Genomic DNA, 288,358 nt, shown 5'->3' on the forward strand with positions numbered 1-288,358 from the left:
AAAACGCACTGTTCCTATTTTTTTTATTATGAAAAACAGAACATAGTCCTGTTAAATTTGAATGCTTACTGAAGTTGAATTCTATTCCAATTAAAAAAAAAATCATTTTAGGTAGTTACATTTTTACTGGAATTGCTTTGCATTTAACAGAAGACTGTTTTTTTTATGACAATAAAATGTTATGAAACTTTGTTGAGCTGGAACGGTGCGTTTTCAGCTTTTATTTTTGAACAACATTCAACTTGCAAAATTATGATGACTGTCTATATATTGATTATTTAGGAAAATCAGAAAAACATCATTTTCATTATAATTTGGAACACAGTGCAGTAGCAGGATCACGCTGCACTATAGTAAGAACAACTTATTAATAATATATAATATAATTAGATTGATATATTATAAACTATAGTTTTGTACTACTTGTGACACTTTTGACCTACTCTACTTGCACTATAAATCCGCATAAGGCTACTTATATTCGCAGGATCGCATCCGACTATTTCCAGAATCAACACTGATGGGGTGATGACATCACAAAATTGTTAATGACACACGAACATGAAAGAACTTTTTTTCCAAACAACCTAAACATCAAAGGTAAACTCTTTATTTAACTGACATGCGCGTAATAAAGTAATAGTACGCAAAGTATCTATTTGAGAGCAGCTGTCATAACAATTTAAACAGCAAAAACAACAACAACAACAACAATCAGTGGGGAAGCTTTCCTGACGTGGCTGAGGGGGATCCTCATTAACGGGTGAGCTCCTGTGAGAATTAAGACAAGAACCACGTCGGGATTGGCTCGCCAGCCAAGCCATGCAGGGTTAATCCTACCAGCTGCGCAGTGGCCGTGGTTCCCCGAGCGGATGAACACTGGCAGATGATGACATTAGTGCCCTGGGCTTTGAGCTCAAGACACTCGCTGATCTGCTCGCAGCTCCGCAAACAAGTCGGCGCACATTCGACCAATCTGGACCTCCTGAGGAGAAAGAAACTTGGGCTTCGACGTTGACCATCCATCGCAGTGCATTTATTATTTTTCAATCCAAGGATTTAGTCAGTCTTGGTCTGAGACTTGGAAGAGCGCTATTTGCGAAGCTCGTTACGCGCAACTTTTACGCACATGCAAGGGAGTCACGGATGAGCTGATCTCGAGGTGCCTTCATCATCACCTGCACAACGCAGGGACACAACAGGTGTGATGGCAGTCAGTGCATCGCATGTCGACATGGATGAACACAAAAGCGGCACAATTTACTGAAGCAGGCGTGAAACTAGTGAGGCTTGAAAGTTCTCTCCAAGAAAAGAGCCCCGCCGGGTGCCAAAATGAGCTGCAGCTGCCTACGCTGGAGGATGTTACACCTGATATTTGTCACCTTTACAACAGTTATCGCCCAAGGTAAGACTGCTTTGTGCACACTTTATAAAATCTCATCCTGGGATAGGAACAGTTCTACTCTTGAGTCTCCAAAACTAGTTGGAAATCTTGGTTTCAAAAAATGGACCAAAAAGATTTAGACTACGTTTTATTTAGTGCACGTAGTGGAGTTGGGAGGTGTCTGGCTTTCAGCCGAAAAGCAGATTTCTCTACTAGTCTAAATAATTGATAAATGTCCTCATTTGTGACACAAACTTACATCACTCTCTGCAGTGATATAGCATTTCAGCGATCTTACACATGTCACGTTGTGCATGATGAAACATTTACCATGGAATAAGTAAAGGGCGCAAGATTTAATGTATTGCAACTTAAACCATGCCTCATGTATAATTCACCGGTTCTCAATGCAAAGTAGACCTTGCACGTTGTTTTCGATATGCGACACGCGCACACGCGCGCTCACGGCCACTTTCACGATGAAGGTGAAAAAAACAAAATACAATTCAAAATCTAATGCATCATTTTCCAGTGCAATCTGGGTTTATTTGTATGGATATAGTCCAATGCTGGAAAATAATGCAATGGAAAATTACACATTTTTCTCCTTAAATCAGCTTTAACAATCTTATTGGGAGCAAAAATCTCAACCAATCACTGTCCAATGCGGGAAAATAATGCGATGGAAAATTTCACATTTTTCTCCTTAAATCAGCTTTAACAATCTTATTGGGTACAAAAATCTCCTCCAATCACTGTCCAATGCCGGAAAATAATGCAATGGAAAATTCTACATTTTTCTCCTTAAATCAGCTTTAACAATCTTATTGGGTCCGAAAATCTCAACCAATCACTGTGCAAGATTAAGCTCCACCGACCCCCCCCCCCTCCCTCCCAATTTTGCTGTTTATTTTCTCCAGCATCTCACTTTGCAGCCTCCAAAGGAGGCATGCTGTGCGAGCACTTTATACGTACATCATATTTATAAAGCACCCGCTAAAGCACGTTCAAAGACATAAAAGGCTGTCAAATAATGTTTGATGATTGAAGAGGATGTGACTTGTACTGCAGAAGTTTACTCAACTGGAAAGTCTATCTGTAATATTCTTCTTTTGAATGCATCAAGACAGTCAAGTGTATGATTCATAATTTATGACAACTATAAACAAGACAAATTTGAGTCAAGTCAGGCCAAGCTTTTTAAAACTTGTTCAATTGCTCATATAAATGACCATAAACACAACACCCAAATGACATACACAACCTAATAAGATTCAGTACAAGAGATTTTATTATCACTGTGCTTAGTTTGGATGCACTTCAGGACATTAGAGAATATAAATTTAGCATGATTTCTTTATTCTATTGTATTCATGGTTGTGATGTATTAATGTTTTTTCTTTATAGAACTGCACTCCATTATACTAAAATTTGTTACTATTATTTTTCTCCAATTATGTTGTTGGCAGCCCTTATTATAAGAAACAACTCTTTGTATGTACAGTATGAAAGTTACAAGTAACTTTCAGTTGTCATCTGACAATGTCAATGAAAGGCTGTCATGATTTGTGATCCAGCTGCATATAGATCTGTTTATCCTTGTACTTAGGTCAGTAATGTGCATTCAGAAAATTCAACTGCCTCCCAAATTGAGACAGCTTAACCATGGTCTAGCGAGGAGAACGGATTGGATGAAATCATAAATTGAAACCAGACACAGACAACTGTTTTATTAAGATTGTATTTAGGTTGGAGCTAGAGCAAGGATTTGAGATTTCTAAACTGGATGATCTGAAATTTAATGTCAACTACATGAAACCTTTGATTACGAACATCATTGTTCTGTTCTAGATAGAAACTTTATCAGTATTAGGAGGAATGTCGCGTATTTGCTTAATATTTGAATGTTGTCAAAATGACTGACTGACTGACAGCATTAGTGACACATTTGTATCCATCTATTGTAGTAGCCTTGGAAGCAGAGATTTGTTTTTGTCTTCAATGATGTTTTTGGGAGTCAATCGGTGTGTGTGGCAGCTGTTTGCTACATATGGTAAAAGTCATTATGGCTCATTAGAATTCCCTATGCTGATTCAAGGTTGTAGATTCAAACAGGCTAATGGAATTATCGCAGTGTGAGCATTGTTTAATAGAAAGTGAGAGAAATAAACTTTAAAGGAGGACACTGAAATGACGTATTTTCTCCTACAGGTCAAACCACAGGCAAATTCAAAGCTATTTTTGACTATTAATAGAGATTTTTATTTGCAAATGCACCTGATAAAATAGAGTTAAATCAACTTCCAACCTTTCCTAGACTGGATGATGACTTCGCGTTTCTTTTTTAATCGAAGACACTTATAGTAAACTCCTACAGTGAAGTTGTTCAATCCAAACAAGCTCCAGATACAGGACCAACATTATGCTCAGTTTCTGCACTGTCTGCTCTAATTCACTTTATTTCATTTTTTTTTGCATGGAACATTTTCATTTGGGATGAGTACAGCTAGACCCCATTGGAGGGGGGGGTAGGTTTAGGTGGCTTTGAGATGCTGTTGTAACTTGTGCATGGCAACACCGATGCTTTCTGACTGGGCCAAGAAAAAGAGGAAGCGTCTGGTTTTTCGAATGCGACAGATATGAGCGATTGGAGCAGCTGGGGCAGCATATTTGCCATCAGGTTTGTCAGCTGAAAGCAGCATGGCTTGGTGATAAGTGAAGAGGATTGCTCACATTCCAAATTTCAACGTGGAAATGAGGAATGGGGCTTTATTTAATCTGACCTAGAATACGATAAATACATTTTGGGAGGGACTTGGAAAATGATCATAAGATTAATACGTTGATTTTCGTGCGTGAAGTCTGGAGAAGGGCATGTAGAGGCTGTAAAGGGAAGAGGTTGCATGTTAAGTACCTTGTTGTACTGCATTCTCACTCAGTAGATGGTGATCCAGTTTATATTCCTCTGGCCAGAGATGCTGCCAGCTCTGGTATTAAACCGCACATCTGTCACTGTGGGGCCTTGTTGGGCTAGCTCAGGACAACCCTGTTGCCAGCTTCCTTCTCTGTCTCCTTGCACTTTGTCAACCACACAGCAAGGTGAATAAGCGCGGGGTGGCGGGGGGGGGGTAAAAGAAGCCATTGTGCTTTTCTAAAGGCTTCTGGGCTGTCATGAGGGTGACACATACGCTACTGGCGTGTCCTGAACTGTCAGGGGCCATTGCGGGCTTTTTGGGTGAGTCGCGATGAGAACCAGAGGAGACCACGGCGGACGAACTACTTAAATGTCAACTTCCTTGGAGGGGCATGATGACTTGAGTTTGACACAGAAAAGCTTTAAGCTTTCATTCACGCTTTTGTTTAGAGGTCGACATCCTTACTAATGTATCTTGCACCACATTTAGAGTTGAAACATTAAAATGCAGCCTGGCTGTGATTTGTTTGGGTGTGAGTTGCCTCTAATGCTGTGTTTCAAATGCAATACCATGCTTAGTGCAGCTTCATTCATTTTATGATAATCTGCAGAGAGTAAACACCACTGTTTTTGTCCTTAATTCGCTAAGTAAGGAAATTATCTCAAATGATAAACTGAACACATGCCAGTTCTAACAGGCGTAGAATGAGTGTGCAATGTAGAATATATCGAAGCACTAAAAGCAGATTGACTGTTTTGTTGTTCCTCAAAAGGGTGGCTTTAGAAATTCCTACTTATTTAATCAAGAAAAATCTGGATGGATTTTACTGTATATTTAAATAAGGAGGCAATGATCCAATACTGGAGCTGAACATGTCAAATGATGCAATCATTTGTTAATGTTAATAATGACAGGGTAGACCGTAATTTCAGGGTTATAAAACCATAATATATATATATACTATCAAAATGACTAATTTTATCATATATTTTGTGGAAAACATAACCATGTCAAAAAATGGATTGACTTGGATTCAGGGTCATTTAACTACATAGTGCACAGATCGGTGTGGAACATGCTAAAATCAAAAAATCAATTGACTTGGATTCAGTGTCATTTAACTCCTTAGTGTACAGAGAAGTGTTGAACATGCTAAAATCACACCTATCCAAAATAGGGTACACAATGAAAGAAACATATTTTAAGAGATTTATCATTCATTGCATTGGCATCTGTGCAAAGGTTTGGCTAGTTTGAATTTAGATTGAAGAATTTAATTATTCAGTTTTGCTTCGCCGTCCTAATCAAACCATGTTGCCATTAACCAATGAAGCATACTCAGGAGAGAGGCAAAACGTCTTCCAAGACCAACAGAACGGTCCAGTACAGATCCTATTCAATTTTTGAGAATGAAATGAACTGAATGAATGACAACATCCACAAGGATTATTCTGCTACATTTTTGTGATGGCTGCATGATTCTGATGAGGACACCAAAGGCCTTTCCTAACATTTGCATTGGTCTTCAAACGATGCGACTTGTTTTTGATCTAAACACAGCCCACTAACTGAATCTGAAAAGCTGTTTTAATCCTGCTTTATGATGGTTAACTTCATCTTTGAGCCAGATGTATCAGATCCCACCTTCAACCAACCCCCAACTCCACCGGCCCCTCCTAAACCCTGATTGCACGCACACACACAAAGACCTAGCAGATCGTCTGTCTGTCTGTCTGTCTGTCTGTCTGTGAGAGACAAAACTAGGTCAGCTGAGAAGAAAAAAGAACTATGAGAAATGACAGGCAAACAATTTCACTTGATGGATACGATTTGGACAAAAAGTAAACATGGTTACTTGAAAAGATTACATTGTACCAAACTTGCACTGTCATCTCTAAGATATAATTAGCTCCCTGGGTATTATTTTTCTTTTTCCATGAGCCCAAATAAGATGTGATGCGATACATACTTACGTTTTTGTTTGTTTTTGTTTTTCACCTTTGCCTTCTAGACTTGCTGACCGACACAAAGAGCCCAGTGCCTTTCCCCGTCTTCTTGCCAGTCAGCTATGAGGTTCGGGATGCTGATTTCCTCTTCTTAAAAGAAGCAGGGCAGGACTTTATGAGGAATTTCAGCATGCAGAGTAACACACAGCCCTTTGTTATTTTGAGAGCAAGCCGCCAGCCCACCATCAGCGCAAGCTACGGCCACATGTCCACGGAGCAGGTTGTGCCTCTGGATCTGGTCCAGTCCGTGCAGCTCTTCAATGCCCCGGACGCCTTCACCTTCAACTGGAAGATTCAGGCCTTTGTGCTAACGCCTCGGGTCTTCTCCACCAAGCCCAAAGTGCGGGTGCTCTTTTATGTGGCGGGACGGGACTGGAACAGGGAGGAAGGCGCTGAGGATGAGCTACCTTGTGTGACAGTCTATGCCTTCTGGCAAACCCAGGAGGTGAGATGTTCCTGTGCCATGGGAGGTGAGAAGGGAACTTGCATGGCTGAGTTGCTGCCTTTGCCTGGCTGGTTTGGTCAGAGTTCTGAAAGCACCAGCAGGGAGAAACAAGACCCGTCAGTTGGGAATCTCGTCGAGCTCTACTATCAGGCACAGTCCAAAGTCGGCGGGAAGTGCGACACGCTGGAGGGGAGTCGCTGGGCAAGCTCACAACAGCAGCAGCAGACAAACTATGTTCCCGTCACTCCCATGCAGAGGATTGGCAGTGTGCGTCTCCTGCAGGTGCCCAAAGGAATGGCCACTCTCACCCGACTCAAACTTGGCAATTCCATTGTCATACGGACATCTTCCAAACCACTAAAGAAGACGGACATTGCCACCTTCTACATCCTCATGGCCAGTTCTGCTCAGCTAACTAACTTCACTCTTAGGTAAGATGGTGGTTTTTGGTGCCTTTTAATTTCTCCTGCTCAGCGCTTATCTGGATGAAGTCATTCAGAGCACAGTTGATTCTAGAAACGGCAAAAGCTCATTTTGTAGCCAAAAAAGCGAGACAGTCATTATGTGCACTCATCTATAAGCCTCGGGGCTTTGGAAACTATGGAACGTTACAGGAAATTAAATGAGGGATTTTTGTGGAAACTAAAATTGAGATTCTTTCCTGGAAACATGGCAGATAATTAAATGCAAAGAAAAAAAATCAAAAATAATTTTTTTGCGTTTGCACAGCTTGACGATATTAAGGGCTCAAAAGTCATATTCCTCAACACTGAGATGGATCAAATGAAGAGGCTTAAGTTCATTAGGACGCTACTTGACACGTTTTGCTGGGACTCTGTCAAATCATTTAACGTTGTCGACCTTATACTTGGATATGGAGATTACCTGCCGCAGTAGAGCGGAAGGCTCATTTCTCATTGAAAAATGCACGACTGATTGAAGAATTGTGAAAGTGTTTGAACGTGTGGTTAACGAAGGCTATGACGAATGTTGTGATGGAGGTGTGCATTTGATGCCGAGATTCTGAAGGAAATGTGCATGTTTCCTTAAATTTAATGCATCTATTAAATCAGCGGAATTTAGTGTGACTCAATTTTGCAGTGGAAAAAAGTTGAACAGATTTACATTGTCAAGTGTCTAGCAAGCTGGAGACTTCTGAGCTATATCTTGATGTTAATCAACCATCAAGGACCTTAATTAATTTTCTACTAATAGGACCAATGTTTACATTAACACTACATTTTCTAATTAAAATTAACAAATAATGATTTCATGTTTTCTCTGGATGCTCTAGATGGGTCCTGTTTCAAAATACATAGTTGCCACTGCAGAGTGAAGGTTTGCATAGATGTACTGTAGCTCAACTTTCTATGGCAGATGTAATGGTCTTCTTCTTTCGACCAGAAACTAGTTGAGACTGAAAAGCAACTCAACAGGTGTTTTTTTTCCATTTGTAGCTTCAATAATCACAGTTTTGAATCTTGACGAGCACAGCCCTTTCTTTGTGTGTCAAACTCTTCTCATTGTACTTCTCAATGGTTACTGTTGAGTTGCATATTCTAAAAAACATTGGCCGGTAGTTACGTTCATTGCAGACTCTAAACTGTCCGTAGGAATGCATCTGACAGTGAATGGTTATTTGTGTAATATGCGTGCCCTGCGGTTAAGCTGACCAGTATCGGCTTCTTGCAGTCAGCTAGTATAAACTCCAATTAACCGGGCGTCTATGGATGTGGATAGTTCACAACAATGTGAGACTTACATTAATATGGATCTTCCCCCCCCCCTTAAGAATATCTTGCTAATCTTGAAATTCCACTGTACCCCGCATAGACTCTGTCCCTTATTTAGCAAAGCAGACCATAACCCAGCCTCCTCCATGTTTCACAGTCGCAAGAACAGTGATTCTTTCTTATTAGGATTCAATTTAGAGCCAGGCTTGCCATAAAGTACAAATTTTGTCTCTTCGGTTCATAGGACATTGTCCCAGAAGCTTGCCAATTTTTTTGTAAGATTTATTTTCAACAGTGGTCGTCTTCCATGAAGTCCAGTTTGGCTCAGACTTTAGCGAATGGTGTAATGTGACACTGCTGTGGCTTGACCTTGGAGTTCAGTTTTTTTATTTGGAGGACGTTCTGGGCTCTTTTGCTACCATTTGTTTTATCAGTCGCATCAATTTGTCATCAGTTTTCTTCCTGGGGTCCCGACAATCTTAAAAGTTTTGAGACTCAAGTCCATGTTTAGTGTGTTTACACACCGTGTTACCAGCAGCACAGTGACTAATTGTTAACATTTAAATAGGCCAAGTGACTAAGTTTAATCGGGGAAACATCATTCTATTTCCACGCCTCTTTCACCTTGTTATTAAAAATAAAATTGATGTCTGATTTTATTGGTTAGTTTCCATTATTATTATCAGTATTAATTATTATTCAATAATGATAATAATAATAATAATAATAATAATAAAGGTTTTTTTTAACAACTTCACAATTAATTGTGTTATTATTACGTTTTTCTCTATATTTTACTTTTTTAACAACTTCACAATTGATCCATCAACTGGTTATTAATATGACAAGAAACAATCAGTCACAGTTCAGTCTCTATACTTTTGGTCCTTCCTCGATGGAGAGTGATTTGTAATGGTCACAGCTTTTACTTTACTGTCGTATGGTCATCAAGTGGCACGACATTGTGTGAGTGATGTGTTCCAACCGGAAGCCTAATCGTTTATCTATGTGACAAATGTGGCCTTTACAAGCATTTTTAGTGCTGCGATGTCTGCCATCTGGCAGCAATGTTAGCATAAACTGACTCTCAACCCCCTAAACTGCTCCATAAGTACGATAAGCACGATGCTGATCTTTGGCCATCAGACTGGCTAAACACTGGACGTGTGCCTGCATAAATGATTGCATCTGTTCTTTACTGTCTACTTGACTAAAATAATCTTAAAATAACATCAATCATAAAATAGATATTTGGGAGAAATAGACAGTTATCAAGAACCACGAGGATGTATAAAAAAAAAACTCTTGTGTATTTTAAACCAAGTATGGGAGCGTGCACATGCAGTAGTAGCCTTTTTCAAAATTGTGAAACAAGGTGCCACTCATGCCTTGCCTGGTCAGAAGTGAGATAGATGGCAGGTGCAGCACCTGAGAGCTGTTTTTCCTCACACACTGTCAACTTTAGTCTCTATTGCCATCCATCTTGCCTGCCCTGGTGCCTCCCTTTGCTTGCCGCCTCCTCGGGGTCCACTAACTAACGCCATGGACACTGCTTCTTACTCCTCACCGCTCATAAAAAAAAACCCTCCTCAAATCCCAGGGGATTTTAGTCTTCCCATGGAGAGAAAAAGGGGAAAAGGGCGGATAAGTCTTCTTGTTGCTGTCGCTTTTTATTAGCTAAATCCTGTTCCTTTCGGCTTAATACACAGCTATGCCCAGCTTGAACGCCACCTTGGTTTTCATATTGCGACATTAACATCCTATGAAAATGGCGTGAAAACTTTGTTTTTCCAAAAGACAAAAATATGATGCTAGATAAACAAAGTGCCTCACACGAAGCTCAATTTACAGTTCCGGATGAACACTTTTATTACTATGAAATGAATCTACTGGCGTGAGAACTTTGTTTTTCCAGTTCCAGATATACATTTTTGTTACTATTTTTAAGTCTAACCTGTTAAACAGTCACGCTATTCATTCAACATGGTCAGCGTTCAAATAAAAACACATAAACTGTCTGCAGACCACAAACTGTCTGCCAGAGCTTGTTTTGGTTAGGGATGGTAATACCCACCCACCGGTGTTGGGCTACTTGTAGAAATATATTTGATAACACAACATTTGACGTGAACTTGAAATCACCTCTCTATTACTTATGAAATGCCACACTGATTCTGATGACTTCCCGTGGGCTACCTGACTACAACTTTTGGAAGATAACGACAAAGCCAGCCAACAGTGGTCTTTTAAGGGAAGGTTTTGCCTGAAGTGGAAGCCATGCAGCGTCATTTCACAGTGTGAAGATACAGCAGACGGCTGCATGCCAAGGTTACTTGCCACTGGAGACCTGCTTTAGAGTGCGGCAAAGCTGAACATGCAGATGGTGTCACACATCCAAACACGCAAATGTGCACAGAAACGTAGCACAAAAACATCTTCAGGTTACGTTAAATATTTTAAATTGAGAGATAATGCATTGTCAAGGAGCACTGTCTCCACTTTTGCCGGACTTGTTAGAGCCATACTTGAACCGTAATTGTTGTTGCTTCTAACATAGATTACATCCCCTTAGAGAGTCATAATGCGATCAGCACTCCGTAGTTATCTGAAAGATTCAGGGATAAACCACGTCGCTTTGCATGCAGATGAAAGCCAAGAAGAATTACACGAGGAGGCTGCTCTGGGTGGCCTGTTCTGTGTCTCTTGGATATCAAACTGCCATTGTCTTGTAGGCTTTGTTAACACATAAATTCCCCCAAATGAATTATTTAGTGCAAGTAACCCCTGACCTTATCTTGATTGTCAATTCGGTAGACTGTCTCCCAGCTGTAAATTGCTTAGTGGGGTATGATTTTTAGCAGAAAGACTGTGCAATGACATAATGGCTATCTTATGAATGATTCCGCACAAGGATGGGTAGAAGTGATCTTTGCCACCTCTACTCCAGATGTCACATAGTATTCAATTTTGCTTGCCCATACTATTGCTAAAAGAGTCATTTTCATGTATAAACAAAGTCTAAATGGTCACTTATTTCCCCATGTTTCATAGGCTCCCAATCGGGGGCGTTTTTATTTACTACATTCTTGACCTTTCTATTTTTTGTTCAATTTGTATTTTTTTACTTTTACAGAGCAACGATAAAGAATGGCGTGACCTTTCGTACAGCAACACCAAGTAATTCTTTACTGTGGGATATCACACTGGATACGGCTGTAGACGGAGCCATCTCTGTCATTTGTCAGAGGAAGGCTCCCATATCTGGAAAAAGGCAAGTCTATTTCTCACATTGCGCTTGGATATCTATGAGCTGCTTCATCAGTTGAAAGTTCAGTTGCCTAAACAAACAAACAAACAAACAAACAAACAAACAAACAAACAAACAAACAAACAAACAAACACTTGAGGAGTCCGAAGGGAATCTGTGAAAAGCTGCATCAGGCATAAAAGTAGTTTTTGTAATGTAGCTCTCGCGAGGCACATCAATTGTTTGTTTGTTTGTTGGCAGCTGTGGAGGAAAACACAAACCTTCTGTCCCACCTGACAAGAACGAAGCACAAAATTGTACTGTGTCCCAGGAGGGTGTATCTGATACTCCTGAAGTACATATTGGCTGTAGGTGCTGCAAAGTGTTTTTCAAATTGCTATTTCCTTTTAAAATCATTGCCAACATAATACTCAATCTTACACCCCAAAAAAAATGAAGAATGGTTCAAAATAAACCCATCCATATTAAATAGGACATGTTGTGGCGGTATTTATGGAGGAATGTTGACACGCTGGAAATATTTGCAAGGTGAGATGAGATGAAGTGTTTGTATTGGAGAGCGCCTGGGTCACAATCTCTGTTGTAGTTCATTCCAAAAGTATTTGCGGTTCTTCCGTGGCAGACTCATCCAAACTAGTAAAAGTCAACCAGGTTGCCAAGCAACGCAGTGTACGTGGCACACACGAGATGAGATAAAAACAAATTCAAAGAGAAAACAGAATCCCATTTTTCCTACCAATTAATATGATATTATAATGTCAATATTTGGCCATTGTTGTTATGTAGTAGGGACACATACACAGATGTTAAGCAGTCGGTGAGCATCCGGTGTGCCCCCCCACACCCTCACCCTGATAGCGCAAATTAGCCGTCAACAGCGTTTAAACGACTCGCAATGACATGCAATATGATGTTTCACCTTCCAGAGGTGCAAGAACATACAGGCAACGGGAGAATGCCCGCGCTGACAGATTTGTCAGGGAATGCCCTCATTTCAAGGTCGCTCCACCGAGAGTCATGAAGGTGCATAAGTGACACACTTTAGTTGATGAGAGGATCTGAATTCCCCAAAAGACTGTGGAGCAGAGCATCGTTTCAGAATCAAGCACACAGGAAAATATGCCCCCAAATGGGTTTATAAATCAAAACCACATGCAGGTTCAATTGAGTGCAGCTCTCGCTACCTGAACAGAAGGTTCTGTCAAATGCGCAGTTATTTTTCTTTCTTCTATGTGGCCAAACATATAGGCAGGAAAAATCAAGAGCAATATGAGCTGACCCACGACCCCTGTGGGGACAAGCGGTACAGAAAATGGATGGATGGAATATGAGCTAATTGTTGCACACCAAATGCTCCCTCCCGAATGTGAATCATGTGGAGCATTTTGTTGTTGCCCTGGATGTACAGTATTCCCATTTTTTATTCATGGGAGCGCATTTCAGCATACAAGTATTGCCCCCACAGAGATCTGCTGAGGTTCGACTCAAACTGCAAGATTAATTCTGCCTCTGAGAAATACTTGCAAAAGCGAAGGTCTAATCTGTGCACCAAGGGCTGGCACTCAGGGAAAAGACAAGAAGCCAAACGAATAAGAATTGGCAATACTTTACACTTTGAAAGAAATACGAAAAGGCACAATCAGAGCAGTAAATTGTTTTTTCATGCATGTTTGTCACACTGATTTTTTTCAGGTCATACTACAAAGGGATGCTTTGACAGATAATATCTGCCGATTTGACCTCATTACTTTGTTTTCCCCCATTCGACATGGATGAAAACATTGTTTATCACAACTTTGTTAAGTGTGAACATACTGTATATTTCATGGCGACTAATCCGCCATGAAACCAACAGATCCCCTGCAGAGTCCATGCCTAGTCACTCTCACCACAGATGGAATTCCCTTGACTGTCTGGCTCCAAATACATTTGCAGTATGCTTGCATTTAAAGCTTATCCTATCCCACATCTTAGTAGTTTGAGCTGATTGTTAAAGACAGCTCGTCACAGATCATAAACAAGACACTTTGCACCATGAGCCACAATGTGAAGAGAGCAGCCTCATCCCATGTTATACACATCTGTGTTAATGCATACTTAAGGGGATGGATGCCTGCTTATGTCAAGTGAATAGCTTTTCTTGTTTTGATACTTCATTAGGATTACATTATCTTTTAATACCCAGTCTTGGTGCAATATGTTGAGATTAGTCAATTATAGTAAGACCCTGTTTTTGCTTTACAAGAGGCAGATACAATAGATTGTAGAGTGAGAAGAAAGGGGATACAAAGCTTTCCAGTTGTTGTTGAGTCTGGAACTAATGGAGGATTAACAAATGATCACTGGTGGTTTGTTGTTACTCGAAAGTAGGCTGGTGGCCAGCCCATCAAGAGTTCATTCGCTGAAGTAAACAATTTGGTGGGGTCTGATGATTCAAGGGTGCCCCTGCCACATAATAATACTTTTCAACACTAATTGCAGTGATCATTTTTCCCCCAAACAGCCTCCTACCACATTTGCATGAGGCTTTGCTATGTGCGTGCAACCAGTGTTTTCGTCATACATTTTTCTTGTTCATTGTTTGTCTAGAAATGAATCACATAATAGGAACTTTGCCGCACAAGAAAATTGAATCCATAGCCAAGTCACTATTCAGGCTGACATCCTTGAGAAGCCATTATACAAAGGTCACAAAGGCATCTACTTTGCCGCTGTCCCCATATATTGCTCTGTAACAAAATCCATCCAAAGGGCCAACAGAATAGCATCATTTTCCATTCCATATGGATCTCTAATAGCCTGCATTACCAAAGTCCTTACATTTGGAAAAACACAATAATTCCTTGAAACACATTTGAAAGAAATTGTATGTTGCACAGGGCATTTTCTTTGCATCTAATAAGCTATGATGCTATGTGTGTGTGTGTGTATATGGCGTCATGTGAAGCGCCTTCTTCAAGAGTTTCACCAAGTCTTTGTGTGGGTATGGGAATGTTTAGTCAGCTAATTTGCATTAAATTAAACCGTTAAGCAATCATTTGATAAATCCCATCTACATGGGCAGTATAACAACACTTTTTGTCATTACTTCACTATTGGCCTCTGACGTCGTACATGCAAGGAGGGCGTTTGTAAATTTGAATGATAGCCTGGAGAGACACACCCTCGAACGTTAGCTCGGCACAATTAGAAATGTGTCTCCTCCTCAGGACCTGGAGTTGATAAACTACAGTAGCTTACATCATCAAATTAAATCTTATATGAAGAACAGAACAGGCAGTGATTTATTATAAACACCAAAGCATTAATTTGTCATTACCCAAAACTGTCAGTCTGCTTGGCAATGAATTCAATTACATACAGTACATTTCACTCTGACTGTTGGCGAGCCAATAAAACACAACTCCTGTTCCAGACTGAGAGCAAAAAGCCAAAGGCTAAAAGTGCAGCATATACGCCAGCAAAATCATTCAACTGTTACACAATCTCACCTATCTAAATTGGAATGTGTCTAAAAAAGAATTTGTGCCCATAACTTGTCAGTGGTCAGGAAATTTTCAACATTTCACATTAATCTGGCATCCAACTCCCTACCAGCAAAACTAATTGTGAAAGCGTACGTTTGTTTGCCAACGTCCATTAACCACGGATAGCCTATTAAGTAACGAACTGATGGACAAAACACAAACGGGAATTTTTCCTGGGTGGAGGTCTGTGCTCAACTGTGTTACATTCAAACTATGTGGCAATCTAACAGGATCTGTGCTTCCCCTCTCAGACTTGAAGGCAGTCTGCTGGAGGTGCTTCAAATGGATTTTGAGGTTGATGAGTTAAGCAGCCCAGTGAACAGTCAGGTGATCATATGGAAATTGGAACTCCCATCCAAAAATACTGCCAAGACTGAAGGAGCAATGAGAATCTACACCACTCAGAGAGACTATGTTGGCCTGGCTCCTCTTATAACGGTGAGTCGGCATCAGCCTGCCTGTCGCATTGTGAACCAGTGTTGATATTACTGCCGATAACGTTTGCAATAATTCCAAAGCTTGGATGGCATCCTTTGATCATCAGCACATGAAAATATGAAATGCACTTTGCTCTGATCCAATCCTGTCAGGCTGACTATACTTTGGATTGTTCAGCAAATGGCTCCTATTTTAAGCAAACAGTGACCTTGTGTTGTTGACTGACAGTGAGCTGATGTCTTTCTTCTGTGCATGCACTAATGTGGTCATCCGCTCCACGCAGAAGCTGCTTCATGTGCTTCTATTTTAGTGCTCGGCCTCGATCACCATCGCATAACAGCGGATCCGAAAAATGGTTACATTTTGAATGAAAAAAAAATAACGTGGCATTTTCACAACGTTGATTAACAGTGGCATTTAACCTGCTTGCTCTGTGTCATTCGAGTGAGTGTCCATAGCGGGTCATACTCGACTTGCTGCCTGCTTTATTTGTACGGTAATAATGCTGAAGGGCTTAAAGTGACATCTCTACTTGTGACTTTGACATAGTCCATCTCCATTTAGCATGAAACTTCAGGCAGTGGACCAGACATGAGATTTGCTTCTCAGTATATATCATATGTCACACGGTTACACCTGCTTTTGAACTATGTCGTAATGCCAGTCAAAAGAAAAAGACAAAAGACATGTTAGTTCTGCGTCACTTAAACCAGTTTTACAGTTCAGAGACAATCGTCCATCTGCTTTACTTTGTCCTCTGGGTGAATTTCACCGATCGTTCATAGAACCCGACCCAGATAAACTCCACTGTCAAAAAGCGAAATTGTCAGGCACATGTGCGAACACTCACATACACACGCAGATGCGCTAAACAACAATTATTTCAACTTGATTTTACACAGAGAACACACACATCCATCTGCTTTCATTTGATTCTTCATGACCGCACACAAGCATGTGAAGGAATTCAGCGAGATATTAACAAGAGCTATTACCTCCAACTGCACTCTATGTGCCTTTTTAATTATAAATGGCTGTTGCTGCAATGATGGAAATGTTCTGAAGAATAATGGTGCCAAGTTGAAATGTTAAAGGAAAACTAAATGAACTATATAGAAGAGGATTATTATATCAGTCTTTCATGACAGAACTTTGCATAACAAAGTCAAAATCTTTATGTATTTCCATGCACCATCTTATGTCGTAAGAAATTCCTATGCATCATTAACTGTGATGGGCATGAAGGACGAGAAACTGTGTGGCCCCCATCCTCTACTTTAAATTGTACTGAAAACCTTTGAAGCAGCCGACGAGGTTGGGAAAATTCACAATCAAATTCACACTAAACCATATTTTTCATCAAAATGTGAGTCAAATTCAGCATTTGACTTTGTTGGTTGTACTCTTTGTAGGTAGATATATCTTTTTTAAAGCACAATATAATGGGTGTGCATGGTCAACATGACAAATCTCTGCTTTATTGTATCAGGCAGTCTGACTTTTTTTTTTCTTGACAAAAAACAGACCAATAGTCTTCTTTCAATGGCAGGACACTGAGATCCTGAACACTGCAATTCTGACTGGAAAAAAGGTGACGGTGCCTGTAAGAACAGTGGCTGTGGAAGAGGACGGCCTGATCACTGATGTTTCTGAATATACAGAATGCAGCTCCACTGATGAAGATGTTCTCAAGGTATGGTTCACTTGGAAATACAGTACACTACTTTAAATAGTAACATTTTTTTTTTAATCAGGATTATAGTTTAATATCTATCTATCCATTTCTCTCGCTCAACTGAGAAAAAAAGAAATATTTTTACACAAGTGGTTCGGCCATGTGTGTGACAGCAAGGACAACTGCAGACAAATATGCTGTACCAAAGTCACTTCTCTCAATCTCTTTTTCCACTCAGTAAAACAAACTGTTAGTCGGGCTTCAACAGCATCACCCATCAATCTCATCCTCAATGAACAACCGCTGAGCTAAATCGCTCAGCACAAATTACCTTGCAGTCTGCCACACTGCTCTCTCTCATCCTGTGACTTTTCCCTTTTATCCTGAGAACCTGGGCATGGCTGACAGCCAAAAGCCGGCTTTTTTGACTGATGAAATTGAAAGTCAGGGCCCTTGACTGCAGGGTCACACAATGGAAGAATTTACATTAAAGAAGCACAATGGACCTAAGGGAAAGTAATGTACATTTTTGATGACAAAATGTGTTACTCTCTCCCTCAAGAGAATGAATATTACCATACACAAAAATATAGATTCATGCAACACTTGGTTTTGCTCCCTAGTTTCATGGTCTGAACTCAAAGATCCTAGTCTTCTTCCGTGTACACAAAAGGCCATTTTCTCTCAAATATTGTTCACATGTTCGTGTTAGAGACCACTATTCCTTTCCTGAAATCAACAAGTGTGGCATATCAAGATGCCGATTAGACAGCTAGATAGGTGGGCCGCAGGCTATCCACAATATAAGACCACACTGAAATGTTCAGATGTTCAATTGCTGTGTATGTGTGGGGGGGTCTTCATAACTATTTTTTTTACCTAACACAGTGCAACACATCTAATTTGCAAAGACTTGATGAGGCCTGTGAAACATGTCCATTGAAAGACATGTCCAGTGAGTTTACTGGCCATGCTGGAACTTGGATTGGCTTCTAGAAATTGTGTGCGGATCCTTGCAACCTGGGGTTGTGGATGAATGGCACATCAACGGGCCCCAGGATCTCATCACTGCATTTAAAATGCCATCTCCAAAATGCACCTGTGTTGGTTTGGTTGTCCATAACATATGCCTGCACTTACCATAATCCCTTCATCAACATGGGCCACCTCATCCCACAACATTGACATCAGGATGTGTGATGCCATCCAGACTTATCGCCATTTGCCCAGTTCAGTGAGAACCAGGATTTATTTGAATAGACAATATGTTTCCAAAGTGGAAGGTGCCATCAAATGTAAGCATGTGCCCACTCAAGTCTGCTAAAATAAGATGCAGTTTAAGGCTACGATAATGAGGATGGCAAGCATGCAGATGAACTTCCATGAGATGGTTTCTGGCTGTTTGTGGAGAAATTATTTGGTTTTGGAAACCAATTGTTGCCGCAGCTGCTCAGGATGAAATGAAACAAATTGGACCTTCCTGTGTAATAATAATCATGCAATTGAATCACATCTTGATATGCCACATTTAAAGTAAGGGCTTAGTGTACTAGTTGGCCAGACAACAGCCTCAGTTACCAATTTTCAGTAAATCTTTTCATTCTTATCCCATTTTTTTCATCTTCAGTGTATGAAGAATATCAAATCTGCTGCTGCCAAATGGGAAAGAGTTTTTATGGCATTAGCATCTCATAAAACCAAATATACTTTATTATTATGTCATGTTGACACCAGTTGGAGAGAGTGAACATTCACTTCCCTCCACATACATTGGAAGAGAAAGGGCAAGTCCCTAATTTTTTTTTCACTGTAGATTGGGAACTTTGGGTTTCATATAGAAAGATGAACGTAAGACAGGAGATCAACATCTCATGTCAGTTGCAATGCGTTTGAAGTGTACAACATTTGCATATACATAGTATGTGCAGAGTATGTTTTTGTCAGGACAGAATTGAAATTGCTTGGCTTGCCAGACAACGCTGTACCAGCGATTGGGTCTGGTAGGGATTTGCAGCAAGTGTGTTTCTGAGGCAGGGCAAACCTGAGCAAACAGATGCAGCAAAGAGATGTGATGTCAAAGAAAATATTGCCAAATCTTTTGAAATAAATGCTTCCAGTGTTGTCAGCTGCTGAGGTTTCAATGACCTTGTGTGTCTGGTTATTTAAAATTGCGTTAATGCTGAATGATGTTAAGAAATTATCAAACCTCCCACATGCAATTTTGAATGACGATGGACTAGAAAGACCTACTCGGTTCGTTTTGAATTGAGGGTGAGCCAGACCCAATTTCTTAGTGGGTGTGGCTTGCCAGGCTAGAATTTTAACAGGTGAGAACTTCATGCTTTGTGTGACAAGTCAGGAACTTTATGGTGTGACTTGAATTTGCCCATTAACCCCAATAGAAAACAATTGTATTTTTTAATCTTTCAAATATATTTTCAGTAGCACTACAGTTATTATTATCCCTGAAGGATATCTTTCAGTCTGTCTGCACTGGCTCGTGAAAAAAAAAATACAATTTAAAAACAAATTTCAATTTATGACACAAAAATCCCTTTGGGTGCTATTATTGTTGACAGAATGAGATTGTGACTAAATAGAGTGGGCGGCTGCCACATTAAAATATATTCTGTTTTAAATGATGTTTTGAAGTGTTGTTTGAGCGTGAAGCTCTTGGATGATGTTCTCGTTAAAAAGACAAAATGAAGAGTGTCACAGAACATGGATGAATGGATGACTGCTAACACAATGAATTAAAACATGAGGACTCCATACAGCTTGAAAGCCAGCCTTAACAACAACTCAATTCTTGTCTATTGATCCATTCTTGCATTAGGAATTCTCCATCACTGCCACACTATAAATAAATGCACTGTTTGAATTCATGCATGAGATTATTTGTCAGGAAGTTAGGCCATAGCAGGATGACACATAGTGATGTGGTCATTTGAAAGCTTTAACTGAGGACACAGGGTGATTCTGAAATGCACCGATGATCTTCTCAAAAATAGCATGTGCACATGGCAGCGCATCATGTAGCCGAGTGCTGGATTCGTGCAAGTAAGAGCAAGATTTGCTATTTGTATTCCTCCTTAGGCTATCAGTCAAAGTCACATTATTTTTTCCACTCCTGTGTGCATTTCCAGAGGCTGGTGACTGAATTTAAATGTGGCGTTATAATTATCCTGTTTGTTGTGAGCGGTGGCTGTTGAGGGGACCAACAAAAAGCTGATTCGTGTCTTCGATTGTCCATGTGCTATTTCTGTAGTAGCTTAAACTCTCCAAGGTCACTTTTGAAATTATCGAGTAATGAATGCACTTGGCTGTGGAGGACTGATGTTGAGCGCTGGCTGCATCAGATGATATTTTGATTAACATAAAATAACAATGCAGCATCTTCCCAAAGCTTTGGAGCAGTGATCATCACAGTAGTTTATTGCAGCTATCACTACCATAACACATGCAGTTTGAAACTACCACAAGGACATTTGGTGTGGAGTGGAGTGACAATTTGTGAAAATATTGACATTTATGAGACTATTTGATGGTGTTTGTCACAGCTTAAAGTACTAACATAACCCTCATTCACAGCCAAATTGATTGTGGATGCAGTTTGTTCTCAAACATGTACCTGGACAAACCTATTGATATAATCAAGGACATTAACATGACAAAGTATCCCTATTTTTCTTCCTCTCTAGGTCTCGGACAGATGTGACTATGTTTTTGTAAATGGCAAGGAGACAAAAGGCAAAGTCAAGATGGTTGTAAACTTTACCTACAGCTATCTCAGTGCTCAACTTGAGCTGAATGTGTGGATGCCACGACTCCCTCTTCAGATAGAGGTGTCAGACACAGAGCTGAGCCAAATCAAAAGCTGGAGGGTCCCTATACTGACTTCCAAGAGGTGGGTTGCACATTAGTGTTGATAAAAGACGACTTTGTTTGGCCTCTAACCATTCCTTTCTCTAATTCGAATAATTGTGATATCCTTTTGCTTGCATTGCATATTAATACTCCCTCTGATCCAACCAGAGTCAAGATTGACTGATGATAATCTATGAATCAATTATCAAATAGGTGGTGTGTGTTTTATGTCTCAGATCTGTCTGGAACAGTCAAGTCAACGAAAAGAAAGGAAAGGGCTGCACATTGCAGTTTCAACATGCCCTAGTGCGTGTGCTAACCCACTTTGTGGCCGAGCAGGAAGACCCTCGGGACTCCAAAGCCTATTTCCTGGGCTCTGACTGGCAGGTGGATGTAACAAGACTTGTTAGATACTTTATGAAGGTGGAAGATCCTCGTGTGGCAAAGCTGCAGGAAGGGAAGGTGCTATCAGGACGAGATATTGGGACCACTGCCATCCAGGTAAGCATCAAACTAATATTATGAGGAAGGACAATAAAACATATCAGCACTGCTTGAGGATTGTGTCTGATATTGCCACTGAGATCAGAGTAAAGTGCATCTCAATATTCTTATAGGGGTTTGCATACATGACGTGTACCATCCACTGATTAATGTCAAATGGTCCAATAGTATGCCGGAGTTGGACTTGAAATGCTGGATACTCACTCACTAAAACTAATGTTCTTTTAATAAAAGTAGGCATATTAAAATCAAGTTTTGACTTACAGAAAGTCTTTTTAGGTCCCAAAGTGGTGGGATTCTTCACTACACCCTTCTCATAAATCCATCTAGCCCTTGCTAAGGCAGCCGAATCTGATGGACATTGTAGCGATGTGCAAGAATGGCCAAACATGTGGTATGGGCTGCTACCGTGCAACACCACCCTGATTGACCAACTGTATTGAAGTATTGCAGCACTGCGGGACCTATTGAGCGAAATTTAAAGCAAAGCAATTCTGGATTTGTCTAAATTTAGAGATTGCACAAAACAAAAACACTCAATTATGGTGAACCAATATATTTGGCCATTCTTTGCAGTTTTTTCACACAATAGCAAACAGCCGAATAAACTCACTAAACAGCCACCAAGTGTCTTGTGCAAATTGAGATAAAAGGGGATGCTGTGATTGGAGAAGGCCATATAAAGTCAAGTACAACATTGGGATTATACATGCCAAATAGTGACTCAAAAGTGGAGTCCTACAATCACAGTTGAGGACATCACTCATTTTGTATGCATCTCTTTGACCAAACATTGGTTACTTACTGTATGTTGTCTGAATTCATGTCATCTTCCTTCTGTATTTCAAAGTGGACAAGCAGTAAAGTTCAACCTTGGGCACAACTTTGAAAATTACATCAATTATTAATTACTTCATTATATCCCATTTTCTTATTGCACTGGTATTTCAGTCTTGGGACATTACTGTGCTATTCTGGGACCTCAGGTATCAAATTCCATGCTTTATGTATAAATGTGTTAGTATGGCAATGTAAATGTGTTCAATATAACATCCTGGTAGATAAACTACCCCACACAGTGTTTAGAGCCAGAGGAAATAAACATCATTACACTTGTCTAATGTGACATTGTTCTGCGACAGGTGTTTTCTCCACTCTCTGAAACAGTCTTGGCAAAAACAACGGTGAAAGTCACAGATGAAAAAGTGACCATCACTGAACTGGGGGTCCAGATGGTTGCAGGTCTCTCGATGACCCTACAGCTCAGCCCAGGAAGCAACAGGGCCATTCTGGCCACCACAACTACACAGGAAGTCCTGAGGTTGCCTAAACAGGTTAGATTCTCAATCAACTTAACTTTACCATGGTTGAATGATTGTTCCAAAACACAATGACAATTTATTTGTGATTAAGGGCTATGTAAATAAAATTGACTTTTTTTTGTTTCCTCTCCATTAGCAAGCCATGGTCAGTGCATGGGTCCAATTCAGTGATGGCAGCCAGACACCTCTTGACATTTACGATCCTGCCTTTTACCGTCTGACGGTCTCATCTCTGGATCAGGGAGTGGTGTCACTGCGTGGCACCCCTCCAGCTGTGGTGGCAGAGGGAGAGGGCGAAGGAGTTTTGGTTCGGGTGGAAATGTCCATCTGTGAGGTCTGCCAGAAGTCCAAACGAAAAAGCACTGTAGCTGTGGGCAATGGCAGTCTGAAGGTCAAGTTCCAGGTGAAAGGTCGACGACCAGACAGCAACGACAGAAGTTCCGACAGCAGCACCGTCAGCAAAACCACAGAAGAAAAGAACGGTGGGGACTTCAGAAATGATGGGGAAGAGATAGAGAGTGACAGGAAGCAAAGGAAACCATCACAGATTCCTTCATCACGCATCACAACATTGGCGAGAGACGAGAGCTCTTTGGCAAAGACCACAATTAAATCTACAGAAGGGACCGTTATCACCAGCGGCACACTTGGGGGTGTGGGGAAACCAACCACTTCAGGAAGTAGTCCCACCAGCATGGCCAATATCACTATGATGAGCAGCCCCAGTGACAGCAGTAAAGCGTCTGCCTCTGACAACAGTGTTCGTGTCACAAGTACTGTGAAGGCTCCTGGTAACCTGGTCAACTCCAATAACTTTCCCACTAAAATTGTTGTGCCTGGACAAGGTTCAGTGGAGGTTGAGACCACTCGTGATGACGACATGTTGACAAACAGACCTCTGACAGACTTAGAGATTGGTATGTACGCTCTTTTGGGAGTCTTTTGCTTGGCCATCATGGTATTTCTTGTAAATTGTATATCATACGTTGTTAAGTTCAGACATAAGAAGTCTTCGTCACATGGCCAGGAGCCCACAGGTCACAGGCACGACTGGGTGTGGCTTGGTACAGACGCCGAACTAGTGATGAGCGTCCCGGGAAGTCCCGTTCAGCAAGACTCGCAGGCTATGACCACGGTGATAGACATTGGGCCTGATAAAACTACTTCACTGTCCAGAAGGCCCAGTTGCCTAGGATCAGCTACAAACTCTCCTATTAGCTGTGTGGGCGCCTTCAGGAGCAAACCATTGCCTACAGAGTCCCTCCATTCTCCAACCAGCAAGAGGAAGCGAGTCCACTTCACTACCTTTTCCACGATGGAGCACCATCATTCCCCGCATCTCCCACAAAGGGAGAATGGACATGGCATCCACTGGGTTGGGAAAGAAGACAGTTGTGAAGAAGGACCCCAAGTGCCCATTGCAGAGCATAGGGACATCGTATAATAGTGAGTCTGATCAGATCTCACATTGCAGAAAATGTGGCTATGATCACCTCAATGCCTTTCTTGACTCATTATTACAAACATGGGATGAGGAAAAAAAAAGATCAACTCTTTTCATTACCTACCAAGGCCTTTTAGGTGTACTATACACAAACTGTATAATACTGTTAATACTGAAGAAATGAGCCCATGTTCCACCTAATGCGATGCTGCATGTGGATATCCAGTTCTTTTTGCACTTCCTGATGACCAACCCGCATTAAAGGCATTGAAGAGATGGGTTTAAAGCCATCAGAGTTTCAAGTCATGCTGTTCTTTTAGGCAGAAGTAGCCAAGGATGTTTGTCTTTATAATTTGGTATTTTGTGAACCCAGAATAAATTTAAGATGTATTTGAGCATTTTACCTTCATTCGTACCTGACCATAGTTATTTTGATCCTTAGCCTTTTTGCAGAATGTGCAAAATATTCACATGTTCATGTTGGCGGTCACATCAAGCGATATGAAGTGCATTACGTTAAAATGTGTTCCTGGTGTGTAAATGTTCCCATGTATTTAATCCGGGGTGCTACTAGATGAAACACAACCCAATTCAACTCATGTCAAAGGTTAAACTGTAGATTAATTAACACTTCTGCAGGTGAATAAAAAATACTTAAAAAAAAAAAAACCTCTTGCAAATAAATAATTGTGACAGAGCAGGGTGTTCACATTTGTTCAGAAATACAGCTGCATATACTAAACAATTTATTAGGATTGGACTGTGAATATTTTTGTAGCAGCAACAAGAAATATACTCTGTCAAATCAGTCCTTCCAATCCTTGTCACCCTTCATCATACAAAAAGTGGAAAGAAAATCAAAATCAAAATGACATGGTGCAACAATTCAAATAAAGAGAAAGAAGGCAGTCCACCAACATTTTATGAATTTAATCCAAACAAATAGTGCAAGTTCAAATGTATACTTGAGCAAATATTTTGCAGTTGTATTGCCTCATAATTATCCCTTTGGATCCAAGCACCAATACAAAATATATTTATAGTTTACAATGTTTACTTGTAAAATGCAGCAATATTGATTAGGAATATATCCACAAACTAAATATGTTCCTTTTCAGTTATGAGTCTTAAATAAAAACTTCCCCAAATCCAGCTACATCGACAACATTTAAGAATATGATATAGAATAATATAATAGAATAATATGAATAGAATAAGATGTAAACAGGTATGTAAACGAGGCAAGAAAAGAAAACCCCAACGACAGACCAAAACCCACAAAAATATTTGCGTTTGTGTAGACATGACCCAAGTAAACAGAGGACTTAAGCCAAGTGGCCTTAGTGCAGCGTGTCCACCAACCTCAGGTAGGTTTCTCTCTCCTGTTTTAGGCTGTGATGTTTCACCACATAAGCTTTTCCATTCCTTGTCACTCTCTCTCTCAGCTCGTGATCTGACAACAGCCTCTGAGACTGATGTACAAATTCCTGGCAGTGATAAAAGGCAAAATAAATCTTATTTACTGCCAAAGGCCACTTGAGACCTGCCACTGAAGTTGCCCTGAAGAGGCTTTACAAAGACACATTTACAAGACATGGGAGGAGAAAGCAGATCAAGCATTTGCATTGATAAGTAAATACTTCAAAAGGATGGAGCTATTTGTAGCTTCAGGCCCAAATCAAGTCCAATAGACTTTCCCTGCCTTATTCTATAATGGCTGTCATTTCCAACTTTATTATGAAGAATAGAATGAAAAAAACTCGCAACTTTGAAGATCATTACCCACCATCTGTCACAGAGACCTACTGGGTAGGAGGGTAGGGGGAATTTTTTTTAAAACTAATTAAAACGTGATCAATGCTTAGTGAAGGCACCATTACTTGACATATGGTGTATCCACAATGCATTTGGTAGACCTAATGGCTCAGCAGACTGAGAAATACTCCGGCTCAGCCCATGTCTGCTCACGTGAGGCGATGCCTGACCCCCAGCCACCATCCGTCGAGAGGACTAATCTGTCATTGCTGGCGGAAAGTATCTCAAGCCCTGCTGTATTCCTATTTCAAATTCATTTGACTTGTGTTAGTACTGTACTTTTCAAACCTGCTATATCTATCGGAATTACACAAATTGAAGTATGAACTCAGTTAAAATGGCTGAAGCTAAGTGACTGTCAGTCAGACTGTGTAAAATACACATCTTTGCAACAAAAAGTACACTTATTTATTCAATTTTGCCTATTTGAGTGGGATGACCACTGTAGCTTATTGTTCAGTTTTGCCTGTTAGCGGTAAATACTTAATTGAAATGGCTGCAGTCGTTTTTTTTTGGGCCAAAGTCTTGCAAGATAAATTCAAAGCAGTCTTATCGAGCTGTATTCAAGCGAAATATAGTATCAGAGCATGTGATAGTGCTTCTGCTGTATACCTGAGGGGAAGAATAGAGCAGACCAGTGACCTCATGTTGCACCACGGCTTTATTTCCTGGAATGTCCCTGGCCACCACAGGTAACCCCAGATCCATTGCCTGTCAGAGGACAAAACAATTAGATTCTCTCCTCATTGTTGACAGCGCAGTTCATTCCTTGCTTCCTCCCCAGCACAATATGTTGTAACTGGTGGCTTTTGTGTTAAGCGCAGGCATTTCACACATGGGTCAGAAAAGCAAATTTACTCCTGAATATTGCACAAACATGATTTGTACATTCATCCATAAAAATCAACCTTTAGTTTCCTATTATCAAGAAGTCAAAATGCAATATATGACTCAGGCACACAGTTATAGCCAGAAGCTCTCATTCACTCATGGGTATGTGAACGATGGGAATGATTTGTAAATCTTAAATTTGGGCTTTTGATATTTGCTCCCGCTTGCAATGATTATACAGCGAACAGCATATACCTTAATAGAAAAAAATACAAATTTGTATTCATGCGAAGATACTGATCATGCTATTTCTCAAAAAGAATTAGGATTAACAAATAGCATTTGTACATCACGTGATATGTAATATCCCTTTAGTTCTATAAATATCTGTTTACTGTTTCATCAATGGTGAGCTATTTTATTTTTTTTCTTGAACAGGCTTATTGCGGTCCTTCAGGGCTACACTTTTTTTCACTACTGAAACTACACTAATGATAATTGTGTAAAGAGAAAAACACACATTTTGTATTTGTTTTGTACACTAATTGTGATGATGAGTTACAAAATTTTGTATTTTAGTGAGCATAAAAGAGTATATGTGGGGGATAGAGAATTCATTATTGGACCCGTGCGGTAGGTTCAGACATATAGATGGGCAAGATGAACCAGTGGTTCAACTTGTGACCGTTAACAAGGAACATGTAAAAAAAAAAACGAGACAGCAATGTAATGAAAAGCTGCAAAGTTATCAAAAATGTCATACACAGTGAAATCAAATGTATTTCTGGGGTGTCACACATACGCTTGTTTGAGTGAGAGGCAGCATTTTGCAGTGACCTCAAGGCAGTTCACTAAGCTTTTAGTCTGCCTGCCGAGAAAGTACATGCGTAAGGAAAGTTTAAACGGTTGCTCAAAATGCAAATCCGCACAGTGCATATCAGGCATTAAATGCAAGGGTGTCACACAAAAGTGACACATTGTCTAGCTTATACAGTTAAATAGTGTGAAGTAACTGTGCGATTGTCCTGATCCTGCCCTGCTTCTTCCAACCTAATATATAATTTTAATGGTGTGCACCAGAGCCATTTTGTTGCCCTGCAATAAATGTTTCCATGTAGGCTATGAAGTGTCATGCTGGATATTCAGAATCATGTGACATTTAAACAGCATACCTAAATACAAGTACATGAGATGCGGGTACTTTGGGGAAAATCACTTCCAATCTCATTCAGAATTAAGAATCTGTGTCAGCTAATGCCTTCAGCGGGTTGTTGAGACAAACACGCAAAAATAGTAATCCGACCTTAAGCCTACAATGGATTGACTTAAGTGTGTTTAGAAGAGATAAAGTGGATTTGGCAGTTTTGCTTGATCATCATCGTGTTGGTTTCTTTTGTTTGTGTTTGACGATGTTTTTGTTCACCCTTCGAGGCCATCGGGTGTTTACCTCCAAGATAGCTGCTGACATGCCCTCTGAGATGGAACTGTTGACCACAGCAAAGCACCTTTTCATGGCGGCGTGGAGCTCCGGCTGGCTCCTCTCCCGGGCTAAGAAGACCCCTGCTGTTCTGCAGAAGCAGTGACAAAGCTCAGTTCTGGCGTGACTCAGGGCTCACAAAGGCGTGAATGATGGTGCGGTAAGCTTAAGGCACTTGCACTACTTGTAAGGTAAACACTGACTTCAGGTGAAGTCCTAACCAAAGAGCACAAACTTTATCGTAGAGACATGCCGTGGCCAAAAAGAAAGATCGGGCCAGTGGGAGAATGTGAAAAAGGACCCGAGATTCATTCACTTAGCTTCCTATTCGATAATGCAGCTCTACTGGTTGTTTTGCTGCATATGCAGTTAGACAGTTTCGGAAGAAGAAAGCAGCTTCTTGAGCAGTTTCCCCAATTCCCAAGGTCTTTTATAAAGTGTGCAACTGACTGTGAAAATTAAATGGCCACTTACCTCTTCACAACAGCTTCGACTTCATCAGTAAGCACAGGATCGATCTTGGGAGAAACATCAGCTTCATTATCATTAAGAATGCAAGGAGGAGAAAATAAACAATGACACAATGACTTCTACAGAGAGCAAATCATTTTCTGAAAATCCAGTCTTTTCAGAGATTGGGGTCAGGGTCGGGTGGATGGCCAATCTGATTAATTGTGATGTGGGATTTGTGTGCATTAGCTTAACCTCAGAAAAAGTCACATATCAATTTAGGTCAAAGATGTTGCCACGCAAGCTTTTTCCATTACAGCATACGCCATGTTGAATTCAATTACAATACAACTAACATTTTGCTATGCTACAATAATCTACGATTTAGTAGCTAGAGTTGTCCCAGCAGGAGTTGCATTATAGTTTATAAAACCAGACGAATATTCAATTTATAGTGTATTTAAAGAAAGAATCGTGCTCAAAACGTTTTTTTGTTTTTAAATACAACTGTGGTGCAGTGACATAGGAGTGAGATGCGTCATCAGTGACAAAGTGACCTGAATTTTCATCCCGTGGATTTATGGTGCACCACGGCAGCTTGAGCAAAGCATGTATCATTTTGACAGTCACGGGTCTTTTTTTTGCTTTTGATGTCTCGATTATGCATGTTAACTGTGCTTATTTTGAGTGCGAGAGACCAGATCAATTGTGGACAAATGTGAGAATCATCAAACATTTGTTTGATTTCTCCTAAGACTAAACAAACAACCTTCCACTGTGATTCAGCCGTGGCGAGTTGAATCATATCTCTGCTTCAGCTGAATCATTTTATCAAAGGAGAACATAGAAGAGAATGTTGCAGCAGGAGACAGTGGATAAGTCCTAGGCCATGTCTAATGGTGTTTTCAAGACACAAAACAGAACTTTTACTTGACACTACTCTTTAAAACGAAGAACAGTCACAGAACCCCTGTAGACCGGTGTCATATCAAAGTACTTTGGGAGAAGATGAAGACACTGAGAAATCAATGAGCAATAGAAAACGGAATTTGGGAGAAATACGGCGGCCTAAGTGACTTCTGCCTTCTGTGGATGTGTGATTTTGTGCCTTCAAAATTCAGGATATTACCATTATTGTCTTAGTTTTGGAAAGCTATATAAATCAAGTCATGGTGGATACAGTTGACATAAAGGAATAATACAATACCAAGGACAGAAATCATTTGTGAGACAGGGCAAAAGGGGATTTATATCAGATCACATGTCAGTGCATGGGCAGATCCAGGCTCAACCATCCGTGCTTTGGAAAAAAGAGCTCTAACTGTATACATGACTAGTTAGGTAAGCGCTCATCTGAAATATTCAATCAGCAGATGGCAATTTGACACAAAAGGGAATTAAACAGGCACTATGTCTGAATGACTCCCAGCCCGTTTGAAGAAGATTTATGTTCGGCACGGAATACAATTGCAGCTAAATAGTTAAAGTGGTATCCCTACCTACATTATGTCCAATAAGCAGCTTCTGGCACTGTGTTTGATAGCTCATAGCAACAATATGTAGAGTAATGATTCAAACACTTGACAAACGCTGGGGGGAAAAATCACACAAAACTAGACATTTAAGCCTGTGTACTTACCCTTGGACCAATGATAAGAAGCACATTCTGAGGATTCTCACTATGCCACTCTGAAAAATGAAAAAAAAAAAAAAGGCAATTTGGAGTGGGGAACAACACCTTAATTTTTCTGTTGCTCTGTCAGAGAAATATGAAAAGATTTAAATCAAATGTGGAGAATTTTTTACCCCATTAGCTGTCAGTGATGTTAATTCAAATAAAATTGGGAGATCAGATTTTGAAAGCGTCGCTGATTATTTCTTAGGTACAGCTTCAAGAAATTGTGCATAAAATAGTCTCAGAAATTCCATCATGAGCTGTCAGGAGAGGTTTGACATACATTTACAATTCAAAGCATAGCTTTAGCACTGTCTTGAATGCATAGGGGCATGGGTTTTAGCTACAAGTAGAGTTTGAAACAGTCAGAAAATCTTGAGGTGATTCTGAAAGCAAGATTACAAACGTCAGCAATGAAACCAATTCCCTTAAGTTCAAAGAATGTGGTGCCAGAAGTCTTCCATTTAAACAAGGGCGAGCAATTTTCAATGTATGATGTACCTGAAAAACTCTGCACTAAATAGAGAGGGTCCTTGACTCTTCTGAGACCACAGATCAAGAGGAAGACATGAAGCCGTTCCACATGCCCACCACTTACACCTGGAAGAGGGCCAGACACAAAACGATGGTGCTAAAATAACAAAACACTGCATAATGAACATCCAAAGCACTGGCAGGTAATGAAAGTGATGAATCACCCAAGGTCATGAAGAAAATAAGACAGCAGTGACTAATGTGTTTGCGCAATTCCCTGATCAGAGCTGTAATGCTCAACAAGGAAATTGGGAGACATCGAAAAGGCTGTGGCCTAATCGCTGTAAGTCATAACTACACAGCCGCCGCGTGACATTGTCAAGAGCAGCCTTGAAATTGCTGGAAAAGATGTAATGATGTCAAATTGTTTGAGGAAACGACTGAGTCAGCTCTTTGCTCAATGCATCCGAGGTTGGATGCAATCCAGAGATTAGAACCCAGCAGAACAATGCCATTGAATACTGTTCAGCAGCTGACCTTCAAAAGGCATAAATCCTTATAACTCCCCCCACCGTATGATTATTATGGTATAACACGTGCATGCACGAACACACACGTGCACGTACACAGATGTGCACACATGCGTGCACACACACACTACATTACATGCATTTATATTACAAAGAGTTGGTTTCACAGTTGTCTGGAGCAGGAAGCTGTTATGCAAAAACACTTCAGAAATTCTGCACACTGTAGAATACTTTGCCAACTGAACTGTTTGTTTAACCATCTTTCACTTAGTAGATTACTATTCAACTTAGAAATAAGTAGAGGGCAGATGTACTGCAGTTGCATGACGTTCCATGACTTAGTTGATCTGTTTTGGTTGATTTAGACATCCATCCGTCCATCCGTCCGTCCGCCCACCCAACCTAGGAACAATTTGGAGTGCTCAATCGGCCTACCAAGCATGTTTTAGGCATGTGGGAGGAAACCGGAGTGTCCGGAGAAAACCCACGCGGGCATTAATTTGCAAATTCAAATCATGTGGCCTGATAGATAAATCGCTACCTATCAACATTGGAAAGTGATATTTGACATGGGTACATTGTAAATACCCACACTATGATACCACAAACATGCATATGTTAAAAGTACCATGACAGTCAGGAGAAATCCCCTATCCCCTTGCATGCTGTCAGTTTAAGTCCAGATCAGGAGGCTGAGGCAGTTCTTTAAAGCTATTAAAGAGGATCTAAACGTGACAGCGTGGAGTCTGGGCATTGACCCTGATCCCTGGAACCTATTCTCAGTGTAACGCTACATTCTTTTGGAATTCATCGCATTGATTTGTGTGACGCAAAAGCTCATAGAATCTGGTTAACATCTAAATTCAAATATCAGAACATGGTGCATGAAAATGTATTTTTTTTTAACCTTTCTTTATTCAGGTAAGGCAGTTGGGAATGGATATTTCTTTTGCAAAACCAAACTGGTTGTCGACAGAGCAAAACAGAAAAAATAGTAGGAAATCCAAATAGATGATAAATACACATACAGTATTGTACAACAAACTGTTTTACGTCCATCCATCCATCCATCCATCCATTTTCTGTACCGCTTTTTGGTATTTGGGAGGAAAACGGAGTGCCCGGGGAAACCCACACGGGCACGGGGAGAACATGCAAACTCCAGGGTCGGAGGTGGAATCGAACCCGCACCCTTCTAACTGTGAGGTGGATGTGCTAACCAGTGCATCACCATTCCTACATAATTTTGTTAGACATACAATATGGATGGATGGATACAAGCTAATAACACCCAATACATTATGATAAGGTTCATGACAGACTAACAAGAGCTGCAATGATGCTGTAGAGTATTCTATCTGTAACTTTGGAAATGATGATATTGTGATGAATTAGTTGTTTTTGTTGTTGACAAAAGGGCGTGGGTGGTGATAATCAAGGTGAGTAGAGAGCAAAGATTGGGTGGGGTCTTGCCAGTGAGTGTTTGATAGATACACATGGTCCAGTAAATTTGTCTGTGTGATTGAAGAGGACAACTAACTGAGTGGAAAAGGGAGCACTGGCGACATATTGGATGGCAGCATGGTATATTGTCTGGTCTTTAAACTTATGGAAGAGTTTTTGAAGATAATCAATAGATCATCTCCATCATCTAGGGTTGGTATTGGTTAAGAGTTGGAAATGTAATGGTGACCTGTCATAATTCATTTTTTCAAGGTTGATTTCATTAAATATGTCAGTCGCACCACCTCCCCCCCACCTTTTTGTGCAGTTCACTGAGCTCTATGAAAAATGTTTTTTTTTGTTTGCCTTTGATGGGGGCTGGGGGGGGGGGTTGAACAATCCCCTGATGCTTTGAACAGATTAGATTGGGTATGTGTGTGCATGAAAGTGGTCTTGACTTGAACGGCTAAAATTAATCCCTCCCCTGCTCTCCGACCATGCAATATGGTTTGCAAGGACTTGAACAATGACAATTTGTCATAGCAAGAGAGACATTTCGGCAATAATAAAAAGCAGCAGTTGTCATCGGGTAAAATAGTCTATCATTTGCAGACATGCTCAAGTGGGTGTCTTGGTCATTTCTAACTATCATGAGAGAACTGCTTGCATATTTTCCAATACAAACAAAACAGGCACCCGCATATTAAAAGGAGAGACGGATTTATCTAAAAGAGACCAGACCTTTTAATGTGAGTCTCATCTGACTTTTTTTGTTCTAAACAGTGGTTGTCAGACACTAATACACACAGTCAATAAACATTTTGGAATTATTGGAACCACTTGCAGGCAACCACAACAACAAGGTAAGTGTTTAGTGCTTACATCCAAACAAACACACACTTAGTATGTTGACCTGGACCTGGACTACTTGCAACTGTCCAAACTCCTAAATCTATGCCTTCAGGAAAACATGTCACACATCATAACACATTCAGGCAAGACTGCAAAAAGAGACATATAAGACCTCTTTTGTTCAGTCAATTTAACAATGATTCATTTATGTCCGTAGCAACGGATGAATGAACAGCTACACCAATCCAGGAACACATGATGGAGTGAGCCTGGCTGCACGTGTGTGTGAGCCACAGATGGAGAATGAGAATTGAAACTTAATGCAGATGTGTACTGATGGATTTCTATCAGGTTGCATTTCTTCATTTGTGGTAAACTAAAAATTTGATGCTTATACGCTTTGGCGCCTTCAAGTAGTCTAAGTTCAAAAGATGTCATGAACATTTTATCCATCCACCCATCCTTTAGGTTAAATATTCCTTTATTTCTCCCACATGGGGAACTTTACCCCGTAGGAATCAATGATGAAGAAATAATTTTACCAGTGATGTGCTTCATGAACACAGTACCATATTGAAAGTAACAGCAGTAGATTTTAGAAGATGATGAGTGGAAAAAAAAAAGTCACAATATACGTACATCCTTAGTTGTACGTGTGAGTCGGATTTCAAGGAGACGAGACTTAGAGCAATTAGCATGACTTGCAGCAGTTGTGAAGTGGTGGTGACAAATGGCCCAAAGCTGGAGAGCTATTAATCAAGTGTTCTCTGTACACAACACTGAGGTAGCAAGATGGACCTCACGTTGCAAAGGCTCAGTTAAAGATGCATTAAGCACAAATTTATAACATTTACACTGTCGGCAACGGAAGTGTTGCGTTGTTTTGGAAATCATTTATATCTTATAACTAATGAACTATTATGATGTACTGTATACTATATGTTATAGATTAGTGTAAAAAAAAAAAAAAGATTCTGAGTGGACACTTCCATTAGTCATTCAACTATTTTTATGGCTTCTCCTGATCTGAGACACTTCTGAGCTTGATCTTATTCCAGGTGACTTTGGAGAAGAGGCAGCAAATCTAGAGTAACAACAATTAACACCAACTATATGTATGGTCAACTAACCACACAATCACACTGAGCGGTGAAGGCTTAGACTGTTTGCAATCAGAGTGAATGTATTTTTCTGTAAGCCTGCAAATTGTTGCCGACGTTCACTTGACATTTACAGCAACGCTCCCAAACTAAAATATTGAACTTTCTATCTCCTAGCACCTCACTCCTACTTGTATGTTAGTGCCTTAACAGTTCACTTCACAGGAATAGTTTATTTTGAATGACTTGAAGGGAACAGTTCATAAAAATATATTTTGAACAAAGACTTAACAACAAAAAAAGAGTGATACCTGATCTTCGTAAGAATTCAGACCAGCTGAAATCCTCTGTTGCTTGGGTTTCAATACCTTTAACAATAATGCATATTGTTATTATATTGTATATGTTATATTTTAATTACTATTAAAAAAGTTGCTATGTATGTATGTGTGTGGCTGGCTGATATGTGACCTGAGGTACTCACTATGGTATGCTATGAAAAGTAAGTCTGTAACTTAGCATTAGTAAAAGCATGATAACAGAGGAAAAATGTGAATATGAGATAAGTAATTCAGAACTTGAGTGAGTCACACCTCTGACATGAACGTTGTTGTAGAGCTTACCTTGTGGCTGGACAGAGATTTTACTGCTCTGGGAGTGCTATAGGGTTGGGGGCACAGGAAGCATATCAATTTAGGTTAAAGTAAGACAGCTAAATAGTTGAGCATAATTTTGCATTTTGCTTCACAACATGTTGATTATCTTTAAGTACAGTAACTGCTTCATAAATGACAGACAAGGCGATTATCATGTACTGTCAAGCTTTTCAGACTTAATTTGTCATTTAAAAGAATAGACATAGGTAGGATAAGTGGAATCTCTACATAATAAAGAGTAGATGGAAAATGAAATAACAGGATGCTATCGCAATGGATCTGCACGTGTTTTATTTTAATCAAGTACAAAAGGTGTATGCATGTGTGTCCTGTCAACCTACTGCTTGACGACAGATATAGCATGCCGCAAGCTCCAATCTGCAATTTATTGGTAGAATGTAATCGGGAAAATAAAACAATGTGATAGTGTTTTAATGCCAGATTGGCATGGGGTATGCAGCCAATTCTCTTTGCAATAAAACCCCAGCTATTTTTATTGACATAGTCACTCCTGCTGTTTGCTGATGTGCCATAAATGCAAATAAATAAATAAACAGCATTTTTCTTTCACTATATAGTGGCTTGTAATGGACTAACTGATTCGGCTTAAGGTCTACATTTGATCCCAAAATAAAATACCATCTCTGGCATTCATTTTCATTACATATTTATGTTAGTTGTAACTTTGTGTGAGCAAGAAAGTTAATGTATAAAGACAGAGGGTAAACATAGTTGTGAATAATTTAGCGCATGAATAAATCACCCCTTAAGAGTGAAATAATTGTAACGGGTTGGGAAACAGAGACTCGTAGGCAACAGACCTAACATTGAAGCAATTACTGCACTTTAAATACTGTAGATGGTGTAATGGATTACAAAAAGGTAAAAACCCTACCAAATATAGCTCAGCCTCTTTTTTCAGTTCTTTTGTAAATGCAACAGCAAACCTGTTCAAAAACACATTTTATTATCAGCCTCAATCTTGCAGAAAATATTTCAGTACAATACTTGGTCTTAAATTAGCCTTAAAACCCTCGATAGGCAGCAAGAATTTCAACAGATGAAAAAAAAGCAAGCAATGGTAAAATACTACTTTTGCATAGCTGAACAAAATAAATCTGATTTGATGTAAAAATAAGGTTGGTCAGAGGACAAAAATGAGGACAAAGGCAACAATAATGAGGATGGATTTACATATGTGAGTTTCATAAAGAGACCAGTAGGTTAACAGATTTCTTCATTTCATCACTACGTTTTTTTGCACTAGAAGGGAATTGCCAATATTCAGATGTTTTCCTCGTGTCCAAACTTTCCACAAACTTACTCGATTTACATGACAGTTTACATCTTAACAAAATAAGAGCTGACGGAATTCAACATCTGAATAAAAAATGTCTTCTCAACATTGAATGCTTCTCTAATCTATTACTTACGGGGCACTTGTATTGCAACCCCAGAAGCCTATCACCAGTTATTTCGCTTCCTTTTTGACGACTGAGAATATTGTGTGATGTCAAACTAAAGATGAGGAGTTTCAAAGATTCACTATAACACAAATATTCAGCAATGTCACCGTGCTTTACGTAGAACCTTTGCCATAACCACACGTCTCGTCTCAACTTTCACATCTTCATTGATGTCTGTTCCACCAAAGATAATGCCAAAGGGTACTTGGATGTCTGTTTTGAAGGTCAGACATAGATTTGTTCAGGCAGATTTGGGATAGATAACAGTTGACTTGATCTTTTTGATGTTTGTACTGATTGACACGATGGCTTGAAAGCAAAACATACAATTTACCTAGCAGAAGTCTGCCCGCTTTGAATAGATGAATGGCCAGTGCACCCTCAAACTGAGGATTTTGTGATACCAGATTTGCCACGTCTGAGGAAGACTCAAATTCTTCTGCATGTCTGAGCTCGCACGTGTGACCCGCTGATTCAATGTGGGACCTAAAAATGAGGGTAATTAAAATATGTACAGTTCAGTGGAAAAATATTTGTGAGTTCTGTGTTTGTTCGCATAAGTACATTGAAATTACAATACAAAATTAAATACAGAAATTAGGCCCAAGTAATCGTTAACTCCTTAATTAATGGCAATTAACCACAATTTTTGAGAAGTGAAGTTGGATTGGCCATAGATAGATAGATAGATAGATAGATAGATAGATAGATAGATAGATAGATAGATAGATAGATAGATAGATAGATAGATAGATAGATAGATAGATAGATAGATAGATAGATAGATGGCCCTATCCAAGAAATTAAAAACAATATTAGAAAAGTTATTTGGATGACTTAGGAACTCCATAGAATGCACTTTGTCATGATATATTAGGTCATTTTGTGAAATGCTGGATTTCTTATTTTAGTGGCCTTCTACCACAATCATCAAATTTGAACAAACAAGACCTTGAATGTTTTACTTTGTAGTGAACTAATATCACATACAAGTTCCACTTTTTGAAACAAATGATTGAAATAAAAGGACTTTCCCTTGACATTCTTTTCTTGGAATGCTGCACGTGTGATCAGACCATTATCTTAAGTAATATTTCAAATCTTAAAACAGTTTTACATTCTGTTGTATGCACAGATTATGGCTTGCTGTGATTATGGTTGAGAAAAACCTAAAAACTGCTGTTTGGACACCATGTCTGTACAATCCAATTTAGCGTTAAATATATTGCAAACGGGAATGGCAAAAATTAAATCGTGGAGATGCTGAACTTTGGTAGAATTGTATCTCAAATTTGACTTGCAGGTGTAATTGCAGTCAACAGTGGTTGTACAGTACTGTGACTCGGAGAGGTTTAATACTTTAGAATGATCACTTTTCAGATTTGTATTAGTAAAGAACATCCGTTTGATTTTGCTGTCCACTTCACAGATGTGAGACTCTGTGTTGTTCAATCACTTACAGTCCCAACACTAAACATCTATTTACGTTTGTGATTCTAAGATGACATCGTGTGGAAAAGTTTGGGGTCCACTGTAAGGTCACGAGAGGAAAACGTTGATCTTTGCCCGACCCTGTTAGGTTGCTTAAGATGAATGACAGCTCCCCTCGTTTTTTTTTTCCGGAATACTTCTGCACACTATTCACATTGTTTAAACTGAAGCAGTCACAATCCGAAACAGCAGCCTGGCAACATCCATCCCTGCTGTCAGTAGGCATGGATGCTGCTTGGGTCAACAATTAATCCCTTGAGCTCTGCTTTATTGCAGTTTCACCCGAATTAGCATTGCATTACTTGAGACATGCAAGTACTACTCGAGGTAAATTACCTGATTCGCTCAGCAGTCGTGTGATTTCCTGATTTGGGATCGAGACAAGCGAGAAAAAGTAATTTCATTTTTTTTTAATATTGGAAAAGGTATGTACGCATATGCTCCGGTAAACATGAAAATAGATATTGCAGACTAGCAAATCTGGTCGAACACGTTTCCCGGAGGCTCATTCCTTGGAAATTTACTTGGACTGTTTACATGTCCGTTCCCATAACAGTTCCCTGGAAACACGGCTGATTGCTGCGACTGTTCACCTTTCAAAACCCCATGATATAATGAGTTGGAGGAAAAATATTTCAACCAGCATATGCTTGACGTTTCTTATCAGGTTATCTCAACAGTAAAGGTGGTGACGTGAAAAACGTAGAAGCGTGTAAACTTCTACGTTCCACTTCCTCTTTTCAATTCTCTGACGTCAGAGGCGTCTCAGTAGATATCCAAATAACGTGGATGTACTAAAAGGAACAGTGAACAGAGTAACACTTGTATTATAAATCGCTTATCAAACCACGCGCAAATCCAACAGCTTGTTGACTGCTTGGGTGTCACGGGGTAGTGATGTGACACTTCTGGTTGACTTCCAGTTCTTCATGAAGTAAACGTTTCAAGGATAAACAACATCAATGGAGATAAACCCTCCGTTGGACGCGTGTCAGTGATCTTCACGGTAATGTGGATCTAAAGTCGCAGCGAACTGTCAGATTGCTCAAGTAAAGTTAGCTGACGTTTCTTAATAAGTTGATGACTGTATGTGCCACTATAATATGATATGGCCGGGTCTGATGTTTCAACACTGTTGATGGCGATGTGCTATTTGACAGATACGAATAGATTTAATCATGATTCAAATCGTTTGCACTGATCGTTGCAGGGCTGGACTCTTTTATAAAAGGAAGGAAGCTATCGATCCTTTTTGACGATGGCTATCAACAAGCATACCAACGAGAGCACACCTCTCTTGGACTCTGATAATGGGACTAATGGAAGACCGTCAACCCCATCAGTTTTCCAGGGAAGAAGACTTGCATGTGCTGCTATCTTGCTAGCTGAATCATTGGAAAGGATTGCATTCTATGGCATTACATCCAACCTTGTCCTCTTTTTGAATAGTAGCCCTTTCTATTGGGAGGGCACGCAAGCCAGTCAGGCTCCCCTGATGTTCATGGGGGTAACTTACCTGATATCCCCATTTGGAGGCTGGTTGGCCGATGCATACCTTGGAAAGTTTTGGACTATTGCCTCAAGTTTGATTTTGTACTTTATAGGTATTCTATTTTTCCCTTTCATTTCAAATGAAGACACCAGAGTAAATATGTGTGGAGAAGAGGCTGCATTTCCAGTGCAACCCGCTGAGTGTCTCAGCACAAACAGTACCCCTCCAAGCAATGTGACCTGCCCCATCCGTGCACCTTATTGTGGCCCTATAGTTTACAGTGGACTTTTTTTCATTGCATTGGGTGTAGGGACTGTCAAGTCAAACATCACTCCATTTGGAGCAGACCAGGTATTGTACGAATAGTCATTTTAACTGTGTTTAATTAAGAATGCAATTGTTGTCATGTATCTAAATGTGATCAGTCTTAACTTCAGCCTGCATAATTGGGAATGCATAGTTGAGTCAGACATGTGATTTACTTTATCTTTACCATGAGGGTTCACTTAGGCACGCATATTATTCATCGTCAAGGCCAGTTAATTGCATTTTGCACACATACAAAATCACACAGTCACGACCACAAACATGTGTAAAGAAAGTACCAAACATGGAGAATAAGAAGTGAAACCATTTCAGTAAGGGAGAAAAAAACTTTACAGCTAAAATGCATATAAATGTTAAAAAAATAAATAAAAAAAAAACCAGTGATCGGGTTTCTAAACCTTATCACACCAGCCATGAGAAAATATTTTCACAGGAGGGCTGATATTGTTACCTCAGAGAGCCGCCTGTGCTCATTATACGTTTCTAACTTTGTGTCAATGCTTTTGATCATGAACAACCACGCTGCTTCAGATAAAGACCCTTATGTTGCAGGCAACCAAAAGAGAAAAACAGAAATAAATAGGTCTTGGATTTCACAACAATCAAAAATATAACAGAGTAGATCAGTCAGATATTTGAATGTAACTGATTGCCAATGGAAGAATCAGTGAATAGAGGCACACATGTTCCAGTAAGTGTAGGTGAGCAAAAAAAATAAAATAAGTGCTTTATAAACATTGTACTTTTCTGCACGATTCTAAAACATGATTTTACTTTTCTAAAATCCACACGAAAATAGCGAGGAACCTCAGGAATTGATTTAAGCTCTGAACGACTGTTCTGTTTTTCCTTTTCATCACATATAGATAATATCTATTTGTTTTCTCCAAAGGAGTAACTCTATGTGGGTCACTGCTGTCACAAGAATACGCATTGAACCAACTGTTGTGTAATCTATTTCTTTTATTGAGCTATCAGCACAGGCTTCCTTGTAGAAACAGATCAACATTCTTTGTCTGCCATTCGATTCCCTGCAAAAAGATTTAATCCACAGGCAAGAACATAAAATAACTGTATGCTGCTATTTTGGACCAATTAATGTGTCACTAGATCATACATTTTGGACTGGTTTACTGGATTATTTTGATAGAAGTATTCCCATAATTTAGATAGCACTTCTGCCGTCAGATTTCATGTTCTTTCTAGGAGAAACATTACGCCACTTATTGAACAAAAAAATTTGACTGGTTGTCAGCAAAATAGAAGGACATCGATATAGTAAATACAATAACCTGAGTCTGAAAATATAAAAACGAAACTGGCAATATTTTGGATAAGGTCGGAAGCGTTGTCTCACAGAATCATATTCATCTTTTTTCAGAGAATTAGATGCCATTGATATTTGCAATTTTAGCCCATATAGACAATGACTAATCGAATGCTGGAGAAAGAATTTTGACCCGTCTGATCTTTTAACATTTCACCGCTCAAAATAATATCAACTTTTTTGCACAGCAGATGTGATCAGGTTGTTAAACTTTTTGAATATCTTTTGAGTACAATAAGGACTTCAAGTTTTGCTGTTGTTGTTTTTGTTAACATACTAAAAATGTTTTTTTCCGGAGTTCATTTAATTTCTGAGGAGGCTTTATGATTTGCAGTATTATATGTGTGTAACAGCGACGCCTTTGTTGATGTTCTCCAATAGGTCAAAGACCGAGGACCGGAGGCCACACGCCGATTCTTCAATTGGTTCTACTGGTGCATTAACCTTGGTGCCATCTTGTCACTGGGAGGTGTAGCCTACATCCAGCAAAATTTCAGCTTTGAGCTTGGCTACATTATCCCTACCGTGTGCCTTGGCATTTCCTTTCTTGTTTTCCTCCTGGGCCGCACAGTTTTTATCACCAAGCCTGCTGATGGCAGTGCTTTCACTGATATGTTCAAGATACTAAGCTTTGCCTGTTGCTCCTCAAAACCCAAAGAACCTGACTTGCTCAGGTAATACGTCACCCTTGTCTATTTGTTAAGATGAACATTACGCACCTTAATTGAATAACAAAATGAATGTGCTGTGTCAAGGGACTCCAGTGGGTAATGTAACAAAGCTAACATGTCTCAGCAACAGAACATGAAAGTGTTTATTTAGAATAATGCAGCTCAGTGTGGTCAAACCCATTTCTCATCGCTCATTCGATCCTGATACTTATTTTCTTCTGCTACTGACATCCATCTTCCACAAGGATGTTATCATGTGTGTCTGCTTGACTTAAAAGCAAAACTAGATGAATAATAACTAAAAAAAAATCAGAAAATTGACATTGTATCCTAAATTACCTAGCACAAGTAGGTCTGAAGAAATTAAACTATTTGCCTCTTATCTACTGAATTTGATTGTATAGAGGTTGAAAAGTATGTCACTGACACCCCCCCAACAAAAACAGTGACAGATAATTTTAAAGACCAATATAACACAATATTGTATAGCAATTTTCCTTAAAATTTCCCGAAATTAATGGAATTTCTTTTTAATTCTAATTTCTATTTCTTGATGGTGAAATGGCCACAAAGGGTGGCTGATACCAGTATCGTTAAGTTCATTGGAATTGTAGTTTGTAGTGTAATGGAGGCGTCGGGATGGAAACCCAAACTTGTGACAGTCAGAACCTTGTTAACATGTACGACGATCAATGTCAGTCACAGATAAAAAAATATATATATTTTAACCCTTTTCTTTTGTAGAAGCAATAAACCAACTCTGTTGGATGCTGCCAAAGTGACCTATGGAGGAAAATTTCCTGAAGAGAAAGTGGAGGAAGTGAAATCCTTGGTGAAAATCCTACCAGTTTTCTTAGCCCTTATTCCTTACTGGACAGTGTATTTCCAGGTAAATCAGTTTGGAATTTATAAGATGTATTTTATGCAGTGACAAAAGCGAGTGTATAAATATAGAGAAAGCACATTAAAGTGGGTCTGGGAATTGAATTCTTTAATGTTAATCTGTTCATGACGTTACAGATGCAGACGACATACATCCTGCAGGGCCTCCATCTTATGATTCCAGTTGCTGCCTTGAACAGCACGACTGACTCCCGCATGGTAAATCAACAAGTAATGCCACAACTAGTATAGATTTGTTGGCTAGATTGGATATTTCTTTTTCTATACTGCACCTCAATACCACTGCACGACTTTTCGTACAAAAGGAGCCTAGATTTTTGACAATCTACTCTCATCCTCGACAGTACACTTTCCTTCACCTCCCGTAACCCGATCCGCCTACTTGCATCTCAGAAACATCCACCACCTCCGTCGTCACTCACCCCACACATCACCGCCATCCTCACTCTGTCAGTCCCACACTTCAAATCTAAACTCAAAACTCATCTGTTTAGAAAGGCCTTCTCACTTTGACGTCTGTCATCGTCTCCGACCACTTCCTCTGACCTCTGTCATTGTCTCCGACCACTTCCTCTGACCTCTACCCCTCTCTCTCTCTCTCTCTCTCTCTCTCTCTCTCTCTCTCTCTCTCTCTCTCTCTCTCTCTCTCTCTCTCTCTCTCTCTCTCTCTCTCTCTCTCTCTCTCTCTCTCTCTCTCTCTCTCTCTCTCTCTCTCTCTCTCTCTCTCGCTCTCTCGCTCTCTTTCCCTCTCGCTCTCACTTTCTCTCGCTCTCTTTCCCTCTTCTTTTCACTCTCTCTCTCTCTCTGTCGTGTTTTTAAATGTGTTTTTATTTTTTTATTTTTCTGTGAGTCTTGAAAGGCGCCTAACAAATAAAATGTATTATTATTATTGATATTTATTATTATTATTATTATTATTATTATTATTATTATTATTGAAACTGTAGGTCACTGACCCGGTGACAGAGGTAGGTAACAGCTGGAGGCTGGCAAAGGTTGTGGTAATGCCTTAGGGATTAAGTCACAACTTTACTTAACAGACTAATACCTTGCAGATTAGCAACCTGTCCGTAGTCGGAACACTCCACAACAGCGCCTCCGTTTGATGGCTCTCGATTAATCTAGTGAGATTATTATTGGCCGAGATGTTTGTTGGAAGGATATTATGATGAAACATAGCTGGATACATCTGCAGTCTTGCTTTATTTTCTCATCTGTAAAGTAGAAGTACCGCATAGAGATACACAGTCTATTTACATGATATAACGCAGCTGTCGTTTCGGGTACCTTTTCAGGTAATTGAGTAATTTTAACAATTAGAATGGAATTCATGAATATCTTTGCCTTAACTTTATATTTCACCTAAACAAGATCTCATGTTTAATGCTGATGAACTGGTTATCATAAAAGAATCGACATGGCAGGTTGTTTTCTTTCCCCACATACTGCACAGTATCAAAAATGAAACCCAGACTTTATATGCTACAAGTCTTGACACTTCTCAAAATCAAAGAGGAAATGAGATTTGATGCCGCAGTGGTTTTTTACTTCCTCACCTGACACAGCTCAATGGCATATCTGAACAAATTAGATCTATTCAAGGAGACAGAACACTGAAAGTGGAACTGCAAGTGAATGAATGTCTTGTAATTATTTATGGTGCGTTACATTCAAAGCTAAATGCAATTGTTTCATCTCTTCACCGTGTCTGTGTGTGTTTGTCTTTTGTTTTATCAACCTGTCTAGCTATCTAAGTGGTATTAAACATGCAGTAGATGGATGGATATTATGTACCATATATTTCATACTGAGGCATGCTGGAGAATGTGGGAAGGGTATGCAGTCTTCGTACTGTTTACTGAATGTGTTTCTGAGTGCACATAGTGTGCGTGCCACTTCTCTCTAACCACAACGTGTGTCGTTCCCAACCGAGCAAATCAATTCAACCCCTTTCAACACTAACTAACAAAAATTCAAGGTTTAGTGATGTAAAAATAAATCTGTAGTAATATGCGTTCCTCTGCTGTTTTCATAGATATAATAGAATCGAAAATCAGATTCTCTTTATGCATCCTCGTCGTCTTTGCACGAAACCCACGCTTGTCTTTGGGCCCTCTTGTGAATACATATGCATGAGTAGGAACAGAGCAATTTGTCATGTTCATTCTGTTCGAATGTGCACTGCGACATTAAGCGCATTGCTACAAATGAAAGGGAAGCATTTAGAACTCGAAGAAAAAAAAAACAACGTTTTTTCAGCATCTGTCGATACATAATTTACAGTCACTTTGCTTGAGTAGTTTACACTTTTTAGGTGCAAATGCTTACATACAAACATATCCACAAGAATACTACTTCACTGAGTTTTACCTGAATCCTAGAAATTGCTGGCATAGCAATGGATAAGTGTAAGGGAACTCTAGCACTTGTTACTTATGGATTTTGATCAATTTGAAAATTTGCTAACAATAGACACATTTAACAAAAGTGAGTTCATCTTGGGAAGATGATTTTAGCCAGAGAGACACTCAGAAGGCATTTTAACTTTTGCAGAAACATATGCAGGTTCCTTTAATCATGTTTCAAACTTCTAGATGACTGGTTGGTGTAATACTCCACAGTCTGCTTGCGGATCAAAAGGGATTCTTTGATAAAGAGACTGTTGTGGAAATGCATTCAAATGTGTTGGTATAGTCCAGTTTTCAGTCACATTTAACTATGACCACCTGGGGGTGCCAAAGTAATAGCAAGCCAAAAATGCATCCACATACAGACTCAGTCAGCTGTGTTAGATTGTGAAGAAATTCTTCACAGCTTTCACGCTTTATTGCATTTTGTACAGTTTTATTTAATCTATTTCCTCTAAATCCTCTAGATATTTCGCTTCCCGGCAGCCTGGCTCACCATGTTTGATGCTGTGCTCATCCTCATGCTGATTCCTCTTAAGGACAAAGTGGTGGACCCTATTTTGAAGCGGCGTGGCCTGTTGCCTTCCTCTCTGAAGAGGATTGCAGTGGGAATGTTCTTTGTCATGTGGTCGGCTGTGGCAGCGGGTGAGTACACAAAAACATGTTCCCTGTGTACTCTTTCTTCAAAAAGATAGAATAAAGTTAGGGATTATTTTGTCAAGTATCAAAGATGGAACAACCTCCACGTCACATTTCATATTCAAGACTATAAAACATGATGCCTAACTGCATCTGTTTTGAATATAGCACTGAATTTTTAACATCAGTCATATAATATTAAGTGAAACAGTAAATCTCATTAAATTATGTCACAGATCGATAAATAACCCCTGCATGTGAACAGCCTGTATTATGTAATTCTAAGATATATTTTTAGAGGACATCGGCATTTTAAGATGGAAAGATGGTTCTCCGACATATTCAGTTATGAGATTGAAAGACCAATCCAGTGTCTGCTTTTATCACTCACTTTTGGGGGAAAAGTAAAGCCCTTTCGCAGTAAAATAAATTCTGAATATTGCAGCGAGCAATTCCTGGGAGCGATGAGAAAGGGTTTACGATGGAGCAGGCATGTGGGCATTGGTCACAGAACAGTGACTTTGCGCACGAGCAGTGTGGCTCCCGCATTCACTTAGTTTGGACAAAGTGATGACATTGACATAAATGTGCTCTACACTTTCCATCCACTAAGAGCCTTACTGTACCTGATTTTGGAATGTGGAAGGAATCCGGCGTACTGGAGAAAGCATGTAAACACAGAAGTCAGCTGGGATAATCCTGTAACCCAGGTGAAAATAGGTGCTATCCAGAATAGTGCAGTTGAGCACATTGAATATTCAGCCTGCAACTCTCCTGCAATGAAATGGCCGCAGTGCAAGTTGGACCTCCTATGCATTACGAGAGGTCGCCAGATATAGTATACTTGCTTTGTGTACAAAGGGAGGGTGACTGAAGAAAGCAGGCTCTCATAAAATACGAAGCCTTTTTTTTTTTTACAATATTACATTATTTGCTTTAAAGTTTGTCTTCTAATTTGAATCTTAGGGAGCTCAATTGCCAGGACCTGGGATCATGTCCGGGTGTTTGGTGTTTAGTAAGGAGGGGCTAAGTAGGGTTGTGTTTTTGTAGTGAAGGACTTAGTCACTGCTTTCCAGTCGCTGTATGGACTGAGATGGACAGCTTCTATTATTGCATGGTCGGATTACATGACTCCAACTGCTATCCAAGTGCAGCATTAAGTGTCGTTATGATAGGAGGCTTCCTTTAGGCCTTGTCTGCAAATACTGGAGCTGCTGGCTGCACAATAATAGCCACCAAGTTCAGTAAAGAATGAAGTAGTGGTTAATGATCTACTTAAAGTGGCCATTTTCATAAAGGACTTCTCGTCGCGCTCATAATACAGAAGCACGTGGAGTTGAGCCTAATGAAATGGATGGAAATAAAATGTAAAAAAAATGCTTAGTCACTAAATTGGCAGTGTATATGAGTTTCTTTTTTTGCTTTTGACTGGCAGTTGATGTCAAATGGCCTGTTTTTTCTTTTCCCAGGTATTCTGGAGACAAAACGCCTGGAGATTATCAACGCAAATGGTCCCATTGACCAAGTGCTTGGCAACGTAGTCTACTATGCAGCGGATTTACCCATTTGGTGGCAAGTGCCTCAATATGTGCTGATAGGCATCAGTGAAATCTTTGCCAGCATTGCAGGTACTTGGATGGATTGATTGATTGATTGATTGAATGAATTTATTGATTGATTAATCAGCAATCTACGGTTTAACACTGATGCGAGTACATTCCCTCCTGGGGCCATCATGTTTCTGGTCTAGGCTTTTCCTTTTCAAAACATGGATGCTGGGCAGTGTTGTAGCTCTTTTGTGGTGCAGGCAGAGACAAACGTGGCTCCCTGTCTGACCCGACTCCAAAGTCGGTGTCAGTGCTTGCTGCAGCTTAATAAATGTTTGATATTGGTTTTCTGTCAACAACTATTTCACAAATTCATCTCTTCTACTAGAACTTGCGGAAGAGCTTGTTAAGAGCTTCTCTTTCTCGCTCTCCCTCGCACTTACTCTTTTGCTCTCTGTCTCTCTCTCACTCATGCAGATAGATATGCCGCAGCGGTCAATGTATAAGTAAAAGAAACATGTCTTAGGTTAGAATTGTGGGTAGCAAATGTGTGTTACCGGGTAACACTACATAGTTTTCCGTCCCACTATGTACAGCTTATAGGTTTTAGTGCTTTTACTGCCAAGTTTAGTTACGTTACCTTCATTTTACTCCAGCCGACGTGAACTCTCTTCCATGGGAATTTTTTTGATAATTTAACAATTTCAACAGGCATTCACTTTAGTTATTACAAATGATATTTATGCCTATCCGGTCCCCCCCCCCGCTTTCTTTCCCAAATTAAAACCATTTCATATTAAATTTTGTTATTACAATGCATAGATAGAGGCATAAGGTTGCAAAGTGAAGCACTGGTTAGCACGTCAGCCTCACAGTTCATTCGATCCGGATTTGTTTCCACCTCCGGCCCTTCCTATGTAGAGTTTGCATGTTCTCCCCGTGCCCGCGTGGGTTTTCTCCGGGTAATCCGGTTCCCTCCCACATCCCCAAAACATGCATGGTTGGCCGATTGAGCATTCCAAATTGCCCGTAGATGTGAGTGTTAGAGCGGATGGTTGTTTGTCTGTGTGCCCTGCGATTGGCGGGTAACCCGTTCAGGATGTCCCCCGCCACTTGCCCGATGACTGCTGTGATAGGCTCCAGTGCACCCGTAACCCTGTGGGAACAAGCGGTATGGAGAATGGATAGATGGAGATACAAGCATTATTCCATAGATGATTACTCCATATAAATGAGCTTCACAAGACAGTCACACTGAGTGCTTGTTTCAAATCCAAACACAAAGCTAAGCTAAGTTCCCTGAAATAATTAAAAAATTAGCCCTGTCTCCCTCTCGCTCCATACTTCAGCTCGTGCGTCAAGGAGAATAGTCTGACAGAATTGTGACATTAAGTATGTTGACTAAAAAGATATTTTTTTTCTCCTCTTAGTCTGCTTTTGTTTGAATAAATCAAAAGCCACTACCGTCAAACATATTCATTCCGCTGTCTTGAAAGACACCAAGGAACTTTTTACTTTTGTACGAGGTCAGTTTGTTTTCATTTTGTTTTCTCAGAAGAAGGACACTTGACATTTTGTTTGCAAGAAAAACACTTCTACCTGCTCCCTTGGGAAGAAAATGCACAATGCATTTGAAATCCCATGTTCTTTTGTTTTTTTATGGCTGTAAAGGTTACATTGTTTGTTTCATTAATGGTGGGGATGTGATACATCATTTAGATTTGATCTGAGACTTTTGTTGCAAATTATTACCTCATACTGTTTTAGGTTTTCAGGCATTACTTCTTTTGCAGTCAAAAATTACAATCAAAAGGTCCTATCCTATGATACAAAAACACAATCATTGAAATCACATAGAAAGAAATTACAATGCTCTAATCCCAACATTTTTGTAGCCCCCTTTACCAAGACATAGGCATCAATATGTTAGGAGGCTGTCATAAAAAGCAAACATATTCAACCTCAGTTCTGTAATCTTCCTAGACAGATGTAGCTATCGGGCTGTATTTGAAAAATCACATGAGGTGCCATGAAATTATCAATGTCAGCTTGCAGGCAGACTGGTCTGGTGGTGGGAAAATAAGACACCCCCCCCCCCACTCCTCACCTCATGCTTTCTATCTGTCTGTGCAAACAGTATGATTTGTCTTCTAGAAATTTGAAATGTGGTTGTCTTCCAGACTATAGCATCGTATAACAGATTGACAACCAACTAGAAAATGCTGCCAGACTCTAGACAAGGACCACCACTGACCTTTATATTGAAAACCAGTGTATACCCAATTTCAAAATGCTTTGATTATGTTACGACCAAGTTGTGCATTCTATTTTGTATTCAGAATTTCCCAATTCTCAATGATTACCAATTACTCGATTGATCGTTGTTTGACACATCCCAACTACTCATCCATTCAGCCAATAAAGCTACCAGCCAAGCAGCCTGATGTTTTCATTGACACTAATGAAATAAGGGTTTTCTCTTTTCTGCAGGACTGGAGTTTGCTTACTCTGCTGCACCCAAGTCTATGCAGAGTGCCATCATGGGGCTCTTCTTCTTTTTCTCCGGGATAGGCTCCTTTGTGGGCTCGGGTTTGTTGGCCATTGTGTCCCTCAAGGAGATCGGCTGGATGTCATCCCACAAAGATTTTGGTAAGAAAAGGTGACAATTGAAGGTGACACATCCCCTGCCACTTACTGATTTCTCACAAATGGTTCAGTATTTTGTGGATTTTATTTAGATGTATAGAAGGATAAAAAAAATCAGGTATATAGTTCTTAGTATGTTCAAGAGTGACTCTACACATTTTTAAACTGAAACCACAATCATGAAAATCTACGGAAATGTTCTAACCGTAAAATAGCAGAAATCTCCTTCCATCATGTCTGATAACATTTCTAGTTTAGGCCTATACCAATTTAGTTATAATAGCTACATTTTATCTTGACAAAGAAGCTACAGTATATTTTGCTTTCTGAACGCACTCCTTTAAAATAGCCATGTTAGGCCTGCGTTATGTGATTTGGTTGTTAAACTGGATCATCATCACAGATGATTGCCTCTGTTGTCCACACACACCAACAACTGACCACGCTTGGAACACACTGATGTATGCTATTGATCACGCATATCATGCGTGTGAGTGTTGACTCGCTGGTACCAATTTAGATTGCTGAAATTTATTTTACCAGGACAGGACTAGAATAGGTTGTGGTGATTTAAAATCCACTTAAGGGGGTTGTGAATTAGTTGTGGAAAGGGGTGGCAAAACACCCTGTGGAGTGCTGCTGTTCAAAGAGAATTTTTCCAGAATAAATAGACATGTCAGCCTAACGACACAAGGTTGTGTAAATCTGTGCGCAATTGTAAGTGGCAGTACGAATAGCGAAGTGTTGGCAGCAAATTGATGGGTTCCTACCGACAGAAGGTGACCAAGATGACATTTCTATGACCATGTGGTAAAGATATAAATAATGTAGCCACAAAACCCTAATAGCTCATTATTAATGTGCATCTGGAATGAGTGCGATTTTGGTTATGTTAGCTCCGGAAGGTAAGTTACACGCTTCATGAAATCTATCAGTTTCTCAGCTGAGCTTCATTTAAGGGGCAGTCAATGTTGAGCCAGATTGGTCAAAATACCTTTTTTTTTTTGTCTTTCATAAACACATCATTTGAATGGTGAGCTAAAGAAATAGCACAAAACATCCTCATGGCCACAGATTAAAAAAAAAAAAAAGAATGACACAAAGCTTAGGTATTAAGTACAGTCAGGAATTGGACCGTTTGTATTGTGGCTGTTTTTTTTACCCCCCATAGTTTGTTAGATATTAGCATATTGAGTCCTCTTAGCTCTTAAGGTGGAAACGTTTCGGCTCATTTCCATGGCTTCCGGCATAATGGTGTTCAGTAAACAGCTTCCTTGGTGAACTGTTCTGAGTTTTACTGAGCCGCACTGGCCTGAAGATAAATGAGGAACATTAATCGCAGTCTGGGGGTCTGATTACACCTCCCTGCTCGACTTTACTAAAGCTGTCCCTTGAGCATTAACATGGAGATGGAACTACTGGTCCGGCATCACACGCCTTGATGCTGTCACTCTGTCTCCAGCTGCTCATCCCGGAAAAGTCAGCATGTGTGGAGTGTTGCATTTAAAAGTTCCAGTCTCAAAAGTGTCTTTCCATCATGTTGGAAAAGCTGCAATTCCTTGTTTGATGTTGTTGGCAGGTGTGTTTACAAAGAAACAAGCAGTCATTTTGCTGACAGTTTGGAATCATGGATGACGAGATAACTTGCATTTAAATTTGTAAAAGTACATTCCACTAACACACGTCAACCAAAACAGTTTGCGTAGCAAGAAGGTAGAGGTTAAATCTTTAAAGCATATATTGTTTTAAATTAAAATAGATTATGAGATAGATTCAGGAAAATATCTTCATCTGACTTCATTCTACCTGTGTTCAATAATTGAGTAGATTCTTTGGCGATTAAATTATTACAATCGCAAGCATTATGTTCAGATGTTTCTTAAAATCAAATTTTCTGTATTTAATTTAAAATCCTTTGATGTGGCTAAATGTATTTTAGAGTGAGTTCTTTTCTGAACTGTTCAAGTCCCATGATGGCAAATGAGCTTTCCTTTGACCACGGCTCAAGTTGTCCAAATCTAATATCAGATGTCCAGGACTTTTGAAGACATTACGAGCAGATGATATTCGCACATCCCACTGAAGCAGGCTTACGGGCACATTGAGTGAAATGTCAGCATTTTAATGGAGGTCTTTTGTATAACAAATGAATATCTTATTGATATCTTTTCCTGTTTTTAAGATCAAAATAAAAAAAACAATAGGCTTACTTACCATGGGCTATAACTTGCAGTATGGACAGAAAACTTGTAGCTGAAACAACAATTTGATTGATTTCCCCTCAAACCTTTGACGAATGTACAGAATGAGTTAGGACTATGAATTAAGACTGCAGCCGGATGACTCTTGACTTTCTAATCTTTTCAATTAGTTTATTGGATTTGGATGACAATCCAAGTGTGTTCATAGTGCCCTCATTTTGCTTCATCTCTCATCTGTGAACCACATTGTTTCCCGCTTTATGAATTATTTACACAGCTTTTTGGTATTTTGGTCCACCTGTCATAATGTAAACATTTGACCAGATTAAGATGATGACAGACTCAACATGGCAGACGACAGATTATTGTCTCCGCGTGTTGCCTTTTATGAATGCTGTGGCACAACATCACAGTCATTCACCAGTGTTCATCAAAGATCAAACGGTTGACACTGTTGTGTTGAAGGCGCATCAACAGACGTCTCAGTTGTTTACGTGGCATCCTGTCATCCCAGTGATTCTTTTCTCGATTGAATGTCTAATTACCAAACGGCTGTGCACACAACAGAGAGATTTATAAAAAAAAATACTTGTGCAAGCACATTGCCATGTTGTGATGCTCTACTGAGTGCGACAGATCACGTAAATCTCAAAGATGTTTCATACGAGTTAATCCTGTTGTTTGATCAGCAGGAAAGAACAACGCGTTAAATCATGTACAAGAACATGAGGGGTTTTGTGTTAGCACAGAATCTCTTATGACATCATGCCTCCGATGTAGGGAAATGAATATTGTGGCGGTTTGCCTGGTGCAATGGTGGAAATTGTGCTATGTAGTGCTTGTTGACGACAGCAAATCGATTGGCTAATCCTTGCACGACACATTTCCATGCCTGTGGAATGTCTTGCTGTGGTTGTGCCGCTTATGAAGCTATGTATGTTTGCTGCAATCGTTTTGACATTTATACAGGTAATGTAAGTGGTATGGTCATAAAATTAATATGAAACAAAAAATAAATCACAATGAGTATCTTTATTGCAAATTTTGATTCTATTTTGGTTATGAGGTTAAGACCTGAACACCATTTCACTACAGAACATGCTGTAAACAAATTGTTTTTTGCTGAGGAATAACTATGATTGCATCAAGAGTCCCATATTATGTACCATATAACGGTACATTTAAGAATTTGCCGATAGCAAGCTACTTAGACCTCCCAGTTCAAAAGGGCATTCTAATGAACTTTTCCTCGGTAGAAAAGTCTGATTTACAACTTTCCTTAAATACTACATTTCATTGTACCATATGTGAGTTTGGCAAATAAATGTGTTGTATTTTATTGTTTTACTTTAATATTTATTTTATTGATCTATTTTTTTAAGAATTTTATTTTAAGTACTTTGTTGTGTCCCATTCCCAGGGGAAAACAAGCTTCAATTTCTTTTAATAGGTATCAAAGACACCCACGTTGATCTGTATGTTCTGATTCTTCACTTATTACTTTGTTTTTGTAGCTTCAAAATGGGAGATCAACCATATTTGTTTTTGAAAAGTGAGTTGAAATGTAAGAAGGCAGCTTGCTGAATGGTTCTTCCTGACAGTTTTGTCTTTGCTGAGACCCTCGGTACAAAACGGGGTGTTGTCTTTCAGAAAAATTAAAAACCTGTTGTTACGCAGCACGTCTGCAGTATTCTTTTACAACATGTAGAGGAGGAACATTGCAAGATGGCCTCTTTTGATCCTCACAATTTACTTGTGTCATTTTTGTCAGTCATCCACTCTGTGAAAAGTACCACATACTTGAACTTGCAACTGAAGTGAGGAATAAAGACTGTCTTGTTTTCTCTCACCGTTTCTCTAGGAAACATCAATGACTGCTCCTTGCACTACTACTTCTTTCTCCTGGCTGGGATTCAGGGTGTCACTCTTCTCATCTTCCTTATCGTCACTTTTAAATATGACAAGCAGAGGGGCCGAGCAGGAAGCCATAGGCAAAGACACATCTCGTCCTGATCCTACATGCTCACATCCTAGCTGCCGGTTTCCAGTCCAATTATGAATCATCTGCATGTACATACTTACTAGTCAGATCCTAAAGTTCCCCACTCACTTTAGTCAAGAAGTGTTTAGATCATGTTTTAAGTGTTCAATGTTCGGTTTTCCTTTAAAAAAAGATCGCATGGCTTGAAACACACCTCGGGAAAAATGTTGTGCCTAATGCAGGAGTTACGTCACACATCTACTCCTATTATCTAACTATGTTGCCTTTATTTGCACTAGACCTGCAATGGTGCCAGAAGATTTCAGTTTAAGAAGTATACATACCTTTTTTTCAGATGCAGGTTTTGATTATAAAAATAGAATCTTTTATGAATGTAATTAAAATAATGAGATGTATAATACGTAAACCTAAAAAAAAAAGAAAAATCATTTTGAGTGGTTAATTAAGTAAAACTGAAAGATATAGTGTGGGTGAACAAATGTGGACAGCATCGTCTTCTAAGTAGGCATGTGGGTGCTTTTAGAATTAACCAACCACATGGAAGTTGGCGCATACTGCCACTACTTAAAGTGCTTTTGATTAACCGCCAAGTAAAGTTCAGATAATCTAATAGACTATTCGGGACATTTTTTACAATCTTCCATCTTCTTCAGATCTCGGTACTATGTGGTAGGGAGCCAAGAAGGAAGCTTCATCATACAAAGAAGAAAAAGACACTCCCAAATATGTGGCAAAAAAGAAACTTATATACAGTGGACTGAAAATTGTGCTGATGGAATTCCCACCAAGTCAGAAAAAGCCGACTAGAATTTTGGATTAAGAGGCACTCTAAATTTTAGAATTTAAAAAACGTGTGTCGAGAAATATTATGATTTTGAAAGTGATAGGGTTTGCTCACTTCTGCAGCCAGATGACCTCAATTTTTTTAATTACTATTTTCTCAATTAAGTTCTACAGGTTGAAGGTCACATTAATGTGGACGAAATATTGTAGTAATTCATCTCAGTCTCATTTGTATATATCACAGAAACCTTGCTTTTTAAACGGCACTGTATAAATTATTTTTACTCTAGTTTCGCAGTTTTTGTTATTCAGTCAGCAGTGCACTATTTTGTTTATCTACTTTCACCCTTGACCATGTGTGAAGCATCAACATTTTGTCAAATATTTACAATGATTTTGAAAAAATTATCTATGTTAAGGGTACTTTTTCTTCAACACACTTGTATTTAGAGGGGTTATTGAAAGAGTGTCAGTTCCTGTCTATATGCAGAAACGGGAGCGGATTATAATGCAAATTCTGTTGTGCATTTTGTAATTGAGGACCTCATAAATGTTCATATTATTAAGGTTCTTGTTGGAGGAGTCATTGACTGTATAAGTTGTGTTTTTAGCATTTCACTTTTATAAAACATTCAACCCACTGAGAGTTACATGTTGAAATGTTGATCTCTCCACGTGATGCCAATGAAGCCTCAATAATTGTTTTTATTTTAGGTACCGAAACTGTAATAGTCAAGATAAAGTTTGATAAAAAGCTGGAAATACATATTGAAACTGGAAGAAAACTACTCCACCAAATTGAAAGGGTGGATGGCAAAAATGTATCCACAAGAATAGACTTTTTTGACTCTGTCTTTTTTTATGAATAGGAATGCTGTGTTGTCACTCAAAATCTGGAAAACCCAGTTCAACAGATAGAAACCTGTCAATGGATTAAGAAAAAAATCGTTGACAGACCATGTGTTTAAAACTGCCTTGTGAGAACTTTGATCAGAGTTCATTGTGCCGCTAATGTGTTACATTTGTAAAATCATGTCAGCCTTTAGGATCATTTTTATTTGTGTTTGATCCATTAAACAAGTACTCCTTGTTAGACTGCATTACACTTTTTGCCTCACTTCACCATTTTGGAATGCGACATTTTTCCATTAAAATGTTTCAAATTGAATCATTTCAAAGCTGCTTCCATGCATGATGGATGGATGGATAGATGGGTTACTTTTGGGTTATAGGGATGTAACATTTTACAAGCGCAAACATGTCAACTTGAGTAGCTGTCATGATACCATTATAGGGACGAGACTTTATTGGAACTCATTTGTTTTTTTTATACAACAAAAATACCCTTTGAGCTAAGGTTGCAACAACTGCAGCTGTAGCAAGCCCTCACATTGTACTTGATCTGGGAATGAAACCTATACTTGTTTTCATCAGATACAAATTGAAATAAACAGTCACAACAAATCATTCTGTAATGCAAAGCGTGACAGTGACAAGTCTCGTAGAGGGCTGTTTCCCGTTTCATACGGCCAATAAGTAGCTGTGACTGAACAGACAAACTGCTGTTTGAAAGTCACGTTAATGCCTCAGGCTCAGAACTTGAGTGTGACAAATAGACATATTCTCAATGTTGGGATGAATAACTGGACACATTGAACGGCTCATAGGGGCAGAATTGGATGAAAATATCACTCCTGTTATTCTTATTAGGAGTAGTTATGGGCTTTGTCTTTAACTCAACATTTGAACCCCCGATGAAATTCTCAGGGCATTTACTGCACAAACTTTTAAATGTTACACCGACTCTCACCTGTCTTGTGAGCGACAGCAGATGCTGCTGACAACGTTCGTTTAGTAATTAGGGGATCAGGTTCACAATAAGTAAGATAAACTACTGCAGGATGCAGTGCTTAAGAATATAGCCGAGGAGATGTAACCATTAGATGTGCTAATAACTTGCATTTACGGAGGCCTAATTATCTTATCGGAGTTGTCTTTGTTCATCTGCATCTCGGGTGGCGGAGATGGGTCGATGCGATCGCTATCTCAAAGATTGATTGATTGTAGTGGTTATAAACTCCTTCATTGAGCAAATGTGCTACTTTTGTTGCCTGAAAGAGCATTCAGATTAGGGATGTGTCATACTCCATATTTCATCTCAAAAGCCAACGTGATACATCTCTTGATAGACTTCAATGACACAACACAGTCAACATGAGGCAGCTCCTGATTAAATATGACCCAGTTCACTCCAATTATGACATGATATAATTTGACAGAATTTACAAATGAAAAAGTCCTCTGTAAACTTAGAGACATGATCCTTGCAATAAAGGCACTGCTGGAGCTATAAATAAAGATGAATACATAAAGGAGACATTTTCTCCATATGTTATAATTTTTCGAAAATTACATGAGTGTTTTCGAATTTGCGCTCCTCCTTTGTTAAATGACAGGATTGGATGCAAATCGTTGTCAGGCAACATTAATGAACATTTCTACCACATAGTTGAGAGATTCTGAGTTTGAATTTGGGTTCAGGGTTATATTCAGTTTTTATTTAGTTATTTATTTATTTATTTTTTGTCGAATGCAAGATTTGACAAATAAAAAAGAACACTAAGTATTATATAATAAAGTTAACTGCACTTTTTTCATCTTCAATGAAATCCAAACGTTCATATATAATATAATCTAAAAATTATTGTTTAATAAATGTAATGTATACTTTCAGTTAGTTTTTGTCACGTCATTGTTATTTTTTCTTTACTTTGTTAACAAAAATGCATTTTTTCCCCCCAAGTTTAGCTTTTGTTAACGTGAATAAACCTGATTGAAAAACAAGTTCTCTAGGGAGATGAAACAAAATGATGCACTTGAAGTTTAGATGCAGTTAAATTATACACTACATACCAATAATATTGCAAAAGTTTTGCAATATGCCAATGTCTGCCTACACCTCTACACTGACTGAAGGTTCAGCTCTGCAGTCAGACCAGTCCCCCCTGACCCATGCTTATCATTTAAATATTCTTCCAGTGGTAAAGGTCATATTGACTGATGCGTCAAAGGGGCAAAGAAAATAATTGAAATGATATATTTGATACACACACATCATCACATTCATTCATTTTGCAGGCCCAGTTACACAGTAAAATGTTCATAGTAGAGCTTGACTTCCATAAGAAGGTACAGGTATCAGGATAAATATATCTCATCCTCTTACCGTATCCGTGCCAGGTGACTCTTGACAACCCCCTGACCTTCTGTTGTGTTCCAGTAGGCAAAAACACCCTGATTTGTCTTGGTTGATATGTTGCTACATGCACGGAGCCCTACCAGTGCTTCAGGACTGATAGTGACAAAATGGATAGTGTTCTTACCTCAGCTTCAAGAAGGGTTTGAACAACAAATGCAATTGTTTTTTGCCTTTGGCTTTTAGAGTCAGGCCTGATATATATTTGTGGTAAGTTGTCTGCTCTTAAGCAGTCAACAGGAAAAGTTTGAAGTATTTTCCTGGTCTGATGATACATCCAAATCTTTTTTAGATATGAAAAACTGTTTCTCCACTGTTCATTTCAGTCTTACTGAGCCATACAATTAAATATGTAATGTAGCAGATGCTTCACATGTTTAGTTAATCTCTATTGAGTCCGAACCACATAATTCCACTCTGCTCCATTTGGCACCATTCCCTCATTGCTGCGATCATTAGTTCTGTAATAGAAGAGAACTCAAATACTAAGAGCACTCACTAAAGCTGTTTTTGCAGAGTGCACTTTTTAATATCTTTGTAAAATATTTACCTTCAAACAAGTTTCAGGCAACTCATCAACCTTTGAGAATCCATTTTGAAATAATTATTCAGTCTGTTAAGTTTGTTTTGCCAAAATAAAGTAGCTCCCTTTTGTTGTAACCTTACATAAGGAAAACAAACTGCATCCATCTAAAAATTAGACTTTGCCACCCAGAATACATCCATCCATCCATCCATCCATTCATCCATCCATCCATTTTCTGTACCGTTATCCCAGCAGTCATCGGGCAGTAGGCGGGGGACACCCTGAAATGGTTACCAGCCAATCGCAGGGTACACAGAGGCGAACAACCATTTACACTCACATCTATGGGCAATTTGAGTACTCAAGGCATGTTTTTGAAATGCGGGTGGAAACCGAAGTGCCTGGAGAAAACCCACGCAGGCACGGGACAACACGCAAACTCCACCCAGGGAGGGCCAGAGGTGGAATCGAACCCACACCCTCTGAACTGTGAGGCTGATGTGCTAACTGGTGCATCACCGTGCCGCCCCAAGAATACATCAATCCAGTTAATATGCCTTATTTTCAGAATTCAATTTGCAGATAATATTTCGAAATTCATGATCAATAGACAGCAAGCAATTGGCAGCAGACTCTTCTCACATTTTCGCGGTTGGGGGTTTGAATCAGGGCTGCGGCTTTGCTCTGATGGAATTTCCATTTTCTCCCTGTGCTCATGTGTGATTTCTCATGTGTGATTCTTGCATTTGGTGTGAATGTGTTTTTGTGCTTTGCGATTGGCTGGCAACCAGTTCAAAGTGCCTCTGCCTACAAATTCAACTGGGGCACTACAGCACACCCACAAACATAGTGAGGGTAAGTGTTATAGAAAATACCGTAGATGGATGGATATAATTAATCATAAAGTTTTTAGTCAGTTTCCAGAAAAGGCATTACATCAGTGAAGAAAATGTGGACCGGTCTTTCTCTTTCTTTGATAAAATTGTGTTGTTGATTTTCAGTGACTTTACCATGCTTCTGTGTAATTTCAAGTTCTATTAAAGCTGCAGTGCACTTATTTCAAAAATGTCTCTAGAGGGAAAAAAAACCTAATCAGGCTGTGAATCATTTGGAAATTGCAAACACGGACCACAGGGAGAACTGCCAAGCATTAGTGAGAGCTTGTTGTGCTCACATCATTAATTTCATTAAAAGTCCATTTAAGATGGAGGCCTCCGGGAGAACCTGCTCACTTTTATTCCAGGGTAGTCTAGACTTAGCTGAGCAAGTGTTCAGTTTCCATCCTCCAAAAATGGAATCATTATTCTCCAGTGCTATGTTTTAAAGCAGAACCTGAGGGGGTAAAGATGCTTTTTTCTTACCTTGAAGATGTTAATGCCACTGGTTGTGGTCAGAGGCAGTGGGGCTTTAATTGCAGCGGGCCCCCCATCCATCACCCACTTGCGGCCAACACTTAAATCGTCCCAGACCTCACAGCGGCGCTCCTCGCCCTTCACAGTCTACTGCCTTAGCACAGCAGTCACCGTCTCAACACGGCACATTTACCTCATGGGTGCTACATTTGTGCTTCAAAGCCTCTAGTGGGGCCACAAACAGAACACGTCACATCATCGACATGCCAAAGTACAAAAAGTAAAAAAAAAGCAGAAGCTGTATGTGTGTGATCGAGTGCAACTAATATTCTTATAGGGTGATGCTTTAACTCCAAATATTTCTTTTAGCATTTCGTGTACTTAAACTTTGATTTATCAAGTTATTCTTAATTTACCAGTTGGTTTATGGGTTTTTTATGATAATGTGTTTAATTGCAAGAACACTAAATGAGATAAGCGAGAGCCAACAAGCTGCTTGAACTAATTAAACAAGTGCACAAAAGCCACAAAACTTTCTTACAAGTGTGTTTGTGTGTGTATAGATGTGTGTGCATGCATGCATGCATGTGTGTGTCGATTCACAATTACACTCAAACTAATGGCTGCTGAAGTACCTCAGGTCTCCCGTCATCCGAAATATAATATTGTGAGTGTTGCTGATTAACAATCAGAGCCACACTGCAGTAACGGTTAACAAAATGAAAACATTTCTCGGCTTGATGGAAAATAATAACACACACTCAGAACCCCCACCCCTCAGCCACCACCCCTAAAAAAACAGTTAACACCACTGTGACAATAATATTGTTGAGTGAGAAAACACAATTTTTCAGACGATTGCCTTTGTTTGGGACATTTTAAAAGATGATTATTTGTGCATTTGTGAAAAACAACCTTGCTCCTAACTACGCCTCATTTCTTTTCAAGTGAAAGCTTGCGAAGACACCTCATTTGGTCCATCAGTATGCTCTCCTGGCAGCTATTGGCAGAGGTTAACAAGACCTTAATTGGTATTTTCTTCTAAGCTCCCAAAACTCAAGGGCAGCATAAGAAATACCACATTACCACATTGTCCAGGCATTTAAAAGCTCTTCGATGCTCTCGCTGTCCTGTGAGGACTGATTTTTAAGGACAGGGATGCTTTAATGGCAACTGTTTTCCTTCATTGGTCAGCAATAAAGAACTAAGGCTCTCCCCGTGTGGCTAAATTGCATCACATAAAATACTCTTAACACCAGCATTAATGTGTAATTTGGTCCCCATTCTCAACCCCTCTGCTTACAAAACAGCAACAGTTATCCAGACAAATGAGATGTTTAAAGACGCTGCACTCAATAAAAAGCTGATACACGCTCTTGACATCGCTGTATATTCCTTCAATGTTCTGAAAATACAATATACAGAGCAACAATACACTGCTTCATATGAGGTTGTACACTTGGCCTTGTTTGGGAGGATGATGAGGAACAAAACATTCTGCCTGTTTCTTTCCAACAACATGCACGCATTTCGTTTGGACTTTTATTTTCCTGAAACAGTTACAACTTGGTGGGAGAAATTGAGAATCAAAATGTTACACAATTCTCCCAAACATTTGTGCCTAAACATTCAGAGCATCCTTTTTTTTTAAATAAAAGAAATCTACATGCCATCTGAATTTCACAGCTTTGTCGGCAGCAGATCACTACTGGGAAAAATACTAATCCTGTAATAATACAACAAAAACTGAGGAACAAAAGAAAAAATATATATACCACCAAGTCCTCGTTGAATAATGAATGTATTTTTATGTCGAATTACATTTGCGGCAAAGCGACAAGCCTTGATGTCATTGCACCTTTGGCAGGTTGGATATGATTTTCACTCAAATGTCCGAGTTCACTTTAAATCCAAACCCACTTTTCCCTGAAAGGCAAAAGGGTGAGTTATGAGTGCATCAGTGTGCAGTATTATGCCACTTCTTTTAAAGCACTGTCATTTAACCGTTCCATGTAATTGCGCAACTCCTTGGAGTCTGCGAGCGCTACGTCCTGACACACCCACTTAATGTCCTGCTTGTGGCATCGGGTCAACGTGCTAACAGTCGGGTAGCCGCTGTCCGGGGGCATGGTGTTGAATGTGGTGAACTGTACTCGCTTCCTCTTAGTTGTGGGCGATTCCCCCTTGCCTTCCTTGGCCAGGCAGCCGGCGTCGGCTGCCCGGTGCACTTGGCTCTGAACGTTCTTCTGGGCCGAGCCCCCGTTCAACAAGTGGCTGCCTTCCTCCAGTCCGCTGCCCGAGTCTATCATGGAGGTCTGCTCATCCTGCTGGGGTGACAAACTGATTTCGCTCTCCAGTAGCTCGACTTCGTTTCCCAGCCACACCCAGTCGTGGGCGTGGTTCATGTTCTCTTGGCCCTCGACGGACAGCTCTTTGTGGCGGTACTTCAATGTGTAGGAGATGCAGTTTATTAGAAACACTAGGATAGCAAGGCAGAAGACCCCCAGGAGGGCGTACATGCCAATCTCCAGATCTGTCAGACCACGAGCAGTCTGTATGAGGTCGTCTTCCACGTTGCGCCCATGGGGCAGGTCCACTTGAGCAGGGAAGTCAGAAAAGTCGATTGGCATACTCTCACTGCCGTCACCAGAGAGTTTGTCCCCATTGGGTCTGCGCACAATCGCACTACCAATAGTGGTGGCCCCATTGGACACCCCTTGCTCCATGTCGGATATTGAGCTGCCATAGTAGTGGGCGTCCAGCCCAGTCCTGTCGGGTGAGGGCATCCTTCCTCTGTTCTCCATCTCCTCACCATCGGTGCCGTAATCGTTGCTGCCTCCTCTGGAACTGTCACTATAACCAAACTTCACCTTAACATTACAATTGCCCGTCGCCAGGATACTACGCCGTTTAAATTTCTGGCAAATCTCACAAACACTCATTTCTACCCTGACCAGCAGGCCTTGGCCCTCTGCTTCTGTCACAATAACAGGCCATTTCCACGAGGGGTTCTGTTGCACCGTCACCACGTCCTCATCCAGGGATGTGGCTGTCAGGATAAAAAAGTCCGAGTTGTACAGGTCTAAAGGAGTCACGGAACCATCGCTGAACTGCAACCAGGCACTGATCAAGGCCTCCTGTGAAAACACCAACACACAACAAACAGTACAGAGAAAGAACAATACAGTGCGGAACCTAAGCTTCATTTCACAAACTGGGACATGATTCTCAATGTATTAATATCATGTTGAGTATTATTTTGCCCAAACACATGCATGAGATTTTGAGGTTTAGGTAGGAGCATTTAGAAATCAAGGGGCTAAAATACTCACATACTTTTTAATTCATTTTACATTCAGCAAGTTACTGATTTTAACCCCTAAAACACAACATTAATTGACTCTCATATTTTCATCATCTCCTTTCCATTGTATTGTTGAACACAAATCTATTTTGTTGACCTGACAGTCATTTTTTGGTACAGCACTGTTGTGTAAAACCAACAGAAAAAAACAGTATTCATCAGTTTCATTTAGACTTCAAACCACAGGACTTTGCACGTGGTGAAGAAAATATACGGTCTTTCAATATTCTCTGAAGTGGCGAGAAACGTGAAGAAGTAGTTCAGAGATGATGTTTGATGGGGAGATCAAAGCGCCCACAATGACGGTAGCTTGGGGAAATGAGAAGTGGAAGCAAAATATGATTTGAGGTCCAAGTTGGGGATATAAGTCATATTTGGGTACAGAGACTGTGCTGTTGCAATCGCATGCACTCAGATTAAGCTGCTACTTCTATTAGCTGCCCAAGGAAACATATTTGGTCACACTCTCACTTTCAGGTTTTGACTGAAGTGACTTAGTGATATCTGGAACAAATAAACAGACATCACTTGGTTGTTTAAAAACATTTATAGAAACTTAAATTTAATTCTGTGTGATTAGAAAGGTCAAGTATGGTTTAGCTGTCAGATAAAGGCTTTGCATTTAAAAGCATCCTAACCATGATCCGTATCAAAAACAGCCTTTGAAAATATAATATTGTTCTGACAGGGCAGTTTTACTTTGTTCAAGTTTATTGCATCAGTGAATATTAGTCACTGAAACTATTCTTGAGAACAAAACATCTGTTCATCTGTCCATCCAACCGTCCATCCAACCGTCCATCCCTCCATCCATTCAACTGTCCATCCATCCATCCATCCATCCATCCATCCATCCATCCATCCATCCATCCATCCATCCATCCATCCATCCATCCATCCATCCATCCATCCATCCAACCATCTATCCATCCATCCATCCATCCATCCATCCAACCATCCATCCATCCATACATCCATACATCCATACATCCATACATTCTTCCATCCGTCCATACATCCATACATCCATCCATCTTCTTTTGCTCATCCTGTTCAGGGCGGTAAGGAAGCCGGAGCAAATCCTTGTTGATTGATTAAAAGGGATCTGGATATGTTGCCAGTCAAAGGCACTTACAGTATTAACCAATAACCCCCCATAAAAGAAAAAAAAGATTCACATCTTCATCTTCATCCAATTATTTAGTGATCTTCCAAACTGGAGGTGTTAAATCCCATCTCAGGAGACTCAGTCCAGCATTGACTATATAGGCAATCAATCCAAAGACCACTTCATTCATTTTCACGCCATTGCAGAAAAAGACAGCTTGCAGGGCAAGAACTGGGCACATAATTCACATGCACTAACAAGGGTAAGATGAAGGCTCAGTGAATATTGACATTAATTATATGACATTAATCATAATATGACATTGAATATGTCTGTTCATATTTTGTTGCATTATGTTTTGGTTTTGTTTTGGTTACATTTCAGAAGTCACCACAATCGGCCACTGGCATGAATTGTTTGGCACAATCTTTAGACTGGATGCAAAATTACTTGTTGTGGAACTTAATCAGGACAGTTCTTTAGTTGTTCTGACCTGTTTGGGGCTCTGCAGAACCTCTTGTGCGGTGGTGGTAGCCAGTATGGCTCTGTTGCTTCCTGGACTGAGCTCCAGGCTCATTGATAGTCCTGTGACCAACTGTACCCCCAACTCTGTGATGGTGACTTTGTCATCCACCACCGTGACGGTCCTCTCTGCCAAAATTGAGTCTGACAGAGGAGACAGCACCTGCCACGAGACAGACATAGTACAGCGAGCTCAAAAAATATTGTTTTCTTTGACGTTTATTGTATATCAGTTCTCAATATATCATAAAAGTGACACGACAAAATGGACTCTGAGTCTATTTTACAGCTTCTTCATGAAATCTTTTTCATTTCCTGTTGCAAACATTGTGGCTTGTGTAGGTCGTAGGAGAAATAACCAGAAAGAACTATAGCAACACAGGAAAAAAACATCACCGATGAAAATGTAAAAAAAAAAAAAATAAACCACTGTTTGATTGATGTGATTCTTTGCAATGGAATGGAATCACCAATGACCACTGTGAAAATGTCTCCGTCTTGAAAACAGCAGATTAGCGCGGGTTATCAGTGATTTAAGAAAATGTCTCTCCAAGTGTTTCATCTCACATAAAAGGCTCACAAGCCCCTGTGCAAAATCCAAAATGATACCCCAAAACTACTTTTTATTCCATTCGCTTTCTCAAACCACGTAGATCAAAGAACAATTTCGCTCGGTTGTTATCCATACTCTAAACCTTCTGCAGGTAGGAATCAATTTCTTTGATTCATACTAGTAATCTGGAGAAGAGACATACTTTAACCCCAAAACAGAGGCAGACAGTCACACTTTGTTTATGATGAATCCTATGCAACTGAAGGGTAACTTTTATTTCCTCCATGCATATTGACATGCAAAAAGATCAATCTGAAGTGTGACACAAGTTGTGTGAACTCATCCTGCTCATTGGTTTTGTCAAAAGTGGACCAAAGATGAAATCAGAAATGAGGAAGCAGATTTTATGCAGATTTTGTGTGGAAATGTAAAATAGTATCAAGATGCAAGAGCCACATGGGAGGCCAGCAAGTATTTGTCTGTTGAACCAACTAAGTCCAAGCGAGCACAACCCCTTTTACCTTGTCCCTGACCCTTTATCTTGGGTTACGGGAGCTTTGTGCTGAAACTATGACGGAATATCCAGCTCCACAAAAAAAGGGGTATATTGCACTGACATGTGCAGTCTACTTCCATGTGCATTGCACATGGAAGTCAAAACAATATTGATTATTAGCCATAAAGTGTACCCAACCTCGGCAAGAATTGCCAGTTAGTGGCATTAGAAAGCAGAATCATTGGTATGAAACCAAATTCCTAGTATTGAGTTCCCTGCCATTTTCCATACGAATATCCCACTGCAATGACTGAATTTGTATGTTATAATTGACAGTATTTTATCATTGATATGACACCACTATAATACTACATGACGTACCTGGATGGTGGTCATTCCCACACCACGTCCCATAAGTATCCGTCTGTTCAGCAGCTTTACGATCTGAGGGTTCTCCACCTTGAGAAATTCCCACACTAACTCTGTTATGTCCACTTGCCAATCAGTGCCCAACATGTAGCTGGTCTGGCTTCTGGGATCGGCAGAGTCAGCAACAAAATGAGTCAGGACTCTGACCATGGCGTGCTGGTACTGCAGAGTGCAGCCTCGTCCCCGTCTGTCTTCATCATCATCATCCTCACTGTCCCGTGTGGACCTAGCAATTACAGAACAAGACTCAGAATCTGAAGTCGGGGTGGCAATTTGTACTTGGACATGGTGTTGCCCTGAGATTGATGTAAACATTGACATGCTAACTTCAAATCAATTTGCTAAAATTCAATTCAATTTAAAAAACTGTATTCGTCCCTGCAGGGCAATTGAAGGCACAATTAAAAGACAGTGAACACATACAATCACTAATTGCGCCAAAACAATAAGGCTAGATTGTAAAGTACTAAAGCAGGTGCAAATTACCATGAGATGGATGTGCGTGTGCAAAAACATTCAAAAAGTGACAGAAATACTTTAGGAAAGTTACAAATTCAGGAGCTTGTGATTAACTTCACTCATTACGAGACACGTGAATTTGAGGGTGACATTCTAGAATGATACTGTTTGATAATAAGAAGGGTGCAAAAGGAAATAAACCTGCTTCACTGCATTGCTTTTGAGACACATTTTAATGACAACTGGCAAATATTCACGCACACAATAGGCAAACAGCAGGATGATGAAGATCAAGAAATGTTTTCAAAACTGTAGGAGGATCAATGCGGTGCGCACATAGCATTGTTCTTTCAGTATATCTCTCATTCACCTCTTCGTCATTGATGTTTATTCTTCGATTTTCTGGCCTTTATTTTTTGATCAATGAGTTGGTAGGGTAACAATTGTCACAGATCTTCAGTCTTGATTTAAAATGTTTGTGGGCCTTTGTAATCGTGAAACTGCTTTGTCATTAATTCAGGAGGTCCAACATTCCCACCACTTTTAGTTTTATCAATATTTTATCTTTTGCCTCAAAAGTATCAGAGGAAAAGCAGGAAAATGTGTGTACTTTGGAATTAAAGATGGAAAAGCTACACTGGACGCATTTCACGTGCAATTGGATGTCAGGCATCCACCGTGGATAATAGAAATCGGAATAACGTCACAGCCACTAAGGTTCAACAACAAAGCAACAAGGAGCAACAAGAGCTTCAGTAAAGAGGCAGGACGATTCACACTATGAATATAGCGGTAATTTTTATTTAGTGCAGAGATCAAGCGCTTTTATATTGAAAACCAAATGCTCAAACATGAGTCAATTTGACCCTAGGTTTGAAAAGAGATGCCAAAGCTGCCTGGAGTGGGAGAGCAAGGCCAACAACGGATTACATTTTCAAGCAAAACAAGACATCTTTGTGCAATGAAATGTGATTTGCTCTGTAGTATCAATGAAACTGTCAATAGAACATGAAGCAAAGGAGAAATGTATGGTCCTTAGCTATGGAGCGGCGTTGTGTTGGTGCAATAAATTTGTTTTTCAGAGCAGCTGTTTCCTCTTTGCAAAACACTTTTGAGTTGTCAGGGTAGCAATTTCTTGCACGGAATTAGGGATGCTTGTTGCTTTAGCTTAAAATAGCAGATCTGTTGTCTCTAAACTGGCCCTGCATGACACGTTTATTGCATATTCATGAACGCTAACTCTCCTACTCATGACTTTTATGTCTTTTTCTCAAAAAATGTAGGAATACTGTTATCCTAAATTTGAGGCAGCAGTGTCATTTGTTTTTGTCCTCTCATTACATCATATTTGTTTTTTCAACAGCAAGGGCCATTTTTAAACAAATTTACTGAATTTGGAAATAGACAACATTGGTCATTAATTCATGTCCATTTATTCTACAAACACGATTATGAGTGTTCCCTTGGGGGAGACAATTTGCCATCTTAAACTAATTGAGAAACAAAACTCAACACGAAGACTGTCCTGGTTCTTACTCACTTCCTACTTTTAAATTCAGAGGATACTTTAAATAATAATGTAAAGGTCATCTGTTTTTTTGTTTTGCTCTATCTGACAAATCTGATGCGAAGACAAGATGTAAAAAAGATTATTTTTATTGGTATAAAGGAAGGGAAAGAAACTCTATATAATCATTTGAAAGAAGTGCTATGCCTTATGCCTGTGTGCTACTCCTACACAAGTTTGTCGTTCGTGAGGGCTTATCTTGTCTCCATTTTGACAAGGATTAGGGAGGGAAGGGGTGAGGCATGCACGCAGTGCCAGTCATCAACTAAGAGAGGAGAGCTTTTGCAACAATCCGACTAACGTGCTTGATGGTGCTTATTTTCCCGCAGTGCAGCTGCAACTTTGCCAGCCTAGCAGAGAGAAGTTGTCTCAAATTAGTACCGGAGTTCCTTGGCTTCCCGTCTAGGCTTACGGAAAGTGGACCATTGGCCTTTCACGCAAAGAGACAGAGTGCAACTTTAAAAGGTCATGTCTGCTAGCCCCTGATAAACAAAGACAGGCAAATGACAAAGAAAACAAGCAGTTATGTTGGCATCAACAATTACAACACACTCGGGCTGTCCCTATTGATAAAGTCATCCAGCACACCTCTGGGAGTTTTCACTTTCATTCCTCCATTCTTTTTTTATATATGGGTGAGCAGAAGCCTGTCCCGGCTGACTTTGGATGAACGGCAGCGATCACACTGCAATGGTTGCTAGTCAATTGCAGGGCTTGCTCTTCATCTCACTAGAAGGGGGCACATGTAAATAGCACAACAGTGCACAGGAAGACGACAAGTTCAACACTTTCCAAATGTAATTAGAGTCAAGGTAGGCTCATAGTTTTTCATCAATTGATGCAATTTGTCAATGTTAGAGTGGAGATGTTGGCAGATGCTGCTGGTGATGAGCCCCCAGGGGAGTCATCTGACCTCAATACAGCTCTAATAATGTCTTTCCGACTGATGACTGAGAGGTGCGATGGCAGGCCACCTTAAGCCGGCTGTAATGACAAGCTGTATTGCACTGGTCAGCCATTTTCTGATCAACCTCCAAGTGTCACTGGGCATGAAGGTGGAAAGAGGTAGCCATCATCATTCATCCACCCCTGTCATAATTCAAACTACAGTTGAAATATCACATTTCACAAGTGATAAAAGCAATCATCACTGTCTGAAATCAAGCTAGTTTTCCCACAGAGGACAATTATCCAGTGACGTGCATTGAATTTGGATGTGGGAATTTATTGATCTAATGGTTTGTGAAACATTGGTCCATGGCCTGGTACTGTTCTGCAGTGAGAGATTATTTTTTTCTATTTGCAGCGGAATGTACATCAGTATCCCCAACCTTCATCGTCAGTCAGCTTCCAAAAACCAAGATACGTCACGCTGCCCACGGCCTACGTAATGAGCCCCCCAATTGGGAACAATAGGAAATATACTGTACTGAAATATACCCGTACATCGTACCAATCTGGATATGCCACCCCAAACTATGCCCCAACATACCCTTCAACACAATGACTGGAAGCTCCACAACCAAGACACGAGATGTGAAATGAAGATAATAAACGAGTGGAAATAAATTCATACAATTCATTCAAGTTGTAAATGTAGGTCAGAGCTTCTGCTAGTGTTTGGGAAAGCAGAGAAGGTCTTGAAGGCCCAACTGCCCGCTACTGCAATTACTGTGACATAAGTCTGCAAGACATAGCAGGACCGTTATTTTATTATTTTAGAGATTAGGCATAAATTCTACATAGAAAAATGTCACGGACCAAATAAAAACTGATTGGAATTGGTAAGGCATAGACAAATAAAACTATTTTGTCCTATCTGCAAATTCCGAGGTCGTACAGCACATTAGTGTAATTTTCCAATGTCACTTCCTGTTAGTGCGGTGACTAAAAAGGGGCCAAAGCTTTTGCCTATACATTGTAGCGTCACATCATTTGTCATGCAAACAGTGATACATGCTTAATAAATACCTCAGTGAGTACCAATAAAACAATTTTACATAATCTATGTATAAGTGTAGTTTGCCATATATGCCTATAGTGGTCATACAGCTTAATTAATTAATTAATTTATTTATTTATCCGTTCAATCGTTCATTCAACTTTTGAACTACTTATGAGGGCCCGTTGGTTTTTGAAAACTGTATAAACCGTTTCTTTTGACTGTTGCTCTTCGATTTGCATTCCCATATTTATACCTAATGCTGCGTCATTAGCAGGTGAACAAAGAGACGGTGCAAAGTATTTTGAGTAACCTTGAAATTGGAAAAGTGCTCCACAAGAGAAAATCCATCACAAGTTATATATAGGTTATCTTGAGGAAGAAATTTTTTTTAAAATTGTACAATTTGAATAGAAATACATTTGAGGTACGTATATTGAGTTTTAATACAACTTCAAAACAATTCAGTGCAATACATTTGACCAATCATAATCTCTGTTTAACTTTTAAAAAGGAGCAAACTGTTCAGTGTTAGGACAGGTGATTTATTTTTATTTTTATTACTACTACGATATTTGCTTTGACGGGGCAATATTGTCTAACTTGATTGACAACTTTCCTGCACCAGGTAATTACGTCACTCGATGTTGTTGAAATTTAGTGGTGACTTGCTTGATTTTTTTTTTTTCCACAGTAAGTTGGGTCTTGCTTGGTACAACTTAAGACTTACTTGTCCGTTTTTGAGCACTACTAAAAGAAAATCCATGCAGCCCACTCAGTAAGATAGAAGACACACCACACCAAGTTTGTTTAAGGAAGGGTTGTGAGCATTTGTGGGAACACACGTGTCAATAAGTGCATCATGCAGCACCTTACCTAGGACTGTTGGACATGATGGGCACCCGCCACCCTTTGATCTGGCTCAGTTCTGTGTCAGTCACTTCGATTTGGAGAGGAAGCCGAGGGATCCACACGTTGAGCTCCAGCTGAGCACTCAGGTAGGCGTAGGTAAAATTCACCGCCATCTTCACTTTGCCCTTCATCTCTTTGCCATTCACAAAAACATAGTCACATCTTTCGGACACCTGCAGAGGAAGAGGAGTAGGGTTTAAGAAGGATGGCGGTTATAAAGTTCAGCTTTTGCACTCCTGTGAAGGATACTCTGAGCGCTGTGGTCATTCCACCCTCCAAGGTGATTGTAAGACTGAGCAATCTTGAGTGTAGCTACTTTGATCAAGATGAAAGGTACTCAATCTGCTCCACTTGTAATATAAAAACGCAAGGAAGGAAGGACATCTTTTGAACCACAAGGAAAAAAATAAATAGACTCTTCTTTTAAAGTTCAGCTTACAGCTAAAAGAGGTACCAACAGATGGGAACTGGTAAAAAGACAGAAGTTGTCTCTTGATAAAATGCCCAAACTCAAAGCCATCTGTTTTATAAATTACTAAGCAAAAAGAATGACCTGTCCAATTTTGTGCGATAGAAAGATTCAACGCTTTATCTCTTGTGCATATTGTCTTTGAAAACACTATCTTGGCTTGTTTTTCACTTGCATCAGTTTAAAAGATGTCCAAAATCCCCCAGGCCCTCTCTTTAAAAGCTTTATGATTAAGCATTAAGCATCCATTCCTATTTTATATACATATATATATATTTTATTTTTATTTTTTTCATTTTTTATTTTTTTGAGGCATGCACTCTTCGAGATGTAAATCAACAAGGCAAAACCAGAACTTGTTTTTTTTCAGATTTTGATGTTTTCTCTCATCAACCTCATTAATCTTATGAAATGGCAAACTTCTCTGACTTGGAATTTGATGGCCGTTCCTCTCCTGTGAGGAATTGCAAATAAACAGCTATTCATCACCGGATTTTTGCAAGAGCAACAGCTGTTGCACACCTCTGTGACAGAGAAACAAGCTTTGTATTTGGAGGCTTGCTGCTTCCGACACAGTCACAGGATCTTTACTGCAAACTGTGCCTGTCTTTGTGCGGTAGGCGGGGTACACCCTGAACTGGTTGGTACTGATCTCGAATTATATATGACATGTCTCACCGCCATCTTTCTGCTGAGGATCCCCAAAGGTACAAAGTTACAAACAAAGCGGATAGCAAATTTTCTGGATCAGTGACGACAGCTCGTGTAACAAATACAATGCACTTACTTCATCACTTATGGGAATACAAGAAATTGTTTGTGAAGACATTTTGCTCGCACCTCTACTGAAGACATTGGGGTATTTATTTTAAAGAAAGCAATAAGTACATAGGTCTGATGAAATATGACATCAATCACAGTAAAATGAAAGAGCCGACGGTACTTTTTTTCAAATCTATTCCTGCCGGGCATCAATCATCTAAGCAGAAAATGTAAGAAGCCTGTCCCCTAACACACATTTCATAACACCTCCTACTTATATATAACTCCAAAACAGACTTTCATTATATAAACATGTTGTGTCCGTTTAACTCCTCCTCACAGCAAAGTGTGAATTAGACAGTCGCTGCCAGTCCAATTCAGAAAGAACCGTAAATGTCTGGGAGGATCCACTGGCACATTAATCAGACACATTAGGCAGCGAACGGGAGAATACTTAGAGCGCACATTAAGCCTGTCTCTGGATCCAGCCCAGGAAATTAAGAACTTACCAGACAGAGACAATCCATGGCAGATATGAAACAACGGGACCAGACAGCATGAAGGTGGGCTGAGGCTGTCTTTGCCTTGACAAGCAATTAACCATTCAGACTCGTCCACGCTGACAACACTGCTCACTTGAAGGCATTAGTTGTATGTTAAGTCCATGGAAATCTCTTCACACAGAAAAATGGCAAATGGCCAAGTTTTTAAATAGCTAAAACAAAGGCCCTTGTGAGGAAAAGCGACTGGCCAAGTTCTTAAACAGCTAATAGCAAAAACCGTCGTGAGGAAAAGCGGTTGAGAAAATGGAGTACAGTATTGCATCATAAACATAAAAATGTAGAAGTAAAAAAGTAAAAAGTTAATAAATACAAACAATCAAAAATAATGGCAGTTGACGAAACCCTTCAGGATGGATGGATGGATGGATAGACGGAAAGTCACAATCAAAAGCGGTGAAATGCAACGCATATTATCACTTATCAGTAAGAGGTTTAATTAACCCCACTTGTTTCCCATAACATGACCTTTATAATGCCCATTTTTCACACGATTATCATAATTTTCATTTAAGTTTTTATTTGAATTACCTTACCTGTCTTGATGTCTTGTGTAACATTACATTAGACATCTCTAATGGCACTTCATCAAACAAAATTGATGATGAAGAGGAACGTAAACATGCTGTGTCAAGTACAGTAGGTTTAAAACTAACCATCACTGCGGTGATCCATTTCAAACGTCAGATAAAAATGTTAACAAATCTTAACATGGCAAATGTTTAATAGAGAAAAATGCAAACCCATAATTTACTTATTTGCTTACTTATTACTGCTTGAACACATCTTTGCATTGTTAGCCTTGCTGTTTGATGCCTTTCACTATGAATGTGGTCAGAGTTGAGAAGTGTGGGTCTTCTCAAACAAAAGTGCTTCTGCTCAAACAAAAGTGAAAGTCTGCTCAAACAAGAAGAAGGTGGAGTAGTGGAAAATGGAAACTGTGAAGAAATGAACTCAAGATTCTGATCAGTGAGGTGAAAAGTTCTTCTTTTGTGCCATGGAGATCGGTTGAGGGTTCATTGTTAGAAGTTATAATAGCTACAAAACATTAGAAATTGTCACTGTACGCAGGTCGATCGTGTGCAGCTCTGACCACAAATTACCAATCTTTTGCCTGCGGCGTATGAAATACGAATGAAAACAAACAGTGAAAAGATATGAAGTAAAATATGAGACTTTTGAGGCACCCGGCAAAAGCACTAGAGTACCATCTTACTGTAGATATAAGGCTGTTTATGCGAGGCACGGGCTGGATGCAGTAGTTTATACAGTTGGCCCTTGAGCTGCCAAAACTATAAATTTGGAAAGAGGAATGTTCGTGCAAAATAATGAGGCTAGAGAATTATTATTGTCTTCACGTCAGACAAGATTTGTGGAAGCAAGGCGAAACTCTACAGAGGTTAAAAGGAAAGAAAATGTGACCTTGGGTGACCTTTTCTTTTTTGAATTCACTATCATCACAAGGCCACCAGTGAGTGCATCATTTTATGGGCACAGTGATTCATTATTCAGGTTTAATGTCACTCTGTGTTTCAATTCACTGAGAGCAATGAGAGTGCAGGATGAATGCTCTGACCAAAGATCCCACGGGTGGAGCTGTGACTTTTTCCTCTCCAACATCTTAGCCGACAGTTTAATTTCCCTGCGGAACGCCCCTTAACAATCCATATTCCCATATCAGGCAAGATGAGGTGGATCTAAGTCACAAAATATCCTCCTTTTTGACTTTGTGTGATCATAGCTTTACTTGAACTTGACCTGTCTCAGGCTGCCCATTCTCGGACTGATAGTTTCAACTAAAGTGGAAGCAGCTTTTTGCACAGCAGGGGTGGCACATCAAGATGTTACGGTGAAAAAAAGTCCCGCCACGGTTTCGCATAGATTATTTAGGAGTTTGTGGGAATCTACAGGAACAAAGTTGCTGATTCAACGCTCAACTTTCCACACTTATAAGGGATGCGTTGTGTTCTTGTGTCTTGTGACCTTGGTTTGAGAGACTCTCTAAAAATATGAGACAACTGGAACAAGCTGTCAGCTGTGAATAAATATCAAACACTCTTTCATGTAGGTGCCTGGTGTTTGTTTATACTTTCTGAAACATTTATACTGACTTGCTAAACATAGACATCACTGTATCTGCAACATATTTATTGATGTCAAATCATGTTTTTAATTTCAATAGTTTTGTATCATTTTGAACCAAAATCGCTGAATTGTTATAGTCATTGTGAAACCGAAGACGATTCGCTCAGAGGGGCCAACTTCCTGCCTAGTCTCCTCTGAGGATTGCGTATTCACACGGCTGCCTATGTTGACAGGCTATGCAGTTAGACAGAACTGCTCTCTCTCTTTATGTCGCTGTTTAAGTGTTCAAACAGTGTGGCTATATTAACAAATTTCCGTAGTTAAGCTGATGTATGGAATATCTAATATTGTCAGTGCCTCCCCAGTCATGAACCTCACCGCACGTCACTTGTATTTTTATATGGTGAATGTGCAATTATCACAATAATATTCTAAATACGGGATGACCGATTTGAATTTAATTTTGGTTAACCCAAATTAAAAAAAAAAAAGCAGAATTTAATTCCCCCAAAAAACTACCTAAAAAATCTAAATAAACCTACCAACCTAAATTCAATCGAACGCAATGCTAGGGATAGCCATCAGGGGGTGGCCAAGGGTGACTGGACGTCGTGGCGGCCATTTTGGAAAAATCATGGTACCATGAGTGTAAGGGACACCCAAAATAAGGACCTTCAGGTAAAATAGAATACCAATAAAAGCTGCTGTGGATGGTATGAAATGGATAAGCAACCTTTGTACACAACAGTGACAAAGGACCCAACCATATTTGAAGACACACTACTCAGGGTTGAGAATATTAAAATAGGTTTTGACTAATAATCGGAAATCCAATAAAGTCACACTAAAGGTTGCTCGAAAGTATATCCAAATTACCTGGAGTGACTATCGGAGAATGAGAGGTAGTACACAAGGGACCCACAAGAGGAAGCCACCAGGACCCTGAATGAATGGGAACCGTGAGTACAGAAACTTTCTGAAATACTAACCCTCTGGCAACACTACCATCAACATGTTGGTCTTCCCTGGGGCCTTGTGGTGTATGAAGCACAGGGAAGTGGAGGGAATTAAATCTAGCATCCCCTTAGGACGTGCGTTGCAATGGGACAAAGGAGATTGCTCGAAAAGGTAGGGGCATACTTTTGTAGGGTGTTTCCCACTCTGATCAGGGTGGATTGATCCTGAGCTCTTCTGCATTGAGTGGCTTGACCTGGATCGGTGTTAACGAAGGTTCAAGGTGACTCAGGTTGTAAGCGCTCAGTGACTCCAGTGCTCTTGGACCCTGATCGGAGGAGAAAGGCAGCAGTTCACCGCAGCTGGTTCTTACTGATCAGCGTGGATTGATCCCCAGCTCTTCTGCCCTGAGTGGCTTGACCTGGATACCTAGCGGTGTTAACAAAGGGTCAAGGCGACTCAGGGGGTAAGTATGCGGCCCCCCTGAGTTCCGACTCTAGGAACAAAGCACGCAGGGTGTGGTGGTCCAGAGCGGAAGGACCTTAATCGAGGCTCAGTCTTCTATGAGGGTTAGCCTCGCTCATGCTACAGCACACCTGGCACCACACACGTTACGATTGGACTCTAAATGTCGAATTGGAACGCTCTGGAAATTCTTACCCCGAATATTTACATCCCCTAGTCCAGTTTAGGTGACTAGGCCGAGGATGCACCGGGACCTAGGCGAAGTAGAATAGCTTTTCTTTTTCAGCCATTCCCTCGAGAATTACTGCAATACAGGTGAGTTCCCTCTAGGTACTTTGTTGGCAGGTTTGCCTTCCCTGGAGCCCAAAGAAGTGGAAGGAATGAATCCAGCATCTCCTTAGGTCGTGCGATGTCATGGAACAAAGAAGATTGCTCAAGAAGAAAGAAGCTTTTTTTGTAGGTACAACCGAGAGGAGAACACTGGGGAAGCGCTACTTAGTCAGGGCTGGCTCCAGTGCTCTTGGACCCTGATCGGAGGAGAAAGGCAGCGGTTCACTGCAGCTGGTTCTCAGTGATCAGCGAGGATTGATCCCCAGCTCTTATGTCCTGAGTGACTTGACCTGGACACCTAGGGTGTTAACAAAAGGTCAAGGCGACTCAGGGGGTAAGTACGCAGCAGGGATGTGCGGTCAGAGGAGGCAAGGGAGGCTACGCCTGCTAGGGGATGCTTCATGGAGGCTCTGCTATATGTTTTGCAGCAGTATTTGAACATGTGACTCTAAGTCCTTGTGGTCATTGATCCATTTGTTTGGTTAATTGTGTTTGATGGGAGGAAATAAAAAAAAAAACAGTTTTGATGGCATTTGATGAATAAAAACAATCTCTATGAAACATATGGGACGGAATAAGCAAAAACTGAAATGACAAAATAGCCAGAGTCAAGGAGGATCACATTGTGCCCCGTAAATCTGACAAACCAATCTTCCAAAGTGGATGTATATATCATGATTGCAGCAGCACTAAGGTAGTGTAAAAGGCTCATTAATATTTTATTCTAGCAGAAAACTAATATTTTATTATGGAAGTAATGAGTATAATATCACTAACCTTGACCACGTCTTCATCTGTGGTGCGACACTCCACTGCTTCAGAGACATCAATAACTGAAGCGTCTATTCCGATGGTTACCACCTTCACAGGGACAGCAACAGTTTTCCCAGTCAGGACTGCTGTGTTTAAAATCTCAGTATCCTATGGAAGGAAATCAGAGCATAATCAGCACTGTAAAAGAACAACAGAATTCTTTGGAGTTGTGAGGTTCGACTCATGGTTACCATGGTCATCATTTAAGAGAATGATTACGAGAAAGATTTCTCATTGCGATACCATAACCGCAGCCAGTTAATTCGTGGATATTGTTAGCTTGATAGTATGACTGCTAAGTTAATATAATTATAGATTGGACAATAACATTTTGTTGACTCATTTAGCAACTAAAGTATGTGGCTACGTAATTCATGTCTTTTCGTTTGAATAATTTTCTGTGACACAGACACTCTTATAAAGCCATACATTTGGTGGCTGTTTCCCATTAAGAGGTTTGATCCATCTTGAATATGTGTATCTTAAAGGAAAAAACATTTGCGGTGAAGCGCCTGTAGTGGACTAAGGGACAATACTGCCTTTTTTTTTTTTTTTGGTTATTGGAATAAAAATCCAAGAGTATCAGTGACACTGATGATTGATAGTAAAATACCAAGTGGGAACATGGTAATAAAGAAATGGGCAAATAAATACAGTATGTAATATAGTTTTACCAAAGAAAGTTCATTACGTCTATAATTTATTCTTGCACTCAAATGATTGTCACAATAATAAGAATCTGATTCCAACGCTAACTTGTCGAGTCAATAATGGAGAGTACATTTGTGGTTATACTAATTGTCAGGTAAAGAACTGCAAGGAGACATCTGTGCCAGTTTGAGGATTCAAAATGCGTGCCATTTCTGCCGTGTACTGTAGCCTCTTTTCTCACAGGCCTTCTGAGTAAATATTCTTCTTCCAGGCAGACTAACACCCCAAGGCATCCATCTTCTATAAGAGCCTTGAGCCTCACAATGTCTGTCTTGTCCCTGAAGCTATAGGCTACTAATGTAAAGCTGGAGTAAAGAGCTGCAAATCGCTAAATCACAAATGGCAAAACAGACAATTTTGAATTTGACGAACAAGCAGTGCAAAGACGATGACACAAATAATAAGCCTCTCATTTTTAATTGGGGTTTCTTAAAAGCGCAAATGACAGCCTCACTTCAATAGACGCTATCAGTACTGCTTTATCATGCTGAACACAAGTCTTAACCTTTAATCACACACGCCAACATTCACACATTGGGGTTGTCACAGAAGATAATGAGGGTCCAGTAAGATATGTTTGTGGTAACATTTGCTCTCTGGAGTCACTCACAGAAGACCTATCCAGGCTCTGAGAAATAACTCTGAAATGAGGTGGCTTGATGTATGGATCTCGGAGGCACATTGAACAATGCTGCCAACTGACAATCAGGCAAAAATCTCCAATGGTGTAATGTTTTCAGGATTCTCTTAAGTTCACAGAGTAGCAACCAAAAACTGTATTGTGGCATCTTTTTCCCCATAGGATCAAAGAAGAGTAATATGCAATCTGTATGTGTATCTGTTTTAACATTTGATACTTTTGTGTCAGTTAAAGTGCAAAAAAAAAGTGACTTAAAAGTATCCAGGTCATTTTGAGGCATTCATTCAATAAAATTCACTTAGCATGGGACGGGAGATTATTCTTAACTGAGGCAACAGGTGTAAATTCATTATAAAAGGCACCCCTAAGAGATTTTCATTCCACAAAGACTGCAAGGAGAATGAAAGTTCTAATTGGACATGAAAGGATATACTGTATACCTTCCCTTCCACGCTCCCTTGAGTCAATTCCCATTTAAACTGAGCGTTTCTTTAAATTAATTCTGTGTCTGCAAGGATTTCCAGAGGGTAGACTATTAGAAATTTTTTGGTAAATGGTTAAGAAATGGTGGAAGCCAAGAGTAATGCGAGATTACTGTGTTTGAAGATGACCCAGCAGGCTGAGAGCAAGCTGAGAGCAGGCCACTAATAAGCCTCAGTGGGATCTCACAGTGATGCATCAATGGGCCACACAGTAAGACATGGGCAGCACAATTAACTGCGAAAATGGGTACTAATGATGCGCATTGGCAGGGTTTCTCAGTCAGCGCTTTCCCAATGAATATGAAATAACACGGATGCCTGTGAAGGTAGGCATTACCGATAATGGCATTATTTGACTGTGAGACGAGAGTTTAAAGTTGCACAGTGAGTTGACAATTTACAGTTTACATTTTTAGTGCATCGCAAAAGAGACCATGTAATTAACTGCACACTTTTATAATGTGCTTTGAGCTACCTCATTTCAGGACCAATGTCGCATAGAAAGTCTCATAGATCTGGTAGTTATTGGTCATTGTATAACAATAAAAACATTAACCAATGTTCATTTTACAAAACACAAGCAAACTCCACTGCTTGTTGGAGGCAAGGCGTAAGAATGCACATAGATTTAGAGTACTTAAGGCAGAAAAATACTTTTCACGTAGCTTCCTTGTTTGTGCTGCTCTTCCCAGCCAATTCACCTCAGAGTATTAGAGCGATGTCTTTGTGTCCTATAATCTGGGGAGAAGTGGCTGTCTGCTTTATCAAGGATCTCTTTCTTAGCATTCAGCACACTGCGGTTGCTGGTAATGTGTTCTGGGCCGTAATTTCTGCCGTGTCTCCTCTGGATCTGAAAATAAGTGAGATTTATGGTGTCAGCCTGAGTGACATGGGCAGCATGAGAAATAGCAACATCGCCCATTCTGTTGTCGTGATTAGCTTCTCCTCCTTGTCTGTAGTAATGCGGTTGCACTCTGACCTGGCCATCCTGGTTACATCTGATATAAATGAGCAAACTTGGTGGAGCCAGAACTTAGATTAGAACTTGTGGTAGAGCAACAACCTTGTGGATGAGAATGTTTTATATATATATATATATATATATATATATATATATATATATATATATATATATATTCTTACTTCTTATATAATTTCTTATTCTTGATGGTGTATTTAAATTATGAGATAATATTCATCTGTGAACAAAGGGCCACATCTGTGCCATAAATCTGTGATACATGCTTCACAACCCTTGATGAAGTTTTGTCATTTCTCGTGTCCTTTGAAGAACAGATGCAATGAAATAAGATTTGATGAATGGTCGACTTACATGCAATAAATGAAATATTCTTACTTTCTGATCAAGTCCCATCCCTTGATGATGAATGATAAAAGTCGGAAGCAAAAAGACCGTAAAATGGGAATAGGGGATAGCTGCTGATGAATTTTAGACATTACCCACAAATCAGACAGTCCCAAAGCCATTAAGATGACCTTTCATCAACTTTTCCCCTCATACACAATGTGAAATCTCAGCTGCCTTATTCCAGTGGGTGTTTAATTGGTCAGAAGTGAGACACATGGAAGAGAGTAGGAATAAGGAATATGGAGGGCCCCATGCAGAGTGATACATCACTGCATGACAGTACATTGAAGTCGTAGGATGCTTGCGAATAACCCAACACGTTGCTTTTTAATGAGTCTCGCTCTTTCTACACTATTCCCAGTTCTTCCAATTGGTGCTTCTCCAAGGATAAACCCGTTTTCAGCTCTTCCCCTCCTCCTATCACTTTCTCTGCCCAGCTCAGAGGATCTAAGTGATAGCAGTCACTGCATGGCTTACAAAATCAACAGGCTGCCTTATAAAACAGCTTAACCTGCTATTCACTAGCACCCTGCCTCAGGTACATGCCACTGAGAGGCATGAGCTGCTCATTACGGCTGAGCAGGGTAAGGAGAAGATTGCTCAGATAGTGGTACATTGCCAAAGGTACCCCCTAAAAAGGAGAGCTAATGAGGGATCAAGATGACCATCACATGAACAAGAAGAGCTGGCAGCTCTAAATTAGCAGGTGTGTCAAGGTCCACTATGTTTCAAGGAACAAAGAGCCATTGTGGAAAGGTTGCCTCATGTCCTGTCCAAGTTCACAATAAAGGGTAACCACAGTATTTTGGGAAGAGGCTTGAGATGAACTGGTGTGTAAAGCTACCATTAGGTTAAGTCATTGAAAAGTTGTTTAACTGTGCTTTGCTTTCATTTTATGAAGACTGTAGTGTTTGAAATAAAATAATTTCTCGTGAAATAATGCACGGTATATCAATTGACGCCACACCTTCATATACAATGAATATATATATTCATATATATATATTGTCTTGTCAACGTGGGATAGTAGGAAATGCAATTTCGATCTCTGTGTGTGTCTTGACATGAGAAGAAATTGACAATAGAGCAGACTTTGATTTTGAACTGCTGAAGTACAAAAAAAAAAATCATCTCACATAATGAAAAAATGTGAGCTATTCTGAACACAAATCGGCCCTCACACCACCACCAACGCCCCAGCCCCTCCCAGCCTAGATCAATTATGCAAAGGCATTAGCAGAATATCATAGCACCAAGCATCTGATCAACTTTCTCTGATGTCATCCCCATATTGCTCACAACACCTCAGGGGCATTTTTCATTCTGTCTGAAGATTGTTAAGATTTTGTATGACCAGCACGATTGTAGTCAATGAATGTAGCGTGTATTGATGGCTCATAACGGTTTGGTTGTTTTGCCGCTAAACTTGTGTAATAACCACCAAACTGTTGAACAATGTATGATGTGCGTGTGATGGCCGGTGAAAAGCGACATACAAGTTTAGTGTTGTTTTTATCTTTTGACTCCAAATCAGGTATGATATTTATTTTTTGTTTCATAGCTGAAAGATATAAGTGAGTGAAACAGGTTTCTCTGACTTTCTGTCCCTCATCTTGGTTTTACTGAAGCATCAAATCATTGTGGCAAATACTTGTCTTTGCTTCTTCTCAGTTTTCCGATGACTTTCAGTGTCATTTGAGATTTGCCATATACATGACAGCCCTTTTGTGTCTTCTCGTAGACACACGCGCTTCTTGGAACAAGTCAGTTTTTATGAGATCATTTATGAACATATCCAGCTTCTGCCTGGACATGGTCTTGGTCATGCTCTCTCATGTCCATCTGTTTTTTTTGTGTCCACCTGTACTTGTCAGCACGATCCCTTGTGTCTTCCAAACAACTGTCTCAGCCATCTTATTTTGTCCAGGTGTTCCTCATCTTGTCAGTTTGCTTGTATTTTGTTCCCTGGTTTCTTTCTCTCTTTGTCATTCCATTATGTTTGCTGTCTTAGTGCTAATGAATAAAATCAATTGGAAACTGAAATTGCTGTCTTAGTGCTCATGAATAGAATCATTGGAAACTGATTTTTTTTTTAATGTATTTGGGATGTATAAGATAATATCATTGGCTTAAGGATTCAAAACATTTAAATTTAATAAATGTTCAAACAAGTCTTTATCGTAATGATCAGAAATGGAAAAAATGGGGCGAAATATTTTTCTCTGTACTGTATACACCAGTATTGTTTTCTTACATTTGTAAACCTAAAGCTACAATTTATTATACAATTTATACTTCACATGTACTATTTCAGTTCATCCAATTTTGCTTTCGCTTTCAAATAAAATTTGTATGCAGACTGTCCTCTGCGTCAGTGAGTTGTCTTTTATTGAATATTGACATTTCATGGATGCTATTGATGGTTCAGTCACACCAAACTGCTCTCCAATGTAAATGAGTTTTGAGAGGACATGATTTATGGGTAAACTTTGCAGAGAAGCATCTTGGTGACACATTGCTGACATGACAAATGCCGCTGAAATTTTTAATTCCGCTCTACTTTGTAGTCTGCGTGAATTGTAAAGCTTGTTGATTTTGTCCTATTTTTATGCAGTGTTTCTTAACTGTATAGGGACATTTTCATCCTGAAATGTAAACTAGCGGTAAATATATAGCATACAAGTTCACGAACAGAGTTAGTGTCTTCAAAATATAGTTTGTAGAATTGATTGCGGGTTGCTGCTGAGGCAATAAGATGCCACTGTCTTGATCCCAGTGGCTGTGAATTGCACCCCATGCTGTGAAAATGATCCTGTGAATAAAACATGGGTCCACTTGGAAGGAGTACTTTGTCAGTTTATAGGACATATCCCCTGCAATTCTCAGGAATTCCATACCTGTAATACACATGGATCAACGTGTCAGAGGCGGGAGTGAGAGACCCTTGTGAATGTCAACAACAGGCGGGCTTATCTTAGGCGGAATCAAGGTCAGACACCAGGGACATAGCCATCTCTCGTCTCACCTCGTGAGTGAGAGCGCTGCGGGGGCTCGAGGGAGGGAGCTGCCTGGAGCTTTGACGGATGCTGGCAATGGTAGAGATTTCTCAGTGGCGCTCCTGCTGTTTTGCCCAATGAGCCTGGGCTCAGAGGATGGAAAACAACCATTCTCAAGACCATTCTGCTCATTCTTAGCCCAGCAACTATTTTGTTCGGTCGATCGAACAAGAGTTCTTCGCCAACAGCCAACCATGCAAGTCGGTTACGACCTCCTGATCTTTTGTCAGATTTCTCCACCCGGCCCTGATCGAGTTCTATTCTGCCAGCTTAGTTTGACTTAGCTTGGCTTATCTGCCCCCCTGGACACAGACCTCTCTGACTGGGCACAAAGGGTAGCCTCACTGTAGACTCCATTACCACTAAGAAATAGGCACATTCTTCTCAAAGCTTGGTGGGCCAGGTTATAAGTCAGAAATGAAGAGAAGTAGCGGCAGCGAATAGGACATATGGTAGAATGTCGCAGCCAATTTTTCTCAACACCAGCATTTATTTCATACCTGTTTTTCCGACTACTGTCTAAACATTTCTCAAAAGATGAAAGGGAACAGAAAATCTTCTACATTGGCATAAAACATCATTTATCCTTATCCAAGGGTGGACATCTGAGTGCTTCTCTGTAAATTGTTGCAATGTAAACATCTAATTTGGAAGTACGGGAAGCTGATAATTATTTGATGTCAGTGATTGCAGTAAGCACTGGAGCAGCAGAACCAATTCAGTGAATCCTGCAATCAAATGGAAAACAAGGTTTAACATAGGTTTATTTTATAACGTAAATCTAGGCTCACTTTTTGCACTCCAAAAAAACATGCATGCTTCTGTGCCCTTCTGAGTGACAGTGAGAAAATATGCATATTTACAATCTACTTTTCCAGGTTAAAGAAATTGGGTGCAAACAAACCAAACTTCCTACATTCACCTCAATTATCATGCTGGTATACTCTCAAACAAAAACACTTGGGAGACCAAATGTTCTTTTAAGTAGTAGAACATAAGACCATGTTCCAAGTTTGTGCTGTGGTTACAATACTACACCACTTAATCAATAATAGAGCCTTCATAATCACCCGCTAACCTTGAGTGCTTGAATGCTGATAATAGCACACCTGAGGTTTATCCATCAGACCCATTTTGTTCCAAACTTTTGACTCACACGCTTCTCAAAATGTTTTTTTTCCCCATCTGTCAAACAGCATGCGCATGCCACTAATATACCCTAAAGATAAGACTGACAGGTAAGGCGTGCAGCTGCTAAAAACAGTATTGCTCAATGTATGTCATTATTGTTTCATAGTGTACATATCTGCTGGATTAGCATATAAATGCATGTTTGTTTATCTCGCCGTTTTTGAAAAAGCGCTTTCACGAGTTTACTCTGCTGTGCAGACAAGATGCGCACTGCAGAGTGAATAGAATCAAAGAATAAAATGGGACATTCGTTGGAGAGTGTTGATTGATGACTTTACCATGGGAATGCCGTAGTGGCTACGGTCATGATATATTGTTTAAGGATGCATTGGAAGGCGCATGTTAACACCAACGTCTGCTTTCACACGTCCTCATCTCCATGTGTGCCCAGCAATAGCGAGATAGCACAGTTTGGTGCCTGGGCTCGAACAGGAAGACGGATGTGTCCAGATATGATTTATGCCCTGTCCCCATGCTCCCTCTCCATCATCACACTTCCACAGCATGGGTAATGATGATGAGGGCAGGCTGGACAGGAGTATGTTACTCTACAATGGCAAAAGATAATGGTAAAGCCTCCTACTGTGCAGAGAAATCCGCTCAGACATCCAATTACTGCCTTTAAGATTCATCTCCTGATGACCTAAAAACACAGCTCCTTCAAGTATAATCGAATGCAGCAACACATGGGGACAAAAGGTGAGCGGGGACGGTGATTCATCTGTAAATTGAATGTTCTCTGGTAGGACAAGAAGCTGGTTAAAATAGCACATAATTAGATATGGCAGATTAAAAGAATGTGAGACATGCATGCACCATTATCATCATCATCATTGGTTTAAAGTCCGCTTTCCAGGCGCCGCTGAGTTGGACTGGATTCTCGATATGACTTTCTTCCACCGGGAACTGTCCATGGCCGTTAGTCATCAAGTCCCAAGTTTTGGGATCTGTGCCCTAACTTGACTTCAGGTTCTTGGTTTGAAATTGGTGACAAATTGAAAGCGTGTTTTGAGCTCACCCAGTTATAGTGGGTTTGTGACAACACACAGGAGGCACGCTTTAAAGTTCGTTTTTCAAAATATGCTGCTGCTCTCCCAGAGGTGTCACATGCTGGTCGAAATGCAATAAACTATGTTGTTCAAACAATCGATTCCAGTAAGTCTGCCCAAAAAGTAGGAGGCATCATGAATTAAAGATAAACCGTAACATAAACCTCAAAATAAGCATCTCATTAGGAATAGGCATTACTTGTATTGTGTTATGCTCTACGTTTACATACTGTTGTTAGTCATGGCCCTTTATTCATTTGACAGGATTATTCCAGGTCGATAGCCATTGTTTAACTTCAGCAGCAGGTTTATTATGACAAATGACTGTCTATCTTATTAGTCTAATTAGTGCTAATCACAGATAAAAGGACCTTCTAGAACAAATCACAGAAGTGATATGTCAACAGATGCTTTCAGCGAGCTCTGTGAAGTCTCAGCTTTCAACTTGATTAAAAAAGATTGAGCGGTCTGTGTTTTTCTCCGTCCCAATTAGCTCTGGTAAAACCAACAATCTTTCTAGGCCTTCTCCTCGGAGTACTCAAACAATCTTTCCTTTAATCTGTAACCTTTATCGAAAGTCACCCTTGAGGATTGATTGTTCCACCCCCCTCCTTAAAAATGATAAAAATTGTGAATTAGACGAGAATATTTGACGATTACCTTGAAGAGCTGTCATGTGATGTGGAATATAAAGTCAAGGACATTGTTGAGGAATCTCAGACTGCAGTTTTGCCTACATTTTAAGCAAGATTACTTTTCAGGACAAAACTAGAAGATAGAACCATTGAAGCTCAAGCTTGATTTCCTGTGGTGCTGAAAGGGACCCTGACAGAATGTTAATAGCACTAACGCTCTGTTTATAGATATCTAATCAATATTTAAAGCTTGCCACAATGAATCGCCGAAGTTGAAGTGATCCAGAATCTTGAAATTACGAAAGGATCAAAAAGTACAATTATTCTGTGCTTTAAAATTTGCCAGCATGAAATTGCAATGGCAATAGGTTTGTCTTGATTTGTGATTTTCTTCTTTTTTTTTTATAACAACTCAAAAAGGTAGCTTGTATGCCGACAAAATGAATCACAGCAATCAGTAATATTTTTTCACTTTAGTTTGAGCATTTTGTTCTCCTGTTTTTCTATTTCAGTCATTCAGGAAGAATTTAAAAGTGTAAACACACAGTATGTCATCATCTGTGAAGTACATACTAGGCGTTTTATTCCTAAATGTAAGACCCTGTGAGGTGAATTCAGAGATTTGTTTGGAAATACATACTACAAGTTTTAAAATGATGGCTAAAAACCTGATAACTGAGAATTACATCGCATTAAACAGTTTTTCACTACTTTAACTGTCCAGATATTTTGGGCAGGGCTAAAATGATACAATTTAGCCCCTCCCCAACAAATAATAATTGACTTTGGCCAGTGCCTTTGTGGTACAATTGTGACATTCAGTTAGCTGGCTCGCAATGTTTACAGTCTTAAAAAACATTTTGCATTGAACAATCTGCCGATGTACCTGCTTTAGAACGCCCCGTTGTTGATTGTGAGTGTCAGGCAGAGAAAACTGACAGTGAGAATACACACATTGTTCAGAGAAAGATAGAAGAGCATGCCAGGGTGATTTGTTTGTTTGTACGTTTGTTTGCTTTTAATAAAAAGTGACAATCTGTGTGAAAAAAGCTTTGTGCAAGCATGGCTGCTATAGAGTTCCTTGTTGTCATGTCGTGGAAAAGTAGAATCAATTTTCATGGGCAGTTCAAGGGCAGTGAGAACAGCTCACATCATTCTACTTTGTAGTGTGTCGAATTTAGAAGATATTTATTTTTACTTCACAGGTAACTTAAGATGTGTGGCATTGCCTTATCTTTTTTATGCTTCTGATTACATCAACAGATACTTGCTACAACGTGGCCAACATGCATCAATGTTTAAATTAATTTAAAAATGGTTCAACCTTGTTCAAGGTCGTCCATCTATGAGTATTATTACAGTGCATCTTGTATGTGCACTTGTGTGTAAAAATACATTTCACCATGAATATTTGATTCCTCCAAGCACTGGCCAATCACATTTCATACAGCACAACTCTACTGCCTACCTTCACTCAATTCCAATTACTTCACAAATCTGTGCAGAGTTGTGTTTTCTATTCCAATTTCTGGGCTTTGTTCTCCCTTCAGTGGGTAGAAGATGGTGATGGTGGAGGCAGACGTGTCGGTGTCTGTGTGAGGGGTTTGACGACTGCTCTTACATTAACTTCCTTTCAGCGAGGAGTGTAGCAGCGGGAGGGAGTGGAAGTTATCCGTGGGCCTTTCATGCCACAGTGATCCCAAGTAATCTAATTCTGTCTTCCCTTTTCTCGCTTGTGTGCCTCTCTCATATTGCTGCATGCAGATTGGAGAAGTCTAATGCCGAGCGTGTGTGTGTGTGTTTGTGTGTTTGTGTGTGTGCGCGCCCGTGTCTGTGCATGTTTGAGGGACAGACGAGGGACGAAAGAGGACAGGAGGAGACACAGATAGTTAATGAGTTCTGAATGTGTCTGCATATAGAAGTAGTTGTGTTTTGTGTTAAGTACTCTGGAGTGGATGCAGATACTGTGCACCTTGGGTAGTTCAAGTGCCAAAGAAATGCCTGAGAAAGTGTGCAGCCACATGGAGAAGTAAAATTAAACGGAAGTATCACATATCAGTGCACATCTTGGAGATGTAGAATGAGTCAGACTTCAGAGGCGGAAAAAATCATTACAATATCTGTATTTTTTTTTGCTTTCGGGAGAAGTCGAGACGGTTATTTCTAGCGGATGACACAGTGATTAATCAACAATTTGAGGCCATACCGGATGAAAAAAATGAAAACAAATAGAGAACAGCATGGTCATACAGAGCTGTGCGGCTTCAAATGTAAAGAGAGATCCTTATCAGGGCACTTGCATTCCTTTCTTGAACCATATATTTGTATAAACAAAGGGCTCTTGTAAATAAAAACCAAAACTGATCCTCTTGATGCAGTTGTGCATATAATGCCTAGGGCAGCTACTTGAGGTTATTCATATTTTTGTTTATCTTTATATTCTGTGTAGGACTTGCAAAACCAAATTGACGATTTCTACAGATAACAGACACAAATTTAAATTGATTTAAGAAAGCATGTTTACACAGTCCTGCAGAACAGATTATGCTACTGTATTTATTTTTATACCCTCTGGCTTCCTTCAGTTTGTCCCACCAGTGAGTATTGAGTCCTTTGAATCTTTACAACTTGTGCTGAGTCCAGATGTTTAGGACTTTATAGTGACTCTGTGTCAACATAATGAGCATTTTCATATCGCCAACAAGCCAGATGGTTGCGTTTACAAGTTTGTTTCACAAATCTTCCTGGCCAGGATCCAACAAAAACAGTTTGAACTGGAGTACGTTCAGGTGTCAGAACTTGGTTGTCTCCATACCACACAGATGTGTGAAGCAGCTCTTAGATGCACTGATGAGTCAACAAAGTATTAGATCAGTGATTCACACGCAAAAAAAAAAAAAAAATGCTGCACCTTACACTTTTGGATTCGATAATGTTGCAAAGCCAAAATTTAAACACTGCTTTATTGGCTAAGGCCTAGTATTCAATATTTGGCACATTATTTTAGGGAATAAGAAATAAGATAACATTTTTCTTCATGATTAAATTTGGTGTGTGTTATAAGTCAGTCAAAGATTACATGTTTTGACATCTGTAAAAAGGATCTCTGGTTGATTGTGACATAGATGAATTGTGATTTCTGCATAAATGATGGTTGGTCAGTAGAGATCCCAAAGGATTATATTTAAATCAGATATATTTTTAAATTCACTGTCTGATAATCTGGCCTGTTATCAGAAAGTGTCTGTCAACTATGATAGCTTTAATCAAGCTTTTAATTGTTTTTATATGCTGAAATAGATGGTCAGATCATGGAACTGGACTACTCAGATGAGAGTTTGTGAGATCTCCTGCAGGTATTGTTATCCACAAAGGCGATGGCTTGAGTGTGCCTCTAATCACATTATTAGGGAGCATTTTCTTTCAAAGAAGAGAGAGCGCCTTGGCTGGACTTTTCTACTCCTCTTTGAAATGATTTAATATAAAAACATATTACTCCTCTTTTTCAATATTTACAACATACAAGAGCTGGGATTACATCCTGTATAGTTCTGTGACACATTTTATTGGAAGATTTAGGGAATCCAACCAGGTATATGGATCAAAAATTGCCGCACCGGTACTGATATTAGTGGTACTAACAAGCACCTGGATCCAAATCAAAATAGGCAAAGGGAATATCAAACTTTCAGTACATGCACATTCACAGTGCATCATCTGTTACGTATAATACGCACAAAGCACTATTCATCTTCTTGGAGATCTGCTCCCAGATTATCCTGCTCCTAATTGAGTTAGCTAGGTTTAGCAAATTGTTTGTAATATCAGATAACTAAGATGGATTATGCCACAATGATAAAAAACGCCATGATTTATAGTCAGTCATAAAATTTCTCCTCAATTTAGAATGAGCAGAATAATAAGAGTGAAAAAGCAGACTGTTGGAATTGATTGATGACTATATAGTTGAGACTTTGCAGAGGTACGCTATCATTCAAGGAATTCATTTTACACATACAATAGTGGAATTACGTCTTACTTCTTGCACAATGGTCCCCTAAAGCAAGGTAAGGTACAGTGTTATCATCTCTTTTAGCAGAAAATCTTGTTTTTTTCTATTACCAACATCAAGGGGAGCCTTTGCTCAAAGTTAATTCAAATAATTGGTGCTTTTTTTTTTTTTTTAAACCAGCAAGTGTGGGTGTATAATATATATTTATTTCTAGAGCAAAGCAAGCGTGCAGTTGATACATCAGTGACATGAAAGGATGTGAGCGAAGCAAGTCGAACAATATAGCATTAAAAGCGCAGTTTCAATTATCCTGAGAGCACATTGGTGGTGGATTCGTCTCATTCTTTTGCATCCAGGAACAGCCACCCACAGGCCTCTATTATCTTTTACCACCATAGGCACTACTTAGAGAATAACACAACACTGCAGTCAGGTTTGTAGTATGCGGCTCAGAAATAGAAATGGAAGCTATCTTTGTTTTCGTAATCAGTGCTGATGTTTTTGTCTTCACGTGGTCAATGCTGCTTATTTTTCATCTGAATGATCCACGTCCAAATCACAAGCTACACTTCCCTTGATTGCTCAACAAAGCTCCAGTGATGCACCAAAGACTTGCCATGTGAGCTACAATCGTTAATCTAGGCAGCAGACCCTGCTGAGGGAGACGGAGCTACAGGCGCACCCTCTGGCCAGAGCCACCCTCGGTCCCCATCTGAGGCCTACCGGGACCCAAAGCCGAAATCTCTTTCTGTCTCGCTCTTAAACAGACTCCCAAAGCACAGGCTCAAATTATTGCTCTGTTGTCACTTTGCATTTGCCAGGGATAAATAAATAAATAAATAAATAAATAAATAAAAAAATAAAAAAATCTCATGCGCGACAGAAACGAGTGGACTGTATTCCTTTTAAGTCAGAATAGTGACGATTAGATTCTGTCCAAGAATTCTTGTGAATTTGATATTTTTAACTCAATGTGCATCTTAAAAGAAAATTTGATAGAAATTTTCATTTGACACATCGCATTTTCAATATATTTTTTTTAATCAGAGTATCTTCTATCTTGGAAAATGCTCATTCTTCAAGTTTTTCTTTTCAATTCATCCAGCTACTCTCAATGCGGAGGGGCCGGGACTGGAGTCTGAACCCCTGCCAGAAGACTCAGGAAATTCTCAATTCTTCAGCAGCCGTAAAGCTCAACTTTGGCACTTCCACTGTATTGGTGTGTGTGTTTCAAGTGTCACCTCACCATGGCCAAGGGCACGATGCCTGCCACATCTTCTTGTGCCAGTCGAATCTCAGTGTCGGCCTCCTGCGTGGCAGAGCGGCTGGCCGGGTATTCCACCTGCCACGCCATCCAGCGACTCCCCAGCAGCTCTGGGAAACTCTCAATTTTCAGATCCACCTGCAGCACCTTCTGGACTCCCAAGTTCTCCTCCCTAGTTGAGTGCAGAAAAGAGAGGGTACCATTTAATGATGAAGCAGATTGCTGAGTCAAGGTGTGTGAGTTTGTGTGGATGTATAAAAATATGCTTGTTGAACCCGCAGTCTGCCCTAATGATAATAAATGGTAGATACCAGCTCCAATCTGTGACATTTACCCAAGAGAGATTGTTCAAAATGTCAAGTTCATTCGTGTTTAGCTTTCAGGACGTTGTTGTATTTTGTCTATTATATCACCATTCTATTTCATTCTTCTCACTCTTTACCAAGGCTGAGCTCCACTGTAAACTTCTTAAATTTTGCGGCTAGTGCTCAGAGTTCTCCAAGGTAGTACTTTTTACCCGTTGTTCATTACCCCTAGCACAAAGATGATGCTGAACCTTGTCACAAGTGCTCATTCATCATACCAGAGAGTAAATACACAGTACGATCTATGACTGCCCTGAATTAAGTCCGACAAACGGAGAGCACTGATAATAAAAATCCCCACGGTATGAGAAGTCTTGGGTGGTAAAAAGCCCAGAGACAGGAAAGGTCAGCTTTAAAGAAGGGTTAAGGGAGATTGTACAAGATTTTCTGCCATACATGTCAAAGGGGCATTACATTTCATGTGTGTTGTTTACAAATGGCTATTTGTTACAAGAAATTGAATGTGGATGCTGAGACCTGAGGTTGCAGAGCTGAAATGTCAAAAGAAATAAGCATTATGACACAGATTAATATATTACATCACTTACCATGCAAGCTCCAGCTATCACACAAACAAGCCCCTTGGGGACATATATGGACGATATCAGACACTGAGTAGGTGCCTTGAGGTGATATCACCGTTATCATGTCATCTTTTTCCTGTATTATTTTATCGTTGATTTGCCTTCCAGAGAAGTCTTTATTTATTTACTACGAGGAATAAATCACATATTGTTTGTAAAAATGTGTACCGTAACAAAATTCTTAACAATTCTTGTGTTAACTCAGCATTTACTAATAACACTGTATTAAAATAAATTCACGACATTGTGATTATGATTCTTGAAACACTTTTTTTTTACAAATTTTATTACAAACATTATTGCAGTACTGCTTGTTCATTCCTTCATAATTGTCCTTCATCACACAAGTGACATAAGTCTTAACATACAGTATGTATAACTTAAGAATTGTAAAGGCAAAAAATTTGAACTTTTTTTATGGATATTTAAGTGGAAAAACAAATGTGAAACCATCTAATAATACTCACAGCCAAAAAACAGTACATTACTTTTGTGGTCTACTGCAGTTTCAGGCAAAAAAAAATTTAATATCATGAAGAGAGCAAATTCATACTTTGAACAACTTGGATAGACAACAGTGCAAATGTAGTTTGTAACAGCTTAAATTATTGATACAAACCCTAAAACACAAAAATGATAAATAATAGAATATGTTTTGTTCTTGTAGATTCTCATACTGCAAGTTTTACACTAATTTCACATGATTCTCATATTGTTCAGGCTTATTTCAAGGGAGTGAAAGATCAGTTTGGCAACGAAGCAAGAAAAACAATCTTTCACATACAACCGGAAGTGTATAAATAATAAAGACTACACGCAAATAACGCGTCACATTTCATAACAGCATGGTGATTAAAGAATAGCGGGCCGCTGTGTAACCTCAGAGACTTATATAACTGCTCCACAATGGTGCAAAAGTGACAGATGATGCCCTCAGCTTGTAGACCAGCTAAAGCCAGAAGGTTTGTCAGGCAAAAAAATAAAATCTGAAAAAAAAACTATTGCATGATTACGACAGAGTCGCTAAAACCTGGGTTAACTATCATCTTGAATGCCCTACTTTCTCCAGAACGTGTAAACACAGGCTAAATGTCGCAGTAAAGCTGACTGGGAATAGCAAAGAGGTTTTAGCATACTACTTGTATACTGTATTTGTTTTTAGGTGGAAATGTTGTTTCGTTAACACAACAATGAAATACGATCAAGTATCGAGTCACTAAAGTGTTGGTTTTCTTTAAGTAGGGAGAAAGCTGCAAACTGACAGCACTGCAAAAATGATGCTTCGGTTAAACACAAAATTTTTTTTTGGTGCTGGAAGTTATTAAAATACAAATTAGACAGCATTAGTCATGATTGTACGTTGAACAAGGGGAACAACAGCAGTCAATGCTAAATGCATAAGTTTCAACATGTAAATACTGAAGTCTCAAAATCCCTATTGTGTTAATGTGTTCCCTCCGGGGCATGGTGCAATTATCCCCTAGTTTGTCATTCAAGAAGCCTACCGTGAGAGTGCGACATGCATATGTCATTCTTTTCATTGGCAAATCAGAGAGTTAGGATTTTGCCCTACAAACATTTGCAGAAAACTAACAGAATGTTGAAAATGCATCATTTTAATAAAGAGTATGTACAAAATACTGAGAATGTGATGATCCTAATTGTAATAAAACATGATTTTAATTCAGTGAAATGTTTTTTGCATTATTTTAATTTAATTAAACAACAGTGTCACAGTTAAATGGTCTAAATGGGGATTTTGGAAACCTCGGCTGAGCATTTTTTTACAGGTAGCAATCACTGTGATTAACAAGTTGGACTGACTTGCTTTCAAAAACAAAACATAAATTGCATGACGAATTGTAAAAACTGTGATTTTACAAATTATTGTAACTAAATGGCTGGCACCAACTCTCTTTGTACAAATCTGTTTGACCATCAGTTCAGTCCATACAAATTAAATGAGTTAATTATAACATTTTAATTGAAGTGTGCTAAAACTCAAAGCTGTTGGCAGTGAATCTAGATTGCCAATAAGTTTAAAGCAGATGACAAAAAAGAGGAAGCCTAAACACATAATTCCTACACATAGAAAGCCTAAGAGTTTTGTATGCTGTATTTGACCCTAAATGAAATGTTTTATTGAATAGAACTTTGCCTGAATTTTACTCATGGAGAGAGAGACACCCATGTGGCATGAGCCGACATCAACCACACATCCTCCAAGGAGAAAGTGTTAATTTTGCTGTCACTGCAGTATGGGGTCTAATTCAATTAGTAGCAAAAGGCCCATGAATGCATGCCACGCATCTGGCCTCAGTCTAATAATTATCTGTGAAATAGCTGTGGTTTGACTAAAAAGGAAGCTGGGCCAACGACAGATGTTCCACGAGTTAGCTGGCTTAAAAGTTCAAATCTACTGTCCGGGTTTATATCAAATGTGACATGTCAACAACAATCTCATGGGAACGAAAGAATGTTGTTAACTCACTGCCAAGATGAGGGAGGGAGGGATGGATGGATGGATGGATGGATGGATGGATGGATGGATGGATGGATGGATGGATGGATGGATGGATGGATGGATGGATGGATGGATGGATGGATGGATGGATGGATGGATGGATGGATGGATGGATGGCACTACACCGGGGTAGCTATAGGGCTGTCAGAATTCTGTTTAGCTCAACTTAAGCCTCTCCAGCATTTCATTTCATTTGATTGTTCACCTTCGGTAGTCGCTCTTTAGCAAAATCTAATGACCAGGAAAGAGATGATTCAAATCCATATTAACCTTGAAAAAGCCCTTCTAAATTCCAAACTAAAGAAAAGTAGATTCACGTGCCCAAAAGAATAAACAGTCACAGCAAAGAGTTATTGGAAAGGTTCCCATTGATACAATTCCTCCAGTGGAAGCAATAATTGAAAGAGCTTCTCTTGTCTCGATGATCAAAGTCATTGTGCCATTGTGACACAACTTGTTTAATCCCAACCTACCCATTGAATTGGGTTTAGAAAATAAGAGCTTTTGTCTCACGAACAAAGTAAAACTAAGATTTCTTTTCTCAACTGGTGGGGGTATTATTGCATCAAAATGAACTTTGGTGAAACATTTGAAGGTCAAGTAAGGTCCTACTTGGTACGGATCAATAATTTATAAGATGATGTGTAAATACCGCGGGGTGCCTTAAACAAGTCTCAGCAGGAAGCGCGCAACTATTTGGATTCAGAAAAACATAAAAACAGAAATGGCAGATGAAGATGACAATGTAAAAAAAAAAAAAAAGGAGACAATGTGCAAAGCAGTGTGTGAGGACACGAGAGTGGGGTGTTCACAAGTGAAATCCAAATGACTTGTGGAAGAAAAAAATTATGGATTCAGCGGTGCTTGAAACGCTACTGTTGACATGCGCTGTCAACTGGAACCGGCAAAAAACCGCCAGTAGAATAAAACCAGAAAACACCGCATATACACAAACACTGGCACAAACAAAGCAATGCATGGATTTACAATAGCAAGTACACACAAATGTTAGCTGCTTACATGCATGAGTGGGCATCTCAAATTTAAAAACCCCACCAAAATGTTCAGTAAGACACAAAGAAGCATTTTTAGGGTCAGGCCAGCGGATATGCATGACGTACCAACAACTGCCACCACCATTCTTTACATTTCACTCCACCAACATACCGGAATGGTGTGGGCAACTACTACTGCTAATACAAACTTCAGCCTGAATAAAATATAATATAATATAATACAACACAAGACATTCATCCATCCATTTTCTGTAACGCTTATCCCCACAGGGCTCGTGGGTGTGCTGGAGCCTGTCTCAGCAGTCATCGGACAGTAGGCGGGGGACACCCTGAACTGGTTGCCAGCCAATCGCAGGGCACACAGAGACAAATAACCATCTGCACTTGCACTCACACCGAGGAGCAATTTGGAGTGCTCAATTGGCCTACCAAGCATGTTTTTGGGATGAGGGAGGAAACCAGAGTGCCCGCAAAAAACCCACGCGGGCACGGGGAGAAAGCGTGAGATCGACAGGCGGATCGGTGCAGCGTCGGTTGTAATGCGGACTCTGTACCAGTCCATTGTGGTGAAGAGAGAGCTGAGCAAAAAAGCAGAGCTCCCAATGTTGTGTTTTTCGAATATTCTAAACAGGTTCCATTCAAGCAAAGTGTTTCTGTGAAATGCACATGGGGAGGCAGAAAAGAGCCAGAGGCTAGGAAATTGTGGCTTTCACAGCTGCAGAATGAAGGTGGATAAGCACCTGCAGACGCATGTCCCCCAATGACCTTTTTGATTCAACCTTTCCAGAAAAAAAAAATTATAGTGAAAGCACAAAACAAAAAGCGCAAACTTCCCTTGAAACATTGTCAAATAAAGGCAAGACAGGAATGAGACTGGTTGTGATGAATGCAGGTGTGCCGGCATTTGTGGCGTTGGAGGTCCTTGCTGCTGCAGACACTTGGTGGGTACCGATGAGGTTTGAAAGAAGACCAGCCATGGTAAACATGACCTTTTTAAACTCGTGTGTTAAGCAAAACTGAAGTTAATCTTGCAGTTTTATCATATGAGACAGAAAGTGGAGACATGGCCTTTGTCCTAGGGTGACGTTACAAGCCGTTTATTCACTTATTTCACCATATTGGCTTTATTTAAATGTACCACCACAAAGAAAGACTTGTATTTGTGCAGATGCAATGATTTCCTCTAGAGTGGGTCATCTCTATCTCACCCACTTGACATACAAAGAATCTTCAGAAAAGCACTCACTAAGAGATGTCACCACCAACCTTTATCATCATCATCATCATCATCTTGTTGATACTTTTTGAGTTTACATTTGATTGCATTTTATGATAGCGCTGCCTCTGAATGCGTCGGTTTCCTGGGGCATGAAAATGCATATGCATGCCCGCGTGAGTGCCAGAATTACGTAGAGAATTGCTATATTTGACCATGCTGATGCATTTTCTACATGAAGGCTGCGCTGAGTGGCTGAAGATAAAAATCAAGCATTCACCCCTCATATTGCTACCATTTCCACCAACACACTAAACCAATCACATTGATTTATGGTATGGCAACTGGCATTCATTTACAGCCCTCTAAACTGGGCTCAAGTAAAAAGGAGATATGAGACCAGACTGTTATGAGAAACTCGCCTGCTTTGAAAGGATACATGCTTTTGGTATTTCCCTTTGTGAAGGTACCATAGGTGTCATATGTTTTTAAATACATCTACTTCGATACATACTTGGAACAAATGTATTAAATTTACTGAAGAAAAACCAGCAGAAGGGTTTACTTTGTTTAATAGGGTGGTTGTCAAATATAAATGTCAAATAAAAGGAAATTACAAAGAGCCATCCTTTTTCTAGCACTTATATTAGAGTTCAGGGACCAAAAAGTAAAGAAAGAATAACAATTACATTTAAAATATGATGCACTTTCTATAAAGTTTTGTTGGTACAGTATATATGGTTTGTAAAAAAACAGTGTAATATTTTATCATGTTTTTTTTTTCACAGCATAGTTTTTATGTTGAAGTGAAAGTGAAATGAATTGTATGACTCCAAAGTAATATCATTACATCTGTAAACTCCTAAGAGGAAAAAGTACAAATAATTTACATTTAGCATTGCATGTTCATATAGCATGCTTTACTTGTTACACCTTTCAGAAGAATGTCCTTGAAGAAGTAATGTATTTATTCCCCAAGGAAAACAGACCACAGCCAATGTATTAGCCCATCTTAAACAATATAGCATACCAATTCCCTGAATGCGAAATCTCATTTTGGGCTTAATGAAATGCACCATGCCAACAACTGCCTAATCAAAACTAAATGCTTTTCCACAGTGCACCATTAGGGTCCATCAGTGGAAGTAAAGGCCCCGATGGTGTAATGGATCCCTAATGAGGGTAGTTATTATCGCTGGTGACCTCAGGCCTGCAGCAGACACTACTTCCCAGACAGCTGCACTCAATATTTGTCTTATTTAAAGGGAAACTATCTAAATAGCACAAGGCAATGAAATAAATTGCGAGTTGTTCCCACAGTTACACCCAATTTTCTGCCCATAGCTGGCTAATAGGCTTTGACCACTCACTATTTGAGCAACAAGCAGAGATGCTGCGCTCTCATCCATACACACACTAGGGGGCAGCAGACACTGAGCATGTGTGTGTGTGTGTGTGTGTGTGTGTGCGCGTGTGTGTGTGTGTGTGTGTGTGTGTGTGTGTGTGTGTGTGTGTGTGTGTGTGTGTGTGTGTGTTTGGGTGAATGTGCATGTACACGTGTGCATGTAAAAAAAAAAAAAAAACATTTCCCTCCACTGGTCAGATCACCCTAGTTGGGTTGAGGATGACATTGTTTGCCCGTGGGAATTGTTGTCCTTGCACCTACACGTGGTATGACTCTATCTGTGCCTCCATGATGCTGTTGGATGTCTTTAAGGATTCATAAAACTTTGGTGCCTTTGGCCCTACCACAGTTGACATTGGTAAAGACTGCAAGGTCCGAGATGATTAGATCATCGGTAACATATTGGAAGGTATAAGCTTTGCCATCCTGTGGGAGATAAGCGCTATGTGAGTTGCGTGAGTTGTGTGTGTGACGCAAAATGGATGAACAATTCACAGAGAAGATCAGTTTGATAGTAATAGAGCTTGAGTGGTAAATACAGTTGACCGCCTAGTGATGAGTAATCCCGGCCAATTTTGTTTACACAATACAGATTACATTTTACATATTTTTCTCATTACTAATTCAGAATTTGCCCACGTAAACATGCGTTAAAACCCAAATATGCGCTTAATCGAACACCCTTAGTATTAATACTTAGTAGAGTTGATAAACAATCAATACTAGTCAGTATCTGTATATCGACACCACAGAATCAATACCCCAATCGCTACTAACAGTATGAAAAGTGGGCAAAGAGTGTGATGGTGGGTTCATGTACAGCAGGGGTGTCAAACTAATTTTTGTCACAGGCCGCATTGTAGTCATAGTTTCCCTCGGAGGGCCATTATGACTGTCAACGCCTTATATTATGTACAGTATAGGCTACGCGACAAACAGGTGAATAACTAGTTTTTAAATCACAGATGAGTAAAAACTGTTCAAATATTATAAAAACATGAATGGTAGTAAAAATTGCTAGCAATATATCTATTTTTTTAAAGTGAAGATAATTTGTAATGACACAAAGTTGATGCAAAATTTGTCTTTGCGGGCCACACAAAATGATGTGGCGGGCCGTATCTGGCCCCCGGGCCTTTAGTTTGACACGTATGATCTACTGGTAGAAGAAGGCAGGATTTGTTTATCGAAATTCAACAATTCAGGTTGCCCATCAATAAAACTTGTATGTACAATATGCCAGAGTCAACAATGGAAATGTTAAGGTAATGACTATGACAGGTGAGTCATGCAAAGGCTGTGTGGGCATGACTAACTTAATTGCACCCCGGGCTTAATTGCCTGTGAATCACATGGGACTTGAGGAAGTGAAGCATGAAGAATCAAGATCTGCCTGGCTCCTTTTTAACTATTTCATTTTAAAAAAATGGAGTAGGTAGTGCTTTTGTTCATTTGACACATACCTGAGAATACAACAGACTGAGCAAGAAAAGCAAGAGAAAGTAATACATTTCACTTCATGATGAATGATCAATTGGGTCCCTTTTTTAGGTCATAGTTTTCTTTTCCCTAAATTCACATTCACCTGTCTGTCAAGCTTTTTTTCTGTGCATAATCGCATGAATTGGTAGCCACTCGTCAATTTTCTGTAAAATACAATTTATCAAATGTTTAGGATTCCTAAATTCAGAACTGAATTCCATTATCCAGATGACCAGTTTTAAATAGTCCTTAGTTTTTGATTTTATTGTTCTGGACCTAAAAATGTTGTCAGCAGTAAGAATAACTTGGCATAATAACTCAAGAGTGATTTGAATCTCATTCTCAAACTAACTTTGATGGTCAGAAGGCATGAATGTGGTGACATCAACGCATGAATATATATGTATGTGTGTGTTTTTTTTTTTGTTATTGTTTTTTTCTCACACAAGCACGTACGCACACACATCAACCAGCACCAGGGAGGGTTTTACATCTTTTTAGTGGCTGAAGTGGGTGGAAATCCACTCCACAATTTCTGTGCTTCCCAGCCCATTATTGGACCAATGAGTTGAAAAACCTTGATGGCAAAGCCACAGATTTATTGGCTGTGCGACATAGTGAGAAGAGTGGCCATAGTGGTACAGGGCTCCCGTCCTGCCACAAAACAGGGATCCTTGACCCACACAGGGATAGACTTCCTGACAACCCTATGCCAATGATTGGTGCCAAAGTGGCACGAAGCAGTCGGGTCGTTAGCAAAGCAGCCGCCAGCATCACTGCCAATTTTCTTTTAGAACAGACACAGAGATTCAGTCAGAACCGCCAGATGATGGTACATAGTCCGGTTGGTCCGAATGAGGTTAATTTCTTTTTAATTTATTTCGTTGCTCAATGTTCACCATCCTCTTCTTTTTCAGTCTTCAATGCATATCACTGTTTGAGTGTTAAAAATATCTTCCTGTTGTCGCCCTTACCCAAGCTGGGTTGTTGCCAAGATGCTGATTAAACAGCATGATTATTGCTCTCTACTGCAGATGTCTGATGCAAACAGCTTTGAGTCAATAATCAAAGTAACGTACCACATTTTGAGCAGTGACGGTAATGGTGATATTGTATATGAAACGTAATTAATTTGATTATTTAATGCTAAAAATGAAAAAGTCATGCTCTTTATTTTAGACTCATACCATCCATCACTGCAGTACAATCACACACACTCAGTACAATAACAAAAGAAAAACATCATTTTTGGCATGTGATGATGTTTGTAGTTGTGAATATAGCAGGGCGTGCATCATAAGCTTTTGAGCTGACAGATCTCTAATTGATGAGCAGCTAAGAACATGAAATTGCAGTGGCAAAGTTATATGTATGTATGTACTATTTGTGATGAAAATGTGGGGGGAAAAAAAAAAAAAAGAAAAACTGCCTTCATAAAGCCAGTGGTACAGAAATGAGACATTGATCCATAATCGGAAGCAGTCAGACATGAAATTTGAAGAATAATTAAAGCAAGAGAGCTTTAAAGGGCTTTCATTTACATATTGAGCACAGTGATCTAGTGGCAGTCTCCCACCAGTCCCTGCAAGAGATGGAGTGCTGATTTAGAGAGAGTTGAAGGGTTGAGTTGGATCACAAAATGATAGACTAATGACGAGTGTCTGGAATGTCGGGACAATTTAACATCAGCCACATAGATGACATTGTGACTTTGCTGCCACTGACAGAGGTATAGACAATGAAGTGGAATCTCTCTCTCGCCCTCTCTCTCTTTGTCTCTCTTTCTCTCTGTCTCTCTCTCTCTTTCTCTCTTTTCTCTCTCTTTCTTAAAAATTATAACATGCTGGCTAAGTTTCACAAACAATTCCATGCCAGATGTATTTTCTTTCTTGGCAGCTATTCAGTAAGAGATTTGTCTTATCTTATGCTCACCCCGCTGGTCACAGTACATGTTTGAAAAGCCATATCAAGCTCGTTATCTTGGTTATTTTTTTTTTTAGTTATAAACGGTCCTATGTAGAAGGCCCCCTAGTTAAGATTCCAGATGGTAGCGCATTGATTTCACAGATGAGGAACATTCCAGCCTTGGCCCCTGTACACTCTCTGAATGCTGTTACATAAAGAAATTGCTCTTCAACTTGCATCCATGTCATTGTGGATGGTAACGAGGCTTGCGTTATTGGCATTGTTCCGCTAACGAATTGTTAGGTATGCTTTGGTTGTGACTTTCACAAAGACAACCAATACAAGAGTGGGCTTCCGTGTGTTTACTGTACGTAGTATGTTGTAAGAGCAAATATGTACAAAGCGTCACATCTCATCTGGCAGGAGTCCACCGTCAGTCAGGCTCCAGCTCCTCGTCGCCTCTTTTGGTCCATTGAGGTGTACACATCCTCTGATTACATGTCAGAGCTAGTAAATGTTGTTCAACAAGCAGCAGGCTGTACGAGAGGGCTGCCAAGGATGGCATCTCTGGTTTCACCGAGTGGTGTGTGCTAAACAGAGTTGTTGTTGCTGTTTTAGATCTGGTAGACTATGAAGTAGACTATGAATGACAAGAGTGGAAAGAAATAGGATTGCATGTCAGAGTCACCAAGCACAAGTGCTTCAGTCAAGAATGCGAGACTAGTATTGACCATGCTGTTTGTCTTTGTGGCAGATTAAATCTGCCTTGTGCTGTCTGTTTGTGTGTGAATAGTCTCTCAGCATCTTTCTTTGAGGATTAGCCCTTTATTTTGTTTCTTCTTTTCCCCAAATAACATTTCAGTACATTTCTCAACAAATTAATTTCACGTTTTATATGATTTGTACTGAATGCATGAAGATATGCTGTTATCTGCTTGCATGCAGTTATTTGGTAAATTGGAGGACTTAATTTGAAGATCAAGTTTTGTTTATATGAATTTAAAAAAAAAAAGGTTTGCTGGAGTTAAAAGTGTGCAGTGATGAACCAGAACAATAAACAATTTATCGGAATAAACTCTTTTGTTGTTTGCCGATTGGCGGTCGCAAGTGGAACAATCAGAGTTGGATAAATCTGGCTTCCAATGTTCCTCAAATAGGGCACAAATATTAAGAACATTGTGTTGTTGCTCCATCAGAAATTAGGGCGGAATTGGTCTTCTAAAAGGTATTTGCAATTTATTTTAGTACTTCATTTCAAAAGATCATGCATTATAATTATTCACTGCTTACAGTCAAATACTGAACTATTTTATGATTTTATCATCATGATTTTGATGATTAGATATCAGCAAATGCAGAAACGGAATTCACCGTCTAAGCAAACTTTATTTGTATACATGAGCTGGAATATGAGATCAGTTTTTTTTGTACTGAAGTATTTTTCAATATATATGGAGTTCACTTTTTGAATTTAACAACTAAAATGAGAGAAGTTCCATATTCTATGACTTTCTAATTTGTTGAAATGTACCTCCAAATACATAGCCCTATAACTCAGTCCTAAATTCTTCAAAACCAAGTCGCATGAATTGGGATATTACTGTCGTCTACAACAATGTTAGCATTATTGTGAGAGTGTGTTTACTCTATTTAAAAAATATATTCTTTTAAAAAAATATTATTGAAGATGATTCTAAAAAACAGAATCACTTAGACACTGGCTCTCGAAACACTGGTAGCAGTAATCTAATCCCCCCCCCCTGAGGATTAACCTCTACCTCTGAGAGCAGGATATTCTCTCATAAACCTTAATAAATATAAAACACATGAACTCCTGGGGTCACATGCAAACCTCAATCTGTCTCTCCTCTGCTGCATGCGCTTAGCACATGGTCCTGAGAACATTTGTTGCACGAACACCGACAACAAACAATTTAATATTTCTTGCAATGCGCCCCCTCCCCTCGGTTTATGTCTTGGTGGGAGTCACTTAAGGGAACGATCACAGTCTTTCCATTGGAAATCATTGGACAGACATTGCTTGTAATGTCAAAATAACAGGGAGCAATCAGCCTCAAAATGTGAATATCTCTACTTAGGCCCACTTGAAAACAGCAAAAAATGATTTACCTTTCTATGGCTGTCAAGAGAGCAAGAAACGAGCAGCCTTCGTGTAGCTAAAGTATCACTTCTGTCATGTCTGTCTGTTTTCTTTCATAAGTAACCAAGATATGGAAACACAATGATGTCGCAAGAGGATTTTTGGAAGTTGAATTGTTTTGCCAATCCCAGCAGTCATCCGGGAGTAGGCAAGGGGGCACCCTGAACCGGTTGCCAGCCAATCACAGGGCACACAGAGACAAACAATCATCAATCAAACAACAATTTGGAGTGCTCAATCTGCCTACCAAGCATGTTTTTGGGATGTGGGAGTGCCCAGAGAAAACCCACGCGGGCACAGGGAGAACATGCAACCTCCACACAGATAGGCCCAGAAGTGGAATCGAACCCACACTCTCCTAGCTGTGAGGCGGATGTGCTAACCAGTGCTCCACTGAGCCGCCCCATTACATGTGGTTCGTTTCCAAAAAAGATGAGAAAGACAGTCCCCCAAAGCCTCATCCTAGCGCCCGAAAAAATAATCCGGTATATAGGAAGCAAATCAAAATTGGGCATTAAGGCCTTAAAGAAACATTATGAAAGAATACCTCACTTTTGCTTGAACAAAGACATTCCATTTCCAGGAAGATTGATAAAACCGGCACGAATGTTATGAATCTATTTGTTGCATCACATATTTTACTTTTATATTGAACACCAGAGATGGAGACGAACACTAAAGTCCTAGCCAACCTCATTTGTTATTCCTCCCGCTACGAAATAGTTTTCACATAAATGTGATTCAAAAAAATTTTCCTGCCAGGAAGAGTAATACATTTTGGCTGAGCACAATACTGAATTGGTTACATGGTTCCTTCTGTTTGCCAATCCAAGTGAAACAGCACAAAATAGGCTGTGATGCAAGAGACAAAAAAAGAACCACGCCTCCTCTGAAATGGACAGACCTTTCTTCTGTAATGAGCAAACCGCTGTCTCAGACCTGGTGTGTGGGCGATTAATGAAGTGGTGACTCACCAAGTATATCCATCTGCACCTTGGCACTCTTAATGAACTACTAAGAACCAGACAGGGCATGTTTACTGACGACTCCACTTATGCCTTACGACATGCTGAAGAAGCAGGACTGCCTTTGTTTTGAACAGGCCAGCCTTTAATGGTGACAAAGTGAACTCTTCAATCTACTAGAGTGCACTCTCGCCAATATGTGCACCACACAAAGTAAGTTGATCCCTTCCCATAAGGACTTATTTGGATGTTTTGATGTATTATAGAATCATCATAGAGAATCTTTTTTTCCAGAGATGGGATGCCACGTTCATGTAGCAAAAACTAATCCCATAATACACATCATATATTTTATATAGTTCCATTTACAGCAGGGGTGTCAAACTCATTTTTTTCACGGGCCACATTGTAGTCATAGCTTCTTTCGGAGGGCCATTATGACTGTCAACCCAAATAAATATATGAGCACCTCATATTATATACAGTAAAAGCTACAAAACAAACTGACAACTTGTTTTCATATCAGACGAGTAAAAACTGGTCAAATATTTAAAATAATATATATTATTAAAAGTGAAGACAATTTGCAAATCCAGTAAAGACACAAATTTGATGCACAACTTGTCTTCGCGGGCCACATAAGATGATGTGGCGGGCCGTATCTGGTCCCCGGGCCTTGAGTTTGACACCTGTGATTTACAGTGCTTGGGCATGAGAGGTGACACACACCCAGGGTCCTATTAGCTGTTTCAAAACAATTATGTGTGAGTATTTTGTGTGCACACGTTTATGTGTCTGCTAATAAACGGATCATTACTGATGACATATACTGTATGCTTGCTGGTGTCATTAGTCCAGCTGCCCACCCTGAGGCGTGCTGTTGGATGTGTAAGTTAAGCACATATCAGCTGACATTGAAGTCAAATGGCAATTTAGAGGCCAAACAGCTCAAGTTATGTTTATCGTGTAATCCTGTTTCAGTGCACAGTCGTGGCCTAAACGTGCAAGTAGGCTCCCAATACGACCCATTTTTAACCATAGTTCCACCGACCGAATTTAATGATTGCAAGACTGCAAAAGCATGTAAAAAGTAAAGGACATTTTTCTCAGCACTGTTGTCTGGATCTAGTACATTTCTACAAGGTTTGCTGAAATGTGACTTTATTATGATATTTAACTAACCAACCAACACAGTGAACAAATCAGAAAAGTAGTATGCGACTAGAGAAAATATTTTCTGTATTACAGTAATCAATTCTGTTGATTGAAAAAATAATGTATGGAGGTAATAATGCTCAGTTTGGATTCACATGAGCACATATTTACTTTACATGTTACTTTTAGCAATTACCATTATGCTGCGGTTTCATTTACTTCGAGCCAAATTTTAACCAAGCAATGCAGTTCAGCCCAGTTCGCCATAGTTTAGGATGGTAATCCCAAAACGGGCTTGTGCTTTTACTATGGGGAGTGTGAAAAACAACCCACAGTTTTGAATCCTCTTCTTGAGCTGGATTTTAGAAGCCACTTTTGTGTTCTTTAACAGACTACATTATTTAGCTCCACCTTTGAAATAGCCTGGGAATGCAGCTGACTCCCCAAAAGCAGGTGCCAAAATATAATACAGAGTTGACTGTTTATTTTGGTATCCTTCACGTATTATGACAATAGAAATACCAAATAATTAATAGGTCAAAGCATTACATCTTTTAGATTAGTTCTAGTTCTAATTCACTGCGGGTATACCTAGTGCTATTCAAGTCACCTGGGGATTTGTTGATGAATGCACATTAACTGCATTGTTTGGACAGAAAACAAACAACCAGGTTTGTTTGACCTACACAACAATTTACAATTTACACATAGCCAGTCCTCTTTTCATCCTTAAGGAGGGAAGCGAGGCGGCTGTATGACAGCTCGACAGATGAGATAGCCGAGCCTAATCCCTTTCTAAAAGAGTTTCATTGCAAAGACTGGGCTCAAGTAGGAAGAGACGATGGAAAGCGAAGCATTGTGCTTTGTATAGCCATCACAGGACAGGTTTGGTCTTCTTTCTGCAGTAACTTTGACAGCTGTAGGGATTAAGGAGTAGTCCTCTGTAAATGGTCTAAATGGTTAGAAAAAGACTCCTTCCCAATCAATACAAAATAAATACATGACACAATAAAGCACACGTGTACAGTGGGTTAAAGAGGGCAAGGTCCAAACCCAGAGCACCGAGGATAATCTCTGCAAACTGGAAAATGAATGGTAATGGCTGGTTGCTGCTCACTTCTGCAGATTGCTGACGACTTCTTTCTGTGTGCTTCGAGATGCTGCGGCTCCACTTTATGTCATGCACAGGCATGGTGTATTACATCCACAGGGGTGTAAAGGCCAAGAACTTAACACAAATTTAGCTTGGCACGGAGAGGTTGTGACCTTTCTAATAAAAAACATGTTTATTCTTATGTCAATATGAATTCAATCACATCTGACAAGAAGGAGTCGTGTGGTGGCCAGGCTCCTTCCAAATAGACCTTTCATTTCAAATGTGAGTCATTTTTAGGTAAGAAAGGTAGCTCCTGATTGTTACAATATACATCACTAAATTAGAGGTTTGTGATGCGTCATCCATCCATCCATCCATCCATTCATCCATCCATCCATCCATCCATCCATCCATCCATCCATCCATCCATCCATCCATTTTCTGTGCCACTTTGTCTCCACAGGGGTTGCTGGGAGATGTCATGTCGACTTAATTACCGTATTTTCCCCACCATAAGGCGCTTTGCGTTAAAAGGCGTAGACTCAATTGCGGGGTCTATTTTGTATTTAATCCACACATAGGGCACACCGCATTATAGGGCGCAAGCATGCCATAACTTACGGTAAACAAAAGAACGTCACAGGACCAAGACAATGAGGTCGGTTGTATTTAATTCTACATTTAACCATGTACTCTACTGTACTCGCATTATGTTAATCGATATTCATACGCAAATCCGTCCAAGTCTTCATCTTCTGTATCCAAATTAAACAGTTGAGAAAGCTCGTCATTAAACATGCAAAGTTTCTTCTCGTCATTGTCTCGTCATCACGTTGCTCTTCTGCAATGATCCTGGCTTTCCAGAAAGCTCTAATAGTGCGTCGTAAGCATGTCTCTTTGTCTATGCCATTTTAGAGGGTCCTAATGCTGTTTTCTTTGCACAAACGATAATATTTATTTGTTAATGATGGCGGAGGTACATAGGTACTCTACGTGTTACATAGAGTCCTCTGATTGGTTTACTGCCTCGATCTATGCAAAATGTAGTGTCCTCTGATTGGTTCATCAGGTGCCTGTATATTACTTCTCTGTGTGGCGGAAGTCACAAACCAACTTTACAGATTTGCACAAACGGTAGTATTTATTTATCAATGGCGGCGCAGGTACATACTCTACATGTTATGTACAGTCCTCTGAGTGTTTTTTGTGCCCCAATCTACATAAAACGTAATGTCCTCTGATTGGTTCATCAGGTCTTCATATTACGCCTGTATATTACGGAAGCCACACAAAACAATTGGAATTTGGTCTACACAAAAGGCGCACCCTTTTAAAAGGCGCACTTTAGTGGCTTTTTAGTGTGCCCTCTAGTGCGGAAAATACGGTATATTTGTCTTCATTTTGTTTCAAGCCTGAACCAGTCTGTGACTTATTGGTCAGTGTCATGTGTTGTGGCTTTATAATCATTTCTGGTCAACGTAGCATGTCTAATCACATCACACAGGATGTCTACTCACATCAAGAGACCAAGACAATCAAATTACACCCCCTCCACACTGAATCTGAGTAACTCAACACATTATCACAACTTCAATGACAAGTATGGATTTTAAAGTTTTTTTTTTTTCCACGTGACCTTAGTATAATAGTGCCTGGTCCTCTCTAACTACTCATTTTATTCGTAAAAACTGCTGCTCTTCCTACAAATAATGACATCGGATGGACCAATAGTTTGTAGAGCAGAGTCAAACGTGTCTCATGCAACCACTTTTGAGAAACCCACTAAAACAATCCAGTGGTCTGTCATTTGTTAAATGGACAAAAAAACTTTGCAGGGTTGGAGCAATGATGCTCCATTGGGTCCATTGACTTGTATTGCAACCAGTTATTCACTTTAACTTTGAAAAAGGTGTCTTGACCGGCTAGTTTGAAAGTGGGTGAGGTTTTAAATAAAACAGCCAGTCCCTCTCTGTCTTTTCAGCTCACATGTCTTTATCCTTATTAAAAATATAAACCTGCAAAATGATCAAATTTAAAATAAATTACCTGTATTGTTTTCTTTAACGATTATAGTTTTGTTCTTTTGGGGGGATAGGATATCATTATATAATGTATGTATTAATTCCGTTACTATCCTAACTTGGTAACAAATATCATAATTGATCCCTATGGGAAACACTATCAAGTGTTGAGTTCTTGAAATATAAACCTCATATAAACCTCGATAGTGATGTCGACATTTGAGGTTGGATAAAAAAATACCATTTGCAATTACTAAAACAAAATAACAAAGTCCACAGATAAAAAAAAGTAGAAACACAAACATAATGCATTCTAAGAGAATATAAGAATGAATTTATTTTGTGCTGACCTCTCTAGATCGAAGCTGGACTCCTTCCTGTGGCAACGAAGGGTCACTACCCGGTGTCCTTCACTCCTCACATCCTGACTCACTATCCACTGTGTGGGGTTGCTGGGACGGGCCCCGAGGAACGTCACTCCTTCTCTCAATTTCACTCTGTGGAAGAAGAATGACATTATTATTCATCTATAGACCATAATGAGGGTTTCCTTTGTATACCAGCAAGATTTTTACATCCATGCATGGTTACTGCATTTTCAGAACTAATTATCCTGTCAAGCAATACATTATTCAAATGATTGGTTGCCTTTAAAAGCTGTCCCAGAAGCTACATTGCCTGTCTTGACATTCCATTTGATGCATGTTTGTTTTACATATTATGTGTTGTATCAGCCTCAACACCCACCATAAGATGTGCTTTCATTGTTGAAGGTGTGATTGACACTGCAGTAAATTAAGAGTGTAAGTTGGTGCCAATTGCCAATCGACCGCTTATTTTTGCAACTCCCAGTATTGAACAGTAGGAAATTATTATTTTTTTAAGCAGGACAATTATAACATGAATTTTCTTAACAAGCAAAGTTAGTGAGGTTGTAACCCCAGTCTGGAGATCGGGGTTTGGGTCTCGATTATCTCTTTGTGGAGATTGCATGTCCTGTAAGTGCTTGTGAATGTTTCTTTCTCACAGCCTCAAAATGAACAGGTTAGGTTAATTACTGTGAGTATTGCAGACGTGTGTGCGTTAGTGATGCTATGTTTTGATATAATTTCATTGGCAATCTGTGGAAAAGGGTAATTAAGATAGTTAGTGGATTTAAACTAATTTGCACCATGTTGTTTGCAGGGAAAGAGTAGCTGTGTACATGCTTAAATAAACTGCCATAGCTACAATTTTCAAACCCCCAAAAAATTCTTGGAAAAGGCTTCCAATAATCCCTCGCTACTAGATCACGGTTTATCTTTCACGGCCTCGCTGCTTCACAGATTTTTTTCAGTCCATTGGCTTCAGAGGACCAGAGGCTGACAAGGACCAAACCCTTTTCCATTACAGGTTCCAGAACATTTGGATGGCAAGTTCGCTCGCAAGCTCCCTCTCATTGACTGAACCACCTCTCACTGAATTGGCCCCCTGTCCAAGTTGCTGCCACTGGCGTTTGGTCATTGTCAGCCTCCGGTGTCTGAAGCCCTTCGGCCACCCCACTAAGCTGTCACCCCTGAGGCAGGGGCTTCAACTGTTGGACTGGGATACCTCCAATGCATTAGACTACAGCGAGGTGCATGCTGCTTGCTGAATTCTTTACCACAGGTTTCACTATTTCATCCGTCGGTACATAGGCAATTGCAAATATGGTTTGTTATTGTTGGTAAACACAAAATATGTGTACTGTAAATACTGTACTTTATAATTATTTTATGTTCCATCGTTCTTGGCCACATTGCTTAAAATAATGCCAACAACTGTCGGCCATTCAGTTGCCTGTGTACTGACGACTCTCCTCGAACTGTGTTCTAAAACCAAGTTTGAAGAGGTTCTTAGGAACTCTTCCAATATAACCGCACGGCATTGAATATGTGTAAGCAACTCCACACTGCAGAAAAAGGGCTTGTGTGGAATAGATGTGTACTTTTAACTTGTTCAGGTCAACTACAGTTTGCATTCCTCCCTTTTGCACTTACACATCATAGGTAAACTAAACAAAAATCAAAGAGTACCCTCCTCCAGATAAAAAGAAATTGCAATCCCAAAATACTTTAAGCCAATGTACCGGTTCTCTTCAGTCTGTATATAGACCAGTTCTAAAGTTGAGCAGTCACAATCAAGGTATTCTGGATGCCAAGCACCACATAGCCCAAGGGAAAAGAACAACAGCCCAGAGAAGGGAAAAGGGGCAGAGATGTTATAAAGGTAACAGCGTTTAGCTGACAGCTTAAAGTTACACTCTATCCAAGTCTGCAAATGTGTCAGCAATCAGGGGAAAATCTGACAGGGCTTATCAGTACTGCTGAAAGTCGGAGCCAAACTGAGTTGAATAAAAAGTCTGAATAAGGCTACCTAAAAGGCAATCAGAGAGCAAAGCGCAGTTCACTCTTGAATTGAAATGCTCACGCATTTCATTACGACCCAGTTCCACGATGAAAAATGTTGTAGCACGTTTCATACCTGTAACTCATCATATCTTCAACTGTCGCAACAAATTTAATAGCACAACTTTCTTAGAACTGATTGGAGATGTTTACATACTGTAATTGTTTCTTGCTTCCACCTGTTTTTGTCAGCCCTTTTTCCACTGTTAACCAATCATTCCATGTATAGCTCGTTGCTTTGTATTTCGTTCCCTGTTTTCTATCCGTCTGCGTTGCATCATGATTGTTATCAGAAGTCATGCACCCAAGTCATGTCAAGTCTTGTAGTGATGAGTGCTCTGTTTCCCAAAGTGCATCATCTACGGTAGCTCTCCTTTGTTTCTGATGCTTGCCCATAACTTGTATTTTGTCTTGACCAAGCAAGAACTCATACTTCATAATCTAAGAAATTGTAAGACTTTTAAGTCAAGGTACCGCAGTATATTGAATAGTGCACATCATGCACATCATATATTCTCTCAAACCCAGCTCAATTTCAGGCTTTTAGAAGCCAGAAAAGTGCTGCACCATCAGGAGGATATTTTGGGTGTACCAAAAAGAAGCTGATTTCAAGTGATCATTTAACAAAGGCTGCTGGAAGGTGTGTGTTTGCTCATCCTGCACTGGAGCGGCCAGTCAGCTGCAGGCTAATCTGCAGATCAGAAAATAGGCAGATGCTAAGCCTTTCATTCCAAGCACAACAGCACAACACTCTCAAAACACGGCAAATACACTCGTATGTCCCAATACATCCGACGAGATGGTCTTAAACATGCATCTGCACAGGCACATAGGAACATTTGTCAAATGGTGACAAGGCAACTTCTCAAGGAAACTGCCTTTGGTAAAAGGGTTTTTACTGCTGCACTTGTTTTACTTTTCAACTGTTTTCAGTGTTGAGAAAATGGAGGGAACTAAAGCGTTGCACACCCAGAGGACTCAGGAAACTTAGCTAGAGGCTTTGTTGCCCTTTATTATTTTATTTTTTCGCAATGAAGAGTACATGTTTTACATGGGAAATGAATAGTCAGCTACAAGAGAAAATACAAAATTGGGTTCTGTTTGGTAACAGCTTGACCAAGATCTACTTCTCCACATGTTTATGGAAAGATTGTAAATACAGTGAAAGTAAACATCTAATCACACAACCATCTACACTTCATAACACATTGCAACATCACAAGTGAGGAGCTATCCCTTACAGATTAAACACACGCCTACTTTCTCAGAGTGTCTGTCCCTGCAGCTGGGTTGACCTGCGGCTGTTCTGATTTTGGTGCATCAAATAAAATGTTTCCATGTACCCCCTGCAATATGCTCAAGTACTTGTTATTGCTGTTTGGCGCATTGAATGAGTTTTTTTTTCTGTGTAATTATGAGATATCTTATTCTGCGAGCGGTCATCGAACACACTTCAAGTCTACCGGTGAACATGTGCACTCACACAAAGAGGAGGCAGCTTCTTAATTCCGGGTTAGAACAATACCAATGAGTGTCATGCATTCATATGACCGGTACTCTGGACAGCTCATCTCTCTTGTCACTCCCGTGCCGTCAGCAGCATCTACAAATATTGCCTGCTCCTGCTTCCAGCTTGTTAGCCGCCCTATATAAACCCCGCACACCCAGACTTCTGCGTCAGTTTGTTCTGTAGCCCTATCTGTTGCCCCAGCAGTCTGTTGCCCCCACGCTGCTGTTGCCCTGTTGTCTGTCCTTGCTGCTTCCTGTTATTCTGATTGTGGTATAAACTAAAGAGACCATGTCCTCAAAAAAAGACCTAGTCTAACGTAAAAAATGCCTGCAGGCTGCAACACTTGTTTCTCTCACACTGACTAACAGATTTTTGTCCCCGATAGAAATACAAGTGGCTGGTTTTAATGCCCACCCAATTACATTGGGATGAGATCGTTTGTCCTGATCGTTGTGCTCAAAGAAGAAGAAAGGAAAAAAAATCGGACACAGCTTCTCTAAAAATAAAATATATAGCTTGACTGTAGTAGATTGTCAAGTGAAGAGTGCAAGGCCACTTGAACAGGCAATAAGTGAGTGAATACAGTAGCTTAGGCGAGCCCCCCAAACCACCCCCAACTGCCAAGCACTCTGGGACTCCCAGCCCACGGTTGATCCTCTGATGAAAATTAGCTGTCAATCATCTGATGAACAAAATTCATCCATGACTCGATGACCTTTGCGGAGGGAGCAGCGAGAGCACATCCCGCCCACCTTGGCGACACATCAATGGACTAAGTGATAAAACAATAACATCTTTGAGAGATGACAGCAAAGAGGTGAAATAGAGGGCTGCAGGAGGTGTGCAGATGGCTATTGTTATTTGAACTAGAACAGTGGTGTGTTCCTGTAACAAAAGCAATAGAACATCAAATGGATAGCATGAGCTGAAAGCAGATAAGTGGGCCACTGCTTAACATCACTACAGCTTTGCTATCTCTGGTATCAAACTGTCTTGTTACCAACTTTTTACAAGCTTTAAACAGCAGGAGTAGGCCTTAAATATTCATTTTGAAGACTCACATGATAAAAGGCATTAAACCCAGCCAGTGATGTCAAGCAAAGTGGGGCTGCTTATTGTACAGCAGCGGCCGCCTGATCTTTCCGTAGAGTGGTTGTGCTGGCACCTTTTCCTGAAGTCAAATGAGATTTGAAAGCGACACTAGCTGCTAATGTACCGCCACAACACTTCAAACTATGCACTGCCACAGAAAGTCACGCACAGCCTGATAAAGCATTGAGAGTAAATATGACAGGCTATTAAGGAATCAAATCATATCTGCAGGACTGACACTTAATTGCAGGGTCTGCGCTTGCTGGCTCTTGTTTACACAATGAATTAGAGAATGACTTCTTGCTACTGCTGCAACTTTGAAAAAAAAAAATAAAAAATAAAAAAAAAAAAACAAGCCTGGAGTCTATCCCTGCTGACGCTTGACTGTTGAATTAGAAAAACAATGATCAGCATTTTTGCCTGTTTTCCAATATGTTGAGGACCAAGACAGTAAATGAAATTTTTTTTTTCATATTGTTAGTGCAGAAAACATGAATGAATGTCCTGTTTTTAATGAAGGCTTGCTGTCTAACTTATACTGACAGACATATTCATTCATATGTACTGTCTCTGTGATAGATAAATAAATAAACTAAAACATATATTAAAAATGTGTGTGTTTTTTCAATGATTGATGAATGAATCAACAAAACAATCTGTAGATTAATTAAGTATTAAAATAATCGTTATTTGGAGCCCTATTTGTGATACTTTAATCGTGCCATATTATTGTCATATCATTTTGTGTTTGATTAACAGTTGCTGAATGAGTATGATGAAAGTAGAAGGCTGCCTTACAAGTTGCATTTTTGTTGTATTTACCAAGGTATATTCTTTTGTACTGTCTTGTAGCACCCCCAACACGATTCAATCATTGCTTACTCCAGCTGCATCCCTCCTCATAGTAGGATTTCACTGAGAGTCCCTTCCCGAGACTCCAACCTCCCCTTGGTTTCCACTTCAACCATAGCCAGTTTCCACTCAACTCTGGCCTACTCTCAGCCAAGCCCACAGTGAAGCAATTTTTCTCATCTTGGATAGATAAAACACTTTTTATCATTGATTCCGTTTCTGTCCTTTTCAACCCTCTGCCTGCTGTGCTAAAATGATGCTGCTTGGAGCTCAACAAAAGAATGCAGTTGCTGTTAGTCTGTTGTGTCCAGAAGGCTACGCAGTCACTGTCAAAGTTTCTACCTTCCTGCGGTGACATGGTATCAGTATGATCTAAGGCAGGGGTGCTCACACTTTTTCAGCATGCGAGCTACTTATAAAACAACCAAGTCAAAATGATGTACCTACACGCCACAAAAATGCAAAACATATAAGTATTTTCAAATTTATTAAGGGTTCTTTGTATGTACAATGTATGTTGATGTACCTTGCATAACTGAATAGGCCAATATTGCACAACACACATAATAAATATTTAATTTTTTTGTAGTTATGTGATGATAGGCTGACAATTCTTTTTTTTCTTAACGTCACGCTGCGATCGACCAGTACTGCCTCCGCGATCGACTGGTGGATCGCGATCGACGTAATGAGCACCCCTGATCTAAGGCTTTGGAAGGTTTTCAATAGTGGGGGTAGAATTTCAATGATACCTCAAACAGTTGATAACTTTTGATGAAGCATAAAAAATTATTTCACTCATAAAAAGGCAAAAATGTTCTGATTTTACAATCAGAGCTGACAATTATTAGACCCAATGTAATGGACTGAGTTCAATATCACCACAGCTCAAGGCGACCTTTGCCTGTGCACTTCTCAATGCACTAATCAGATGGGATTGAAAGGTGTCAGATCCTATGACAGGACGGGATGCATTGCATTGAAGTGGGCAGTGGAACTTCTGTCCTTGTCCTGCGCACAAAGTCAAAGAGCAGAGGACAGCCGATAGACTCACCGATCAGAACTCAGCCTGCAGCTCTCCGAGCACAAAGCTCTTTGTCATTCCACCAGGACAGCGTCCTTCCTACGAGGACATAGGGCTGCGTGCGTGTGTGTGTGTGCGCGTGTGTGTGTGTCATCTTAAAGTCCAAGAAAAGTGTACGCATTTGCATGTGTATTATTACTTTTACAATAAATTTTACGCGATTATTTTACATTTTAATCAGATAGTGTTTTTTGGATGACTTGTTCAATTTCTATCCACACTGCCATGATAAGCACTAATGTTTGAGGCGAAGCTCCGCAGATTATTGCTGCTGATTTTGAAGAGCATATTGCCTGAGGGTTTGGTAAAGTAGTCCTTGTAGGTGATCAAAAAAATCCATAATCTCTTTTCTTTGCCTTCAAGGTGATGTCTATTTTAAAGGGAATTCTTATCTGTGCTAATATAAAAGGACATTCGAAGAGCCATTTTACTGGCTTTTGTTGCTATGAGTGCACAAGTGTGCAATTTTTTGTGCGCATGTAAACGCATCCTCCGTTTCACTTAGAAAAGTACAGTGAATATCTGAAAAGTTCATCTGAAAGCTCCATACTGAATTAGATGGCTATTCAGCCATAAAAATGGGTACCTTTTATCCAGACAAGAACCCATGTCTCGTGCATATGAAAGCTTCATTCCTAATCGCCATTTGTTCCCATCTTTTTTACTGACAGTTACTGTATTTCACTTTCATCACCTTGGGAGTTATAGATAATCAAATAAAAGCATTACATTTTTTGTTTGGCTATTTTGACTTGCTGACATTATTCCATTTTTTCTGAGTGCAGAAAAGACAGCCTCATCGCTACCTCAATCAGTCCTTGTCTTTGTGGCCAGCCCCAGCCAGTAGTCATCTCACCTGTACTGCTCCTTTGGACCCTCCCATCACCATGGGACAACTATCTCCCAGTATCAGCAGGGGGTATGATGGATAACAGGTAGAGGGAGAGGGAACAGGCTTCCTTGGAGCATGTCACGCTCACTCCCACTTCCCATTAGTCTTCCATTTAGCCCCACAGTGAGCCGGCCGCTGTGATCACGCACTCGCACGTGACTATCTGGTCAGTGATGGATCCCTAAGCTTTCTGTAGCAGGGGAGGCCCATGGGAATCTGGGAATAAGGCCACTATGGTTCATCTCCTTCAGCCACTCAGACCAACCACTTTGCTCTGTTTCCCCTTGCCCAATGTCAGATGATGTGCATTACCAAACCGTCGTAATATTCATCTCTGCCACAGACTGCAAAGTAAACTGCAGTGGAACAAAAGAAACTTGCATTAAGTTGCAGCGTAAAATGGAAGCAGTCACATCTTATCTTGAAGATGCATCTACAAGAAAGGACTGTGGTCACAAACACATCCATCTAAATATCTACTGGCGCTGGAGTGGTGAAACCTGTTAGCTTAACTGAAGCGGCATTGATTAAATAGATAAAAAGGAGGAAGTAACAGAGGGAAAAGATCTTAACAAATAATTGGCTGCCACTGTTGATCAGTTCCTTGTGCAGAACCAAGAAGGCTCTGACCTCTGACAATTGCTCTGAAAAGCAATGCTGCTAAACAAACACACATACAGTGTGTGGAGAATGAGACACATGAGGAAGTCAAATCCCAGGTGCTGAGTAAATGTGGATCTGTTGGCTACCTTCAGAAGACCAAAATGCTGAGCACTCCAATCTCTGTTCTTTGCTTGATAAAATAATGAAGCTTCCGCACGATTCAATTATTATGTGATACAGCATTTTATGTGAATTGGTTGTTGAAATTAGATTTCAAAGTGCAAGCCAAATATTACATTACTCCTTCCTAACTTCTTGGCCTAAAATCTAATCTTTAAGTAGTTTCACATTCTTGCTTCTTTTATGAGAACGGGGTCGCATCAGGTTAATAACAGTTTCATCCACAAATTATTACTGGAAAAGGAGGACGTAATATTAAGAAGGGAGCTGCAATTTGATAATGCAGAGCTGTGCTCTAATTTCTAGTTTAGGAGCCAGCAGATATTAAAATGATTTATCAAAATAACAAACGTGACAAAGATCAATAAGCAGTATTTCATGGACAAATATTGTTCGTTTCAAACTCACAGGAAAATATATCATTCACATATTTCATAAGGGCTCACCAATGATAGAACACACATTTTAAGCATGTATATAGATTTGCTGGTGTTCTATCTGTGTAACATCAGCGTGGTGGTGTATGTGACAGTTAAATCAATATGTCGGATCATGGGAGGATAATCATTATTGGTGTGGTAAGTAATAATTAACGGAGGGTTAGGGTACATTACATAAATGACAAAACGCAAGAGGAGGGACAATATTTATAGTGGCAAGTTAAAGGTGCAGATTAACAGAACATACATCAGAATCACAGTGCGCATGAGGTTCACGTGGTTCAGTCCCCCTGACTTAGAGAATAATTCAAAAATAAGGATATAGGACTTGATAATACAGTAAATGCAAAAAAAAAAAAAGTGATCGATTATACCCTCAATGATACTCAAGCTTCTCAAAATGAAATTAAACAGGACTGATCTATTGCTGCAAGATTTCAATTTGTTAAATGGTGTTGTAGTAAAACACTTGTTCCCTTTTAAAGGCTACAACTGATCTAATTAAAGGCACAAGTTCCTTGTGAATGTTAAGATGGGCAATTTTAAATCCATCATATTCAAACCTTTGTGAATCGTTACATTATTCTTTGTTTACTAAATTCAATCCATGGCCAAGGATTTGACTAGTAGGACGGAGAAATCATCAGGATGAAAACTTATCCTAAAACGATAAAGATTACAAAAGCAATTTAGCAATAAAAATGTTTAACATGACTAAACATTCATATTTAAAGTGCAGAGAGTCTGGAGGTGCAAAGTCATATTCAGAGACTTTTAAAACCAGTGTGATGGTGATAATGGCCCCATCTGGCTGACTGAACTAGGCGAACTACACTACCACCAAAGGACACAGGTGTTTAGGTCTTGAAAAGGACTGCACCTGATTTCTGTTTTATAATAGGGATGAATAAATTGTTCTCTAAAATGATTGATGACAGCAACCCAACAAATTTAAGTATTTTCCAGACTATAAATCACAGTTTTTTTCATAGGTTGGTCAGGGGTGCGACTTATAATCAGGAGCGAATTTAACATACACAATTTACTTTTTAAATCTAATGTTCGTATATTTCTTTGTTAGTTCATCAATGTAAAGTTAGGGTCAGTCATTTTTCTGCATGCAAAAACAGCTGACTCTGATCTCTGGTCAATGCTAGAGGAATTTGGTTTCCAGTTGAACAATCTAGCCTGGAGGTGTTAATGCGTTAACTTTTAAAAAGTCAAACAGTCAAAGATGTTTACATAACATTTGTGTACTATCCATTTAATGCAAACAGAATGTGTAAATAAGCTGTTGCTTTTCCATGATGAACATCTTTTTTTTTTTTGCTTCTCAATAAAATTGGCAAAAAAGCCACCATGAGATTTGAATAGCATTAGACCCATTTACAATATATCAAACTCCATACTGAACCCCCATCTCTCCATTTAGTGCATGTCGTGTGTTGTGATACACCAAAAAGAGTGTGGCAGAGCAACTCACAAACAAAACGTAAACAGGATCAACATACATATGCACATTATTACAGCATGTTAGGAAAATAATAATTATTACAAAACAATTTATAAGCCCTAAATTAATACACAAAAATCAAAATACCAATTGGCTACTAAAGCATGTGTTACAGTAGCTCTGATATTTAATGGGGAAAAAATTAACACTGTAATCGAAAAAACCCTTTAGGGCAATAAAGAATTGTTCCGGTTGTTTCATACATTGAAATAACAGTTCACAGCAATGAATATAAATAAAAAGACAGCAATTGTAATGGAAATAAAAGTGTGTATTTTTGTTGATTTAAATTTTTTGGTATGATTTATGAATAAATTGAACTGAATACATTTAGGAAAGGGATTGCGATTGCTATGAAGTCTGAATTCAAACATGACTAATGTCTTTGTTCAATTTTCACAGTTCAGGTTTTATACTAAGCCAAACTGGCAGGTCCAAATAGTCTTGGCAAAGAATAGTGTATAGATCTGAATGGTTTCCTAAACAATATATATTTGCATTCACTGACTTTGTACTTCCATTCCTTTTCCTCTAGCAATTACATTCGGGCCAGGCATTCATTCTCTTCTCAGCATGACTGGTAATCACATTTCCATGCAGCGCGATTGTTCAGTTCTATTTTAAAGCCATACATTACAATACAACCGGCTATCAGCTGCACTCAAAATCTCTGAAATTATCAAATGTTCAAATGTCCAAACTGTGAGTAGTTTGGTAGTATTGTAGGACTTTCTGCTTGTTGATAATGTCACTGTCAGCACTTTGTATGCAATATCCTGCTGAGTCTATAGAGTGCAGTAAAGCAAATTAGGACACTTATCACTTTCACTTGCTGCAAAATCACGTCCCCAGTTACAATGCAAATTAATCCTGAAAGAAATTAACCTTAGGCAATGTCCAGCATTCATCTCCAGACAGGAAATTAAGATGGCACCACATACAATGTAGACAATGTTGTCTCATTACGTTGATGAACAGACGGATAATAAACAAAACAAATTGCAAGCAGCTGTTACGGAACACTTAATTGTCATTAATTATACTATAAATTTAGGACTGAATTAAAGACAAATGAGCTATCCCGTTATGGAATATTCCAATTAGTAATATATTTTAGTTTTAATGGGGTGCTCACCTGGCAAAAGGTGTGTCACTGCACCAGCCATGTCATGCGGCTCTGACATTGCACTCATATGTGCCGGTTGCAGGCCAATGGTCATGCCTAAACTTTAACGTTGGACAAAATATTAAAAAAATAATAATAATAGAAAACGATGCCCTCATACGATCATTGGAATGAGACATTACGTGACGTCGGCATATCATGTTTGCAGTCAGTGCACATTGACAGCTTTCATTTCAACCAGCATCAGTGCAATTAGCATCCTGCAACGAGGTACCACTGTGTTTGTTTTCCTCAAACTCATTATCATTATTTAGCTTTTGAAATGAAGGTTCATGTGGGTTATGGTGCTACTATCTACTTTTGGCAAATCTAAATCAAGACAAAGTCGTAATATTTGGAACTGTTGGAAACATTGAAGCACTGAAACATTAAGACTTGCCGATGACTTGTTAGATGGAAACTGAGTATCTTGGAAATAAAGCGAAAGACCGCAGACTGAAGAAATTGGCCCATTTAACTGCTGTGATGTTTTATTTCTGTGATTACATGATGAAAAGACTACAGCTACCTTTATGATATGGAATTCTAATCTCTGAGGTTCTGTTCTTCTCTCAATATATTCAGCAGCCGCAAGCGCTATCATTTATTATCCCTCCAACAGAGTATTTGACGGTGTGGTTCAAATATTGGTCAGCATTCACATGCCGTACAAATCTTAAATCATTGCATAAAACACAGACATACAGAAAATACTAGTCTTTATGCCTGAACATACTGAGACAGATTCTAGAAAATGAAATGATCTTTTTCTGAGCTGCAGAAAATTAGCGCAAATGAGAATACGAACTTCAAGGGCTCCATTCGACACACATTGGATTCACACACTGCAAACTTGTCAGTATAAGCTTCCACCTCCACTTCGGTACGTGAAAATACAAACAGCAGATGAAAGCACAACTGCGGACATATCTGAAGTGAAAGCATGCTTTTATATTTAATAGCAGCAACAATTTCCACTAAGCATGGTGGACATTATAACCACCCGCTGGACTACGTTTATTTGAGATAGCAGGATAGTGTGCCACGAAAGCATTTCATTGCAAACCTTTCATCGCTCAATATCTCCTTCAGTCTAATTTCCATTTATGGATAATGGGGTGGTCAATTAGGACCAATTTAAAACTCAAAGTAACTGGGCATACAATACTTAAGAGTCGTTTGCACAAATTAATAAAGTGACTCAAGTCATAAAGTTAGATTAATTCTTCAAACTGACTGGGAAGCAAATAAGTTCATGGATGGAATCGGAATCTTGCCTAGGCAGGTACTCATGTCTTTGGACTTTGGTTCAAGATTTCCTTGTGATGAGAAAAAAAAAAAGAAATTGTTGGGAAACGTTTTACGAACATTTGCAACCTTGAGCGAACTCTGATGTGGACGCAACATCCGCTGCCTTCAAAAACTTGCAATTGTTTGCCACCCAGTGGGATTGGGGCTTTAGAATGAACACTGAATTTAGAGTATCCTAATCTTTCAATAACAGACCTCCATTTGGTGTAGTGTACTTCACAGCTTTTTTCTTAATTTGTGGAGCATTCTTTTTCGGGCCCACAGACCTTTCATCTTTAACTTGAGGTGAATGTGTGGCGGTTTGTTCCAATAAAGTGGAGTACAAGTAACAAAGGGGCATTTTTTAATACCGGGCAATATCCAAATTTTTCTCTCAACATAGTACTGCAGACCACAAGGGGAATGAAATGTAGTTAAATTCAATCCTTGCGTTGAATTTGCATATGAATTATCTAACATTCAAAGATATAATAAATTATCAATACCTTTTGCAGCTAGACTGCTTACATAGTTATACCAGGAAAAAAAATCTAATTATGATAATTACTTTTAAATCACTTGCAATATTTAATGACCACAATGTCGAAAGTGCTTTTTCAGGATATTTTCCTCCATTCCAGTTTCCTGAACAGAATATGCTGATGTGCAAAACTGTCTTTCCTGATTGAAGACATTAAAACCTGCTAAAGTAGAGAACATACTGGACTTTATAACCTAGGGGCGTATATGCTACACAACAAATTGATGAATAACTGGTTTTGAAATCAGGGACTCGTAGAAACTCTTCAAATATTTTAAAAAGATAAATGGTAATGAAAATTGCCAGCAACATCTTTATATTTTTTTAAGTAAATACAATCGTGACATCATCAAACACTGGTTCGTGAAAATATTTTCTGACAGTAATCCGGTCCATGGTGCTGAAAAGGTTGGGGACTACTGTCCTAGAGCATCTAAATACAATTTTGGAGTTTGTGTACAGTACATTGAACACAATGCATTTTTTTTTTTGTTTCATTTAAAATTTTTGATTTAGTGGTTAACAGAGCCTCCAAGGTAAAGAATGCTCAACAATCTTGCATCAACAATTTAAAATGGTTTTAACACACGGACGATTAACTTGCCCACGATACTAGGTCCATTAAACCCCTCCACTTAGAGCCAGTCACTGGACTTCGGATTTACTGCCATAATGCATGATTAAAGGTAGAAAATATATTACGTAATCTGCTTTTAAATACACAGCCTTTCTCTAAATGAGTAGAAATCATAGCACAGCAAGGCCAACCATATGAAAAGCGAAAAACAGACCATTTTTGAAGGTCTTCAAAGATGGTCATTCGCTGACACACAGGCAATATTTTGAAAAGTTTTTGAAGGTCTTCAAAAATGGTCATTCACTGAAGCTCAAGCATGTGTTCATACAAAGGGATATAATGCTTGTATGATGAGAACAAGACCATCAGTTGCAATTCTGAGGTCCCACCACAGAGAGAGACGTTGCAAGATGCCAAGCCCGTTTTTCCAATAGGTTCAGTAGTAGCTTATTCACACTAGGGTACAACAGTTGCTTGATGTCCCAGAGAGATGATGGGCCTAAAACAGGAGTGTCAAACTCGGTTTTTTTCGCGGGCCGCATTGTAGTCATAGCTTCTTTTGGAGGGCCATTATGACTGTCAACCTAAATAAATGTATGAGCATATTATATACAGTAAAAGCTACAAAACAAACTGACAAATTACTCGTTTTCAAATCAAACTACAAAAAACTGGTCAAATATTTATTTATTTATTTTTTTAAAGTGAAGACACTTTGCAATTCTAGTAATGACACACAAATTTGATGCACAATTTGTCTTCGCGGGCCACATAAAATGATGTGGCGGGCCGTATCTGGTCCCCGGGCCTTGAGTTTGACTACAATAACAATAAACAATAATGGCCTTTAATTTTGTTAACAATGTGTCAAACCTGTAATCGAATGAACATTTTGAGAGTAGCAGAAGGTCTAACTGATTGGCTCCAGCAACCCAGGGCTGCCCAGCTAACAATGGCTGTCACAGAGCTGTGTAGTACACAGGCGATAATGATGTTGTGAATGCGCAGATCAAAGTCTCTCCGCTCTGGTGATTAAGTTTCCTAACGAACACATATACAAGGACAGCCCTTATCAACGACGCCCACACAGGCCTTTGCATATCTGTCACTCTCAGACGGCCGACCTGTGCCCGCTATGTTGTATGCTGCCAAATAAAAACACCACAGGCATTCCCTCAGTGCCCAGCCTTCTCATTTGACCCATGGATAAATAATTCACGTCCTCTCAGAGTTAGTTAACCTTTTTGCAATGTTTTTCTGCTGCATCATTTTTTAAAAATAAAATGTTAATAATCACATGAACGCAATGCTCTCCTAAAAATGAGTATGGCTCACTCATTCAAGACATTTGACGTTGACCTTTACTTGAATTCTAAGCCAAAGGCAATAATTCCTCTTTTTAAATGAAGAAATCTTCTTTAGCGATGCAAAATGAGAATACGCAGCTTTGGCCTCAAAACATACTGAAAGTTTGTGCTTTTCAATTTACCAATGCAGAAACCCTAAGCTTGTTTAGCTGCCTGCACGATAACAAATTGGCTTGACCCCTCACTACAGCGTCTCCACTGGGTTATAAATGTTCTAAACCGGTGTGATTAAAATCAGCTTCAGTCATTACACTAATAGACATGTATTTTAATTAATGACATCCTCATTTCTGTCACGTTAATTATCCAGATAATTCTGACTCCTCTGTGCCCTGCAATTACCCCCCATAAAGCCGTCTGCAGCACATAACCAGACAACCTTCTATTTCACCACAGAGTTAGCATTTAATTGAAAAGATAAGAAGCAAGAGCACCACTAGGTTATGCTGAAGTTACTGAGAAAACATTCGCAACTAAATTGCTTCCACAGGTTAACGAGTTCCAACACTGTCTCAAAAACCGCCCTCACAACGATGATAAGCTCAGTTTGATCAACACATTTATAAAAAAAATATTAGATTGCAGCCATTACACTGATAATCAGAGATGCAATAAAAACTGATGAGAAGTGTAGAAACACGTGTATTTTTAGTAACCAAGATTCCATGGACACATACACACACATCAAAAATACTGTATATAAAACTCATGGTTCGGGTTAGGGTTAATTTATTATCACGATATGGCGATAATCACAATAATCGATACATTTTCTAAAATAATACTCACGAAATATTATATGTTTTGAAAAAGAAAGCCTTTTTTTTATTACAACCAGTTTAATTTTTGTTACAGTGCAAGTACTGTCTTTTCAACGGCAACATTTCAAGTACAAGATGTAAAGCTTATTAATGATTCACAAAATGTTGTCATAATCATTTTCCTTTTTTTTTTTTTTTTTACATAAACAGTAACATCCTTAAGTGGAAAATTGCTGTGCTGTTTAACTGTTTTAAAAACTAAATCAACAGATTAGGCTGTAATACACTTTCAACTGCAGCCAAAAGCAAACATTTCAGCCTGAAGTAATGAACAGTTTTGTTCATATCTTCATATTCTTCTTGAGGAAGAGCAGTTGATGACGAGCAATTCTTGCACATAGCATAGTCTTTCTGTGATAGAATAATATTTACCTTTCTTCGCAGGCACCATTTATGACCTGAGCTATGTTCTGCTTGGATTTGGAATAGGGAAATAAAAAATAAAAAAACGCTGAGAGAATGAAAGCGTAATCAGCCTGTGTCTAAGAATTTATTACGGACAACACGCTAAGATACAACACACACCTGTCTCAGATAGTGGGAAAAGTTAGGATGAACTAAGACACTTTGTAGCACCAAAAAGGTTTCATCCTTACCTGAGAGTGAACGTCTCCACAGCAGAATATGATGACACGCTGACATAGGCCGAGACAGTTTCTCTCTGACTGACTGGTGTGGCGGGCACCAAAACCATAAAGTTATGATCCAGTCTGTGTTCAGCCAATTGGAGTGGAATGGGATTCTGGTAGAGCCTCACACCGCCGATCCTTCTTAAAGGTGTGGAAGTGTAGGAACCAAACAGGCCTTCCTGGCTTGAGCGGAGGAAGTTTTCCTTCTTGGCTTCCTCTGAATGGCACTCACCTCCCTCTGTGGATTGCAGAATGTAGTAGAGCTCCACTGGGGTGCCTTCAGATGCTTCCAGGTTCTTTTGGCGTCCTGGAACGACACTCGGGGGGCTGAACCAGCTGGCCAAGGGTTCCAGTTCAGCCACACAGAGCCCCAGCTCCCCCTTCAGCTGGCAGGTGCCGTGCACCTCTTGGGTCTCATGAAACGCAAACATGTGCACACAGGGAAGCTTGTTAATGGTACTGTAGTCATCCCAGTCTCTGCCTGCAATGTAAAATAGAACCTGGACTTTGGGCTTGGCCAAGTGGATCTTGGTATTCATGATAAAAGTCTGAACCTTCCAATTAACTGTAAAAAGTGAAGAGGCGGGAAAGGATCCTGGATTCTGGAGAAGTTCTATGGGGACCGGCTGCTCAACAGAGAGGGGCCCATAGCTCGAGTTGATTGAGGGCAAACTCCTGGCCTGGTAGATGAAGAAAGACTCTGTGCGTGACATCAGGCTAGAGTTCTTCATGAAGTCTTGATTGCTTTCCTTTAGAAAGAATGCCAAATCACTGTTGAGCACCTGGTAGGTGACCGGTAGGTAGGTGGGGATCGAAGTATATCTTTGCAACCCCTCTACGACTCGGCTGTCGACAACTGCAGGAGAGAAGAGCATAGTTTAGCCAAAGCTATTAAAAGCAGCCATGTTAAGCAGAGAATGAGGTTTTGTTTGAGGTGGATTTGAAATACTTTGGTGACTACCGGAAATTGAACATTTTCAAAAAGTGCCCAGATCCATAAATGCGCTGCTAATGAAGATTACCACCGTGTCTCTGTCGAAGGGGAAAAGATCCTGAAAAGATAAGTTTGTAAAAATGTTTCATGTTGGTTTTCAAAAAGAGTTCAGCTGTTACTTGACTAAAGATAACTTAGATAATGTAGATACGAAGTTAGTCAATACAACCCTAGAATTTAAAAAATCGTAAAAAAAATGTGATGAACACCAAAATATTTCCTAAATCCAAAGACTTAGAGGACATTAAAATCTTTTTCTAGAACAGCAACCAACAAACCTCCATTGAACTTAAAGATGAGTTCAATATTGATTATATTTTGACCTAAATGTTCAAGAAAAAAAAAGTTTTTTCTGTGGTCAATAGAGATTGTGCCAGGACCTCCTGTTTGAGAACCTGTAAAATGTGCATCAGAAATGGTCAAATTGATTTGGATCTTTTCCTCGAGTCCAATCTGATCCCTAAATTTTTACACTACATCCGTATTATCTTCCACATTATTTATTTCCACCGATCACTCCGGTAATTGAATATTGTGACAAAAGGTATCTTTTGACCCTAACCGCAAATGTAGAGATGTTCCGACTTCCAGCATCACCACATTGTTTCAGATCTACACTACCGCTGAGGAGAAAAAATGAGCTTGGAGCAACGGCGTAACAAGCAAGCAGCAGGTTAGAGGTGTTTGTTGACAAGAAGATTTGTTGTAGGCGTTATGTTACATTGCTAACAAATGTGCAGCAAGCGCAAACCCAGACAGGAACAAAGAATTGTCTCCGCATCCCAGGGTAACAACATCACCATGCTTATGTGTGAGCCTTCAAGTTGAAGCAAAGCAAAAGGCCCCTGGTATCAAGCCCTCACTGGCTTTGCTGTAATTTACTGTCTACATAGCAGATGTAAATTCTGTGCACACACTCTAAGTAAAGAAAAAAATCCACAAGATGAGCCGAGCTGAGTTCTAGTATTAGGTAATAAACATTTCAGAAACATTGCATTGCAATCAAAAATAATGATTTAGTTTTAGATTTAAAAAAAAATCCAATCGCATTAAATCTATAGTAACCAAAATAATGACTTTTCAGCTTGTGCAACCACATCATTATCAAAACAGTCATGAAATTCTTGAGGCTTTGGACCATTTTCTAAACTCTCTGGAGGCGCTGTGATAATCGTGACACCAGCAAGGAAAAAAATGATCCAGACAAGATGAATCACCTTCCAAACGAATTACAGAACAGTTGTAAATAGAAGAACTGCTGAAGAAATGTGACTTGAGCTTATTACAAGAATGTAATCATTTGCACAAACTGCTCAGCCTACTTATTTGATGTCAAACTTATTCTATTTATTCTGAGGAAATGCTAAAATGGAAACGGTCTGGCCACATACAGTAAAATGTAAGCCTGTGTTAGTGTCAAACTATTCAAAATTAATCATTTTTATTTTATTTATTTATCTTCTGTGATAAAATTTGCAAATAGTAGTCTATGGCAAATTCTATAACAGAACACTTTGCCAACACGACATCAATATGTGTTGCTGTTACCTTGGGATTATAATTCATTTTAACATGATATTTTCATGATAACTATAAAATCAGACACAAATAACACTATATGATGGCTGTTGACTTTCTCCAACTCAAGAATTTTAAATGCAGAAAATGAACGGTGCAATATTGATGGCACTAGTTGGGGAAACAGTTGTATTAATTATACATATTAGAAGATCCCACATTTGCTATTCATATTTCTAAAGCAAAGAAGGTTTGGAATAATAAGCTTTGGAAGAATAGCGATATAGCGGAATAGAAATAAAGAGAGAAAAACATCTTATTCAGCATACAAATTGTAATCCACAGCATGCATAATTAAATTAACCTATCCTATGGAATTTGACTGTAAAATAATAGTTGGCTTAATGCTGAGCCAGGAAAAAAAAATCAAACGTTAATATCTGCTCACTCATTCTCTTTATGTTAAAATAAACTGACTCGCTACCCCACACATCAGTATTTAGAAAAGCATATTTGCTGACCATGTTGAAAATGACTTTCTCTAAAATTTGGCAGAGCATCGTGAGAGCATTGTATATTCTATACATAAGCACAAGCAATCCATCCAGAATAGAAGTCACTCTAGGAATTACAGTGTCTGTGGAGCATCATTAGATAGGAGTGCTTTGGAGCTGTTGAAAAGATCTTCAAGTTCCCCATGGTATGGGCTATAGCTACACAGTGTCAGAAAATAAAGTGTTTCATCCGTTGAGAACTACTGATTTTCGCAATGAAAATCTATCGTAGCAAAATCAGGTTTCGTTTTAAAAATATGTGAACTATGGGCGGCAGTCATTTATCGTTTAGGAATTTACAACTTGGAGGGGGTGCAGAGAAAGCCTTTTTTTAGGCCAGCCTTGGAGAATGACGTGAGGTTATGCCGTGCTAAAATGGGACTGGTGGAGCAAAAGGAAAAGTAAATGAACATCTGACGATGGAGGACACCAGGGATAGAGGGGCCATGTTCCTCCTTTCAACTTCTAAAATAATGTAGGAGGGCACACTGGAATAGTTGGCTGCATCTAAGACTGGATATGTTACATTACTGGATTGATTTTAGTTTCTAATAATCATCACAAGTCAAAAAGTTGTTTTCTTTTATTCCTGCTTGTCTGAATGCAATTTCTGATGAATTACCCTTTGTGTGTATTGGCAGCTAAAGAAAACAGTTTTAGAAAACTCGTTCCATAGAATCACCTATATCATATTTCTCACCATTTCAATTAATAAAGACTATTGAATTTGTGACTGTGTGCGTCAAGAATAATAAGTACAATATTTCCTTCAGGTATCATTTGGGGCTGATTTATGCTTTTGAGCTGCGGAGAAATTCAAGAAAAGAGAAATGGGGGCCAGGGAATCAATACATGACACAGTATGGTATTACTCCTTGCCAGCCTCCATAGAAAAATAATTATTCAGGCAGATAGAAGTCTGTGGAGTCTGCCAAGCTGATAAGTACAAGGTATCGAGGGGGAAGGTAACACCATAATGAGAAGTTTTGAAAAGAGAACGTGCTTCCTAATGTTTGACATGATCAGAATTAAATGTGCACTTATTGCTCCTGCCTAACGTTAATCTTAAATGAGGCTGTGTGTGCATAGATGCTGGCAGGCTGCAAAAGGAACTGGAGGGGGGGTGCGTAGCTCCTAATGGATAGCCACATTTAAGATGCTAAGAGCTAATAAAGAGTAATGGGCTTTTGCCTTCTCTTGGGGGGTGGAAGGGCTATTTTGAGTTCATGAGAGAAAGCATCATCCCGGGGATTAAAGAGTATCGACCGATGAAGGGTAAATACTGCAACACTGAGCCACTGGCCTATTTGGGGGAAATTGGATGAAAAAAGAGCAACCGAAAAATTCCATCACTCTTAGTGGCTGTTCTGGTCAGTGGGGGTGTCATTAAGGGTTTTCTGAAAAGGACCTCCAGGTGCTGTGATATGTCTGGAACAGTGTTATCACAACAGTGGACGGCAGAGTCAGAGGCAAAAGCCCAGAGCGTCCTAGGAACAACACATCCTTTGAGCCATCCTGTGCACATGGCCGGGAGCCAAAGGCACTGAAAGTATTTGGCTTGCATGGTTGAGACAAGCAAATATCTGTGTGGCAATCAGTATTCCTGCGGCTAGATCTGACTCCTAAACATAAACTCTGCCCTGGAATTAGTCTCTACTTCCCCTCGCACGAGCTTTGATTGCACAGCGATATTGCAAATCAGGATGAATAAAGAGGCAGTTGCGAGTCATCTGGCCTTTTTGTCGGGGCTTTTTAACTATATAAGCTGTGCTAGGAAAGCACGTGGACACAAATCCCATTAATTTTAGCTCAGGAATATACTGGAATTTTGCAAATGGTATTATAGAGGAGGATGACATCACTTTAAATCACTATGTCACATAAGGATGTATACATACATTGATTGACATTACAAATTCTGCTATGAACGCAAAGAATCGCACAGATTCTATCCAAGTCAACACCCTCAATAAATGGTGGCCAATCTCTTGGATCTTTATCGAGGCCGAATGCCCGCAACTGCAGCCACTGCACAAAATAATGTCACAGCAAAGTCTTTGACAGCAGGTACTGACTTCCCAAAAATAAGTGTTTTAATTCTACTGGTAAAAGATCCAAAGATACAAAGGCAAAAGGAGATAAGTGCTTCTTATTGAGGTTAAATCAGAGAGAAAAGCAGAGTGCTTTCACTCACCAGTGACGAAATAAAAAAAAAATTCTGCAAGTTTCCCGCCCAGTTTCCAAGATGTACTTTCATTCTGTGATGGACAGTAGCTTACTATTCAGTTTATGTCTTCAGTAACGATCCAAGAGGACAAAGAGATTCCTCCTCAGCAAAGACAAGAAAGGCACTCGAAAAACTCCCGTGGAAATGGAAGATGCTAATTTCATGGATGCTGTGTATGCTACTCTGGCGAAACAATAGAAATCCCCCCTCTCTGAGTTTATTCTCAGTAGGCCAAACTAAAACATTGGGATTTTTCCAGCAAAACTAATGTGTGATTGAAAAACAAGCAGGGAGCGAGCTGCATTATCAATAGTATGATGCATCTTAATGAATCGCTTGCTGTGAACATAAGACATGCTGGTGAAACCTACCCATATTAAATGATCCATATTCACTAATCCACCTAACTTACTCATATCTAGGTGATAAAACACTTCAGATTGGTAAGATTTCTTTTAGAAATACATGCTAAGAGCAAATCCACAACACCATCACTCATCTCTCACTTATATGCAAATCCACTGCAGAAACTAAGACATTCGAAAACATATTTTAGAGGAAAAACAGTCCAGGTCCGTGTGCTGTGCAGTAATCTTGTTTTATTTGTGACAAGCACAAACTGCCAGCCTTCGTCGCTACATATTGCACACTCTGTCATTTCTTTGCTTTGGGAAACTGTAAATATTATTGTGTGACAGCAAGTTATCGTCTATCTCTTATCATCGTTTTATTGCGCCAGTGGAGTCATTCAGCTCAGGTTTAAGAACTTCCTGTTGTAAAATATGTCTGGGTGTATTGCTTTGACATAGCTTCTTTCAAAATTATTCAGGGGACCGTAAAATGAAAAATGTTGACAAAAAATTGAATGCTTATAGTGTGCACAGGAAGATTCTGATCTCTTTTTAAAACTTACTAGACAGCATTTAGAAAATGAAGCATTCTCCTTGTTACTATCATAATTTCTTTGAGTTGCATCAGCTACACTGATTTGAATTACGTTGACCAAAAAGGTGTTGACTCATGGTGTAAAAGAAAATCTGGTCTTATTAGCGTGGTTGATATATTGTTGATATTGTGATATATTGTACATATGCTGCAAAAATCTTCACACGGCAGACACAATATTTTCAGTTTTAATTTTCAGTTTTACAAGAAGCAGCTGGTAAAAAATGAAAAATAAAAATGTTTTGCTGCTGCCATCATTTGGCGACTTAAGTGCGGGCAGGGTGGGACTGATTACACTCAAAGTCCTTGGTAAATGACCCATAACAAGTTTCATAAACTTAGATATTTCTGGAATATCCAAGCATACAGAGCGAGCATACAGTATTTCCAGTATTTCTGACAGGTCAGATTCAGAAGTTTGGAAATAAACTCCACTGGCTCCCATCTGCGAAAAGACTGGATAAGTACAGCAACTGACAAGCTTAGATATTTTATACGTCCTTTATGCTTTTCTGTCTCTGTCCTTGGCAAGGGTATTGCTGAAAGAATCTTGCCAACTTAGTACTGTTACCGCTCTGTCAAAGCAACAAAGATCATAATTGTGTTAATCCCAGAGAGGATGGCAAAAATATATTCTCAAAGATGTCAAACATAGACAGTCTAAAATGACAAAAACTACTCAATACAATTTGCAGTCCTGGATAGAGTAGATTACATCAGTGTGAATTTCAGAAGTTGCCACAGCAGCTAAATAAATCTCTTATTCAAAGATCTTCACTCCACGCTACTGCCTCCTCGTAGAATGTGCAGAAACAGCATGAAAGAGACAGCAAACCGAGTCACAAATAATAATCACTTTTAGGTTGCTTTATTCACACTTATCTTGTGTGAGGGAACAATTTGCATGTCATCTGAGAAAAGCATATCAAGATCTGCAGTTTTGTCAAATGATCAGGAGCGTTGAGGCTGACGAGAGATTAAAGATACCGTGTGCGTCAGAATCATCTCGTGACGGTAAATTGGGTATGAACAGCATTTCTAGAATGGCAAAATAATCATTTTATCAAGTTTCTGCACGCAAACTCTACAGGAGGAAATGTTGAACTGAAAATGGAGTTGAGATGCTGGCATGCTATGTGTGTCATTTTATAATTTACCTCCAATATTCATGTGAAACTGTAAATTGTAGCCTACTGTATGTTGTTGTTGCTTACTGTTCCATTTCCTCCGAATTTCCTCATAAATCCTAATCTTCGTTGCTATTTGCGTCATTCCCATTTAGCTTGGTGTGACTATGAAATTTTATGAAAGGCCTCAAGGGCGAATACTGATATTACAATTAAATACTTTAGAGTAGAGCCACACTATTCAGGGGGGATAAAGTCCAGGCCAGTGCGCAAATAGAAAAGAAATCATTTAAATGGATTGCAATTGTTTATTAATTCATGTATTGATTGATTGATTGATTGATTGATTGATTGATTGATTGATTGATTGATCGATTGATTGATTGATTGATTGATTGACCTCCCCCCCCCAAAAAAAAACTTCAAATAATGATCATAAATCTGCAAGATATATTCACCGCAGAAAGCGGCGTCAACTCAAGAGTGTAGATTTGGGCCACATGCGGTGGTCAGGTGCCCATTCACGTTTTAGAGGATGGACCGGAACATGGAAGTCTTAAACTAAAATAAAACAAATGTAAACAAAACTTAAAATTCAAAGGTAATTAATGAGGCAAAATGTTGCATTTTTCACGAATTGAAATCCCTGAACTGCTAAATTGACAACGACATCTTTATACATTCAAGAGAGTTGGAACCGGTTCATCTGTCTCGCAGTGTGTGCTTTTTGACCGGTGACCAGTCGAGGGTGTAGTCTATTGACTTTCGATGTGGGTCAACAGCCGGAACATGTTTTCTGCCTCCTTTTCAGCATTTCAAATAGCAAACAGTTCTAAACTCAGTTATTGGGTTAAACAAAGTACATTGTTTTTAATTATTATTATACAATCAATTGCAGGGTTCAGACACTTCAAGAATACTGAACGGTCAGTAAAAGTACAATGGATTGCATTACTAAAATCCAAATTCTGTTGTATGAGAATGCTAATTTGAATAACAAAGTGCAAAACTAACATTTTAACATATTCTTGACAATCAATCAACCACACAGCAAAGAAGTTAATGGTCCTTGACAATGTGTACCTGTCACTTCATTCGGCTCTAATACCTCCGCTAGGCTGCAACAGCTCTGCACACATCTATGTGCTTTGTCCTCTCAGATGCCAGATGTCTGGAATCACTAAAATCAAGACTCCAAAGCAAATTAGAGTGGAAGATGTGGGGTTTTTTTTAAGGTTGGGAGGAAGCATGAGCAATCTAAGCCACAATATTATGATCCTTTGCACGAAATAAAAATATCAATTCGTCCATTTTCCATACCTTATCTCGTCTTATTGTGTCATTAAGGCTACCCAGCTAACTTTGGGCAACTGCGGTGGCATAAAACTTAACTGCATCATCTCAGTTGTGTCTGATATTTTGTTTGCTATTTTATAACGTTATATTTCTTGTTTATTTTTTTGCAAAATTCTTATGTCCTTCATATAAATGCCTGTGAGGGGAAATATGTTTTGTGTATATTCCTTTTGTCTGAGTATGAATGTGTTTTATTCGATTGGCTTGACATCTCGTAGTTAGGATAAGGATATTTTCTTACAATAAAAAAAAAAAACGAGTATGGAAATAAGCTACATTATGACAATAAAAGCATGAAGGGATATTTTGCAGGAGCTACTGCATCATAACATACAACTGTGAAAAAATTCTGTTCATTACCAAAGGAAAATTACAATGAACAGCCAATAAGAAAGTAAGATAAAGTGAAAACAAAAAGGAATTTAAAAAAAAACGTTTATTTGAACATTTTGTTATGAATTAATGTTATTAGTAGCACCAGAAATATGCAAATGATCATGAAAATCAAGCCAATTCAACACTTTTTAAAGTAATTTAACTGTCATGTAATTTTTGTATTACCAAATGCACTGAGGATGAAAAAGAAAAGCATATACAAGTCATTAACAAAAAATTTCTTTCAATTTTCTTCTGCATACATTTTAATTAATGTTATTAGTAGTATCAGACAAATACAAATTATAATTAAAATCTGGCCGATTTAAATCAAAAGGAATGCGACTTTTATGTGCCACCTCTGATGTTTTGTACGTTTTTGATGGATGAATGGATGTCTTTTGTTTTTGTAATGAAGTCGATGAAGTCATTACATTTTAATGAAAGATGCCAAATTTACAAATCTTAATGTTTGCTTTATTTTTGTGAGTTTTTCAAAGTATAGTAGACGGCTATGCATCCCAGCAGATACTATTGAACAAAAGCCTCTTTGTGTTAAAATCTTTTTGCACCATAACTGTCAAAGGCATCAACAAATTGAAGATGCCGCCTACTGCTTTGCACATTGTATAAAGTTAGAAAATAGGACAGGACCAGGGGAAATACTCCCCCTTGTCAGATTTGTAAATTTAGGACAGATATAATATTTTTGCCCTCAGTCATTATTACAATCAATCTAACTTGGTTCAGGCTAGCATTAATTCTCATTGTGGGATTCATTCTGTAGTGTGGGCACCACATCACCAAAAAAGCATGTAATTTGCTGATTGATCAAATCTTAAAAGATGCAAAATTTAAAAAAAAAAAAGCAGGGTACCAAAAGCAAACCTGTTCATGGTGTTATGATATTACTAAAATGGTTGGGCAGAAAAAACAAATGTCATCATTCCCACAATTTTAATTAAAAATGTGCGCGCTGGGAATTGGAATGTTCTAGGAAGCAGATTTTTACACACAGTCTTTGTGCTGCCTTTCGTTATACCATGCCAAGTTGAATCTAGCTCTGAACTCATGTACAGATTTATTGGAACGACCTTTCCTGAGACATAACTCGTCACTGAAGAATACACACAACACTGCATCAGCATGTTTGATTATTCCAATGACCCTCATTCCTCTCTAAAAAGCACACTCTCACACACACACGCACACACACACGCACACACACACACACACACACACACACAACACTGAGTGATTTCCCTGAAAAAAATTCCTAGCCCCTACTGATTAATTCATTCACTGAGTTCATGGCTGTAATAACAACCCAATTAGCATAGGGCAAATAGATTTAGTGGAAATAGTGTAGGTCTTTATAACGATGACATGATTCTAAGGAGGGAAAAAAAACATTGGACTCGTTGAATAGAAAGCAACAATGTCGGCTTCCCACTCCCACTTTAAGGATAATGACAGTACAAGGGATTGAGCTAAGTGACCACCTACTCAATGTGCTTCACAAAATCGTTGAGGCAAAGCGTGCAGATTGACATTTAATCCTGAAGCAATTGTGAGGGCTTGTAATGGTGGGTGGCGCAGGTTTATACATAAAGACCCGGTTCAGGAAATGCAAGACAAAAGACAAATATTTGCCATTGATATAAAAACAAATAACACATTCTTAGGGGCTAAGTAATGTGGAGGTTAAACTGCTTGTTGGATAGATGCTGAAATTGTAATAAAGATGGTCATCCATTGATAGATGAAAACATTCATACTTTCAACTGTTCATAGTTAAGGATTGTCTTGTTAGGAATATCTTAAACTGTGCTTCAGCTGACTTTGTCAAGGAAAAAAAACACAATTTTATATGATATCATCTGTCTTATTGTTCTCTTTTCTTAATTGAAGCTAGGGGTGTTCTATCATTGAAGTACAGGACCACTGAGGTGACTTTTACTGGGACTGCAAATAAAAACCTTCCACGGAGAGAGTCCCCGTGGCTACATAAACTGCTGGTGTCTTCTGGAAAATCCTGAAGGATAAACCACCTCCAGATGTGCAAGGACCGACAGCATGGGATGTGCACCGAGGACTTAGAGATGTCGAATGACACATATCCTTCCTTGATCCCTTTTTGGATCTCGTTAAGCTCGTGGATAAGACGAAGTGACACAAGATTGGATATTTCACTGAGGAATACCACCAAGTCTACTCAGTGGAACATTTGTCTATTGAATAGAAGAGATGAACATTTCTTTGAATCTACCAGTGTTTTGAAGACTCAAAAGGGACAATCATTGCTTTACTATGCAGTGTTTTCTCATGTTTTTCTAAACACAGCGTAAAAGTCAAAGTAAAATACCAGAGAACTGTCCTTCCTAATTACTGTCGATGCTGTGCAGGCATTCTTCTCATATAGATTTGATGCTCTATCTCCTGGGACAGTGTTATCAATTTTCATCACTATCTAGTGAGAAGTAGTGTTTTGCAGCTTTATGGCACACCATGTCAATTAGGATCATACTGTGCGGTTACTGAGAAGGCCTTGGACTGGCAAACATCATTAATAAACACTGAGTCAGCTCCCATCATACTAGAGCTGTCAAATCAGTCTTCAACTGTGAAACATTCTCAAGGGGCGTGCAGACGTTTGACATGTCGGATGCAGATAGATTATTTAGCATTGACCACAGCTAAATTTTAAAGAGTAATAATTTTGATTGTTTTGGTGTTAAAGCATTTGCACATGTGAAAAAGTGGTTCGTTCAGGTAGGAGTCGGCATCTGGGATCAATTTGCTGAAAAGAAATAAGCAGTGGCAGATGTTAACGTAAAAATAGTTGAAATATTGTATTGTAGTATATGTTCCAATTAATTGTGCGATTAAACTCTGCACAGATGACACGACTTGATTTGCCCTTAGATCTGCTTCTGGTTTCAGCCTGTTGAAATGTGCTCTCTCCATTGGGGCATCATGTAATTAAATCATGGTCATGAAACGGAAATTTGCATAGTCAGCAAAAACTCCACTGGGACACACTAACATTAATATTCTTTTTCCCCCATTCAGTTGATTTATGCTGAAGTTCTCTAACCCTGAAAGTACCAGTAACTTTTTCCGACACTCTTTAAACTCCTGGGTTGAAATAAACCCCACTTAGGTAACAAACTGAACCGACACAGAAAATTGAGTTATTTTCTTCATAAAGCGACCCATTTTTGCACAAAACAATCCAAATAAAATGATCCAAGTTCCTGGGCTGTCTAATTTTTAGCCCAGCATTTTAAGGGTGAGGACCATGCGGAATTCAGAAATCATAGTAAATGCACTCAATCCTAAAACTTGTGTAAAGATCAGAAGCGCAGTCAAATCAAAATATTCATGAGACGAATAATATGTACAATAGTCCCGGAGCTTTTTTGGGGTGGGGGGGTGGCAGGCAGGTGCAAATGTATTGGGATGTCGCGCTGTAGCTATTGGGTAGAACGGCAAGGATAAAATATTAAAATCACTACTATTAAGCCAAATTTGCCAGATTTGAGAAATCATACTGTATAATGAAAGTGGGGGGGATGTTCTTACCTCTCAAAAGTAACACCACCGACAGCGGCACAAGGATGTGCAACATGTTTCTTGATGTGATGTGAGGGAAAGTCATCCCACAATAAAAATAAAGGCAAAATGTCCTAATTCAAAGGACAGAAGTGAAATTGCGGCATCCTTCTTTAAAAACCGGCAAAAAAAACTGAAGACGAGGCAAACTTGTTCCAGTTACACGCAAATGCTAGACAAACAATTCTAAAATAACCCTTTATAAAAGGTGCCTTTGTTATTGGGTTGTTTGCCGTCTTCTTTGACTTGAATATGAAGAGCGGGAACATGCGCGCATTTTTGTGCCTCTTTCAATCATTTTTCTAAAAGAGAATGGATTAAATGTTTGCTCCGTGTCTAAGATCCCGGCAGCAACGTGTCCCAAAGAAGCAAAAAGATGAGAAATGTGTTGAATGGATGGCGTGTCCTCAAAGCATCACTTTGTCTTTTGCGTGGTAGAAGCCTCTGCCGTCAAAATTGCACACCCCCAAAAAAAAGAACAGTTCAAGTCCAAACACCACACATCATACCGCTCCAATGAAAGCATTCATCAAGTCCGGATGAGAACTCCAGCTGCTCCCAGTGCACAAGGCGCAAAGATGAATAAAATTGCAGCTTCCAACCCACTTTGGCATCAGGTGCCTCAAATACAGTATTCTACGAAAGTCCGACTTCAATACAACGTCGAGTGCGTGCACCGCGTGCGTGCGTGCGCGCGTAGGCATCTTATTGGCTCCAGCCACAAAAACGTGTTGGGGTCGGGGGGGTGGGGGGGGGTCTGAAGAAGGATGCCAATTGCGGGGATAGTAAGTTGCACTGACACACAACACATCAGGGGTGCAAGCTTGATAAATACAAGTCCCCACACACCCGTACACAGGCGTCAGGTCGTCCGATGAACAATGACGCGCTCATCATCTCATTGAATTCAAATGCAATGCTGGACGCAGAATTACAGTCTGTAATTGAATAATGTTGCTCGTTTGCATTTGTGTAGGATGACCCCCTGTGTCTTTTAGGAAAAGAATGCAAACTTGTCCCGCCAAGTGCATGAACTTGCACTTCACGGAGGGTACCAGCGACCCCTTGTGCTCCAAATGGGCAATTGACAATTGAGGTCGCGTTCATTTATTATGGCTGATAACATCGTGGTTATCATCACAAAGAGGTGAAGAAGTCAACAGATTAGACCTCCGTGCGAGATAGAAATCCATTGCATTCATTTGAATTGACGCTGGTTTTATTCGATGTCTTAATTAGATTGCAGTCAAGGATTAAATGATCAGTTGGATTGTCTTTCTCCTGCAATATGATTTGTAAGACTACTGAGAAAACTACTAATAATTTAAAATTTATAATGTGTACACGTTTTTTTTATAGAAATCCATTCATCATAATTGTAATTAATGCTTAGAGATGGGCGGATAGATGATAACACTTTTTATAAACTACAAGATCAGACTCATTGTGCCGCTTCTTCTGACCTTACTTTTAACATATTTTAACATATGTTTGATGACTTTTCATTCAATTAGTTGTAAGGAAAAAAACAGGCATTTATTTCTGCCAAGATGTGTGCAATTTGATGCTGGAAGCTGTCTGTGAAAAGCATTAGAAGTGGGGGTAGCATAAATTGTTGATGGCGAGAAGTCCCCTTGCTCCTTTAAATGGTGAACTGGTGGGCCAAAATAATCATACGAACGGAGTTCTTTCTGACACTCCAATGAATCCCGTGAAACTGAGGCCATACTGAAATCCATTGAGCAGCTGGAAAGCAGATAGAGCAACATGCACTACCCTAGTGACTTAGGTTACGTCTTCTGTAGCCGAAAGTCATTAAAACATGTCTGGACTCCTTGAGGCTCTCCATATGGAAATTACATTTTGCTGGCCAAATTACTGAAGTGTTGGCTGCTGTAAAAACACGCACATCATCCATCTCCTGTGCGAGAAGGACCAGCACAAAGAGTGCACACTCTTCGAGCGGCGCAACATGAAAGTATGACATCAAGTAGATTGTGCGTGAACAGATGTGCCATTTATATCGGGAGACTGACTGACGACTTTGATGTTCAGAAAAAGGTCTCAAGTCTGTGATGCCTTAGAAGTTCTCATGCCTTGGACATCGATCCAGAGAATGAAATGTCACACATGTAAGGATGAACAGAAATACCTTTACATTCTTATCTGGGAAGTCTGACTTTGGAGCAAGTGCATTTTTGTGAACTTTCTAAAAATTACATCTGTAAAAATAGTATGCATATCTGTAGGAGCGTGCATGTTATTGTTATTGGTGAAAAGCTGATGTTTGAGGAGGTCCGATATGATCTCTGAAAGGAAGCAGAATTCAAATTTGAGGCGATGTCTCCAAACATCTGGAATTTGGTGCTTGGGATGGAGGGCAGGCCAGCATCAAATGAGTGCAGGGGTGTCGGGATGATATGGTGGAGCCAAGCCAATGTGTGGAGGGATTTATAGGTCATTAGTGGAACGTTGAAGACTAGTGAAGGTGTATGAAGGTGGAAGTGATGAGCTGCCAGGGCTTTGAGTGGGTGATAACTCTGGCCGTGGAGTTTGGGACATGCTGGAGCCTCTCCAGGACTTTCTTGCAGTAATCCAGATGAGGAGTGATCAGTGAGTAATGGGTGGAGTTTGAATTATTCTTTTTTTTTTGACTTGGTGATGGATTTGATGCAGAATAGGAATGACTGACTACAATAATCCATAATGTGCAGGCTTTGAAAAAACAGGCTTTGAAAAAATGAAAGTGGCAGCAGTTATTTCAATTCAAGTCGGCCTTAACAAAGGCAAGAAAATCCAAAATCCTCCCATCCATTTCCATGAAGATGAATACTGGAAGTGCTGGATCAACTCTACACAATAACAGACTGCAATAAGAGTCTTTAAGTCCAACATAACAACTTACAATTTAAGGAGCCGAGACATGGAGAACGACAAAGGCTTCAATGCAAAAAGTACAAACCTTTATTGACCACTGTTGTACAGATTTCAAATTCCAACCCTGAGAAGAAAAAGTGGTACGTACATAGAACGTTTTATTTCGATGTATGACCAGACAGGACAAAATGCTGCATAAAGTTAATCGAAGATATATTTTTTGTAGTTGCTCTGTCTCACCCTATGACCTTCAGTAACTCCCTGGGCCATACGTTCCTCCTGTTCTTTGTATTGAGTCTCAAGAATCATTCCATAAGTCTTTTGGGAAGGTATCCTTCATCCCTGACCTTAACCAGCCACAGTAGCGTTTCCTCGTGTCAGTTGGGGACAGGAGGCCCAGATTCATCACAACCTTTTATTCTCCTCTCCTGGTCTATCTGATCTATGATAGCATTAATAATAGCTGCCGCGGAATACCTTGTCGCCCTCTGTGCCTTGCCCACCTCCAGGCCTGTGCAGATCTCTACCAGCCATTCGAAGGCCATTAAAAAAGTATTTACTTATCAGCCTCTCTGGGTCTGTCACTTTATTTTCAAGCCTGATGCCCAGAAGGGAGAAAACGAGTGACCTTCCTCTGGCCTACTGTGCAGTGAGTCACAACTCTGAATTGTCTGTCCTTCCATTGGCTGCTTTGTTTTTCCAGGAAACCTTTTTCAAACGACAATGATTACCCTTAAATGAGGATATGATTCAACTTTTCTTTAGAACATCGATTCTTATAACTATTTAGACTTGGAAAGGTATTTTTTAAGACATGACGTTAGCATCGAACTCCGTCCACACGTCAATTTTCCACACCACTTATACTATTCCCAGGATACTGCAACATATAACAACTGACTTTGGGCAAAAGGCAGACTATGTACATCCTGGACTGGTCAATCACAAACACATTTAACTACAGACAACCTTGAACCTTTTATCCTGACCTACATACTGCTACTGAGTGATAATTGGACCCATGCTGGCTACACAGAAGTTAGGTGGATGAAGCATGACTGGTGTTGCTCTCAAAAGCAAAAATAAGAGTACGGGCACATTTTTCATGCCCAGTGCAAGTCTAGTGCAAATCACAGTTTAACTGCGTGTATAGATCGGGTTTGCTTTCTTTATTTTCATAGACAGACAAAGGGGCGTTTGCCCTGTTGTGGGAGTGAACACAGACAGCTTCTTTCCCCCCCATGGGTGGATAATCTCAGATCATCGCTGTGAAGTGGGTACTTTTCACTGCTTTTTACTCAGATTGTTTGAGTTTATTTGTAGCAACCAGCACCACCATCAAAAACTAATAAAGAGAATAATAATGCATTCAATTAATATATTCCTTCCAATAATCAGAAAGTTCAGTGCAGGCTGTTGTCATATTCATGAATGAAATAAGATGGCATTCCACCAACAGGGCACAGAATGTGTCTGCCTGTGCTATGATCAAATCCTCCAGAATTACATTCCACCACCTGCGCCACAGCATAAGACTTTTCACACGGAGCAAAAGCATGCCTGGCTACAAGAACTGAGCACTAGATGTTGACCTTGTGGATACAGAGACAAATAACTACAAATACTACTGTTTGTTTTATGCATATATAAAATAATTCTAAAATACATTCCCATTAGTTATTGTTTCTGCCTTCCAGTCAGCCAATGTTTTAGTTATTTAGTTATTTGATTTATCCATTGTGTTCAGCACACATTCTAACCCCTGGCAAAATAATGATTGAGTTTTACCGTAAATGTATGATACATATCTTGCTAGTGTTGATGGCAATACTACATAGCTCCATAATTGCTGCTTTCACTTTATTTCATGAGTGGCGTGGCTCAGGTGGTAGATTGGCCATCCTCCAACCACAAGGTTGTGTGTCCTTGTGCAAAATACTTAACCCCCAGTTGTTGAAGGTACCGCAAAAAGTGCTACACAAGTGCAAGCCCATTCATTCATATTATATTACTTAATTCCTTTGGCTTTCATATCGATTTCTTCCAACAGTAGTCATGCAACCAGACAAAAATCATGTCGTTGTCTAAATCAGTGATTTCTAACCACTGTGCTGCAACACATTAGTTTGCCTGAAGAGCCAATGTATTTTGCTGTTACCCGGCCGTTCATTTTCCTCATTAGGGTCACGGGTGAACTGGGGCCTATCCCAGCTAACTTAACGCGACAGACAGGGTACATTCTTAACGGGTCGCCAGCCAATCATTCCAATGATACATTGGCCATTATTTTCACTGCACCCTCATTTTGATTATTCTCATTGCCCAACAGAAAATAACTCATGAGAGACAGTGAAGGCTTCCTCCCAGAGACACTTATGTCTTATCAGCCACAGCCATGGTCTACTTTATGTGTCCTTAACTTCCACTGACCTTTAAAAGGGCTGATTATTTCCAGCCACAATCTTCACTCAGCAATATGCGCCCAACACAAAAGGATATTAGGCCTGGACTTGCTGGTCTGATAATTCAAAATCTGGTCACAGCACTGAGCAAAACCAGAATTCCCTCCTATTCTATTATCATTTCTCTGCCACCACCTTCACCTTATCATGGTTTTTCTAGTCCCTTTCACCCAAGTGCGCCACTATTTGAAGAGCTATGTGCTACTGTGGGTGTTTATCGTATTGTAAAAGTACTTTGGATTTTTATTTGCAACAATTAAAATCTGATATTTGCATCTGCCTCACAGGACAAATTACACATTGGGTGGAATGGTTTGCGCTTTTATAAATCTCTGCATTAAGGTTAGCCCACGCCTATAGCTACCCCGAAAGCACCATTTGATTACAACACACAAGAAACCAAATGGGACTGAAAGTTCTAGGCTAAAAAAAATAAAAAATCTAATTTTACCTGTGGTAATCTGATAATTGAAGGTTAGAGTGGGTCATATCTTTCACCTAGAGAACAAATAATAGTCTGATGTCACACTCTCTTCACCCCCAAGCTGAAATGTTAACCAAATATGTGATGACTGTTTTTCGACAGAGGCTATTGCCAACCAATTGTGCCCATTTATTTATTTTTTTGCATTGGTAGATGAGACTTTGAAAAACAGCAATAAAGGTTGTTTATTTATTTATTTATTTATTTATTTGTAAATGGCACGGCTTACTTGAAAGAAGTACAGACTGTTTTGCTTCTGGTTCAGCTTTTTCTTTTAGATGATTTTTTTTTTTTCTTTGATTGTGAAATGTCACTTTTCCAACGTACATCTTGTTGTCTCCAGATTTGTATGTTCTCTCGACGAGTTCGCTCGAGTTCATTTCTTTGTTCGGCTGCCATGAAAGGACACTTGACCGAGAAGCGAAGGAGGCATTTTTTTTTTAAACCTGTCATTTTTTGGTTTAACTCTCTTACCAAAGTTACTTTGGAGGCAAAAGATCAATGACAAAAGACATTTAATGATTGATTTTAATCTTCTTTTAAGCAAAATCCTAATTACCATACCAATTGATTTCAATGGCCCAATACACTGCTGAGAATAAAACTGATATGCAGTGAAATGTGAATGAAACAGTGGGAGGACTATAGATTGAAGCATCCTCAGTTACTGTGGTATATAGTATGATGAAGTACTAAAATAAGCCCCTTTGTCTTTTCTGTGACAAATATGTGCAGTGTCACCTTCTGTTGGGCTACGCGTGACCACATCAGTAGAAAGATAAAGATTTACTCAAGAAGGGGAAAGAAATTATACTTCACCAGATGTCTTTGGCAGATGTGCCCGCAAAAGCTTAAAAGAATATCTGAAACTCATTTAGAAAACTGAAATCTGATATATTCATATAAACAAATTTATTTTTCTCTTCATAATCCCCAAAGATGAAATTTAACTCACATTCTGATGTACATTTATGGACACGTATGCAAAAAGAAATTGAGCAACAAGGAACAGATGCCAGCCACTAAGGTATTCAGAAAGTTGTTTTTAATCACACATTGCTCCACTGCATTCAGTTGCTGCTTACACATCTGTTGTTGTTGTTGTTGTTGTTTTAACCTAGACTAAGAAGCAGAACTTTAAACTGCAGTCTTCAGCTTTTCTACAGTGTAGAGCATTGCTGCCATCTAGGGGGTTTGTATGCCTTCTCAAGGGAAATGTAGATTAAACGGCAACTGAATTTTAGCTGATTTCAATATGATTGATGAGTTACTGTAATTTTCATTCTAACACGATTGCTTGATGTCATCATTATATCATTATAAAATTTACTCTAGCCTGACCTAAATCCGAGTCCAATATTACTAGAACATTATCAGGTGTAGTTAAGGTTGATTACAATAATTTACTAAATGTTTTGTTGGCATGGTGTGGGAAAAAAATACTTGACATTTAATCTTCTGTGCTTTTTGTACTAGCTACCTCTTTACAACTGTGATTTGTTTAATCGTGTGGACCACAATTAATAAAAGTTTTCAAACGTTTCTTTTACACAGGCTTCATCTTTTTCACTCAAGCTGTCTTTGCCTTTAATGCTACTGCAGAGAGTCTCATTATATTGTTGCAATACATCAGAGGGATGTGTGCACTTAGGTGTGAATGCCAGTCATTTGTAGCAGGAAGCCAAATAAATTGTGTTATTCTTCAGATACTCTGTGTATAATTTTGTGAAAGTGTTACAACTCTTGCATGTCTTTACCCCTATTATGCATAATAGACAACAGTGCAATGGGTATAATGAGTTGAGTTAGAATCGTTAATGCATTAGTATCTGCAGAATTAAGGGGCAACATATGTTAATTGTTCAAAAAATGGGTTGTCTTTATAATTATGCACTTATTTCTTTACTGTCATTCAAGAAGTTTATTTCAGTGAGCCACCAGCATTTGCTCTATCTGTTGGTTCTATCAACAAAGTTATTAAAATGTTTGACCGCACGCTCGCACGCTCGCACGCTCGCACGCTCGCACGCTCGCACGCTCGCACGCTCGCACGCTCGCACGCTCGCACGCTCGCACGCTCGCACGCTCGCACGCTCGCACGCTCGCACGCTCGCACGCTCGCACGCTCACAATACCACTAAATTGTTTAAGATATGTTGTTGTTCATATTGCATTTTCATTAGACTGCCCTGACATTCTTGTTTTTCTTTACTGTAATGACCAAAAATTAACAAATAAAAAATGACATTTTGGAAATGGGAAGTCATTGTCATATGTAAAACCACAGCGGTATTAAATAAAAAGATTAAATGATAATGCACCCCCCCCCCCACACACACACACACACACAACTGTATTTACCTTTATTAATAGAATTACTGTAGGCAATATTATCCATAACTTGTATAATAAGGGAAATGCGGAACCATTGTTTTGCAGTATTGTTTCTTTAGGGAACCAAACGCCCATGGAGGGATGAAGATTTCCTGTTTTCAAAACCAGGGGCGACAACAACATGAACTAAGTTGGTTGCGCTGTAGTAGATTTCTTTTTAGTGTTTCATTTAGACGCACAACGCCGTTGTTACAACGAGAAGAAAACACTAAACGAGGCAAGATTTTACTAATATTTGATGGATAATTAAGTTTGCAGCATGCAACAAAGATATGGAATGTTGAAACTAATGTAGTTTACCAGTGAAGTTGGGAAGGGCTTCTCTGCAACCAAGATCGTATCTGGACACAGTAACGTTTTTAATGTATTTTGGGAATTTCCTAGAATAATTTTCAGTTATGCTATTTGATGCGATTGCAGCCACCTTGAAATGCCACTTTTGCAACAATATACAAGTACTGATGCTAGATTTTGTGTCATTAATATTCTTCCCTCCCGTAAATTTGCAAATAACTTAAATCGAGATTATCATTATTTGTATATTATTTTTTGTGACGACCAATTTCTTTGGCAGTGTGTCGTGACTAGTGAGCTTTTTCTAATGTCAACCTTGTGGCTTGGCCAGATAAAGATTGGGAGGTATTGCCTTCAAACCATTTGAGGAGATATGCCTTACCTACACGGCTTTCGAAGAATCATATTTGAGTATCAACCATTGGTGGATGCTATCATGAGTGTGGTCGGACTGGAAGAAGGAGACAGTGGTCACGAGAGCAGGTTAGCAGACCTTGCAAAAATGAAAGAGTTTCTTGTCGGTACATCACCATTAAAATGTGTCGTAATTGTATATCTTTTTTTTTGTTTTGTTTCCTGACACAGAAGTCCAGATGATGAGACACGTCTGTGCAGTTCTTTAATGGAGCTGCTGGAGCGAGAGTCCCATTCTGAAGTATTTATGAATGGCATCAGCTATGCTCTGTTTAAAATGGCTGAGTGGGGAAAGGTGGAGGCTGCAGAAGTTCTTCTACAGTACGGAGCAGATCTTCATTTTGAAGGTGATTGTATTGCCCTTTAGGTGTTTTCCCTGTGAGCTTCCCTGAAACAGAAACTTTAAATGTACTGTAGATTGAAAGTAGGTTTATTATCCACATACATTTAATACTAGCATACCATAAGACTCGTGTCAGTGCACGGCAGGACACAGCAAACGTTACCCGTACAAGCCATCTTTCCTCAGGGGCACTCTGTGAACGAAAGAAAATGATTTATCTGTCACATGTCTCTCTCTCTCCCTCTTCATGTCCTTTCCACAAGAGTAATACTCATATTTTCTCCCTGTAGACTATCTGCAAATTTCCATTTATGTCACCCAAATATCTATTTGTATTACTTTCCTGTGTGAGAGTTTAATGATCAAACCATCGAGGTCAACTGAAAGTGATGTTTTTTAATCAGTCTGTCACCAGTTGAAAATGCTCAGCGGATGCAGAGCAGGGTTAGCTGGGATTCTCTGTAACACTGTCACAAAACCCCACACTGAAAATCTTGTAAAGTCATTGCGTTCTTAAATGTAATGTTTTTCTCTTCAATTCCCAAGATCCAGTCTCGTTCTACAGTCCCCTGCATATAGCGGTTCTGAGAAACAGACCAAACATGGTGAAATTACTTGTCAAGCACAAAGCTCACATTGAAGGAAGAGACAGGGTGAGTCAAATAAAAAGACCATGGTTTATGGTCAGAGCCGTATAAAATGTTGTTCATCATCGGGTGCATTACAGCGGCATGGAACTGCAATGCAACATACTGAGTATTGTATCTAATATTTGCTTGGTAATATTTAATACACGGCAGCTCGGTGGTGCATGTGACAAGTATGTCTACCTCACAGTCAAAGGCTGCAGAGTTGCTTGTTCTCACACTTCTCGTGTTGTGTTCATTGAAACATCTAAATTGCTCATAGGGATTGATTGCGACTAGTTCAGGGTGTACCTTGACGCTCACCAAGAGTCACCAATTCTAGCAAGTGCTGTTTGCTTTGTTTTTCAATTGTTCATTTTGCAGAAGTAACAATGTATCACTCTTTAGATTCATGAGAGCAGCCCCTTGGATCTCGCCAGTGAGGACTTGGACCGTTTGCCCTGCCTGCTTGCGTTGCTTGACCTGGGTGCCAATGTGAACGCATGCGATAAACGAGGTGCGTTCATGTTAACCCTGTTTTCAATAGTATTCATTTTATTCACAAAAACACCCTTGTGTTAAAGGAGGGGGGGCTAAACAGAAACATTATTTTTCAAAATCTTGTTGTTTAAACAGGGTTTAATAGTTATAGATACACTTTGTTTACACGTGATGTTTTTTATGTCTAAAGGAAAAAGCCCTTTGCTTCATGCCTTGGCAAGCAGTGATGGGTTAACTGTGAACAACACAGAGAACATACAGCTTCTCCTTCAGAGAGGTATTGACCACACATTGCTGTTGCTCACTTCCCCATCTTGTTTATTCATTTAAAAACACTGATCATTAGACCAGGGGTGCCCAGGTCTGGTCCTCGGGTGTGATAAAATAAATACAGGGTCCGGCAAAATGATCTGACACATTTGTAGGTTTAATAAAATGCTAGTAAATTAAAGAAACAAAAATATTCTTTTATTTAGGAAAATACCTTTTTTTTTTATGTTTCGTTTCATTTAATTTTCATTTTGTTTTTGAAAAATGTTATTTTGTTTCATTTCAGTTGCCAACAAAATGAAATCAAATCAAACAAAAAAATTGCATTATACTTTATTTACTAAACCTACAAATGTGTCAGATCATTTTGCCAGACCCTGTAAATAATAGTGTCTATCACCACAAATGTCCATTTTATGTTTTACGTTTCAAGCAGGATTAAAGTAAAGTAACGTCAAATATGAAGTTAATACTGGAATTCAAAAAGATTCATGAAAAATCAAAACAGTCGGTCAATTTCCCAAACAATCTTGTGTGCTCCAAATGATGATGTCCAGGTCGGATATGTTCAGACTGCGGTTGCGTTGCAAATAATCCGATACGTAACGAATGTAGAGGTAGGCCCAGCACAGATTTAAAAAAAAAAATATTGGTATTGAGCCATTCAGACTGTTTAAAAAAAATCAATCTAATACAGGTCCCTTATTGGCAAAAACATCCTAAATGAGCTGCAGTGTGAACATAGTCTTGGATTCAAGTGCACCTTTTGCTCAGGTGCTGACGTCCAAGCTGTTACTGAAGATGGTGAAACAGTTGCGTCCTTGTTGGTGTTTCTGGTCAAGGAGGCATTTGACGCCAATGCTGAGGAAGCTGCTGAGATGGGAAAATTCTGCCTAAAAACCACACAGTTACTGCTGGACCATGGTATGGACCCTAGCTGTGACAGGAATGACAGCGAGTCCTCCCTGACCCAAACAAGCCTGGAGCACTTTGACTTGCTTTTCCCTTTGGCCGTGCTCCTCGTCCAGAGCGGAGCGTCTTTATTTTGTGCCCACAGTGACCCCTGCTGGAACGCTTCCACAATTATTTTCCAGCGGCTTCAGACAGCCCTGCGGCAGTGCTCGGATCCGAATTATGCCTCTGAGCTCCTTGAGCAAGCTGAGGTTTTGCTGGATCTAGTGAAAATAAACTACCCCACAGTGAGCCTGCATTCCAGGCTGGGACTTCTCACACTTGGACAAGACCCTCACCCATATGCTCAAGAGCTACAAAATCTACACAGCAGAGAAGTCATGCATGATACTTCCCCTGCTGCTCTCAAGTGCCTTTGCAGGGCGTTCATTAGGGGCCACCTCCAGCCCTGGCCATTGGAAGAAAAAATCAATGCTTTGCCGCTACCAGAGAGACTGAAAGGATTCCTTCTTCCTGAGCGTACATATACGCCAAAGCCTGGTTGGGACTGTTTTAAGCCCCAGCAAAGACTGCTCTGATCGTCTGCTATGTCCCAATTTTGTTTTAGTACTTTACAGAACATGCATAAAGCAGCTGGGCATTACCCATCAACCACAACAGAAAACCTACAAGCAATTGAGGCGTGCTGTGCAGATCTAATCATCTGTGATTTTCATTTTGCTTTTTTTATTTGTTAACTTCAACACCCTAAAGACAAATTTGATTGCAGCATGACATTTGTGACGTGTGAGACGTTCAAAGCGTTCTGATGTGAGGCTGCGTCAGGAGTACTGCAAATCTTTCTAGTCGTCACTAGATGGCAGTATTTCTCTTTGAGGGATTTACACTGCAGCCTGTTAAAAGTTGTTCTAACACAATTGTATTGAGTTAGCTCCCCAAAGTAGTTGTGATGTGATTTTTTTTCTTACCGCTTGGAATAAAGTTTGACTAATAAAAAGAAAAAGACTGGTGAAAAAGAATTGATGTTGGTCAACTTTCCACACAAAAATCCACCACAGTAATTTCTCAATGATGGGGCCAGAATGCAATAGAACTACGTTCACTGACCCTAAAGACAAGAGTGTGCATGTTTCATTCCCACATTAACAGCCCAAACCTTGTAATTAATGCTACCACCAACCATGTTAACTGCAAAGGTGCAACAAAAGTAACCCGTAGGTCCTCGTACTTGAAGTGGCTTCACAATGACCATGTAGCTGCAGGAGCTCCTGACATGGAAAGTTTGCCCAAGCATCCTTAATGCTTATGTTTAAATTTGGATGTGTTTAGGGGTGATTTTTTTTTCCCCCTCCTCAAATTCACTCCCTCATTATTTCAGAACACGTCTTCTCTTTGACAGCGGCACATATGATGAGAATGAGAGCATACATAGGTTCCATACGCTATATGGTGCTTGCATCCCTGTGTGTGTCAAGCAAACTAAATAGGACATTGTGTTACACAACTAACCCTTTCCTGACATTGCTGAGGCTGGAGTGGCTCCAAGGCTTGCAGGCGCTCCAGCTCCTCTTGGTTATCTAGGTCACAGCCTCTGAGGAGAAGAGCCTCAGCAGCAGCGGCAGCAGCAGCAGCTCTGCACGACACACGCTTCACTCTCTCCTGTCTGCCTCAATCTCCCTGCATACTCTTGACAAAACCTCAACACTGGCCCTGGCCGAACGGGAGGAAGGGAGGGGGATTGCAGGAAGCACAATCTTTTAAAGATACAGAGGTGACATTATGTGGAGCACACATGGAAGGAAAGAGCAAAGCTTGTGCACATTGCACACAATATCAAGCCATGGAAGCATCATCCACATATGCAGTCACGTATCTGTTTTAAAACAGGATGAAGTAGCCTCCTTCCACAGTCTCCCAACGCCTGCTTGAAGAAGGTGATAGAATCGAGGTAGTGGGGTAGGGCGGGGGGGCTAAGTCTGTACTCTCCATCCAGCATTTATTGGAAAACAGTGCGGGTGAAGCTTGGTGCTGAAATTAGTTATTGATCTATTCTCTCCCTGAAGCCCATGGGTCTTTCCACCACACCTGCTCGTTCTCTCACAGTCTTTTCTTACACTGCAGCCCAGAACGTACAACCTTTTGATTCAAGCCCCGCCATGCGTTTTTTTTACGTATCACATTATACTCAATATAGACAGACTGCTCAACACAATTAATCATAATTTAAAAAATGTATTCATTTAAACGTTAACATCTTAGCACTCAATGCAAGTCTTGTATGAAACCCTTTCATACTTTATTGCTATATTTTTAAACAAAGTATTACTCTCAATGATTCTCTGGGAGAAACTTGGGTTCTCAAGATATGTAATGAATAATAAAAAAGTGATCTGATTCCTAAAAGTTTTCCTGAAACCTCCGTTTTCTTGTGGTACTGAATATGTGATTTGTGACACTCAACAAGCTGCTATCAATAATTGTGTCCTAGCAGTTTGCAGGGGTACTGCATTGCATCATGCCAGAGGTATTTACAATCATTATTGTTGATTAAAGGACTCAGTTACCGGAATCCTTCAGAATGAGTTAACATATTGTGTTTTGGTAAAGATGGAGAATGTTTTTCATCACTATCTCCAATTTGCCCCTTGTCATTTCTAGACAGATTATACTCATTTAATAAATCAAAAGCACTCATTCCAAAGTTAGCAAGGGAATGAATAATTGTTTACTTATACTGACAAAATTTTTGAGAATTGTTCTTGACACCAAATGAATATTGTGACTTATTGTCATTCGGGAGGACATAATAAAATGCTTTGCCAACAAAGAAGATCACCGCTACATATTCACAATCTATTCGAGATTTTGGTCTCGGTTAAATTTTAGGATGAACCTTAAAATGCACTAAGTGGCTGCCAGGTGAACTTCATTTGACTGTCTCTAAACTTTTGAAGGCACGTGTTGATTATTCCAATTTTCTGTACTTTTTGCACAACTTACTCTTCTCTAAATCTAAGTTCATGTGTAAAGGTTATAATGCATTTCCTGAAATGCCACCCGAGTGTTGAATACGCACAACTTCTTGTGAGTAGTCTAAATAAGCTGTCTGTATCAAACTATTTGATGATGTACAATTCTGCAGCATGGTGAGAGCACTCCCTCTCCCTTTGGGTTTGAATCTGGGCTCACACTTTTCAATGTGGACTTTTTACGTATTCTCCCCGTACTTTTGTGGATTTTCGCCAGTTGCCCACAGTTTACGATGATTTCCGGGGAATTTGTCTTCGCGAGACATCACCTGGTGAGAGTATTTGGTCTCCTGAGTCGCCATGACGAATCAGTCGCACAGCAGTCGCAACCAGTGAGATAACTCCCTTTACCTTTCTATCGTACTTATGCCACAAGATTCTGTATTTTGTGCCAAGAGCAAATAACAGTCATTTGGTGTCTTCTACTTTTAAATAAATGGTGCGAATAGCCCTTTAATTTTATTTTTGTAACCCTTTTAGGCTTTGCAAGTCAACAAAATTGTTCCTGACATCTTTTGACAGCTTTTGCAGTCTTGCCCATAGAGAGTGGGAGGTTAGAAGTGTATTCCTCGCATACTACGTGCGCTTAAAATATGAAAAAGGAGAGATTTGAGAGCACCTGATTTTGTGCTGGTAATTGGTTGATTACGTGGAGCTACGTGCCAAATGGGCACCAGCTAATATTTCAGAGCCCAAGTTCTGGCTTGATTCCCTTTTTTTTTCCCCACACACAATAAAATGCACTCCATTTCATATTGCATGTTTTTTGGATACATTTTGTCAGACATTCTGTCTATTACCAATGAATCCGTAGAAAATGGAAAGTCAAATAAATACTTTTCCAAATGCACACTATACACACACATCATATTGCATGTTTTCATGGAAGTTCAATAAAACATTTCATTCTGTTCCTAAACATTCACAATACATTAGCATGAAATACGTTGTTGCATTTGTATTGAACTCAACAAACATCCGCAGCTTTTTCTTTCAGATTCACTAAACAACTCCAATTTGGATCCTTCTTTCTTCCTACTACTATAGCCTGGTGCTGACCTTTTTAGTATGTGCCACTGTGTCACCAGCTGAAAGATATTCTATGTGTTCCAGCCCTGTGCATCAGTAGACGTTGTCTAGACACGGGATAATTGCAGACATCACTGAACACTCAGCTGCTGCCTCAAACCTCCCGGGACTTGAGGTGGACTTGAGAGCGGCAGTAGTCAGTTAGGGGGCTCACACCGCTCATGCCCCTTCAGACTGAGTGCTTATTTGTTTGCTCGTGTGAACTAGGTGTTTGCTAGTATGGAAGCAAGCAACGCTTCATCGTCATGCGGGAGATGAGGAAAGAAACAAGGCAAAGGGAGAGCAGGAGTCGAAGCACAGAGCACTTAGTGTTCATAACCGCAGATGTGGTGACTTCATCAGTAGAAAATGTACCCTGTCCTATTGCTCTTCTAGTGTTGATGGAACACACGAGCATGATGGTTGCTAAAACTAAGATGAAACCATGAAGTTCTTTCTGGATCCCAGCATGCGACATTCCTGTTTGCCTTTACATTATGTGTTGTAATTAGTATGTTGCTAGCAGAGCCTCTGACTGTGTATGTAAGCTGTGGGGGATGTTGGTTGGTCTCTCAGCATTGAAAGATGGCTGCAGGTCGGCGGGTTCAACTCGGGCCCAGGACTAATTTCATTGGGGGTGGACAGGTTGCAGGATAACTGAAGCTTGTTGGGACGGAACACCCATTTATTCAACTGAAGGTGTTGGCCCATGACATGCATTTTTTTATTCACGGAAAAAAATCGCGATATGGTTGCCTTTGGTTCTACTTCTGGTCCCACAAATGGTTGTGATTACACAAATTCATTTACAATACAAGATACAGAAGCTCAACATCACTTAAATAGCCTTCTTCAGTTTTGACTACGTTATGATCATTTGCAGTAATAATGGAAAAGTCTACCACTAGCTTTGTCTTAGGACAGTTTTAGGTGGCAGTAATGGCAACTCACCAAAATATCAAGGGAAAGACATCCACATCAATTTGTGTAATATTAGGCTAGAGGCCAATGTGAGAGCATGAGAATTTATAGATAAACGTACAGTGAATATAACAATCTTACATTGCACCCCCCCCCCCCCCCCCTTCATGCATCCCCATTCAAGTGCCATGTTTTGGTGATATAAAAAATGGAGACCAAGATAAATTATTTTTACTTTTTCCCCCCGACCATGAATGTAACCTGTCAAGTTCAATTGAAAAAAGGCAATCTTTTCAAGGGGGGAAATAAAAATAAACCACGCTACCTCATAGCCAAGACATACGAAGAAAATGTGAGCTACTAAGCAGCCAGTTCTTGCCAGAAATCTCTGCAGCCGTTCAATGTTGATGTCGGCGACCAGTTTTTCTCTGTATTTTCAGCAACTTTGAAAGGACGGCGATCTCTCGGTATTGTCTATTGTGCCATATTTAAAAACAATAACCACACAACCATCTAAAGTGCTGTACATAAAGTTAAAATCGGACATCTAGAACTGTGTAAAAGTCTTGGGTCACCGCTAGGTTTGTCTTTATAAGTCTTTGGTTAATTTGACTTTTAAAACATGAGTAATAAGACACAGCAGGTCGGACATCTAGAACTGTGCAAAAGTCATGGGTCACCGCTAGGTTTGTCTTTATAAGTCTTTGGTTAATTTGACTTTTAAAACATGAGTAATAAGACACAGCAGGTTTACACACATTAAAAGACAAAACTATGTAGAGGAATGGAGTTTGAAGAGGAAAACAATTCCATTTCAATTAACAACTCAATATGTCTCATTACTCTTTTGCAATGATCTGGATGAATAGTGCTTTATTTATTTATTTATTTATTTTTCATTTCTACAATGTGAGCCAATAATTGAAATTGTCCGATCATCGGAATCATTTTGGCACCTCATGTATTTTCCCCATCCTTCGTTAACAAGACGGTAGTTTACTAACTAAGAAGTAGATGGCCAAACAAACCCAAATGCAAAACTCTACAGCATGAATTGTTTGCACATGTATTCAGAGGTCAATTTTTGAGGTAGTCTTTCTTTTATGACCATGGCATTGCCAAAACAACAAATGTTGTGGTCTCCTAAGTGGCCTTTTGCACAGTACTGTAAAACAACAAGACAGTTAAAACAATAACACAATAATATTAAAACCATTAAAACAGTAAACACTATAAAACACTCAAACAAAAGTCATGTAATGTGGGGTTTTTTCTCTCCTGATGCACACCACATTTTTAGGATTGAAGGTGCTGTGTGTGTGATGCCTGACATCTAGTGGTGAACACTGATATAACAACTTTCATTTTTATTTTCAAAAATTAATCGAGGGCCACACCTCACGTGCCCTCGTGCCTCCTTTCTCTCCCCAGCCCCTTCTTCCAGCTCTCCCATTGGCTTCCCAAGGCGTTGTCAGGCCAATCGCAAAATATTGTTTCTTCAGGGTTTCCTGGTTTGTCGCCTGATCCCCTCTTATTGGGACATGCCTTGAGCTAACAGAATGCCCAAGCCACCTCATCTGGCTCCTCTCAACGTGGAGGAGCAGCGTCTCGACCCAAAGTCTCTCCCGACTGATCTTTTCACGCTCTCTTCTGCAGAAGAAACTCATTCTCAACTCAACTCCCACTTGGCTCCAAGCTCTTATTCTTTCGGTCACGACCTACAGCTCGTAAGGGTGAAAGTAGGAAATGTAAATTGGCGGGGAAATCAAAAGCTTCATCTTTCAGATCAGCTCTTTCTTCACCACGACGAACCGATACAAAGTCCGCAACACTGCAGGATGGAGACTCAATCTGCACCGATCCGCCCGTTTATCTCCCACTCCGTCCTCCCCTAAATTGTAAACAAGACCCAAAGATACTTGAACTCCTCCACCTGGGGCAAGATCTCATCCCCGACCTAGAAAGCCTTTTTCCCACTCAGGAGCCATGGTTTCAGGATTGAAAGTGCTGATTTTCATCCCAACCGCTTCACACTCTGCTGCAAAACCCGAAAAGACTGTCTCCTTTCATCAGGAATTGAATTAGCCACAACATTCTTGCTTTTTAGATGCTTGTGTATCACTGTTGAAAGGCTGCAGCCGTCGCTTTTCTGGCTGTGTCATGGCCGAGCTGGTTCCTACTGCTGCGCATGTGTGTCATCACGGAAGGCAGACAATGGTGGCATCAGCCTATTTTGAAATGATTGATCTTGCTTGATCTTATGTCACAAACAGCTGATGTTCGACAGGGGTTTGTGGACCTTTTATTGTATATACATGGAACACTGTGTTTGTTATAAAGTAGTATGTTTTTAGAAAAGAGTGGGAATTAAACCACGTAAGTTACCTGACTCAGACCAGTCCTACTTGTCTAGATACATTTATCACAACTATGATACTGTAATGTGGAGATTTCTGATGGGAGACATCGTGTGCCTTCACAACCCTCCATTTCTACGTCTGTTATGGCAACCATTTTGTGTTTTCCACAATCACTATTCATTTATCTTTCCTCGATGAAAGAGAACAACCGAGGATATAAAGTCACAAAAGTGCTTCAGGCAAGAGTCAATTTAAGTTTGTTTTTGGTCTTTGAGTAGGGGTAGACTTGAAAGTGTTGCGCACCAGAAAGTCGCCGCGTCGACTCTTATTTTAGAAGCATACAAATCCACCTCCCTCCACATTTCTGCAACTGACGCCATTTCACAAATTCCAGACAACTGGCGCCTGAGTTCTGCCTCCAAGAAGGACATGATGAATAGGACACACCCTTGGTATGCTCGAGAAGGCTCGAATATAAGGCACACTGCAGTGTTATAGCCCAGATTCATTACAGTCTCTAATCGTTGCTCCCAGCTCCAGCTTTTGAGTTTAGTTTTTCTGTGCTTTTCTCTCCCTGTTTCATGCCACTCGCCTATTTTTAAGCTTGAATTTGAGTGAAATGCACACAGGCACCAGGAAGGCGAGCCACTTTTCCAGTGCTGGTTCCTGATCCACCCCTTTGTTGTGGTCTATGCATGCCTGCTCTAGTCACATGACTACGTTTCCATGGCAACTCGGGTTTGAGTAATCATTTGCGTTACGACCTTTATTCCCTTGAGGAAAGGGGAGGGGGAGGTTAGACTGAGCCTGTAGAAAGAGAGAGCAAGAGGGAAAAGGAAAGACAGGCAGAAGGGGAGCGCCGTTGAAGCGCACAGAAGGAAAAGAGGCAAAAACAACGGCTGCAGAGGGAGAATGTTGCCTTCATATTTTCTGTTTTATGTTGCTTTATTCATACTCCATGCCAGATTCTACCTTCAACACACATTTGGCAATTGGAACGAAGGACAAAGCTTCCACTAAAAGAGCCTCTGTACCTCACTTTGCACCATAATGTCTGTGTGACTCACTGGGCGACATTTGAGTTGGAGAGGCAGCAGGCATGTATGTTTCATAAGGAGAACGCACGCACACACACATTAACACGGCACACGTCCCCTCCAAATCTTCTCGGAGGAAAAGCAGCACTGTGCCACATGTGCAAGTCTCAGCAGAAACACATTCTGTATGTTCCTGTTTCTTGCTCTCCCGGCTGTGTTGTCATGGTTACCGAGCTAGTCCACCAAGGCAAGCTCTCTCTTGCTCACTCTCTTTCCTCTCTATCTCTCTTCTCTTCTCTATCTCGCTCCCCGTCCACTGTGGGGTGATTCAACCCATCAGTTGGGTTGGGTCACCGCCTAGGTGAGCTTTCAAGCTCCAACGTCTCTTAAATTTAAGTGTGCTTGTAGGTTTGAAACAGAATAATACTTTGGGGAGGAGGGAATGTTTTCCAGCGCTTTGGGGTGAGGTGGGCTTGACTGAAGGGGACGATGATAGACAATGTGCTTGTAACGGGGACGTGCTCATGGTGGAGGTGGTGGTGCTGGCTGCTTCCAGGTGCCTGTGACTGGGGCTGAATATGAATGAAGGGCCCCGGTTCTCCAGAGATGGCAGTTGGGGAGAGAGCAGCTCAAACCAGAGACCAGAGGAGTCTGGCTGGTTGAGAGGTCCCCCACAAGCTGCTGACAGGAGCTAGAGCTAGCCATCACGTTAATTAGCGTTTTTTTTTTTTTTTTTACTCCAACAGCACCGAATAGGGGGAGTGGGTCAGATGGATGTGGGGGTGGTATATGACTCATAGACACAGTATGGTTTATTCATGATGGAGGAAGGGGTGTGTGTGTGTGTGTGTGTGTGTGTGTGTGTGTGTGTGTGTGTGTGTGTGTGTGTGTGTGTGTGTGTGTGTGTGTGCGCGTGTGTGTGTGTGCATGTGTGTGTGATAGAAAGGGAGTGAGAGAGAACATTTGATTTGCACATAGTCCTGAGAATGTGTGTGTGTGTGCGTGTGTGTGTGTGCGCACGCACATGCTGCTTTGGTAGATTGCTGATTGGCACCAAGCCAAGGTATTATTATGGTTTGAATATAATAACAGCCATGAGAGAAAGTTCATGTAAGTGTTCGCTTTATGTAGTTTCAAGTTATATACTAAAGAAAAAAAATCGGGCAGAATGATGCATTTAAATCCCCTACATTGGTGATATAGGTGAATTTAAAACCTGATGCAAAGGCACGGGCGATCCTATAGAATATTGGAGAAATTTGCGCTCCGCAGTTTGTACAGATGGATAATGTGATTGATCCGAGGTGCTTGCATTCTGTCCTGGCATCATCAGACTGATGAAATGGGTTGAAGGTGGCGCTCTCATAAGTGACCTGACCTTGTCGTCCCTGCCTCGGCCCCTGACAGTGATCCTTCCCCCTGAGGGATGCAAGCAAGGAGTCAATAGTTTTGTCTTTGACTCAAACCAATCACCCAGGATTTACCATTCAAGTCCGGTACAAAGTGAAGACCCTCAGCAATTTGCGAAAAAGGTATCTACTCTTCAGTTGGTTGCCTTTGCTTTGTTCTTCACGTCAGAGCAAGGATTTGCAGGCTCATGGATTTGTTTGGGTGTGTGCAAAGAGGGTGTATGGGGAGGTTACGTTACAGCTATACTACATTCTAATTGTCTCTTCTTATCATTAGTGACAAGCATGACCTCTGTTATTGGCATATCTGCATTCTGCCTGCACTGCAGAGCCTCCACCACACTACGCGCGGCATTTTTCTCCCAAGAGCGGCAGGGCCCATGCCTCATAAATACAAACACAATCTCTCCTACACCTCCTGACTGCAGGACAGGACTCCACACATATCTGCCCGTGGAGCGAAGCCCATTTGCATACATATTAAAGTGACGCCTCAGAAAAAAGGAAGAGAGAGAAAGAAGGGGAGTGGGTAGCAGGGAGGGGGAGACAGAGGGAGAGAGAGAGCGAGAGAGAGCGAGTATATGCAAACAAGGCTTTCATCTAATATGCAAGAACCGGCATTGCTCTGGCATAAATCTGCATCTCAGCTCGGGCAAAGAGTGCAGAGCCTATTTGACAATGAATGAGCCTGGAATGGCTGACAGATGCACAGGGAACACTGCGCCCCTCAGAGGCCTGGCCGATTGATCGGTATGGCATGTTACATATAGGAGCTGCAACTATGTGCGTTTAACAATAGAACAATAGGTTAAATCTATCAATGCAAAGATGGAGACAAATTTATGGTTAGGAGCATTTTTCACCTTTTACTGATTAATGTTGATGTGAGTCAAACTTAAAGGCGCCCCCTATTTATTCTCATGAGGTACACATTTTGGGACTCCATGCAAATGTGATTTTCTATTGCCTGTGCTATCATGAAAGCTCCTGCACAATGTAGGAGCATCAAATATAGGCGTCTAATCAAGTACTTTTATAAACAGCTTTTCTGTTTTAGACTTTGTGTTTCTGTTCTACACGTCTCAGATATTGTGGCTAAAATTTCACTCCATATGTTGCAGGTTATTTAATTGTACACCATACACTGCAGTTTACAGCTCTTGAAATGGCTGGTGCACTTAATGTTTTTGTTTATGTGTGCTGTATATGAATTAAGGCAAGAAAAATAAAAGGATCGTTGTCCAGCTTCTCACACGCCAGACTCCAAAATAGCTTTCTTTAAAATGTATTAACCCTTCAGCTTCAATAAAAACGAAGCAAATCATTAGAGTGGCTCTCTTGCAGTAGAATGATTTCTGGCCCGACTTCAGCAGCCAACCCCCCCTAGTCCACACCTGTCAAAGTATTCGTGAAAAAAACACCAAAGCCCCTGATGTAGTACAGTGCACAAATGCATTATGTCTTACTGCAGGTGTCAAACTCAAGGACCGGGGGCTAGATGTGGTTCACCACATTATTTATGTGGCCCATGAAAGCAAATTATGTGCATTGGTTCTTGGGGAAATAGCAAATTGATTTCACTTGTTGACATATTGCTAGCGTTAATATTTGTGTGTTTTTCATTTCATGGTCAGTCTCCCTTTTAAATAATTATAATCATATTTGAACAGTTTTTATAGGCCTCTGATTTCATAACTAGTTTGTTGTGTATAAGAATTACAAGGCGATGGTACATTTATAGTCATAACGGTTCACCAAAGGAAACCATAAATACGGTGTGGCTCGCAACATAATGAGTTTGACACCCCTGTTAGGTTAGACAATTATACTGGAAAAGAAACTCAAAACACTTCATGAATTAATAAGTCAGCGATGAGATGCTTTGAGTAGTCCTGATTTTTACTTCTTTATCTTGTGTAGACTTTTGGGAAGATTTTACCCTTCCAGCTTTGCGTGGACCATTTTGAGAAAGGCCACTTTCTGTTCCAGCATGACGGGGTTGCAATGGAGAAAGCAAGGCTCTTCAAGGCTTGCTAGCGTGAGTTTTGTGATGAACTCATCACAGAATCTTGGTCTCGACTGTATCAAGCCCCTCTGCGAGTACCTAAAAACAGCTAGAAAGGAACTTAGTTGGTGAGCTGAAAATTCCCATGTAAATAGTGTAAAATCTAGTCAAAGGTGTTGGAAAAATCTTGTAAAGTACTTATAAAGTCGCTCTTAACTCTTTTAAGGTTTAGCATGATCATCTGGTTTGCTTCTTCAATATCTGTGCAGTCTATATATATATATATATATATATATATATATATATATATATATATATATATATATATATATATATATATATATATATATATATATATATATATATATATATATATATATATATAAAAAACCAAATGTTCACAAGCTAAACTAGAGCACTAGTAAAACTTTACTTACTTTTCTTCATAAACTGGAGTGCTGCCATGAGCACTGGGTTTCCCCTAACTCTGAGTATTTCATGTTGGACACCCTTGAACTCCCTTTCCTGTTTTCCTGCCTGAGCTTGTCGCACTGAAGCACGCCATTCTGTCTGCACAGGTGATCTTACGCACGGGAAATGGAAACTTCTTGCTTGTGTGTGTCTGTGTGTGTGTGTGTTTGTGCGCGCGTGCGTGTGTCTGCGTGCATGTGCGTGTCTGCGTGTGTGTGTGTGTGTGTGTGTGTGTGTGTGTGTGTGTGTGTGTGTGTGTGTGTGTGTGTGTGTGTGTGTGTGGTGTCCATACACGCATGTATGAAGCATGCTGGGATACGGGGGCTGGGATGGGCCTGAAACAGGATATGTTGGGAATAACACAAAACTAAAAAAGAAAAGTGTCACATGATCTGAAAGACAGAGCTGATTTATTTGGATTCAGAAAGAATCTGTTGCATGTGGTTTAGAGGAGAAAATGTTTCCCTTCGTTGCTCTTAGTGAGCTCAGACACAACACATGGAAACATTTTCCGAGAGGCCACTGCTCTGTGAGTGAAAGGGGGGGAAAAAAAAAAAAAAGCTCGAGACCTTTTATTTCTCCTCCCACTTTTCATAGTGATTAAATTGCATACATGTGTTTGCCATATGTCGAAATTTCTCCTCAATGTATATTTGTAATGCAATCTGGCTTGGAAGCACAATTAAAAGATATGTTAAGCGTTACAAAGAGAAAATCTACCAAAGCACTGTGAAAGTGTTGCAGAGATTTATCAATAAACCTCCAATTTACAGCCTCGATTTCAGCGTGTAATAAATAGACTTCCACTCAAATGAGACAGTTGCATGTCTGCTCTATTGTCTGCCATAAATATGCTGGAAGGGTTGGTTAAATATTGATAACGCCAATTTTCTGCCTACCCCACACACCCTCTCTCCATCACCATCACATACACAGACACACACCCACAGACACACATCACGCACACATAGCAAACCCCTCCCTCTTTCTCTCCTTCTATCTCGCGGTTATTTCACCCTCATAGTAACCTTGCTTATGCATATTGCATATGTAAATAACGCAAGGCACCTCTGAAGTAATCGGGCGCATCCTCTACAGAGCAGCGTATTCCAGCGCTGTGTTCCAGAAGTCGGAAGACCGGAGTGCTATTGTTAGCAGACGTTCTTTTCTTGAAGGGCTCATTCGACTGAAAATATAGCTCATTTGTTGAACTGTAAAACAATATGAGAATTTTAAACTGATCCATTTCAAATGTAATTATAGTCATTTGAGTTTACAGTTGAGTCACAAATCAGATTTGCATAAATTGTTCATTTAAAATAAAATTAATGAAGTTAATTTAACAATATTGAACATGTCCAGCAGTTTCTGTTTTTGTCACTATTAATTGCAAAACGTGTAGTAGTTTTTATGTTCAATCATATAAAATATATCAGTTATATACAATTTTCTGTACATCTGTAGTGTTTGTAAAGAGCTATGCTGTATTCTCTTGTTATGGTAAACAGGGTTTTACGTCCAATGGCACTATAAGTGGCACAAAAAAGTATTTAGCCAGCTCAATTTGTTTTTGTAGTTTCCCCACTTTATTGTTTAAGATCATCAAACAAATGTAAAAATTAGACCAAGGCAATTGAAATTAAAATAAATTGCTGTTTTTAAATGCTCATTTGAATTATGGAGTAAAAACATAATCAGAGCTACCTAACCCTGTGTGAAGAAGAACTTGACCCAGTTTATTCTCACTGACCACACCCAAGCCTGGTTACCTCTAGATCATCAAGGAATCACCTGAATAAAACCTGTCTGACAAAATCAAGCTGCCCCAACTATCTGAAAAATCTGCAACAAAATGCCACGAGTCAAAGGAATTCAGTAACAGATGAGAAATGAAGGAATTGACAGCTGTGAGTATGGAGAAGGTCACACTCATTCCTGAAGCTATAGGACTCCAGACAATCACAGTGAGGGCCACAAATTGCAAAAGTATGGAACAGTGATGAACCTTCTCAGGAGTGGCCAGCCTCCAGAAATTATCTCAAGAGAACAGAGACAACCCATCCAGGGTTCACAAAAAAATAAAAAAAAACAGAACAACGTCAGAACTGCTGACCTCTCTGGCTTCAGTTAAGAGTGACTCAACAATGAAGAAGACACTGGGCAAAACATCCATGGCAGAGTTCCAAGGTGAAAACCATTGCAAAAAAAACTGACTCTAAATGTTTCCCAAGACTTTGGGGACAGTATTCTATGCAAGGATGGACTCAAAGGTAAACTTTTGGAAAGTATGTATCTTCATCTGGCGTAAATGTATGACAGCATCTCAGAAAAAGAACATTGTGCTAACAGTCAAACATGGTTGTGGTAGTGTGATAAACTGGGGCTGCTTTGCTACTTCAAGACCTGGATAACTTGCTCTGATTGATGGGACCATGGATTCTGCTCTATACCAGAAAATCCTGAGAGAGAATGTTTGGCCATCAGTTTGTGACCTCACCTTTGAGTTCTGCATCACAACAACGTCAAAGATGCAACCACAACAAAAAAATGAAAGTTTTGGGGTCAAAGGCCAGAATTGAGTCTGATTGTAATGCAGTGGCCTAAGACTGAAAAGACTGTTAATGTTTTCACACTGGACTGTGTAGGTTTGCATTTTTGCCCTACCTTAATAATAAAAACTGTCTTATAAAACTGTATATTTTGTTTACTTTTGTTGTCCTAAACTAATGTTTAAAATTCTTTGTTGATGGGAATCATTTTAATGTGACAAACAAATGAAATTATGAATAGGCAAAGATTTTTTTTCCATAACAAAGTATCCTCTGAGAAAGAGTATGGAAAATGTGAATATCCTTTTTTTATTTGCAGAGCCTAATTTAATGCAAATTATGTTCACAAAACGTTGACATTTTACAAGCAAATAAATGACCTCACTGATGCAGTATTGAAAATCTGAATTTAACATCTGATCCACCAAATACAACCACGTACAACTGTTTCCATTTTATGTTTAGGAGTGTGACAATATTGATTGATTATAATATTTATATCTCACATTGTATCTATTTCACATTTTGGCTTCAGCTTTGACTCCACCACTTCAGTACAAGTGTGTCAACAAATGGGCTTTACAAAGATTAACAAGATTGTAATTTGATTGACAGATTCAAATTTATATCAATATGTTCGTCACAGTTGTGAAAATACACAACGCTAACGCTGATGACTTACACAAATACTGTTTTAATATTTGAGTAACCTGCTACGAATGAGTAGGAGCAGATTATTAGAAATGTTATGTTATGTCAGAGTGCAGTTATATACTGCTGCAAGGTACAGCTGCATAAATAAACCTCCAGTAAAATCTCTATCAAATTCATTATCTCATTCAAATCTCAGCAGTATCTTTGTAAAGCACCATTTTAGTACAATATTCTTGTGTGCACTGAGTATGTATACTAATATTTAGGTTTCTATTTGTAATGTACAGTCATTTCATTTTGATCTTTTTACATTGTATACATAAAAGATCATAGAAAGCATTCTGCAAAAGGGTTTAGCTTTGCGTTGTCGGGCCCTCTATGTTACTCGGTAAATTGAGCCACGCCCAATTTACATGTGGTAACTTTTGCTGTATCACATTGTCATAAGCACTGATGGCCCAAATGCAGTAATGCAAATGTTGAAACAGTGGCCATTTACTAATAGCATTCTTGTTTAATATCATGAAAGATGTGTGCTAATTTACCCTCGAATCATTTTTCATGAAATGCTGAACCAACAATTCAATGCTATGCCACACATTTGTATCAATCTGCTCAGTGCATTTTCAATGACATTGCTGCAAGAGTCCATAGATCCCAGGCTCCAGTTTACACGATTATCAGAGCATGATCACCATAATAGCGGCTGTCCCCCACGTTCACCTTTTTTGGCAGCAAATCAAAGTAATATCCAGGTGTTCCGTATGATGTCAGCCATCTGCATGTGCACACAAACAGATGTGGGATGACAGATCATTTCTCTACTAAGAGCTTTTACCTCACACCTCTGAATTCTGTTACAAGGTTTCTATTATCAGAGGCAGTCCTAATGACATCATTGACAGTTTCAGACTGTACACTCATGGTTTACTGTGTAATTTACTGAAGCCTGTCTTAACCCTCACGTTAACAGCTGCATCAGAAATGTTTCTCCTTTCATTTTGCAAAATAAAGTTCTGTGTGATGACTCTTACACGCAGCAGCATCAAGATCATTAAGAATATATTTGTTAACATTTGGCATTTCTGGAAACTCAACAAATTAACAGCTCTTATTCCAATGTATATACTGTATATACTCTACTACATTATATTGCATTACCACTATATAACACAGTATTTGCTATGCTATGCTATACCATTGCATTACTATGTAACCACTTTTCTATTAAGACTATCAAATTAAAGTGTCATCAAAGCAAGAATGTTGCACTAATGAGTTGCTAATACATTGATGGTTGACTAATACATTAAGGCAAACACTGTTGTAATATCCCCAAGAGAAAACCTTGAATGTTTTTTTTCATCCTGGTAATGCGACACATGCATTTGCTAGAAATAAACACGCGCACGATCGAGGTCCAATGGACATGCATAACGAGTGGCCCAAGCAGTTACGGGTTCAGTACCCTGCTCAAGGGCACCTCTGTTGTTTTTCTTGGGAAGTAGAGAGGTATCTCTCCAGCCAGAAGCATACATTCTGGGTTATATGCGTAGTAATGGGAGTGATTTGAACCAGACTCTGTCTATTCTGCATTCGGTAAATCTGCACTGCATTCTGCCGTATTCTGCTCCAGTACTCCAACTATTGTACTTGTATTGTTCAATATAGTCGATGCTATTTACTAAGTATATAATTTCATTGACACACCTGCTATTTAAGTAGTCAAACCTATTAGTCCACAACGAGATCCAAGATCAGATTTGGCTTTTTCAAGGATAATCATATTAATTTAGCTTTATGACTGGACTTGTGGTTTACAGTGCTTTATGTACAACTGCACTGTGCACTATGGGGAGGTGATTTTTAAAATATGATTTTATTTTTCTCCTCCATGACATGAGTGGAGCAAATTATTGGGGGAAACTTACAGTACATCAATTACAGACAATAAGACGTTTATTGGTCAATAATCCCGGGAAATTGTCAAATCAATTGTGACTATTACCTTATAAAAGCGTATTTCTGTTTGATGAAAGTGTACCTAATGAAGTCTCTTTTATGTATGCATGTGTTGTTTCTATGATATCCACATCTTTTCTGATTGTTCTCTACTTGTGAGATGTTGTTTTCCTCATACGTTTTCAGTCTGCCCCAAAATATTCTGTTGTACTGATTGTTCCGTGTTACTGCATGATCTATGCATCCTGTTGTATTCTGTGACCACTAAAGTCAGGTGACTGTTGCCGCACCAAGATTTAAAAAAAAGGCCGGAACACATTGAGTGAAATGCAGCATGGCCTTGCTTATATGAGCATTCTGAATGAGGCATGGAGTGATATTTGCGTATAACAGAAGCACCACCTCCCTCCCATTGGACAGCTCCTGTGCGAGGGCGTGGCAAGGAAATATGAGAGTTGCAAACCCATGCCCTTACTGAGTAGACATGGAGCGCCATGTACATGGTCTACTCGAACCAAACAGGAGTCTCAACTAGAAACCTTGCCATTTCTTCTGTTCAAAAGGCAAAGGATTTGAAAGACCGGAGGAGAAGAGTGGTCCTGTCGAGGATGGAGTGTGCTTTTGACGCACAGAATCTGATCTCCATTTCTTTGAGGAAAATCCAGAACTCCAGGACGCAGCGAGGAGGCATCAAGCTCCACAAGAACTTGCTGGTAACGTACGTGCTGAGAAACGCGAGGCAGATTTATATGAGCAAGAACTTGTCGCCGACGCCAAGGACGCAGCAGTACGAGGATGTCGCCACAGCCCGAGAGACGCAAGAATACCTCGAATTGACCGGGAGCTTTACGGAGTTGGCCAATGACTTCTACTGCAACTTTGGCGGGGTGGACTCTGACACTTGGCACTGCGGAGCGCCCCAGCACCAGCCCAGCTGCCACTCGGCAGAGGTGGCGCACCAAGATGCATCGGCGTGCGCAATGGTTCCTCCAGGTGACTCTGACCTCATGGTGGCGGAAAGCTTTTGGACTTGTGCGGACAAACCCGCCTGGGAGTCACACGCCCCGAGCACGCAAGTCAACCACAAGACTGTCCTGGACTTGGACACGCATGTTGTGACGACTGTCACCAACGGATACTTCCATTCGGACTGTTGCGCGCAGCCAAAACCGTCTCAGGGCACGCAGTGCTACGCCAAAAAGAGACGGATGGACACAAGTTATCATATTGTTGAGCCAGAGTTCTATTTGTCTGACTTTGGGCCGCTGCCGTGTAAACGGCCAAGGACTGATGAAGATACACATTCAGACTCCACGAACATCTCCAACCTGATCTCGGTGTTGGGTTCAGGTGGACTATCTGAGTTTGTGAGTTGGCAGCACACGGACCTCGAGCAAATATTTGCCTCGCAAACTATTACTTTAAAACACACATTGTTAACAGGCAGTGGTTGGACGCGAGCAATCGAAGCATTTTGATTTGTATCATTGTTAGTTTTGTACCGTTTATTTCATTGCTTTCTAATAAAATATGTCACCACTGAAAAGCTTCTCTCTGCTGTTATTCAACGATGTCACATCCCTTTCACATGCAAACAAATCAATGTACAAAAAGGCAAACAGCCAGGTGTATAAATGCTATTTTTGTTCCCAGGAAACATTGACGATATGCATTTATTAAATGCATATGATCTTTATTTGCTGGTGCGTTCTTGTAGTTGCAAAGTCTTTGGATTGTTTACTGGCTGGGTGGTTTAATGCGGGATCTTTGCAGCGACGCTGGAAGAGCTCCACCATGTGGCCAGTATGAAGATGTGCATGCTCACGAAACACAGGCCGTATTATTTTGTAAATATTCAGTATGTATCCGTGGGTATGCTGTCTTTTTAAAGCACAGTTATGTTTACATTACTGAAATTGCATAAAAAGTTCAGCATTATCCATGACTAGTGTGTCAAACAAACAGTATTATAAAGCTTCGACGCGGCCAATTAAGAATTTATACGATAATGTCGTTATTGGGGGCTGAGCTTATTTGGTTAACATGATTTGGTAAAGATTGCGTCTGCATCAAAGTTGAAAAGCAGATATTTAAAGGGCTCGCAGTTGCCTTTGCGCGCTGGGTCCAAGGGGGGCGGGCGGCTCAGAATAGACGCTGATCTCGTCCTTGAGAGAGACATGACCGCTCGAAGGTTTGACATCTTTAAAGACATCGGTGCGTCGATCTGACAGGATGTTGGCCGTTTTTGTCAGAACCGCGGTGAGTGTATAGTGAGTTTATTTTGCAAGCGCTTGCGTAATCCAAAGGTACGGACAGTAACGTGTATGTACTTAGACTGCACCGGGACGGTTTGACAGGGGGTGGGGCGCAACCTGCTCGGGACTGGAAGACTATTTCGACACTATACCTTCCATTTTTGCCGTCTCTCTTCCATAGATTTTCAATTGCCAAGATGCAATGAAAATAAAAATAAATGCGTCAGTGTTGTCATTCACAAGACTAGCCTGCTTTTTAGCAGGCTGGCGTGCGTCATTACGTCAGCTTACTTATGCTTGTGCAGTCTTCTCAGTGACCTAATATCGCACTACCTGACGTTTAAAAGTTTTGTATTTATATATAAACGCGTGTTTTATTGAAACACACTGTCGTTTATTTGGAGCTTTATGCACTGGTGACGCAACCAGCATGGTTATGTTTTTTTTTTTAAATTATATTTTGAAAATATTAACCGGAAGTTTCTAAAGAAACACACTTGTGGTAAACAACATTCATACTTGTGTTTATTATTATTATTATTATTATTATTATTATTATCATTATTATTATTATTATTATTATTATTATTATTATTATTATTATTATTATTATTAGTCAACCCCTAAATAGATATGAAATGGGCCATTGATCAATATGAAATGGGGCATTGGTCTCAGTGAGGTTCATGACCGGTGAGGTACCATCTGGAGTAGGATATGTACCCAAAATAAAAGATGAGCCTGTATTTCATTTTTGACCTTCAATGAAACATGTTTAAAATAAAGTCAAATAATTCTTTTCAATATTTGTTTTCAAATATTTTAATGATTTCTCAATCAATTCCACTTTTTTCAGCGTTTTAGCAAGTAAACCAAAATAATATTTAACAAAGGTCTCTCTCTCAGACTGTTGAACGTCAGCATGTGAAGTACATGTGTGATAAAATGTTTGCGTGTGTGCTAACTGGATGCAATGCTTCAAAATCAGTAGAAGGCACAGATCATTGAACTACAATATAGAACATCATTTAAAGTAATCATTGCCAGTTATTGCCTTTCTTTTGTTATTTCTTTTTTGTACTCATTCAGAAATGTCTCACTTACCTACCCTGACCGCAATCCCTGGTTGGTCTGCACATATTTAAAATGGACGCACCAAACACTTTCTGCATTTGGGGTACAATGACGTGCTAACTTTCAGTCACTAGTCGAACGCATAGTGAGAACATTGATAGAGTTTTACAGCTTCATAACATACTCCCTGTCTCCTGGAGAGACATCAAGTTACCATAAATGAGGTATTACCTTTCTAATTGCTCCAGTTATCCAAGTGTTGCCAAAGCGATCAAAGCACCCTATCTGATTTAATAAACCATTTGCCGTTACACAGTACACGCAGATCTGTGTACATATAATTGCACGGCTTTCTCTTTCACGCTCAACTCAGCTTTCTTTATCGAGCACATCACCATTACAACAAGAAACAGTGACTAAAATGTAATGGAAAGGCTTTATTGTCACCTACTGTGCTGCAGATGTAGCAAACTTGAGGAAATGAAAACACAAAAGACAACTCCTAATAATGAAAATGACAAACATATACTACTAACTGCAAGATGAGGCTATACTATGTCCTTCTGCCTCAAAAGTTGCTCAATTCCTGTGGCCACAGCTTTGTAGCAGACTGGCCGACTCCATTGCCCCGCTAGCCGGCTACAGAGCAGGGATCCAAGAGGGATAGTAGCTCTTCTGACACAAGCAGGGAGAAACGGAGAGACGGACACATTATGTGTTTGTCTCACCATTCCAAAGGTTCAACCATGGCAACCTTCTATTTTAAGTGAACATGGTGCACTAACACATTTGCTTTGCAGCTTTGTTGTTTTGGTGTCAGTTTTCACAAAGCAAGTCATCCTACTGGAATGGATGTTATTTGTAAACCCTTTGAAATGATGTTCACAGCACTAAACAAGTTCCTCACTATTCTTTCTCTGTTTGCTATCCAGGTCTTGTGTTACATTCTGTTAATCTTTGACAACATGATGACATATCGATTAATGCCCATTTAACGTCAGATTTGTTGGGCAATTCGGTGCTAGTGTGCTTCTCCAAAACATCGTTGGGCACGTGGGTGACTCGACACAAGTGCTCGATAGTCATAATCGTCCATTTGTTTGTTAGCAGGACTGTGCAAAATCTATTCTGCACAGCTTTGTGGAGGGCCATAGCCCAAGAAAGTACCAGTTGAATGTAGATGATCCAAGTTAGGATTGTTCACATTTGTCAGAAATCTTTCTGATTTTAATCTAAAAATGCCCTCAACAGCTGCGGCCTGGCATGGTGAAGCCATGCCAAATGCTGAGGCCGGTTACACACATCCAGGAGAGGTCTCTGGTTCACCAGGAGGGTTTACCTAAGTTGCCTGTGCCACCTTTGAAGCAGACGTGTGACAACTACCTGGCTGCACTGGAACCTATCGTCAGTGAAGAGGAGCTCGAACACACACGGCAGCTAGTGGAGGAGTTCCTCAAAGGTGGTGTGGGAGACCGCCTGCAGAAACGTCTTGAGCGACGGGCGCGAAAGACAGATAACTGGGTAAATGTTTACCTTTATCATTTGCTGAGGTGGTAAAAGCACTCACAATATGTACAACTGTGATTCTTAACCTTGTCGGAGGTACTGAACCCCACCAGTTTCATATGCGCATTCACCGAATCCCTCTTTAGTAAAAAAATATATAGATTTTCTTAAATTCAAGACATAGATGTTTTTTACTGGTGCACAAAATGAACCGTGCATGAACGTCACCTTGAGCAAAGATCAAAACGACTTCTGCTGTTGCCTTTGCAAGACCAGTTCAGATATGCGTCATCACCAATTTACACGATAAATCAGGTGTGTTCCGACCTCCGCAGTGGAGGCTCTGCCGAACCCCTGAGACCAACTCACCGAACCCCATGGGTTCGATCGAACCCAAGCTAAGAACCATTGAACTACAGTATACAGTCATATGTTGTATATGACTAAGGTCATTTAGTCTAAACACAGCATTCTGATTAATATTGTATTTGTGGAATATTAGGCAGCAAAATCAGCTGTTTTTATCCATCTCATGGGGTGGCCATTTTGCCGCTTGCTGTCGTCTAAAAATGACATCACAGTTAGCAGGTCTCATTTCACAACCAATCATGGCTCATGTTTTGAAAACTGGTGAGCCGTGAGACCTGGCAACTGTGGCAAAAAAATGGACAACAGGTATATTTTGTCTGTTTAGTTCATATTCCACTAACGAAACATTAATCACAACACTGTGTTTTGACTAGTTGGGCTCCACAGAACATATTATTACAACGACAGTTGAAGTTGACTTCCCTTTAAGTAGAAGTACAGATTGTGAATAGTACAATTTTAATTACCTGTCAAAGTGTATTTGTACTTTGTTACTTCACTCCACTAATCATTTGGTGTATATCAGCAATGACAACTTTTGTAATCTGATTCTTTGTGGCCCTCTTGGCTTTTTATTGTATAGCTATCGGAATGGTGGATGCAATCAGCCTATTTAGACTGTCGGATGCCGGTGGCTGTCTACACCAGCCCCGGTGTGGTTCTGCCACGCATGCACTTCCAAGATCGCCAAGGACAGATGAGGTGAGCCACCACACACAAACCATTTCCACCTTTGCAAACCCAAGTGTCCAATACTATCAAATGCCCTGCTTTGTCATGTCTTTCCTGCACCCTATCAGATATGAACTTTTATAGACAATAAATATTTTGAGATTAACTATGTTAGTTTAGTGTAAACAAGTTTGCATGCAACCGATGTTTCAAACCGACCTTTACCCATGCTTTCTTCGCCATGCTGGCTATTTAAAGCAAGCTGTCCCCAGGATTGCTCAGCTGTTTTCGACTGCTGTGACCCACGGGATATGCAGTGAACATGACAGCCACATTTTACAGGAGCCAATAGTGTATATGCTTCAGAAGTGTATTTTTTTCATTCAGTATAGCACTTTTGTACTATTCAGTTTGACATTTAATCAAATCGTTATTTATACTTTACTTTTATTACATTATTTATATTTTTGTATCAATAACACAGTGACATCTCCTCTGCAGGTTTGCAGCTAAATTGATTGCAGGAGTGTTGGAGTTTAAAAAAATGATTGACAGGTGAGTTTGACCAGACAAATAGAACAATGGAACCTCTAAACTGAAGTCCAATTCGAAAGTCATCCTTAATGTAAGAGTATCACACTAAGACTTGAGTTCAGTGAGCATCGCATTACCTCTGCATGTTTTGCCCTAGTAGCTACAACACACGCGAAAAAAAATCACCATCTTAGTATGGCATGTTTAGACAAGAGTCAGCAGAGATTCACATTCCATGCAGTAATGATCTAGAGTACCTATATGAATCTTCACATCTTAACAAAGTTGGAACACATTGTTTTGCTTTTATCTTTTAACATAAAACATAAATAACACCATACATAATTTTATAGAATGTTAAAAACATGATTCATTCGAGTCAGATTATTTTTTATTATTATGCCTTTGACAACCAGTGGTTTACTGTTTCTACTTAGGCTAAGATTAAAAATGGTTGACTTGTTTTTATACTCTTATATTAGTGAAAGTTAAGTGGCTGTACAGCTACAATGTAAATTCTGTATTTGCTTCTTCTTGAAGTATTCTGAATCACATTCTCATTCTGAAATGTCAATGTCAACAGTTTAGGCTCAGATCAAATGAAACATTTTCCAATATTTTTAAAATCCAAACAAATCTAAGGTCAACCATCATAAATTGTGTTTAGCCTCCAAGATTACACTATATCAAACCATATCAATGTGGATCATCATGCAAAATAATTTTCTGATGAATCACAGTGACACCCTGCCAGTAGAGTACCTGAGCAAGAAGCCTCTTTGTATGGACCAGTATTACCAGATCCTGTCCTCTTGCCGTATTCCCGGATCAAAGAGAGACACTGTTGTGAATCACGCGATAAGCAAAACACCCCCCACTCACATCACTGTCGTGCATAACTTCCAGGTACTACTCTAGATGGCACTGTTGTTCTTCTCATACATCCGTTGCACAGCCCATAACAGAGTGAAATGATTCTGCCCGTTTTCCCTTGCAGTTTTTTGTCTTGGATGTATACAACAGTGACAGAACCCCGCTGACAGTGGATCAAATTTACATGCAACTGGAAAAAATTTGGAATACCTCTTTACAGACCAACAAGGAGCCTGTTGGTATCCTGACATCACAGCACCGTAACACATGGGGAAAAGCATATAATAATCTGATTAAGGGTATGGTGACACAAAATAGTCTTCAGTCCACTTCTAAATTGTTCTCAGATTTGAGCATAAAGTGACTTTTATGTTATTTTTTCTTCACTCTGCAGATAAGACAAATAAAGAGTCAGTCCGTGCCATCCAAAAAAGTATTTTCACTGTATGCCTGGATGCTCCGATGCCTCGTGTGTCAGACGAGCTGTACAAGAGCCGCGTAGCTGCACAGATGCTGCATGGGGGTGGGGCTCGCTGGAACAGTGGCAACCGCTGGTTTGACAAGACGTTACAGGTAAGTGAATGCCTACCTCCTTAGAAGATACAAATATGCAGATGACTGAGAATTACAATTCTGTATGAACCATCCACAGTTTATCGTTGGTGAAGACGGTACCTGTGGACTGGTGTACGAACATGCAGCTTCAGAAGGCCCGCCCATTGTGTTTCTCATTGATTATGTTGTTAAATATATGTAAGGTTACTTCTGTTTTGCCTGGATAAACATTTTTATCATTTTCAAATGGACTGTAGATGATTGATCATCTTTTTTTTTTTCACAGGCAAAAGACAGAAATAGTCCGTTCCCCCATGGTTCCTCTAACAATGCCTCAGAAACTGCGTTTTAATATTACACCTGAAGTCAAGAGAGACATTGAAAAAGCCAAACAAAATATGAACATGTGAGCCTGTGTGTGTGATTGAAAGTATATTAACCACCGCTACTTGTTACAGTTAAAGATTTCATGCAACGTCTTGTTGTTTTTTTTGCATTGCCAGAATGGTACACGACCTGGATGTGAATGTGCTTATGTTCTCTAATTTTGGAAAAAATGTGCCAGGGCAACACAATCTGAGTCCAGATGCATTCATTCAAATGGCTTTCCAGCTTGCCTATTTCAGGTAAAAAAAAAAAAATCCCCATTGACTTTAAATACTAGATGATGCACATTGATGGAGTGTATGCATGGCCAATTTGTCGAATTGTTGCATTTCAGGTTGTATAACACATGTTGCGCCACATATGAGAGTGCATCATTACGAATGTTTAAATGTGGAAGGACAGATGTGATACGTGTAACGACAAAGGAGTCTTTGGAATTTGTCCAAGCAATGCAGGACCCAACTAAACAGGTGTGGTTCTTTGTTGAAATATACTCAGGCCCCTGAATCACAATTCAGGTTGACAATCTATTCTGTGTCCTGATATTAAAATGAGCCGGATGCATGAGAATATTCAGACTTGTTGACTTAATTTTTTCCATGTTTCCTGTCAACTCTTGGCTACAGAACGCAGAGAGATTAGCACTATTGCAGAAGGCTGCTCAGAGGCATAAGGAGAACACATACAATGTGAGAACTCAAGATTGGAATCTCAGACTTCATATCAGTTTGAATCTTAAGCAACAATGTATTTTCTTTTAAGGCCATTCATGGACAAGCCATTGACAGACATCTTCTAGGACTGAGGTTGCAGAGCATTGAAGATCTCACATCAATGCCTGAGATATTTATGGACACATCTTTTGCTGTGGCTCACCATTACAATCTCCTAACCAGCCAGGTATGGTTATCTAGACACAGTGAAGAAAGTCTTGTTGAATTTATTGGGAATGTGGTCTTAATTAAGTGTGAATAAAATAACGCACCGTGTTAAAGGCCCGACAGTCACCTGTTATGAAAGTGTGTTTTCCGAAAAGAAAAACAAAATCATGGGCCAGAAAACAGTAATGCACTGTTGATATGTACTGTATTTTTAAATCTGTTATTCTGCTTACAGCTCCTAGTGACATATTTTTCTATGCGGCATTGCTGTATTAATGAGCCATTTAATTTAACGTAATCATCCCTGCATTGCTATAATGAGAACAAATCGACAAGGCAGCCCCATTATTGAAAAGATAAAAAAAATATATTTGTTTTCATTACATCTTGACCTCTATAGTACTGTTTTAAACACAGCAAAATTTAACTTGATCCAAATAAAAATGTGTCCTTCGGTGGGATACAACCAGCAATTGAATGCTGTTTTGTTGATATCGTTTTAATAGTCCTTAAATAACATATATTAAATTTTTTGGGGGGGGATCGAATCTCATTTGTTTACTTGTGCATGAGCCGTCGTCCTCACCATGTCTGCTGGTTCCAGGTTGGTTCCAAAACCGACTGCGTGATGTGCTTTGGTCCAATGGTGCCAGATGGCTATGGAGTGTGTTACAATCCCATGGATGAGCACATCAACATTGCGATCACAGCCTTCAACAGCTGTGAAGAGACAAATGCAGCCAAGTATGCACAGACTGTAAATGATGCTCTGTTGGACATGAGAGCTCTGCTGGAGGACACAGCTACAGCCAAGCAGTGAACCCACAAACAAGCCTGGAGTGTTTTTAGAGAGAGAGGGGGGGGGGGGGGGGGATACCGGGCTCCGTGCAAGCTGCAAATCAACCGGCACTCAATGATAAGGAGCCGCAATGCACCCAAAAGTATGGCAGGGCAACTTATTGTTTGTAAAGTTTCTGAGACGGGTGAGGCAGGACTCTTGAGGCATGACTATTCAAACACAACGCAAGTCTCACGGATAGAAATGATATATTTTGATACATGGTGTTGAATGTCTATATATATAAACATTATGAACTGAAATTGCACATGTAATTTTTAAATCAAAAATCTAATTGAACGATAACATTCTGAATGCTTGCTCATATTTACTTGTCTCACAACGACAATTACGGTAAATGGGCTATATCCGAAATATCATGTAAAAACAAAAAAATCCTATTTATTAAGAAGCCGAAAAAGATCCTCGTCGTACAAAGGAATATTCCGCTCTGAAGCTTCCCGGGGTGTGCTGGTACTCTCCATGGAATTCCACCTCGGCCATATTTCCAGAGGAGTGCCATCGAAACAGCTGTGAGCCTTTAAATACATTGGTCTTCAGCATATCCAAGTCCCGGATCTGAGCAACATGCAAGACAGGTTGTAGGGAATAGCACACATGGCCAAATATTACCGGTATTAAATGCAATATACTAGCTGAAATGCCCACCATAATGTAAGAAGACTGTGAATTTGTGGCATTGAATTCCAATCCTATGTGCACTGCTTGGATTCTTATCTTCACTGAGGGAGGGCCATTGATAAGCACCCGACAGGTATGGTTAGTATCAGAAGTTATTGGATTCTCAAATACCCCGTTGGAGGAAAACAGCTGCTTGTCACAATCTTTGGAAAAAAAAACAACATATCTTTCGTGAGAAATACATAGATACGAGGATCACCTGGTTAGTTTTGTAAACTGTGATGTTAAAGCAGGTACTGGCAATTTTGTGTGTTTTTTTTTAAAGGAAGTTAAACTGCACCATGATTACCCTCGTGTCTTTACAAAAAAAATATATTTTTCGAGAAATAGGTATTAACTGAACAATGTTTGATATAAAAGAATGGTAATTTGTATTAATATTCATGCAATGAATCACATACAGAAAATAATTGGGCATAAAATGAATTGCTGATTGTTAAAAATGAATCTGTATAAAATTAGCCAAAATGAGAGATTTCTATGCCGCAAGATATTTAAAAAAAACGAAATAATCCCATTTTGTGATCATGCCAGATTGAGTGTATATGTGTGCGTGATGTGACGAGCGACTACACATCCTACTTTGACGGTGGCTCTTTTTCATGTTTCTCTGTGAGCTGTAGGTGAACACAATGCCATTTCCCGAAGTGAGAAGATTCTGCCGCACAAGAAGGACGTTGGTTCTGGTGGTCAGTGAGCTACCAGCCACCAGCTCGCACTTCCTCACAAGTGTCAGTCGGTCAAAAAATAAAGCATATTCACCTGTGGGGACACATCCAATCAATTATTTTAGCTTTTTTTTTTCTCTAAATGCGGCATATGTAGTTAAACTACGTGTACATGCTGGATAATGCTCACTCTTTTTGCAATTTAAGGAGCTTGACTCGACTTTGATGTGAATGACCTCATCCAGCGGTCGGCCAATGGCCACTATGCAGGGACCAATAATATTGCTCAGGTCAACTCTACCTGTATCTTGTAGGAGCAGCTCTCCACAGGCATCTGGCAATGAGCAAACACATTAATAGTAAACTCTTTAGTTCTTCATGAAAAAGCATGATTTAAACTAATTACTGGGTTTAGTTGAAGGACCAGTGGTTGTGGTGGACTGCAACATGGTGACTGTCCAGGGTCGACTTAGAGGAAGATTGCTCATACGGTACTGTTTTGTTATTCTATATGGAGTATGAGATAGGTGAGAATCCTCCTCTAATGCAGGATGCATAGCTGAAGTGACTATTGAGGTAGGTGGCACATCCGTGCAGATATCCTTGCTGCAGCCCTGGATGGTAATGGGCTTGGGCATGTGCATGCATAAAAGTGGGCTGAGGGGTTCCGGCTGAGAGGGGCCCATGCATGATACTGTCCTGGACTGAATGCCATAGCCACAGGACACTGAACACTTCAAAAAGAAATAGCAATACAATTATAGTATATTCCATATTCACAGCAGAGCACAATCTGTAAATAACCACTAATATCTTGTATTTTTGTTGTTATCATTTATTCTACATGTTGACCGGACTAGTTTTGCTCTAAGTCAGCTATAGGCTCCAGTTCACCTTTAACCTTACTGGGGCCAAGTGGTAAAAAGATGGATGGATAATTCCGGCATTGATAGATGTTATTGTTGATTTGAAGCAATACAAGTGTTATTTTTATGTTTAGATTCAAGTTGAATGGATGTACCTGGCTCCATGGCTTTGCTTCCCACCTAAACGTGCACACCTGCACCAGGCAGGGCACCGTGGTAGCAGGTTTGACTGATGCGTGACATCTGTCATCCCGCACCACACTTTCTTTGCCTTGAACAAACTGGACACAGGAGACATTCCTGTGAGCTACACCCAGGTTACAAGACACAGAACAGGGTGACATACTCTGAACCCTCCACCTGAACACAAAATAATGTGATAGTGAGTTGATTTTTGTAATGACAGAGGTGGTGGTGGTGGTGAGGAATATTGTGTGTTTTTTTAGTTCACCTTGCCGGACAGTTGTGGGTGTTACATGACACCACTGTTGTGGGTTTTGGAAAATCACTGCACTCAGAATTGTCCAGCACCTTCTCTTCCCCGTGGATTTCCTGAGCACAGTACAGCACTGTGTTGGCAACCCCTCCACCACATGTTGTACTGCAAATGCCGATCTTAGATCGCCACCTGGTGGAAAAAATATTCAGTCACATTTTTTCCTACATGATACAGTATAATATATATTTGCATCATCAGTCAGTACTCTGGCAATATCATTCAAATTTTTTTTTTTTTATTATATTTAGTATTGTTGGGTTATAGCTTTCTATGAAGTAAAACTGCATGACATCATATGTGTATGTAACATTACACAGCGCCAAAGGAGGCCTGAAGTAGAATCGGATTTTGAGTACATACATATTCATTAATTGTGTATTTTGTGCTTGGCCAGCGAGGCTCAAGCCTCATGCCTTCATCTCTCCATATGAGATAACAAAATCACAAGACACACCAGCCTGTATGATGTTTTTACACAAGACTACAAATGTTCTGCACGACAAACATTTATGTCTTACGTACATAGGAGGGCAAGGGAGTGTATGACAGTTCTCGGATTTAGGAGGAGGTTTGCTTGAAGGGTCACAGTGGAAATCAGGTACCATCCACCTGGTGTGATGGTCCGCACAGGAGAACCACACTTGCATTGTTCCTACAATGGGAACGTACTTTGAATGAGTGATGTGCACACGTGACTTGGAAGTTATTGCACATCTGTGCTTACCATTGCCACATGTCTTGGAGCACTGAGTGACAACTGGACTCCACACAAACACAGGAGCTTGTCTGGAGCGGGGCATCAAGCCAGACTTTAAATCAGGTTGATCCTGTTCAGGAAAAACAATCCAAAGAGACCCTTCAGACATTGACACAAGAAAACATGGTCATGTTTTTTTTATTACCTCCTTCGTTACGTCCCAACCAATTGGACAGACATCCACTACACAGGGCATAGAATCAGGAGGTCTTATTTGATTTGAGCAGAATCTTTCATCAACTTCAACCTCTTCATTGTCCTCTTGCCGTACACAGGATATGTTTCTTTTTACTTCTCCTGGCCCGCACACTGCTGAGCAGTCCCCTGCCTCTGACACATGCCACCTGAGAACACAAATAGCATGTTAGCATTTTTTTTTTTGCTTTGATTCAAATATACAATATCTGTCACGGCAAAATGAATGAACAATGAGTTAATGGTTAGGGTGCACTTACTACCTGGCAGGACAAGGTTGAAGATTACATTTTTCAACAGCATTCGGAGCTGAATCAGCCGGGCACTCTGAATCCGGAACTCTTTCAGCATCAGTGCCGTGTTTCTGAACACATGTTACAGAACGTATCCTCTCTCCACTACCGCAGGAAGTGCTGCAGGATCCAAACTTTCCCGTGATCCAGCTGTAAATTGCCGTATGAATATCTCAGTGCCACAGGACAAAACACATCTGTGTCGGAATTTTGGCATACTGACCTTGGCGGGCAGGCTGGAAGCTGACAGGATGTATGCAGTGGTAAAGGTGAAGGAGACTCATAACAATAGTGTTCCTCTAGATGTGTATTAGTAGCTTCTTTATCGACACATACATATTGATGCTTCTGCACACCTGTAAGAAAGGTCTGCATGAGCCTATGCTGCATAATCTGGAGTGTAGATTGTCTCCGTAGAATGACATTGTAAAGTTTCTATCCCACGGCGTATAATTATATATAATAAAAACCGTATAATTATATATAATTATATATAATAATGCAATGATAGTTGAAAACATATATAGGTGCCTTAATCAATTGTACAGCTACACTTATGTTTGGCACTTATTGTAATCAATTTATTATTTCTTTGTATTAAGTATATGCCAGATGCACCAATCATTTTTCTGAGAAAAAATATCTAAACTTCCTTAAAAAGCATGTAAATAAAATGTGCTCTGTTCCTTATTGCTATACAACAGTATTATGAACTTTAAAAAAATGCTTAAATTGATGGAAGTTTTGGTTTTATGTTTAGTATTTTAGCAACAGGCTTCAAAGGGAAAGTCAATATAAAAATCTCAAAATTTAGTTTTACACAGCCTTCCTTACTCATCTGAATAAATAAAAAATGGTGGCATACCTAATCCACAGGAAACAGAACAGGGTGTTGTAGTAATGATCCATAATCCTTCAAGTTTTTTTTCTGTCATGTTGCTGCGATCATTTGGAACGTAAAACTGATAACTAATGTTGGGGTTTGTTTTCTCTCCATATTCTTTTCCATATTTGCGATAAACCTGCAATCAGAATACATTTGAAATGACAGGTGTTAATTTACCTTTGTTTATAATCAAAATGTTTATTACATCCCGACCTGAATGTTTATCTGCTGTTGTACTGGTCCAGGCAGCAGTAGCTCTTCCATATCAGGCAAGAGGTCAGGAGTCAGATGGAGGCGGTACTCAAGCCAGTTATCATCCAGTGGGGAGGGATATGTCATATTTAAAGCCATTCTACCCATCCCAGAGACAATATATTGATCTCCATATAAGACAGCTATCGATGCAGAGGGCAAAAACAGAAATTTGCAATCCTGCTACTGTGTGATTCTAAAGCGGAGCAAATATCACTCACCCATATGAGTGAATAGAGGTGCCCTGTTTATGATATGAATCTGTGTAGCATTTAATGGCACAGACAAGAAAGTGGTGTACTCTGAAGGTGAAATACAGGAAGTAATGAATAGAAGACAATATATTAGTTCAGATGAAAAGAAAATATGGTAAAACTTGAATAAATGACATGGAAATTGAGTTTTTCAGAGGTTCATGGATATCGCATTATTCTTACCTTTTGCCTGACCTCCAGTGTAAGAGTCTGAGGTCAGTGTGCATGAAGATCCATCGCCACCACACAAACCACACACGTCTCTCACTTTCCCAGAGTGTAACACACCGTCACAGCCGAAGATCTGATCAGCAGTAAATATTTACATTGAAATACAAAATTTAATGTCGCAATTCTTTTTACATGTATTCTTTTTGTCTCAAAATAATCTCTACCAGACATTTCCCTTGCAGACAAGCGGCTATTGAACCAGGAGGTGGTTGGCCATCAGCCTCGCACCGTGTCCCATCAGCAAACTGAGATCCACGGCTCACAATGAAGGCTTCTCCCTTGGATTGGCACATGTATCTGCATTGCTCATCACCTGATTACGGTGAGAAAATTTCAAAACTAATTTCACAGGAGGAGTGTCTTTCGATTTCCCACCTTGTGAGAAGCCCACTGCAGGGATCCAGGTGTAGAAGGAGGCCTGGTCCGGATGAAGGAAAAGCGGAACAAGGTCTGTTTTGGAACATTGCTCAGCCATGAAATCCAACTGGCTGTTTTTACATGGCTGCAATGGCAAAGTTTCAAAGTTATTTCGAATAGATTGCGGTGACATGAATGATGATGTAATTTAATGATGAGGTATTTACTCAGACCCAAAAACTAGGAAGAAATCTTACAAATTTTCCACTGCGTAAACAACACTGAGCTACTGTATAGAGGCCCTATGTAAACAAACTGAGAACTTACCTGCTGGTTACAAAGTTCAGCCTCAATACCCATCCCCATGCAATCATTTCCACCAAAAGCAGGTCTGGGAGAAAAAAAAAAAAAACTATTATTCATTAATCGGCTACAAAATGCTGTCTTGTATTGACTATGATTTGTGTTAACCTTGGGTTGTTGCACAGGCGTGTGCGGTGAGTGACTCCACCGCCACACGTTCGTGAGCAGGGGGAGAACCCAGACCAGCCTGACCAAGAGCCGTGCACCACTGCAGAGGTGCTGAGCTGATCTGGGGACACACAGCGCCCCTTCAAACACCACTGAGAACAAGAGAAGGGTAGCTTGTGGAAATCATGCCAGTACGTCGCTCAAAAATCAACCAAAGGTCTTATTACATTACTTGATTAGGTCCACATTGGGTCCCATCTAGCAATGGTACTAGAAGACGTTTACAAGAGCTGTCATCATTTGGGTTAGTGTGACAAGATAGAACCCTGCACATTGGCTGATGGTAAAAGAAGCAATCATATTTGTAAAAAGTCAACTGGTTATTGAACTAGAACAGTATGGATATTCCATATTACCATGTCTGGATTGGTAAACGAGCAGCTTTTTGCATGACTTCCGAAAGCTATTCGACACTGGTCATCAACGCCATAATAGAGGCCAGGCTTCCAGTCCTGTAGGGAGCTTTCGAGAGCTGGTAGGTCTTTTACACAATCAGCATTCCCTTTGCTGGGAACACAATTGCATGTGATACCCTTTGGAACATGATACTAAAAGATTCCCAGAGGATGTTAGGTAAAAGAAAAAAATAAATCATCTGAGTATAAATCACCACATAAAGCACTGTTAAATGTTTCATGAGGAAATGTCAACAGTTAGATTATGTGGAGTAAAAGGATTATTTTTGGCAAATGTCACACTGAAGATTTAGATATCCAAGATTCCTGAGAATATAATCACTAGATAAAGTGGAAATAATCAATGTGTTTGTATGGGTACCTGCGTACATGCATGCGTGTATTTGTGTGTGTATTTGTTTGTGTGTGTGTGTGTTTTGGAAGTGTAGCTGCCTCACCTGAAAAAGGTGAGCAGCTGATGTCTACTACAGGGTGACCAGGTAAGATCCACACTGTTGTAGCCGCCGTCAGAGGCCATCATGAAGCCACTCCTACTGCATGTATTCCCCACGCCATCATGATTGATGCCAAAACTGAGCAAAAAATGTAACTCCTTACTTCACAACTTTTTTACGGGCTATTTTTGTTGGGTCTCTTCATTCTATAAGAATACTTGACTGCATTGGCGAGGGTCGGATTTTTTTTCTTGGGAAGGTCATTGCAATGGACGGGTCAAAGATATTTTAGGGTGTCCTCAAACCTAATATTCTTTTTATGTAAACCCAGAATTTTTTTTTAGAAAACACTGATCGATTCAGGGGATTAGTGGAACTGTGGGAAAAATCCTGGAAAAATTCGGAAAATACCCAAAAGCCATTGCTGGTCTGGCACCTGGGAAGTCCAAGCATATTTCAGGGGGCAACAGTGCAACCCTAGCTCTGCCGCTGCCAAACTACTTGAACTATTTTTTGAGCATTTATACTTGAAACCTCCCATTATAGTTCCTACCATAGGACAACCTGATGTTGTCTTGAAACAATACAATTGCGAGATAGGTACCTGTGTGCAATCTCATGAGCAATGGTGATCCCAAGGTCAAATCCAGTATCCTCTGTGATCACACAGCTCCAGTCCCTGGAACAAGCACCTCCCAGTTGCGTAACTCCTCTGACCTGCTTGTTTCCATCAGGCAACACCAAGTCATACCTGTTTATAGTAAAAGTCATGTGAAAATAAAACATTGTTTCTCCATCACAGCCATTACACCTTATAACCACAAACCTCGTAATGTACAAGAGGAGATCACCATGCAGTGGGTCTGTGTCGTTCGACGGGTTTAACCGTGAGCCCCAGTCGCACACGCTTCGGAGAGAAGAGGTGATGTTTGTTGACATTTGGATCTCTGACTGAAATGGGACAAAAGAACAGAATACTGTAAAGCAGGAGAAGTTGTGATCTGTCCGAATTCTACAAGTGGTTGCTGACCTCTGGTTCTGACAGGATGATCATGCGAACTAGGTGTACCCTCATGTTGGCGCCCAAAGTCATGTCTCTCAACAGTTCTGAGGCCTGCATGTAACAGTAGAAATGATTGAATAGAAGGTGTGCCAAATAATTTTCTTCATAAAAATATTCCCAAAAAGAAATGACATGTTTTGAAATGCACACAAAGAAACTTCAATTAACAGCTGCTAAAGCGTACAAAGATTTTAGAGATTCGTTGCTCATACTTACAATGTTGAGGTTGGTGAGTATGTAGCGTTCCGTATCCTGCTTGTGGACCTGCTGGACATCAGGTCCAACAACTACCAGTAGTTCCAAATGTGTGACATCAGGCATCAAGGTTGACCGACGAGGTCGACCTCTCACTGTATATAATATAAATGACATCAGTTTTTTTTATGCTCCAAACTCTGTCAATTTTTTCATCTCAAATAGCTCTCATACCTGAGACACCAGGAGAAAGAGTATGTGAAACCACGTCTCTTTGTCTGTTCGAATAATCCAACTGCTGCCGAACAAAAGAAACAAAAACAAATGTTCATTTCGGATGTTTTGGAAGCTACCGATTGAAATTGTGAAAGACACGTATTTTTATTTACATATTTTAGGGTTCCAGAAAAATAAAGTCCAACTCTGCAGGCAGTGGGTGTTTGACAGATGATAAACAGTTTAAAGTTGAAAAGTCCAATGTACTTAGCAGAGGCCCAGAGCGGTAAAATCACAAGCCACAGTGCTCGCGTCGAAGTGAGCGTTTCTCTTACCTCGGCCGATGGATATCTCATTAGCGAGCCGAAGCCAGATAGGAGTAGCAGCAGACAGAGCAGAGTCAAGAACACCATTCTGGCTCCCCTTCCTGAGCACATACTTGGTCTGCTTTAGTACTATAGGACAATAAGTGATAGTCCCACACTGCAGGTTGGGATCCTGCAAGGGAGAATGACGAACGTGTTTATGCAAACAGCAGGGACAAAGTTGATGGATGAGACATTTCATTTGCTGTTTTTGCCTTGTGTGGGACCGCAGAGAGGCCCCTCATTGGTTGCCTCGTGTGTTTATTCTGCGACTGTAGTTTATATTTCAGCACTTCTGGCTACTGAGCATTGCGTTCCCCTTTTATTTGATTTATACTGTCATTGGGAGAATGAGTGATTAGTGTCTTAATGAGAGAACACACAGCACTTTGAAATGCCTTCTTTTCCTACAGCTGGCAGCACTTCCAACAAAAATTTGGAGACGCATGTTGCTGCTGTTATCTATTATTACCAATAGAGGTCAGACAAGATCCTAAAATAGTCTGAAAGGAAAAAAAGGGAGGATTAAAATCTATCCAGCATACCTTCGTATCTACACAACCATGACCACGTTGGGCAGTTTTAAAGGCTTTTGTGACAGTGCAATGAAATTAAGCGATAGAAAAAATTGCGTGTATAATGACAAGTACAGAAAAACGTACACTGAGTACTCCTGGATATATCTTACTTGTTATGTTTGCAAATCTCTTTTCAAATGAAAATAAAAAGTCGTTTCAGATTATGATGATTCATTGGAGTAATATGCACCATGCGGAAGTATTAAGACACCAGCTAAAAATGAAACTTGATAAGTAAAGAAAATATTTGTTTGTGCAAATGAATTTTTTTCCAATTTCCATGTTAAATGCAGAGTGACTGGCCCATTTCTTCTTTTGTTTCCTGTTCCTCTCAGCTCTTACAATCCTGAGTGGGATTTTATTTCCATAAAGCTTGGATTGAATTCCCATGTGACATTACTGAGCTAGATATCCGGCCATTGTCAGTCTAAATCAAAAGCTGTGTGACAGGCATTACACCAACATTACTGCACCAATACTTTTCTGGATTTACAAAATGTAGTCGACTGTGATAAGTGTTGTTGGACTCCCGTGGTCTTGTCTGTTGAGGGATTGGATATTTTTGATGGAATAAATTATATATCATGAGCCATATGGTGACAACAGATAATGCCACAGGAAAATTGTGTTTGTTAGAACGAAGGAAGTCCTTTCACAGAATCGATGCAGTCCAAAATATCAGGCTCCTTAGTTTGAGGAAGGGCAAAATCTTAATTTTGACAATGTGATATTGAAATTATTTAAGGGGGAGCTGTATTACTTCTCTTCTCCACGGACTGACAGTTGGCTGGTGAAAAATCTGCAATATAAAGTCCAACCTCTCAGTATTTCATTTTGAGATGATTTTAAGTAGAGCGGCTCTGTCGTGTACATAAAAGGATTCTTGTTCATCTGCTCCTCGCTGTTGATTTCTCCATCTGTCATGCTTGTAAAAAATTAATGTGTTCACTTCAACTATATTTAGATATTCTAAGGATGACGAGGACTCATATTCTGACCTTTTTTTTCCCTTACTGCTACAATGGTGTTAAGTTCATTATCTGGAATGTAAATCATATTTGAAAAGATGGATGTGACATACTATCTTCACTAAAATGATCACTGAGCTATTTTCTTATCTTGCCAGAACAGTCTGATCGAAGGCTGGTGAAATCTAGCACATCTTTCATCTCTGGCAGCCTTTTTTCTTTCAAAGTTGGGCAAGCATTTATTTATAAAAGTGTCACAGTGATGTATCTTTTTCAAACAAAGATGGAAAAAAATAAAAGAAGCATCTTTAATAAAAGGTCACATAACATAAGTTTTCTAAATATATAAATGTTAACAAGCTTGCTTTGTTTATCTGTGAACTCAAGAACATTCCCCACTGCTGATAGTTTTTACAACGTTCTTGTGTTTTCTCAGTTAAATTTGTTGACAGTAATTTCCCAGAAATAAAATAAAGGAGTTTCCTGCCTGCAATGTATTGCCAAGGGTGACGAAATTCAGCAGTAAAAAAAAAATACACACTGTGATAATTTCCAGTGGCTCCCCTGGTGGATTCCCCAGCTATTTTAACTGTCCTTGATTCAAAAGACAGACAATGACTTTTTTGGGTTAAACCTTTCCATCTATTGATTTTGATTTAGTTTGCTGACAAATACAAAACCGTCAGGCAAGTACGGTACATTCAACATTTTAACAGTACTTGGTGCTTAAAATGTCAAGTATACTTTGACATTTATTTATCTGCAAAATCGCTACATTCACAGCATAGCACGTCCTGTTCAGGTCAGCGGGGAGCTGGGGCCTAGCCCGACTAACTTTTGGCAAAAGGCAGACTGCAACCTGGACTGCTCGCCAGTCAATCACAGGAACACGACACATGCATATAGACAACCATTTCGACTCACATTCACACCATCACAAAGTGAGAACTGAGCCTACGCTTGGAATTCCACCACATGGAAGTCGAGTGAGTGAACCACCAGTACCCCGCTCAGGCAGTCCATTGAAATCATTTTGAATGTAAACAAAAAGAAGCATTCATGACAAACTATAGAACAATCATATTTGCTACACCAGTGACACAAATGGCATATTTTCAGTATTCATCATGCTAAAACAATTTTCCAGTTACCGAAAGCAGATTGCATTGGACTAGATATCTGCTTCATAATGTGATGCGCATAACCGCATTCATGAAAATCGAAGAGATGCCACTGATCTCAGCATGAGAGAGATGAGGAGTCTCTCGTTAATCTAACCCATCCCAACGCTCAATTCCCCAGCCTTTGCTCCCTGCAGTTGATTACAATAAGACGCTGCAGGTATAAGTGCAGTCCCAGGCATTTGGACGCAAGCTTCCTATGCGTGGGTAGATATTGTCCTGCCGGGAGAAAGTCTTTTTGCATGCTGTTGAGGGGGAAGTGCATTTTGATGAGCTACACATGAAAAATGCTTGACTTTCAAGTTTAGAGGAGTGTCATTCAGTTTAGTTCCATGTATTCACATCACCCTAAATAGCAGCAAAAATTAACTGTACACTTAGATTAGGGATCATTTTTACAAAAGTATAGGAACACAGCTCTTAATAAACGAATCAGAGGCTCTTTTCTTAGTTTCTGTTGAATGAAAACTAAATAATATAAGAATACATTGAGAGTCAAAAAGGTGGGCTGGCTGTGGTCTGGATAACCACTTGTCAGTAACACACAGTTATCCTCATTTTAAATATCCTACTTATCCCATAGTTTTTTTTTAAAGTCTGAATTTAAACTGGATAAAATTCTGATTAAAGTCTGCATAGATGACGCCTCAGATTGTGCTGCCAAATCCTCTTAACTGCATCTTTCACATTTAATGTCTGAATCAGTTGTGATGTATCAGTCACTCTTCCACCACCTACTCACTGCCTTACAAGTCAAACTCCCAAGGAAACTCCAAGATTCCATTTAACACCCTCAACAATACTATCTCACCTTCCACTTCAACTAGTCTCAAATGAATAGCAGTTTTCTTTCCTTGGCAATCCTGTGTCCCCCCCTCCCCTATCTCACCATATGTTACCACACTTGACTCCTTTCAACCAATGTACCTGCAAGACCTTGATGAGAATGTGAAGCTCTTTTGCTGCCTATCAGCGATAACCTTCACTTTCCTTATTTCTCTAAATGATACCCACATTTACCCGCGGTTTGAACAGAACCACATCATCTGCAAAAAGCCTAGAAACCGGACGCCTTCAATGCCTTGGTTGGCTTAGAAATTCTGGATATAAATGTTATGGACAAAATCTGGGACAAAGGGAGAAAGTCTTTAAATATGTCTTATGGAGTCTTTATGGAGTCCAACCGCCACTGGAAAATAATCCAGCTTTCTGCCGGAAACATGAAACAAAGTCTGACATCTTGCCTGTGGATGGCATGATAAAGAATGACTGACGCACACGCGACCACCCTTTGTCCACCCCTTGTGGAGGTGTTGCGTCACCTCGGCCACCCCCTGAAACATTTATGGGTGACCACCCTGAAATTATGAACATTTTCTGTTGGATTTTTTTTTTTCTTAATTGTATAGCCCTTGAAGGAAAAAGTTTGGTCGCCCCTGTTTTAGAGCGTAAATGATGAGCGCACGCTCGCGCGCGCTTGCACGCGCGCAAGCACGCACCGCGTTGAGTCACGAATGTGTGCGCACTGAGTCCAGCAGCTCGATTGAACGTCACTCCCTTCTCGGCGACTGGCTGGAGTAGCACAACAAGCGGCCATGCGTGCGGCAGCAGGGCCAGCACTTCATCTCTGCTCTCTCCTACATTGACGGAACGGCGCCTTTCCTTTTCTGTACTTCAGGTAAAATGTGGACTGGTGGTCAACCAAAGCTGGTGATCTTATCCTTTGTATTTTCTCACTTGTTTTCATAGGTTTGTAGTTTCGCGTGCATGCGTTTTAGTGCAAAACGTAGCGAGCTGAATGACTAGCAAGACATGCAGTGGCTGTTGTACTGTCGCCATAAACTGTGTGTTGCTATGGTATTGCCAGGCAACATCCTACCGGCAGCCGCCACTGCCGCCGCCGCCTCAGCCTCAGCCGCTCACGATTTCTCTGATGCTTTTTTTAAAAAAAGGAAAAATGTGTTTGTTTTTTTGCCACGTCATACGTGGAGAAAAAAATCTTAAATACACCGATATTCTCTTTGCCCCTCGTTGACATTCGTTTTAAATGGTCGCGCTCATATGAGTTGATCGTTTTTTTCCCCCCCACCTGTTTCTCTTAGGATCCTGATTTCCGTTAGTTTAAATGTGAATGCCAACACTTTCCTTTTTCCCTTCAGCTCTGACTGGTGAATACTTTAGAGATTTTCTAAGCTTCTTTCCAGCAGTCTGTGGTTTGAGGTGACCACATACGACTCATTTCCACTACATCATCATCATCATCTATTCCTGCATGCTCATCAGCCATCTATTACTGTTCTCTTGTGTGTTCAGGTCCATAGGAATATCTTGCAGCCCAGGACTTGTAAGGACACAAGATGATCTTTACCAGCACGACTTCCCTCAGCAGGACCTCACTGGCCATTGACGTATGCAGATGTCTGCAGTGAAGGTGCTTGCACACAATACTTCAATCATGTATGGCTTCAGTCGGGCATCAATGTATCCCAACAACGGGCCTCTGGTTCAGAGAAATTCTATTATCACTCATCTCCTGTCTGCTGCGTCGTAGAAGAGGAGGAAATCACCGTACCATGTTGTCTTGAAGCCAGCAACGAGGGGGAATTATGAGTCAGAATGGAGGAGGAGAGAACCTTTACTCTTCAAATCTGCCTATAAGCTTGACAGACAACTTATTTTGAGAGCAGGGGGTGCTCCTAAAATTCTACAATGACGCACCAAACTGGCTTCTTGTTTTCTGGAAAGGTTCTCTATGTTGTTTTTGTTTATCGTTTTCCTAGTGCAAAGTGCCTGAGACAATATTTGTTGAATGACTTTTTTCTTAGACAACTCCTCATCTCATCTGTCAATATTGTGTGTTTATATATATGTGTGGGGAATATTGCGGAAGAAGGAATGGGAGGATCAGCAATGTGAATGTGGCACGTGGGAGTGCGCTTCACTCACCCGCCGAGCGGTGACTTGCTTCCAAGGATGAAGGTAGAAAGACATCCAAGCACCGTTCTTCTCCCACGGATTGCTGTGAAAAATGGAGCTGCTGCATGCTTGGAAATATCGCAACAGCTTGATGGACCTTCATTACGGGAACCTTAGGCTCAATGGAGAGTGTATTCAGATTTGCGCTATAGTCTCTCGGTTTGGCGGGAGGTGGATTCATTCTTCCGCACCAAACCTCACGAATGTGTGTTTCCTTGGTTTCACTGGTGTCATTGCATTGGCTTGAACTGGCCTTTCTTTGTTTATGTTTCTGGCAGATCGAGGTCATACCAGGTGGATTTGAAGCTGTGGAGGGCTGAAAATCATGGGTAAATCCAACAGCAAACTCAAGCCAGAGGTGGTGGAGGAGTTGACGAGGAAAACGTACTGTGAGTTCTGGTCTCTTTTTGCTTGTCTTTAACGAGCAAATCCTGAGGGCGCTTTTAATTGCAATGACAGCTTGCACAAAAGTTAAAGAGCAAAATGTGCATTATTATAGCTTCTTCTTATGGCACACTTTTCAGCAAATAGCCTGTTTCTATTGTAAGTGCATTGAATAGAATGACACCAATTAGATTCAGGTTGCAGGGAAAAAAGCAATCTGATTTCTGACATATTTTAATACAGTGGAGCCTGAGTTTTCGACCACAATCCGTTCCAGAAGGCTGTTAGAGAAGTGAATCGTTCGAATTCCAAATCATGTTTTCCCATTACAAATAATGGGAAAAAAATGTAATCCGTTCCAAGCAAAAAAAAACCCGTCATTTTTTCATTTGGGCATTTTTGTCCGATCGCGCAACTGCAGCGCACCCCGGAACGCGCAACCGTAGCGCGTCGCCGACCGCGCAACTGCATCGTGCTGGTTGCATTACTGTGACAGAGCGGCCGCTGAAATTTAGAAAATATTTTTAAAGTCCTGATGTACTTTCCAAAATTTAAGTGGACCTCAGTGCGCAGGGAGCTTAATTTGGTCCGATCGGGCAACCGCAGTGCATCGCCGAACGCGCAACCGTAGTGCGCCCCCGACCCCACAACTGCACCGCGCTGGTCGCATTATTGTGACAGAGCGGTCGCTAAAATTTTGAAAATATTTTTAAAGTCCTGATGTACTTTCCAAAATTTAAGTGGACCTCAGTGCGCAGGGAACTTCATTTGGTCCGATCGTGCAACCGCAGCGCATCGCCGAACAAGCAACTTTAGCGCGGTTCACCGCGCTGGTCGCATTATTGTGACAGAGCGGTCGCTAAAATTTTGAAAATATTCTTAAAGTCCTGATGTACTTTCCAAAATTTAAGTGGACCTCGGTGCGCAGAGAGCTTAATTTGGTCCGATCGCGCAACTGCAGCGCATCGCCGAACGCGCAACCGTGCAACTGCACCGCGCTGGTCGCATTATCGTGACAGAGCGGTCGCTAAAATTTTTAAAATCTTTTTAAAGTCCTGATGTACTTTCCAAAATTTAACTGGACCTCAGTGCGCAGGGAGCTTAATTTGGTCCGATCGCGCAACAGCAGCGCGCCGGCCGGGCGCTCACTGTCACATTGCTTTAGGAGCGTCTTTGTGTTTTAGGATGGCTTTACTGCTCCCACTAGCTTCCTTTGGAGGCATGATTAGAGTCGATGCAATCCTCAGAGTAACGAGAATGCATTAACGAACGGAGTCAGTTGGCATGCGGGTCCTCTCTGCTCATCTCGCCAGGTTCGACAACCGAATTTCGTCCGACATCAGAAGCAAAAAAAAATCTCGAAATTTTGTTCGAATACCGATTTGTTCGAGAACCGGGACGTTCGAAAACCGAGGGTCCACTGTATTGATAATTCAGGCTCTACGTTATAGGCATACATACGTTGTGTACGCTTTCGTTGAGCCGTAGGTTTTAAAAAAAAATTACATGCTGCATGCCATGTAATTAATTTGTACAGAAATAAATACAGTGACACTACAAAGGCAAATTATTCATCTGGGACAGGAGCACTCGTCTCCACTATATGTAGATGTACTCTTGTATTTCCTCCTGATAATTTTTGTTCATTCAGCTTGCAGAACATAAACTAAACATTAACATTCTCCCCCTTGGTTTTCAATCAGCTTTGAACTCAGTTTGATAATGACCAAAATAATGTCTTTCCTGAAAGACACCATTTCTGTGTGTATTATTGTTGGAGCACAACATCATCATCATTATTATAATTGTCATTGTTGTCAAGTGTGCACGTGTGAGTGGGGGCTGACATCCATTGGCTGCTTAATCACAATGTTATTTGCGTGGTGGCACTCTTTACAGCAGAGGGAAGGAGGGCCGCTGCGGCAGGAAATTGCTGTGGAGGAAGATATGGCTTCATGCTGGGCTGGCCTGCTCGTTGCTGTCCTCTCGCTCATCCATTCTCTTTGGCTCCATCCACTAATTGCCCGCTTTGTGCAGGGAAGGGAATAGTAATTAGGATCTTATCTGGTTACCATCGCTGAGGATCCTCTTATCTCTGGTGATCCTACCAAGCTGTTCTCCTCCAGATCCTTCTCCCATCTCTCCTTGACTTGAGCCTCCCATCAATCTTATTTTGATACACCCTGCTACCTTATTCTTGGTCACCCATGACAAGCTTTGTCTCCATTTTCATCACCATTTTCCTTTCATTCTTGACAGTTTTGGGACTGAGGAAATGTCTCTTTGTTTTCATAGGAGGGTGTTTTTTTTTTCTGGAAAATAATAGCTTGTGTTGACAGAAAACCAACCAAGGCATGGCCGACAGTGAGCGCTGTCAAGAGTGTGATTTAGAAGCAGAGACATTTTTCTAAACTGAACATGAAGACCTTGTACAGTCATTGAAAAGCTTACAAGAGTAGAAGAATGCTTCAAGAGATCCCAGATTCGGTCAGAATTAGTGTTCAGTCTCACATCGCATGGAAACACCAGCGGTTGGTTCTATTAAAATGTCTCTAGGGTGAAGGCTTGGCCTATCTAATAGCGTGATGATTCTTCTGTGTTGTCAGAGCTATGAAGAGGCTCACAGTGACATAGTGCAAGCGGGACGGGTTTTAGCAGACCCTCCAGGGCCAACCAGCCGAGTAGGCGCTACGCTTTCTTGCATGGACGCATTGCATGATTGCGCATTGGCTCTGACTGAGTTATATAACATTTCTAAAATCAAGCTTAGCCATGTTGAACTACTTCCATTTCATGACTCCATTGGCAATTTAATGGCAGTTTATCTTGTCTGACGGGAGTTAGATTGACTGTGACATTCAATGCCAAGGGCACACGAAGCCTTTCTCAGTGAGTTGTACAGATGAAAGCTACTCGACCCGGCCTCCTGCGTAATAGCTCTTATATGAGCAACTATCACAGATCACGCAATTTTAAGCTTGAATATGGCTCAGATTACTCGCCCTGCAACATAGGGTGTTAGGAAGAAATGTTGAAATTGTACTGACATTTTTCTGGGACCTTTCGTTCTTCTGCTCTGGTTGCCCTTTCCTTTGCACGCACTACAACCAGAGTTGCTTTATGTGTTGCTTAACAATCACCAATTAAACTGGACAGATTTTAAGACAATGTAAAGCTCCAAGATAGTGCGCGTGCAGCAATGATAACACATCAAGCCATTTAAACTGTCCTCTTTGTCAACGCTGTGGTTGAGTGACCCTTCTTTGCTCAGCCTTTATGTCTCCTCTTGATGGGTCCTGAGGGTTTACTTGCACCAGTTTCCTCCTAAGTAGCCTGGATAAATTATCCTTTCATGAAACCTTCTGATATCATGAAATATTGGACTAACTATCCATTCAAAGTAACCTAGACTCTAGCTATTTTCACTTGAGTGATTGTTGCCACAGTTTTAATGTCCAAAACGGTGATCTTTAATGGTGCTATGAGTTTTGTCCATAAGCTAATGCCACTACTCTGTTTCTCTTGCAGTTACAGAGAAAGAGGTGCAACAATGGTAAGTGTGGGATTTCATTTTTTATTATTTTTCAGGATACAAGTCACACATTTTGTCATAGTCTGTCTGCAATTAATTCTGAGGTGTGACTTGTATATATGATGCCATGCAATCAAACTGCAGGTTGATACTTTGGTTGAGCAAAAATAGTTTTTATTACTGTTATTTTATTACTTTAGTACTGTTCCTCCCTGTTCTGTTCTGAAAAAGGAATGACTTTGAAGCCTTGTTATGACTTTCAAGCCCGGTAACGCTAATGTGTCAACTACCTTTTTGCTGGACTGTCTAAAAAGAGAAAAATGCCCATGGCAAAAACAAATTTGACTTTCAAGAATTTGAACATCACAAAACCTGATACTTCACAAGGCTTCTGGGAAGTATTCCTTCCATCTGTACCCCCATCTTTTTTCAGATCAGAGCTCACACGTTGATGTAACATTGACAGTACTTGCATAGATCAAAATGACACATATTTATGCGGAAGAAGCACCCCAGACCAGAAGAAGTCACACAACAGTGGTGAGAGTGATTATTACTGTGAGGGTGTGAATTTCCAAATGTAATTGTGAAGGCACTATCTGACAGCCGGCGGCGCTGGGTTAGCAAGCAATTCACCTTCATTACAAAGATGATTCAAGCATGAGCGCAGTCCTCTCATTTGTTGTCCTCGGATGCTACGGCTCTGGCTATTGTTGAGGAGGATGAAAAAACAAAGAATAGCACATCTGATAAAAAGGAGCAGAGTTATAAAGCAATCATTCTCCAATGTTCCCACTTCAGTTCTCTTGCTTTGTTTTTTTCACAATCTAATTCACCATGCGTGAAAAGAGGCCAGCCTTTGAGAGCTACTGACTTTTCACAAGGCTAGTAAGGGATGGAGCATTGGCGGTTTCTGCTTCTTCTAGCAATGGCCTTATTCTTTAGTGCATTGCGGCAGAAAAGCAAGCCAAATTCCCTACGATGCAAGCTAGCCCACCATCACTCACTATTTTTTCATGGCAAAGTTTGCATGAATTGTCACTTGGAGATTAGCAGCAATCAACACCGCCGAGGGTGAAGGATGAGAAGGAATTCCACCAAGGGAAATGCCAGATGGCTTGTAATTAGAGCACATTCACAGACACAAGAATTAGCAGGGTTAGAAAAATGCTTGTGTTTTGCAAAAAATCAGTTCTCCTTTGTAATATCCACAAAATAATTAGAATTCCTACCTGAAATCAGTACCAACGTCACTGTTACCTGAGGACCAGTGCAAGGAATAAATACTTTCCCTTCCAGTTCTTAATCATGGTCTTGTGCCCAGTTTTACTTCTGCTATGGCTGTGCAAGTGCATCACGACCCCAAGCATAGGCTCTATATCTGTCACCAAGTCAAATGTCTAATACGTGCTCATGTTCTTGACAAGTGAAGGTGATTGTGGTTAAGGCTGTGAGGACTGGATGACATTGTGCTGACACTGTGCTGACACCGTCTTTCATCAGATTCCTCATTACATGCTTGGTGAAAGTCAGGTGATGGTGGAGTGGTACACTCGACTAACCAGTGTGCAGCCAGCGTGGTTTCAGTTCTCCCCTCGGTGATGGTGTGATTGGTTGTGAAACAAACGGTAGTCAGTTACCAATAAGTGAAATATTTCATTGACTGGATTTTAAAATGATTTCAGAAAAATCGACAGCATACTATTGATTATCTCTGCCTTTGAGCCACATTCCAGCTTTTCAGAGGATCAGTATTTGACTAAATTTTAGGGCTGAGCCTCTCGCCAATAATGGATGATTCAAAACTTATCTCAGTGATGCATAGTTCACAAACGTGACAGACTTTAAATAACCTTACCGAGAGACATTTTCGAACATACATTTTGCAAATATACATTCAAATATACGTAGTTTTTCAAAATTGGGAGCATCCAAATCTAAAACCTCTTGGTTACCATACCATTGACTTACAATAACCTAAACATATTTAATTTGTATAGAAAGAACATATTGCTTGGATATGTCTGACATACAGTGTATTTGATGGACTAAATGCACAGCATCTCATAACGTATTTCCCGTAGAAAGATTTGAAGGCGACCATCCCATTTCCATTTATTCTAATGATGAAGAAATCGAGCTTCAAAAAGCAATAAAGCTTTTCAGCCATCAATGATAAAAAAGATCAAGCAGTAGAATATACATAGTTTTAGCAGTAGATGTGTCGTCCAAATATGACAGAAGTAAGAAATCCAAAACTGGAAGTACAATGTTTATGAGTATCAATAAATCTGAGTTTAAAAGTGCCAAAAGTTATTGTGAGGATCGCACGCTGGACTCCGTGGATGGAAAAACAATGTTCTATCAAAAACTGGGCACATGTGCATGTTGACAACAAGCAAACATTATGATACATTGGTCACACACTAAAAAAAAAAAAACTACGTACTTTTAAACACCAAGTATTCTTTTCACACACAGTGACTCTAACTCGCCAACTGAAGCTTGCATCGCTGACACCCATAAAGTCACATGAGGTCCCGAGTGTTATTATGCAGGAGGAAAAATAGCCAATTATAAGAAAAATATTGTTAACGTGTATTTTTCGAATAGGTATATTTAATAGCTAGGGGCTGGTGCTTCAAGGTAGAAAAGTCATCCAAATTAGTGACTTTAAAGACAAAGCCATAGCTCCTCTAGCGAACACTGTGGAGTTACAAAGCTGCACTTTCTCAGTCCCGCAATTGAGATACGATCACTTCAATATCTGATAGCTTGATTGATTGCTGGTGCTGTTATTTATTGTTGCCAACAGAGGGCAGACATGTTCCTAAAATTAGTCTGAAAGAAAATAAAATGAAGATTAAAATCTATCCTGCATAACCCATGACCACGACAGGCATTTTTAAAGGCTTTTATTACAGTGTAGCAAAACTAGAATATTGCAATATTTTTTGCATTACAAAAGGTACAGAAAAAAACGTACAATGCGTACTACTTGATACATTTAAATTGTGATGTATGCAAATACTTATTCATAGTAACTTAAAAACTTATTTCATATTATGATGGCTAGTTTGAGTAGTATGTGGAAATATTCCGACACCATATAAAAATCATACTTGATAAAGAAAAAAATAAAACATTTGTTTTTCAACATTTAAATGTTCGATGTGGTTTATTATGTCAAGCGAGTTGAGCCCTTTTGACACCTGTGCCCTAAACAATTTGTCAATTGATAAGTTGTCTACATCCTTTGTGTGTCACTTTATTCATTTATTTACAAAACATGGATCACTATTATGCAAGATAATTCAACCAAATTGGGATTCACAGTGCAATATGTATCGTAATCTGTATCATATTTCATTCACCGGAAACGCTCTTTCATGACTATAAAATGCTTCTTTTTATATTGTTATGTTGCACCGGAGAACAGCCTGTGAGCATGACTTTATGTCAATGAATGCATTATCCTGCCTGCTAGATATAATAACCTTCAGGTAAAGCTTTCTGGGGAATTCCCATAAATTGCTTTAACCCTGAAATATGATACAGATTATCCATAGTGCACTGTGAATCCCAGTTTGGTTGTATGCTGTATATTGAGATTGCGATATGTTTTCTACCTCTTTTTTTCTGTACCTGTAGCAGCAGTGCATCAACGAACTACCATCTAGATTAGAAAGCGCTTCTTTCATCAGCTCCAGAGTAGATTAAAAGTAGTTTAATAAAAGTTTGGAGCCAGCATTTCTCTGTTCTCTGCATCAGAGCACCCCACCCATGAGAAATTGGGCTGCTTTTGCTGGCTTATAGAAAAGCATTTGTGGTGTTATTATCCTGACATTTCTTTTTGTTGTTCTGTGGGAAAGTGATTTTAATGGAATTAAGATTATTTTTATTTTTTTTAGTTAAAGGTTATGATTGTCTGCTGCATGCTCCACATGCACTGATCCACCCATTTGACTAATAATAGTGGCACGGTGATTGTGGTCTTGCCCCCATGAATGAAAAAAAACACACTTTTTTTCATCTCTATGGCTGTTGTGTTTCTCTATCCAACTCAGGGTTGCTTGAAAACACAAAGTCACAAGTGTGGGTGGGGGCAGCAATGGCTCATTTGTCAGAACCGTACACGCCTCTCCAAACCGATTGGTTTGCTTCAGTGTTATTAGCAATTTGAAAATTTAAGACACCTGGAATTTTTTTCATGTTGTGAAAAAGTCACTGATGGTGTTGTACTTCACTCGCCTTACTTCTTTACTAATGCAGTGCACGTTCAGTTCATTGACGCTGTGAATGTGAAAGGCCGTCCGTCTATATGTGCATGTGCCTTGTGATTGACCAGCCGATAGGCTCCAAACTCCATGCAACCAAGAATAGGATACAAAAGGGATGGTAGTCTCTAAAAAGAGAGCCGTACATAATTCAATTGAAAAGTAATGGACATTTACAAAAGCTCACAAATAAGTTAGAAACGCTATATCGGTTGTTTGCAGTCAGAAGAAATATATACAGTATGGCTGTCAGTCAGTCAGTCGGTCGGTCAGTCAGAAAGATAGTTGACGTCATGCACTTTGCAGAGCCTTTGAATGGCCTCACCTCTTGATGTCTCCTATGGTTTGAAGTTGGTCTCTGCTGGCATAAACACTCTTTTGCTTGCCGTAATGAAATTATTAGTGTTCAGTCTGGCTGCCTTGATACTTGATTGAGCTGTACAAAAAAGCTGCCCACCTTTGAGTGACGGCTTTGAGATTGCTTATGAATTGCTTCTATCGTTAAATACATAAAGTCACTCTCTAGATTCAAACCACTCTGGTCTTGCTATTGGATTGGGGCGATTGAGAGATGAGAGAAGTAGCTTTGCATTTCACCTGTTTCATCAGATGTATCCTGACGACATGTCCATTGCAGACGTAAGCTCTTTTGCATGATAACTCCACTCTTGCGTTTTTTACCTTTATGTCAATTGCTTCAGATTTTTTCCCTACATCTGTGTGTTTTCCTGACAGGTACAAAGGCTTCATTAAAGACTGCCCCAGTGGACAGCTTGATTCTGTGGGCTTTCAGAAGATATATAAGCAGTTCTTTCCTTTTGGAGATCCCACAAAGTTTGCCTCGTTTGTTTTCAACGTGTTTGATGAAAATAAGGTTTGTCATCTATATTTTCAATCATAGCACAAAATATGTATGAAAACAGTTTGGGTTGTCCAGTCTGTTGTTGATTTACTCAGAAATATATAGAAAATATTTTTATTGGAAGACAGTAGCAACAGATACCTAGTCGCGACAGGCCTCTGTAGTGTAGACGTCATCTTTTCCCATGGTCGTTCAAAATAATTTGAATGGGAGCATTTTGAATGAGTTTACACTCCATATCCTGTTTGAAATCATCCTGAAGACTCAATTAGGGGAAAATTAACTGCTCATTAGCAGCTTATTTGAGTCACAGGTTACAGGGACACATGTTTGTAACCCATTTATGCCAAAGAAGATGTTCTTCAACATGCCGTGTGTCTTTAAGATGAGGCAGTCCCCCTTTGGCTGATGTTTATCTATGACCTTCACTCGCATCAGGCACACTGTGGTTGAAGAATGCACCGATTTCAACAGTTTTTACGACTTATGCAATGAAAATGTCTGCTTGTGATAGTTTTCTGACTCTACAGTCATAGAGAGGGCTTCACTGGCCATATCTAGCATTGATTGTCACAAGTGGTGCGGACAGCTAGTAAAGCATCATACTCATTCATCAGTGTTTTGAAAATAAATAAATATATGTATATATATATATATATATATATATATATATATATATATATATATATATATATATATATATATATATATATATATATATATATTCAGAGGCTTATGTTTTTATACAAATTGTATTCTTTATAATTAATTAATAAAAGTGGGTCACGACCTTGCAACAATAGGAAATTGTGTGATCTCGAGCACACAACAAACTGCTAAAAAGAATCTAGTCAGGAAGTGAGGCTGAATGCAGCACCAACAGGAAGCCACTTTATATGAGATGGTCGCTGTTGCATTCATCACAAAGTGCTACTGAGTGATGACTCAGCCTGAAACCACAGAACATGACCGTCCTGTCCAACCCAGAGTGTAATGATGCACAATACAAAGCATACATACTATCTGCATAGATTATGAGCTGTCATAGCTCAGGGAAAAACATTTCTACTATGTCAGGTATGATGAAGCCATCATATTGAAAAGCCTGAAAGGATTACTCTCTACTCAGTCATGTGTCTGTGGAGTGTAACTTTTTAGACTTGGAAGCCATTGGCATCCATCTAACTAATGACCAGAAGTGTCATATTTCTGCCTCTAGAGAGAGCTAGATACTGAGCAAAAATAGCAACAAACTTGGAATAAATGTCTGGCCCTGTTTTGTGCAGCATGCTTCAAGGACATCTCTGAAGAAGTGTAAATGTCAACTAAAAGTCTTCCATCTTTTATTCTCACTTGTGCCATTTGCTAGGATGGACGCATTGAGTTCTCAGAGTTCATCCAGGCGTTGTCTGTCACTTCTCGTGGGACTCTGGATGAGAAACTTAGATGTAAGATGTACCCTCTCTCACTATTGTTGACATTTATATTAGAGGATTCAAAATTGAGTGTCACTGGTTGATTTGCATTTTAAGTTGCTTCTGTTTTGAGTTTTTTTTTTAACTATTGAAGCAATTTTTCAAAAATCCTTTGAATTATGGCTAACGTGTTTTTTTTTTAGTTGAATTTATTTACGTCACTTGAATGATGGCATTTGCTCACTAAATGGCTTTGCTCACTTCAATACTTGATTTGTCTTTTCAGGGGCTTTCAAGCTATATGACTTGGACAATGATGGCTACATCACTCGTGATGAGATGCTGAACATAGTCGATGCCATTTATCAGATGGTGGTAAGTTAATATTATTAATAGTTTAATATTCAATTTGCCAAACGTGGTGCTTTTCAAATGGGGGAGGAATGTGAAGCACCTGGAAAAAAGGAGGAGCGCATACAAACTCCTTACAGGAAGTGCTTCAGTGGTTAAGTTCTGGAAAAGAATTGCAAAAAGCCAAAGAAAAAGCAAGACATACACACAGTCATGGCCCTTCTATTAGTTTTGGTGTTTTTCCTATATACAATCTCTTTGGGCTGTTTGAAATATTCAACGACTTGTTTTTAAAATGCTAATGAGTTGGTATTTCAGGGAAACACCGTAGAGCTACCAGAAGAAGAAAACACACCAGAAAAGCGAGTTGACCGTATTTTTGCGATGATGGACAAGGTGAGTGTTTCTCTACTGCTTCTACAGACTTGATGTGCATTCAGTACAAGAGCAGATTGTGTGTATTGATTACCATTAAAAAGAGCGTAGTGGCTACTTGCACGGAATTAAGATTGGCACTGTTAAATTTACATCTATCACTGTGCCATTCATACTGTCAACATTTTGTGGTAGTCTCCTTCCACATTGCCCCTAAGTGCCAGTGGCCACTCTCTAAGCTAAGGAAATCTATTTGTCTTCTGTGAATGATGAGATGAGCTCTGCATGGGTGTGTCCGAGCAGCACTTGGTGATTTGTGTCACAAACTGGCTAAAGTCCAAGCCTACTGAGCCAGCATAATTCCAATAGCATCGAAAAACGCCAAAGTGCGCTCTGCACTCTGGGGCCTTGTTAGCCCCCTGCTGGTAATATTGTGGTGATGGCGTCTGTGTCTCATGTTCCTTTTCCAGAATGCAGACGGGAAACTGACTCTGCAGGAGTTTCAGGAGGGCTCCAAGGCCGACCCCTCTATTGTGCAAGCACTCTCTCTCTATGATGGTCTAGTCTAAGAATGTAAGGTGAGTGAAGTATTCATGTGCAAGCCACATGCACACTTAGCCAAGGGGAATTTCGGACCATCCAATATTATGCCATCCTTATGTCATCTGAGCCAATAAAAGAAAAGAAACAAAAATCAGCGACTGGCCTGAATCCAAAGCAAAGCAGCTGCTTTCTGTTCTCAGTTTGTTCTTATGAATTATTCAGGCGACCCACTTGTTTGCTGGCAATCAAATGGTCTTTCAGTGCCGAGCGAAGAGCCTCTTTCGCCGCCTCATGTAATCCACCAGCCTCTGCCAATTGTTGCTGACATCGTGCTCAGCGTTTTGTCAGCTGTGAAGTGATCTTGTGAATGCATATTTTGAACACACCATTGAAGTGATTATCCTGCATGGTCTGAGCAAAGACATGTTGATTTCAAATGGCCATCTCTCGCCTCACCTCGCTCGATTCAATTTAGCATCGGAATCACACGCATCCGGCACCATCAAACGAGTGCATCGCGGCCTCCTAGCGATTCGTCCAGGATGAGGATTCGACAATCTGAGACAATTGTATAGGTTCCCAACAAGGATTGTGGGCACATTTTGCGATGCCATTCAAACCTGGCAGCAAAACCCTCCGTCATTTCAACATTTGTTCTGCTGCTACTGTGTGCATCTGTGCAAACGTCGCAGCCATCTCTTTCCCTGCCAAAGTCCCAGGAGCTGAATTCCTTTGGAGGTTTTTGCCAGACTTTTCCCAAGTGGACGCCGTGCTGTCATCATGGACTCTAGAGTTTAACATGGAAAAGTGTTTTGCATGGTGATAGAGTGAGCACTAATTTACTTGGTAAGTTACAAAGCAGTGTCTTGTAATATGTAAATATAGTATTATGGCAATTTAGTTCCTGCTTTGCTGTATTCAGGAGTTTTCACCTTTTAAAACTGGAATGAAGTTTTATTTTTATCATATATGTTGAAATGTTTTGCACTGCGTTTTTCACTACAATTGTGGGATTCTTTTGTTCTCACACTGAGTTTTCTCTCCCGAGAGAACAGAATTTTTATTTGTGGAACAGTGTTGAAGGAGAGGCAAGTTTCCAAGGATTGTTTTACTATATTTGCAGCCTGTGAATCCTTTTGTGTTTTCACTTCCCACTGAGCTTGAGTGTCTAGTGTCCGCAGTGCAATGGCCGAGCATCAACGCCTAAGCTCATGGCTTAAATTTAAATTGAGCGTTTTACCTTCATTCACATTCAGCAGACAGTGACAGACACAAACACCAGTTCTGATTGTAAAGCTTTTGCGAGCTCTGTGGCTACTATTGTCCACTTAATAGTTGTCCTGATGTGTGAAACCAGAGCATGCAATCATGCCTTCTACCAATTTTTTTTTGTTGTTGTTTTTTTTTTGTTGAAGCGGTCACATTTAAGCACTGTCACTGGTATTATGCCTTATGCAAATAATAATTTACTGAATGACAAATGCCATTTACCTGTCATTGATCAGTAAGAGAGCACATAATAAAATGCATTTAAATGGCTGTGTGTTCTAGTATTATTTCTTAAGTCTTTTACATTTCACTACATTAGCACATTTTGTTTCAGATGCATTTTATTTTTTAGAAACAGATTAAATGTTTGGGACACCGTCAATGTGTTTGAATAAAAACGTTTTTTTTTTTTCCAAGTGCTGTTTGGTGTGGTTGCGTTATTTTCTCCCCTTGGCTTGCGTGGACCAGCCCTATTTCCTTTTTCTGACTTTTAAATACTGATCCACTCATAACTTAATAAATAGGTTTATTCTTTTGGTGTCAGAAACATTGCTGCAACTGTCAGCGTTAATGAAAACCTTTGCCCACGTTTCTTATGAGGTTACTTTGCCATCCTTTGAAATGTCAAGCGTCAGCTGTGTTAATTTAGATTCAACCAACTGAATAAAAAAAAAAAAAGCCAATAAAAACTAGACTGTGACAATATTTTAACACCGTCCTAGTGGTGCTTATGTACGCATAAAATCTACCCTTTCTAAACGTAAAATGGATCGAAGGGGCATGTTGAATCGGGTTAAAGGCTGCAACGGCGGGGTCAAGTTACACGCGCTCCTGCATCCAAGTCAGGTTGGGTCTCTGCAGGAACTTTTTAATACCTATCCCCGCCCCCGTTTGGAGCGTAGAGCACACGCTCTCCAGGGGTGCTGCACAAGTGAGCCTCTCCACATTTAGCTCCAAACTTTACGCACGGATGTGCTCCTCTGGACCTATTTCACACCGCATTTGGATGCATTTTCTTCTCAAGTGTATTGCCGATTTAAAATAGTCACGCTTGCGATTTTATACGCCTGCTCTATTTTTTTTTCTCAACTTTTAAACAACGTTTACCTGGTGACTCGTCTCATTCCTGCAGACGGATGCGGTAGAATACAAAAAGATGAAGTGTGTCTTGATAACTTGCTTGGTCCTGGTGCTATGCAGCGTGCACAGGCTCCGGGCATCCCCGGCGTTAGAGGAGGGTGACGGGTCGGATGACAGCGCCTCGACCCTGGCCTTCGTGTTCGATGTGACCGGATCCATGTACGACGACCTTAAGCAGGTGATCGATGGCGCCTCGCGGATCCTGGAAAAGACCCTCAACCGGAGGACCAGACCCATCAAAAACTTTGTTCTGGTTCCGTTCCATGATCCAGGTATCCTGTCATTTGGATTAAATGCATGTTTTAGTAAATGATTTGTTAGTATCTGTTTGCATAAATAAATATGTAAAATATAGCCTACTTCTTTTTTGCATAAATAAATATGCAAAATATAGCCTACTTTTTATCTAATTTATATGTTTTGGGGTTACGTACATGAAACAACAGCAAATCAAACTGATAGATGGCATACATTTGGATCACATGGACGGAAAAGTGCAATATTGTGGTTATACGTGGTATTTTACCTTTTAATATAACAACTACATATTTGAAACATTTCTGACAGTGCCAGTCAAAACATCTCCAGCATAACAATATGCTATTATCATTTTATTTCAATTGTTCAAATTGTTTTAATATTAATAAAAATGAATAATGACATTTGAATAATGTGGTTTTACTCAAAACTGTCACTCACACTGATGTAAATAACAAAAATAGCTGTTACATATGTAAGCGATCAAATGTTACTTTCTGTTGGTAATGCTTGACAACAGATCTGTTCTGTTAAGAATTCAAACTTAACCGATAGTTGGGGCAGGTAAGGCTGCGATTGCTCCTTCCATGTGGAAATGCTGGGCCTTGAAAATAACTAGTACTCTAATGGGGGAGGGTGTACGGCGCTGATGAGAAGCATATGCTGTCTGCCTGTGTGTAATTACCCCAATCACCCTGCTCAGCCTGCCCCCTCTCCACCATCCTCCAGAGAAAACTCTCAGCCCCTCAGTGCACCCAGCATGAGTTGGTAGTGGTGGGGGGGAGAGGGGAAAAATTCGGGTGGTATACCCCCTCATACATTTTGTATTGGTGAATGTGACCTTTCTAAAGATTCAGGATTGTTTAGAAGCTGTGGTAGCTGACAAACAGGTGCGATTGTGCTGTTCGGCCTTTATGGGTGATCATGAGGAACACACGATTATTGTTGAGAAAAAAAATCCATGAAATTGGTGAAGTAGCGTCTATAAGGCAGGTGCAAAGAAGCACTACTGTGCGTAAGAGTGACTCTGGTTACTGTGGCGAGGAGGCGGCATATGTAAAGTGAAAGGTGACATGGAGAACAGATCTTTTCTCCACATGGATCCTGCGTCGGCTCATCCACCTCACAGCGCTGAATGAGGTGATCACATTGAGCATGATGATGGAGGGTGCTCCAGACACCCCACTGACTCCAATTGAATTGATTCGTTCGACTTTCAAATCAAACCGTCCTCGAATTGCTTCGCACTTCACCTATTGAAAACTGTATCAAATCAAATCTCTTTTGAGGAGCAAGGTCTATAAAGGCATGCTTGGCTGAGTTTTCAAGGAACCACGTCAAGCACCGTTGGGATCAATAACAGCAATTCCTGAAGAGTCAATACATCGTAGCTGCAAATGAAAAAACAGCTCCACTTTCCCCCAAAAAACTTTACTCCAAAGTGTATTTCTGTTGGGTATACAGAAACTTGATGGTCTACCTTTTCATCCATGCAGACATTGGTCCAGTGTCCATCACCACTGACCCTACAAAGTTCCAGAAGGATCTTCAAGAGCTGTTTGTTCAGGTGGGGACAGAACACATGGAGCGATTATTGCGCCATTAATATACCACAATATTATCTCAGGCTTTATGTGAGTGTATGTGGACTTTGTTGGAATAGGGTCAATATAAGGCAGTCCAAACAGTAGTTTGATCCCTGAAGATTAGAAGCTGGGTAACTCAGGAATGTCAATTTCAAGGGAGAATCCTTTGTAATTTGTAATTTGGATAGAAACCAAAATCCGATGGCCGGAGAAGTATAATTTCTACATAGATTCATCAATTGAAATGTTTATTAATTATTCCCTGGCTTGAAATTGTATAGAACAAATCTGAAAAAGTAATCAGGTCCAGCTGTATTTGAGGAAACACATTATTGTGACTCCAACCTACACAGGGTGGTGGTGACTGTCCCGAGATGAGTGTTGGAGCCATTAAGAAAGCCTTGGAGGTTTCTCTTCCTGGATCCTTCATTTATGTCTTCACCGACGCTCGAGCAAAAGACTACCGCCTGAAAAGAGATGTTCTACAGCTGGTGCAACTCCGTCAGTCTCAGGTAAACAAGAACAACCTAACATGATTGGGGAATGACCAATTCTGTATCGTAATGTTTAGTTCTTGTCATCATTTTATCAGTAAGACGAAAAAAAAAATAGTGTGCGAGCTTCTGGGGACAGGAAACAAGTTCAGTGAATGTTTTACCCAACAGAAACCGGATGACTTCCAAATTGCTCCTTTTCCACAGCACAATGACAAGGATGTACCTGCTACTGCTGCGCCCTTGCATTGCCAAAAGTTAAAACCACTGTTTCTAGTACCATCCAGGTTTCTACTCTGCTAAAAAGCAACATAAATTAGCATGATATTGTTGCGTTTTCTTGCTGGTGACACTTGCAAGACCAGCAGCAAAAGTAATTTTGTAATGTACAGGTATATAGTCATATAGTCACTGAATCAATGTTGAAACTCAAATCAAATAAACTAGTCCATAGCAAATGAAGTACCACTGTGTGTATATGTCCTGAAAAGGACTACTTGTAATACAATGGCATGAGAAAAACTTGAATTCCAATGAAGAAGACTGTATTTAAAATCTGCATGACAAAAGGTGTCAGCATCACTATGGAGGCAAATGAAGAAAGGTGTCAAAAAGTCATCGCGAGACAAAAGTAACTCATCTCTTTTGTCTTGTTGTCAGGTGGTTTTTGTGCTGACTGGGGACTGTGGTGATCGCTCTCAGCCTGGCTACAAGGCCTACGAGGAGATTGCAGCCATGTCCTCAGGCCAGATCTTTCACCTGGACAAGCAGCAGGTCAATGAGGTGAGAGCATGAAAAAGAAGGCTTCAATGGCAGTCCATTTCCACAATAAATGTCTATTCGGATAATCAACCTTAATGCGCCTTACCAGAGACAGGAGCAGAATTTACCGGCGCTTTTCCCCTAATCAGTCAAGCATACAGAACATTGCAATTAGTAATTTAACAAAACAGCAGTCCTTCATAATAATTGGTAAAATGCGCTTAAAGACCCAGAACACATTTTAAAAACACGAACATTTTGAAAATGCTACTTGCAAAAAACACTTTCACTTTTTTCACCCTGTACATTGTACCTCTAAACACACATCCAATTAGGACTCATAATTTACAATTGTCATTAAATAATTAACGAGACACACAAGACACCTCCTAGGCAGATCTAAAAGACGACCGTCTTTCCTCAACTAGACACACATCCTGCCTGTCAACACAGCGCACGGCTGGGCACTACTGAACCTGAGCCAACAGCTCTGTGTTCTGCTGGCCTACTGAACCCGTGAACTCAAACACATCTGTGTTGGGTAGGGTGGATGTTGGTGGTGTTGGGATGTAGGTCTGCTTTCTGTCAAGTTCTGCATGCTTGTATGCAAACATGCAGGCCTGTGTGGGACAACTTCATTCTCACTCAATAAGCCTGCCAAAAGAGAAGTTCCTTTATGTCAGATTGATTTATGTTTTCTGTGTATTTTAATGTATAGGAGACGAAATTCACTACACACCTCAACCCCACGTAGCTTTTGCTAGAATTAACATCTTGGCATGCTTTAATTCCATGTAAACACTTGAGATATCAAGCCCTCTTGTTAACCGGTCTTGGGTCACATGCATTTAGCCAATTAGTACAAATTGTTTAAGCCTCTCACCCGAGTTATGGTAGCACTAACCTCAATACCCTGAACAGCCTTTTAATAAAGTGTGGCCAAATAAAATATTCTGTATGGAGTCTCAGTCTATGGTCTCCATGGAGGGAAAGTGTAGAGCAAACAATCTTATATTACTCCCTAATCCCAGGATATGATCTGTCACGGTTTATCCAACAGCTGCCCAACGGGGTTTGTGTTGGCTCTTCTCACAACAGCTCATTGTCAGCGCTGTCTTTTACATTCTTTACGGTACCGTAATTTGACTGGTGATCAATAATAACTTGCATACAACATAACCCATTAACGTGCTGTACATCTCAAATCACATTACGGAACACTTCAAAGTGATAAAATTATCAGTGGTAGCCTTGAGCATTTTTGGTGTGAAATAAAGACAGTGGCCTTAAAACCCAACGTAACAAAGATTTTTTTTGTGCATGATCGAGCCGGTTGTATGTTTTATTTTTTACTCTGTTCTACGGATACCCTTTGCGTGTTTAAAAGGTGAATACAATCACCCTCATGCTTTTCTCATTAGGTTGATGTAGAGGGATTCAAGCATCTCTATTGCTTGTCTGCCATAAAATGAAACCAAGATAATATTTATCCTCAGGTCATCTTTTTGAGTGTGTAAACCAAAGACTGCCTCACTGGAAAAGCAGGTGGACTCCTATAAATGGTCTTGGCAGGTGTTTTGCAGCTCAATTCGTAGTCTGGAGTGGTCCATCTGGGACTGATTCGCTCTAATAATCTTGATTTGAAGTGGGGCAGCTTCTTGCAAATTCTCCTGAGTGTGGTTTGTAGGCCGTTACAAATACAAAATTGACCCTTGCCCAACAAGAGGTCTGCAGTCAAGCTGTCGTGGTCGAACACCTGCGGCGCCAATTGTACTCTTGACATTTTTCAAGGTCAGGTAATGTACCTCGGCAATGGAGTACATACAATGGAGTCCCGGCAGTTAGTTTAGCCTATCTGTCATGCTTCTATGAGTAGCATATGGAGTCTTTGCAAGACCCCTGCAAACTTGTTCAACTGAGACACCTTGTATGATGTTTCAAAGCACTTTTGATCCTGCAACAGGGCGTAAGTGCACAGCTCAGCATGCCTTAGTTGAGCACTGTTGCATGGACGGCCACACTCCCATGTCTACCCCTCCACTTGTTTTTATCCGTGATGTGAGGGCAGCTTAATGTACACTTGTGCTCTATTGTGGAGGCAATAGACACCATTCAGGGCCAGATGTAGGTCATCTCTTAGCAGTTTCCTGCTCTGCAGGTGATGACTGCACATATGGCAGACATTACAGCTGTTTCCAGTTGTAAAACATCGAGAGGAACCAGCTGCTGTCAGCAATAGATAGACCTCATCGACATAATCGTGTAGGCCTGATGATTATGGTATTAATGATTTCCTTTTTTTCAATTTATTTTTATTTTTTTTATAAATGTCTCAAAATGTGTTGTGTTTGGCTCCTTGTCAAATGGCCCACTGCATTTCTTTCCTTACAGATGCAGATTGACCACAATGCCGCACTATGTATGGTCAAAACAAATACTGCACAGCAGTTGCTGGTTAAGCCTTTGGAAGGTGAAGGACAGTGGGTCCATTGTGGCAATGAGACTGTGAAATGTCATCATTATTAATATCATTTTATTGCAGCTCCTTTTTTCATGTGCCATAAAACAAAAGGAAACTGTAGTTAAATTGTAATTCTAGAGTCTAAGATGTTTTTCTGGGGAACAACAAATGGCTGCAGTGATGTCTGCTTTTGCAATTGAATGTAATCGAGCCATCGCACACCATTTTAGACCTCTTTGAGCCAATTTGGAACAAATTAAAAATAACATGTTTGGCAGACAAATGGGAAATGCCTGTCGAGTAGTGATTGAGTAAAAACGGTTGGTTTTGTGAAACACTTAAACTGCTGCTTTCTATGTTGAAGTACGAACGTCATGATTCATAAAAGTTGTGATGAAGGAGACACTCTGCCGGGAATAGAAACATGAAAATGTTTCGGTTATCACTTTGACAGTTGAGTTCTTTAAGGAAAACATCTGAGGAATACAATCGTGATGATAAAGAAGAAAAGTCCAAAGACAGAAAGCAGACTGCTGCTTGGGCAGGGAACCGACTCTCTGAGAAAGGTCATGGTCACATCCTTCCTGCTTTTATCCTCTAGAGAGGGGAATCTTTCCAGATAAAGTTTGACAGACCCCAGGTTTGTCAAATGTGCCAGGTTAAAATGTCGTATTTTTTACTGAGTTCTTCTATGCTTGCTAGGTATTGATGTGGGTCGAGGAGACTGTTCAGGCCATGAAGGTCCATCTACTGTCCTCAAACCATGACAGTGCCCAGGAGAACCTTTGGGAAGTGCCCTTTGACCCCAGCCTCCGCGAGGTCACTGTGTCACTCAGTGGGCCTGCTCCACAAATTGAGCTCAAAGATCCCCTTGGTATACAACATAACATTTCCACCTAAACAGTGCGGAGTATGTTGGCAAGCATTGAAGAGCTAAAATTTAAGTTTCTATTCCATCCAGGCCACATAGTAGGTCCTGAGCAGGGTCTGAAAGAGCTTCTGAACATTCCTAACTCTGCTCGTGTTGTCAACCTGAAGTTTCCCAGGCCCGGAGCATGGAACTTGAAGGTACCACTCTTGGAATCATTTATTATTGTTGTGTTTTGTCTTATGATAACAGGCTCATACTTTTGCTTTTATCCTAAAGGTTAGCTGCAGTGGCCGTCATACCCTGAGGGTCACAGGAGTCAGCAATCTGGACTTCCGGGCTGGCTTTTCAAGTTTACCTGTTAAAGAGTTTAACCACACTAGGGAGAGGCCAATCAAAGGTGCTGCTGATGTTTCTGTTAGCTATTCATCTGCCTAAAAGCACTCAGGGAAATGACTCTGATGGATTTGTGTACTTTCCAGGACTCCCAGCATATGTTTTGCTGAAATGCACAGGCCTGAAGCCTCCAGGTCATCTGAGTCATGTAGAACTAATGTCTGGCTCGGGACGTTCCCTGCGCACCATTCAGGTGCCTCTGCCCTCTGACCTTGGCCAGAAAGGGCTGTGGAGTGTCCCAGAGATACGCACCCCTTCCCAGAGTTTCTTCATCAAGGCAACGGGCAGAGACGAGGAGGGCTATCGCTTCCAGCGACTGTCCAGTGTCTCGTACACCAACATAGTTCCAGGTAAGTCTCGAGCTACGTTCAGACTTGTCTTCTTAGTTATGCTGCTAAAGTTCTCACACCTCATCAGTAACTTTTGTGGCCTTTAACCTTTATTTCCTCCTTTGTGTAGCTCCCCCAGCTGTGAACATGCCTGATGTGGTGAACGGTATCTACATGCACCCTGCTACGATTCGCTGTTCTGTGGAGAGCGACATACCTTACAGGCTAAGATTTACCAGAAGTGGAAGGACACTTGGGGCAGAGAAGTTCTTCCAGTAACATTTCTTTTATAACTTCTGAGAATTTGTTAAATTTTCAATTCCAATCTTTCTGCACTTCTAATATAATTTTCTCAATCACACATATTCTTGGCAGTGAGCATGCTTGGAATTGCTTCGTGTTATTGGCTCATATGCCACACAGATCGAGATCATAGAGTGTATACTCACTTGTCTTGATCAATTAATAATATGTCCATGCGCATCGAGCTCAATGCTCTGGTTTGAGTTACCCGAGATTTACTTGTGGTGAAAATTCCAGTGTGTTCTTGAGATTCGAACTGAATGTGACGTGAAATAAGATCTGGTTGCTACTGTCATGTTCAGTCACTGAACCAAGCTTGTCTTTGTACCAGGAAATCTGCCACTGCATCATGGGAGATTGACCGTGCTTCAGCCGAGGATGAGGGCTTCTATGAGTGCATAGCACAGAGTGGTGCAGGTCAAGGACATGCCTTAACCCAGTTGACTGTTAGAGGTACTGCACGACACAAAGTACATAAAATATGTTTCTACAGTCAGTTCAGTTGGGCCAACCGTGGTTTGTAACTTTAAACTGTGGTTTGGCTAACATTCCTACGATTTACAGGCAAATCACTGACGCACATAGTGTAACATAGTTTGATCATTTAATCAAAGATGAGCTATGTGATATGATGCAGTACAGTGATGCTTGGAAGTTGACATTTGGTGGGGAGTAGTATTTCAAACACAACTTTTTAGTTAGAGTCCAATGTGGTTGACTGACTTTATTTGGCTTTAAACTGATGCTGTGGTTAATCCTTGTGACTGTCTGTCATGATTATCTCAGTGTAAGTTAACAAGCAGCTCCATGAATACTGTGGCGGAACAAGACAAAAATTTGTGTTGTCTGTAAAAAAAGAAACGTCTTTACTTTTTTTCTACAGCCTGTCAGCTAAGATATTTTCATTTCATTTTTTGTTTTTAAGTTTTACCAACAGTATAAAAGCCTGCACAATATGGATCTTACCATGCCTTATAAGATATAATGGTTTAGAAAAGATTCCACCCGTTGGTGAGTGTATCATGAAGCTTTTCACAGCCTAGCGTTTCTTTTGTTGTCTGCTAAATTCTATATACATTTTGCTAAATAAATTCCAAAATGACTAAATATATCATTTTATTCCATATTTTTATTATTAATATTATTTTTTGTATTACTATTATTATTATTCCGATTAAAACCTGATGTAATAGAGAAAAAAAGGGTAAATTCAAAATTTGTGAAAAAAACCACTACAAATGTTATAAATAAAAACTAAAAAATGACCAGTGTAATGATTGACCTATGCCTTGGCCTCCAATTTAAGTGGATTGTCAGTCAGTAATGGTGAAGCGATTTCTGAGACTTTGCAAAATGAGAGTGCAATTTAAGAATCTATCTACAACTCCTCTGTTGATGTGCACTTATGGTGAGCTGTTAAATTTTGGTCTTGTCTCTTACAAAACAGAACCTGCTCCTGTACTCAAGCCAGCAGTCAATGTGACTTCCTTAGTGGGGAGTGTGGCTGTGTTGTCCTGTAAGGTAGAGGGCTCCATGCGCTACAACCTGACCTGGATCCGAGCAGGTCGCGCCATCCGAGCTCGTTCGGGGAGGTTGAGGCTGCTGTCCAACTCGTCCCTTCAGATTAGCAGCGTGAAGATTCAGGATGCTGGGGATTACCACTGTGTGGCCTCAAATGCCCACGGAGACAACAGAATCACTGTATGGCTCTTCGTCCCAGGTACGGCACGATCTCACTCCAGTAGGCATCTGTTTAACTACTTAACACACTGGGCCTCCTGGTTCCTGTCGGGACACTGTCATCTGGTTTCCATTACAGCGTGAGCCATCCTACAGTCGGGTTGAGCCTCGACCTTGTCAGAAAATGTTTCTCATGATGCATGTTAAAATTTGTGTTTTCTATTGTAGCATGACCTCTGACTCTCCTGATGAATTTCACAAACAGCAGTTTCATTGCTGGGCTGAAATCTTCATTGATGTTTAGTTTGAATAATAAATGACATCATGTCAACAAGGTCCCAAGTAACTGTCAGCTTTCTTTGGATCATTGGACTGCAGAGGCACCTTCGGTGGTACTTCACCCCCAGAGCCAGGTCTTTTCCCGAGGGGATGAAATCCGCCTAGTCTGCTCAGCATCCGGCTCTCCCCCTCCTCTGCTCTTTTGGAGCCATGGAAACACGTTCCTTGCTAATCGGCCGAGGTAAGAGGACTCTCAACCCACTCAACACCTCCGGCACAAAGGACTCATTACATTCCACTCTAGCTACAACAGAAATTGCCACATCCTGTTTGAATCATTGTTCTGGTATAAAGATTGTTTTGCCAAATGCTGGTTATGTGCTTATTGAAGCAAAAATAAATTACTTGATACACAAGAGAAACAAAAATTCTTTGCACTAATGTTCGTTTTTCAGTACATCTGCACATGTAATCAGTGCGAGACTGCTTAGTGAATTCTTCCAATTACCTGATGCAGGTTGAGTCTACACGAGCAAGGAGTTGTGACTATAACAGGGGCTGTCCCAGAGGATGCTGGGAATTACACATGTCTGGCAAGCAACGTGGCTGGGACTGCCTCACAGTCTGTCTTTCTTACTTATGCAGGTATCTAATTATATCTTCCGTCTGTTACTAAGAATAATTCCCTCACTCTGTTTTAGATTCTAAGAATTCTTTCAATAAGGCTTCTCAAGTAGATTATTGTAGCATTGTCTCAAATAAAATGATACATTCCTTGTTTTATCCACATTTATTGTGTTAAATTTTGAATTTCACTCACGGCTATCAGTTAGATGTCACAAAGAAACCAGAGCATTGACTTGCCCTTACTGTTTCTAAATGTCCGTTTTTTTTGACAATATTGATCTGACAGGGCAGTGACAACCGTTGTAAATTGCATAGGTATTTGGTCCTCTCAACTTGTGGCTGTGTTGACATCGATATTCATTGCAGTGAGCTTGGACTTGGTATTCATCGTTTTACAACAGTGAAGATTGCAGAACTTTGGGACTTTTCATTATTGGCTGGCTGTTTATCTGCTTTTTTGTTTTTTATGTGTTGCTCGATAAGGAATCTATTTCAAATTGTGTTGACTTCAGGGAGATATTTATTTAAATGATCAGTTTATCACTTTATCAGCAATGTAGCTGACCTTGGGAACACCCTGCACTTTTTGTTTTTATTTCAAAATAAAAAATAAGGATGAAGGAAAGTTTAACATTTACAACAGAATAACATTTATTTTAATTTTAGAAAAATGTATTTCCGTAATTTAAAACAGATACTTCTACCACTGTTGGGTTAGGGTTAGGGCTCTCTTATGGCACGCACAATAATTGAATAATGAAGCAAGCTCACAGTAAGGTTGAACAGTTCATTTCTGTAATGTTCAGTTGTGTGGAAGCTCATGAAGGTTACCAATGTGATTTGAGATTGGACGAGGGAGTCAAGGGGTTGGGAGAACCAAAACAGAGCCAGAGGTAGAGAGAAGTACTTTGGAGATATGTGGGCTGATAAAGCGAGCAGGGGGAAAAACTCCATCCGCACGGTGTGTGGTTTGTGACCAAGTGCTGCGCCGCTAAAAAACAAGAAACAAAACAGCAAATCTGAATCTTCCTCTTTTCCTTCAGAGGTGCCTATCATAACAGTGGTGCAGCAGGTCCTACTTGTAGCTGTTGGGGATGATGCTACTCTGGAGTGTCAGGCCAGTGGAACGCCCTCTCCTCTTGTCCATTGGTTTAAAGGTAACACACAGTATAACCCGCTTTAATAGATCGAATTCCCAAAGACAAATTAAAGCTCAATTTCTTTCTGTATTTCCAGGGAAACTTGAGGTGGGCTCCGCTCCCTTTGTTCAGCAAGATGTCCACCGTGGGACCCTGCACATTGGAGGAGTACAGGAGGTAGATGCTGGTGAATACAGCTGTGTGGCCAGCAGTCCTGCTGGGACCTCATCTGGCACAGTCACTCTGCAGGTTGGAGGTAAGACCAGACAGCCTAAGTCAAGTCAATTACAAGAAAATTGATCTCTTACCACTTTTCGCACCACAGTGGGACCTTTGTTCTCTGAGGCACCGGTTGACATGGCGGCTAATGTAGGGGAAAACATCACCCTTCCCTGTGTGGCTCGAGGTTTCCCGCAACCAACTGTGACTTGGTACACTCAAGATGGTAGACGCATTCTCCCAAGGACAGACAATCACAGCAGCAGAAAAAGGCAGCTGGAGAATGGATTCCTTCTGATTGAGAGTGAGTTACCCAAGATGCATTGATCTAATCCTAAACTTTGGTCTACATCATTAAAAGAACTTGACGATTCCCTTGAACTGGCCTGTCAAAGATTGTAGAAGCTATTTGTAAGCAAACAAAACAAAATATCATTGACAGTACAATAATCCTTGTCAATGGCATGTCGTGACTATTTTTTATTAACCTGCATTTATTTAAGGCGTTTAAGTTGTGCTGAATAACATGCTCATCTCCCAGCAAGACTGAGTGGGGCGTGTTTGTCACCAGGCTGACAGCACAGGCAAACCATCAATCCTGTTCGTTTCTATTTTTAACTCCTAATTACAGCCCAGTAAGATAAAATAAGCTCACTTGTTATTGACGTGCTGACATAATTTGTATTGTTTCTGCTTGTGATGCTGAGGATGCTCCGTTGCTAGGTTTGAAGCATCTTTCATGTTCAAATTTACGGCAGGTGTCTGGCTGGATGATGAAGGGCTCTACACCTGTGAAGCCAAAAACCATTTTGGAACCATTAAAGCTGAGGCCAGAGTTAGTGTCACTGGACTGGGTAGGCTTCTTTTGTTTGTGACTGAGCAATTGTTTCTGACTGTATGTATACCTACAAAGTGCAAATGGTTGAACTGGCGAGTACTTGATTCATTTCCATTCAACAATTACAATTGCAGAGCCCCCACTCTTAGCTCAAGGTGCCCCCGTCATTACCACTGGCATCGGGCAGTCCCTGAGTATCCCATGTATGCTGCTGGATGGAATACCACTCCCAGAGAGACAGTGGTCACGAAATGGAAAACATGTAAGATCTAATTGTGAAAAAATGATGACTGTGTACAGTACCATAAGTCTTTATTGTGTGACATCTGTTTTTGTTACTCCGCCAAGGTTCAATTGAACGGAAGAATGTTTGTGAGGAGTGATGGTAGTTTGTACATTGAAAGAGCTGTCCCAGAGGATTCTGGCACATATGTTTGCACAGCAGTGAACGTAGCAGGCTCAATGAACATCTCAGTGAGCTTGGAGGTCCACGGTAAGTCGTCTTCCGCTTTCACACCCTCTTCTTGCACTTGAGAAGATTTGAAGGAAAGTCATTACAGGAACCACTGTCATTCAGGGGACTGACCACCTGCTGCCGTCATTGTGAGAGGCTTCAGTTTGTTACATGCTTTGAGCAGTGGAGTCATTTTGCTCATAAGAGGATAATGACAGACAAGACAGATTATGGTTCATCAGTTTGTAATGAATAAATGCCTGGAGTGCCGATAGAGTTCGCTAGGGAGATTTGTGAGGCCCGAGCGAATAGTCAGCTGTGCTTTGTGACCTACTTTCTTTTTGTTCTTCACAGTGCCCCCAGAGATCAACGCTGGGCCCTACCGCTACATAGCCAACGAGGGTCTAGCCATCACATTGTCATGTGAGACCAGTGGGGTCCCTAAGCCGGTTGTGGTCTGGTCCAAGGTGGGAGTTTGATGTTTTCTGTTATTCTGGTTGCATGTATTCGTGACTTTGATTCACACGTCCCTTGCTAGCCTTTCTGATAAAAATAAAACATCATAGTGCCTCAAGATAGGAATACAGCACCGGGCTGCTGACTTTCTACTTACAATATATTGAACCAAAGTGTTCAATTAAACGTAATTGGTAACGTGAGCTATATTTTCACAAGGAGTCACCCATAGTATTTGTCAGTAATGTATTTTTTGCAGCATTTGGCAGAGAACTAGTTCCCCAATCTTGTTCGGTGAGAACATTGACCGTATTTTGTTAATTGCTTGACCATGTTGCACTGCATGAACTTTGAAGTAAGCTGCTGTTTGCCATTCAATGAATTATTCACAAACTCCCTACAGTTGACTGGGGAATTGTCCAGGGCTTCTGCCTTTTGCCTTAAGTCTGCTAGAGTTTATCCAGCCACTGGCCTTGAACAGGATAAGCTATACAGAAAAGGATGGAACAAATGGATGACATATTCCCAACATATCAAATAGCAATTTATTGCTGTAGGTTTCCTTCTTTCATTGCCAAGTTCTAGTTCATATGACATTCTTTCACTACGTTTGACTAAATCTTATCAATTGTATTTTATTATTGAAGTTTTTTTTATCATTGTGGCATGTGTGGCTAGCACATTTGCCTCACAGTCAGTTTCTGAGTTTAAAACTCAGTTTGGACCCTTTTGAATGGAATATACACATTTTCCTTGGGTTGAAATTCAACCCAGAATGAGATTCAACACTTTGACCGTGAGGCAGACATGCTACCACTTGTTTGACCATGCTGCACACACATGTTGGTACAATATAATTTAACATCTGCGCACACGTGTTGGTACAATATAATTGTTTGTTTCAATGCACAGTCAAGTATTCCCACATCACAATTCTCGTGTGAAATCCTAATTCAAAAAACATTTGTTTATGCTGCTCTTGGAAATGACTTTTATAGTTCTGTTTGCACCCATGTCTGCAATGCGTTCAGCTCGATGCTTTTTGGTTACAACTGTTATCATGTGATTACAAACAGCTTTCAAGTGTGTTCAACATAAAGGCTGTACAAAGGCTGGGTTAAACTATAAATGTCACATCAGGGATTTGAGCCAGATTTCTTCTGGTTCTTTCCAAAACTATTTTTTCAGGGCGCTACTCAGTAAAATGCATGACAGTAGTCTTACTTGCTAGATAAGGCTAAATCGGTAAAATCTGTTAATGTTCAAAACAAGTATAAATTCGGTAGCCTGCGTTCTCATATTTTTGTACTGGGTACAGAGCGCAGATTCGAGGGGAGCCTTATAATTTATCTTAAACATCAAAGGTTTGGCTGCAAACCTGATAGGGAGCTCCATGTCTCAGTATGTCATGTGTGGAGGAGAACCATAGTGGTTTTAACACTTGCTGTTTGTTGCTTCAGGGAAGGCAACCTCTGCCTCGTGACAGCTCCTCGCTTCAAGCTGACCCCAATGGATACCTCCACATCCCTCACCCCACCACCGACGATGCAGGAATCTACGTGTGTACTGCCACTAGTTCTGTGGGTTACGCTAGTCGAGAAATCCAGCTCAGTGTCAACAGTAAGGCAAATAAACCCCGACACAGCAGTTTCCCCCAAGTAACACTCACAGTTGTTTCCCTTTTTTTTAGCAACACCCAAGATAATGGGTGTGAGTGACCATGACAACATAGTAAAAGTGTCTGCAGAGGTGGGAACCGAGGTAATTCTACCTTGTGAGCCCCAAGGGAGTCCGACACCACTGGTCACATGGAACAGAAATGGCCAACCCATCCCCCCTGTCACAGCAGGGTAAGTGGAAGGTTTTTTACATCACTGTGGCAACAATGTCATGCGTGGTCAAAGGACAAAGCTGCTCACCGTGCCTTACGTCTGATCTACGCCTGGGGGCCTGTCTGTGTGTCGTCTTGACTTGCTAGCTAAATTGAGGTGGAACATCTGGTCCTGGGTGGCTCACAGTCATGTGTGGCTAGACCAGCGGGCCAACTCAATTCACAGACAAGCTATAGGACAGACCGTCCTACTAAATGGGCCAAGAGGCGGATGACGAGGTAGCCGAAAGATGCAGTGGTGACACAAATGCAGATTGGCTTCTCTGAAGAAAGGAAATGTGGGTGGTAATGTGGGGGATGCCGGGAAGAGGGGAAGAAAACTAACTGACAAAAAGGAGATACAAGCCCTGTCTGCCTGAAGATGGGAATCCCTGGGGTGTGTTAGCAATAAAACATGCTGACTCTTTACTCGTTCTGTCTGATGAGTATAACATGTCTGTGTGAACAACCCCCACACGGGCCCATGCTCTGAAAACAGAGCCACTTCTGACATGTGCAGGCTGGACAATATAGAAGAAACGAGCAGGGTGCTGATTGTTGCGTAATGCCAATTAGTGGGTTGGGTAGATTTCCATCCATCCAATGTGAATGGTGAAGACGCCACTCTTGCGGTCAGGTGTTTCAAGACCCGACGCTTCACAAGTTAATCTTTGTATCAGACAATATGGGCACTGATGGATGGGCTAGAGCGAATAGGCAGTCTTATCCTGTGTGCTTAAGCTTGCGTAACCCCGAAAAGCAACATTTTGCACAAAGCACCGTCACTTGGCGCCTCAAATGTCACTGCTTTTCATCACGCACTTGGAGGACTTGGGTTAACTGTGATAAGCCACAGCATGGAGTAACAAGTCATTTTTGCTTTCCACTAAAATAAACACATTATTGTTGTAATTCAGTTGCCTAGCAAAAACACTTATCTACCATGACTGGGAGCGGTCTGTTTACATTTGTGTGTATTTTGCATTTATACAACTCTACTTTGATGCTGTTCAGATGAACACAAAGTCTTTTGAAGTTACTAAGCAGCATTTCACTCCCTTGAAACATTAAACATCTGGGCATGTTTTAGCCACGAAGAATACTTTATGTTCGTCTCTTGACAGGCGAACTAATGGCTACATTGGCACCAGTTTTTCTTGAGCAGATGTCCCAGTGATGTACGTCTAGCACCACGGTCAGGCCTTTCTTTAACTCCAATCACCCATGAGGCCATCGTGAAGAGTGATATAGTTAACACAGTAATATTCTATTGACGTTGGCATGTCTGTGACCTTTCCCAGGGTGACTTCATCAACTTAAACTCTGGCTACCCTTTTACGCCGTAATTACCTTGCACAATGGTAACAAGTCTCAGGGGAGATCACTCGGCCCTGGAGGAAGTCTGCATTCCATTGAGTGCTTTCTTTTTTTAGATCTTACCACTCAGGGCGGCACACTGTCACCATTCAGACTAAATGGTTTTCTCAGGGCTCCATACAATGAAAAAGAAAACTTTCATCAGTTCACAAAATATTTCTAATGCATTTTCTACGAATTTTGGGTCGACTTCGGAGCAGTTATCCTAAGACCCAGACCCTTACATACATACTATCACTTGATAGCTATTAGGGTAAAAAATGTTCTTGAAAAAAAGTGTCATTCAAGGATTAATATTTCTTTTATACAGGAAAATGTCTTATTAGTCTTACAAATGTCTTGCAAAAATAAGATAATTTGAGGATTTTATTTCTTTCAAATAGAAAAATGTCCTTTTTATAAATGCAGATCTTCATTGAGTCATTACTTGTTTTTTGTGTCATTTCTTTGCCCCCCCCAACATTCCCCAGGTTCACCGTTTTGCCCTCTGGCTCCCTGAAGATAACTGATGTGCGCCTCATTGATAGCAAACTGTACACTTGTACTGCTGAGAATCCAGCCGGCAATGTGTCCTTAAGTTACAATTTACGCATCCAAGGTAACTTTGTAGAAGTCAGAAATATTTTGTTGAGAACACTTTCATGCTGATAGAATTCATAATTAAACATCACTTCTCTCTAAACTGGTAAAGTGATCATTAGATATGCTAAGATGTATATGTTAAGGTTGCTCTTCTGTCCTCAGCCAAGCCCAGGATTCAGCCTGCACCCCCTCTACTGAAAGCTCTGGTGGGACAAACAGTCACGCTCCCATGTGTGGTCCAGGGGGAGCCAAGCCCAGAGGTCAATTGGTTTCACAATGGACTTCCTGTTGGGATCAAGGAGACGTCACCTCTTAGGATCCAGCAGGTCAGCCAAGCTGACAAAGGAACTTACCAGTGCGTGGCTCGTAACAGCGCTGGACAGGAGACTTTGGAGATCATGCTGGAAATTCTTGGTGAATTTCTGAAACTTAATACTACCCTTTTATGGCTTGAGTTAAAAAAAATCATTTTCGCCTCCATTAACTCATAGTATATATTTAAAACGTGTAGTCTAGTGCCACATTTCCAACCTCAAAATATGTCCCAGATCACATTTTATTGGGCCACCAAGAGAGTCGAATGTTGCAAGTCATTTTTGTGCCCATGAAGCTGAAACCTAACATATTTGAAAACCAAATTTGATTCATGTTTGTTCCAATAAATACGCGGCTAGTTCGGATGAATATACTATGTTCTGTAATTGATGATTCATTAGATGTTTGGGTTCTGGAGAGAAACCAAATGTGTGATTTGAAACCTTGGTATACCGTGATACCATTTTGGTTTTGCAACCCTTTCTCAGTCTTTTGATTCTGTATGTAACCCAATTTTTATCCCCACAGAGGTCCCATCTTTTGCCGAACCAGGAGATTCCATCATGGAGAAAATAAGTAACAGCAAGGTAGTCATCCCTTGCCCCGCTGAAGGTAACAATAAAATTAATCAAAATGTTCCTCACACAAACACACAGGGATGGGAGGGTCATTTTAAAAATGGACTGTTAAAATGTACTTTGAAATGTAATCCAAATACCTTAACATAAGAGAGTAACTTGATCACTCTCATCCATCCTCACCAACCACAGCTCGTGACCATAGGTGAGAGTATAAATTAGATCAACCGGTAAACCGAGAGCTTCGTCTCAGCTCAGCTCCTTCACCGGCACTGACTGATAATGACTGCAGATGCCACACTAATCCAACTGTCATAGAGTTACATGCTTTGGGTATTCTGATTACAAAACACCACCAGGTATGCCGTTATTCCCAGAGTTTGTGAAAGCGAGACAATTGGCTGCAGGAAATAAGAATCCCCACTCCAAGTTGTTCTCCATGTAACTTCCTTCATCAGGAAGATGCAACCCAGTTTATTATAAACACCCAGGGGTGTTATAAATTCACCAACAATAGCATTACTTTTAAAAGAGGTAATCATTTCAGAAACACATGGTGGATATCAATCAGTCGAAGTCGACCACTGCAAATAAATTCAAGAGTCAATTAAATGAGGTCTAACGTGTAAAACGAAACATCTGTTTGGATTTCCTTCCAACAATGAGATACATTTGCTTCAGAGCTCCTTAATTATAAACATGTGTCCTGAAAGACACCAGATGATAAAATCACTTCTTTTTTTTTCCTGAATGACCCGTGGGAATAATTTTGGGGATTTGAGCAAAGGTGCGATCTCTCTACACAACACCTCTGTAAATTGACAGACCCATCCTCAAGGTATTTGGGTCAGTCTATACTGCGCTCTGCTCTCAATAGTTGTGAATTTGTGTTTGACGAGAGACCCCCCTCCTACCCCCCCATCATCTTTTCCTCATTCCACATATTGTACCCTTTTTTTGACCACTTCTGGCTTCTTCTTTTGTGCCCACTTCTCTGTGGAAAACATCTGTTTGAGTTTCCGAAGCTTGAGCGTCATGACTTTGAACTACTCTTACTGCTTAACACTTGTCGTAGGTAATAAATCTCAATAACATGAGGCCAAATCTTTCAACAAACCCTTATTCTACATATTGGTTGGCCTTTTGTTTCTGTCACGGTGACCTTGAAATTTCAATCTGACAGTGAAAGTAAACTGAACCCATTAATAACACGCCTGCCGTGCTCTTTAGAGATGCGTGTTTTGTTTTGCTGTTTGTTTATTTTTTTTAGCTCGGGCTTGTCCCCCCCCCCAGAGACCTATATTAAACCTCATGTATTTCTGCCTTGCAGGTTCTCCACCACCAAAGGTGCGGTGGTTCAAGAATGGCCTGGAGATACATCCTGGACAATCAGAGTTTTCTGTGACGAGGGATGGAGCTCTTATAATTAGCAGAGCTTCTGCCAGTCACAGTGGCGACTTCAAATGTGTGGCAACCAATGAAGCGGGCTCTGTGGATCGGAAGACCAGATTAAAAGTGAATGGTAAGACCTCATCCCCATTTCTATTGGGAAGTACAAAGTTCAACACAAATCCTCTGTTGTCCTGTCTTATTTCAGTTCCTCCTGAAATCCAAGATGATGGCCAAGCACATAACCTTACTGTGACCTTAAAGCAGCCTCTCACTCTTGGCTGTGATGCCTTTGGTATTCCTTCCCCGACAATTACCTGGACTAAAGATGGTCATCTTGTGAGTTTGTGACACGAGTGTTCCATTGAACTGGACTTGCGTGTTAACATACCCAAGTCATAAGTGATTTTTCAATGCCATCATGTGGTCTTCGTTGTAACTACAAGATGACGCAAGGGACAGTCGGGTGACTGTGGTGATTTCTTTGTGTCCAGGTTGACAGTCCTGGGCTGTATCTGCAAAATGGGAACCGACTGCTTAAAATCTACAGAGTCCAGCCAGAACACGCAGGAATGTTTGCTTGCACCGCTCAAAATTCAGCTGGAGAAGCACGAAGGGAATATCATATTGTGGTGCAAGGTGAGCTCACAATGCAACAATCCCGCCTGTTTGTTAAGTGGCGTCACTGACATTTGTCAGTGGAAAAATAGCGCTTAGATCATTCCTGCCATAAGCACAGCTTCACAATCTAATGATATCAATTTCACATACAAGAGTTGTATTATAAATCATGTTTGTAAAAAGATAAATATTCCAAAAAGATAAATATTCCAATTTTATTTACATTTTTAGAGCTTTACTCATGTACGCCTACCAATATATTATTGTGGCAGTAGTCGCAGTAGAACTTGCACTATCCATCCATAATGGGATTACATTTATGTATGGTGTATTGTAAGGCTGCTAAAATATTGCATGTTTTATTTTACAATTACCTGAATTTACTAAAGACATGCGTTCAATGTGGAATAAATAATGTTGTGTGTTAACATACCGTTGCAGCTCCACCAGTAATCTCAGGAACATCCAAACTCCAAGATATAACAGCCGTCCTTGGCCAGGAGGTGGAGTTTCAGTGCAGAGTTAGTGGGCGCCCAGCACCCAGAGTGGAATGGAGTCGCGACGGAGAGTATGCATCGTTTTTCAGACGTTTATTTCAGCATCGACTCCAAGGATATGATTTACTGTATCGGTCCTTCCTGTTCTCAGGGTGCTATCCCGTGATGGAGATCCACATGTGGAGTTCCTGGAGGATGGCCAGGTGCTGAAAGTGAAATCAGCCCGGCTGAGAGATCAAGGACTTTACCAGTGTTTGGCCAGCAACAATGCGGGGACACAGATTCGGCAGTTCCGACTAACAGTGCAAGGTTTTCATTTTCTTTCCTTGCTCATAATTATGAGAGAGAAAAAAGAATGAAAGTTATTAAAAAAATACTCTTGGGGATGAAAAGGCCATTGGGGATGAGATTATAGTCACAAAAGTGTTTTGGTAACAGTGTTGTTTAAGGTATAAATACTTCAAATATGTTGGTGCATAAACGGTCTGCTTTCTGTGCAGCTCCTCCAACAATCAAGGGTCCTGGTGAGACCTCAAATGTGACAGTGGTGCTGGGCTTCCCGATAGTTCTTCTCTGTGATGTAGAAGGTTCACCCATGCCGAGCATCACCTGGTTGAAAGACAATCAGCCCATTGTGTCGAGCGCCCAGTTGACATATACCCAAGGTGGGCAGGCTTTAAGGGTGGGCTCAGCACAAGGGGACAGCACAGGCCTTTATACGTGCCGGGCTTCCAATCCAGCTGGCACTGCTGTCAAGCACTATTCTCTTAGTGTTCTAGGTAAGGCACATTTTGATGTGTTTGAGGCCAAATTTGTTGTCCAACGATGCATCTCATTCTGCTTTTCTTTCCTCTCAAGTACCCCCACAAATCGACGGGGACCCAGCATCTATCGGCACTCGGGAAAAGAAAGTACGAATCAATGACAGTTTAACTCTCTCCTGCCTTGCTAAAGGTTTCCCTGAGCCCCAGGTTGCCTGGTTCAAAGATGGGCAGGTTAGTGAGACACAGCGTTTCCAAGATTACAGTTAGCTCAGACGTTTTACAGCACAAACTCACAATGTTCTTTGCCTCTATATGCAATAGCATATCCTGGGATCTAAGTCAATTATTTTTATCCTTTAGCCGTTGACAGGAAACAACCATGTTGGCATTTTGGTGAGTGGGGCCTTCCTGCAGCTCGAGAATGCAATGCTGTCCCATGAAGGTCAGTACACATGCGTAGTCACCAACTCGGCAGGAGAAGACAAGAGATACTTCCATGTTGCCGTACAAGGTGCGTTAAGCCGTTTCAAAGTTATATTACTCGCCAGTTGAACAAGGCTCTAAACTAGTAGAAACTTGGCATCACCTTGTAGTTCCTCCGGTCTTCCATCGCGTGACTAACAGAGAAGCAGCCTGGGGTGTGGAGTACAGAGAGGATGAGGAGAATGAGGACATGGTAGCCAAGCGGGAAGTAATCCTTGGCCATCCCATCAGCCTCTCCTGCGAAAGTAACGCCATACCACCCCCCAAGCTCAATTGGTACAAAGATGGACAGAAGCTCACCAGCGCTGACGGAGTAATATTACTGCCAGGTCAGATTAGAGGTTATTGTGTGAGCTCATATTTGATGACTAAAGACCAAATTGCACGTCTTGGTTTTCTCAGGTGGACAGGTGTTACAAATTGCTCGAGTTCAGAAAGAGGATGCAGGAAGGTACACATGCGAGGCGGTCAATGAAGCTGGAGAGGATCATTTGCATTTTGAATTGGAGGTCTTGGGTAAGCATGAACGCTTGTCGAATTTTGTTGCATGATAGAAAAAACAATCCATTACATTATTTGAAATTGGCAGTATCACCTGTGATCATGGGAGCATCTGAGGAGTTTATGGAGGAAATAGGAGCAGTGGTCAACAGCACTGTGGCCCTTCATTGTGATGTTACTGGACATCCAACTCCAGCTATCTCGTGGTTTAGAGATGGACAGCCAGTTGACACGGACTCACAGCATCTCATCAGTGAGGACAGGACACAACTGCAGGTAAAGAAGAGTTGTCCCACTGAGCCAATAAATTGAAATATGACCTGATGTGTTTTGGAATAACTTTCATCATTTTATATAGCTCCTCAGTGTGCAGGTTTCAGACATGGCTGGATACTTGTGTATAGCAGAAAACAAGGTCGGGTCAGTCGAGAAGCTCTTCAGTCTAACTGTTCAAGGTAAAGAAGATATATGTTGTTCTTGTTCTGTTGGATTTACTTTCATTGAGTGTCCATCATTGCTGAGTATTTTTGACTTGACTCATATCTACAGTATGTATTTTTTTGTCATAGTACCACCGAGAATATTAGGCCCGAAGGAGGAGGAGCTGAGTGTCACTGAGGGTCATATGGTGTCATTGCTGTGTGACGTACAAGCATACCCTCCACCAGAAATCACTTGGACCAAAGATGGGCAGATCCTCCGCTTTAGTACCAGTATCCACCTATTGCCAGGTTAGATCTCGGACACAACAAACCTTCAATAACGATGACCCAGCTTTATGTTTTTAATACAGTATGCTGTTATGGTCTTTGTTATTCCCTTGTTTTTTTTTCTTTAAAGGATATTATTATGGGACTTAAAACAGTTCTCTGGTGTCTTTGTGTGATATCTGTGACAGAACATCTGTGACTGTGTCAGAACAAGAATTAATGTATGATGATTCAATATAGATCGTTGAGTATAGATTTTGTTACTATGGCAGTGTGCGGTGGAACTCTGGGTGGCTGAGCTGCAAAGCATTCACAAGCGCCCATAAAGACAGCTTTGATTATTGACTCCATAAGAGCTTCCCTCCCAGTCAGCGTTTTCACAGAGCACTTGTCAGTGTGCGCATCCGTAAAGGTGGTGCATGCAGCGGACATCCCATTTTGCTCCCCACCCTGACTACATCAGCACTATAAGAGTGGAATGTACAGCTTATATTGAAGGACACAATTATCCAATGTAATTCAGGGAAATTTGACGACGTAAAAGCGACTTAAAAGTGACTTAAGCGACAGTTGAATTATTTTGTAGTTTAATTTCAAAATTGATGGGTGGACAGGCAGTCCAGACAATGCAAGTATTTTAAAAGAAAATTTGATATGTTGCCATTCATACTTCATAGGTGGCCAGATGCTACAGCTGCCCCGGGCAAGACTGGAGGATGCAGGACAATACGTGTGCACGGCCACTAATTCAGCTGGCCAGGACCAGAAGAGCCTACTCCTCAGTGTTTATGGTGAGCCATCTGCACACGTCAGCGTCATACACAGATGATTACATTTCAAAGCATTGTCTCAGCAAAAAAAAAACCAAAACTGTTTATCACAGCTGTGACAGAGAATGCGTAGCTTAAAAGTGACTCATGCCAAGTTGAAATGAATCACACAATGAGATCATGTCCTCATTCTAAATGCAAACCAACAGTCCTGCCCACCCTGAAGTCTCGCCTTGATGCCGAGTCAGATGTGCTGACCCCGCAGCTCGGCTCTTCTGTGACCCTGCAATGCGAAGCCCATGGTGTCCCTGAGCCTGAGGTCACATGGTATAAAAATGGACTCCAACTAGTTCCAGGGAATGGACTGAAGACAGATCACCACCAACTGGAGATCACAGGAGTTCAGGTCAGGAAAACTTTAAGCTTTCAAACACAACTTTGCAAACTCCAAAGCCATTCCATCATTCTACGCTACGAAATCCATAATTTGGAAATTTCTTGACTCCCAGATGGCAGACGGTGGCACCTATACTTGCAAAGTATCCAATGTGGCTGGCCAGGTCGACAGAACTTTCAGACTCGCAGTTTACGGTGGGAATACCTCGTGTCATGGACAACAGTAGTGGACCAAGAGTGGTGACAGTGTTTAAACTACAGTGCAAATATAAATTTACAGTTCCACCTGTCCTCGATGAGTCTCTCTCGGAGGCCCTAAACTACACCCTGGGCTCTCTCGTGTCACTTCGGTGTGAGGCCTCGGGAGTCCCTGTTCCAAGCATTACATGGCTCAAAGATGGAACACCTATCGGTAAGACCGTGATAAAAAAATAGAAATACTATAGGAGTGTAACATGATATTGTATTTGTTTCCAGAGAGTAGCCTGCAGTGGCAGTGGTCTATCCGAGGGAACCGCCTTGAGTTGGGGCCTCTTACTCTGTCTCATGCCGGAACTTACACCTGTGTTGCCAAGAACAGTGAAGGACAGGAACAAAAGGACTACATTCTCACCGTGCAGGGTAAAGAATGGCGTCTATTAGCTGACTATCGATTCTCATTGAAAATGTGTTCTCCAAGAAGGAAGAAAATATTGTTTGAGTTGACCAGTTGTCTTCCTCTGTAGTGTCACCTACTATTCTGGACTCTGATCATCCATCTGAAGTGAGTGCACCCATGGGTGAAGAGATAACACTCGAGTGCAAAGCAGCTGGAAACCCCACGCCTCACCTTAGCTGGCTCAAAGACGGCTTGACTTTGGAAGGTTCCGATACTCGTCACATTGCGTAAGCTGTTTCCAGTCCATATTTGCTGACAGAACAATAATGCATTGTATGAGGTCATAGTCATACTAGATTATTTGTATTTGCAAAGTAGCTCAATTTGTTTTACAATAGTCACAACTATGTATCAAACTTTGACATTCCCCAAAGGTTTGGGGGTCATACTAAAAATCATTAGCTCTAATGTTTATAAACATAAGAAATGAATGTGTAGGGAGACAAATGGATTTGTTTATGATGCAATCATGGGGAACATTATTAGCAGCTGGCATACAGATGTTCAGTAGCTTGTATGTTAAATGGAAGTTCGTGCAACAGACAGCCATATGTTTGACCGTGAGAAAGACTTTGGGAGGTGATGATGATGATGATGATGAAAACGTTATTCTGGTGTTCATATCATGTCCACTATTTTGTTCTTGTTATTTACCAGTGTGACGCCCGATGGCAGCACATTGACGTTACTAGGCCTTAGTCCTGAGGATTCTGGAACATATACCTGTTTGGCTGTCAGCCCTGCTGGTCAGGAGAGCAAGATCTACACTCTCTTTGTCCTTGGTCAGTTTTAACATTCAACTGTAGTGCTTTTTGATCAATTTACATGTTATTGTTTGACGGGGTTTTTTTTTTTGGTCACAGTACGACCATCCATCTTGGGCGAGACCACCGAACCCAAAGTGTTGCAGGCCATACAGGACAGTGTTGTGACTCTTGAGTGTCGTGCTGATGGAGACCCTCCACCTCAGATCAGCTGGCTCAAGAATGGACAACCTCTACTTTTATCACCACATACACGCCTAGTTTCTGGTGACTCCGTACTTAGGTCCGTCTGCATTGTTGATTTCTGTGTATGCATCGTAAAAGAAATACTGACTGTCCATTTGTCTCATTTAGGATTTCTCCTGTGCAGTTGTCAGATGCTGGCGTTTACACATGCATAGCTCGCAGCCGAGCTGGTCTTGCTGAACTTAGCTATGACGTTCAGGTCCAAGGTAGTTGGTGTTTAATGCATAAAAACGATGGAACTCGCTCATTATTTTCCATCAATTTGGAAAAAGTATTATTTGTAGCATTTTGGATTCAGGTGTGTTCTCTCATCACTCATTGTTCTACAGTGCCTCCTGGTGTGGATCATGTGGAACCTGTAGAACCGGTGACAGTTGTGCAAGGATCGTTAGTAACTCTTACCTGTGAAGCCCGTGGTGTTCCTCCTCCGACGTTGACTTGGATGAAAGACGGCCAGCCGCTATCACTTCATCGGAACCTGCTGTTGGATGGACAGGAGACGCGGCTGCAGCTGCCTGATGTGGCACCTTCGGAGGCAGGCCTCTACAGCTGTGTTGCTAGCAACCAAGCTGGAAGCAGCACAAAGAGTTTTAATCTTACCATTCTTGGTAAAAAACTCCAACTGTATTGTACAACTGAAACTTTGTTTTCATCCCGGTAAGAACACTTTATGACAAAACAACTTTTATTCTGATCCAGAGCCTCCAAAGATATACGGATCTGATGACCCACTAGAACTGACAATTGCAGTAAACAGCCCTCTGGAGTTGGAGTGCTCTGCAGAGGGAGTACCACCCCCCACCCTTAGCTGGCTCAAGGACGGTCGTCCGCTGGAAGGAAACAACATCATTCAGGAGGACGGACACATTCTTAGTATCAGCAAAATTCAGGTAGATAACAAGATTTAACAGCAACTAAAGCTACAGTGTATGTGCCGTGTAATGCTTTGTTGTCAAAATATGTGCTGCATCTATGAACTTTATGTTAAATGTATTTTAATTGCACCTATTAAGCTTAAAAGTAGACAATGGCTCTGAGAATTGAATGTTTTAAAAAGAGGATTAAAAAATCTCAAAGCTCAGCAGATATTTGCAATTAAAAAGAGTTGAGAGCTGAATTCAATTGTTTGCTGGAATTGGTCACACATTGGAAGATATAAAAATGTCAGTCATCATTCTCATCACTCATTGTAGACAATGTAGTATGATGCATCTGATTTCTTTCCAATACAATACACTATAAACAAACAAAAAAAGCATTGAATATAAATCTGAGACTGTCAGAGTCAAAATGTCAACATGTCAACATGACACGCCGCATGTGTCTTCTTCAAGGTTGAGGATGCAGGTCTGTACACCTGCTTGGCCAGCAGCCCAGCTGGAGAGGATGGAAGAAACTATTGGGTTCGAGTACAAGGTAAGAGAAAACAAAATCTATTCCTAAGGAGCACAGTGTAAATTGTGTGTGGTCAGTCTGACATTCTTTCAACTACACAAACCGATGCCGTCAGAATTAGTATGTGATTATACAAACCTTGTTCATACTTCAGTCCCACCGACCCTTCTTGGCTCTGAAGATGTTAGAACATTGTCAGTGCCAGTTAATGGACATCTGACCCTGGAGTGCCTAGCCGACAGTGATCCCCCTCCTGATATCGACTGGTACAAGGATGAGGTCCAGATGCAGGTACAGGATGTGAAAACTTTCACAAACAGCTAATGAAGTCAAAGAACATCTGTAACTTGCATAAATTGTTGACTTTGCTGCCAACCTTCTGTCCAATTAGCTGGGTGGCCGTATTCAGCGGCTCGCAGGAGGCCAGTACCTTGAAATACAGGATGTCAGACCAGAGGACAGTGGCCAGTACAGTTGTGTGGTTACCAACATGGCAGGAAGCACCAGTCTCTTCTTCATTGTGGAGATTCTCTGTAATTTGCACTTTAAGAGACATGGTTAAAACTTCTTTGACATATTGACTCTAATCATACGTCTGCCTCTTAGTGCCACCAGTGATTAAGGAGAGCACCGCAGTGGTGACAGCTCATATAAGCCAGGATGCAATTTTGCCTTGTGAAGTTGAAGATGGCACGTCTCCGACAATTATGTGGAGAAAAGATGGCTTCCCCATAACCCACGATAACAACAAGTAGGTTTTTCTTTTCTTTTAACGTGGTTAAAACAGCACATTTTCCAATTTCACAGAACATCATTTTTTTAAGCTTTTTCCACATCAGTTTAGGTGAAATTCATTCTTCTAATAAACCATGTAATGTACTTCCTCCAAGTGATTCCTTCGGAGATGACATTTCATGTTCAGTACCTAAAAAGCAAAGTCAGTCAGACTGCCAATTTTGATGGATTAATTTAATTTGAAGCATATTCATGAATTTCAATTTGCAGCACAAATGAAAAGCATTTTTTGAAGCCTTTTCAAACAACAATACAATTCAATTGCAATCACAACATGCACGCGTGTATTAAATCAACCAACCTATTTGTCTTTGTCACTAAATGAATTCATGGAGAGTATCAGAATCCCATTGGATGTATTTTATGAAGATGAATCCGCATGTGAAATATTTCAGGTACACCATGCTGCCAGAAGGCTCCTTACGTGTGCACGGGGTTCAGCTAAGTGATGCTGGCCGCTACCACTGCACGGTATCAAACCAGGCAGGCTCGGACCACCGAGGAATCGATCTCAGAGTGTTTGGTAAACAGAGCAAAACTGTAAATTATAAATCAATGTGATTGTGGTCAACATGTTGGATCTGCTCTATGTTCCATTAGTGGGTCCTTCAATCAGTCCTGGCCCCTTCAACACAACTGTAACCAGAGGCATGAGAGCTGTCCTGAGCTGTGAGACAACTGGCATACCTCCTCCTAAAGTGTCCTGGAAAAGGAATGGCTCCCCTCTTGATAGTAGCCATCAGTCTAATGCATACAGGTAAATACACTGTTTGATATTGAAATCATAAGAAAATACTTAATTGGATTCTATTTTAAGGTTATTATCTTCTGGGTCACTGGTACTTTTATCGCCGTCCAATGAGGATGAAGGTTACTTTGAGTGCACAGCTGTGAATGATGTTGGAGAGGAGCGCAGGGTTATTGAGGTCATCCTCCAAGGTATGAATTTGAAAGTGGTCCAGGTACACAGCCACTTGAAATGTCTAAATTCAAGAAATGTGGTTTTGGTCTTTGATCTTGTAGTCCCACCGTCTATTGAAGACGATGTTACAACAGTCACAGCAGTGAAAATGTCTCCTGTGGAGTTGCCTTGTCAAGTCAAAGGCCAACCTCAGCCAATCGTCTCCTGGACAAAAGGTGGAGCCAAGCTGGGATCTAGAGGAGGAAGTTATCGCGTCCTACCTACTGGTAAAATACCAAATACTTGTCTTTTAGGGATTATTGCAAAACACAGAGTAGAAAACACATCTGTTTTATTGTTGTTCATTTTCAGATCCATTTTTACCCGAGTCAAAAAAAATAAAAAATATTAATAAGTAAGTTAGGCAGACTTCTGAAAAGACATGAATAAATCTTTGGTAGAGTTGGATGTTAAGGTTAGGGTGAATTCGCAAGTATAAAAAAATGACCTATTTAGGCAGAGCCTGATGCAGAAGTTCATTTTTGTAGTCTGCAAGGTAAGCAAAGATTGAGTGTTATGCTTCTTCTAATTGGAGGTCTCATGCCATTGTTTCCTCCACTGTTTCTCCCATGGTTGACATAAATTAGTAATTCTAAAACTCTGCTTCTGTGTGGACCTGTGGAAACTTTGTGCGTGTTGCCGGTGGTTACGCTGCACTGGTGAAACTGATTAAAAGTCTGTTGTATCAAAATTACTACTGTCTGGCACGACTTATTCCAAAAATGATTTCAGTAATTTTAACGGCTTGAATGTTGTGTGTTACTAACAGGCCGCCTCTGTTTATATGTGACAACTGCATATGCTACTGCTATATTTTGTGCAGGGGTGTTGGAGATAACTGCTGTTTTACCAAGCCATGCCGGCAGGTACACATGCTCAGCCCGCAATGCAGCTGGAGTGGCTCACAAACACATCTCACTTACGGTGCAAGGTTTGTTTCCATTTGCTAGCATCAAGGCACACAACATGACTGTATTTTATTTAAAAGGCATATCACAAGTTGAAACTAGGGCTGGGAAAGGGTTATTTTCACAGTAATTTACTAATTTATTGATGGCAACAATTATTTTATTACGCATTAAATCTTGTTGCCATTATTATTATATATTTTTTAATAGAAAATGTTCCTAAAACAAAAACTTTAAATTAAGATTCATAGTGAATATTATATTAAACTGCTAGTGTATGAAAATGTCACAAGAGTTAACCCAGCAAATATTATGGCATTTTTATTTAGATGACAATACGTTAAAATAAAAAGTGTGCTCTACACTACATTTCAATTTTGGGGGAATATGCGTATAATGTGATTGATTGTGTTTAATCACAAAGACCTCATGCGATTAATCGTGACGATCGTTGCCTGGCCCGAGTTAAATAATTTCATTTTACCTTGATCCGACAGAGTCCCCAGAAATCAGACCCATGCCAGAGGAAGTCCAAGTGGTGTTACATCACGGGACCATCTTACCCTGTGAGGTTCAAGGATTTCCTAGACCGTCCATTACCTGGCAAAGAGAGGGTGTTCCCATAGCAGCTGGTAACAAAAGCACAGCAAGAATGCACATCAAGAATGCTACGAAAGGGCAAAGGACATACTGGTTCTAAACATAACATTTACTTGTTTCACAGGTCACAGGCTAGCTGTGCTCTCAAACGGCGCCCTCAAGTTTGCCCGTGTTACTCTTGGTGATGCAGGAATGTACCAATGCCTGGCAAAAAATGAAGCTGGTGTTGCTGTGGGAAGAACTAAACTTGTGCTTCAAGGTATACTTTGCTTGCAAAAATTAAACGAGACATGCCTGCCACTTGCATTCAAATAAGAGCATATGGTCTTACCCCTGTGTGTCCTCAGTTCCACCAGTGCTGAGCGTGCCTCATGTGGAATACATTGCTGTGCTGGGCCAACCTGTCAGTTTGGAGTGTGTGGCCGATGGCCAACCCCAACCGGAAGTTACTTGGCACAAAGACAGGAGACCTTTAGTTGACAGTGCTCATATTCATATATATGCAAACGGGACACTGGTGATTACATCTACCCAGCGCAGTGATGCTGGGATGTACACATGTACTGCCAAAAATCTTGCTGGCAGAACCAGTCAAGACATCAGACTGGTGATTCAAAGTGAGTCAGTTTGTGAAATTACACTGCTTTGTGTATGTTGATTAAAAAGGCATCAAAGCTCCAAGAATAGATGAAGTTTGGAAAGGCATACTGACATTTTTGCATGGACCCGAAAGAAATAGTTGGGTGTCAAAGATATGGTAAGAGAGCAATTCAAACACATTTGTGTGATGAAAAAGATTGGATAGTGTTAGGAATGTCAGCGTATACCAAAGTATTGGAAAGCAGGCTTTACAATATACTGTAGTTATCCTATCGTTGTGTTTCAGTTCCCCCGATGATTCTTCCTGGTCAAACGGAGATGTCAGTCATTCAAGGATTTCAGGCCTTGCTACCTTGTGCTGCTCAAGGTTCACCAGAGCCCGAAGTATCATGGGAAAAGGATGGTGAAGTTTTGCTCAAACGTCCGGGCAAATTTACCATCCTGCGATCCAGAGAGCTGATTATCGAGAGAGCTGAGGTGAGCGTGAGAACATTAGCAGCTTAGGTGTCCGCCGAGTATGCATCTCTTAATAAGTTTGCTTTTTCTTACATAGCCAGGAGATGCTGGACTTTTCACATGTGTAGCTACCAATGCGGCAGGATCCACAAGACAGGATATTCACTTGTCCGTCAATATGCGACCTGCCTTTAAAGAGCTACCTGGTGATGTTACCTTAAATAAAGGGCAGGATCTGGCCTTATCCTGTCATGCACAAGGAACACCTTCTCCTGTCATCTCCTGGACTGTCAACAATAAACCTTACCCAGGTATCGTTTACCTAAAATAGCGTCGCTGAAGAGCTCCCATTAATAGCAGAAGACCACAGCACATATTTTCCATAGTGTTCAAATGTACATTAATAGTCTCTATCGTGTCACTATCGTTTAGTTTTAGAATCCATTAGTCTATCGATTATCCAACCGATTAGTCGAATAATCGAACACAATTTGATTTGCATTAAAGTGTATTAAAAATATTTTCCCCGATAACTATTTATTAACCAATCATTTTTGTTTGGTATTATTTAGTGAATAAAATGACATTTCAGCAATTTAATACAAGATTGATAGTCATCACAAATACTACATCAGAAAAGATCAATCTGTCTGCTTTTGTGGAGGACTAAAAAAATCTGAGAATTATTCCTTTTGAAAGGCTGAAATGAGAAGATTTTGGGCAATGAAACAATGTTTATTCTTCCAGCCAAGATCTTAACCACTGACCTTGTTTCTAAATGATTTTTGGTCAATCTCATTTTGTAGGGGCCACTGTAGATGAAGCTGGCAGGAACACCATCATAATTGATAACGTTACCATGAGTGATGCTGGAACTTATGTGTGTATCGCGGAAAACAGCGTGGGCTCCATCCGTGCGCTTTCCTTTGTCCGCATCAGAGGTAAACTTTGACTGATAAGTGAAAGCTATGCCCGGGCAACAAATACTACCTCAACATAATACTGTATGCTTTTCTTAGAGCCTCCTGTTCTGAAGGGTGAAGCCCACACGTTTCAAACAGTCACTCAAGGTGGCTCCGCTATGCTCGACTGTCCAGTCCAAGGAGACCCCAACCCAGTTCTCCGCTGGCTCCGGAACGGAAAACCCCTGCACCGCTCTGTCCGCATGCAGGCACTTCACAATGGATCATTGATCATTTACAGCATCACTGTAAATACAAAGCTCACACAATGTATTACCTGCACGTTAGTCAAATTCAAATCATAAAGTTTCCATAAGCAAACTTGAGAAAAAGCTTTTCTCAAAGGAGGTGCATTCATCCAATAAGGGCTTCATCTGTGTGGCTGACTGAGTGTCCTGCTTCCACCACAATCAGATTGGAGGCACTTCAGTTAGAAACTAACTGCATTATCAATACAGGGAGGAGGTCAACAGGGAACTGGATGTTCCCAAACTCTGGGCTGCTTTGCTTAGCCTCTAACCTTGTTATGTGCCTAACTGCTGCTGTAATTGCATAGCCTGAAGCTGAGATTCTCACAGATAGATGACTGTTCTTCCCACGGTGCAATCTGATATTCTTCTACCTGGCCCCAACAATATATTCCTAGTTACATACACTCTCAACTGGCTAACTCTTAACAGTGTTCTCATGTTTGTTCTTTATTCATATATTGAATTTACACCCCCCCCCCCCCCCCCCCCTTATATCACCTTTAATTAACTTGTAATCTGTCCAGAGTTTCTGTCCATGCCCTTGATCAGTGTCATAGATGTATTGTTTAAAGACTTAGTTTTGGTCCTCATGCTTTGTTTTTTGTGAGAGCAAGCTTTTTTTTGTAAATATAGTGCCAATCATATCAAACAATAGATGTTTGTCATGTTAATTTACAGGCTGCAGATGAAGGGGATTATGAATGTGTGGCTGAGAGTGAAGCAGGGTCAGCTGAACGGACCATTACTCTCAAGGTTCAGAGTGAGTCTTCAGTTTTGTTTATCATTTAACTTTGTTTAATGAATGGACATTACTTGGACGTGATATCGTGCTTTGCTTCCCTAACAAAGTACATAACTCCTTTCCGTCAACCTTCACATACTTTGTTACTTTTCTGTTTCTCTTCCTTGATCATTTATGTCATTTATGTTTGTGACCACATCACTAGTTATTTTGGTTGTGACAAATATCTGCTCATGGCCACTATTAATTTGTCTCTTTGTCTTAGTTAATGGAGGCTACTCCAACTGGCAAGACTGGAGTCCTTGTAGTAGCATCTGCGGTCAAGGCTTCCAAGAGCGCAGTCGACTTTGCAACAACCCAGAACCAGCTAATGGTGGACGAACATGCAGCGGGCCAAGTACTGACTCCAGGAAATGTCAAGCCGGCCTTTGTCCAGGTTTAACTAAAATACTATATTTATCTTTTATTTGTAAATGAAATATTATGTAAAAAAAATCCATAAATGAACAAATATTTTTCTGCAGTGGAGCTATCAAAGACATTGAATCAGAAGAGCCGGACAACTTTTAATTTGTTCATATTTTTAAAAAATCTTATTAGTGATTACTTTTAAGCGCTCTGTAATGCTGCATGAGGAAATCATAAAGAGAAGTCATGTTACATCTTACCCTTATCATGCAAATGTGACAATGACCATGACATTCGTTTATGGAGTTATTTCAAGCCCCATTTTTTTTCTCACCCCAGCATTATCCACACATATACACATATATTATGCATTGGTATTTTTTTTTCGAATGAAAGGTGAAGCCCCTCGCAGGACCAGAGGAAGTCTAATAGGCATGGTCAATGAGAGGGAGTTTGGAGTGTCCTTCCTAGAGGCCAACATCACAGATAATGAAGAAGAAGCCAGCAGCACTCTCCAGGCCCGCCTTGACAACATTCCTCCAAGCGTTGGTTAGTGGTCACAACAAATACTACTTTTGGCTTTCTTCATTTTGTGTACCACGCTGATCCCAGTATCATATAATGTACATTGTACTCTGTCTGTAATCCAGTTTATTGATGATGATAATGTGGTAGGTCCCTTGCTGCGGGTACTGGTATCTGTTTTTGCACCCATCTACTGGACCACTGTGCTTCAGCGAGAAACCACGAGGAATGGCTTCTCCTTCACACATGGCCAATTCAAGCAGGAATCTCAACTGGAATTTGAAACAGGTTTGTTCTTGATTTTACATATTCATCATCAACCATCATACAAACATGAAAATAATGAGTTCTACATCATGATGTTCACAAAACAACCACAAGGTGGGGTGACTGACTAATGTCTTTGAAAACTAAAGTTTCTAAATGAATGTGTAAAATATTCTTTTATGATTTTATTCTTTCAAAATCCTCCAACCAGGCGAAGTCCTTCGTGTCCTCCATGTGGCTAGAGGACTGGATTCTGAGGGAGTTTTACTGATTGACATTGTAATCAATGGATTTGTACCGCCATCATTAACAACCTCACATGTCAGCCTCCAGGTGTGTTCACAAAACTCCTTGTTGTCTGAGGACTTTCAGCAGTTCTCTTGATTTCTAAGATCGAATTGTATGTCCTCTAGGAGTTTGATGAGTCCTATGTGCAGACGGGCCAAGGGCAGATGTACTCATGGTCATCACAGACCCACCAGAGGGGAGGTACCCCCATGGTGCTGCGCTGCAACCACACCATTATCTACGAGGGTGAGGAGACCCGTCGGGGCCCTCTGCTCCAGCTGTTGAAGGTTTCCGGAGTGAATAGTGTCTACAATATGCTTACTCTTACACTGGACTTCCACTTTACTTCACGCCTTCTTATGCCAGGTCAGAGGAAATTATTAATAAAAAAGAAAATATTTAAAAAGTAGAAACAAAGACGTCACAGTCAACGGTTCTGTTTGCAGATGGTCATGAAGACAGTTGCCCGAAAGGCTTTGTCCTCGACACAACCTCATACTGTGCTGGTAGGTGGCCTCTGTCTCATTCATGGTTTGGCAGTGTTTAACTTTAAATATATGTCATATTGCCACTTTATTATTGTAATTCAATGTGTGGTTACGATTAGATGAAGACGAATGTGCGCTTCAGTCTCCCTGCTCTCACTCGTGTAACAACATCATGGGAGGGTTTTCTTGCGTCTGCCCTTCTGGCTTTACCATCTCTACGGAAACCAACACATGCCAAGGTGAAATACCAACTGCATCGAAGGCTTGTGATTTGTATAATCCATGTGAAATCTGATTCTCTTATTCATCACCTGAACCTGACAGATATTGACGAGTGTGCCCAAGGCTCACATATGTGCCACTACAACCAGCAATGTATCAACACAATGGGCACTTATCGCTGTCAAGCCAAGTGTGGAGCAGGATTTAGGCCCAGCATTAAAGGAAACAGCTGCGAAGGCAAGTCACCATTTTACCACGTGCACTATTTCATCCATCCAGTCAGTGGATGAACCCCGAACTGGTCACCAGCCAATAGATAGCTACGTAATTCTGTGTTTTAGATGTGGACGAGTGCCGAGAGTCTACCGTATCGCCGTGTCAACATCAGTGTGTCAACACTTTGGGATCCTACCGCTGCATCTGCCACCCTGGGTATCAGCTGTCAGGACACCAATGCATCGGTCAGCCACTTAAATACCAAATTGGTCCTTTTATACTACGTCTACTGCAGACTGGTGTTTGATTTGAATGATGAAGTGACGAACCCCTTTTTCCAGACATCAATGAGTGCATGAGGAATGTGTGCCCAGCTCACCAGCAGTGTCAGAACACTGACGGAGGCTACCAGTGTTTCGACAGCTGCCCAGCTGGCATGACCAAAGCAGAAAATGGAGTGTGCATGGGTTAGTGTCTGTTCTTTCTCACTTCATTTGTTTATGAGAGCCATTCCAGTTTCCTACTCCGCAGGAGTTACATTATGTAAGATAATCATTGAAAGCTCCAAGAAATGTTTGAAACACTTTTTTCTTGAGTGGGTGAAGATGGGGAGGATCCCATTGGCGCTGCATTTTATATTGTGTAACAGAGTTTCACAAGAAATCTGCTGCATTGCTTAGCGGCAGCACGCAGCCATTGGTTTGCCTCTATAAAGTCAGCAAGAGCTTTCTTGAATGCTATAATTTCTTGCGCAGATTCCACAGAAAGATATTCAAAAGGAGTACCAACAGACTAAATACAAAACCACAATTCAAACAAGTTGGTAGAGTTTAGTTCACCCTGCTATGTTAGATTTGGAATCGTAAAGCTAGATTTGGCTTGTGTTTACACTTCAGCAGGGTGTAGCCGTCATGGGCATTATTTTGGATGTGACACAGGTTTTTTTAACAGTAAGATATTTTTTTTTAGGTACTGTTAAATCTGTTAAAGCCATTTTTGGTTGAATTTTGGGAAAAGCTCCAAAAACTCCCAACGGCACCCTGACACTGTCTCACTTGTGTTTTTAAAAAGTTGATGGACCTTTTCTCTTCCAGATATTGACGAGTGTCAAGATGGAAGTCACATGTGTCGCTACTCTCAGATCTGTCAGAACACCGTCGGAGGTTACGGGTGTATATGTCCCAGAGGGTACCGGTCTCAAGGAATTGGTCTGCCATGTCTGGGTAGGTAGTTTATTTCTTTCAGATTAGACACAAATTTGCCTTTGTAATAATTACTCTCCTGTATACATTCAGATGTCGATGAATGCCAGCAGACGCCAAGCCCGTGCGTCTTTCAGTGCCGCAATGTGCCGGGCAGCTTCAGATGCTTGTGTCCACCTGGAACTGTGCTGCTTGGGGATGGACGCTCATGTGCAGGGCTAGAGAGAGGACAGATCTTTTCGAATGGGACCAGAGTGAGAGCGAGACTTCGGCCGCAGCTGGTGTCATCCCTTGGCAGGCCAATTTTGTCCCGTTCTCACGGGGTGTCTCGTATTACCAGGCAGAGCTGTCCTCTAGGATATACCAGCAGAGATGGCAAATGTGTTGGTAAGCTTGCATCAAAGGCGAGTTGATGGCAGTTTTGTGCAGTGTTCAGCCAGGCACCCAGAACCAGTCACATCATATTGTGGTCTAAAGTAGGTCTCGAGCTGGCCATTTCTTACAGAACTATACTATCTGGGCTTGAATGCCTAACCATTTTTGTGTAGTGAACTATAGTATGATAAAAGTCAAAATAAATGAATTCATAATGTCTGTGTTCTGCATTTCAATTCAAATGTATTCTTCAGAGATAATTGCCAAATAGGATGTACTGTAATTATTTTTAGTTTTGACATCAGTATATTTCAGGGTAAAAAAAATATTGTTTATCATGATAGTTTCTGGGACAATATGTCATCCTAAAAATTCATTTTCATAATTACCCTTGGATAAAGTTTACAACTACGCTTTGCTTCACACTCACACACTACTCACTATCCTGTATTGTCATTTGTGTAGATGTGGATGAATGTCTGCTCAGGAAGCCTTGCCAACATGAATGTCGAAACACCATTGGCAGTTTCCAGTGTCTGTGTCCTCCAGGCTACCAGCTGCTACCCAATGGCAGGAACTGTAAAGGTACCAGAAAATCCGTTTGTGATCATATCACCTTCATCTCTTCCACAATTACAACAAGTGGACTTTCTTCCCCACTCTAGACACTGACGAATGTTTAGAGCAAGGCATTCAATGTGGCCACAATCAGATGTGTTTTAACACCAGAGGGGGATACCAGTGCCTGGACACTCCCTGTCCTGCATCCTACCAGCGGGGAAGAAGCCCGGGGTAATACATGAGTGTATATAATAGAGATTGCATTTCAGAAGCATTCGAATGTCTCAACATTTCTTGACTCTTTAAAAGGACATGCTACAAGCCGTGCTCTCTGGACTGCGCCACCGGAGGCTCTCCTCTGCTCCTGCAGTACAAGCTCCTCACGCTTCCCTCTGGCATACCAGCAAATCACAACGTAGTGCGGCTGTCCGCGTTCTCGGAGTCAGGCATCCTGCAAGAACACACATCTTTTATCATACTAGAGCAAGAATCTGAGACGGGTCTATTGGGACAAGCATTTGGCATCAGGGACGACGGAGGCCGGGGGATCATCTACACACGGCGGATTCTTGACAGCCCAGAACTTGTACGCCTCAAAGTGCAGGCCACCACCATTTCACAGCAGGGCCGTGCGACCTACCAGAGTATCTTCATCATCTACATTTCCATCTCGGCATTTCCCTACTGAGCTGCTTCACAAGTAACTCTAGATACTTTTAAGACAAATCTCCAGAAACCTGAGCCTCGGATGCATTACATGACTGATAAATCCTGTGGATACTTAGGACTGAAACATGGTGAAAGAACTTAACATTGCATTGTCATGGCCGATACGACTGGCCAGAGAAAATTGAATCTGTCGTCCTATAAATGGAGAGAAATGCATGAATTGCTTCAGTCGAAACATGATCCAAAACTTCCAAGCTTAGGTCTTCTGGTAGATAATTCAATGTCTGGTGGTAGTGCTTCTGATTATGCCGAATTAGGGCAAATAAATGAAAATGCAAGAGAAAAGTAGCTTGATCCGTTTTAAATTTTCATCATTAATGACAATAAATAATCTTGACATTAGTGATTGCTTGTTTTACAAATGAAAAAAAACCTGTCTGCTTGAGCCACTTGTTTAAAGTGACAAACCAGTGGATCGTGTTGCATCTATGCAGCTTTTTTGTCCTCTGCATTTGAATGTAAATATGTTTAAAAGTGCCTTTTTGAATGTATCTGAGTAGACTTTCTTGAGGCTGTTACTCAAATGGTGCTAAAACGAATACTTTTATTTTTACCGGTATTGACTGCATTCATTCTGTTGATTGGTGCGGCTCCAAGTGTCTTCCGTGCTTACATGACCATTATACACAATGCTGATATGAGATTTGTTGGGAAGGGGAAAAGGGTCATTTGCAACCCATGTTAGCCTACGAAAAAAGAGATTATACTGTTACTTATACTGTTGACGCTACTCAAACCGTGTTAACCCACTTTCACTGTAAATTGTATGTGTTGAGTACAGTATTTGCAGAAATAAAAAAATACATTATTTTTAACTTTCTGTAGTTCTGTGCCACCATTTTTATAAGTAAAAAAAAACGATCATGAACACAATATGGATGTTTGGGGGGGGGGGGGGGGGGTGATGACAGCAAATATCTGTTTTAACATTGAATAAGACGTGATCCATGAACATTTTAAACAATCCACTATAACTTTAAACAACACCACTGACATCTGTTTCTAAGACAAAAAGTCAATGTGGAAAAAATTCCTTTCATCTTCAGTAAATAATGTGTTTGTTACAGATGAAGTGCTGAGGCATCCAGACAAGAATTAGGTTTATATTAAGGAATGGAGAACAGAGTCCCGGCACCAAGGTGCTCCTGCTTATGCTGGCTACTAATGAAAGCAGAGTGGAGATACGAATGACGTCAAACCCAGACAGCATTCATATCCAGGTCAACGACTAATATCTGGAAAAGCAATAAGGAAACAATTTCCATGAAAACCTGGTCTCCAAGAGACTTTTGTACACACAGGAGCTTAATAAGGTAAAACATATGGGGGAAAGCTTGTGTTTATTATAGACTATTAAACCATCTACATCTTGAACTATTTCAACAATGAACGCAACTTTATGAATTTGCCATTATACACCAACACAATGAATTTGAATTAAAATTGTGAAGACGGTTTCATTTCCTCGTTCATCATCAGTTTTGTAGCATTTGACTGAATGTGAATGTCATTCCGTCTTTGAATCCTGGCTACAAATTTACAATGAATGGGTTTGTTTACAGTGTGCTGTGTGTTGCTAAGTCCAGTCACCGTTGTGCCATATTTTCTCCAATTGATGATGACTGTTTTCTATGTTCCATGGTATATTTAATGCCTTTGAAGTTATTTTGTACTCCTTTTCTGATTGATTACTTCAGATAATAATTAGAGGGCGTGAAATCTTTCTGGACTCCATGGTCTTTTGATTAAGATGTAAAAACAAAAATGGCAGGAAAATCCATCAGAACGCTATTTGGGGGTAAACCAGAGGCATTTTAAATTGACTCTCATTCAACACGAGTTTGAATGCAATTGTTTAATTCTGAACACAGCTATAAAAAGGTGTGCAACCATATAATCACAGCTATTTATTTTAACCTCCCCACTCATTTTTTTTTATTTGAGTTGTACAAGTTGTACATTAATAGCAAAAATAGGTACGTTTCTAAATGTTTGATCTTGGTCTCTTTTTTTTTTCAACATCGCAAAAACTTTGCATTTCAACAGGGGTGTGTAGACTTTTATATCTACTGTGAAAAGGCAAAATACCTTATCGAGCTGTATACTGCAGAACACTGGATACTGCAGGTGGAAAGAAGGCAGCACTAAACCATTGAATTAATCTTGTGGAAATCGATGTGTGGCTAAAACCCAGCAAATGTCTGCGTTCACTTCTTTTCAAAAGGTTGTATAAGCACCATGAAGACATCCGTTAAGGTAGCCAGCTTACTGTATATTTTATTTCACTCTTTTCATATGTTTCACATACCATCATTGAGATGTTGAGTAATACATAATATGCCTCATAAATATTTTCAAGTAGTGATTTTATCTCTTCTCTTGAGATTTCTTTGATTTGAGTCTTCTTAAAAAACAGAAGGAAGTTGGCTCGGGTAATACCTCGGTTCCTCAGCAGATGGAGCTGATGTCAGATTGCTCTACAAATGATTTTAACAGATCATCTGCATCACTGCGCTGAGTGCTGTTGGGTCTCTTTTCTGTCATCACTGTCAGACGTGAGCTGCTGATAGTAATAACCGTGTATATTGAAGATTAAAACAAAATAAAATGATGCAACTAAGATGGCTCTCAGCAGGAAGCGTGTTCAGCATTCAGGGGAATTAATTTTAAAAAGTTGACACCTATTTATGGCATTATTGGGTTTTTGCAATGTGGTTACATGCATGAATGGTGATGTGATTAGTCAATTTACAGAAATAAATTATTTGCTCGTCATTTCCTGGAAATGAGGAAAACTGAACATCAAGGCAAGTTGAGCTGAGTGTTGTTGATTTAATGTTGTGCGTTGCCTGGAGTTTGTCTTTTTGCTGCTTTTCTGATGTGGTCATTTGCCTGGACGCCTTGGTGCCTGAACACAGCTTTACTCGATTGGAAGGTTATGCAACCTTTTTTTTCTTACTATTAAAGATCACCATTAAACAGGTTTAATATATATTTAAATACATGTTTAATAGCACTGCAAACAGTAAATGCACCATCATTGTGTTTTCCATGTAAAACATTAATAGCGAGACACCTTTCCAATAACCAAGTTCCTAAACAAATCCAGCACAATTCTACGCATGAAGCTAATTAAAACAATGTGTGCTGGATCTTCAATGCCTGCCTGAATCATAGCCATTAATTTAATCAGCCAGTAATCAGTAATTCAAATAACACTTCATCAGATAGATTCCCAAGAGAGTCAAGACCACATTTGCTCGTAAATACAACACATTGAAAGAAAATACACCATCAAAATACCAGAATAGAAAAAACACACAACAAAAATCTGTTTTATTTTCTATGAAAACAACAAGTCTTTAAATTGAGTTGAAGCCTGGTAAGTGATTCCATTTTAATAAACCTCCATGAATTCACAGTGGGAGCTTATGGACTGCTTTAAAGGCAACTGGAGGCCGTTACCATAACAACAATATGCTTGAGGCAAATTATTATTCGGAGCTATGCAATGGCGACCGGTACTATCTCTACGACTGCTTTACATAGTCGGGATGTTATTCTTACATTCAAAATGTATTCACAGCACTTCACTTTTTCCAATATTTGTTAGGTTCAAAATGGAATATATTTTTCAACCTCAAAATTTTACACACAAAACTTTATAATGACAATAAAACAAAGGTGTTTTTAATTTTTGCCAAATTTACTAAAAATTAAAAAAAAAACTAAAAGTACATATACATTTAGTCTTTGCCGCGGTGCTGAAAATTGATCTCAGTTGCAGTTGATAGGTTCCAATAGCGTAATTGGAGTCTAATTGCAGTAAATTCAGTTGATTGGACATGACTTGGAAAGGCACACGCCTGTCTGTATAAGGTTCCATGGGTGTCAATGCTTGTCAGAGCACACACCAAGCATAAAGTTGTACACCTCCAAGACAGGATTGTCTGGGGAAGAGTTCAGAAGAAATTCTACTGCTTTGAAAGTTCCGATGAGCACTGTGACCTTCGTCATCCGTAAATGGAAGAAGTTCAGAACCAGCAGGGCGCTTCCTAGAGCTGGCTGCCTGTTTGAATTGAGCAATCTAGGGAAAAGCGCTTCAGTCAGTGACGCGACCAAGAACCCGAAGGTGCAGAGAGGAGAACTTTCCAGAAGGACAACCTTCTCTGTACCACTCCACCAATCAACAGGCCTGCATGATAGAGTGGCCAGACAAAAGCCACTCGTTAGTAAAAGGGACATGATAGTTTGCTAAAAAGCACCTGAAGGACTCTCAAACCATGAGAGCGAAAATATTCAGGTCTGGTGAGACAAAGGTTAAACTCTGACCAATACCAGCCCTATCATCAAGCATAGCGGTGGCAGCATAATGCTGTGGAGATTTTTGTCAGCAGTCAGAACAGGGATAATAGTCAAGATTGAGGAAAAGAACAATGCGACAATATGCAAAGATCCTAGGCCCAGATCTTATGAATCCAATTGGAATTAAAAATTCAGCTGGTAAAAGCATCGGCACATATCACAACAAACATCCGATACAAAAAAGCCACCTCGCGGTTGTGAGCGGCATAGGGGTGACATTAGAAAGCAAAAGGAAAAGTCAATGCTTATTCTCTGTCGCCATGTGACTCATGGTTATTAAATTCATGACAGTAGATCTTAAATTTCACTTTCGTGCCCATATCGATTTCATAGTCTGCAACTTTATTCCTTACTTCTGTCCCACACCTCCACTGAGCAGACATTTCCAACAGTAAGACTTTTTCTGACAAAGTGATTATAAACCCGTTGACATGTTCCAGACAGCAAAGAGACAAAGTTAGCGACACATTTTGAGACGGAGCGTAGCCTTGGAAGCCACAGAAGCAGAGATGTCCGTCAAGTGTTAATGAAAAAATGAAGAGGCTAGAAAAATGGCTGGAAAGAGTTCTCATGAATGTTCATGTGGTCACATGTTTGTCGAATGACCAAATAGGCAGATGTTCATCGTTAACTTGTGCTACCACCGAGAGGAGCTGGTAATGCTATTTAGTTTTGGTCATTGTGTTGCGGGATTCGATATTGTGTAAGCGTGTGACTTTGGGTGGAGTGCATTGAACGTGGGTGGCAGGTCTCAGTCTAAGCGCTTGACAAGCTTTGTTAGTTTTGTCATGGAACATAGTTTGATGGGCCAAAGTGCATTATTGACATGACAAAATGGCAGAGAACCAGCACATGAGGTCACTTGTTTCCAAGAAGATGGAATATGTGTCCAAGACATTTTTTCTTTGTCAGGGGTGTCACTGGAAAATAACAGTTCAACTATGAGTAATGCCACGGTTGCAGAAGGCTGTCTCGCTCATTTTGGGAGGATTGAGTAACAGGGTGATGTCGTGATAATGATCGAAACTATAGCGTCTCCATGACCAATTGGCCGTGCTTAAGTGGCAAGTTGGGCACAGAGTAAGCTTTAAGTACATGGTATTCATTGTCAACATTACAACTGTCCTTCGTTATGCTTGTTCTCAACTTCTCCAACAGAATTCGCAGAAAGATTAGGTCATGCCACGCCAAGAATTTAAATTCAATCAGGCTGTGCTTTGCAATGACCACATGCAGCGATGTTAGCAACATGCTTGAGTAAGTTAAATATGAACTAGAACATACTTTGTCATCACTGCACGCAGTTTGGAGACAAATGAATGAAACTGGAGCACAATTACAGATGAGATATTACCTTTCTCTCGTCAACGGTTGTCCGGCCAATAAATAATACGCTAATAACTGCTCACGTTTTCTTAACCAGAGCAACCATATGACCTGTCGGAAATTACCACACAGATGAAAAGAATGCTTGGGTAATATTTACTCATCGCCATGGCAACAGTAAGCTATAAAAACCCCAAGAAGTAGGTCAGTGGCAAAATACACACGACATATAATGAAAGGTAAATTGCCTTTTAATGTCCTGACTTGTTACCTTTCTGTCCATGTATTCATTAAGCATCTTAGTCATCATTCATGGGGTAACATTAGGTAGAGGCCAAAATCTCAGACACAAGTGTCAATGAGCATGAGCTCATAGCAGTAAGCAGTACAAACGGGATGGGAACAAGAAGGTGATTAAAGGAAGCCCGCTTCTCAAAGCAATCAGCCTCCTCTGTGGGGCAATAAATACAAAGTAGCGCAGTGTGCGGTATATTCCTTGACATTGTTCATTTCAGCCAGCTCGACCATATTTCTCACACACATATGGGAGCAACTCACTAAATACATGAGAGGCTCGAGGTGCACTGTTGAGCTTTATAGCCCCGTACACAGATTTATAAGGCCAGCTGCAGAATGAACAAGATATTCTCTCACTGTTGTGGTCTTACTTGAACAAAGCCTCTACCGACACTTGCTAAACATTTGTCCACAAGGGATGCAGTCTGCAGGGAAAATATTTTCATGTGTTCTAAACATGTTGGCTGGAGTTGAGCTGCCGTCTGAGAGCTTGCGTCTGCTTCGTTTTAATGTGCGCCAGACTCTGACTTCATTGCCACAATGCTGACCACAGTAGTTCCATCCATCCTGCTTCCCGATCTGCCAGCCAAGTCCTGCTTCCTATCATTACTCCCCAGAGCTGCCGACTGGGGAAAATCAGATGAGTATCTAAGCCCAACTAATTTTTTACTTTCGGATGGAAAGTGGTAAAAAACCAACACGTGATTAAGAAAAAGGAGACCACACGCAAGTCTTAGTTGCTTTCCCTTAATTGACTCAAAGCTTCTGTTCTGGGGTGAGACTGACTGCTGAGGTGTTAAATTTATAAAATACACAGAGCTGCTTCCAAATTTTGAATAAACATTTTGTAGCAAATCATAATTCAAAATTAAACCAATGAAGTATTACTGAGATGTGTGTGTGTATGTGCACGTGTGTGTGTGCATGTGTGTGTGTGTGTGTGTGTGTGTGTGTGTGTGTGTGTGTGTGTGTGTGTGTGTGTGTGTGTGCGTGTGTGTGTAGTGTCTTTTTTGCTCCTGCTACAGTTGGGAAGATACATTTATTCTGAGGTAGATGTGGTCATCCTTCAATACATGGAAGAGTATTGGAGGACGAGAGCAGCAGGAAGTCTGACAACAACTAAATGTGGTTGCAGTAAAGGCATCTGCAATTTGTGAAGTTAATATTATCTCATTATTTAAATTAACTGGAGTAAGACAGCTGCTTCCTGGGTATGCATAAAAACAAAACAAAAAACTGGCCAAAAAGAAAGTAGTTACACAGGTTGGATAAAGATATCACAGGATTACTATATCAGCAGCTCTAAAACTTGGCCCACCACCAGCAAGCAAAACATTTGTTGGCAGAGCAAGCAAGTTTACTGCGCCCTCGGGATATTTTGTGTCCACTGTATCATGAGACCAAAGCCCACTATTGCCAGACCTGCAGTTCCTGAACTAATAATCCCAGGTCTGAGATTTACTGGCCTGGTAGACAGGTAATTGTCCATGCTGCTGTAATGACTACTTTCCGGCACAGACAAAGATGTGCAAGATTGGTAGTAAAAAAAAACTACTGTCTTACAGTAAAGCTCGAGGGCCTAGCAGATAGAAACATCTTGGGCGAGCTACAAAAAGAACACTTCATCAGAGCAGCGATGGATATGTCACAGTCATAAATAACTTAACTGCAAAGGCAAATGGAAAGCCAAGAACAGCAGTGTCGTTTTAATCCTTGTACACAGCAACGGTGGATTAACTTTATTCCAAATATTCTGAACAACCTGATGAGTAATATGAGTCAGATGAAACACACATCCTCACTATCATTCCAAATGTCATATAATTTTAGCATGTAAGCTTCCAGTCTACTTGTGAGATGATAAACAGATGTGCATATAACACACTATATGGATATAAATACTGCGATGAACCTAAATCAATTCAAGTCATACATGAGTTGGTATAGACCCGTAAAATCTGACTGAATCTTCATTTGTTATTTTACCAAGACATGAGACAATTCAATTATTCAGATTTTGTGAGTACATCTTGGGGAAATCCCTTTTCTTTGTTTCTATCAAGAACTATGGTTTACTGTGGAAGATCTTTACTGGTCCATTTAGAGATTTGACATCAATTTTGGGATTATTGTGTGACCAATCCGAGACTTTTTTTTTAGTCATTGCTCAAGATATTCAGACACATTCACACATCTCTTTTGGGATACATGTTTTTTTTCTGCAAGTAAGGTTGCCCTATACTTTTGTTATAAGGTTGAAGTGGAAGCACATGGTGGAATTGAATATACTACAATTAACATAAATACCATTTACAGCCTCTGCTGTGGGGTCTTTTTTTTTTATCAGGGACAGGAAAAAAGTAATTGCAGGCTGAGATCAGCGGATACACACTGGATGTAATTGCAACCTCACATCATTAGCTCAAGACAAAAGAATGAAATCTTAAGAACAAAAAAAAAAAAAATTGACCCCAACACGTTCTACAATTTATCAGAGGTAATACTCACGAGTGACATGTTTCGTCCAGACAAAAAAAGCCGCCAGGCCACGCAACACCATGAGCAATGTTGTTCTGGATAGCATTATCATTGCATTGTCATTAGTCAGGCATTCACTTTTTCTGCCTCACAGTGTCAATGTAGCTAAGATGCTCTGAATATGAGTTTTTCCATCCTGGAATTGTGAGTGGTCATGGCTGACATCCAGGAAGATATAACCTCCAGCGGTTCAAGCCCGAGGAATCAGGTGGTACTGAGTGCTTGACTATCATCCATCACAGTTAGTAGTGCCCTGGGACATGCTGTGAGGCATGGCCAGTTGGCCACAGCACACGCTCTCTGGCTTTCCTCTCAGTACTCAAAATACGGCGCTCCTTGTAATCCAATCCAAGCCACACTTAAATTTAGCTTGCCCTCTACTCTTTAAAACATAGAGCCTAACAAATAGTGACTTGGGAGAAAGAACAATTCACCATATCCATGATAACTCACCGACAAGTTGCCTCACATCAACATCTATGTCACTAAATTCACGGTAAACCACTGCGAAAGACGAGTTGCCTCAAATCAACATCAATGTCTCCCACCTATTGTAACTTTTTAGTCTGTGCCTTTAACCATACATTGATATATATTAATTGGAATGACTTGGAAGCTAGATATGAATGATCATAGCCAAGATGTTGAGTTGGTCAGTAATAATGTTTAATAGAAATATTTACCTGTCATGATCATTTCTGTTTCTGGCATTTTATTTTAAACATGTTGAAATAAATCAGTTCTTCCGTCACCTCTTATTTTGCCTGCACCTTCACGTCACGGTTATACACAGAAGTGCCATTTTCAGATGCCATTCGGATGTGTTATTTAAAGAGGAAATTCAACTCAGTCGTGACAAACCACATTAGGTTTAAATCGATCAATTTTGCAACGTGCAAAATAAATTGTGTGGCAATTTTGCACTATTGGCAGCTGCAATCCTGAGTGCAGCTGTAGTCTTTGTCCATAATTTGAAAACTAAATGAAAAGAATCCAACTAGCAAGCTACTATGATTTACTCGTAAGCTGTGTCACAAATGTGTGACTAAGCCTGTCACTCCAGACCTGAATAATTGAAATGTTGAAATTGAGACTTAGCCTTGAACATTACAACACTTAACAATAACTGAAAATAAGTGGTGACATAACAGTCGCCACTACCACCCACGATTTACATCATTTGAGCATAAATAGTGGACACTATTTACTGTCTGGAGCACTTGGTCTTTCAAAGGGAAATATTCCGCATAGCCAGTGGAAATAGCTGGCAAAATAGCGGTGAAATTGTCAAGACTAAACATTGGCTCAAGTACATGGAAGTTATGACATTCAAATATTAGGTAACTGTGGCTCATTCTTTGGATAATACATCTTAATTAAAGTTCTTCTCTTTCAATTTACTATCATTAGATGGGGGGGGGGGGGGATCTAATCATTATTGGAGTCAAAGGTCACTTTGTTCCCATAGTTGTGTAAATGTAATAAACTAATACACTGTTGTCTTCCTTTCTTCATGAGGTGCTGTAATCAAGTGTGGTCGTGCTCACACAGTAATGAAAGAGAGCCTTTACGCATGATCAAGCATCTACTAAGGCAGTGAAAAAGCTTTTGAGATTATTCCATTCAAACTGCTACCTTACGATCTTGCACAATAGAACGCAGAACTGGATCCATTGTCACAGGGAGTATACACACAGACACACACATACTCACACACATTCACACATTCACACGCTCACACCCTTGATAAAAGTTTTATTCAGGAGAGAATTAAAAAAACAGGAACCAAACTGTTCCAAAATCAATCTGGATAAAAGGCTTATGAAAGGAAACCTGTAAAGCGAATGTTGCTGCCAGATGAATATAATCACAGATTATTTTCAACCATCATTTTTTGCACCAAATTCAAGTCCTCGCCAATGTCAATGTCACATGAACAAGGATCTGCCAAATGGTAGCAATTCTAAACATACTATAAAATGGAACGACACTTAACTGTATGCATCTGCAGGGAATACAGAAGCTTTTTAGCAGGGAATAAAACCCAGATTTGAATGTGGTTTCCTGCAACCTCTTACTGACAAACTGTTACTGAGGAAGTAAAGCCATTCTGGAAGGATAGAATGCATTTGGGATAATAAGCCTCTAAGCCAAGTGCCACTGCTTGATTATGATTAATTCATCCTGATCTGAGGGGCCCAGTGGTTGGCGCATTGGTTTGTGTATTTGCATGTCCTCTCTATACTTGTGTCGGTACTCCAACCTCATCCCACACTACAAATCGTGTATGTAGAGTTGATGGTAAATTTCCTATGGGTGTAAATGTGAGAGGGAATGCAGGTTGTCATGCATCAGATGTTTGATTGACAGGTGATCAGTAGGGGGGATTGTCCTCCTCACCCCAAGTAAGGTAGAATATGTCCCAGGTTCCCGCTGTCACTGAAAAAGAAAAAGCAGTGTGGAAAATGGATAGATGGAAACCACAATTTGCACTTTTTCTGTTGGATTCAATGATTTTAACAGAAAAACAGCATCCAAGGCTCATGTCTTTCAAAACCATGTCTACAAGGCAGAGGTTGAAGAGTCAAAGACTTTAGTTACATGTCCATAAATGTTTCCAAAGTACCTTTCCAAACTAAACAGAGACGAATGGTGTCCACATTGAAAGCGCAGGTCTGGTGTTTTGTTGTAGTCTGACCCTATAGTGCAAAAAAGCAGGCAGACACTCAGCCAAATTATGAGATCAACGTGGGCTCTGACGGCCGCCAGCGCTGAGGGGATACCAAGTGTACACATGTGTTTGTTCAAAAGTGTGGACCTATTAAACTTGTCTACTTGTCTGATGTGGTCCAGGAAATTCCTCACAGCTTCATGTAAGGCACGTTAAGGTTATGCCAGCAAATTCTCTGCAGCCAGAGTTCTCCAGACTAAGGGTCTTGAGATATAGTAAGGAATTTGTGAAATCAAATATGTTACTAAAATAATCATTATATTTGCTATCATTTAACAAAAATCTGTTTGTAAATTATTTCATTAATTAGTCTCTCAAAATGCGATATTTACTGGAAAAAAAACTCAACTAAATGTCTTGGAAAGCTGTTTTCTGTTCCAAACATGGTGCCAAACATATAACCTCATGTATGGTGGAAAATCCAATTCCCTTTGGTGGGTTTGCGGTAACTTGGGTTTTCTTCTGTGAAATTGGGATCTGTCTTTTGAGTAAGAGCTTTGATCTGGAAAATATTACTGTGGGTGGAAGAACATGGGAAACAATAATATAAGAAAGAGGCCTGTCCATCCTCTGGGCTCACAGTGCTTTGGTGATCTGCTCAAGCCCGCATCTATTAATGCGCCACAATTACTGACTTGGCCCACATCTTTTATTCGTTTTTACTTACCTACTAAAGTGAAGATGGTTAAAATTGCTTTGGATCTGCACAAGAGCACAAATCCCTCATGTGAAATATTTCATGCTGTTATTCCACTCTTTGGTTGATTGGCTTCACTCACGGTTGATTCCAATATGAATGCTTCATTAACATTGAGTTGTTAGGGGGATCTCCCTTCTCTTTGCCAGCACAGATGTAATCCAGGTAGATGACACTGGTGTATTAACGGAGCTTGCCTGCTATGTGGAGAGTGCCCCGTGTTCAGTCAAGGACTTCCTCTTCACACATGGAGAAGTAATCAAGACATGAAGACAAATGGGCCATGTATGGTCTCCTTCAAAGTAAAATCTTCACCTCTGTTTAAGACATTGAGAGAGAGTCAGAGGTTTCCTGACGCTGATTAACTACTGTTTTCGCAGAGGAAACCATTCCTAATGATCTGTAGATTGTTGCCCAACAAAAATCACCGAAGGGGCAATAAACTGAAAATCTAAACTCCACTTTTACCACTGAGGCAAAAAGGGTTGAAGTGAAATAATAATTTGTGGTTCTGTTTCATGTAACAGATACAAAACAAGTATTGATGTTTAGTCCATTTGTGGTACATTCATCATTGCTAATGGAGAAAACTGTATTTGCAAATCTTTTCAGTTAAATTAATCTGCTTTAGCAAGGATCACAGGCTTATACTGTAACTCCCCTCCTGCATCTAGTAGCATCAGACAAAATCTGAAACATAACTATTTATTTGATTAGGTATAGCTCATATTTTACCAAATAATTGATGTGCTTCTTTTATGGCAAAAAATGTACAGTGAGTGCCAATTTAAAACCCAAAGCAAAAGCATAAAAAGGCTTAAGTTAAGTTTCATTGCATTAACCCAGTCACAGTTCTTAAGTTAGAAAAAAAGACCCGTGTAGAGTTTGAAATTTAGATTTGAAATAATCTAAATGCTCTCATATTGGTATTTAATCAGTTATCCTTGTCTTGCACATAAGATAATAACATCTGCCAGGCTTGCCAGACAAATGACGACATTTGGTGCAATTTATCAAATACAGCAGGCACTACTTGGAGTGCCTCCTTCGGGACTAGTGATCAGGCTAACTGATCATGGCTACTCTCGCAGTGTGTTTGCTTCCGTGCGTGCGTGTGTGTGTGTATATGGACATCTCAGGTATGCAACCCCTGAGAGGTTTACCGATGAAGCTGAAAAACACATGGTAACTCATCTTATCTGTTCCTAGGCTTAACAGAACCTTTCTGTCAAGCCACATTTGAAAGAAAACATGTGACAATTCACAATTTGCAACATGACAAAAAAGAGAAAATATTTGGATAAAATTCACTACGTGTAGCCAATTTAACTAACCCGAGATCAGCCTTATTGGTGTCTTTATTTATATTGTGTGATTCTGTTAATTGCCATCTGTTTGCATTCAGACCATCATCAGCCATCAATAATGAGCACATATTGTAAAATGGGTCAATAAAACAGCAACAGCAAAAGTGTCAGTCATAAAAAAAAACAGGCACATGAAATTGTAGTTCCCTTGATAATTGCTTGAATGCTGAAATGTGAATATGCCATGTCAAATTTCCAAAGAATAACTTTTTTGTTCCATATTTTTTACTTGGGTTACAAAACCTTGCAAAAAAAAAAAGAGCTCACAGTTTAATAACTCACTGGAGCTAGTTGAGCATCCTTAAATCTCTGAGTGAAGGTCAGATGCATGGGTGCAAAGCATCCATATTTGACCAAAAATGAGGTCAGTTTAGGTAGTATATTTTTACAGGTGGACCTCAGTTTTCCAAAGAGCAGGTCATGGGTGGGCTGTCAAACAAAATTCAAGACATGTCAAATAGGGTCAACAATGATATTTGGGCAGTGTGCAAAAGTATACAGTACTTGTATGCATAAGGAGTGAATAAGCTGTAAAAGACAGCAGAGAGGAGTACGTAATATGTTTCAATTTGTAGCAAAACAGCCAAATTGTAACCTATGCTGCAGGCCCAAGAAACTTCATGTGGTTTGGTGAGACAGTGGTGGACACACTTGACTGAATTTGGTCACATAAACTGGAGCGAGTACTCCCTGGGAGTTTCGGGTCAATGTCTTTCAGTTGGAAACCTGCTCATTAAATTCTTCTTTGTTTTTCTTTTTTAAAGCAAAGATGGATAAAAGTGAAAATGTATCATGTATCTGTTGACATTTTTATTAACAAAATTAATAAAATCTCGATAATGTCACAAGATTGTTCTTCTTCCGAGTTACGGCTAACGAGGTTGTGCTGTCAGTCAAATAGTCAAATCTCTCGGTGCATTTAGATATGGATGGAATTTTGATCATGGAAAGCTGGAAGTCTATATGATGGCTGTCAGGGGTTATTCTTAAACAACTGTGTTGAAGGTTAGGTTGAGCTCTGGTTTTCCACGGCCCTGCTGCAGTCCATTATTCCATAAACAAGAGGGAAGTGAGCAATCGGCTACTGGGGGGTGCCGCTCAAGTCATTCCCAGGATGTCCTCTCCGCAGGACATCAGTCATTAAAGCTAGCAGACCGGAACCTAAATACACAAGCACATAATGCGTCTTGTTCCCGACAGTTCAGGGAAATAAACATGCTCAGATAACTGCACAAGAATTTGTTTATTTCTTACTTTCTGCTTTAAAATCAAATGTGTTTAGTGAACACGTCAAATAACCACATAAGTGTGACAGAGACATTTATAATGTACAGTATACATTGTCACTTATATTTATGAGTATAGTGCACCGTTTTAAAATTTGCATTAGTTTGTGTGGACTTTGTTTTTAGACAAGCACTGGTCAACAGGCAGAAAAATAGGTCAAATATGCAGCTGACATAATCGACAAAGACAGTCATAAACTTCATGGACAGAGTTTTTTGCAACCTGAACTTTACTACTTGCACTCCCCGTAATGATTCAGCCATATTTTATTACCGTGCTGGAAGCTTTTTTAATAGCCATACTGAAATGGGGAATTATATTTTCAAATTGCATGACTTTCACTCGTGATTATCAAACAACACCTGTTTCAAAGCAATCTTTTGAGTATGTGTGTTGATTCTTTCCAAACGATGTAAGAATGAGGCTGTTGTCAGATTTGATGAGAAACCATATGCTACTCTGGAGCACTCATGACCAACAAGCATTGTAGTATTGACCTTCCAGCACCAAGTAGTGGTCCTTCCAGTATGATGTGAGTTTTTGGGGGGCTTTAAGATAAACAGCAGGAAAACAGTGAACTCTGAAAGGGTTATCTTAATAAATAAAGCTTGGTCATGCATGTGGGTAAATATTCTTTATGCATTTTGCAGATTCCTTTGCAGTTCAAGAGGAGGCCAAACATACAACAATAGATTAATGAAGCTTTCATCTTGATTTCTGACACATTCCATATTCATTGGTCTTATTTGGTGCTTTCTGCAAAAGTTAAGATTGATCTGACAGTTCAGTCCCCATATTCCACTCACATAATAAATCTTCAGTTTTTCCAAACCAATTCCATGGTCCTGCAGGTCCTGTCACCAGACAGTGAGCTTGACACAGCATGGCCATGGAATATTAAGTAAAACAATTTCCATACCATAACACAAGGGAAATATCAATTTCTGTCCTGAGTACTATCGGGTTTCTGATACAGATATTGAGAAGACACATGAAGGGGAAAAAAGGGGACATTACAGCCATAACTGACATACAGTAAGTGATTTGAGAAAGGGTTGTCAATCAGTTAAGCATAACAAACAGTCAGCGCAACACTAGGCAAAGGTTGTTATGGGTCATCAGAGAATATTCCATCATTGTTGGCGGACTAAGAGATGTCCTAGTATGTGTGTATGTGTGTGTGTGTGTGTGTGTGTGTGTGTGTGTGTGTGTGTGTGTGTGCATAATGTATATATCAAGATCATATGAAGGTGCTCATGTGAGATTTAGACAATAATTGACAATCTTACTGTCATGAAATGAAATTGTAGATGTAAGCAATATGCTTCAGAAAACGTGTTAAATTCAAGGCTCCTCATTTTATATGGGACATGAAAGCAAATCAAGCATGTCAACTTTTTTTCTAAAATCTGTTGGAAATTTTCAAATTGTCATATAAAATACAAAAAAAAAATGACATTGAAATATTGCATGTATTTTCTTGCTACATTATTACAGCAGCTAGAAGTAAGATAAATCTTGACTTCTGGTTTAATAACAAGCCATCCCATCAATTTGTTGTGTACTGTGTGTAATAATAGGTGATTAAATCTATATATTTTCAAATTTCACAACGGTCCTCCAAGGGAAACTGTAACTACAATGTGGCCCACGACAAAAACGAATTAGAACCCCATGCTTCAGATTGTCTCACTAAAAAGGAACAAGAAAACACAATTCTTTGCTCGATAAATATCCAAGTGTTTTTTGCTTCCACAAGAAGAACACAGATTTTTGTAAAACAAATAAATATGACACGTGGATAAAAACAGACACTTAAAGATACAAGACGTCAGAGTGCCCTCTGAGCTTCCATTTGAATTCTGACTAATGCAAATCAGTGGGTTGGAATGTAAAAGAGAGAAATTAACTGAGAAGGTTAAATAATGGCTCAAACGCCCCTGCACATCACAGCAATACCAAAATAGCATGGAAATATGCTTACTTTGACAATTTAGATTTACATTGTCAGTTGTACGTTGCCATGTCATCCTTTCCCTTTTAAAGTGTGGTCAACGTTTAAACAATAACATTTTCCCATGACATATGCCTGTGCAATTGCTTACATTCTTCCACTTGCAAAAATTCACGGATGGAAAGATTATTAATCATAGCATCAACACCGTGGTTTTGGATGAGACCCAAAAAGTCAGTCACACAAGTATTGAGAAAAACGAACGTACACTTTCCAACCTCTGAGTAAGAGGAACATTTCATATTCAGCTGCAGTTGTCATCTGAATGGAGGGATCCAAAGAACAGCATGAGTGGAATAGTCCAAGTTTAGTATAGGACATGGTGCATCACATGGGAGATGATCAGAGCTTTGATTGAACTTTTCCTGACAGTTAATTTTTTAGGAGGTTATGGAATAAATGTGCCCCCGTCTTTATGGAAGAGGATCTTTTGCCAGGAATTTTGTCACATTGAGCCAGTTATGCATTTTCATTGTGTCATCAGGGAAATATAATGTGTTTCCTTCATTTCGGAAGGAAATAGAATAACAATCTGTGACTTGAATAAAAAAATAAACGTTTATGATAAAGTTCCACAGTCAGAATAACCAGTGCATTGTTGTAATCACTGTTAACAGCACTGAAGACTAAAGAACTTTGATTTTAAAGTCATGTATCCTTTGCATTCCTAACATATTTCAAAGCAATAACATTGCTTCATCATTGGCAAGCCCGTTAATTCCAATACCACATGACTGCAATTTTGGAAGAACTGTCGTCAATATTGAAAGCTCAAGTCTTAAATGGATCCGTACATCTTAAACCAAAACAAATGGAAAGTTGTGATTGCATAAAGTGAATGAGAATTCTAAATAATTACATAGAAAAAGGGGAGAGGGGGGGGTGAAGTCGTAATTTGATTATTCACGTGTTTTTAATTATAAACACATTAATATCCTAGTTGACATTTCAACACTGCTACTTACACACACTACAGATTTATTCAATTAGGAAAATGTGACACTTGCTTGAAATAGATGCATTGGTTGATTTGTGCCCTAAAAATATCGGTCCAGATCTTTCTCACAAGAACATTACAGATGAGTTCATGGAAAGAAATCACGTCGCAAAGATGTCATGGCATCAGCTCAAACGCAGACCAAGTCGTGTGTCAAGGAACACATGTGGTAACCTCAAGATGTTGCCTGTTTTGACACATGGAAGAGAAAATTAAGAAGAGTCATGTAAGGGCAATCCCTGTTCATCACGGGAAACTGCATTCTAGTCTTACACGAGAAAAGGAAAAAGCTGCAATAATGAGACGGTATTAAAAACACATTTTATATGTAGTTCTACCACTCCCACGTGTGTTTAAACTTATCAAAATACACTTAGACATTATTTAAACACTTTTCAAAGTATTTCTTAGCACCTGTTCTTACTCTCACGCACACACACAATGCTCTGTGATGGTTGACCCAAAAACTCCCAGTGGAACAAAAAGAAACCAATAATAATAATTATTGGCGTGCTGGTTAAAAGCTCCATAACTTTGATTGAGGATGGAACAAAAACACAACACAACAGACAACCTCCAAGGAAACGACCAAGTCGCAGCTTGCAACATTTATCAAGCTTTGGCATGATTGATTGACCTCACTAAGCGCAATGTGTCATCCTTTCTCCACTCGCACGTGGACGCAAGTTAGTACAGCTTTGCCTCTGATGTAATGGCATCACTATCTTGTGGTGTGACGTAATTCAAGTTTTCTTTGCCCGACTGAGATTCAAGACCCTTCTCATATTTCGACCTTCATCCACTTCAAGTTGAACACCTGGATCGACTTCCTCTCCTGACTGCTGCTTTCCGGCTCTTTTAGTGTAGGTGCTCATTATCACCTCATTTGCATCGATCAGTGAAGCACACAACTGTTGTCTAGCACCAGAGGAACCATGCAGTCCCAGACCAAAATAGTGGTGATGAACCACTGATCAGTGGGCAGGGCAGATGGTTGGAAATTTGAGTGGACTGCATGCGTGTGCACACGCATGTGTGTGTGAGCAACCTCTTTTGTGCCATGACAAGGAGGTGTGGAGTACAGGCAGTTAGAATGTGTTCGATATTAGAGAAGGGAGGATTCAAACCCAATTTGTCTGCCTACTAAAACTCTGCTTCAACTTTTTATCATTTAAGAGCACCAAGAAGGAAGAGGGAGAGAGAAAGAAAAAGGGAGTGGAATAGAGGTGCAGCTGAGAGAGACAGCCTCTTAGAGCTTTGAGGCAGAAGTGATGGATTCAGCTCACCACAAAGTGACAGTCTTCTAAAAAGCCAAAGGTAGCGCACAACCTACCTTGGACTCAGAAGAGTTACCTTACTTTGTATTTTTGCTTAATTCAACTTTTTTTTTTCTCGGGGCAGTCCGGGATTCAACCTTGTGCTGGGCACATAGTGATCTTTTTTTATTTGTATTTATTTATAACCTTTAAGGCACTTTTATCTGTCCACTGGTGGAATGGACTGAGATGACAAGAGAGTGAGTAACGAGGAAAACACAGGAGGACAAATCCATCTCTCATTCGGAATGACTTTCTATCAAGAGGAACTACAGTTGGCTCAGCTACCATTGTAAGACAACTGAGGAAGCCTCATCAATACTCTTCAGTTTTCTTGTAAGCTTGAAGTCTTCTACTTTGTTCTCATAAAATGAGTTTGCAAAAATGCTAAATGTCACCTACATTTTTCAGACTTGCGTCAGTGTCCAGGTATGAAACAAAAGTTACTTGAAAATTAAGTGAACTCAAAGCTAAGTGAACTCAATATGTTGAGTCTAGTCATCTATTTTGGAACCAAAACGTTGTTACTGATGATATCTAAACTGCCATTTGAGTGGCTTTAATTGATTTGGCTGAGGGGGTTAATACAGTGCAGGGGGATGATGGAGAGCAGGCACTCAAGGCTTCATCACTATAAATCCTCTCACATAGTCAAAGCAAATGTTGAGAATGTCAGAGTGATTTTATATCAAACACATTGAGAAATATTTAAAAAAATGCAACTCTTTGCATAGATTGTATTTTGCAATTCATTTAAAACCCTGAATCTAGCAGTGTAGACGCTCAGGATGTCCCCCTGGAGCTCAAGAGGATATGGAGGTAACAACTTGAATCCTGTCTTTGTTTCTCTTGCCATGGTAGTGTTTGGATAATGTGGCTTTGTAGTAGAACCTATCAAAACAGTTCAGGAGACCCCAACTCCCAAATTAACTCAGATGACCTCAGGCTCAATATGAATGAGCAGCAAGAGAAGTCAGAATCCAACAGAAAATTCAACTGTGCAAGTGTGATAACGCTTATCATGCGATAAACATGTTTGGGAGTAGATGTACTAGGAATAGGAAAAAGTGAGGTTCAAGTAATAAAATGGTGATAATCACGGTGAACAATTATGAGATGTACTGTAGCAGACAGACATTACTCAGCAGAGTTGATGCCAATTTGAAAATGCTGCACAGGAATGCAGTAAAATGACCGCTTAATTCCAACGACTGAAAAATAAATGCTGCTGTGTGGTTATGTGGAGGTCACAAAAGAAAGTAGGACAAACGCCAGTTAAGTTGGATAGATACGGACAAATGATAGAGGTCCTGCCTGCATCGACAAGGTCTTGGTCTCTCTACATGTGTGCATGGCGACTCACTCTAATGAGGTGACTAAGAATGTGAGGAATGCCATGCTCAAGCCGAAGCGAGCGGGACGAGGGTGAGAGACATCGGCCAGTCAGGGAGAGGTTGCCCAGCGTCTAATTAATATCGTGTAAGCAGTACCAAATGGGCTGAAGTGCGGCACCGCTCAGAGGTACACTGACCTAACTGCTGCACTCTTCTCTTATGCTTCATTTAACATTGAGTGGAATTACCCGAGAGGAGCTGCCAATCAAATAAGGATAGAGAAGACTTTCACTGTGCTTCTGTCATTTGTCTTTAGCTGTGCAGAAGTACAATAAGCTACATATATTGCACTTCTCAACATCTACTAATTTTAACTACTACTATTATCCACTAAACAGTACCTTGTTAAAATGACCTAAATTTAGGATATTAATGAGCTGCAGGGCTTGTTAACAACAGATAGGAAGGATTCTTTTTTTTTCTGACAGACTGTGGATAGGTTAATAGCAGGCTACATCAGACAACGCAGATGACTCTATACGGTCCCCAGGAGACTGAAGCCTGCAAGTGTTGTTGTTTTAAAAATGCCTTTTCAAGGAAAAAGAAAAGCACACAGCATGTAATCTCACACAAAAACACATTCCCTCATGAGCTGCAAATATTTTTCACTTGCACTTTGAAGTGAGACTTTGAGCAGGAGAATCTGGACTAAGAACGACCGGTATGGGACGCCTACGCAGCAGGGGAAACTCACAGAGCATTTCACTGAGATGGCTCATGTTCCATGGGGAGCCACCAGTCAAATATAGTCGTGGGTGCATTGCAGAGGACAGGCTCTACTGGCTTCTAATCTATCTAGCCAGGTGTGGGTTTACTTTGAAGATTTTATTTAGACTGGAGAATTTCATTCATAAGATGATCGTGTGTGCCTCTTTCTCTAATTTCTAATTAGGTAGGCCCATGAAAAATCTTGTAGAAGAATTAACAGTAAAAAAAACCAACTTTATAGCTCATTTGAATTTTTTTGACCTACCGACCAGTGCTTTCTCTTCTTCATTCATAAATGGCCCACTTTATTATATGGTTTTTTTTTATATATAATTGTGCTAAATTCTAAAATAAAATAATGAAAAAAGAACAAAAGAACCAGTGAGGAAGCTTATAAAGAAACCAATGAGGCACACAGGATTTACACACTGCAAAACAGATCTTTGGTGATCTCACTCTAGATTGAAATCACACTCTTCCTTTTCTTCCTCATTCCTCCAGGCTTGCTGAATCGCACACAACCTCATGGATACCTCGTCAATGGTCCTTCTGGGGCTCCTTCTTTCTTATGGTCTCATCTGTCAGATTGATGGGTTAGCACAAGAATTTGAAAGTAGTGACGATGGTCCGGAGAGAGAATTTCTATATGCAGGAAGAAGCAAACGCGCTCCTGTTGACCAGCCGCAGGACAAATGCTCCTACACTTTCATCGTGCCACAGCAAAAAGTGACAGGGGCTATTTGTGTCAACTCCAAGGAGCCAGAGCTGGAGAATCGGGTCAATAAGCAGGAGTTAGAGCTACTAAATGTGGAGCTACAAAAGCAGAAAACGCAAATTGAGACTCTTCAACAATTGGTAGAAGTTGATGGAGGCATTGTTAACGAAGTCAAGCTTCTGAGGAAAGAAAGCCGAAACATGAATTCCAGAGTCACCCAATTGTACATGCAACTCCTCCATGAGATCATCAGGAAGAGAGACAATGCCCTTGAATTAGCTCAGGTGGAGAACAAAATACTTAACCAAACTTCAGAGATGCAACAACTGACCAGTCGCTACAAAGACTTGGAGCACAAGTACCAGCACTTGGCCTCTTTGGCCAACAACCAGTCAACTCTTATTGCCCTGCTGGAGGAGCAGTGCCAGGGTCGACCTCCTTCCCGACACGTCCCTGTGCCACAGCCACGGGCTCAGCCGCCTCGACCGTCACCACCTCTTACCAGGCCTTACCAGCCGCCAGTTCTTCCTCGTATTACCAAGCCACTCAGCAATGAGATACAGAATGATCAGAAGTCTCTCCCGCCTCCGACTATGCCTACCATCATACATAACCCGTCCTCCACTGACAAACCCTCAGGTAAGTCAGTTGTATAAAGTCTATGGTTCTATGAGCAGACAAAATGCATTGATATTCTTAAATACTATAAATGGTTGTGTTTGTTTGAATGTCTTCATTAAAGTTTCAAAATTACATGTCACTTTCCTCAGTGACTCTTGGACAGTGGCTCAGTACTAAAACTTGCAAGAATCAATTTCAACAATATTTTGCGTGTTTATTAAATGCTGTTGCAGCCTAAATTGCCAAAAGTTGTATCATCATTTTCATTAAGATGTTTTGGGGGACTAATTAAATTGCATTCATCCATTCTGTCCTTCATGAGTAAATAATTGCCATTGTCATAGAACTATAACTCACTGGGACACACAAACTCCTCCGCCACAAGTAACATTTGTAGGAGATTACAACTACCACCAAGGTCAAATTCAAATACTTTTCAGATTACTTTTGAGGGGAAAAAAAAGTAATTTAAGCTTCAACGAGACTGGTGATTTACACATTTATTTAAATGCTGTATATAGATTCTATCAAAAGGGGTGGAAAGAATCCTAAAAGAAATCTAAGGTTTCATAATAGCAGAGGGAGGCGGAATTAAGGAAACCACTTCTACGCATGCACATGTTCGTGCATGTTCTATGACTCAGTTTAACAAGCAAACTATTCAGTCAATATTGAAAAGATGGGTTCAAGCCTTTGAAAGTGCTTCTGAAGAATCAAGCATTTATCAAGCATTGAAAACGTTCATAGCAATGTTAGGGACACAAAGAGGCACAGCAACGAATAAAAGAGAAAGCTTGAACTGAGCACTGAAAAAAAAAAGGGGAAGGCGTGAGATACCAAGAGGCAATGATGTCATTTGTTCCACTTGCACCAGGCACGAATCAAGTCATGTGTTCCCCCCAAGGAACTGGACTTCTCAAGTATTAAAGAGCATGGAGGGATAGTTTTCTGCCTCATAACAGCTCTACAAAGACATTCTTGCAAGTAAATTAACATCATATGAGACACAATGTACCAACTGAAGATGTAGCGCCTGTTCGCAATGTGAAATCTACATACAGTACATTTGTGATGTCATCGTATCAAGATGAATGCAGATAGAATAGTGTGATTTATTGCCCCTTACATGGGATGTGCACTTGTCTTCCCAAAATATCAATGCACCCCAGCCTTCCTATATCTAGGCCTCCATATGACCTGTAATAAATGCTGTCAATATTGTGCTGGAGCACTTAATTTATGGCACCAGATGGCACACTGCACAAGTGCTTAAACACTTTCACACACAGTTTGAGACGGCGGCTGTTGCACTATTATGGTGTGTTTGCCAAACAAGTTCACAAATGAAGTGTATGGTAACAAAAGGACTGAGAAGCAAGATTTGCTGTAAGTTTCCAATAAAAAAAAACTAAAGAAAAACATTATATGCAACTTATTCATAACATTAATTCGGACTCTTCGACCCTGGTGAGGATAAAGTGGTTTAAAACATGGATAAATGAATGGATTCATTCTGACACTTGAAATGTGTCAGTTAAAAATGCAATTTAAATTGTATTTCGAACACAATTAAGTTGGATAAAGTTTGAACATACAATGAGCCATTAAAAAGCATCTCAATTAGCCAAAAGTGTCCCCCCCCCCCCCCCCAATAATATTCTACATTTGTCTCTACTTCAAACTCAAATAGATAAAAAAATAAACAGCTAATTTTCATATTGGAAGTAATCCAAAATTGCTGTACTGTGAGGAAATAAGAGAAGTGAAAAGTATGCTACTGTTTCATCATTCCACTGTCAGGGTTGCTTTTTACCCTCATGCCAGTGTTTCCTTTGGCTCCACAACCAGCAACCATTTCCCATTTGAGAGGAGAAGCCAAAGTCAATTTTACTGTTAAAATGAGAAGCACGTTCTTGAGGGATGGGATTCCCTTTGTCAGAATCCAAAATCTATTTGTGGTTTCTTTTGGAGATGCTGTTAAATGTGATGACAGGGCTTTCTGGATAGAATATCACCTGCTTGACGTAATGCCATGTTTCTATCCAGGTCCATTTAGCGACTGCTTGCAGGCTCTGGACGAAGGCCACGCCAACAGTGGCATGTACTTGTTAAAACCAGAGAATACCAACCGTCTAATGCAAGTGTGGTGTGATCAGAGACATGACCCAGGTGGCTGGACCGTAATCCAGAGGAGAGTGGACGGCTCTGTCAACTTTTTTAGGAACTGGGAGACATATAAGGTACCACCACCTCACACCAAATTAAGCATGCTATAGTTACAAGAGCAACTGTTGGCTTGTGTTGGAAGCTGATATTAACCAGATGTGAAGAAATAATGAATCGACAATTATTGACCTCTTAAATGCCTCGTGTAGCACTTGTACAAACCATTGCAAAGCGCTCATGACTCACTGATCCCATCAACATCTGCTAGTCTGCATTTAGTCTCACACACACAAAAAAAAATCAAAATGTTAGAATATCTGACTCGTGGTTGTGTAAGATTTTTAAACTTTGGAATTCCGTGAGAGGAAATCTATTTTTTTAGGATCAGGAAACATTTGTTTACCGGCAAATCACAAGGTTCTAATTAAGTTTTAGCAAACGGCAGGAACAAAATTTTCCAAGACCAAATATTTGAACCTCTTGAGATCAGAAATTGCATTCATGTGCTCATCAGAATGAGTGTTGTGTGATTCAAAGCATGTGTTGAGCAGGGGATAGTACAAACCTTTGAGCTTTCTGACTGATGCTAGAAGAAAACATTTAGAGTAAGGATTATGTGAGTGGCTTTATTTTCAATAACAAAATAACATCACAGACACTTACTGAAACTTGAACGCTAGTCAAATGTGACTCATGCTTCATTTACAACAATGCTTATTTAAGATAAACATAGAAGAGCAAAATTCATAATTAGCTTCAAAAAACAACTGGCTTCCCTGAAATTCCACATTGATAAATGAGATGTTGAAAATTTCCTAACAGAGGATTACATAATCACACTGTTGTTTCCTTCCTTGTACACTTCACAGCAAGGGTTTGGAAACATCGATGGCGAGTACTGGCTTGGTCTGGAAAATATCTACTGGCTGACTAACCAGGCAAATTACAAGCTGCTGATAACTCTGGAGGACTGGTCTGGCAGGAAGGTGTTTGCCGAATATGCCAGCTTCAGAGTCGAGGCCGAGGCTGAATTTTATAAGCTACGAGTGGGTCGTTACCATGGCAACGCCGGCGACTCCCTTACCTGGCACAATGGAAAACAATTCACAACACTGGATAGAGACCATGATGCATATACAGGTACAAGTGAATGAATAAATTAGTTCATTTAAAATGGTAAATGTTGGTTTTCTATTAACTGTTAATTTCCTCACAATGTCTTCAGGCAATTGTGCTCATTACCAGAAGGGAGGCTGGTGGTACAACTCTTGCGCCCATTCCAATTTGAATGGCGTTTGGTACAGAGGAGGCCACTACCGGAGCCGTTACCAGGATGGAGTCTACTGGGCAGAGTTCAGGGGAGGAGCTTACTCACTAAAGAGAGTGATCATGATGATCCGTCCAAATCCCAACACTTTCCACTAGCTATTAAAAAAAACACATGCTACATTTCCCTGAACAAAGGGTAAAAGATTCACTGCGGCTTTTTTACCATCATCTCATAATCATTAGTACATTGCTCAGGTACATTATTGTATAGTGCAGCGTGAACTGTTTCTCTTACGTCCCCGCTTATTTGCACCAATCTGAGAGAAAGACTTTAAAGAAGACATTTGAGAGCTGAAAAGAAAAGTGCGAGCAGGTCATGAAAGCAATGTACTGTATAGAGTCACCCGTTCACTTGTATCATAACAGTCTGTCATCGACAGTCTATTCTACAAATGTATTTATGACACTTCCAGTTGACCTTTGTGTGACAGAAATTACAAGTTTACCCATTCATCGATCAACTTTCCAAATAACTTGTTCTCATTAATTTTGTGGTTGAGTTGAAGCCCAAATCAGCTCACTGTGGTCACGAGGCTGGGTACTATCTAGTAGACTGGTTGTCATCTTATCATAGGGTGCATATACAATAGATAAACAATCATTAACAATGTATCATATGGCAGATTTTAGATTCACTTCATCCAACATACTACATGTTGTGGATGTGAGCGGGAGAAAAGTACCTGGAGAAACCCCACACAAGCATTGGGAGAACATACAAATTCCCCCCCAAGTGGGTCTGACTGGAAAACCCAGGACCTCTTGACTAAGAGGCAGACGTGGTAACCAGCACAAGTTTAATCATGATTTCAAATAACATTGAAAAGGGAATCACGTCAGTTAGGTAGAATTGCGGCAGGAATTTATTTTCTACATACAATGTATCCAGTTGTACCATGCGGTATCAGACACAGGAAATGTATCCCATGACTATTTTTAACTTCATTTAAATAAATGTATGATCAGTGCAGTGACATTGTTTTCTACTTAAGTCAAATTATGGTGTAAAATTATTGCAGTTTTCATGTTCCCTGATATTTGACTTTTTGACATACAGAATGTTGTTTCTTTTTTGTTATTTTAATTCTTCAACTGCTTCAAATGTTATCCGTCAATTTGTCTGTATGAACTCCAGCATTGTATTTACTGTACAAATTGAGAGGTTTGATGATGTTAATGGAAACAAATATGCGTTTGTACATAAGATATTTGTAATATAATGTAGTAAATCCATTTATGGTACAAAAAAAATTGCAATAAAATTTGTACAGATTTTCCCTTCCTTTATTTCATGAAAAAAAAAACAGCCAAGATAAGTGATTGAATCATTTGAGGGAACCAGCATAAATCCCCTCCATGCTAATCATTTCAAGACATCTTGATTTTGTGGATGAAGGAAAGATTTACGAGCGGGAAATAAATCGATAATCTCCTGTGAGTTTTACACTCATCGCCGTATCTCATTCTCCCTGGAATGAATTTGAGTATACTGACTTTAAGTGCTCCCACTCAAGGATTATTATTTGACTACAGAACTTTTTCTGTGTACTCCTGATGACGATTTCATATTACTGGTTCAGTAATTACCCTTCTAAGAGAGATGAAGCTGAGTCGAATTCATTGCAGGATTTCAATAAAATCTGAAATAATTGCAATGGCCAGAGTCAAGATGCAAAGAAAACAAAGCATATGATTAACACTCTAGCTCAAGTGATTATTTTGCTTACAGACCGTGAGCTTATCACAATTTATCGTAGTTTGTGCCGTTTAATGACGCTAGTTTGTATAAAGAAAAGTGTTTCCTTTTAAAACCTAATTACCACAGTAAAGCACAACCTTTTTATATTACAGAAATAATTACATCTTGAGGATACACTTGCTTTACAAAAAAAATAAGGAGGTTTTAGGAATTCCTGGTAAAATAAAATCGAGCTCCATAGTATAGATTTCGCAGGCTAGAAAAATGAGTAATGAAACGTGACAGGCTTGGCCTCTTCAAGTAATGCATCGAGCAGACATGTTTGCTGTCAGCAAAACCTTCCTTCACTTTACTAAAAGTGTCAATGAGTTTTCCAAAGACAGCTGGAAAATGAACCCGTAAGGACTTCACTGAGATGAACAAAAACCTCATCATGTCATACTTGGATGCCAGACGTGAGGGTTTCCGAGAGAAAACAATCGAGGATGAATTCCTGTGACTGACAACTTTGCAGACAATCGAACTTTTCTTAAGAGGCACGTAAGCAACAGAGCAAAATAACATGCACTATTTAGAATTTTTCCTTCATATAAAACCCAACATACCATGTTGTAGGGTTGAAAAAGATTTGATCTTACATTTAACTGAGAAGTGCTCCGCTGGATTCTGGAAGTGACCAAAAAATGGTATTAGAGGTTTGGTATTTGAGGTTTCAAACGAGATACAGACAATCATGGTGAGCAACACGACTAGTTCAGGATCCAGGAACGCTCCAGATTTTCCTAGTCACCATCACTTACATCTTAAAACCAGTTTGGTTTACCGGATTTGGGGTTACTCAAGGAGAATGTTTCATCGTCTCCATAAACAGAAACAACATGTTGCGTGTCTGACGACTCACCACCATGGAAAACCTTTAGCGAGATTGGCCGGTGTAGACCCCATACTTCAACCGACATGGAAAACCAGGAGCTGACACAGTGCTGAGTCAGCACAAAGACAACCACATTTCCTGAGTTGTCAAACCTGAGCATTCAAACCTCACGTCTGCAAAAGTCCATGCCCTTGAACCGTTACGGAACCATTTTCCTATACCCTGTCACATCTCTTTACATTCTTGTGTTGTGGTAAATTTTATCTTACCCATAGGAACCACAGAGCAAATTGTTTAATTGAGACCTTTAAACACTCATATATCAAGCTACAACTGTAGGCACTCATCTATTTCTAATAGAGAGCATTTCAGTTCAGCTGATTCTCTTGGAGGCAGAAAATGGTCATGGCTGACGATTAAGGCAACACTGTGTGTGTTTGGCGCATTGCCGAATCGTCTCACAGATCTGAGGTCGGAGGTTCCAATCTTCAGGTATTCTTGCTTCCTCGCACATTCCACAAACAAGTTAACTGAAGACTTTAGGCTCCATTTTTATTGACGGTGCAGCATAAAAATATGTACATCTTGTTTTTGTGTCATGCAAGCCTCATTGCTTCCGTTAAGGAGTTTGGATACCGTTTGGTGCCGTGCTGGGAATTGTGGCGTATCGAGGGTATTTACTATGATTTGCTGGCTGGAGGAGATTAAAGTGCACGCCTGCTGGAGCCACATCTAAGGCACAGATGGTGTAACATGATTTAGGTGAATTTGACCGTGACCAAATCTGATCTTGAATTACACCATGCTTCGTGTTTGTCTTGTACTGGGCCTGAAAACAGCCTGCTAAATTGTCCGTAGGTGTGAATGTGAGTGTGAAAGGTTGCTTGTGAAACCAGTTTACATGTTCAAAGAGAGTGAGGAGAAGTACAAAAAGCGTCAATGTGATTCATGATTTGCATTGACTTTTGGTTTCATTACACTTTTCTGTGCAGGACGTTTTAAGTTTTTCAAGTTTTTGCGAATGCAGGATTTCAAAATTGCTGGCAAGGTCATGGCGGTATAGCCACGTCAATGCTAAACCATGATAGTAATTTTCCATTCACTTACCTTTCATGGGCTACGGAATAGGTTTAAGATGAACCCTAAGTAAGCGTTGTATGACTGGGCTGTATTTTATTGATGGGATTCTTCAATGGCTGAAGCCCAACTAAGTTGATACAGCAGTGATTTGTGTTGTCAGAGCATTTCTTAATGCATATGCCTAATGGTAAACATCTTAAATAGAAAACCAATAAACACTGCATTAGAAAAGTTAAAAATCGTATGCTTACTTTCATTCGTAATGCACCCTTTTGCTGCTGTAAAATGATTGTGATACATATGGGAGTTATTAAGGATGCCTGAAATTGGAAAAACATAATAATGCGGTGAAGCGTCTCTTTAGGAGAATAGTCACTTCATTGTTTAGTGGAACTTCAGGATTGCACTCGTCCCATTTTCCAAAGGCTCAGCATTTGAACTGATTTCCGACTAGGGATGTGTGCAGAACTGTCCAATGCCTGACAAGCTTTGGCCACATTTTCATGCTCTGTTTGATGTTATTCCAAAGCATCACGCAGTCCTCTGCAGGGAACATGAAAAAAATCTCTCAAGATGGTCAAGCTATATTTTTCTTAGCATAGGACGTTTGTTCTTTTGAGTCTATGTACTTGAACGTTTTATTGAAATTTTCACCAATGTGACCTTGGACAGCGTTTTAGCATACAGTATTTATGCCAATGCTTTCTTCATGGATAACACTGGTCAACTGCATATTTGTCCCTAAATGTATTTTGGAGACTGATTTTAAAATGTCTTTACTTTTTTTCCCTTTCTGCACATCAGGTTTTTGATATATTTTCATCCTTTTTTCTTTTTTTGAATTTGTAGTGCTATAGAAATCTCACTTATATATATTTCAGGAAAAAAAATCCACCTGTTACTGAGTTTAACCCTTAATTCATAAATATGACTAAATATATGAATATATTACATTATTGTTATTGTGTTGTTTGTGCTGTTATGAAAACCTAATGTGGAAAAGTGTTTGTAGATTTTAAATCTATGCAAAAAAAAAATCGAAAGGTAAATTTGCATCTCTGATTTAAAGAAGTGTGGGGAAAAATGACCCGTGTAATTGGAGAAAAAAAAAGTGGAACTTGAGAAAAATAGCAACAGTAGAGCTAATGTAATCACGCCACACGATAAAGTTAGTATTGGTATTTAAAAATGTTTCAGATGCTCTCAAAATAAGTAAATAAATAAATGTAAGTGAAAATAAATAAACACTAATTTAAGAAAATCTGCTTCTAATGAGTGCCTCCCACTGCACACTATGTAGTGCAACACATTTACAGCAGAACACCAACGGCTCTCACTCCAGACCATTGAGTCAATGAGTCAAAATTACAGGAAACATGGATTAGTTCCAGTACAGAACAAATAGACTCTGTTTTAATAAAGGAAAATATGAACAAGGAGGAAAATCTCTTACATCAGCAAAATGATTCATTTCTTGGAATTTCACCGACAGTTCTTTTGTCTCAAACTCTTGCTGTAATAACAATATCATTTGACTAATAATCTGCATGGTTAAAATATTGCAGACTAAATCCTTATGTTATTTTATATGTACTATGTTATTTATTTTGAACTTCAGATGAAAGATACGGTGGGTGGAATTCCCATGATAAAATTTAAAAGTTGCAGGAGCAGTTTTTAATTAAAACCAGAACTCTAACCTGAGATCTACTTCAAATATATAATACAACAAAAGTGACAGACCACATTTATAACAAAAAAAACATTATTGTTATCATTATTATTATTATGTCACTGCACCTATGATCCAGACGACCTTTGCTTCAGGTCTCTGCGATTAACCAGCAAAATGTTACTCCTCAAATGAAGTCATTGATGAGCTAAGCTGCTCCCAGAAGAAAAACTAAATATTTTGAGCCTTGGCGTGTCAGTCTCAAAAAACGACAATCCTTAAAGCACGGAAAACTGTCTGTCCTCCAGCAGCAGAAGTCCTTCGATTCCAACAATAGTGAGGAAGGAAGTCGAAAAGTGATGTGTGCTGGCATTGTATCAGCCTATTTTATGGCAGGATGCAATCAGAGCTTCCCAAAATGAGAAGTTCACTTGTACTGTGTGAAGAAGCAAATGAATTACCTTGAAACGTCTTGGTGCCGTAGCAAAGCTGTCAAAGCTAAATAAATGATCACTAAAACTGCAGTTGCAAGTTGAAGGGGTAGTGTGGAATTTGTCTTGTATAGAGCCATTCAAAACATAAGATCATCCAGAGTTTCCTCGGATTATTGTGCAGTTTTTCTTCTTCAATTCTACTGCACACATTGAGCTAGAATATTGTGTCAGAATCCAATGTCTCTGTCACATTAGGAAACAATCAATCTCCAGTAAATACTAATCTGAATATTTACAAAGTAATGGTGAGTTCACGCCACATGTTGACATGTATTTCACAGAGGTGGAATAATTTATTGCACCTTGGGAGTGCTTTATGCTGCATGCTGAAGTTATTCACTAATTTAAGAAAACAGCAGAGCACACTAGTGGCCAACTCAGAGCTTTAATAGACATTTGGCTCTTTATGGACATACGCATTTATGTAAAACGCACATGCAGTCGGAATTTGGGAGGTGGCTGTAGCACAGCTGCAACACTCAATAAATATATTTTTCTTAGGTGTTTTTTTGTTATTTATTTTTCAATGTGGTGGGGATAAGATCAAAATCACGGCATAGGAATACGTAGTCAGAAAATTTGAATCAGAAAATCTACCAAATTATTTTATTACCAGTCACCTGAGACCAATGCTTATTTTATTTTCTACCTCTTGGCTTCAGTTGTGAATGACCTATTTTCCACAAGCACAGCAGTTGCAATGAAAGCTCAGAACAAGCCAGTAAAGATCATTCATGTCAATAAAAACAGTATTTGGGTATCAACCATTTTGTATTTTACATGTCAATTCAGAACTGTGAAAATACGGTGGAACATTTGAAGTCAAATGCAACTTTTTCCTCCCATAGAGAAAATATGATATTGTCATCACAGTGGCACTTTGAAATTGTGGTCCGATTTAGAAGTCGTGGACCATTCTTGTAACATCATCATATAAATTTTATAAACAGTACAAATGTTTGTGGTTATAACATTCCTAACAGTGAAGTATGGAATAAAATACTTATTTCCATTGTGGCTATTGGGTGAAATCAACAAATGACTCAATCTTAATGTTAATGGCAAAGGCATAATGCAAACGTAACAGTTAAGACTAGTCAATTTGTACAAATCTGGAAAGGGTTCCAGATGATCAATTAATATAGTATCAGTCCATGCCGGCTTTCTAAATGAAGAAACTTCAGCACTGTTGCCTATCTAGCAGTGGCCATCATACAAGGCTACCTGCCAGAACATGAACGCACAACTCAGTGAAGTGTGGCTTAACCAACATATCTAATCTTCTCATGTTGATTACACTCCAGGTTAGCTGCCAACTGATTATGTCTTGGAGAGGTTTAGCAGGGGTGTCTAACATTTTCATAGTTAGGGTTCCCTCGGAGAGCCTGATGACTGTATAATCACTTCATATTACATAAACACAACAAATTAATGAATAACTAGCTTTGAAATCAAAGGCCAGTAAAAAAAAAAATCTTCAAATATTACATTAGTTTCAGTCGATGCGCACAATTTGCTTTTGTGGGCCACATAAATTGAGGATGAAAATATGTTAAGGTTTTCAAGCCTTGAGTTTCACACCTGTAGCCTGGGAAGCCAGACCTAATGCTGTACTGGCTTGCCAGGCTCGTAGCCTCGGTCTACTCATACTTTTCCCATCCTACACTAAAAAAGGTCTTTATGGTTTGTAAAGTAGGATATGAGACAAACCCTAGGCAAACACGGGCAATTTCTTCAGGGCACCAACATTTTTTGAGGTCCCCCAAAGATACATAATCAAAACTAAAGACGTTTTTATTGTTTTAAAGCAAGAATTGTTTTCATTTTAATTCACACCTTTAAAAATCATTCATTTTGTATAAATTTGGTCCTTGTGCCAAGTTTCAAAATCCCATCTGCACGTCCCTGCTTAAAGTTCATCTGGGAAACTATTTGTAAGCGTGCTTAAATTATGTTAATCCGAACATTTGTCCATGTTTGGGCTTACAAATTATTCAAAGGAGCACAGTGATAATTCAAAAACTGAATGAATGGCTTGCTGATTCAAAACACGTGGAAGGGGCTTGATCTATTAGTTTGCTACAATTATCACTAGTATCGTTTTAGAAACACATCAGAGGTTACTAATGTTTGTCACTTTAGAAGAGAATACATTGCAATTCTTGTTTTAACAGCTTTTTGGGTTTTAGCACTTTTTTTTTTTCCATTGCAAAACAGGAGGCTGCTTTACAGCCACGTCCTTCAGGGCCATTACCCCAAAATGAGTGTGCGTGCAATTGGTGATATATGGCTCCCTCTACAGGATGAAGTCATTCCTCTACAAATGGTTTTCAACTCCTATCCAAAGCAAAAATAAAATTAAAAAAATGCAGTAATTACAGCAAATGTTGTGAAATTACTCATCTGAATGGTGTTAACGTCTAGTGAAAATCAGTTTTGGGACTCAATGATGCAATTAATAATGGTAACACAAGACAAAAGACAAGAAATTGCCAAATCAGCGTCTTTATTTTACAAACGCACTTTTGTCTTGACATTTTTTTTCCTTAATAAAAAAGCAATTTACAAGCTTAAGGACCAAAATGAAGCTGCACAGAATGATTATGAGTAAAATATATAATTTGAATAAATATACTTTTATTTCATGCTATAAAATAAAACTCAAATAAATGGCAATAGATACGTCAGCTTGAGCTAGCTTCATTTACTTCATAGTTGTACAAAACAGTAGAGTTCTGAGGTTCACAGTTGGGTTGTGAGGTTGTGTGGAGAGTGGACAAAAGAGGAGCTGGGGCACATGTGCTGTCATGACTCAGTTTTTGTGGCCCTTAACCGGACCTCAAGCTTCAGCTCTGTGGAACATAATGGACTCATTGAGACCTTGAGGCAGAATGTATGGAAACCACTGACTAGAGGACTTGTTCCCCCACCTGAAGAGAAGTGCACAATTACGGACATAGGATGCTGCCCAATGAGACCATTTTTAAAACACTATACACCCTGAGTTGAAAGTTCTACGTTTTTTTTTTTTTTGCCTTGTTCCCAAATACATGAGCAAGAGACATTATAGTGCGTTGAAGGAACTGATGTTGAGCTTACTAACTTCCCTCTTATTGTGAACAATTGCAACAAAGTCTCTGCAACTGAGGAGCCGGAAGTGTCCACCCAAGCAGAACATGACAACACACAGCCCGCTCCCAAAACATGGCTAAACAGCCCAGAAATCCCTTTCGTTATTTTGATACAGCTGGAGTTACAACTCTGCCCAGTGCAGAGTAGATGACTGAGCCACATGCTCAGTTTTTCTGTTGCAGTTCACTAGAATTTGATCATTTTTCCTTTGCGTGTATATATGAGAATTATTTTTCTAAAGAGGAAGCCAACCTGTCCAAAAGTGTTCAGTGAATATATATAAAAAAAGCAACGAATCATTATCAAATTTTCCTGGTTTTATTTTAATTGAATAGCTCCCTGACATTAAGTTGATTTCATATAACAGGCCAATATTTCAATAGGCTTGATGATCCAAATACACCACTTTTATAAAAGTTTATTGCTTTCTTTTAATAATACACAGTGGACAGAAACTGAAAGAAAAAAAAAAAAAACGCTGCGGAAGACCTAAGATTATTTTTCCAAGCCAGTATCAGTGTTTGTAAACTACCTGAAGTGAGTTTAAGAGGATGAGCTGCAATTTCAAAAGTAGTCGGACAGCCTTCCCTGTAAACACTTCCTTTTGATTAGGTGTGGCCCGTATGATATCTCCTGTATTGATTGTGGAACGAAGAACTTACAAAAAGTCAACTAGAGAGTGTGTCAAGGTCAGTTGGTTGTGTGTATACTATGACTTAAGTAAATATAGCTACATGAAAAGCATTCAAACAACACCCCCGCCATTTACCTATACATGGACTTATATACTTATTGGATAGGAAAACAAAACCTTACTAGTTTAAAAAAAAAAAAAAAAAAAAAAGGAAGCATATTTTATCGAGGAAAAGACCCTGCCTAAGCAAATGAGGCCATTATAGCTGGATAGATACAATTTCCAGATGGACTGTAATGTACTAGTCATGAGAACTGTTAAGTGCGCAATCGATGACAAGATTTCAAAAAGAACTCAAGTTTCGAAAGTATCCATTGGCAATTGGATATAATTTTGTGGTTGCGAAACGTGCAATTCAACTACAGTATAGGGTACGTGTTTTTTTTCTTCAGTTTATTTAAAATGCACACGTACTTTACTAATTTTTTTAAGCAGCTGCTCTCCTGCCTGTATTGGAGCAGGAGAGGGAAGTAGATTTGCGTGTTCCATGCATCTCCTTCCTTCATTCATTCATTCATTCATTCATTCATTGAAAGACGGAACAAGTACGGCACATAGATGGGATTGTCCTCACTGGCTAGAGTGGAGGGATAAACAAATCTCTCTCTGAGTACAACCCAATAGCCCCATTTGATTGTTATCACTTGCTACCTCAGATAGTCATTTGTCCCATGAAAATAAAATAAAATCAGAAGCCAAAAAAAAGTCTTTCATTTGATAAAATGGGAACAAGAGGGTAAGACATGAGCTGAAAAAGTACAAAATGGATGACACATTGGAGAATTCATTTCATTGTGAAACCACTTTACAATGTCGCTAGCTACGTTTCATCAAAATCTCTTGATTCCATCCATTTACAAAGAAATGAGGCACATTATTCTAAGTGCCAAACTCTAAAATGTAAAGCTTGTGGGAAGGCACTAGGTTTAAATGCCACTGGTTGTGAAGTACTCTTTTTTTTGTTTTTTTGTTTACATTGGCTTCACACAATTACATTACCTATTGCACATAATTTACTATCACTTATTTTATGGCTTCAATTAGCATTGCTGATCATATTAATCGCAAATTGTTCAGATTTGTTGCAAATGATTGTTTTAAGTGGGGAGAGCTTACAATCCTTTCAAATAGCAATTAACGTGGCAACGTTTAGTGAATAACCCATTGCTCTTGGTAAGCATTCACTTATGAAATACACTCAAAAATAGACACCTAAAAATAATGAGATAATCTTTGGTGTGAACTTACGGCACAAACATGAAGCAGCTTGTACCTTTCACTCGCAAATCATTTCTGGGCAATCATTGGCAGAATCAGATTTCAAAATCAGTAGCGGACAAAAGCAAACATGACGGAAATAAATGGAGTAAACATTCATGTAAAGAGTTCTGTTGACAATTTGACATTGAAAAAAAAGTGGTTATTAACCAAGACTGTTAAGTAACAAACACCTATAAAAGAAAAAAAAAGAAAAAAAAAAAAAGAATGACAACCAAATTCTATTGAAATTCACAATAATGAAATGTACCCTCTCAACTGCCTCGTAAAGATAATGACTGCAAATAAGAAATTCATAATAATGGCCACCCTCTTAATCCAACTTGGCAAAACAATAGGTCATATTGCTATATAGCAAAATTGCACCACAAAAAAGGCATTAACTCATTTGGATGGATAAGACAGCAATGTTTCAAAAAGAGACCAAGTTGCTGAGCTTGAAATGACCAAATAGCTATGAAAGAAAGGATAATCAAGCAGGCCTTACAAGTGCCTTTTAAGAATCAAAAATGAAAAATCACAATGGATATAAAACAGTCTTTATATACTAATTTCTACCCAAATCCCCAGTCACCATGGTTCAATAAAACAGTAAAAACACAAGACATTTGCATGATTCGTAGCTATTAGTAATCTTGTGGTTGCAGAGTCTCATCATGTTGTAGTAACTGCTGCCAACTAACTCTTGACACTGCAGCATCGGATTTAAAAGGAGATCAGCTAAGTATCACTGGGACGTCAATCCCTTCCGCTAACTATGCAAAGTGCATCAATACTTTGTATCACATACTTTTGCCACCTTTAACATTTACGTTCCTCTTGTTTTAGCCACCACATGTCAAACAAAAAGTGGTACTGACTGCTGAAAACAACCTTAGTCTTTACATTAATAGTATTTGACCCGCACCAATGCAGAGAAAGACGGCAGGTAGGATAGAATGGGGGGGAAGAAAATAACAAAACAAAACAAAAAAAATACAATAGTACTTGTATATAACGGAAGACAAACCATGTCAAAATGGCTGAGATTCCTTTGCGGCTTTTTGCATATTATTGATATTAGTACTTTTGCTGTACTGTGCGTGATCCGGAGTTGTTGCAACTGTAGTGAATGAAAAATGAGTTGTAGCTTACTTTACCTTACCTAATTCGGGTCAAAACAAGTTACACAATGTAAATATCGAATCCCAGTGTGGGTGAATAGGTGGGACTTCAAGTGAGCCCCCTTTTCACAGTTTACATTTCTAAAACCGTGATTATATAACAGCCTGCCACCAGTATTAGCGATGAGGTAAAAATGATGTGTTTTGTTGGAAAAAACACTTTCGACAGCAAACCGATATTAAAGTGGGCCATCTATTCTCTGTCTCTTGCTAAAGGGTCCAAAAAACAAACGCGAGGATACTAAATGTACTCTTTAGAAGATCACCTGCTTGTTAATCTAACCCATACAATCAACAAGGAATACTTCCCCCGTCTATGAAGGCTTTACAATGAGAGAATATTCTTTCAATGGTTTGGCAAAATACTGTACATCATATGCCCTAAAATGGATTTCGAACAGTGAACTTGTCTGTGCCCGGTAGGTTACTAGCTATGAGGTAGAACCAAGTAAGTTCCATTGAAGTGAGAATACTGTGATGAGTGTGTAGTTGGTTGTATCATGAGGTATTGAACGGATATGTCACAAAAACCTTTGCAATTTAAAAAAAAAAAAAAAAAATGAGGAAAAGAAAGGATCATTCCTAGTGAGTGAGTGAGTGACCTCTTGTGGCCGTATGTGCAAAAACAGGTCAGGTAAAAAGGTGATATGACAAGCATCTTACCAGAGCTTTCACATTTTCAATTATTGCAACATGCCTATATAACTCTGTAAATATGTTTCTAAAAACATGGAAAGATATAAAGAGAACTCATCTGCGTGGGAAGGGAGGTGGGAAAGGGGGCGGTGGTGTTTGGGGGGGGGGGGGGGGTAGATAAATGGGATCTCAGCAAAAATAGTAAGATGTAGCTCCCGAAGTAACTCGCTTTGCTCTGCATTTGACACCCAGCGTTCACAAAATTGGTAGCACCCCTTAAAGAAAGACAGGACCATAGAAGAGGGAGCTGAAAAATCCCTAACATGAACATTTGAAAGAAACATTTCTTAAAGCTTCTTGAACCTGAAGCAGAACCTAATAATCGCATCTGGATGCCTGCGCCTCTTCTGGACTGCATTTGGAACTCTCCTCCATTTCACTGGCTGGTGCCTCTTCTGCATATTGCGCCTCATAAGCTATCCCCTCGGCGGTGTCATCCTGGTCCTTCTGACCCGAGCTTCCCTCCGTCCTCTCTGGAGAGTCCATATGATTGCTGCCCTCGGACGCTCCCATGTGCTTCTTCCTCAGGTGCTGGTTAAGGGTGCCCTGAAACGGGAAGCATTTTCCACAGATCTGGCAGTGGAACGGCTTGTTGTCCGTGTGGCCGCGGATGTGGTACTCCAGTTGGTCTTTCCTTGTGTACTTCTTGCCACAGAACTTACAAACAAACGGGGTGATGCCCATATGCAGGCGCATGTGACGGTCGAGGCTCCCTTTCTGATTGAAGGTCTTACCGCAGTAGACGCAAATGAGTCTTTCGTTGTACGGGTACCACTGACTCCTCAGACTGCGCTCTCGCACGTCGTTCTCCAACATTGTGGGTCCCACAGCGGGTTCGCTGTCATCTGCGCCTTGTTTGATGTGACTCAGTACCGCTGCTGGGATGCCCAGGGGGCGCTTTGCTCTGGCTCTTCCACCTCTGAAGCCACTGAGTATGGAACGGGACGGGCTGGAGCTGCTGAGGTTAACAAAGCACGGGGAAGAGAGCCCTGAGTAGGAATAGGCAGCCGACTGGATAACAGGACCGTAAGAACCCACACTAACAGCCAGAACTTGCTCTCCATCCACCAACTCTGTGTGGTAGCCATCATCGCCAGCTGAGGAACTATCGGAGTAGGTAGGCCTCTCAGTTTTCTCTACTTTCACATGCACGTCTGTGACTTGGCCGTCTTTACCAATAAGTTCCACTTGCTCCATTTCTCCTTCCATGGGTGCATCATGCTCCGACACACTGTCGGTGCTGCCGCGATCCGATTGGCCTTCCTCTTGCTGCAGTCGCCCACGACCCAGGCCTTTTCCTCCGAGGTCTAAGCGTGCTTCGTTTCCTGCGTGACTCTGACGGGAGTAGTAAGGGGGGGAGATCTGCGTGGGGTTGACAAAGAGGTTGCTGTCGTTGACCCCATTGCGACTTGTCTGCGAATCATCCTTCTCTGGGCTACTAACTGGGAGGCTTATTTTGGAGTGGATGCTCTCGAGGATCTGCGTACACTTGTCAATGATGACCTGCATCTGCAGGAAGCTGGCAGCGGTGAGGAAACTGATAATGTCCTTGAGCTGCAGGGACATATGGCCAGTGTAGCAGAATGCTAGAAGCTGCTCAAACACCTCAGGGCTTTTGATGACCGAGATCGAAAGGCCACTCATGGTGCTGAGAGCTGAGTGGTCTCGAAAGTAGGGTGAGCTTGCTGCCAGAACGGCCTTGTGGGCGCGGAATGGCTGACCCTGAATGTGGACAATGATGTCACATAACTTGCCCTGTAGTCGCAACTCATTGAGTTGGGTCAGGACAGTGTTGCTGAACTCCGGCACATCAAACTCGATGTAGCTGCCGTCGTCCATTTCTTGAATATGCTTCTCCAGTTTGTCAACCACCTGGGGGGGAAACAAACAAAACATTCATTTGACTGTGTCTAATTCAAATCATGTTTGATTCATATGATTCAAAAAATTTTAGAAATGAAAGGTTTACTTTATGCAGTGTTTACCAAAGTATTCCTTTTTTTTTTTTTCCTTCCAAAAAAAGACTCTAAATTCCTGGGAAGCGGTACTAAAGTTTAACCAAGAATTCACGTCCGAAGTCCCACCCAAAGAAAAAAAATTAAATAGAAACGATGTGTGTGGATTGCATACAACATTGCTTGCATTTTGTTTGACTTTTTGTGTATTTTTTGGGGATCCCAAAAAGGATGGAGCAAAAATGTAATGATCAAATAAAATCTAGGATAAAAATTATGCCCTGTCAAAAGTGACACAGAAATACCAAGATTCCTGTTCAATAGGTACTACATGTTTATTTCTGCTTTTTGACTAATTGATTGTACTTTGCAAAAACTAAAATGGTCGATTACAGTACAGCACTGCTATTTTGTTGAAGCTGGACAATACCCCCATATCATAATCATTCATTCATATCAT

General features: G+C 40.1%; 12 protein-coding genes across 19 annotated transcripts in view; 8 read left to right on the forward strand and 4 right to left on the reverse strand.

Moving 5' to 3' along the window:
- Positions 1 to 708: 708 nt before the first annotated feature.
- On the forward strand, positions 709 to 24,931 carry LOC147057878 (transmembrane protein 132D). The gene is made up of 9 exons (XM_085909411.1): positions 709 to 1,405; positions 6,311 to 7,181; positions 11,617 to 11,754; positions 15,530 to 15,716; positions 17,266 to 17,409; positions 21,093 to 21,298; positions 21,495 to 21,759; positions 22,905 to 23,096; positions 23,221 to 24,931. The coding sequence occupies exons 1-9, from the start codon at positions 1,333 to 1,335 to the stop codon at positions 24,526 to 24,528; spliced, it is 3,384 nt and encodes a 1,127-aa protein (XP_085765537.1). The 5' UTR covers positions 709 to 1,332; the 3' UTR covers positions 24,529 to 24,931.
- Positions 24,932 to 25,424: 493 nt separating this feature from the next.
- Positions 25,425 to 39,485, reverse strand: glt1d1 (glycosyltransferase 1 domain containing 1). 2 transcript variants are annotated; one of them, XM_085909413.1, is made up of 12 exons: positions 39,125 to 39,485; positions 37,632 to 37,783; positions 37,405 to 37,510; positions 36,727 to 36,778; positions 35,799 to 35,835; positions 35,487 to 35,543; positions 31,278 to 31,376; positions 30,741 to 30,790; positions 29,126 to 29,169; positions 28,622 to 28,742; positions 26,956 to 27,054; positions 25,425 to 26,015 (listed from the first exon to the last, which is right to left on the reverse strand). In XM_085909413.1, exons 1-12 carry the CDS (start codon positions 39,190 to 39,192, stop codon positions 25,869 to 25,871), a joined length of 1,032 nt encoding a protein of 343 aa, XP_085765539.1. In that variant the 5' UTR covers positions 39,193 to 39,485; the 3' UTR covers positions 25,425 to 25,868. The 2 variants fall into 2 exon arrangements, with proteins under 2 accessions (XP_085765539.1, XP_085765540.1); XM_085909414.1 differs by having other exon boundaries at positions 25,873 to 26,015; positions 28,622 to 28,737.
- A 111-nt stretch (positions 39,486 to 39,596) lies between these two features.
- On the forward strand, positions 39,597 to 56,827 carry slc15a4 (solute carrier family 15 member 4). The gene is made up of 9 exons (XM_085909412.1): positions 39,597 to 39,794; positions 39,999 to 40,631; positions 42,316 to 42,608; positions 43,350 to 43,494; positions 43,626 to 43,706; positions 46,384 to 46,561; positions 48,025 to 48,183; positions 50,593 to 50,751; positions 54,811 to 56,827. The coding sequence occupies exons 2-9, from the start codon at positions 40,047 to 40,049 to the stop codon at positions 54,960 to 54,962; spliced, it is 1,752 nt and encodes a 583-aa protein (XP_085765538.1). The 5' UTR covers positions 39,597 to 39,794; positions 39,999 to 40,046; the 3' UTR covers positions 54,963 to 56,827.
- A 6,011-nt stretch (positions 56,828 to 62,838) lies between these two features.
- LOC147057881 (transmembrane protein 132C) lies at positions 62,839 to 140,716 on the reverse strand. The gene is made up of 9 exons (XM_085910103.1): positions 140,626 to 140,716; positions 127,912 to 128,800; positions 111,313 to 111,459; positions 93,050 to 93,239; positions 78,623 to 78,766; positions 72,185 to 72,393; positions 67,293 to 67,566; positions 65,834 to 66,025; positions 62,839 to 64,005 (listed from the first exon to the last, which is right to left on the reverse strand). Exons 1-9 carry the CDS (start codon positions 140,699 to 140,701, stop codon positions 62,839 to 62,841), a joined length of 3,288 nt encoding a protein of 1,095 aa, XP_085766229.1. The 5' UTR covers positions 140,702 to 140,716.
- Positions 140,717 to 148,936: 8,220 nt separating this feature from the next.
- On the forward strand, positions 148,937 to 153,251 carry asb6 (ankyrin repeat and SOCS box containing 6). The gene is made up of 7 exons (XM_085910929.1): positions 148,937 to 149,089; positions 149,498 to 149,649; positions 149,752 to 149,927; positions 150,470 to 150,576; positions 150,958 to 151,066; positions 151,241 to 151,327; positions 152,095 to 153,251. Exons 2-7 carry the CDS (start codon positions 149,540 to 149,542, stop codon positions 152,808 to 152,810), a joined length of 1,305 nt encoding a protein of 434 aa, XP_085767055.1. The 5' UTR covers positions 148,937 to 149,089; positions 149,498 to 149,539; the 3' UTR covers positions 152,811 to 153,251.
- A 16,940-nt stretch (positions 153,252 to 170,191) lies between these two features.
- Positions 170,192 to 171,228, forward strand: LOC147057883 (immediate early response gene 5-like protein). Its single transcript, XM_085910328.1, has one exon. The coding sequence runs from the start codon at positions 170,192 to 170,194 to the stop codon at positions 171,173 to 171,175; it is 984 nt and encodes a 327-aa protein (XP_085766454.1). The 3' UTR covers positions 171,176 to 171,228.
- Positions 171,229 to 171,855: 627 nt separating this feature from the next.
- On the forward strand, positions 171,856 to 181,118 carry LOC147057884 (carnitine O-acetyltransferase-like). Of its 2 annotated transcripts, none has more exons than XM_085910239.1 (14): positions 171,856 to 171,956; positions 174,278 to 174,547; positions 175,485 to 175,603; positions 176,075 to 176,128; positions 176,848 to 177,013; positions 177,105 to 177,279; positions 177,375 to 177,553; positions 177,633 to 177,733; positions 177,822 to 177,941; positions 178,039 to 178,161; positions 178,257 to 178,392; positions 178,549 to 178,611; positions 178,685 to 178,822; positions 179,408 to 181,118. In XM_085910239.1, exons 1-14 carry the CDS (start codon positions 171,930 to 171,932, stop codon positions 179,621 to 179,623), a joined length of 1,887 nt encoding a protein of 628 aa, XP_085766365.1. In that variant the 5' UTR covers positions 171,856 to 171,929; the 3' UTR covers positions 179,624 to 181,118. The 2 variants fall into 2 exon arrangements, with proteins under 2 accessions (XP_085766365.1, XP_085766366.1); XM_085910240.1 differs by lacking the exon at positions 171,856 to 171,956 and adding an exon at positions 172,352 to 172,454.
- On the reverse strand, positions 179,834 to 188,949 carry adamts13 (ADAM metallopeptidase with thrombospondin type 1 motif, 13). Of its 2 annotated transcripts, none has more exons than XM_085910238.1 (29): positions 188,792 to 188,949; positions 188,475 to 188,538; positions 188,262 to 188,395; positions 188,013 to 188,096; positions 187,809 to 187,933; positions 187,587 to 187,733; positions 186,986 to 187,120; positions 186,489 to 186,639; positions 186,305 to 186,409; positions 186,073 to 186,193; positions 185,929 to 185,992; positions 185,620 to 185,746; positions 185,409 to 185,522; positions 185,197 to 185,317; positions 184,981 to 185,061; positions 184,721 to 184,902; positions 184,487 to 184,643; positions 183,845 to 183,977; positions 183,592 to 183,771; positions 183,279 to 183,477; positions 183,101 to 183,203; positions 182,899 to 183,028; positions 182,329 to 182,505; positions 182,033 to 182,237; positions 181,418 to 181,745; positions 181,202 to 181,345; positions 180,926 to 181,105; positions 180,311 to 180,486; positions 179,834 to 180,220 (listed from the first exon to the last, which is right to left on the reverse strand). In XM_085910238.1, the coding sequence occupies exons 1-29, from the start codon at positions 188,891 to 188,893 to the stop codon at positions 180,047 to 180,049; spliced, it is 4,143 nt and encodes a 1,380-aa protein (XP_085766364.1). In that variant the 5' UTR covers positions 188,894 to 188,949; the 3' UTR covers positions 179,834 to 180,046. The 2 variants fall into 2 exon arrangements, with proteins under 2 accessions (XP_085766364.1, XP_085766363.1); XM_085910237.1 differs by having other exon boundaries at positions 185,409 to 185,557; positions 186,073 to 186,224.
- Positions 188,950 to 193,099: 4,150 nt separating this feature from the next.
- On the forward strand, positions 193,100 to 207,785 carry ncs1b (neuronal calcium sensor 1b). 4 transcript variants are annotated; one of them, XM_085909593.1, is made up of 10 exons: positions 193,100 to 193,226; positions 193,862 to 193,979; positions 194,803 to 194,913; positions 198,437 to 198,461; positions 203,453 to 203,591; positions 204,949 to 205,027; positions 205,281 to 205,369; positions 205,664 to 205,741; positions 206,191 to 206,298; positions 206,486 to 207,785. In XM_085909593.1, the coding sequence occupies exons 3-9, from the start codon at positions 194,850 to 194,852 to the stop codon at positions 206,287 to 206,289; spliced, it is 573 nt and encodes a 190-aa protein (XP_085765719.1). In that variant the 5' UTR covers positions 193,100 to 193,226; positions 193,862 to 193,979; positions 194,803 to 194,849; the 3' UTR covers positions 206,290 to 206,298; positions 206,486 to 207,785. The 4 variants fall into 4 exon arrangements, with proteins under 4 accessions (XP_085765719.1, XP_085765717.1, XP_085765720.1 ...); XM_085909591.1 differs by having other exon boundaries at positions 206,191 to 207,785; XM_085909594.1 differs by lacking the exon at positions 193,100 to 193,226 and adding an exon at positions 193,702 to 193,768 and having other exon boundaries at positions 206,191 to 207,785.
- Positions 207,786 to 208,579: 794 nt separating this feature from the next.
- Positions 208,580 to 248,063, forward strand: hmcn2 (hemicentin 2). Of its 2 annotated transcripts, XM_085909597.1 has the most exons (81): positions 208,580 to 208,944; positions 210,427 to 210,497; positions 210,870 to 211,028; positions 211,671 to 211,793; positions 214,936 to 215,107; positions 215,195 to 215,301; positions 215,381 to 215,501; positions 215,584 to 215,847; positions 215,957 to 216,101; positions 216,461 to 216,582; positions 217,577 to 217,849; positions 218,188 to 218,329; positions 218,606 to 218,733; positions 219,759 to 219,872; positions 219,952 to 220,110; positions 220,180 to 220,377; positions 220,832 to 220,927; positions 221,046 to 221,173; positions 221,260 to 221,404; positions 221,720 to 221,832; positions 223,282 to 223,441; positions 223,512 to 223,671; positions 225,539 to 225,666; positions 225,813 to 226,064; positions 226,494 to 226,577; positions 227,874 to 228,065; positions 228,141 to 228,271; positions 228,427 to 228,571; positions 228,995 to 229,121; positions 229,202 to 229,359; positions 229,551 to 229,829; positions 229,909 to 230,045; positions 230,175 to 230,325; positions 230,408 to 230,626; positions 230,700 to 230,813; positions 230,887 to 231,074; positions 231,157 to 231,253; positions 231,368 to 231,529; positions 232,186 to 232,299; positions 232,488 to 232,684; positions 232,788 to 232,869; positions 232,955 to 233,086; positions 233,152 to 233,295; positions 233,400 to 233,559; positions 233,990 to 234,114; positions 234,196 to 234,379; positions 234,451 to 234,548; positions 234,672 to 234,950; positions 235,042 to 235,232; positions 235,677 to 235,758; positions 235,892 to 236,028; positions 236,129 to 236,270; positions 236,344 to 236,488; positions 236,928 to 237,055; positions 237,133 to 237,289; positions 237,350 to 237,471; positions 237,556 to 237,720; positions 238,317 to 238,424; positions 238,899 to 239,033; positions 239,126 to 239,260; positions 239,349 to 239,618; positions 239,888 to 240,078; positions 240,155 to 240,368; positions 240,864 to 240,998; positions 241,077 to 241,267; positions 241,949 to 242,030; positions 242,278 to 242,448; positions 242,817 to 242,969; positions 243,096 to 243,233; positions 243,424 to 243,545; positions 243,626 to 243,866; positions 243,947 to 244,006; positions 244,108 to 244,227; positions 244,313 to 244,447; positions 244,552 to 244,671; positions 244,768 to 244,893; positions 245,521 to 245,649; positions 245,722 to 246,015; positions 246,469 to 246,588; positions 246,669 to 246,795; positions 246,874 to 248,063. In XM_085909597.1, the coding sequence occupies exons 1-81, from the start codon at positions 208,689 to 208,691 to the stop codon at positions 247,250 to 247,252; spliced, it is 12,600 nt and encodes a 4,199-aa protein (XP_085765723.1). In that variant the 5' UTR covers positions 208,580 to 208,688; the 3' UTR covers positions 247,253 to 248,063. The 2 variants fall into 2 exon arrangements, with proteins under 2 accessions (XP_085765723.1, XP_085765722.1); XM_085909596.1 differs by having other exon boundaries at positions 237,350 to 237,720.
- An 18,036-nt stretch (positions 248,064 to 266,099) lies between these two features.
- angptl2b (angiopoietin-like 2b) lies at positions 266,100 to 274,318 on the forward strand. The gene is made up of 5 exons (XM_085910020.1): positions 266,100 to 266,564; positions 268,832 to 269,684; positions 271,713 to 271,906; positions 272,702 to 272,972; positions 273,058 to 274,318. Exons 2-5 carry the CDS (start codon positions 268,856 to 268,858, stop codon positions 273,255 to 273,257), a joined length of 1,494 nt encoding a protein of 497 aa, XP_085766146.1. The 5' UTR covers positions 266,100 to 266,564; positions 268,832 to 268,855; the 3' UTR covers positions 273,258 to 274,318.
- Positions 274,319 to 285,759: 11,441 nt separating this feature from the next.
- zbtb34 (zinc finger and BTB domain containing 34) overlaps positions 285,760 to 288,358 on the reverse strand; it is a 6,419-nt gene continuing 3,820 nt past the window's right edge. The window contains exon 2 of the mRNA XM_085910621.1: positions 285,760 to 287,815. Coding sequence (XP_085766747.1) covers positions 286,259 to 287,815 — 1,557 coding nt within the window. The 3' untranslated portion in view covers positions 285,760 to 286,258. The remainder of the gene's footprint in view (positions 287,816 to 288,358) is intronic.

The sequence above is a fragment of the Syngnathus leptorhynchus genome, chromosome 4 (assembly GCF_054491065.1).
Source record: "Syngnathus leptorhynchus isolate UIUO chromosome 4, UIUO_Slep, whole genome shotgun sequence".
Lineage (NCBI taxonomy): Eukaryota > Metazoa > Chordata > Actinopteri > Syngnathiformes > Syngnathidae > Syngnathus > Syngnathus leptorhynchus.

Bases quoted from the DNA above. Each gene is read 5' to 3' on its own strand.
- hmcn2 (XM_085909596.1), top strand. From the start codon at position 208,689: ATGAAGTGTGTCTTGATAACTTGCTTGGTCCTGGTGCTATGCAGCGTG. The intron at 242,449-242,816 runs GTTTAACTAAAA...TTCGAATGAAAG, and splicing joins TCAAGCCGGCCTTTGTCCAG to GTGAAGCCCCTCGCAGGACC. The intron at 244,672-244,767 runs GTCAGCCACTTA...CCCTTTTTCCAG, and splicing joins GTCAGGACACCAATGCATCG to ACATCAATGAGTGCATGAGG.
- glt1d1 (XM_085909413.1), bottom strand. From the start codon at position 39,192: ATGAAATTACTTTTTCTCGCTTGTCTCGATCCCAAATCAGGAAATCAC. The intron at 36,779-37,404 runs GTGACATTGCTG...GTTTTTGAACAG, and splicing joins AAGGTTCTACGTAAAGCACG to GTTTGCTGTTGCATTTACAA. The intron at 35,544-35,798 runs GTAAGCTCTACA...TTATTGTTAAAG, and splicing joins AATCTCTGTCCAGCCACAAG to GTATTGAAACCCAAGCAACA.
- LOC147057881 (XM_085910103.1), bottom strand. From the start codon at position 140,701: ATGACTTTCCCTCACATCACATCAAGAAACATGTTGCACATCCTTGTG. The intron at 93,240-111,312 runs GTCAGCACAAAA...GCACTCAACTAG, and splicing joins TCCAGCTTCGATCTAGAGAG to GGAGGAGAACTTGGGAGTCC. The intron at 78,767-93,049 runs GTGAGGTGACAC...TTCCTTCCATAG, and splicing joins GCATCGTGCCCTTGGCCATG to GATACTGAGATTTTAAACAC.
- LOC147057878 (XM_085909411.1), top strand. From the start codon at position 1,333: ATGAGCTGCAGCTGCCTACGCTGGAGGATGTTACACCTGATATTTGTC. The intron at 15,717-17,265 runs GTGAGTCGGCAT...TTTCAATGGCAG, and splicing joins GCCTGGCTCCTCTTATAACG to GACACTGAGATCCTGAACAC. The intron at 21,760-22,904 runs GTAAGCATCAAA...GTTCTGCGACAG, and splicing joins TTGGGACCACTGCCATCCAG to GTGTTTTCTCCACTCTCTGA.
- asb6 (XM_085910929.1), top strand. From the start codon at position 149,540: ATGCCTTACCTACACGGCTTTCGAAGAATCATATTTGAGTATCAACCA. The intron at 149,650-149,751 runs GTTAGCAGACCT...TTCCTGACACAG, and splicing joins GACAGTGGTCACGAGAGCAG to AAGTCCAGATGATGAGACAC. The intron at 150,577-150,957 runs GTGAGTCAAATA...ATCACTCTTTAG, and splicing joins ACATTGAAGGAAGAGACAGG to ATTCATGAGAGCAGCCCCTT.
- LOC147057884 (XM_085910239.1), top strand. From the start codon at position 171,930: ATGTTGGCCGTTTTTGTCAGAACCGCG. The intron at 171,957-174,277 runs GTGAGTGTATAG...TGCCCTCAACAG, and splicing joins CCGTTTTTGTCAGAACCGCG to CTGCGGCCTGGCATGGTGAA. The intron at 176,129-176,847 runs GTGAGTTTGACC...GATGAATCACAG, and splicing joins TTTAAAAAAATGATTGACAG to TGACACCCTGCCAGTAGAGT.
- adamts13 (XM_085910237.1), bottom strand. From the start codon at position 188,893: ATGTGCTCAGGAAGGGGAGCCAGAATGGTGTTCTTGACTCTGCTCTGT. The intron at 188,097-188,261 runs GTAAGTATGAGC...TGTTACATGCAG, and splicing joins TACTCACCAACCTCAACATT to GCCTCAGAACTGTTGAGAGA. The intron at 181,106-181,201 runs GTGAGCATTATC...GTGTCCCCACAG, and splicing joins CTCCTTAAATTGCAAAAAGA to GTGAATATGCTTTATTTTTT.
- ncs1b (XM_085909591.1), top strand. From the start codon at position 194,850: ATGGGTAAATCCAACAGCAAACTCAAGCCAGAGGTGGTGGAGGAGTTG. The intron at 198,462-203,452 runs GTAAGTGTGGGA...TTTTCCTGACAG, and splicing joins GAGAAAGAGGTGCAACAATG to GTACAAAGGCTTCATTAAAG. The intron at 205,370-205,663 runs GTAAGTTAATAT...TTGGTATTTCAG, and splicing joins ATGCCATTTATCAGATGGTG to GGAAACACCGTAGAGCTACC.
- slc15a4 (XM_085909412.1), top strand. From the start codon at position 40,047: ATGGCTATCAACAAGCATACCAACGAGAGCACACCTCTCTTGGACTCT. The intron at 42,609-43,349 runs GTAATACGTCAC...TTTCTTTTGTAG, and splicing joins AAAGAACCTGACTTGCTCAG to AAGCAATAAACCAACTCTGT. The intron at 43,495-43,625 runs GTAAATCAGTTT...ATGACGTTACAG, and splicing joins ACTGGACAGTGTATTTCCAG to ATGCAGACGACATACATCCT.
- LOC147057883 (XM_085910328.1), top strand. From the start codon at position 170,192: ATGTACATGGTCTACTCGAACCAAACAGGAGTCTCAACTAGAAACCTT.
- angptl2b (XM_085910020.1), top strand. From the start codon at position 268,856: ATGGATACCTCGTCAATGGTCCTTCTGGGGCTCCTTCTTTCTTATGGT. The intron at 271,907-272,701 runs GTACCACCACCT...TACACTTCACAG, and splicing joins GGAACTGGGAGACATATAAG to CAAGGGTTTGGAAACATCGA. The intron at 272,973-273,057 runs GTACAAGTGAAT...CAATGTCTTCAG, and splicing joins AGACCATGATGCATATACAG to GCAATTGTGCTCATTACCAG.